Here is a 288358-nt window from a genome sequence, read left to right as displayed (position 1 = left end):
TAGAATTAGGTAAACATATAGTAAAACTATACATTTAAAAGCAAAATGAGAGCACTGAATTCATAATTGTTATTCAAGTTTCGATCCTTCTGCATTAATGGGCATTCAGTAGTGCAAATCTGCTAACATACAGCATCACGTGGTTTGAATGGACAAAGAAATGCAATTGCTTTGGAGAATTTCATTTGGTTTAGTTCTAAGAGAAGGTAGCTTAAATCTTACGATTTTTTTTTTAATATGCGGAAGAAGAATTTGAAGACAGTTAATAAAATAATCTCAGGAAACAATCGGAAATAAAGCTAAAAGAAGAACCAAGATTCACAATCATTTAAAAAAAGAATTCAGTTTAATCGCACTGGGAAAAAGAAATTTTGTCATTGAAGGTGTCCGGAATAATGGATTTTGATTATATGATTCAAAGCACTACATCAAAAGTCGCCTTCTAGACCAGACGTGTGTTGCTTGAAAATTTCAGTGCATTTCCGACCTTTTCATTTTACAACATTTTGAACGAATTCTGTCTGCACTATTTCATTGCTACACTGCGAAAGAGTCTTTTCAGTTCAATCCAAAAGGAATCCCCTTGCTCTTTGCACAATGAAAAACTTTAAATTATTTCTAAGCATCTTCAAGGAAGTTGCAAAAATAAAATATAAAAGCAATTTGCTGATAATTCTTTTAGAGAGAATTTATGGAAAAAAAAAGGTTAGTCATGATACAGATTTTTGGAAAAGCATATAAAACCACAAAAATGACCTGCAGTCTAGAAACTCAAATCTCGGTTTACATTAGAAGAGTTATGAAACCGGTAAAACATTTCGAGACGATTGTGTTTCATAGCTCATTCAACATGCGTGAGAAGTATGCGTCGCAGAGCATTTCAAGAAACCTCCGTTCTCGGTGATCGCCGAATTTAAGTCAACGTTGTACCTCGTTATTGTAATAAAATTGTGTTTCAGATCCAATCGACGGAATTATAACACTGCCAGATCAAATTTAAGAAAAACTGTTGTCAATATCTGCAAGATCAAATTTGAGAGAAAGATTCTATTATAAGAAAATTATGAATGAATTTTCGTCTTAGAAAAGTTACGCTTTCACGGCACCCGTTACACCAGTGATTCACAACTGGGGGTTCGCAGTGTTTGCAGAGGGTGTTCGCGAAAATAATATTGTAATAGCGGATTTTTCAAAACGCCATTAAAATCAAAAGTAAAAAAAAAAAAAAAAAAAAAAAAAACCACAAAACGCAAAAATTAAAGACCACACCCACTGTAAAACGGATTGTTTGCTGCATGTTTGTTAAGAAATCTATAAAAAATTTCAATATTTTCATTTCTTTTTCCTTACTTGTTTTTCAAAATTACTTCATCAATATCAAATTATATCAACAATTTTATATATTACAATTTATTCCTCTTATTCAAGTAATCAAATACTATTCTCTTTGTATTACAAACATTTATTTGTATTTAAAACATTTTATCAATGTGCTTAGTATCATGTTCTGCTTTATATTTAAAATCATTCCAGCAGTTTTGCCTTCTATGTAATTTTTTTTTTTACAATACAATTTGAAATAAATATCAAATTAAAGCAGTTTACTACAGATTTTAGAATTAGATACTTGTTCACAACCGGAAACTGGGAGAGTAGTGTTGTATTACATGTCTATTTTGTCTGTCAGTCTGTCGACGTTCATACATAGGCACAGCAGTTGTAAAGCTTGAGTGGTAGTGATACTGTGACTGTCAAGTTCTCGTGAAAATGATTTAATAATTATTAATTTAATTATTATTATAGTTTATTTTTATTATGGATCGATGGTTAAAAACGGGTCGTTTAGAAATGAGACATAATAATCGAGATGATAGTACTAAAAGCTGTAGTGAGGTATCATTTCACCAGACGAAAAACAAAGGAAATGATGAAAGAAAAGGTAAAAAGCGAAAATATGACAGCGACTATCTACAACTGGGTTTTCATTTTACTGGGGATGAGTCGGAACCTAAACCGCTTTGTGTGATATGTAACGAAGTGCTTGCCAACAGCAGTTTAAAACCATCACTTCTTCGTAGACATATTGAAACAAAACATCCAACACACAAAGATAAACCTCTTGAATATTTCAAAAAAAAAAAAAAAAAAAAAAAAAATAGCAGATATCAAAACATGTAGCCTTTCTTCTATCTTGACTTCAAACGAAGATAGTAAAATGGCCCTTGAAGCATCATTTCGAGTAAGTTATAGAATTGCAAGATCTGGACAAGCGCATACAATAGCAGAAAATTTAATTGAACCATGTGCGAAAGTTATCGCCAAATGTAACGACGGATGTAACAAATGCCGCAGTCTTGCTTGTCTACGTTTGATATCTTTTTACAAATATTTTTCAAAAAGATGTACTATTTGCAAAACCTTTGAAAACCTACACAACCGGAAAAGCGATTTTTGATATGATCAATGGGTATTTTGAAAAGAATGGAATAAGCTGGTCTTATTGTGTGGGTGTGTGTACAGATGGTGCAAAATCAATGACAGGAAAATTTTCTGGTTTTGTGGCACGGGTGAAGAAGATCAACGAGAAAATTCAATGGACTCATTGTTGTATTCATAGACAAGCTTTAAAGTATGTAAGCATATTCCTGCAGAGTTGTCTACTACTTATGTGACGCTGTGAAAATTGGGAACTTTATAAAATCGCGTGCTACAAATTGCCGTCTATTCCGTACGCATTGTGAGGATTTTGGAAAGTTGCCACGTTTCTTTACTTCTTCAACACAGAAGTTAGATGGCTTTCCCGTGGTAAAGTTTTGACGCGTTTGTTTGAATTGAAGTCTGAAGTTCAAGCATTTTTTATTGATCTTCCGTTTCATTTGTCTTTTTGTATATCCGATGTTCTTTGGCTTCAAAAGCTTGCGTATTTAGCTAACATTTTTTGTAAACTGAATGAATTAAATATGTCTTTACAAGGCGAGGGTGTCACCATTTTCAGTGTACATGATAGAATTGAGGCTATGTTGAAAAAGATCAATTTTTGGATTCAGTGCCTGCAGATGAATGAGTATGGATGTTTCGATTCTGTCAGCACTTTTTTATCAGAAAATTCAATTAAACTTGACGAAAACATTAAAAGGAGTATATGTGAACATCTGAATTTTCTTCGATTAACTTTCGATGACTATTTTTCCAACAGATGCAATATATTCATCTCAAACAACTGGATACGTAATCCATTTCAAGGAAATGTAAATTCAGAAACCTCTCTAAATATATTGTGAAAAGAAAAATTCATAGAGTTATCTTGTGACAGTTCTCTAGAAGCAAATTTTAAAAATCAATCTTTAATTGACTTCTGGCTCAGTGTACAAAATAAATATCCTGTTCTGTCAAAAAAAAAAAAAAAAAAACATTGAAGTTTTATTACCATTTTGCACAACATATCTATGCGAGAAAGGATTTTCAGCATATACTTATCTAAATGATAAATACAGAAACAAGTTAAATGCAGAACCTGATCTAAGAATGAAATTGTCAGATATTGAGCCTAACTTTGAAATGCTTTGTTCTATCAAACAGCCACAAATATCCCATTAATAGTTTTTCTAAATGTAAAACATAAGAACCAGTTTGTTAAATTTATTTCGTTTTCAACTTTTATAGCCATCATTTTAGTCTTTTATTTAATGTTTTATTTAAATGTTTCACGATCAATGTATTCAATTATTCTGCAATATTAAAAATATATATTCTATCAAATTTTATTGCTTTTGTTTTACCTGTCAGTAACGACTACATAGGGGTTCATCAAATTTTTTCGGAACTTTCTTTTGGTTCGCGAGGAAAAAAAAGGTTGGGAAACACTGCGTTACACTATTGTTACAATAACATTTATCATAGGAATTGATGTATTGATTTTCTTTTTTTGTAATGCAATTATAAATTTAACTCGCCTAGAAAAATCCATGCTGCAGTGATGACTGAGTCTCGTCTTTCTCTTGTTAATTTGATTTTATCGTGTCTAATAAAAAAGAGGTTTCAATAAAGCTATCTATTGAGTGTAATATTCACCAACACCAATAATGCCAGCTTCGTAACTGTATGGGCATTCAATCATACTTTTGGTAAATCGATAGCAAATAAACATCGTTTATTAAACTAACTCTGTTAAACCTAAAATGAAAGATTTCTCTACTAAATTTCTTTAAAATAGAAATTAAATTGCAAAAATTTAGGTTCAATCCTAGAAGACGCTGCACAAATCAAGACACTGTGTACTTGTTTTAGGCCTTTACACGCCATTTTATACCGTAATAATGAGTGCCTCTCTATCTAGAAACCAAATTACAGATATCTACAGTTTCGAATTTGAAGAAAATTTAAATTATATTTAAACTGAGTAGAAATGCTAGGTTTTATAATGTTACTACGCGATATGTTTTACGATACATTTACTTAAATGTCTGTTGTTTGCTGTGTTTAACATTTAACACAACGAGTTAAAGCTCAAAACTGTATTATTAAAATTCATCAAACGATTGAAAGAATTGAACGAATGATCTAAGTTTATAATTGTACCTTCTGAATGTGCAAAAGGAATTCTTCAACTCAAAACATTCTTTGATAAATTTGATTTTTTTTTAAATTGTAAAATATATGCCCAAATTAACATATGTCGCATATATTTTTTCAAGACGTTTGTTGCACGGTTTCCTTAGGAACGTATCTACCGTGTAAAAAACGAGTTGTAAAAAAGAGTTGCCAAACAAAAGTTGAAAGAACAGAAACATGTTTCCCGTCTTTTTTTCATTTTTGTTTGCAATTTCATTTTTTTTGATTGGCATAGATAATGTGTATACTGCCTTTTATGTTCAATTCAATATATTTTTAGATATAAGCAAAAAAGGCATTTTATTGTTGCATTATTATGAAAAAAATTAGGAAGAATTTCAAAATTTCAAAAATCAAATCACGTGTATGTCAGAAATCAAGATAAAATACAAGAAGTACATTTACAAATATTATTTTATTTTCTTCTGTTGTTTCCTGTATTATACCTTTCGAAATTGTTTCAATAGCGTTTAAAACGGTTAAGCTGCAAAGCAGAAAAAGTGATATATGCATTTCATAGTTTTGAAAGATAATGATTATAAATACATTTTTAAGATATTTCTCTCGACTTCTTAGCGTGTCTTCGTGGTGTAGTGGTCTGAAAGCTGGGCGCGTATTCCAGAGATCCACGGTTCGATTTATTTGCGAAGGCGTTGCTAATTTTTCACATCTTCTGTTATAAAAAAAATCCTAATGACTCTACAGTGGCGCGCGAACTAAAAGGTGTTGAATGATGCTTCTTCAGCACCAGCATTTGACAATTTCGTCCCCTAATCCCTACTCGCCCTTTAAAGAGGCTATCACTTCTAGGGACGCGCGCGCTTACACGGGACAATTCCGAGAAACGAGATTCTAGTAGGACTGCTTTAAGCGGGAGGCTTCCGAGAAATGTTTCGTCTAGCTAGTAGGAACATGCCCCGGCTAGGAGCAACAATTTAAAACTTTTCCGAAAATGTTCCGGATGGAGACGTGTTCCTCGAACGTTCAACCAATCAGACGAAAGTTCTGCTTCTGAAGGATCACGGGTAAATTTCAATATGGCGATGCCTCTCTCTGTCATGGACGGTGGAAATAGAGGCCGATTTAATTATTGCTGTTTTGTTGCAATAATATAACTGCCTGGGTCATTTTTAAAATGTTTATACATTCATTAAATATATAATCGTGGAAATTTCAGAGTTGACAATATTTTACGACGTTCTTGCAATTCGATTTGTTTACAGTTATTTCGTCGCCAAAAGTTCACCAAATTTGTCGTATTTCGTGCTGATCGTGTATTATCACTTACATAATAGAGTTTTATTTGTTAAATTTAAATTGAATAATTTTTTAAAATCCGTTTGTGTATACGCGACTTTTCTCCTAATTGCATATCTTTTAAATTGTTAATCGCATAATCAGTGATACATTTTAAACAGTATAAAAGATGCGTAAAAAGAAAAGTGGTGGTGTGGTGGTGTATTTAATTATGACAAAGCACACTAGGGCTATCTGCCTAAGGGGAGGGATGCCTTTGTGGAGGACTTTGTGGAGACACATCTGTCCAAACTAAAAGTTCTGAGAAAACTCAATTATGAGAAATTTTTGTAGTCGATCGGCATAAAGGGTAATGAAACTTATTTTTTGAACCAAACAAGAAGCACGCGCACGCTGAGCTTAAAATGAGGATTCACGAGGTCGATGAACAAGGAAGCACCAGTGGATACGTAATTCGTGTCTATATGTTGCTAGACGGTAGAAAACATATCGGCAGCAATCTTATACGTATTAGGAGTATCAGTCATCTTACGATTTGCTTGCAAGTTGAATTAATCTCACTAAAATTTCCATGGTTTTTTCGGGCAGCATTCGATGACAAGAAAAATGGCACATGACGTCGGCAGGGAAGAAGAAACAGGCGAGAGGACCGTCCGTCACCCCCATACTCCAGCCATCATGGAGGTAGGAAGTAAGAAGGAGTCGCCCTAAACAAGTTTCTCCGTACCCTGCTCTGAAGCACCGGCGATCCCTACGTGGTGACCAAAACATTGGGTCATTTACCATTGAGTTCTATGGGATTTGACGCGTTCGGGTGTAAATATTTTGTAATTACGTCGCAAATATACATATAAATGTATATATTTTCTTTTTCTACAACACTTCAGAGTCCTAAGTATGTGAAAACAACATATTTTTAAACAACATTTCATTCTGAACGGAATTAAATGCTATACTTTTCACAGGACAGTTTTCTCAGAATGGTTTAATTTGAATGAAATATTTTCACAAGTTTTCGTTAATTACATTAGAAAAAAAAATTAAGGTAATTCGATTTTATTCGGTTAAGGTACAAAAATTAAGATCAAAGTTTATTGTATTATTAATATTAAAATTATGCATTATTTCTTTCCTATTTATAGAGCTTCTTCCTAAAATACTTTTTTAAATATGACATGATTTTTTGGCTTCTTTTAAATCGAAAAATGTAAGTCAATTTATAATTAATGCTCTATTCGGTTCATTTTAAATAAGAGAATTATTAGGAATTAGCGAAATACTTTAAATAAGTATTTCGCTAATTCCTAATAATTAAATATGTATTAAATAGTATTTGACTTTCTCTGAACATTTCTGAAAGGGAATAAAATAAGTTTTTTTTTTTTAAAGTATTATTTAAAACTCGTAACTGAGTTATTATAAAATGTAAAGGGGAATAATTCTTTTAATTATACTTATCAGTTTTTTTTTTTTTTTTTTTTTTTTTTTTTTTTTACCCTTCATTTCAACAATACATATTCAAAAACTCTTTATTACGTTCTTAAGTGTGCATCTCATAGCATTTGCTTTACAGTACCTTTCAACAGATTGCTTTCCAATGCGAACAATTCTTGCTTAAATAGTTTTATAACTTATTTTTCAACAGGATTTCAATTTATGTTTACAATTCAATATTAAGGTTATTCTATATTTAGATAACATTTGTAATCATATAAATTAGATACATTTAATAATTAGATTTCTTCACAGTACTATCACAGTTGTTTATAAGTGAATAAATTCTTCATTTCAAATACATTTATAAATAATTTAATGAATATTTAAGTATTTTGTCAAAGGCAGATACATGCTTTTTGCAAGCACATGCATAAATACCCATACATATTTCCTATTTATCATTTCCGGCATGTGCAAATCTTTAATTTCTGTGCATTCACTATATTTTTCGTGTAAAGTAATTTACACTAATTTAGCATACACCTGAAAGTTTTACATAAAAAATATATATGAATATAATTTGAATGAAAATTATAAGTATTATTTTTAATACCCACTCAAAGGTCAGTTTTTCTTCAAAATTCCCCCACGATGGCATCTCTCTCTTTAGGCAGATAGCCCTTGCATGCGTTACTCTATTTAATAAAAACTTAATCTGACCTATGTGCCTAATTACAAATATTTTAACATACATAATTTTATATTTACATTTAGCCAACAAGTTTCAAACTTTTCAAATCTTCTAGAAAATAAATTTTGGCAGATCTCTTTTAGCAATTTTCTTAAAATCTATATTTTTGTAGTGCAACAGCTTAGAATTTTATAAAACAAATTCATAATCAAAATCGCTGTTGTTAGTTATCGAAAAATAACCAAGATGTGATTTTTGCGTAAATGTCAGTAAACTATATAAATTGCTATAATCCATCACACTATGAATGTTTCTTTCATGCGAGAGTGTCCCTTTCTTGATTTCTATGGAACTGTCGTGTGTCGAAATACTATCAGAATTTTGTCAAGCGAGCTTCTGAATGTAAACAAAAAACACCCCGTCTGGTGACCCAAGCTTCAAAGCAGTGCTTCACTTCTAGCTCGGAATGGCCCCTCCTCCCTTTCCTACCTCCATGACTCCAGCAGCAGAAAAAAAAAAGGGAAGGAGAAACCGGTTGTTGCATTCCTTCAGGCGTTGTCTTCATACGGTCGCGATTAACAAAAACGATGCCTAAATAATGTGGAGGCTTGCCAGCACAACTGAGTCAGGCACTTACTTAAACCATAGCAATTTTACACAAAGTCCGTAGAAGCAATTTTGAAAAGCAACTTCAGGTGAATCATTGATTCATAGTAATTATACGCAAGTCACAGAAGCGTAACATAGAGTTGGCCTTAAAATGCATGTATCCTTAACTCGTTTTTGAAAAAAAAAAAAATTCTTGCGAGCATCGAAAGTTTGCTGGCAATAATACAGGCTTTCCGTATGATGTGCGAATAATGATTTAAGTGAAATGGAAGCATAAAATATGAAAGTATGTTACACATTATGGTGGTGTGTGGTGGTGTATTTAATTATGGCAAAGCACACTAGGGCTATCTGCCTAAAGGGAGGGATGCCTTCGCGGAGGACTTTCTAAGGGAAACTGGCTCGTATACACGTTACACATGGGGAAAAGTACGAAAACACCCATGCAGACAGCCCGTTCGCGGGATTCGAACCTCGGACCGAACTACCAGTGTTCAGCGACTTTACTGCTCGGTCACTGGTGGGCCGTTTGTTACACATTATGTATTGAGCAATAATAAAAAAATAGTATTTTACATCCCTCTATAGGTAACAAGAGATATTTTAATAACTGTACCATTCCATTTAGGAATTTATTTAATCCTAAAAGGCGTTGTGTAAATCCCAGAATAAAATGAAACCCGGTATTATATCTGGCCTAACTTCATTTTTCGCTAAAGCTTCCAAACTCTCAAATTGCTTATTGTTTGTCAATTGAAGAACCGTGCTGGTTTAAGCATATTTCTTCAGGAAAATGTTAAAGTTAGAATTTTTTTTTTGTTTTTCTTACAATTTTATATTAATGAAATTGTTGGCACTCAACCTTGTAAATCAAAGTTACAAAACGCAACGTGAATACGTTTCGCAGCCAAAATCATTCTAAAACCAACCTAGCTAGAAAGCAAACTATGAGCTAACATATTTTCCAAACCACCACTTTGATTCAATGAAACAAAGCAATTCTATTCAAAATAAAAAGATCAGAATCCGTACACGTCACGTCATCAAAAGTTCATTTTAAAGTTCTTATACCGCAAGATAGTATGAAAAAACTGGTGGTCAGCAAACTTGGATTAAATATGATTATGAAATTGTTGAATTCTTTGAATTAAAACTTAGTCGCAAAAATTCAATTTTACATTACTCATTCAAAGTAAGGAAGCATAAATTAAAAATAATTTTGCCAGTTTTTCATTCACCAAACAGAGCTAGCTCGCTTCTCTTTCGTTATATATTAATAAATAAGTTATATTTTTTAAATCTTATGTATATATAGTATATACAAAAATTGAAACTTAAAGCATTTTATTGCTGAAGCCTATGTGAAAGTACTCCACTGTTCGTAGAAGCTGGTGAGTTGCACAGTATTTTTTTCGAATCGAAACTTTTTATTAATATTAATATTTTCGTTTTGGAGCAAAACATTCATGTGTTCAGGAAACATAAATTCGTATTGCATTTGATAACGACGATAAGAGTTAATTAATTTTGAGGGTTTGAAAGGTACTGGTCAGGTTTCGAATAGGCAATATTAATTCACGTTTCTGGTTTTCTTTAAATATAGCGATGTAGTTAATTAGCCAATTATTGCCATAATAATGTTCATTCCTAATGTGCACATAAAGTTAATTAGCAATTACCATTATTATAGGAAAAAACAAATTTGGACTGAACGTTTTTGATCATACGATTGGAGGTAGAGTTCACTCAAGTTGGATATTTAGGCTTGTGGTTTAGCAATATAAGTGCTAACCTCAAAAGAGTGAAATTAACTACTAGTCTCCTTGAAAGATGGGTTTAAGAAACTTTCAACATCTTATGGGGAGGCATCAGTGTTGTTGGCGAATATAGTATCTTCGCTGCGGAGTGCTAATTGGGTTTGGAGACTGTTAACAATAAGCTCAGCTTTCTTCGTGTCTGTGTGAGCTATCACTGCATCTACAAAAAGAACGGAATCAGTGTTTTCTGTTCTGCGTTATCCGGCAGATTCACGCGAGAGACTGTTGCCACTGGCCGTTAGAGACTTTATATATTTTGAATATTGTGATTAGAATAACTGGTCGCGTGATGTCTTCATCCTATTTTGGAAAATAAGACGAATTTGGAATTTTTATAACGCCCCAAACTGATTATGAAAATTTAAATCACCAGCAATAATGATATTGTTGGGAGTTTTGAGCAGTTTGTTAAAATCTTCCCCAGTGATTTTTAAACCTTTTCCCACTGCCTTATGTGGAAGAGATCCCAATTACTGAATTTGAATCTGGAAAAAAGTTCGATATACTAGCTTCAGGTTTGTTCAGACTCGGTGTATCCATCCTTCTGTGAAGGGTATGGTCTTTAATATCGATACATGTGCCACAATGATACATTTCCAGCGGAATGACAGTTTGTCTGTCATGAAGCAAAATTGTAATTTGCAAGCTTGAGAACTGTCCCTGGCTGGAGTTTGGTCTTTTGCATAAGAATAAGGTGAAAACGCTTTTCATACAGATTTTCTATGAATTCGGGAGGCTTAGGTATGATATCATTGGTATTCCATAAACAGAGTTTTATGAAGTCGTTAAAAGTATTGAATTTTCATGTTGAGCGGAATCGGAAAATTGGAGCGTAATATGGTTCTTAGAGTTATAGCAGGCTGTGTCAGCATTAGAGTGAGCCACTCTAAGATGTGGCGGAGCAGCTTTGAGAGTTACAGCAGCACTTTCTGGTCAAAACCAGACTGATTAGAAATTTGTATGATTCCCGAAAGAATATCGTTACAATTTAGAATAAAATTTCGTTCTTCGGGTACCGATAAATTTATAAGAGAGGGGAGAGCAACATGTTGTTCCCCTGTTAAAACATTGGATTTGAGACTCCGGAAGGTATATTACTAGCGTTAAGAGCTGCGGCTGGTCTGCGGTTATTATTGATCTCTTTAAGTCCAAATGGCGAATTTCCTCTGAAGGACTATTGTTTTCGTTTTCAGATTTTGCGTCGAAACCTTTAAAATGCTGTATCACGTTTCAAATCGTTACCACCAAATATTATCGCCCTGTATTATATTTGAAGAAATTAAATAATGAAGAATCTACATAAATAAATGTATGTTTCTTGCGTTGTGATAAAACAACGGTACCTAGAGCCATCAAAATTTGAATAACGTAATCTTCCATAGAGTATGGGCATGTGGAAGACCTAGTTTGAATTTGAAATTTGTTTTGTTATCGATTTCATATTTTGCAACAATTTAACGAATTTTTGATTAAAAAACTAAACAAGTTCAAAGCGAGAAATGGCAACGCTTACCGAAAAAAACATTTTTTATCTTCAGCGTGTGAGACTGCGTAGGGAATTCTAAAGATATGTTCAATTTAAAATTATTTCATCATATTATCATATCAGTATTTATGAACTGAATTTTATGGTTTAAGTGCGAAGAGACATGGAATTTAACAAATAAAGGTAACACACAAAATTTTGAAAAAAAAAAAAATCCTCATGTTTGGACGTAATTTAAAATCTGAAAAACCTTTCAATATTTTTCTTTTTTTGTGTGTGTTGCTTTTTTAGTTTTGGTTATTTTGGTGTTGGTGATGGTAGAAATGAAATTTGGCGTGGGATTTCCTTAGGCTCGTTTTGGTTCCTTAGGTTCAATTTGCGGATTCATGACATAACAATTATTGTGTCATCTACATACTGCATACTTTAAATCACATCTACATACTTTTCCTAAGTCTAAATTTAGTTCGAATCCAAACAAAAGATTTGCGGTCATTCGGGAGGGACCTTTACCATCAAAGGAAAACATTCTCGTATCTGCACACTTTTAGTGGACATAAGAAACAAACTGATACTTTTCCTTTCACTTTGTTTTTTCTCCACACTTGGAAAAGTTTCTTTTCACTCAGGTATATACTGCGAGAAGTGGAAAAATAATTATAACCTCGATTCCTATCCCCTCATTATAGTCCTCAGCAGTTCTTCAATTAAAAAATACCAAGCCAATAAGATGTTTCATAAAGGAAATAAAGTAATCTTTTAAATCGTCTGTACTATCACAATAAAGGACTAAAGGACTAATCGCTTCACAAAACGCACTGCTTGAACGTTTAAAGGTCGAGAAGAGAAATGAAGCAAGCTATTACTAGGATATCATAAGACGTCAGCAGCTGCTTTTGCACCGAGTGTATTTTTAAAAGTTTGTGAAATTAGCTGAAAGGAATCATAAATCTGAGTGCAAAAACGGTTACTTTATCGAAATATCAAGTTTATTCTTATACTTAAATATCTATTTTAGGTTGAAGGGAAGACTTTAAATTTTATTGAAAAAAATATCAGCTCATATAACAAGATCAAAGCCTGCAGTCCAAAAGGAAAAAAGAGAACTTAAAATTCTCCTTTACAGAGGAATGCGTAGATACTCAATTCATCTTAGAATAAAACAGTATTTAAGGAATCATATGCTCCGCATATGATCCAGCCAAAAAATGAAAGATTCTCATTTAAACTAAATGCAGCTAACAGTTTCTTACTTATCGTGTTGTGCAAATAAAAGTCCTATCAGTTACATCATGGAGCGAAGGAGTACTTCTATGTTTAGCCACCTCTTTCACACTTGTGATTATTCTTTAGGAGGATGAAGATTAATTAAGAAAAGTCTAAAGTCGGATTAAAACCGAAATAAAAGTACAATTTAGAGCAAAAAAATTAAATTACTTACGTTTCACACATTTATCAGGGTGAACCATTAGGCATCTGAAATTTTAAGCGATCCAATAAATACTTCAGATTCTAGATCTTTAACTTCCACCTCTAGAAATATATTTTACTCCGGAGGAAATGGGGCTGATTATTAAATGGTTGGAATTCGATGCAGTTTATTTAGAACCTAAACCAACCGGTACTAAACGTTTTATTCTACACGAGTATTTATTTAATGGCCGGGAGATTTGTTTAATAGCCATTACCCTTGCGCCACAACAAGGGACGTATCCGTTGCCCCTTTTGAAATGACGGGCAGTTAGAATCATGTCTTCTCCGAGATTCGAACTTGGGCCCATCGTTACGGCAGCCAGAATCACTAACCACTATACCGGCGGAATATGTTTGCCATCAAATTAAATTAAGATCTTCACCTGAGTTCACAGAACGTAGCACACCACCATCTTGTTATGCGATCTATTTTGTATGTTTTATGTATCGAGCAATAGAACATTATTCAGATCTGTTATATATTTGAATATTTGATTCATTATCTAAGAGCTTGCATCGGAGAAATTCCAAAAAACGTTTTCAAGGAAGTTGCTAAGCATGTTACTGCGCATGTGGAATTTGTGAAACGCTTGGAGGCATAGAAAAGAGTTATATTTTTAATGTATGCGGTGTATTTTCCGAAATGTAGTAACAAAACAACAGACTCCAGTTTTAACCTTATCGACTAAAAATAAAATGTATGTCATTTTCTTAACTTGTTGCTCACAGTGTAAAAGAAAGATTCAACTCATGTGAAGTCCTAATAATATGTTTAATTCTTTCTTTGAAATTTTAAAAATTCCATAATAAATGGCGATGGATCCCGATAGATGACCTGATTATAAAAGCATCCTTGTGAATTTATCGCCTCATAAATTAAACACGATACTGTTCTATTCGAACAAAGTTTTCGAAGCCTCTGCTACAAAAACGCTGACTTAGAGCGATCTGAAGGAATTAAAACAATTAAGTATTTTTTTTATTCTTGACTAATAGCTGAGAACTAATTTTTAAGCAAAAATCTAAAAATCTTATACGTATCGATTAAATTGCTGAAACATTCATCTGCATTTGATACTCATAGGGATATTTATTTTCATCTCCAAATACAAAATTATAATTTTCTTTGTACTTGAAGGATTCTTGATTTTGACTGGTGTATTTTCGTGCAAAAAAAAAAAAAAAAAAAAAAAAAAAAAAAAAAAAAAATCCAAAACTTTTATTCATGTGAGGGGTTTAATTAAGCAATAAAGCACTTGAAAATTCAAAAATAATTAAGTAATTAGAAAAACTTTAAATTTGCTTATAAGCAGTAATCCTAACTGGGTACTAATATATTTCCTTTTAGTGCTTTAGGCAGTACTTTACACTTAAGTAGTAATTCTCTTGTTTGGCACCTTTGTAAAATGATCACATTCTGCATCTCTTTGTGATGGTATAACGGAAATTTTAATTCCGCTGGATGTTTCTCTTCAAAAGCATGGGAAATTTGAAATATTTGATCATACGTATCAAACTCTTTTCTTTGAAAACCGTGATTATAAAATATAATTTTCTATAACCAGAAAATATTTTATCATTTTTAATAATAGCTTAACATAATTAGGAAATCTTTATTCTGAACCGAGTAAGATTATTAATTCAAGAAATTGTAGCTACATTGCATCGCTTTAGCGCTTTATTCTAAATACGAAAATATGTCGGTTCGCTGAAATCATCACTATAATGGAAATGATTTCATTTGAGATATAAAGAGAAAAAACTTTATTTTATTATTTACGACTTTCTTTTTGAATTTGAAGTGGAACCCGTTCTTGAATTTAATAAACGGATATTAGATAAAATACACGTTTGGGAATAGATATGTGAGAAAATATCCATTCAGAAATAATTTAGGAATAGCTGCTATGCGTGGGCAATGGCTCTTTGCATTGTAATAACCGTGAAGGCTTTATTGCGTAGATGGATTGATGTATTTGCAAACAGACGTGGCCGGGTTTAACGTAATTTTATTGTTCGATAAAGAAATTCTGAAGATGTAATATTTGATTCACACATTCCTACGAGTACAATATTCATCCCTAAGTTTATAAAAGCTTGACTACTCTAAAGGCAATAGGCAATACGCAGCAGCCAGCTCCTTAAAATAATAACCCCTTATTATTAAGTTTCTAAATTTATTTGTGCTAAAAACATCAACCTTCATCTTTAAAACAGGAAAATGCGACAACAGTCACCTAATTATGAAACCTTTACTACTACTATTTCGGGGTACTGTGTTGAAACTTCTTTATGACTCTGCATGGATTCAATTCCATGTTTTTACAACGACATTTGAAAATGCCCACTATAGTAGTTTTACCTTCTACAAAACGATCAAACTGAGTAAAAGTTTTAAAATTAACTGAACTTTTAAAATTCACTCGCATTACAAAGGTGCGAAACGCATCGGGAACGCAAAGGGCAAACAACAATGGCAGCTCAGCTACTAAGAAAAGAGTGATCTTAAATGTATGTTAATAACCACCGCTTTGTCTCAGAGACAAAAAGCGGTTTCATTTTGAAAAAATGAACCTATAAGAAAAGTTTTCGTAGTTATAAAATTTCCAGAATTTATACGGCGGAAGAATATGAAAAAACTGGTAATCATAAATTTTGAATTAATTCACATTAGATACGAGATTGGATTATATTTAAATTAAAATTTATTACTTCTTCGAAGCAAAGCTTGTTTCCAAAAGTTCGATTTCAAATTTTTCAACTAAACTAAAAACGCATATCTCGACTCATTTCTGTATAATTTTAAGTATAATTTTTAATTTAAGTATAATTTTTTTTCAGTTTTGCGTTCACGAAACAGTACAAGCTTCTTTCTTTTTAATTAAATATTAATAGTTCTTATGTCTTATAAGTTAAAATCAGAAAATAAAAGAGTATAGTATCCTAGAAAACGTGTTTAAAAGGAATTAAAAAATAAAATATTAGGATTATTAAATTTTAGAAAGAAGTAAAATGTAAATTGAAATTGTATTTAAAACATTTGAAATTAAAATCTATGAAAATGCCAATTAACTATTCATACTTTTATGATTCAAATCGACTCGTCAAGTGATATAATTTAATACATTAAAGTTCAAACGAATAATAAGTACTTCCTAATATTTTGTTGCACTTGACATTTTGAGCACCAACAAATTAAAACAAAAATAAAATTTAAATTAAAAATAATCTGAAAGATTTCATATTTCATATTACGCTAAATGTGAGTTTTCTTCATTTACACACACATACAAGTTTCGGGAGCATTTCGGCTAATGTCGCTAATGGGAAAAAAATATTTGCAAACAGCATATTTTTAGAAATTCCGATAGACACTCTCGGAAGCTGCAGATAAAAATATTCTTTTTCTTACGACGTTACCAATACTCACTCTGAAATTGTTGAATTAAAATTCGTTAACGTTTTACAAAATGTAAAATAGACAATAAAACAATTTCTAAATTCGGGCTTCCACGTGCCCATATTCAGAGGAAAGTCTACGCTTTTCAAAATTTGATGGTTCTAGATACCGTTGTTTTTTCAGTGTGAGAACATACATAAATTCATGCAGGCCCTTCATTATTTAATTTCTTCAAATATAATTCATGGCAATAATATTTGGTGGCAACAATTTGAAAAGTGAAATGGACATTTATAGTCCATACATTTATACTCTATACATTTATAGTCCTACGTATAAGTTTATGTTATCAAAATAAAAATTTCAGATTTCTGGAACATTCCGCAAAAATAGTCGCACTACTTTTCCCAGCATCACAGAGTAGAGTCAGTCGTCACTTGAAACTACAGTGGCAGCCTTTTGATCAGGAATTCGATACGCTTCAGGCCACTTGGAGAGGTAATCAATGACAAAGATGATGCATTTGTTGTCATCAGCTATTCGTGGCAAAGTTCCCAGGATGTCAGAGACAATGTGTTCAAAAGGCGCTACTACACTGTAACGTTGCCGTTTCCCTCGGCTCCGTTTCATTGGTCCTTTCCGGTCTGTGCACACATTCCATGATCGGCACCCGTTTGGCTCGTCAGCTCTTGCATTACTCCAGTAGAACCGTTTTCGAACTAAAATGTGCAAAGTTTTCATTATTCCGAAGTGACCTTCTGTTAGACTGCTATGCAAATTTTTAAGTAAATCAGCAATCCGGGATCATGGAAGCATCAGCCGCATCGGTATGCCTTCCCATCATCTAACTCAAATTTCCAGTACAAAACACAATTTCGAATATGGAGTGAGTCCCAGAGAGTGCAATATCATTTTATTATATATATAGTATTAAAAATCATTAAAAAAACCTCTATTTTGCAAATTTTTTTTGGTGTGTGTTCAAAGGGGAAAACAAAATTCAAATTGAGAAATAAAGCAATAGGTATTCTGAATCATAGATTTTTTAAATGGTTTTAGATAGAAATGTGCTGCCGGGTAGGTATTATATTTTAAGATTCCATTAAATCGATTAGTAATGCCGCCTGCTTCCTGCTGGTCTTTCTTGACTTCTTCGTCCCTCCAATGGTCAAGGCATAGACAAAACATCAACCTTTCCATGTGATGATCCCTTCGGATAACGGATAGTTATGTCACACTCTTGGATTCTCCACATCCACATGGCTACTTGGCCACCTGGCTGTTAGATTCGGGATTCTTGAAATTTAAGAGCCAGGATAACAATGCATGATCTGTTCGGAAGCAAGAATTTCTTCCGCAATAAAATGCAAATTTGAAACTTTCTTTTTTTTTCTTATGTGCATTTTACCTTGAGATCTGCTCCTTTAATCTTCTGATTTCAGAGATACGCAGTATCTAATCGTTACTTGCCACCAGTTCGTATTCATACGTATAGCTATATCTGATGTTACCGTTTACGCATAAGAAACTAAAAAACATATTTAGCGTTATATTTACATTTTCACCAGAAAAGTGTAGCAATAAAACTGTTGATTTCTCTGTATTTATACTGAGGACGCTATTTTAAAGGAAACACTCCAACATTTCATTACAGCATTTATAATATCAGTATTATATTACAGTCAATCAGTAAAACAATTCGATTTCTTCAAGCTTACTTTACGCGAATATTGACCATTCTGAAAACAAAGACATTATCCAAATCACTACTTCTCCTACAGTTCAGACTATTCAGATTCGGGTCTGCAAAGGGAAAAAAAAGTGTTGTTACGCAAAAAATTGTTAGCTTTATAAGTTACGAAGCAAAAAAGGTTTTAACATATTACATAATAATGATGGTGTTAATAACTGTCATACATGCTTCGCCTATTTGGTACTACGCGGAGCGGTCCCAGATGAGAAGTCCCCTTATTAGGCAAGTGGTACGTAACCAGTCGAGCAATCTCCGAGTGATGAATTTACGCAATGCATTCTACCGGCCCGGCCCCTCCCCCTTCATCCGAGACAGCAGATTTAAAAGTTTTCTCTATAACCACTACTACCACCGAGCGCGTGTGTTCAACACTACCAGTTTTCAGGGAGAAATAGTGGCGGGAACCATGCACGCCACAAGGATTTGACTAACCATAAATAACGCTACTTCTGAATACGACTACCGTCTGCGGTTTCCTCAGAATACAGCAGAAGCCAATCCGCCCAGACTTGGCCACATGTGACATCTGGGAAAGTGAAACACTCAGGCTCGCTAAGGACTAGATCCGAGCCAATACAATAAATGCTGCCAGCTAAATAAAATATTTGGAAACTGCTCTGCCATAAATATTAATGGGAAGAAAGAAATCTGGAAGACTTTTGCAAAAGCTTTTCTTTAATTCACCCACTGCAAGAGCGGGCGTTAGATCTCTGACTAATAGATTGGTCCTCTTTGGAAATTCAAAAACGAGAGAACAAAACGTGTTTTTTCATATTTGACTTTTGAAAAATCTAAATCCAACCCCTTTTCGCATAATATTTGCACAAATAGATCTTCCGTATATACAACAAATTTTAGCATGCTCTAATTAGTTAAACGTTCAAAAAAATTTCTTTTACGCTGTCCTCTAATGTATTTCTTAAATCTAAATTTATTAAAAGGAATGTGTTAATTAATTAGTGTATTTATTTAAAAGAAATCTTTGTAAACATATTTACAACTTTGGCACATCACAGTAAATTTATTTTTGGGAGATGTATCAAGATTTCCGGCAAAAAAATAAAATATAAACCTATTAACCTTCTGTTTATAACTTTCAGAAGATACTTTACATGCAAATTAATATATGTTCGAAATACAACATTTTAAGGATCAAGTCTTCCTTTTTTATATCTATATATATATCTTTGATATATAATATAAATTTAAATACGTACATAATATAAATATGTACATGCTTAATGCAAATTATGTATTTATGCATAATACATAATATAGATTTTTTACTTTTTAACGTAATCAGACTTTCTTCCAGGAATCAAAAAACTGGTTTCAAATATCAAAGCAAATTTTTGTCACATCTTTAAAAATAATTTTTAAATGATTATTGTTAGGAAAAAAATTAAATGATGACTTCTGCGTGTTCTATGCAGTTTTTCCAATAATGTAAATTTGTAATAAAACTGTGCTTTAAATATCTGAGTAATGAATTCTTAACTGAGTGCTGGTATTTGCTGAAAAATGCAGATTTTATCTATAACGCACTAACAGTAGCTTATGATAGTTGAATTATTAAATGAAGTTTTACGGTTATGTAAGGCAGATTTGTTCCAAATTGTGTTGAAATATGACTCACTATGCTTTTTGTTAATTAGAGGCTGTTCTCCAAAAATTTGAGCAATATTTCCAGCGCATAATTTGTTCTTTTATAAAGGTTAGTTCAAGAGAAAGTTTGCTCAGTTTAGCTGTTCAGCAGTTTGCATTTTATTAATGGGTTAAGGAAAGTTTTAGGCGTGTCTTCTGTCGTTGTTTGAGCCGTGTTTGGCACGCAGTATTCGGTGTCACGTTATTTAAATACCGCTAAGCTAACGACCGCTATTTGCATAAGAGGGAGTGGTGCCTTCCTGGCGGACCTTCTGACGAAAAATAGCTAGTCTTCTCCTAGCTCATAAGAGAAAATCAACAAAGCAGACATCCTATTGCCTGGGTTCGTGCCATGATCGGACAATCAGTATTCACCTGTTTTAGTAATTCACCCACTTTAATTTTTAATGTCTTATATACGACACCTCCAGAAAGATATCGAACCGTAACCTTTCAGGACCTCTGTCAGATAACATCTAGCCAACAGCTCTTTTTCATATTCGCAGAAATCACCGGTGTCATTATTTACGCAACAAACGTGCCGCGTTTGCTTCATTTTATGTATTAGGTATTAGACATTAACAATAAAACTATTAAAATGTTCATTACCGTTGAAGGCTTTCGCTTTATGGCATGCGTCGCATACGCCGCATTTCTATAAATGTTAAACTTAGAAAAATAATTATTATTCACTCTGTCATGTAATAAAATCCTTATTAAGTATTTTTAAGCTGTAGTTTCCACTAATCACTGTACAAGAGTGAGATAATTGTACAAGAGTGTTCAATCATTCTTAAAGGCCGGTTATTCAAAACAATACGAGCTGAGAGGAATAAATTTTTATATCTTTCTACCAATTTCTCATGGTAAAAGGATTGTGCATGTTGAAGATCATTAGTACTTCGGAGACGAAATATTTACAATGAGGAGAGCGAACTCCACTCTTCGACTCCTTTTCACTCGCAGTGCGAGGGACTGGAAGAATTTCACTCTCTAGCATGCTGTGGCATCAAAGCTATAAGAAGAGAATATTCCGTAGTTTAACACTGAATTTAAAGCAATTTATTACTGTTTTAGTACGTTAGAGTCAGGTTTCGTTTTGAGAATCGCAATGTCCTACGCGTTTAATTTAAAGCTGCTTTATTACTCCTTTCAAAGTTCCATATTATAATGGGGCCTAAGACTGCAGGATTAAGGGAAATAATTTTTTCAGAAACCTGAAGAAATATAAACATTTTAAGAAAATTAGCCGGCTAGTAGTTTTATTTTAGAAACGTAGTCTTTTTAATTGCTTTGTAGTGACGGAACAAATGCTTAGAATAAATATCAAATAAGCAAATTCACCGCATTAATGACATAACAATTTAATACATGCTGAGTCCGACCTTGATCATATATTAATATATTTACTTACTTTTAATTTCTATATTTTAGAATAGTGGTAGATTACAATGATCATTTCATCCACTTTTCATAAGCAATAACTTTTCTTTTGACATTGTACAGAAATAATTTAAATAATATAGTATACAATAGTAAGCTACGTACGTTAAAGTTCTTCGTTAAATAGCACACGCTGAAACTTTTTTTTTATTATGAATTTCTTTGTTATCGCATGCACATAAAATGTAAGCGAAGAAAATAGAATACTCTTAATAAAGAATAAAACCTATTTTCCAACATTCATTTATTGAGATAATCTAAAAGACATACATAACAGCAATATTTTAAAAAACGCGAATTACACAGTGTTTGGAAGAAAACTACCAAACGACAAATAATAAAACTGCAATTTGAAATCAATAAAAATATTTAGTGTTTTTTAATACTACACGCTTAAATATCGCATAATTATAGATTACAATATTTCACAGTATTCCTAATGATTCCTTAACACTATTTTTTCGATCATATGCGGAAAGTCTAAGAAACAACCTGTTCGTTTAATATGAGTGATATACGATATAGTACTTACGACGTTATAACCGAATCCATGTATCCGAATATTGCACCTCTGGATCACAGAAGAATGGAGAATATCACCATGTAAGTTTAATCACCAGAAACCTAAAACACCAAAACAGAACACGATTTCAGTGTAGGACGAGTTTAGCAGATTGCATTGTAGAACAGATATTCACAAACAAAATAAGCAGAAATTTGGCATTAGCACCACGATTTCTCCTTGATTCAAAATAAACTGCCATCATTATATTATTTTCCATCGTTCTTTTGCTGTATTGAAGCTCTCCAGTATTTAATTCCAACGGTGAATTACAAAACCCCGAAGAAAATATTTCTGAAAATAAAATGGAGTCTGAAATTATTGCTCCGTTAACTGACTTGTTCGAATTTGGCAGCTAGCGAAAGCGCGCAAGCTTCGAACTCAGATGTTCGTTTATATAATCATTCAGTAAATATGTCCATTTCTTGAACAGCAGTTCAGTCTAAACTTTTCAGCGGTTTATACGATGGCATTAAACCTTTCGACGGTTCTCCTGATAATTTAATAGAATCTTTTTTAAATGGCATAGAAGAATTATTTCAACTGACTAGAATTACGAACAATGTTCACAAGATTACATTTAAATAAAAATATTTATCGGGCTCGCTAAAACATTTGTAATGTCAATATCGCCAAATCCCGAGTGTACCGTATACTAGGATTAAACCAAGTATTTTTAAATGCATGGAGATGGACAAAAATATAACAAACAGTTCATCAGAACTTTTATAGGTAATGAGTTTCGTATTTTTGTTCACAGTGTCTCTAATTTTGATGTCAACATTTATTAATAATTTATCAAAGCCATTAATTTTGTCGTTTTCGATTAAAAGTGCGAATATTTCTTTCTCCTTTTCCATTAATTTTCCGTTTTGGGGCAGCCGTTAAATATGCATGGATATACAACGTCTCTTAACGTTGGACGTTTTCTCGGAATTCTTAAAATCGCCCCATTATAACCGTGAATACATCTTCACGCACAATCATATATATCTTCGCGAAAATTTTACTTTTTGCTCTATATGCGGTAAAAATGTTTCATATTATGTCAGCATATTAATTCAAATAAATTCGCCCTTACTTCAAAAATAATAAATAAAGTCATATTTCAGCAGTAAAAAAATTGCTAACATGTGATTTGCATTGATTTCGGAAATTTGGTTTTTTTAAAAAATATAAAATGCATAACTTAATAACTTACTTTAAATATTAGTTTCATTTTTAAATATTTTGCTGTAATATTTATAAAAATATTTTAAGAATTAATTATTTTAACAATAATTTAGCACGTATTTTTAGTACTAATTAAATTTAATAACTCAAGTATTAATATTAAATTTATATTTCATTAGATGAATCTGCCATAGTTTAATATATTTAGATGAAATAAAGTAATGAAACTTTGCAAAATAAATCTTATGCGGACTTCAGATTCTTGAAAGGGCAGATTTAGTCTCTTTTTATTCTAAAGCCAATGCTGATGAACTATGAAAAAGATGCTGAAATGACCACGTATAAAAGCGGTCATATCATGACGTTTCAGCGACATCGACAAATTGCTAAGATGCAACGTCAAATATTTTGCGTCTTCACAACCTTGTAAAGACGTCGTAAAAGTTACCACGACTACTTTGCAACCTCTCGGACGTGTTTGCAACGTCGTTACGACGTTGCCGTGATACTTGGGTATCGACAATCTCCTAGGCGGAGACGACTAAGGTAGAGTTTGGATAATGTCGCTTATGTTATTCCACTGACTTCAATTGCTATCTGAATTGTTACTACCGGTTCCTAATTACTGACTGCTGCTTATGCTAACTCTCTTCAAAATACTAAAAACTTCCCCCTCTGCAATTTCCTTTCATGTCATCATCTGATCATGCCATCATCTTTCATGTCATGAAAAGAATAAATTTCTTTTCATGTCATCGTCTGATCGACAATCGTACAACTAACTCTATTAGATTAGGCCTACTGCCCCGGTACCCGCACCTCAACATGTATCTAGTCGAAACATATTGTTGAATAGCTGAAAATTTAGATGTTTTAAACTTTTTTAAACTTTGACTCAACACATGATGCCGGATAAAACTAACTAAAAAAGTAATATCTATAATCCTATTCATCATTCATATATCATAAGAACATTCTTATAAACAATCGTATAGTGGTAGTAAAGTTAATACTCGTACAATACGGTGATTTGTGAAACCCACTAGGGAAAAATCAATAATCCCAAATTCAATAGAAGCTCCATGTTTTTTAAAAAGCCTCCCGGCTCAAACAAATGGAGGGACATGACAGACCACCGTAAATTACACACAAGATAAATACACAAATGCAATTGAATTTTAAACACGCATTTATTAAATTCTTGAATATAATAATATTATTAGTAAATACTTGGGTTAACTGATCAATATTCGCTACCACATATATTTACTATGAAAATATCGCTTCGTCACACAAAATTTCAGCTTACAATAATTAAAATATTTAATTAATAAATAAAATTTTTTCACAAATTAAGAAGGTGTAACATATTTTAATTCTCCAAATAAATGGTTCTCATTAATTAAAGGTGAACATTTTTCTAACTCGCATATAAAGCAGACGTAACAAATTTTAAACCTCCAAAATAACTGTTCATTCCCTTAAAATTTCTAATTACTTCTCAATATTACCAGCTAGCAATATTTAGTTTATACAAGTAATAACAATTTATATATGGGGATAAATGGTTATTAACTAGTCCACCAAGGCATTTGAGAAGATAGGGAAAACAGAGAAAATAATCTTAAAATTTCACTCACAGATGGAAGACAGTTTTTCCGGATTGAAGGATCTTTAGTATCCAATCCGTTTGGAAATGAGCTAAGACAATTTTTTTTTGGGTCAAAACACTTTCAGAAGCGTCCATTGATTTCAGGAATCACAGGTGTAGTATGTTCTCCTAAATACACGATGAAGCGTCGAAACAAAATTTTGCGTAGAGCACTTTCGGCACAAACTTCTTAACTGTAACCAAGCTCTTCTGTCTATGACGAACAATTCTAACTGTAAGGCCTCTAACATGACTATTCAAAGATGTCAAAATACACGATGAAGCGGTGAAATTAAATTTTCGCAAATTTACCGTTTGAAGAAATTCTCATCAGCGGAAAGCCGCGAGAAACTTCGCCTCAGACCGAGGCGCAAGCCTCCCGCAGGAGGTCAAGCTAAACCGAACTTTGTCTTTTGTCTTTTACTGCCTTACAGCTTCGCAACTCAAAATGTCTCCAAATCGGAAGCAATGGCCGGCACTCGTGAGAACAAGACCCGAAAGGGGCCAAGTCCACACTCTTTTCTCTCTTTTTTTTTTCTCTTAGCTTGAAAATCAGAATCAGAATGAATTCTAGCAAAGTGTAAACCTCCCAGGAAATCTCGGTTTCTCCTCCTCTGTAAGTTCATAGGCTTACAAAAAATCATCAAATTAAAATCACACCAATGCCTGAATTTTACTTTATCTAAACTGAGAAAAAATTTCATCCCCACGACGAATCAAACACCAGAAAATCTGACAGTGCAGTCCAAAATTATCTGTACACACAACGTGGGAAATAAATGGACCCCTTCAACTAACAAGCGGAAACTAAGCTTAACGAAAATCCAATTACCTAAGCTTAGTACACCCCACTGTCTTGAAGTAAGCAAAATTGCAACTAACAAAGCAAAAGCAAGACGATTTTCGTTTCAAACGCCATTAGTAATAGGCGACAATACAACACCCTACTGCCTCCACGGTTAGTAAAAAGGCCATAAACCAATAAGCCGGATGCGTTTCCTCGCAAACGTCTCTCGCCTTTGTTACACTTTCCACTCAAGCATAACGAGTTAAACAACGCCTTAACAACTTAAGAATACTTTTTTCCAGATTAAAATATAAATGAATACAAATAAAAATACCAGATTAATAATAACTTAAAACACATATTAATAATTAAAATTCGCGACATAACAATATCGTACTGAATACCAAATTCTGTTACTGAATATTAAAATAACGCATTTCAGAATTAAAGAACAGTTATGTATAGGAAACTATTATGCAGTTAACTTAAAGGAGTAGGAAAGTACTATTATATAAAACAATTTAGCCTTTCAAAAATGGCAGAATTATGCTGAGGGTTTAGCTATGTTTATTTTAAAGTATGCATTATTTGCTTGCCTTTCAGGTTTTGCACGTTTGCTTTACCTGCATGTTAAATCTTAACATTCCCAAACGTATAATCAGGTATATAGTATACACTGTACCTGTATTTCTTGCTATGATAAACTAATGTTTAGTGTGCAGCTCCTCCTCAGTAGTGTAATGGAAAATTACAGTACGTTTTAAGCAAATTATCGCTATATCTAGATAAAGACCAGAAACGTTGGAACAATTTACAATCCTCTTTTGTATTATAAACTGAATATATCTGAACAAAAGGCACTTTTCTTACAAGACAATGGTGTTACACCAAATAAAAAAATTCAAATTAAAACTAAGCTCAATTTTTAGCTAGCCTGAAGGCTACATAGCAATGATTAGCGAACCATTTGGCTGAAAACTATATGGACACAGGCAGATCTAATGGCAGGAATAATGCAACTCTGAAGAAGAGAGCTATTGTAGAATTGAAAGCTAGTAATGTGGCTTTCAGCTGGCAGAACACGCTGTCCCTAAACAGTCTAAAACTTTCCCATAAATAATCTTTTTTCTACATTATTAAATACGCGTCAGCTAAAATTTATATTCTGTCAGAAAAAAGGAAAGGGAAGACACACAGGGAAGATACGTAACATAGAATACTGGTTTATTAAAATAAATAAAAAGTTTACAATTTTCACTTGGCCTATGGAATCCAATTTCGATAAAACTCTTGGATGTAAACAGATTTACATCCATCATATTTAAACGCGTATCTACATTTGCATAGTAAATTGATTCCTTTCCTTTCACAGAAAACTTTGACTCTTGATTTATGATTGTTTTCAGTTCAGTTTTTCTCTCGAGAGTCAAATAATTTCGATATAGAAACAGCCATTTCGATTCAGAATTATATTGCATTACCCATGCCACTTCACCTGTAATAACACATTCCTGGAAAATAAATTTTCTTTCAGCTGCGATTATATCTTTCCATCCAATTGATATATATCCAGCTTGATTTATTTCACGCTGTTACATAACACTATAACATATGATTGTAGCTGCGAATGCTCATAAACAAATAGAGTTAATGGAGTATGTTCATCTTTCTTTATTTCATGCTCTAAAACAACTACCCAAAATTATGAAATCGATAGAAAATGTTCATCAACCAGTGCAGTAAACCAGTGCATCAACCAGGGCAGTAACCAGTGCAGTTGTTATACTTTCATTAATTTTTTAAAAAACATTTTCTTTCATTCTATTACACAGTTGCATTGCTGCTTTGCTCTTCCCCTTAGCCATATGAACTTAGTTCTGTGAGATAAACAACTAAACGGAACCAAACTGAAGGATAAACGTTCAAGTGCCTCTGTGGCGCATTAGAAGCTATGGACGTAACGAGGATCCATGCCTTCTTCAGGATTCGATCACAAATCCAAGGCGTTGGCTTCCTTATTACCATACCAGAAATGGGATCAACAGAAATATTTTAAATGTCTTTTGAGGTCAGTAGATGAAATAATTTTAAAGATTATCCCTTAATATTACAATTTACAGATTATGAATATAATGTTGTAAATTAACAGATTATTTACAATCCTTTATTGTTCTGGGTGTCCCTGTTGAGTCACATTATAGTCATAATGGGAGAATGATATATTTTCATTATAACCAACATTTTAAATTATTCGTAACAGTTTTGGTAACTGATTTCGGTCTATATGATTCATGGTTTGAATCATACTTTACTTGATACTAAACATAGTAACCATACTTAGAACATTCTTCTAAATATATCGGAAGACTGCTCAACTAAGGTCAGATATTAGAAGTACTGGTACTGACACTTCTAAAGTGAGTTACTTGACCAGTGTAATAATTTGCAAAATATTGTTGATTTCTTTTATTCACAAGTCGTCAATACTCTAAACATGATTTTCTAATACTACAACAAAAATTTATCGAAACGTCGCAATATAAAAATTCACTGCAAAGAGTTTGCAAGTGCAAATATTTATTAAAAGATAACTGATATGTTAATATTTTAATAAAATTGCATATTTACATATATATAAAAAGGAAAATGTAATAAAAAACAAGAAAATAAATCCGGCTTAAAAATAAACCTTTCACTGTTCTATAATAATTCTTACACGAAAACAGAGCTTTGGCAACTAAATTGCAACATGTTGTAACTAAGAAAGTCTTGAGTTCTAAAAATATATAAATGTTTCAAAATAGAATAAACTATACCAATTCAGAAGTCAAACAACAAAAATCAGCGTTATACCTACAAAATTTTCACAGGACTAGTTTCGATGGTTTTACCGAACCATCATCTTCAGATGCAAAACCGCAAATGAACAAGATAGGAAGTAATGATTAGATAAGATAAGAAAGCCTGGACAAGAATAAGCAAGTGGCGCCATCTGTTGGCGAAACCAGAACTAAAACATAATTTCTCTAAAAGCCGAAGGCAAATTTGGATTGGAATTAGGATCGTTAACTAGAACAGAAAGATTTTTATGAATGTGAAATGCCTCTAGAAAATCCAGTTCTCCAATGGAAGATGTTTTTTGAATAATTTTGGCAGCAGAAAAATTGAAAGTGTGATTTTCGGACCAACAATGTTGAGCAACAGAAGACTTCTGTGTTTCCTTTTTTCTAACATATGCCTCATGTTCTTTGACGCGAAATTTTAAGGCTCTCTTAGTTTGGCCAATGTAAATTAAACCACACTGACAAGGAATCCTATAAATACCCCAGGAATTCATATCCGGAATGGGGTCCTTGAGTATAGAAGTTGGAATTTTATTGATGGGAGAATAAACAACCCGAAAGTTAAATTTCTGCAAAATATGTGCAATTTTATAGCTAATTGATGGAAAGAAGGGAATGACAACAGAATTTTTATAATCTCCTAAAATAAGAGTGTGGCTTTTAGTGTGTTGAGATGAGAATTTTTTAACTGCTTGATTAATAATGTTGGGTGAAAAGCCCCTGTCAATAGCTATTGCTTTTAAATAATTTAGTTCTTCATCAAGGGCTAGTTTGGAGGAGCAAACTTGAAGAGCACGGAAAACATAGGAATAAAATGAAGCTAACTTTTGTTTAGTCGGATGACATGATTTAAAGTGTGGTGGAAGGCAAACAGATGAAGGTTTACGGTAAACTGTAGTACTGAAGTTAGATGTGTTACGTGTGACCAGAATGTCGAGAAACGGAAGAGAATTGCAAGTCTCAAGTTCAAAAGTGAACTGAATAGCAGGATCAATAGAATTCATTGTTGAAAGAACTTTATTTAAATCATCTTTATTACCTTCAAACAGGGTAAAAGTATCGTCTACGTAGCGGAACCATGCCGGGAAGTTTAAAGTTTCAAACAATTTTGATTCATAATAATGCATGTAGATATCAGCCAGGATGGGACTGAGGGGGCTTCCCATGGCTAATCCCTCAGTTTGCTTGTAATATTTATTTTGGAAAACAAAATGTGTTTGTTTCAAACAGAGTTGAGTGAGAGAAATTAGCTCATCAATTTCGATGCAAGAGAAATGAAATTCGCGAAGTCTGGTTTCTAGACATCTTAATGCACCCTCCACTGGGACATTGGTGAATAATGATTTTACATCAAAAGAAACCATGAGTAAATTACTAGGAGAAATGTTTTTAACCTTTTTTACAAACTCTATTGAATTTTTTATGGTGTAAATGTTATTGTCTAATAGAGTGGAAAATCTAGAAACTAAATATTTAGCTAATGGATACGAGGAAGTACCTAAATTTGATACAATAGGGCGGAAAGGAATACCACTTTTATGAATTTTGGGAAGAGCATATAATCTGGCACAATTCGCAACAGATGGGATAAGCGAATGTTTCAAGTTGCTTGAAATGATTGTTTTGTTTTTTTTTTTTTTTGTTTTTTATATATATTGTTTTGTTTTTTTTTGTTTTGTTTTTTTGTTCAATTTTGTTGTTTGACTTCTGAATTGGTATTTGTTCGGCGTGTTATTGTGTCTTAAGAATAAACTATATTTAGAAATATTAGAAAAGCGACTGAGAGCTCTCAAAAAACCTTTTAACACGTCCTAAGTGCGTAATTTGTGCATAGGCAAACTGTAAATCATATTTAACAATTACCACAATAGTCTGTTGATTAACTTTACGCTATATAATATTTTCCTGGCACATTCCAAGGGCTGTACATGCAACAATAAGAACTTGGCATACAGAAGTTATTCCCAGCACTCTTTCCGCTGCATTCAAAGGCAGACAATGTAATAAGAGAATAAAACTGGGTGCAGGCAATTTTTGCAGATTTCAATTAGGCTGCCAAGAAACAAAACTTAAATGGGTACGAAACAGGATTCATGGTTTTGATAATTCCATGAAAATCGAAGAAATCTTCACTAACACCCTCCAACGGCCCAATCTTTAACATTTATTTTTTACTCTTTTATTACAGCCTGTATAATGATGATTGAAATCTCAATATTTAAGAAAAAATATATTGTAACAAAATGCAGATCAATATTTTAGCAGTAGATTCAATTTTCTGTACCTATTTGAGTCAAGTAAATGATGTCAGTCATATGAGGTTAATATAAAAACATTAAAACTCAGACATTTTCGTTCATTGGTGATACGAAGATACTGCTGTGTTATTCTCTGTGTCTATTGCCTGAGAGTTACTTCTCAGACTTTCAAAGTAGAGAGACCTATGCGATGAAAAAAATCCTGTTTATTTCTCTGAATTGAAAACATGATGATATTGCGTTCATTAGTATCGATGAATATTAGCATTTTTCTTTGATAAATGTTGAAGGTATGTGATTACCATTTGCGTACTTTTAAACAAATGAATGCAGCTTATACAGGTGGACTCTCAAATACTTCAGAAGTTTAGTTCTTCAAGGTTAAAAACATTTGAAATTTCTTCATTACATGTATCTGACATGTAAACAAGTTTCAATACGATAAAGCCATAAATTTTTTAAATTATATTTAGTTTGAGATTATACATATTAAGAAAACAATTGATAGCCAGTTTGTTGCTTACCAGTTTTTTCGTATAATCGTGTACTACATAAATTTTAAAATTACAAACCGGTAAGGATATTTCCAGGCCACTCTTAGTCGTTTAAATCAAATTGCCTTGCCTGTTTGACGAGAGGGGTGGCTTTGATTCTAATTGTAGTTTTTTTTATTTTTCGTGTTTGCTTTTTATTTTCCTGGTTGTGCGTGAATGGTTTTGTTCAGTTTGCTATTCACGATAAGAGCTTTGAATAAAGTAGAAAGGTTTCAGGAATTATAAAAAATTGATTTATAGCGTGTGTGACAATGATTCTAATCTTCTTAAAACACTTCTGAAAATATTGTCTAGAGATGCTTTCTTAAGCCATATGCGTAAATGCACATTCTTCAAGTGAAATAACATTAACAGTTACAGGAACGTAACATTTTTCAAAAGTTAATTCATTTAGGCTTTAAAAAACTTGAATTATGTTTCATTCAGAAGCGTTTTCAAAACCCCAACAGGAACGGTTTGTCATTTAAAGCTTTAAATAACAATAAAAGCTTTCTGCTAAATTTTCCAAATGTTGAAACGTACTGTAAATCTAACGTGTTTAGTACTGATAGGGATTTCATAGCAAATTTTTTACATTTTTTAACTTCATGAAGATCTGCCCCATCTCTTTTTGTGTTTCGACAGGGATCAAACTACATGTTTTCTCATCCCCCTTTCGGCTGCTGGTGGAGCCCCCACTATAAGCAAAAAGATTTAACATTTAATTTTCCATGAGTTACAATAGTATACGAAGCTGCATATTTATTCTAGCAAATAATCAAAGAAACAGAAACTACTCATACTCAGGCATTCAACAGCTATATTATAAGAGATCTTTACTTTTTGACTCATTAACGCAAAGTAGTCAACATTTTAGCTACCCTGGGCCACACAGGAAGAAGATGAGATTATTTTCAGATACGCAAATCATCTATTATCAGTGGCAACTCGTGATACTGAAATAAGCAAATCACATAATTGCATAGATTTCATTGAAAAGTCTGGGATTTCTCAGGTTTGACTCTTGCAAGAATTTTTTTTAAATTTCACCTGCAACAGAGAATTTTACGGGTTTGACTGCGTTATTTAAATTTGCTCAGTGTGTACCACATATAAGGAAGTGCATACATAACACGTATATATGGAACATTTAAGTGAATCAGTGATTTACTATTTTATTTGGGGAGCCGTCACTGCCTAACCAATGTGGATGACAAAAAAATTAAGTACATTAAAAAAATTAGAAACTTAATTAATTTATGATTAATTGAATGTAATGAAAGCAAATTAGAAATATTTTTCATTTGCTTTTAAATTTTATACATAAAATTTCGTTGTAAATTCTAATTGTAATTACAATGAATCATAAAATTAACATAATATTGAACCTTAAATTTGAGAAACTAATGTATATTAAAACTAATGACATTAAACTAATGTATAAAATATTATTAAACTTCTCAACATTTCTTATTTTTGCATAGCAACCATACGAGGAGAACCTGAGACTATATGTGGAGAATAAGTAGGTTTTATGTTATAACAGCACCTTCAGGGATTTTGAGTTGAATGTAAGGAAATTTACCAGATATATTCTGGGATGTGTCATTAAGCAGTCGACAGTATATTTTAGGAGGTTAAAAGGATATTTCAGGATATAGTAAGTAGTATTTCAAATCCTGATAATATCCCATATGCACTTACACTAACACCAGAGAACAAGGGCTTCATTACCTGGTTGAACGTATATTTCACCATACATGGAAAATGCCCTTGCCTCTGGATTTATTCAGTCAAAAGAAAAGTTTACATGGGCAACAATGCCAGCAAAGTACAAGGGTTTTAACTTGGTACAATATTTACTTTGTTCAATTTTTATAATATATAGCATATTTATAACATATACAGTTATGAAGCTGTACAATTAATCGTAAGTACATAAATGATATATGAAAATTATGTTGCTATATCAATGTCTTTAGTTACAGAGGACTTTTAAGACTACATGAACAAATAAAGCTTATTTTCCAGTTCTATAGTTATACTATTTTGCCTGATACAAAATAGCACAGTAATAATATAATCAGGATTACCTATACAAGTACAAATCAATACATACAACTATTCAATACATACTACACAACTATTACAATTCAATACATACTACACAACTATTACAATTCAATACATACTATAAATTTATAACTTAATAAATTATTTAACTATATATACACTTATGCAAATATAAATAGAGATACATTGCTGTGAATATTAGAAGATCCAGACTCTACCAACACTACTAATAATATTCTATTTTACAATAATATTCTATTATTAAAATCAATTATAATCTATGTAATACAATAAAGAATGTACAATACACAATACAATTAAAATGAATAAGGTACCACCGACTCGTTCCTATCATTCGATTCTTATTAACCAAAATATTCACTGTCAGATAGGACTATAAAATTCTGCTCGAGAGCGGAGTTACCCTATCAGATCATTAAAAAATTAACTAAATAAATTGTTCCACAGAGGAAAATCCTTTCATTTATAAAGATCTCATAAAACATTTTCTTCTGACACTGAATATTCAAATATGGACTGTATGTTTATACAAGATCTTAATTAAGAACAATTTAAAGGTTTTCCAAAAATTCTACAAGACTTGGTACATAAAGAGCATTATTTCCTAACACAAATACTTTCATAAGATTGTAATAAAATAATCCATAAAAATATGAAAAAGAAGGTGGTACCCGGAAAGTATAACTACGCATCAATACTATACCATAACAAAGTATAATCATTAATTTGTGCTAGTTGTTTTTGCAGTTTAAAAATAGGACACAGAGCCGAACCACTATGATGACCTGGAACAGTTTGTTTTTTAGAATTCAAATTTTAACGTATGCAATTAATACATGATGGAGTGCCACGACACCTATCCTGTGTTTTTTCATGACCTCGTGCACAATGTCCACAGGTAAATATGTTTTTACAGTCTCGAGCAAAATGTCCAATACCCTGACTGTGACAGCACCTCAATACTGTGACAAATTTTCTAAAAAACAAGCCATGAAACCTATATAAATTCTTCCTTTAATTCCAATTTTCCTCAGAATATGCTTTTCAATTCTCAAGATCAAATTAATAGTATTGTATTTTCTCTGAAATTTAGAAACTATTGACAAACTAAAGTCTTCTGGTGTTGGTAGCAAAGTTTGAAATGCAAGTTTTAAATCATTCTCCGTTGCATCTAAAGGCACACCAAAATCTATAATTCTCTCCATTTCTCTATTTGGGAGACGTATTTTAATATTTCCTGAAGAGCGTGCAAGTAAAGTATTTTGCAGTAAATTTCTCTGCTCTGAAGTCGAGCATGAAACCACCATTTTTCTTGTTTTAGTGTTGCGAAGGGAAGTTATTCGAAATTTATTTTTTTATTGGTTTCACTAGTTGATTCAATTTTTGACAACGTAATTTTGGATCTGTATTGACAGTAGAAATTAATAAGGAACAATATGTCGTGGTACTGCCAATACCACACGGAATTTTCTTCCTATCTCAAGGTAGCTAAATCTGATGAATGAACACGAAATGGGAGAATCAAATTTGATTGAAAAAAATTTTTTTCTTGCTGATTGAATCTGTTTGCGACCCTTTTTCTTCCAGATCTGTAACCATTTTAAAACTACCTGTTTTTCTTTAGAAACATAAACATGCTGAATATAACTCGCAACAGGATGAACCCTAATTTATTCAGTAGGACTATGGAAACAGAGTAAGATCTTTGTTCTGTTTCATCAATACATAATTGTGCTTCGAAAGATCTTGATAAGAGATCACCAAGGTGCGTAGATCCACTAAAAGAGAGCGATATCTATTTATATCAGTTTTATTTAATTTCAATTACTGTTGAGTATGTACGTTTTCTCGAAAAAAAAACTATGTAGTCTAATAAATCAAAATTTTCTCCTAGACTCATATTAATCTCTGTATTGTCTTGTAAAATCGGAGAACAGGAAATACTCATTTCCATCATCTTGCAAGCGTTAGGGATCTCTTCAAGAACACATTCTAAAGTGTGTGTTTCGTTGGAACTTTTATCGAGAACAAATTAAGAAGTCTGTATGTATTCATCTTTGTCTAAAATACCCTTCCAATTGGTATTAATAGATTCATCCATTGTCCCAGCAACTGTGGCCAATGTTTCGTTAAATTTTTCTATCAATTCGCGTAAAGCAGCAGTAGCTTCACTCTGCACTTGCAATACCGCTGAAATATTGTCATGAGTTGACCGGTTGTGGAGATTTCATCAATGGCAAAACTGACTGTCATAATTGAATACAAATTTTATGAGACTTCAGTAGATCTCGTAAACGGTTTCTATCCTGTTTGGCGAATTTTATTATATTTTTATGTTTGCCCACTTTACTTATAAAATAGTCAATTTCCTTTGCATCATCCTGTCAAGAGTGTTTCCCCAATTGTGTCAAAGTATTTAAATCCATCATAAATTTGTCTATTAATTGTAATCAGCAATTGGTATGGTAAATTGCCCAGTTACTTCAATAATAGTTCATTAGTACTAATACGTAAAATAATTAAGATACTTTTTTCACAAAAATAAACACCAGATACTAAATTGACACAATAGTGACACTAACATGACCATTTTCTAACATTTAAACGACACATATAATGAATAACGCTGTTGTAGGGGCTTAATATTTGATTAAGTTACTGGTAAACTTAAAATGAAAATCACAATGTTATTTCTATGGGAATTAAATTTTGGTGATATTGCTATGAAAATTGGTCAACAGGTCACGAACATAATCACGTCGTTGAACATAATCACACCACTCTTATTTTTTCTAAAATCGAACTGTTGGGAGGGATGTCAAAAGACAAAGCTTTCCTATTTAGTTACGTAAAAATGTATCAAGAATACACTAATGTAGTATTGTTATTGATACTATTATGAAAGATCAAAATAAAATGAACACAAAAGCATATGAAAAAAAAACGAATTACACGGTGTGTTTAAATAAAAATAATGAAAGATAAATCTAAAAATAATGGGGCAACTCAAATAATATGTATAAAAAACTAAGATGTAATTAAAAATTTATAAAATGGTAAAGAAAGTCTATCTGAAGTGGCAACTAACATTTAACATTCAAAGAATTCAGGGAAAGCAAAAATAAACAAATTAAGGGGAATAATGGTACAGATCAATATAACTGTATAACAAAAACTATTTAGCAACGACAAAATATCATATATGTGATAAATACAAATGTGATATTACCAGACCATCATTATAAATAAATATTATTCAAACATTAATTAAAAATCTAATTAAACGTACAAAATAACAAGACTATTTGTTTTGTATTAGCTGAGAAACACTTGGCGACAGATAGTAGCGCATGCGCCACCAGAATTGGCGCTGAAATATATTCTGTGAGAAACTTGATTTTTGTTGTACATTCGAAGTTGCGATTCATATGTTACGTTGTAAGAAAAAAACCTAGCGCCAGAGTGCCGCTATGGAAAATAAATGTATTGAAAGTTTTGAGCATGTTATTTTCTGTAATCTGTGTGGTGTTATTTTATTGTGATATATAGCTATCGACGAGAAATAGAATAATTCAATTCAAGGTTTTTTAGCCGGTCAGAGCCGGAACAGCTAATGAAGTTTATGAGAATGTGATATTACTTTCGGTTTTGTGAAACGAAGTATTACTTTGGATACTTCCAGATTGGATACTAACGATTCTAACTTAGTTTTAATTGCATATAAGGAACGAAGCCTCTTTAATGATATTCTTAATTTGTATTCTAATTATACTAAACTTAGTCGTATTGTAAGTTTCATATAGAGGTTTATCCATAATCTTAAGAACCCCCAGGTAAGGAGGTATGGAGTACTTACTTTAGAAGGGATAAAGGATGCTGAGGTGTATATTTTCTTAGAGGCCCAAAAAAGTGAGTTTTGAGAAGAAATAAATCAGTCAAAAAGAGGTAAGTGTGTAAACCTCAAAAGTTAATTAGCATTACTGAATATGTTTCTTGATATGTGTGTATGTGTGTATTGAGAATACGGCAAAGCACACTAGGGCTATCTGCCTAAGGGGAGGGATGCCTTTCGTGGAGGACTTTCTTAGGGAAACTGGCTCGTATACACGTTACACATGGGGAAAACCACGAAAACGCCCATGCAGCCAGCCCGTTCGCGGAATTCGAACCTCGGACCGAACTACCAGTGTTCAGCGATTTTACCGCTCGGCCGCTGGTGGGCTATGTTTCTTGATAACCTGAGGCTAATTAGGGTGGGCGGACGATTGTCCTATTCCGACCTACCCGCTAATAGTAAACACCCTATAGTTTTACCAGTAAACATCGTTTAACTACTATTACTTTAGAGCATTTTTCATTTGAGTTACCTTCATTTAGGATCACAATCACTGTTACATCAGGTAAGACAAAGGTTCTGGCCACTCAATAGCAGAAATAATTATAGAAAGATCATCTACAGATGTGTGACATGTTTTAAGAACAAACCCATCACAGTTCAACAAGTAATGGCTGAGTTGCCCAAAGAGCGTGTCGCACCATCATGCCCATTTAACATAACTGCTGTTGATATCTGCGACGCATATCCAATAAAGTTTAAGAAACAACGTAAACTAGTATTGAACTCAAGACCTTTTACTCCGATTTCAACTGATTACAAATATTTTAAAACTTTGATCCCAGGCCACTTTTTGGTTGGTAGACCTATCAGAAATCTTGCTGAGCTAGATTTATCCAACTTAAATGAAAACAGACTTTCTAAATGGCAAAGAATCACTAAGCATACACAAAAAATTTGGAAATTATGGAAACGTGATTATCTTAATAATTTACAAGAACGTCACAAGTGGAAATTTTTAAAAGATGACGTTCATTTGGGAACTCTTGCATTGTATTAATAAAAGATGAAAATTTGCCGTCAACCAAATGGTTAGTGGGGAGAAAACTGAGGTTTTCCAAGGTAGAGATAACAAAATAAGAGTAGTAACTGTAAGATTGTATAATCAACCTTTGCTAAAACGAAATGTTCGAGATATATTGTTGCGTTTTCCTTTTCTGACACCAGTTGTTACGTAATAACGACGACATTTGATGAAGTATGGAAACACACTTTACTTAGCCAATATTAATCAGGACAGCTCCAAAGTCACTTTTTACAGCCGCCGAAGATCTACTATAAACACACTGGAATATTCAGCGACACAGCCTTCACACTGTCAGACAATAACGGTGGAGACAGCTTCCTGCAAAGCACCCAACTCTGCTTTCCGGAGTACAGCTCCCGACTCTGCTTGGTCGTTCTCGGAACTCCACGTACACTCGAGACTCTCCACGCTACAACTCGCAATGCACTCGACGACACACGAGCACAGCTCCCGACTCTTCGGTTCAGTCGTCAAATCATTACAACAAATACCAGTTTATATTAGAAATAAACAATCATTCTACCGGAAGTATACATATATCTCGAACATTTCGTTTTAGCAAATGTTGATTAGGCAATCTTACAGTTACTACTCTTATTTTGTTACATTTTAATTAGCAAAAGTCAATAAACAAATAAACAAATAAAAAGCTTCAAAGGTACAATGAGCTTCAAAAAGAGGGGGGGGGTGTTACCCTTTCGTTTCTACAGAACTTCAATCTGGAATCGTGCTATGTAATTCTTCGTTTCACAAAACTGAAAGTAATATCACAGTCTCATAAACTTCATTAGCTGCTCCGGCTCTGACCGGCCAAAAAAACTTGAATTGACTGAAACTAGAATGCCTGTCATAATACTTTACTAAAACAAATGCTTGCAGCTTATACAGATTGGACTATTAAATGTTTAGTAAGTGTAGTTCGTCAGATTTCTTCATGGAATACATGTGACATGGAAACAGGTTTCGGTTCGATGATGCTACGGACTTTTAAAAGTATATTTACAATTTAAGATCATAATTATTATGAAAAAAAATTATAACCAATTTCTTACTTACTGGCTTTTACGTACAATCTTGCGGTACATATATTATTAAAATTGTGGAAGCATCCTCGAACGTTTAGTATCATCTGCCCTTCTAAATGAAAATGCGTTGACTGATTTAGACAGAGCGGTGGCTTTGGAATAAATTGTAGTTTTGTATATATTTGACTGCTGTGATTAAATTATTTCTTCAGTTTGCTGCTATCCGCAAAATGCTATTAAAAATTTAAATTACATGTGTTATTTGCAGCGTCCGATTTCTAAAACTCTATTGGAAAATTTTATCAGTGAAAGTATTTAGTGGGCAAATGGCACTCCACGAAGTTTTTTTTTTTTTTTTTTTTTTCTTTTGTGTGGCTCGTTAGGACAGAATATTCGCTTGGTTTTGAGATTTCTTTCACGTGCGCTTTCGAAGATTCATGTCGCATTCTCTGCATATCTTCCCAGAGTTAGTTACGTAACCACGTCGAGGAAAGTGCTCTCTGGGTATTTATGTGTGTTCCGAACCCTGCTGTTTTGCACTATTTTGAGTGATATTTTTCTGTTTTTTAAGTCCAATTTTACCTTATTTAGATTCTCTTTAAAACCGAACATTAGTAACGCCTCTTTAAACTGTGATATTAAATTAAAAACTGTGATATTTAATTAAAAAGAGATTTAAAGTTATGCCTTTGATTATTTATGACTTGCCATTAAAATCGTTGTAGAGTATTTTAATTCCATAATTACGTTTTCCTTTTCTACTGCTTGTATACTGATGGCCTAATGAATAAGCGAACTTACAGAATTAATTCAATGCACACATTAACTACGGACATGTTGATTAAAACAAATTTAATTTAAGAAAAAAATATCTAGTAAGAAAATGCAGATCAATCTTTTCAAGCCCAGTTTTCCGTACCCAGTTGAGACACATAAATTATATCAGACTTGTATAGAATAATAATAAAAAATTATTAACACTGAAACTTGATAACACAATAAATTTTAATAATTCGTTTCTGTTCCTAAACAAATGTATGGTATTTTCGTTAATTACTGTCGATAAATATTAGGATTTATCTCTGATAGCTTTTTAACGATATCTGTAATAACACTTTACCAACTTTTAAAGAAATGCATGCGCCTTATACAGATTGGACTATTAAATATTTAGGAAAATTAGTTCTTCAAATTTCAGATTTCTTCATGAAATGCGTGTGACATGGAAACTGGTTTCGATTCGATGATGCTGCGGATTTTTCAAAATGTATTTACAATTTGAGATTATAAATATTATGAAAAAAATTATAACCAATTTCTTTCTAGTTTTTTCGTACGCTCTTGCGGTATATACATTATTAGATTGCAGAGAAACATAAATATTTACACTCACAGTTACGTGTGATTTTAAATTAAACTGCCTTGCCTATTTTAGGCATAGTGGTGGCACTGGAATAAATTGTAGTTTTAGTTTTGTTTGACTGCTGTGTTCTGTCTTTAAACTATTCCTTCAGTTTGCAGCTCACCGCAAATGCTATTAAAAATGTAAATAACAAGTTTCATTTGCAGCGTCCGATTTCTAAACGCTCCATTTGAAAATTTTATCAATTACGTAAAGTATTTAGTGGGCCAATGGTGGTCCGCGATTTTTTTTTTTTTTTTTTTTTTTTTTTTTTTTTTTTTGCTACTTAAGACAGTCAGAATCCGCTTGGTTTTGAGATTTCTTTCACACGCACTTTCGAAAATTCATGTCGCATTTCGCTATATATCTTCTCAGAGTTAGTTACGTAACCATGTCGAAGAATGTGCTTTCTCTGGGTATTTATGTGTGTTGCGATCCCTGCTAATTTTGCTTTTTTGTGAGTGCTCTTTTTGCTATGTTTAAGTGCTGGGATATTTTTGAATTTCTATGATTATTATTTAGGCCATAAATGTTGAATTTCCCCGCTGGGAGATGCTTTGAATACTATGTGTTAAAATAACGCTAGGTCTACTTCGTAGGCCGGTGTCTCGTGCTTTTCGTATGAAGATACTATGCGCCTGGATGGGGAATCTTCTACTAATTTTATGTGTGTGACACTTTGGACATTTTGGAATTCCTGAATAATAAGATGTTCCACGACAATTATTTGGATAAATTATTATCTCTGGATGTTTAAAAGTGTGATACTTCGCATTGTGCACGTGTTGATTTGCTCATCGAAAATTTGAAAAACATCCGTATTAAAACATGCGGTTGCGCTCTTATGGATAATATCTGTTCTGTTTTGCATTGCTACAACTTACCTCAGTATAATGAACTTCAAGGCCTGTGACCAACAATTTCGCCCTGATAATTTCAATGAAATTAACAAACTTGAAGCCTGTGCTACTTCGATAATGGGCAAATTCTATTTTCGTTTGCCAAGCAGAGAACGCTTATCATCAATGCGCAGTATCAATAGAGTTCCTTGCATCGTGACCCTCGACACAGGAGCCAATTTCACCATCACTGCGAAAGATTTAAATCAACAATTTAGAGATAAACTCATCTGGACGCTATCCTTAGTTGCTCTTCAGACTCTATCTGGTGATAAAATCGGAACTGATGGGAAATTAAACGCAATTATCACTTTTGGAAGTACCGCCTACTGTTACAAGGCATATGTGGCATATATTACAGATCCGTGCTTACTCCTATTGGACTTTCTGAGGAAATATAGTTTTTCCTTGGAATTTGAAAATAACGAACTTCATTCAGTCTCTTAGTTCATAAGTACTAATAATCGGAAAGGATCCTCACCTGGAAACGCGACGCTTTGTCTGGAAGACCCTGTCCAGAAATCTGCCGACATCGAAGAGAAACACGAGTGCTCCCGGTTCTGCAATGTTAAACTCGGTTATCCAACCATGTACCGCTTCAACATCAGCAGATCGAGACCCATGGAGTGATGACGACGTCAGAAAAGATAAGCTGAAAGACGGTAACATTAAACCCATAATAGATTTAATGGAGTCCTTAAACAGAAAACTACCTGGTAAGATATTTCGATCTATAGTCCGACGACAGAAAAATACTTGTCTCTTTGGGAAATCTTTCCACATTCACAACGGCGCCGTGTACCGGAAATTTGAATAGGATGATGGAATGGCAGCTGATACCTCCAAGATCCCGAATATACTTAAAGAATTGTATAGCATCTCAACATGAGGCCCTTCGGAATAATGAAGCCTGTGCAGAGAGTTCGTGAGCACTTCTACTAAAGTAATGCAAAGGATGACGTACAAAGGTGGTGATGATCTTGAGATGCTGTGAAAGTAGAAAAAGACCAACAAAACGCGGCCAAGGCAAGTTGGAACGTTATAATGTAGGAGCACCTTTTTAACATATCGCCTTTGACATCTTGGAACCTCCTTCCCGAACTGGTGGTGGCAACATATACATCCCCGTTCTCATACATTATTTCACCAAAGCGCCTGAAGCGTGTCCTATTCCTAATAAAACAAACTGACACAGTAGGAGAAGTAATGATACAGCACTGGATTTCCAGGTTCGGAGTTTCCTTTCAGTAATATTCCGATCAAGGAAGAAATTTTGGATCTGCTATAATTACAGACTTGTGCAAGCTACTCGGTATTGACAAAAGCCAAACCACACGTTTATATCCTCAGTCAGACGACATGGTATGGATCTTTAATCAAACTATCCTTAATAACCTCTCATTGGTGGTATTCAGAAGCCAATAGGGACTGGGACCAGACGTTACGTCTATTTTTCACTAGCTTACCGCAATGTTGCCAAAGAGACTACCTTCTATTCTCCATATCAGGTGCTGTTTGGTCGAGACTTTCGTCTGCTTTGTGATATCATGTTTGGTCTCTCCTCGGATGATCCTTCGTTGCCTGAGGAGTACATTTAGGATCTCTAGGATCGGTTTGAAGTAATGCACAATTTTGCACGAGAGAAAGTCAACTTGGCGAATGAGAAAATGAAGACCCGATACAAAGAGCTACAGGACACCGATTCCACGATGGAGAAAAACGTGCAGTTGTGGAATCCAATTTGACTAAAAGGACTCTGTCCGAACTACGGTTACTTTGGAATGGTTCTTACACAGTCTTAAAGAGGTTGAACAACGTCGTAGTTCGGATCAGTAAATCACCGAATTCTAAGCCTAAGGTCATTCATTACGAAAGGCTAGTTTCTTACTAAGGCCAAAGTACGTAGTGTATATAAGACCACGGTAATAAGATAATAAGATAAGTAAATAAGATAAGACCACGGTCCTATTTGTTTCTAAATTTGTAAAATTTTGAACGCTTTATTGATTTAGTATTTGATTTGTTTTGAGTTACTTATCTCAACTATTGTTTCTGTTGTTTTTATTGCAATGTAATATTTATAAGAGAATAATATTCTTGTCAATGGTCATTTACCACCAATCGCTAATCTACACAACATATGGCCTGCTACCAAATGCTAGCTGCTGTTTCAAAATACCACCAAGTGCTTCTCCACCGGTCGCTATACTACACAACATAATGGCCTGCCATTAAGTGATAATGGCAGTTCCAAAAATGCCGCTAAATGTCATTTATCACCAATCGCTATTCTACACAAGATATGGCCTATCACCAAATGCCATTTGCCGTCCTAAAATGCTACTAAATGCCATTTACCATCAATCTCTGTTCTACATCAGTCGTATGACACATATGACATTTGTTTTCCAAATTAATGAGACATTTGTTAGTGGATTAGAGTTGTTAAGTATATAAACTGCATAATTTCTGCGAGATTCATTAGCTTAGGTCCAACTAGTATTTCAAACGCAAATTGCCTTATCATCTGATAAGTTAAGAGTAAAGTTAATATCTCGCTGCATTCAGATTACCAACTGGATTTAAGTGATATTGGTGTAATTCAAGAATTCTTCAGACTTTTATATTAAGCTTCGATGTACAGTTTGGATAACGCCAGTTTAGGAACTTGTTTCGCAGAAAGCCTATTTCCCGTCTTTGATTTAATTCATAATGCAGATTATTAAACTTCGGATTGCAGCTTTATTCATATCACTCGTATTTCGTTTAAATTTCAAGTAATTGTTCAATATTAAGTTGTAAAAATATATGTCTGGATAGAGTAAAATTAAGTGTGGTTTCTTACTTAACGAGTGTGAAACTGACTCCGTACAAAACTAATTTTAAGAATTAATGTGAAATAGCCTATGTAAACTGAAATTGGAATTTTCGCAGGTGTAATACCATTTTGATGGATATGATAGCAAGATAGGTCTCAAATTATAGTAACGTCTTCCATAGTAAGCATTAGACACAAGAAAATGTTTAAATTAGTTTTCTTTCTCGGCACTCCGTCTTAATATATAAATTGAAATAAATGAAAACACCGAATGAACAAAATGAATACTGATGAATTCATATACATGAACATAAGAACTCAAGTTATACAGATATATAAAATAATAACGAAAAGAAAAACAAATCGAATTCCAAATACAGAATAAAACAAAAATATTTCGTTATGTTTGTACTAATTTCCCGTTCCGTTTGCAGTTGTCGCCGCGTCTAGTTTCCAAAGCTGAAAACTGTATACCGGCTATTTTCATTTGGTTGCTTCATGTAGCGATGCAAGGACAGAAATGCCTAAATGAGTCCTGGAGACAAAATAAAATACATAAAATACAAATTCTTCTCATAAACTGGAGGACTATATACCCAATATTTACAACCACTTGCTTTTCATTAACTGAGTGATGAGGATGAAGTCAAAATCATGTTATAAACAGATATTCAGTGCAGATTTTGGACTGGGTACTAATTTTCTTTTAAGGTTGAAAACTTTCATAAAAAAATATTACGCAGTAAATGATCGTAAAAGCAATGTTCTTTAAAACCTATAGAATATAACGCATCTTTTAGAGCAGCGGCCGCTAACCCTTAGAGAACTTCACGGACCACCACATATATAATTTTATATTTGGCGGGTCACTAATATGAATTTAAAAAAACACTTAAATCAGACCTTAAAAACAACATATTAATATGCAAAAACAATAACATTATTATCGTCTCACTGATACACATATTTCATTCATACTGAAAAATTATATGAAAAGTTACCTTCTTGTACAGAAAGCTTCACATTTCCACATCACTGAAAAGGAACTTCACGAATAGCAAGAACAAAACGGCAAACGCAAAGCATTATCAATAAACTGAAATAGTTATTCCACCAATTTTTAATTATTGTAAACTTACATCGCTTACTCAGCAATGGCGCCATCGATCAACAGTTATAAAAAACAAAAGCGGAAACTTCCAGTGATGCTATTAGAATCAAGAATGCAGATGGTTCTCAGAAAAATCCATCAAGTTGCCTATTGACAAGGAGAAAAACTGTGTCATTAACGACTAAAATAGCATATGTTTGTAATTCAAAAGGAAAGAGAACTCCAGTTCGCGCTATTATTGACAACAGCAGCATATCCATGGATGCCAAATCTCACTTTGAAATGTCGTTAGATACACCTTCAAAATTAGCTAAAATCGCTAAATTCAGAAGGAGTTTCGCTAAAAGTAGCAACTAAAATCAAAAACGTATAATCCATATTTCATAATAGGTTTTGTTACTCGTCATTTTTTAAACTGAATCTTCATAAAAATATAAATTATGTCTCAATTTTTCAGCGGACCATCAAAACGTTTTCACGGACCACCAGTTGGCGACCGCTGGTTTAAAGTTCGCGACCATTTTCTTACCCTTAATTTCATGTTATTTTATTTGTGATATTTTCAGAAAGATTACCTGAGAGAAAGAATCCTTTCCCGATAGATGATACTGGACTATTGTTAATAATCAGACATAAAGCTTATACTAATATGCAAGTTTTATTTTACCTTCTTTCCTTAAGTCCAGTTTGGTTGTTATTTTGTCATGCACAAAATTCTACGAACAACAAAGAATTGAAGATAAAATGGCGACAAGTTTTTCTAAAGTTTGAAAACGTTTCGAAAAAATATTATGTAGTCAATGGTGGTAAGAACAATATTATTTAAAACCAATAGCATAATATAATGCTTGGAATGCTGTAGATAATGTCTCTCAAGAACTTGAAAATGTAAATTGTATAAAATTACTTTAGCTGTGACAAGTTGTTTTTGCATCTGGGTTAATGAATGATTGTCTTAATGATTGGTAATGAGGGAAAAAACATGAAGTTTATATATTTTTAATAATTATTTATAAGTAAAATCATCCAGGAATGTGCACAGATCGTAGAAGCTACGTCTAAGGGCATCCCATTGTTGATTAGTATCAGCATCTGTTATCTTTGGGGGTTAATTTATAGGATAACATCATTTTTACACTAAAAATTTATATTTTAAACACGTAAATAAATACATACATATATATATATAAAGAAGGTGACACATGAATGTAAAGAGTTACACAAGAATTTTTATAGTTTCAAATTTTCTGGAATGCAAATCTACGCAGATGCCTCAGAACTAATGTTTGCTGCCGAATTGCCAGTTTTTATTTAACATTAACTGTTCGACCCAGTCGTAGAAGAAAGATTAATCGTCTGACAAAGTCCTTGGTATTTTCAGCTGAAGTTACATTCGTTCATAGGAGCACTATCTCTGTAATTTCCTGAATAATCTTATTCCAAAATATTTTATTTCTAAATCTTTGCTTCTGTCAAATTTTCCCTATTCACCATTGCATCTATAGTGAAGGTAGCTTTTCTTATTTGCTTTAACTGGAATCACAATGGATACTAACTAAATTTCACTGAGAGTTTTAATGGAAAAGAGAAAGAATAAAAATAATGCTTTAAAATCGCAGGATTTGATACAATGACAGGAGAAAACTTAAAAATTTAGCAGTACTAATTTGTTCACTTTGTGAGAAATTTCCTTCCCGGAATAAAATTACAGCAATTTTCTGCACAATTACTGCTAGCTCTGCACTTGAAATTTTGTATACAAATTTAAGCTCTCACCATTGTCAAAGTCTTCAAAGAATAACTACACTGGCATCCTGAATTGGGAAACAGTAAAACATTCTTCAAGAAATTTAATAATAGTTTAGTCCGTAAACTCACTGTTAACGAGAATGTCAAATATACGGACGGGCATGTGCAACGCTTATCCCAAGGAGCCTTTCATAATTAATTCGGTTTCCTTCTCTTAGGAGAGGTTCGAATCCCGCGAACGGACTGGCTGCATGGACGTTTTCGTGTTTTTCCCCATGTGTAACGTGTATACCAGTCAGGTTCCCTTATAAAGTACTCCACGAAGGCATACCTCCCCTTAGGCAGATAGCCCTAGTGTGCTTTGCCATAATTAAATCAACCAAAACCAAACCAAACCCTCCTTAGGTAATTTTATTCATCTTTATGTTCATCCCATCGTCTCAAATCTACACAGTTAAATTTTCTTGCATCAATAAACTAGGAAGAACAAGCACGGAGTCGAAATGGCGGAGTGAGACTTCAAAATTCAGCAGCAGTTAGTATTTTTCCTGCTTTCTTTTGGCCATTGATAGAACAGCTGGTTCACTGGGTTAGGTGCTCATTAGCTTTACAGATCCTCGTGAATGGAATAAATAAAAACTGGAGCTTAGTGCAACGTCTCCCGGGAAAACACTTTTCGCAATAAAATGCCAAATTGCTAATTTTAGTTTCAGTTGAAGAAACTAGTCTGGTTTACAGGTAGCTTTGTGAAAAATTTTCGTAGATAAGAATTTTCTTACAAATTCGCGCACTTTAACTAAAGACAGAATTGCGTGGACGGAAATTTCCAATATAGGTTCGGTGTTGTAGTGTATTTAATTATGGCAAAGCACACTAGGGGTATCTGCCTCAGAGGAGGGATGCCTTCGTGGAGGACTTTCTAAGGGAAACTAGCTCGTATACATGGAAAAACCATGAGGAAAACCACGAAACCGCCAATGTAACCGTTCGCGTTATTCGAACCTCGGACGAACTACCAGTGTTTAGCGACTTTCCAATATGACTTTCCAATATTACCAAATATCACATAACCACCGCTTTGCCTTTAACAGACAATGCAGTTTCGTTAAAAATATAAGAGGATCATCAAGCAATAATCACTGAAAAAAAGGTGACCAAATTTTTATACCGTTAAAGAGCACAAGAAAACTGGTATTCAATAAACCAGAATAAGTTTTTTTATACACAGTTGAATATTACTTAGCATCAAAATCCAATACGCTTTCGTATGAATGCTTGTTTCCATAAACTCCCTGTGTTGAGTCCTTCAGCTTTGCGTGTTCGGTGTCAACCAATAAATGTTGATAAACACTTTACTTAAATTGCAGTACTGGGTTTGGTGTGAGCTCCAGCATAATAGTTATAAAAATGTGCAAACACAGAAAAAAAAAGCAATACAACTGTAAAGATGTATACTAAGGTAAAATGTTATTTATTAATTGCAAGAGAAAATTAAATATTTATAATAAATTATCTGACGTGTGCATGTTGATGTAAGTAGCGGCATAAAATCTGGTCCATTAATATCAACATGTTGATAATTTCATATAAAGGAATAGCAATGATGTAGCGTCACTTCGATCATATCAATTTATTGCGTCATAATCTAGTTTTTGATAAATTTATTGGAGTGGAAATTTAAGCCATTGTGAAATCAAAAATAACAACGACTGATTTTCCGTTTGTGATTTTCGATATGAAAAATATAACTAAATGTTAATCTTATTGGAATCAGAGACGTGTTTAGCATTTTTCTACATTCTAGACACTTCAACAGATCTTATCAAATGTAATTAAAAAAAATTTAATGAAATAATATAAGTTCCTATAAAAACTTTAAAAAAAAAGAAAGGAGAAAATTAAATACTTGCAGTGCCAACTGGTAAATAAACTCATTCATTCATGATACGGCTTAGTATAAAAATGAAAACAATTTTAAATTGATATGAAAACAATTTAACAATATCTTAATAAACGAAAAAAATTAAAATACCAACTTAGCAGCCTAAACGCTAAAATGAACTTAACAAAATATTAATTCCTCCTTGCTAACAGCCCCCCAGCGACCGCTGGTCGCTGAACACTGGTAGTTCGGTCCGAGGTTCGAATCCCGCGAACGGGCTGGCTGCATGGGTGTTTTCGTGGTTTTCCCCATGTGTAACGTGTATACGAGCCAGTTTCCCTTAGAAAGTCCTCCACGAAGGCATCCCTCCCCTTAGGCAGATAGCCCTAGTGTGCTTTGCCATAATTAAATACACCACACCACACCACACCACCTCCTTGCTAACAAACCCTGGTAAATAATCATCTCTGAAGGTTAGTAATTTTTCCAAGAGCACTCGATACATATAAGACTAATGTTGATCTCTGTCTGGCCCCTCCCTAGCTGCGCTGTAGCTCTAAACATATTTATTTCCGATTACGAGCCATATTAATTCGGGTATCAGCCTTACAGCTCAAGAAATAGTCGTGTATAACTGAATAATGTTCCTTTCTCATGAAGTATTTTCATTTCAAAGAGCTTTTCATAGATTTCCGAAATTATTTACCCTATGAGAAACACGTTTGCGAGTCATTTAACACTAGGGACAGTTTAACTGATTAAGTTTATTCTCGCACTGTTTACAAATTCTCCTTTTACATATTGGATATATTACATACAAAAATTGCTGATAACTGTTAATAAAGGAAATTCACCGTTTCAAACATGAAAGTCAGAAGATTCTCAGCCCCGCTCATAGAATACTCACCTCCTCCGTGATTACACTTATTTTGGTGTCATCTCTTCCTCTTTTTGTGATTGAATTATTTGAAAATGGGTTTTTTTTTTTTTTTTTTTTTTTTTTTTTGAGGGGGGCATTATTTCGCGTTTTGTACTTATTCGCCCAAGGGCAATGTTTCTCCCGAACGGGATATTTATCTCGAAACGATTCTTTGCGTCGAAACACTTAAATGCGCTGTATCACTTTTCAGATTGTTCCCACCAAATATTATCGCACGGTATTATATTTAAAGAAAATAAATAATGAAGAATCTGCATGGCATGTACGGTATGTTTCTTGCATTCTGAAGAAACAACGGCATCTAAGATATATCAAATTTTGAACATCGTAGTCGTGCACCCGAGCGTGGTCATCTGGAAGGCCGATTTTGGATTCCCTATTTGATATTTTGTAAACTTTTAACGAATTTTTGATTAAACTCAACGATTTCAAAGTAAGCAGTGTCAACACTGTACGTAATAAAATATTTTTATCTCCAGCGTGCGAGACTGTCTATCGGAAATTTAAAAGATATACTGTTTTTAAATATTTTGTGATTTTGTTATTGAATCGAATTTTAGGTGGCTTAATCGCCAATATGATGAAACATACAAAATGTTAATATAAAATGACTAAGTAGGTTTTGTAAGTTTATATTAGTAAAAAAAACTGAACATTTAGGCGATCAACTGAGAAAAGACAGGGAAAAAAAAAAAAAGAGAAAAATAAAAAATGTGTGCCAGCACTTGACGCTGCATCGGAAGTTGTAAGAGTGTATTGCTATGCTATACTGCTTTTCTAATTTTTGTAATATTGCTACTGAACTATACTTGGCGCAAGTGAAAGGAAAATTATGCTTTAGAACAAAGTTAAAAGAAACAGAAAATGGGTTAGAAGAAGTGATCCTTAACAGCAAACTGGTGGATCATGAGCTGCGCGTGTGCGTCAGAAACCTTAATAATCTCTTTTGGCGGCCATCAAATTCTGAAAACTTTTAGACTTCTTTTCGACAAAGGCAAACTAACTAAACTTAAAAGGATCTGTAAGGTCAAGAATTTTGCGCATTAAGCTTCAAAATTTGAAATAAAATTAAAAAGTAAGTTCTTCAAGCTATAGAGTAAGTATATAAAGAGTAGTATATAAAGTCAAACATCGGTTCCTTTGCAAAGTAGTATAAACACAAAGTAAAGATCCAATTGTAATTCAAAATGTGAAACCACAATATGTATGAAATACTAATTCAAAAAATTTGAAAACGATGAAAGCATAACTTGATTCAAACTTAAAAGTTAATATGTATGTAGAATAAAGTGTAAGGTATCTCAAAACATATAAGAAAAAACTGCAAAAACATCAAATTAAAAAACAAAAGTACCGATTTTTGTAAATGAGTAGTGTCTTTGCACCATGGACCACTCTATATATGTGGCTTGCCAAATATTTTCTCGAGAGGTTGGAGGCAGGGAAAGAGGAATGGGATTCCATCGGATAATTCGCCTCGATGTGTTCTCCTTCAAAATAAGCGGCGAAACTAAACAAAGTGGAAATGTTATCTGTATGCTAACGCCCAAAACAGCGTGTCTATGCACAAGGTAACGGTATTCAGTACCTGGTAATGTACACGTATGCTAACAACAGTTGCACCCTTTGATGCTTGTATACTGATATTTGAAAAATCAGGGATTTAAGACAATGACTACAGACATGCTGGTTAAAAAATATTAAATTTAAGGTAAACGTATCTACTAACAAAATGCAGATCAATATTTTAACACTTAAGTTTCCGTACCTAATTGTAATACGTAAATTATATCAGACTTGTAGAGGATAATAATATAAAACTATTAAAATTAAGACTTATAAATCTCACAAGTACTTCTCTTCCAATTCTAAAAAATGCATGGTATTCTCGTTTAATGCTGTCGATCAAATTTAAGATTAATATCTGATAGTTTTTTAAAAAAAGTCTGTGAAAATACACTTTACTAAAACAAATGCGTGCTGCTTATGCAGATTGGACTATTAAGCACTTAGGAAAATTAGTTCTTCATGAAGTATATGTGACATGGAAACGGGTTTCTTTTCGCTGATGCAATGAATGATTTTAAAAATACATTTGCAGTTTGAGATTATAATTATTTTGAAAAAAAATTATAACCAATTTGTTACTTACTACTTTTTTCTTATAATCTTGCGGTACATAAATATTTTAAAAATATACTGCACGAAATATAACTGTCTACCATTAAACATCTTTAATGAAACTGCGGTGCCTATTATAGGCAAAGCGGTGGCTTTGTAAGAAATAATTTTTTTTTTTTTTTTTTTTTTCCTTTTCTTTGGATTTGTGCTTAAATTCTTTTTTTGCGCTTGCTGTTCCCCTCAAAACGTTTTAAAAGCGTAGTTCCTAAGTTTCATATACAGCGTGGAGAAGATTTTAATGTTTTTGAAAAAGAACTGATTTGTGCTTTTAATAGCTGAATAATGTTTAATTGAAGAGCGATTTCCAAGAACTCCCCCGGAAAGTCTTATCAGTTAAAGTATTTTAGCGGGCAAATAGCGGCCCATGAGATTTTTTTGTGCCCCGCCTAAGACTGTAAGAAAATCTGCTCTGATTCGAGATTTCCTTCAAGTGCGCTGTCAAAGATACACATTGCATTTCGCTATATATTTCCTCAAAGTTAGTTACTCCGCATAACCGTGTAGAAGAAAGTGATCTCCGGATGTTTCGCGTGTGAATATCTGTGCACGTTTTGCATTTATGTGTGCCCTTTTTGCATTTTTGTGAGTGCTCGTTTGCTGTGTTTAAGTGCTGTGAAGTTTTTGAATATTACCATGAATATTATTTCGGCCATAGATAGTCAATTTCCGCAGTTGGAAATACTTCGAATAGCGTATATGAAAATGGCGCTAAGCATACTTTTTAGACCGATCCCTCGTGCTCTTCGCCTGAACATGATATGTTATTGATGTGGAATCTTCAACGAATTTTTATATGTGTTTTACTCCAGATATTTGGATATATCTGAATAATAAGATATACGATGACATTTATTTGGATAAATTACTCTCTTTGGATTTTTTTAAAGTTCGATACTTTTGTGCACGTATTGACTCGCTCATGAAAAATCTGAGAAAATTCTCTGCCCTAACGAAAAATACGCTTGAACTGTCAAGGATATTTTCGGTTAATAGTTGCGTTACTATAATTTATTAATGACCTTCAGATCTGTGAAGAACAATTTCGACGGGATAATGTCAAGAAATTAAAGAAGCTGGAAAACTGTGCTACTTCGATAATGGGTAAGTGCGAGTTTCTTTTGGCAAGCAGAGAACTCTCGTTTATTCTAAATGCGAGGAACAAACGAAAAATGTTCATAATGGTAATGAGAGTGTTTCTAATGCTCATAAATGAATGAGATATTAAAAAGCCGTCTAAAACAGCCAAAGGTACGAAATTAGTTAAAACTAAGTCGCAATTAACGATAAAAATAGATTTGCTAATATTGATGTACATGATTCTGCTATTACAATTGATCACATTTGTCGTGTTGTTACTGATAATAATGCTGCATTCAATAATATTAAGAAGCCTAGTCCTAGTAAAAATGTCCTTCATAATTATAAATGTAAATATTGCCAGTAGTAATAACCCAGCAAGCACAGGCGTGCGGCAGCAGCCGGATCAGCCTAAAACCCCCTATCATGGCTAAGCTCTCAGAGAGTAATAATTATTATCCCATTTGCAAAGACTTATCTAGACAGCTTCCTGACTGTAAATTTTTGGGACGCCTTAGTTGTGAGTTCCTTGCAGTTCAGTCGGTCTCGTCGGATGAGCATCTTACACTTAAATATATTTTTTTTTCTTGTATAAAAAAAAATTGAAAATTGTGTTTTCAACCCAAGACATAAAAGACCTGTAAAAATTCTTTTAATTCTCTCCTCTCAAACTCAGATGTTCATATAATACGCGAATCTCTATATGATACAATGTGCGTAAAAAAGTGCAGTTCACCAAATAAAAGACAAGGGCTCCGATGCTAGTATTTCAGGCGCAGACATATTCCTTGCGAGAGTTTTCATAGTAAATAAAATATTACTTCCCATATTAAAGCTGAAATGTATTTATCGAAAATTCAAGTGCCCCATTGTCACATTTGTCAGAAGTGCCACAACACTCCCGAGAATGACCATGTGGCACCTACATGTGTCAAATGTGCAGGTGACACATCTAGGTGCCATAACTGGCAATTGTGACCACCAGGGGCGTCTCGAGATGCCTAAGCGAGCGAATAGTTCTGGCTCCCAAGTAGCATCGCATAGAAGACGTCGGAATTTGCTTCATGAAAAAAGAAGCATGTTAGTAACACTCCAAAAAAGTCTGCAATAGAATAAAGAATTAGCAATGCTCAGGCTCTTAATCCGGACACTGCTGAAAATCCTATTACCCAAAATGTGAGTTTACTGTCCTCAATACTACAGCTTCAGTTTACAACCACATTAATATTCCAAATTTCCAAGTTTACAACCACATTAATATCCCAAATACTTCATACAGAAATGAACTTTCAGGTCTTCTGGAATTGTTTAACTTTACGAATCAATTTCAAAAAGAGTCTGGCCTAAGTTTTGCCAGCATTATTAAAGTCATTAAAAGTTAAATGCATGCTTTGAAACAGTGCGAAAATGAATTAGGTAAAATGTTTGTATTGTATCAGAGACTCGAAGAAAACTACAGGCTATCTTATCAAAACCAATTATGAATTCTGAACTTAAAATTGTGACAGGGGACGCAAATTGTTTATTCCTTAGAATTAATGAAGTACCTATTTTTGTAAATGAGTACAATCCCGATGTAATCCTCCCTGCAGGAACACAAGCTCAGGCCAGTGGCAACTATTAGGATCAGGAGTTATTACCTGTATAGTCTGGATAGAAGTCGTAACGGCCAATGTCCGTAGTACCTAATTCTTGTAATTAAGCGCTCCACCCATTAACACACTGCACTGCCACAGTTTTTAAGTCTCTGCAGAGACATTAGATTAAATTTTGGAAGCAGGCAAGATGAAAAATAGGCAACGCTTTCGTTGGGAATCGAACTACGGACCTCTCAATTACGCGCTGAGCGTGCTGACCACCACACCACGAGGGTATGGCATGAAGGCAGGAAAAACAACTTCTATACTTCCCTTTTAACCCTTTCTGACGTACTATACTTTAAAGTCAGAATTTCAACAAAAACATTTGTGTGCAGTCTATTTAGGCCTAAAGGAGTATACATGTAAAGGTTTGTAAAGATTGCATTTATTGTTTTAATTTTGTGAGTGTTCCATGAGGTAGAACACTGCGCCGCCACACCTCTTAAAAGTGCACTGTATTATGGCTGTATATATGGTTTTCTGGATATACATAATAGTTTATGGATATACATAATAGTTTACATGTATATACACAGATCTTATATAAAAAATATTTACAATTTTTTCGATTTCTTAGCTTCGTGAAACTGTTCAAAGCATGTCACATCTTTTTGATAGAAGCCTAAAGCAACTTCAAACAAAATGTGTTTCGCGATGATTCCAGCTACTTATTTCTCACCTGAAAACTACTGACAAAAATGTCAAGACGCCCATATTAGGGTTTTCATAGCACAATCCACACATCACCACTCAATATTCCTTTGTTTGAATTCCTTCCGCCCCAAAACAACGGAAACAGAAAACGTATGCAACAGATGTTTTCTCCTAAGAATGGATGTTCTGATGCATAATAGCATGAGATCGCTAAAGGCGCAGTGTTCCCGCTGATGGAACAGCCTGTTTTATTCAATGGCTCTGCGCATGCTTTTTGTATGAAAAATTAAAACAAGTATAGAACAAATAAAATAAAGTACACCCATTAAAAGTATACGGAATGTTTTTTCCAAACATTTTTTTTTTGTATCACAAAAACAAATGGAGAAAATTACTTGAAAATAAGTGGATTTTTAATAATACATCATAGTTAAATATTCTCGGTCTCCTTGTGATATGGACTCCATCTACTATTTAAAAGGAAAATTTAAAAGTATATTCTAAAGGCATTTTTGTCCATTTGGGGTTGAATTTAACGGTTTCAGAAGCGATCCAAGTTGGGTGTTCCATGAAGTGAAACACTGAGCAACAAAAGGTTTTAAAAGGCGACTGGAGTTTTCAGGGAACCCAATCGCCAAATCCTGGGTGAGGAGAAACATCATCCAACACCCTCTTAGTTCGGGTGCCACTGTAGAGACATTAGGTATTTTTGAAATATTTGAAAGCAGGCAAGATGAGATTGACAGATTAGCAAAGCTTTCGTCGGGAATAGAACCACGAACCTCTGGAATACGCGCCCAGCGTGCAGACCACTACAACACGAAAACACGCTGAGAAGGCGAGAATACCTTACACCTTAACTATCACCATGACACCAGTCACCTCACGACCACTAACAATTATCTCCGCCTATACACCATTTAATAAGAGATACAAGGGAACATTTAGCGTGATTTTTCAGGAGTTTTCCCGACCACAATATTGTCTTAGATGGAGACTTTAATGCACGCCATCACGAGTGGGACAGCAACAATAACACTTTCCTCCGTAACGTAGTTCTTCAATTTGCCAAAAGCGGCTTTTCTTACAAAAGTCGAATTACAATTGAAGTAATTACAGTTACAATACTCGTTGATGTTGCACTCGTTTACAGGCGTATCAACCCTGAATTTTCCTGAAATGTCCCATTTCTAAATCTTTGCTTCTGTCAAATTTTCTGTGTTCACCACTGCATCCAGAGTGAAGACAGTATTTGGTATATACTTTAGTCACGATCACAGTTGATATTATCTGAATTTCGCTGATAGTTTTAATTGAAATGAGAAAAAATAAAAATAATGTTTCAAAACTGCAGCATTTCGAACAACAACAAGAGAAAACTAAAGCATGTAGTATTACTGCTTTTTTCACTTTGTAAGATTTTCTTCTCGGAATAAAATGACATCAATTCTCTGAGCAAATACTGCTCGCTGTGTCACTAGGAGATTTTGTATAAAAAATTAAGCACTTCGTTCAATTCTGCAGTGAATAACTGCATCGGGATCCTGAACTGGGAAACAGTAAAACAATCTTCAGGAAATTTAATGATAGTCTCATCTGTAAACTCATTGCTAATGAGGATGTCAAATATACAAGACATCTCCCAAGTAATCTTTCATAATTATCCATTCTTCCTCTTTCTGGTAATTTCATTCAGCTCTATGTTCATCCCATCATCTGAAATCTGTACAGTTTAATCTTTCTGAGTCAATAAGTAGGGAAAAACATGCACGATCCGGAATAGCGGAGTGAGACTTCAAAATTCAGCAGCAGGTAGGGTGTTTTCTTCTTTTTCTTTTCGCCATTGACAGATCGTGTGATTCATTGCGTTAGCTGCTCATTAAAGCTGGCTAGTTTCCCGTCAATGGAGTAATGAAAAACTGGGGATTAGTGCAATGCGTTCCGAGAACGAACTTTTCGCAATAAAATATTCAAATTGATAAATTAGTTCATGAAACTGGTCTGGTTTATCTATATTTTTGTGAAAAATTTACATAGCTAAGAATTTTGAAAGTTTGTTTTAAATACGGACACTTTAAACTAAACGAAAAATTGTCCGCACTCAGATATCAAATATAAACTTTAAATTTATATTACCGCTACAGATAGAACTGATAAAAATAGAGTAAACCATTCTAGCGCCGACATCAAGCATTTTAAATCAATCAATACCATTTATGCCGACTTGTCGGTCTTTTTAACACGACGTTGCCGGCTCCATTAAATCATTTTAAATCGATCCGATCCGAGCATTTTATGCCGAGATATTGCGCTTGAGCGCAACATGTCCGGCTCAGTAACAGGAATTTTGCCTATATGGCACATGATGTGAATGCTACATGACCGAGGTATCCCAAGGGAAGACTAAGGGGGTGAAAAAGAGTGCGACCGACAGTAACAAGGCCAGTGAAGCAAATGGAGTCGCAAAATAGTTAATACTGCATGAAGAATAACATGTGAAAGTAGAGAGAATACACAAAATATAATGCCGAGTAAATGATACAAAATAAGTAAATGAAACAAAATAAAATAAAATGCTAGCAATGAAGTTGAAGCTATATATATACTATCTATACTATATACAGTGCAGTATTCAGGTGGGGAAATTAGAGTCAAGGGTGAGGTAAGCCTCGAGGGGCCAATATCGTGGTCTTGCAGAATTTCATAATTAAAACATTTAAAGACCTTAGATATATGCATTCACGTGCTTTAGCGAAGAATGTTTCGTTCGTAAACTGCAGGTAGTCATCCATATACTCAATTTTTAAATCTTTCTGCAAGGTATCGTTGCTAACAAAATAGTGGGCGTTCGTAATCCGGCGTAGGTACTTATTTTGGGTGATCTGTAATTTTGCAATGTCTGAGTTGGAGGCCGCGGCCCATGCCGGTGAGAAGTAACAGAGCATCGGTCTGATAACAGCAGTGTCGATGGGCCTCTTTTTGACCAGACTGAGTTTCGAGCTTGAACGTAGCAGTGGATTTAATTGGGGAATAATATACAAAGCCTTTCTGACATTGTCAATATGGTCCGACCAGGTGAACTTATGACTGATGACAACCCTTAAATAAGTTGCCTTCTTTACAAGTGGAATCGTCTCATTAAAAAGACTGAAATTAGCATTAATAGTTTTTCTTTGCCTTCTCTTGATAATCCTTAATTGTGACTTCTGAGCATTTATTGCGACGCGCCATTTGATGCACTAGTCTTCAATGTTACATTTGAAGTTCTGCAGTTTTTGAAAAGCGTGCGTCGGACGGACAGATTTAATCGCTAACGCAGGGTCATCTCCGTAGCATCCAAGAAAGCTGTTGTAGTCATTCTGTAATTTAGGGATGTCCATCACGTACCGTCGCACATTCTTCTGATGCTAGAGGTGTCATGACCCATTGAGACATAAAATATTCTATTAACAATAAAAGAATTGATTAGCAGAATTAGTTCCTTGTCAAAATTTAGCTGGAACAGTTTACAAATGAGCCCCTCATGCCAGACACTGTCGAAGGCTTTCGCCACGTCCAGCATGAGAAAGACGACGCTTTGCTTGTTATGCAAGGAGCTGCCAATAAACTCGGTGAGTCTAATTGTTTGGTTGTGGATAAGGCTTTTCTGAAACCAAATTGCGCCAAGGGTAGCCTGTTAATCATTTTAATGCCAATAATTTCAAATTACGTCGTGCTTACGATTTAAAACCATTTACCTACTCATCAGAATTAAATAAATTGAACAGAAATAAGAAAATTGCATAAGTTAGTTTACTTGAATTAGACAGTTCTATATTACCGAACTATTGCAGGTGCAACGTTGCCGGTTCCTTAATTTAAGCCCAAGGGCACATGACATAATGAATTCAGGAAATGGTAAACGTCTCGGATGAGAAAACGGAGAAAGGATTTTTTTTCACGAACAGTAGATAATTTATTTATCTAATATTGAAGTCCAATGCTTTTTCGTATGGAAGCCTGGTTCCAAAATTCCCTGTTTTGCCGGTGTCCAGCTTTGCGTTATTGTATATCAACATACAGATGAGGAAGATTTCAACTGCGTCCCGAAGAGGCGTTTTTTTAACAATTTATGTGTTTCCTTTATTTATTAAATATCAGGTTCTTCGCAATTAAACCATAAAATTAAGTTCAAGAGCAATATCGCCAAATAATTTTAAATTGAGCTTATCTTTAGAATTTCCGATACACAGTCTCATGCGTTAGAGATAAAAACAGTTTTTTCTGCACAACGTTGCTATTGCTCGCTTTCAACGTTGCTATTGCTCGCTTTCAACGTTCCTATTGCTCGCTTTTCTTGAGTTTGTTAATCACAAATTCGCTAAAGTTTTACAAAATATGAAATCGATAATAAAATAAATTCCAAATTTCAATTTGGACTTCCAGATGTCCATATTCACAGTAGGATTACGTCGTTCAAAATCCGATGGCTGTAGGTACCGTTGTTTTATCACAGTGCGAGAAACATTCTTCATTATTTAACTTATTCAATATTAATAATCATATTTGGTGGCAACAATTTGAAAAGTGAAACGGACATTCCGAGTGATTCGACGCAAAACGAAAACAATAGTCCCTCAGAGTCAAAGCCTCTTTGGACTAACAACTGTTAAGGTATATACTAAGGCAAGATTTTTAATTATTAATTGCAATAGAGAATTAAACAGTTATAATAAAATCTCAAACGTGTGGATGTTGATCAAACTAGCAGCGTAAAATCTGGTTTATTAATATCTATATTGATAATTTCCATGTACAGGACTGTTGTAGTGTCGCTTCCATCAAGAACCAAGACGGAATTTCTGTTTGTGAAATTCGATATGTAAATAAATTGTTATCTTATCGGAGTCACAGAAGTGTTTAAAATTTTCTTACATTCCAGATATTTAAATTGATATTATAAAAGGTTTTCTCAAAAAAATTTAATGAAATTATATAAATATCCATAAAAATTTTAAAAAGAACTACGAAATTAAACACTTGCATCGTCGACTTGTAAATAAGTTCATTTTTTCAATTCGCTGCTTATTATGAGAAATGAAAGCAATTTAGACTGATACTTATCAATTCGGAACAGAAAACGGAAAAATGGAAGTATCGATTGCATAGCCTGAGCTGTAAAATGAATATAAAAAACTATTAATAACACCTTGGTAACACATACTCGCAAAATTCATCTCCAGAAGGTTACTAATTTTTCCAAGAGCACTCGATAGGTCAAATTTTAATGTTCGTCTTCTGCACGGCTCCTATCTAACTGCGTCGTGACTAAAAATAAACTTATTCACGATTCATACAAAAGAGATTTTCATATATTTCCAAATTTAATTTTATGCTTAACTTTTTGGGAAAACATTTCCGAGTCATTTAGCACTAAGCACAGTTTAAATGATTAACTTTATTCTTGCACTGTTTAAAAATTCTGCTTTTATATATTAGATTTCAAATATGAAAATCCGAAGATTTTCAACACCCACACATAACCTACTCACCTCCTCTGCGATTACTCTTCCGACGTCGAATTTTCCCCTTTTTATGATTAAATTCTATAGAATATGTTTCTCTTTTTTTAAATTCGTTCAGTATTTTGTACTTATTAGACAAAAATGGACGTTCTTCCCGAATGATATGTTAGTCTCGAAACTTCACATTGCATCGAAACACTTTAATGCACTGTGTCACTTTTCAAGTTGTTGCCTCCAAGTATAATTAGTCCAAGTCCATATTATATTTACAAAATTAAATAATGTAAAGAATTTGCATGATTTTTTTACACTGTTAAAAAATAACAACCGACCAGAGATATCAGAGTTTGAACAGGGTAGTCCTGCAGCCAAACATCGCCACCTGGAAGGCCGAATTTGGAATATGATTTATTGACTGTTTCATATTTTGTAAAACGCTAGCGAATTTTTGATTACCAAACTCAGCGATTTCAAAGCGAGCAGTAGCAATGTTACCGTAAAAGACCGAAATTGGAGAATGTCGACTTTCACCGGAGAATTAACATTCACCAAATACGTCGGTGAAAGACCCTCACCGGTGTATGTCGACAATCACAGATATGCTCTGATGAAAGTCGAAAAGAGAGGTCATAAAGTGCCATAATAGTTTACGTTGTTGCAATAAATAAGATTTGAATCACATAATTTAGTAAGTTTTTTATTACTGTTATTTTCCTTTCTCATTTTGAATGTAATGTGCGTTTTAGGTTCTCATGTTCTTAAGTTCTTGTTTCAAGTCTCAAGTGCGTTTATTCGCGACTGAATTACGGAGAAGAAAATATAATATTGTTGTATGTTAAACATTCACCATTAGTACATGGTGAATGTCGACATTGACCGGTGTAAGTCAGAAATAAGAGTATTTGGAAAATATTTCGGACATACACCAAGAGACTATGTGAATGTTGACATTCACCGGTAAAAGTCGACATTCTCCAGATTTCGGTGTTTAACCGTTACAGCAACACTATAAGGAACAAAACATTTTTACCTTCAGCGCGACAGAATATCTACCGGAAATTATAAAGATATACTCATTTTAAGTATTTTATCATTTCACTGTTGAATCTTTTATTTATTTTTATTCATTTATATTAAATTTATTTTAGCCACAAAGGGTGATGAATTATGAGCAACGAATACGGGCATCTTATTACGTTAAATTAAATAAAAAGGTTATTTAAATCTCCTTTTCTGGTACCTGGTCTTGAAGACATAGCGAGAATTCGCTACGCAGTCTTTCATGAAGGGTATACTTTGAATGCTCCTGAAACTCTACACTGTTGCTTTATACTCTATGTCTAAACAAATTTAAAACTTCAATTAATTAAATTTACGGGTATAATATAAGTTTTTCTACTCAAAATTTCTTCTAAGCATACTGTGATTAATTTAAATCTTTAAACTTTTTTAATATCGGAAAACTTTCCCTCATTTTCAGCTGCAATCTTCGGTTCAAAAATGAGTGCAAATGATCTCTGAGCATAAACGAATTTCCCATTTCTAAATGGGACGTTAATATTAACATTTGTGATAATTATTGATAAATTTAACTAATGTTTTGAGGGGCTCTATCTTTCTATGCTAATGTCGGAATTTTACTCTCATCAGAATATTATAAAAATTTATTGTCCGGGCGGAAGAGCTTAAAAGTAGGAATTTCATTCGGGTAGTGTAATATTCGCCATTACCCGCACTAAGAGGTTGTTCCTGCTAAATCCATTTGAGGACTAAAATTAGATAGTGGTTAAGCTACTTGTAAGCTACGTAAGAGTTTATCTGCAGCGACAACCAAACTAAGTAACAAAAGCAGCTTATTTTGATTACAACAAATCACTGTGACAGAATTTGTATTATATTTTTTTAAACCACAAGAATAGCTTAATGAACTGTTATTTACATTCTTATCAAATTTGTTTTCTGATTCCAGTTACATAGCTGTTAAGAGCAGAAATTCGTCAGCAGGTTAAGGTAATTTTGAACGTTAACCCTTAGGTTCACAGTTCATCTTTGTAACAAGGTTTATCCATCTCAAGCGAGCATAGTTTGCAGATTAGGTGCTCATGCTATTTCCGCTGTGTCAGATTAACAAACTGAATGTAGTTTCCGAACTGATAATACAGCATATGGAATCCATGATCTGTTAGACTGTAACTCTCTTGAAATTTAATATTTCATTGGTCGTAAAAAACACTAATGCTATAAAACTAGTGGTTTGAACCTAAAGGCCGTCCAATCAATCTTACACAGCCGGGGAATACATTTTCCGTTCAGTAAATTGGCATTATTTTGATAATATTTTGTATGGCAAGGATTTGTAACAATTTCAGAATTTTAATAAATTTGTGTCCACTTTTACATTATTTTGATTCTCATTAAAACCGAACATGAGTAATGCCTTCCATCTTAGTTAACCCTACCAGTCTATCACACGAGAAATTTTGGAAAAAGCTGGCAGAGATTACTGATGATAAGTTCGTGGGGAAACTAACTGTAGAATCCGTAAAGTTTTTTTTTATAATTAGAATGATCATCGTGTACATCAAGAGCATGGTGCTGAAATTATTTTTTAAAGGCTAAATATGCTAATTGTATACAGTTTGATTTATTTGTCTATAGAGATTTATCAAAGGTTAGTGAACTGGGAACAAATTTACAAATAGAATACTCAGAATCGATATCGAACATTTAGCTGAAAGAAAATTCATAATGTCTCTTTGTTGGAATGTTATAAATCATACCTACCGAGAAATAAATATGCCTCACTGCATAGCGATGCGTATTCATTGTCATCAGTATTTGTCAGTAAGTATGCTTGTGAGCAAATATTTTCAATACAGATGAAAACTAAGAGTAAAATTAGAACCAGACTATTGGATATACTCTTTCAGAACTTCCGGAGATTTTCAACCACTTCAATCGAAACAGACATCAGTACGTTAGTTTCTCAAATTATAAGATAGAATACTATACTTTCCACTTCCTAGCTTATTCTCCGGACTCACCTTGAGCTTTCAACTCACTGCATCGCTCGTAGTAGCACCTTGCGTGACAGCAGCCGGACCAAAGCGAGCAAATTTGCAAACTACTCGCGGCTTAACGTTGAAACTGTAACTGGTTGAGTACTATATTAATTTAATGATTCATCGTAATTAAAATTAGAATTTAAAGTGAAATTTTATGTAAAATATTTAAAAGCAAATATCAGAATATTTCTAATTTGCTGTCATTACATTCAATCAACCATAAGTTAATAAAGTTTTTGAGTTTCTTAAACATATTTTATTTATTAACTTTTGTCATCAGCTATCGTTAGGCAGTGAAGGCTCGCCAAATAAATCAAGTAAATCATTGATTCACTTAAATGCTTCATATATATGTGTTATATTTGCGTTTATTACATATGGACATATAAATGTGGTGCACACTGAGCAAATTTTAAATAATGCAGTCAAACCCGTAAAATTCTCTGTTACAGGTGAAATAAAAAAATTCTTTCAAGACGAACCAGAGAAATCCGAGAGTTTTCAATGAAATCTATGCAATTATGTGATTTGCTTACTTGGAGATCACGAGATATCATTGATAATAGACGATTTGAGTCTCTCAAAATATCTCATTATCTTTCTGTGTGGGCCAGGGTAGCTAAAATGTTGGACTCATTTGCGTTATTGCGTCAAAAATTGAAGCACTTCTATGCTATAGCTGTTTAATGCCTGAGAATCAGAAGATTTTGTTTCTTTGATTATTTGCTAGAACAGATATGCATCTTCTTGTTCTATTCTAACTCGTAGAGAATTAAATTTTAAGTCTCTTTTTGCTTATAGTGGAGGCCCCACCAGCAGCCGATAAGTACAATTGTGAAAACAGGTAGTTTGATATACGTCGACTCACAAAAATAGATGGGCCGGATCTTCGTGAAATAATGTAAAAAACATTCCTATCAAATCCATATTAGTACTATATAAATTAGATTTACAATACGTTTTAACATTTGAAAATTTAGCAGAAAGCCTTTACTGTTATTTAAAACTTTAAATGACAAACCTTTCCTGTCGGCGTTTTGAAAATCTCTCCTGAATGAAACATAATCCAGGTTTATAAAGCCTAGATGAATTACTTTTTGAAAAATTTTAAGTTCTTCAAACTGTTAATTTTATTTCACTTGAAGAATGTGCATTTACGCATATGCGTGAGAATGCATCTCTAAAGAAAGTTTTTAGAAGTGTAGAATCATTGTCAGACACGATCTAAATCAAATTTCTAAAATTCCTGAAAACCTTCTACTTCCCTGTAAGCTCTTGTCTTGTCGTGAACAGCAAACTGAACAAAACCATTCAAGCACAAAGCAAGCGAGAAAAAAAGAAGTACAATTAAGTCCACAGCCGCTGCTCTGTATATAGAGCACACAAAGCAGTTTGACTTAAACAAATGAACGGAGTCCCGAAATAAGCTATTTTCTGTTTCTAAGTTTAAAATTTATGTAGCACATTTCTATACGAAACACCTGGTAAGCAAACATTTGGCTATTAATTGTTTTCCTAATATTTAAAATCTCAAACTAAATATAATTTTAAAAGTCTATCACATTATAAATATGAAGCTTCGAATTGAAACTTGTCTCCATGTCAGATATATGTAATGAAGAAATTTCATTTTTTTTTTTTGAACTTGAAGAACTAAATCTTCGAAGTATTTGAGAATCCAACCTGCATAAGCTACATTCATTTGTTTAAAAGTACGTAAAGGGTAATCACAGACTTTTTAAAAATATATCAAAGATAAATGCTAATATTAAACGATACCAATCAATGCTTTATCATCGCGTTTTCCTTTCAGAGGAATAAACAGGTTTTTTCTTCGCATAAGGACACTCAACTTGGAATGTCTCGGAAGTAATTCTCAGGCAATAGAAAAAAACAGCAGTATTCACAGTAACTGCGAAAATATTGATGTACATTTTCTTTAGAAGATTTTGTCTCATAAACAGAGATTTCACTCATCATTATACAAGCTGTAATAACAGTGTAAGAAGCACATGTCAAAGATTAAGACTGTTGGAGTGTGTTAGTGAATATTACTTCAATTTTTATGGAATTATCAAAACCATTATTATTGTTACGTACCATTTTAAGTTTTGTTCCTTGCCAGCTAAAGTGAAGTCTGCAAAAAAGCCTGCACCCAGTTTTATTCTTTTATTACATTGTTTGCCGTAGAAAGCAGCGTAAAGAATTCTGAGAACAAGTTCTTGTTGCATGTACAGCCATTGAAGTATGCCAGGAAAATATTTCATAGCAGCGTACAAGTAAATAAGCCAGCCTTCGTAATAATCCGGAAATATGCTTTGCATGCTGCCCTTGCAGAAATTACGCACTTCAGACGTATAAAATACTTTTCTGAGAGCTCTCAGTCGCTTAGCTAATATTTCTAAATAAAGTTTATGCCATTTCGAAACATTTGTATATTTTTAGACCTAAAGATTTTCTTTGCTACAGCATATTGCAACTCAATTTCCAACGTTCTATTTTTGTGTAACAATTATTGTAGAACAAAGAAAGGCTTATTTTTAGGCAAAATTTGTTTTCTTGTTTCTTATTACCTTTCTCAATTCATATATATATATAAATATGCAATTTTATTAAAATATTAATATATCAGTTAACTGTTAATAAACATTTGTACTTGAAAACACTTTGTAGTGAATTTTTAAATTGCGACGTTTCGATAAATTGTTGTTGTAGAATTAAAAATCACGTCTAGAATATTTACGACTTGCTGAATACAAGAAATCAACAAATCTTTGCAAATTATTACCCTAGTCAATTAACTGAGTTTAGAAATAGCACCTGTACTGGTACGATCTGACCTTAGCTGTGCAGTCTTCCGATATATTTAGAAGAATGTTCCAAGTATGATTACTAAATTTGCTATAAAATAAAGTAAGATTCAATCTTATAGACCAAAATCAGACCCAAACTCTTACGGAAAATTTCAAATGTTGGTCAGGATTATAATGAAAATATATCATTCTCCCATTATGATTATACTGTGACTCCAGGGATAATCTATAAATTTATTTCACTTCCTGGACCTCAAAAGACCTTTAAAATATTTCTTTTGAGCTCATTTCTAGTATGAAGTTAGGGTAGTCGGTTTCCAATGGTTTGAATTCGTGATCGAATCCTGAAAAAGGCATGGTGGTGTGTGTGATTATGGCAAAGCCTCGAGGGCTATGCGCCTGAAGGGAGGGATGCCTTCGTGGAGGACTTTCTAAGGGAAACTGGCTCGTATACACGTTACACATGGGGAAAGCCACGAAAACGCCCATGCAGCCAGCCCGTTCGCGGGATTCGAACCTCGGACCGAACTACCAGTGTTCAGCGACTTTACCGCTCAGCCGCTGGTGGGCGAAAAAGGCATGGTTCCGCGTTAAGTGTATAGTTTCTATGCGCCAAAGAGACACTTGAACTACTGTACTTTAGTGTGGTTTCGTTTAGTTGTTTATCTCAAAGCACTAAATTCATATGACTATTCATATGAAGAATGCCTTCGCAGAGGACGTTTTACGAAAACTGCCTGGTATAAACGATACACATGGAGAAATCGTCCACGCAGACATCCTGTGCGCCTGGAATGGAGTATAGCTGGGGACTACCAATGTTCAGGAATTTTAACGCTCGGCTACTGGTGACGCGAACTACTATGGAGGAGATGACTTCTAGAGAGAGTAGTAATAGAAGGGCTGGGTGACCTTTAGATCCATTCTCTGAAATATTCTTTAGCAAACCTTAAGCTGAATTTCTCCTTTATCGCGAGTGTGATAAGCACCTTACGGTACTCTTTTGATATTTTTTTTGGTGATAAGACTGCTAAATGACTGTTAGGTTTGATCATACTGCTCAAATGCTTAAGTAGCAAAGTGCCTGCATGCTGTGGTAAGCACCCTTAAAAATTTTGTAGAACATGAAAAAATAAAGTCTAATGAAGAATATCTTTGTGATATGGAATTTACTGCGAACGTGCCTACTTCATTTCCAAAATATTGTTCCGGTTACACTGAACTATCTTAAGATGATTATTAAAATATGAACTTTTTTTCATCAGAAATTCAAGCGCTTAACGAAATTAGTTGGTACTGCTAAATGTATAAATAATATTCTATAGATCTGCGTTTAAATTGAGATAATTGAGTAGAAAATATTTCAATCATAATAATCGAGAAAATCGAGAAATTGAGATAATCGAGAAAATAATTTGACACAATTGTTTATTAGGTTGATTATCAATTTCGGTTTGAACGAGGAAGTAGCAGTTTTTAGCTACAGATCTAGTTCCTTCTCACTCTAAATTAATCTTTAAAATATGTCGTCCTTCAGGATAATATAACAGATAAGACGGCAATTTTACCTACGATGAATTTCGAAAACGCACTTTGAAGCAATTTTATTGAGAAATTCATTCCTCGGCGTATTTCGCAAATTTTAGGAAAATTTAAGAGAATAAAATTGTTTTTCCGGCTCAGATTTCCGATATGTGTCTCATTATTTTTTAATTTCCATTATACATGTTGTCTTAGATTTTATACTTAAATACAATTAACAATTATTTTCATAAAATTTATGAAGATAATGTATATCAAAATTTTTCTACCCGAAAGGGGGAACTTTAAATTTGATCAAAATTTCCCTAACATTTGAATCACAGAAATTAAGCTTAATTATAAGGTGAAATCCATAATATTATACGTAGTTAGACATTTGTAGAAGTCCAAAAAATTTTAAGAAGTCTAGAGTCTAAGAAGAACGTTTACTTCGATTAACTGCGAGTGAACTCTTAGAGTTCTCTTGTCGAGAAGTAAAAATTAAGAATTCTATTTGCAAATTACAGGCGTAAAACTGTCACGCTGATATCCCCACTGGTGTTCGTCGTGAGAAAGCCATTGAAGTTTCTGGCAGGATCTGTACTTCGGCAGTTTCGGTCACGGGGGTGCATAATCAGTCTTTAAAAGACAAAATTTTCCATTTATTCGGGGATAGTTCAGGCGCGGCAGGAATCATATGGCACTACATTATCTATTCTTTGTTAGTGGGGTAGGAATCAGGCTAGGTATGAGGATTTTCTTGGGGGATATGGCACGATGCGGTCCTCTGTTGACTGACAGACTGAGCAGATGGTCACGATGACCTAAGTGTTGCGACCGGTGTCGTGCCCGGTTGCAAAAGTGACATCGTAATTTTTATTGACTGAACGTTTCTTTCGTCCTGCGTTATATATAAAGCACGGAAGGGACAGCGGCGCTACGAATGCCTGGATGGTGTCCTGGCGACTGGACAGGATTTCATGACAGGAAATAACAAGGGCAGGACCACGTCTCCGGTTTTCTGTCACGCAGACACAAATTTATTCGAAGCATATCGTCATTAATATAAATCCTTGAGCTTTTTAAATAACGAAAAGGATTAATTTATTTCCAGCTGCAGCCTTCTGTTCAAAACGAATGCCAAAATAATTTTGAGTTTCGGATGAGCAGAAAGCAATTTCCCGGGTTCAGATGGTTTGTGACAACTGTTCAGATGTTTCTGTAACTCCTCTATTTAGAGATGTTTTATCATTCTTCATGTCCCAATGTTTGATAAGATCAGAACATTGTAGAAATTTAAACTCAGTTCTTTTATGTTACGCATCTTTCCTCTGTGTTTTCCATTTCGGTTTTTCTGACGGAATGTGAATTTTAGCTGACTTGTACTTAGTGAGGTATTTAGAAAGTGTATTTAAGTTATAAATTTAGTTATATTAAGAAAGTTTTAGACTGTTTAGTGACAGCGTGTTCGGCCCGCTGAAGGCCATGTTACTAATTTAAATTTGTCATTAGCTGTCTTCATCAGAGTTGCTGTATTCTTGCCATTAGCGTCTGTCGTGCGCATGTAGGTTTAAACCAACTTGTGGGCTAGTCATTGCTATATAGCCTTTAGAATAACTTCAAGTTTAGCTTAGTTTTAACTTGAAATTTTACGCCATTGTTTCGTAAGCAGAAGTGATTTTTCTTCAAATATATTGAGTTCTTAATAAAAAGGGACTTTTACATTCTTCTTACGTTTTTCTCTTTATATAAATATAGCGATAATTTGCTTAGAACGCACTGTAATCTCCCATTATATTACTGAGAAGAAGCCGCGTACTAAACATTTGTTTATCATAGCAAGAAATAAGGTCCGTGTCACTTAGCTGACAGGACACTTAACCAACTCCAGTTAGCCGAAGGCTAAGTGTCCGCGACCGAAGAAATACATGTGCAGTATATACCCGATTATACAATTGAGAATGATCAAATTTAACACGCAGGTAAAGCAAACCAGCAAAAGCTTAAAGGCAAGCAATTAATGCACATAATAATAATAATTAAACTACTTAAAATACTTAAAAATAAACATAGCTAACCCCCTAGCATAATTCTGCCATTTATGAATGGCTAAAGTGTTTTATATAATAATATTTTCCTTCTCTTTTACGTTAATTGCATATTAACTTACCTATAGCTAACTGTTCTTTAATTCTGAAATGCGTTGATTTAAGAGAGAGAATTTGCGTAAGAGAATTTGGTATTCAGTACGATATGTTTTGACTGCATATGTGTTCAGTTGCGGGTACCAAGTCAGTAGATGTAATCTAATATAGCTAGTTGTACGATTTTCGATCAGATGATGATATAAAAAGAAAGAATAAGTAGAGGAAGTTTATAGTATTTTGAACAGACTTCATATCATAAGCAGCAGTGGAGTAGCATTTTGTGAAGACATCAGTAATCAGGCGCCGGTAGTAACAATGCAAATAGCATTGAAGTCAGTGGAATAATATAAGCGACATCCTCCGAACTCTAACTGAGCCGCCTCCGCCTAGGAGCTTGTCGATAGTAATATGGTTCGTGAAGTTGTCTATGAATTGTAACTGAAGTAAAGTGCTGAGATGGTGGAAAAGCATTATACATGGCAAGCAGCTGGAAAACAAATGGATGTAATGAAGGTAAGAAGGTATGTACTGCACTGCTGAAGTAGTCTTCGCCCATCGAAGACAGCGATTGGTTTGTACGAATTTAAAGCAAAAGCATTTTTGTTTACGAAACTCGTCTTTTGATGTCGATTTATGAATTGAATAGTTAGACCCTTTAAAATATATTTAACTAGAATTATACTTGTATCGTACAGACATGATAGACACGACGGCTCCCACAACGAAACTATTACACTATGCGCAGGGAAACAAGTGAACTAGACACAAGGGGGCATGAGCTACTCAGAATGCATAAATGGAGAGTGCTGCAACCAAACGGTATAAGTCGGCTCCCGTCCCTTTCGCCGTCGTCATTGAGAGCTTGGACAGCAATGATGGAAGATGATTATCACGGTCAGCTTTGGACAGTGGGGTTCCTATGGAAGGAAGCAATATAAGATAGCGAGATCCATCGTCGCATGGGTTGGTGTGCAGGAACAAAGCACACTTAACCCGTATCGTATCCCATTGGTGGTCACATTCAGCAGTGGAGTGGAGGACGCAGCCGAAGGTTTAAGCGCGTGACGACCAGCAACATCGCATACAGCAGCAAATGTAGCAGCTGTGTCCTATTTCATCATGGCAAAACGCTCAACAATATGCAGGAAGAGTCAGGGCTTTCGCAAGGAACTTTCCAGGCAATTGTGCATGGTGATTTGAAGATGAAAAATGTGCGTGCAAAGTGGGTGGACATCGGACAACGCCTTGCTTGACAACATGAAGGACGTAGTCAATGGCCAACATGTTCAATCTTCTGTCAAATTGCATGCAATTGCCAATATGTGATGCGCGGACACTTCAAAGATTGGTTTGCCAAAGATTGGTTCAGGACCTCCCAGCCAGAAGGCAGAAGTGTATTGACATGGGCGGTGATTATTTCTAACTGATGTAATACCAGTTTTTTGTTGATAAATCGTATTCCGCTCTGCGACAGCATTTGTGTCATGCATTTTTGTACGAACTAAATGTATTTGCGTTAAGTATCCCCGATCAAATCGACATCAGAGCAGCGAGCAGAAACAGGAGAAAAGATGAAGAATTAACTCTTTACTACATATCCACCGCTCTGGCTATTTTAAACAAAGCAGTTTCGTTTAAAAAAATAAAATGTATTTCACTGGTTATATAAAGTTAGTAACGTGTTATGAGAGGTTTACTCTTACAGTTAAGAATGATAAATACAGATGGGTGCTTCGCGCATATCGCATCCATTTTCTCTACATTTTAGATACCGTTTTCCACCAGTCTGGAAATTATTATGTTATGCACACTCGCAGCAACTGTATCGTTGAACTGCATGCATCGCGAGATTACAGCGATTTCTCGGCAATACATGCTTGGATGGAAGGATAGCAATAACGAGAATTACGTGCATTTGTTTACAATTAGAAACGAAGTATTTGTAAGATTTCCTGCATACCTAAGTCTCAGTTTTATTACTTTTATATTTATCTTTACAAGACTGACATAATTTACGTGTACCTTACAGTTACCTTAACAAGGCACGGAAACTTGATACATACAGATAAAAAATTTCATCTGTATTTTGGTTAATGATTTTCTTTTTAAACTTCTTTTTTTAAAAAACAGCCAGTCTGTAAAAGATGTGCACACTGATTTAAAGACGGAAGTTCCCACAGACCTCAATCATCTTCACACAAATTCTTGCAAAAGTAAAATATAATTATGAAAATAAAATATTCTAACAACTATTGTAACATCAAGTCATGTAAATAATTAAATGTGTATCATCAAATCTTTGAATATAGATTTTGAGAAGCAATTCATTTAATGGCAATCATAAAAGTGTAAAACTAGGTTCAAAATCACTAACATCTAAAATACTAATCATCCAAATCATCTAAAATACCTACAAATTCTTGCCATACAAATTAATATTGTAATAATGCTAATTAACGGTATGAAAAATGTATTCGCTCTCCACGTAAGCTTGCTTCAATACCTCTAGATTCAAATAACTAGCTTTTAGGATTCGTGTTTATTTCTTACTATAGAATGCTAATTCTCAACAGTGTTTCAGGACCACCAGTGGCCGAGCCGTTAAATCGCTGAACAGTGCTAGTTCCCTCCTGGGCTCGAATCCAGGCGAGCGGTCCGGCTGCATGGGCGTTTTCGTAACGTCTATGCAAGCCAGCTTTTTTTTTAAGAAAATGCTCCACGAAGCCGTGCCTTCCCTTAGGCAGACAACCCTCTATTGTGCTTCTCTCCGTATTAACATAAACTAAACAAAACTTGACGCAATTTCAGTCTAATAGGCCAGGTACTGAACTAGGTTGTACCAGCAGCTTGGAAATCATGTTGTTTTTGTTAACGTGAGATAACAAAAAAATAACAACAACAAACCGCTCTGTTGTCCAGTTGCAAACTATATTCGCTTGAGTTGAGATAGATTTAAAACAAAGCTAAACTCTCTTTGATCACTCACCGGCTAACATTCAAAGTTATCTTAACCTGTTGACGAATTAGTGGCCTTAACCACTATTTAATCGGGTTGCCAGACAAACGCCCACTGGATGAAAGCGCATGCGACAAAAGCCCGCAAAAAAAAGGCCTACTATGATAACTACCCACGCGACAAATATCCACAGTGACGAAAGCGCACATTGATAAAAGCCCACACTGATAAAAGCCCACGTTAATATAAGCCCACGCTGATGAAACCCCACACTGATTAAAGCGCACATAATCAAAACGGACTTATAGTTTTTTATTACTAAACCGTGTATTTATAATTTGAATTATAATAAATGAAGAGTATTCAGATCTGAATTTTAATGTCTCAAATATACGTCTATTTGTATTTTTTATCACTAATTTATTTGTTAAATTTATTAGGTTGAAATCAAACTTTCTACTCTCTGATTAAGTGATTAGCTATAACGTTTCGATGATAAACCTGAAATTGCATTTTATTATTTATTTACTTATTTAATTTTGGTATGTTTATGTGAAAATGAAAAATATCATTATGGAGTTTCTCACATGCTATTTTTTAGTAATATGGCTGAGATTAAAAGTAATTGTTTCATTATTAAAACTATTAACTTTTTTTAATTCGAAACACTTGAACTTTGAACACTTGAACTATTTTATTTCTTTTTAGTTTTTCCTTTAGTTCCTTTTTAGTTTAGGAATATTAAAACAGTTAAGCACAATGAAAACTTAGTTAAAAGATATTTTATTCTTTACTTTAGACTGAGCTTACATCGGGATTTGAACCCCGGACCGAGTTACCAGTGTTCAGCATTTTTACCGCTTGGCCGCCGGTGAGCCTTGTGCCTACATGAAAAGCTTAAGAATTCGATGACTGACGCTTTCTTAATGTACAGCTTTTATTTTATTTTTTATTAATTTTGAGTTCAGAAACCTTCGTTTTAAAATTATTCGAATAGTTTAACTTTTATATAGTTTCATATTTTTCATTAACTTTCAACCATATGAAAGTTAAAATAAAAAATATTACTTTTACGTAAATTTTAATATATGTAATAATTAAATTTCTTTTAGAAATAGTTCAGTAGTTTTACTAGTGAACAATGGCTTTGCTTTGATATAACAGACATGTTTAATTAGTTCATCAAGAGGTTGTGAGAGACACTGTCGAATCATGAACCAGCATATTTTTCCGATCTGCAGTTTTACTGCTAAAACAGAGAATTTTCCCTTTAAAAATGGTTAAGAAATATTTAATTCCTTTCGTTTTCCAGTTATTGAAATTTTAAAAATAATTGAAATTGTAACTAAATCCTTAGATAAAAAGGTATTCAAAAACTAGCCTAAAGAAATGCAAAAAATGGGGTTAACTTCAGTTATAAGCTGAATTTCAGATATTGTTATTTTCTAGTAACTAACAAAAAACATTTAAAATCTTCTTTAATTTATTTCTGACTAACCTTTAATTGCTCTCCTGCCACTCCCTTGCCTTCTGAGGCCGTTCTCTGGCACCCCAGATTCGATAGCGGATAAAGCAATTAAGCAATGATCTCCTCTCTTTAACAAAGTCGCTGAACACTGGTAGTTCGGTTCGAGGTTAAAATTCCACGAACGCGCTGACTGCATGAGAGTTTTCGTGGTTTTCTCCATGTGTAACGCGTATACGAGCCAGTTTCCCTTAGAAAGTCATCCACGTAGGCATTCCTCCCCTTAGACACATGGCCCTCGTGTGCTTTGCCATAATTAAATACACCAACACCACCTCCCTTTAACTGCTTTTTCACACAGCTGGAGGCAAAAGAAAAGGAACGCAATAGTTTATCGTCTGTATAGCCAGCGGGCAGTTAGTAAACTGCATGACAAAAGCCCACAGGGCCCACCAGCGGCCGAGCGGTAAAGTCGCTGAACACTGGTAGTTCGGTCCGAGGTTCGAATCCCGCGAACGGGCTGGCTGCATGGGCGTTTTCGTGGTTTTCCCCATGTGTAACGTGTATACGAGCCAGTTTCCCTTAGAAAGTCCTCCACGAAGGCATCCCTCCCCTTAGGCAGATAGCCCTCGAGGCTTTGCCATAATCACACACACACACACACACACACGAAAGCCCACAAGACGAATGCCCACTTAAAAACAGCACACATTTTGAGGAAATAAAAAATAAGTATGACTTCCTAAAGAAATTTGCGAGTAATAATTATTATGATTAAAAATGAAATTTCAAGTGGGAATGAAATTAATGTAAAATCCCAGTTGTCAGAATTTAACTAGATTATTTGAAACCGTGCTTTTAACTCACCATTAAAACAGTGTTTGTGATAGAGCACACAAATATTTTCTTAATCATAACAGAATACGGTACTTTTATTTTTTTCATTGAAATGAAAGTTCGGCTTTAATTCACCATATTAAATTCATTAGATAATAATTTATGAATAATTTAACACTGCAAATTTTCTTCAGTGTTAAATTATTCATAAATTATTCTCTGTATATAATAAAAATTTACATACATTTTATACTCCTTATAATTTTGTAGAATTAAAAGAAGCAGTGTGGCCAGTATTCCATTTCACCTCTCTTTGTCGGACTTATACGAGGGCACTTCTATTTGTCGCGTAAATATAAAAACAAAGTTACACTTACAAATATATGTTTTTAATTATATTAATTTGATTGACTCTCTGTTCTATATACATACAGGATTTTAATGCAGCCTTATCCCAAAATGAAATGTATTTCTTAAATTTATTGTTCAATTATTTTTTATTAATTAATTTTTTATTTTGTATTTATATATGAATCTGTTTTGTGAAGCTGAAGAAGAAAAGGAAAAATATTAATTTTAACGTAGCATACATATCGCTCTGGGTTTTTGTCAGTGTGGGCTTTTATCAGCGTGCGCTTATATCTATGTGGGCTTTTATCAATGTGGGCTCTTATTTGTGCGGGCTTTTATCAATGTGCGCTTTCATCGGTGCGGGTATTAGTCGCGTGGGCATTTATCCCAGAGGGGTCTTTTGGTCTTTTTTGTGGGCTTTTGTCGCGTACGCTTTCGTCTAGTGGGCTTGTCTGGTCACCATTTAATTGTACACAAAAAGCATGTTTAGTGCAAATAAAAATAGAAGGTGATAAAATTATTGGAGAATTGAATCGTTATTGAAGTTCATAACCGAAAGTACAACATAAATCATAAACGATGACTTGTAATTACAACAGTATGACAAACACGACTCTGTTTTTCACATATTGGCAAACACAAAGCTTAATTGATATCAGATAGGTCTACACTACAGTACCCTCAGATGGATTTTGCAGGAACTATCGTTTACTGAGGTAGTGGCGATGACTCCACTAACTGCGCTGAATTCCTACGTTTGAGCCCTGCCCTACTGTATTTAAATTTGCATAAGTTTCTGATCTGAGCGAAACTTGTAGCAGGAGAACAGAAGGATGGTACACGTGAAAAGGTAGGAGTTAGTTAAACTTGTGAATAGTTGTCAGAATCTTCCTAAATGTGAAATTCCTTTTTTCTCGTCTGTAACTCAGGATTCATTTTAACATTTGAACTCAAGTTTTCTGCTGGAAATAAACGTATGCTGTTTGTTATTTGTAAAGGCTCAAAGATTTAATCGCGATAGTCATCAAAGGAATTTTTATCTACGTGACAAGAGTTACGCCTTTAATTTTAAAAACGAATGCTTAACTTTTATTAGTCAACAAGTGAACAGATCCCCAATGTACAAGACTTTACTCGCAGGCAAATGAAGTAATCATTCTACGAAGATGAAGATTTTTCAGAACGTTATGGCTTGCGCAATGTAGAGTTATGCAAATGTCAACATACGTAGAAGATAATGGATTTAACATAATATCTCAGCTGCATTTTGGGATTCAATATTAAAGTAAGTGTTGATCAGAATTAAGGTTCAGGCTTTGGAGTTCAAAAGCTTTGAAATACGTATATTATGTTCTTAAATTTAATTAATATAAATTTTAAATATATTTAAATATAAAATATAAGGGAGCAGGTATGATGGAAATTAAAAACTCATGATGAATATATCAGGAATCGTGAATTTATTGATGAAATTTTTTCAGTTTTTACAAATTTCCTGCATTCTCAACTACGTTATCCTATAGTTTAACATATTTTAAAAACTTTTGCAGAATTATAGTGATTTAAATAAAGCAACATGCTTGGTAAAATGCTATTGCCTCGTTCAAACTGAAATCGATATACAACCTAAAAAACTTATCTCGAATTATCGTAATTTCGCAGTCGATTATCTCAGCTTAACCAGAGATTCTTAGAAATTTGTTTATAACTATAGCATTTCCATCTAACTTCGCTTTTTAAATTTTTCTTTTTTAAATTTTTGGAGCTGATATGAAATGAAATGAAATGAATGGCACAGTGGCTAGAATAATTGCTAAATTCCTGCTGGAATATAGTGTCTATTCTAGTAAACCTCTTAAGAAAGTTCACTCTAACTAGAACAACATTTCGGGGCTGAAGTATATATATTCGCCTTAGATGCCATATCAAACAGAGATTCTGTATTCTTAGGATGCTATTTTTTTCTCATGTCTTGCAAAACTTCAAAGGATGCTTACCTCAGCAACAAGGCACTTTCTCACTATTTAAACATTCGAGGAGTATGGTCGACGCTGTCCGTCATTTAGCGTCTTATCACCGAGAATTAGTCGAATAAGCAAAGGAACGATCGGACTACACTCGCGGTAAAAGAGGAATTCCACTCATTCACGTTGTGCTGATGAACATATCACAGGACGGATCGAGAGGTATTCCACCCCTTTTTCTATCATCGCTCTCTGTAGAACACTTCGGCTTGATAGTATTTCGCCACCACCAGCGGCCGAGCGGTAAAATCGCTAAACGCTGGTTCTTCCGAACTCTGTTCGATTCTAGGCGATTTGCGTGGACGTTTTCGGTGTTTTTGTAATGTGTAAAGTTCCTGCGAGACAGCTCCCATAGAATGTCCGACACGAAAGCATGCTTTCCCTTAGGCAGATGGAATTAATGTGATTTGCCGCATTCAACTCAACCAAACCAAACCAAATGACAGAAGTTCAAGTACCTACATAACTATACACTTATCGAACATCTATGTCTTCTGCAGGTTTCAAAAACGAACCCAAAGCTGTGGCAAACCGGCCTCAATATCTCATACGTATATTTACATATATGAAATATAAAATAGATAAAATATAATAAAAACAAGTCAATAAATTTAGCCCAAAAATAAACCTTTCACTTTTCTATAATAATTGTTATACAACTTACTGTAGCAAAGCAAGTCTTCACTTCTAAAAATATGCAAATGTTTTAAAATAGATTAAATTTTGTTTTGAAATATTAGACAAAGGAGACATTACTGAGAACTATCCAAAAAGATTATTACTTTAGAAGTACATAATTTGTGCAGGTACAAACTGGAAAGCAATTTCCTTAATAACTGAAATGGCAGGGTTGCGGCACTTAGTTGTACACTACAGTGAAATGTTTCCGTGACATATTTGAAGGACTGGCCGTGCAGTAACGAGAACGTGCCTCTAAAATGTATGTTCAGCAATCATTCCGCTACTGTCAACGAAAAACTATAAAATAAGATACTAAACCTGAGTAGAGGCTTTCTTTGCACATTTCAGTTTGGATGCAAAGAGATAAAACATAGTATACAGGTAAGCAACTGGAATAATGCTTTTGATAATTGCATGAAAATTAAACTAATATTCACTAAAACTCACCAACTGTCCGAGTTTTCGGCTTTTGTTGTTTTGTGCTGTTATCGCAGCTTGTATAATGATAAAGAAAATCTCAATATTTGAGAGAAAAAGTCTTTTACGAAAAGGCAGATGCTTATTTTTGCAGTAGAATCAATTTTCCGTACATAGTTGAGTCACGTAAATAATGTCAGACTTATAGACATTAATATAAAAAAATTAGGACATTCATGTTCATTAATATCGATCAATACCAATATTTATCTTTGATAAATTTTGAAGAAGATCTGTGATTACCTTCAACTAACCTTTAAACAAATAAATGCGGCTTATACGGGATGGACTCTCAAATACGTCAGTAATTTAGTTTTCCGAATTTCTTCATGTAATGTATCTGCTACGGAAACAAGTCTAGATTCGATAATGCCATAGAATTTTAAAACTATGTTTAGAGTTTGAGAATATACATGTCATGAAAACAAATTGATTAACCAATTTATTACCCATTGGTTTCCTCGTATATATGTGCGCTATATAACTTTTGAAATTAGGATAACACACGTTAAAATTTACTGAATTGTTGTAGTATTTTAAATGAAACTGCTTTGCCTCTTTTGAGCAGAGCGGTGGCTTTGTGATAAATTGTAGTTCATTTGTTTTTACTTTTCACTTTGTATTCAAATTTTGGGTTTGGTTTGCCTTTCATCGCAAAAGCACTCAGGAATTTGAGTTACGTGTGTGTGATGAAGATTGACAGAATTCAAACAAGTTCTAAAATCCCTATCTAGGGTATGCTTTCTGAATGATATTCGTAGATGCACATTCTTTAAGTGAAACAAAATTAACAAGTTAAAATTTTTTTTCAAAAAATAATTGATTAAGCTTTAAAAAGCTGAAGTTTCCTTCAGGAGCGATTTTACAAACTAAACTATTTAAGTATCAGTGAAGGCTTTCTGCTAAACTTTCAGATGTTTAAACATATTGCAAGTGTAGCGTGTTAAGTATTAATGTAATTGTGTCAGAAAATTTCCTAATTTTTTTGTCTTCGGAAAGATCCGTCCTATTTCTTTTGTTGGTGCATCCTAGACCAAACTACCAGTGTCAGCAATTTTGCCCCTCATCTTCTGATAGATCTCCCACTATAAGTAAAAGAATATAATATAAGATAATAAGATACTATAAGAATCCTAATATATAAATTTCCACGTGCTCCAATAGAAAACGAAGTTGCATATTTATAGAGGCACGGACAAAGAAACGGAAGTTTCTCATTGTCGGATACTTGCTTGAATACAGTCATTCAGCAGCTGTAGCACAGACCAGGTGTATCAAAACTTCACTATAATAGGAGACCCATGATAGATTTCATGAAAACTTGCGATCCGCAGCTGGATTTCCAAGAGCGCAAATCCATATTCATATGAAAAAACAGTGAAATTTTGAAGTGAAGTAATGAGAATTTCGCATTGTTATTTGATTAATATATCTGCATAAAATTGCGGAGCTTTATTTAACTTACTTTGTGTTCAAAAACGTATTCACCAATGAATTATAAATTTGAAACTACTGTATTGGATCCTAAAACTTTGATTCATGCTCTTAAATTTTCATTTATTGTTACGGCTAACATACTAGAGATAAAATAAGGAACACAGTTTCTAAGAAAAGTATTAGCGAGACGTCAGATAAACGTAATAGCGAGAATATTCCAGGATACCGCTAATGCTCGAAAATACTAGGAATACTACGAATTGACTAATTTATTGTCCTAAATATATCTGCGTACATTGCATAGTTATGCCATTTTATGTATACGCATAAATGTTTATTCAGTTCTTATTATTATTCTCCACGCGCGGTGGAAATCTCAGCTGTTCTTGATCTCATTGCTTATCTGTTTTTGATTTTTTGGATGATCTTCATCTTTCAAGAAAGGGTCTAAATTCGTCCAAATCTTGCATGGTTGCATGTCAGGATCATAGAAGAAAACAGCAGTTCACACGAAATCTGCACATGGTTCGTGATGCGGAATATTTTTCAGTTCATGCAAGCTCACTTTACGGGAACTTTAGAACTTCGAATCGCATTATGCGAGCGACCACTATGTACTTAATATGCAGTATTTTATTAATAGCCTGATGGGTAAAAAATGATAGTAATAATGATAATAATAATAATAGAAAGAGAAGAATATTATCGCGCAATCCTGTCATTTAGGCTCGGCTTGTTTTATGCTTTTCCGGCAATAATTAGATGGATACCTACTCGGGTAATTATCAACACGAGGCTTTCTGTCTAATTGTGCTGGGTTGTAGGAAAGTACTGCTTCTTGCACTAGAAATCTTGGAAAAAGACTGTCTACATCAAATTTTGCAGCTTAAAAGCCCATGGATAGCAACCACCTTAGATATAATAAAGTTCCTTATTGAAAAAATTAAGGGACTTTCCCAAGCAAGTCAAGTATATAAAATATGGGCTGTTAATGCCGATAATACCGCCTTGGCAGTCAATCAGCAAACACAAACCGTGCCATTCGAAAGCTTCAAGAGTTATTGCCATAAGTTAAAGACTGGTGCACAGAAGGGAGGGCATCCATTAATACCCATAAATCTCAATTTTTAATTATTAGTGAAAATCGTACGAATATTTCACCTAAGAAAAACTTGACTCTTTTTGATTAAATTATTCCAAAGGTTAACAAAGCCAAATATCTTGGTATCACGTTCAATAGCAAACGTAACTGGAAGGATCAAATCGAAAATTATAGAATAAAGCAACAAAAGTCATCAACTGCCTTTTTCCAATTATTAACAGTTATTTCAAATTACATTTAAGGAAGAAACATCTCAAATATATCTCAAATGTGCATTCAGTCCGTACCTATGCTTCGCTGGCTTGGATTACATTTACTCAAAATGATCTGCCCAATTCTGTCAAGTGCAAAATAAGTATCTGCTTATCACTACTAACGCACGTTTCGTGCTCAATCAAAGGTTGCACGAGGATCTCAGTATTGGAACTATTGTTAAGTTTCTCAACAAAATCAACAACACTTTCTACAGAAAAGGTACTTTTTGTAAGTCTCGTCATTTTTAACTTCTTTTAATACAAAATTCTACATGAGGATAAAGAATTACATCTCTTAAGAGATTTAAATTTTCCAACGTAAACTCTATACATGCGCTCTTATATTTGTATATATTGCATATATTTATTTTTCTGTCTCTATTCAAATTCTCTCTTTGTACTTTGTGCATCTATTTTCATATGTACTATGACTTTAATCTCATATTCCAATCCCCATGGGGACGAGGTTTCAATGTTGTGAAAAACTCTTCAAGCTGGTCACCAGAGTATTGGGAAATTCCTTACAATTGTCAGATTGTAATATAGATGGCGCTCCAAACAACGAAAGCATGTCCACTAGATTGTAGTCTACTTCTTCAGCTTTTTCACATTAGAGACTTGAAAATCACAAACTTTATGAGATGATCTTGGTACACCATAATAAATTTATATTCTGTATGTGACTGCGACTGAAAGTCAATAAGATTTACCTGATAATATAAACTAAATTCGGAAGAAACCATATGTTTCAAAACAATGCCCATTTTAATACCTTTCGATTTTTTTTTTGACAAGGTTCACAAAGGTGGATGTACAATTCAATATCGCGATGCGTAATGTTTTTTGTATTTGAGAGTTCTTTTAATATTCTGCCACGTGCTCTGTGACCAATAGCCAAAGGAGTTTTCTGAAGTACGTGAAAAAACTTAGAGACCGTGACGTAATACTGTGTAGTACTGACGACTTCTCGTAAGAGGATAAGTGAATTTACTTTTGGTTTCACATCATAGTGATTCAGCAAACATATTTCCAGGGTTCCTTCTTAGTATTCATTTTGGTTTTTCGTACATCATTTATTAGCTTTTGGTAAGTAGTTTCTGTTTAAAAAAATCTGTTTTTTGTAGTATTAACTCGAATTTTGGAAAGTTCAACGAGAAATTGTTGCTCTATGTCTATTTACCATGAATCCTTCTCCAACGCTACAGCTTGCTCCTAAATTTTCATCCAGCACAATAAAAAGCTAGTTTTTCCTTGAACAAATATAGGTAAAATTGCGCATTTTGACACACCCGAATAAAACGCAAAGTGAAATTGACAAATTCTGAGCCTGAGGCAATTAAAAATCACGTGCCTTCAGAGATTTCTTTCATACTTAGGAAAATTTTAGAATTTTAAGCCTTTTCCCACTTTGGAAAAGTAAGAAAATCATAGAATTATGAACTTTCGTTAAACATTTTTCCCCGGTAACACACTATAAGGTATTTCTCCTACTTCCCTAGCGTGCCTTCGTGGTGTAATGGTAGCACGCTGGGCCGGTATTCCAGAGGTCAGTGGTTCGATTCCCGTCGGAGGCGGATGCATATTTTTCGTCTTTTTTGCTTCCAATTAACCTAATGACTCTACAACACGACGTAGTAAAAGTATCGTTGTGTACCGGACAATTTTGGAAGAATAGGCCGTCATTCTTCGAGTAAAATAATGTAGGAACATATCAGTTATTTTGAGGCTATGAGAAGTGAGTCCTTCAAATGAAGCCTAGATAGAAGGCGTTTTATGCCGTTTGTAAATAGTGGATTTTATAATATTTTCGACTGGATTCTGTAGTTATGTAATCAGCGCCCTAACTTAATTAATCTGTAGTGTAATTAGCGCTTCATTCCGTAGTAGAATTTAGCACATAGTTGGAAGAAAAGAAATCATGTTTAACAAAAACGTACTTTGTAACCAATTCTTTACAAGCAAACGTTTGCAACATTATGTTAATCTTCGAAAGTATGTGTTATATAATGTACCTTGCAACGCTCAGATTAGACAGAAATATGCTCTCTATATTCACAGACATCGCTGCGTTTAATGTTATGCAGTAGTGTATATGCAAAACTTCGTAATAAAGAAAATCTTGGAATTATAGGCTTTAAATAAAATAAAAAGTTAATTGTATGAAAACTGATATATTTCTGTAGGGAAATTAGAAAAAATACTTATAAGGAACTCTATCGATCGGTTTATACATTTATCATTAATATAACCAGTCATAAAGAATAAAATATAAACACAGATACAGATTAGTAACGTAGGGCGTTTTAACCGCGCCCTTGTTGAAAAGTTTAGACAAAGCAGCATTTTATAGGAGGAGAGAGCTGTCGATAAAGCGCAAAGGATTTCGAGGGTAGTAAGACAAGGGATACTTTTCGTTATGAACAACACTCAAGATTTGATCCAGTATGTGTTTTGCTTAATTTAAAATTTAACATTAATAAAAAATTTAAATTTAATATTTCCATCATAACTTCTATGATAGGAACGCACACGCATCGTAGCCCCGTGGTGAAATATTTCGACGGTGATGCTGCCTAAGCAACAGTATACAGTCTTTTCGAAAGAGTACAAAGTCTGCTAGGAAAAGGTCCGTGCGCAGTAATTAGCGTGTGTTCAACTATTTTGTTGTTAATGCAGTAAATTTGTTTATTTCATCTTTACTCCAAGCACTTGTTCTGTCAGTACTGAAGAGTAAAAAAGGACATCTAGAGAAAGTTCTATTCTTTGATATGATAACCACTAACCGGCTAATTTCTTTATTTGCGTCTGCTGCTTCAGATTTTTAGAAATTAAATTTCCTTAGTTTTGCAGAATAATGCATTATCATATGGAGCTTGGAAGAGGTACTAATAGAGTTTTAAATTAAATGTGTTGTGCAATGCAAACCCGGAAACAGAAAAATTGCCTCTAAGGTACTAAAAGGTAGCAAGAAATTATTTTAAATTCAATGAAAAACAACGAAATATTCTCCCCTTGTAGCTATGACGCGGTAGTATGCTGGAGAACGAAATTCTTGCAATCACTCGCATTGTGGGGGAAAAAGTGAGGAGTTCGTTTTCTCCGTTGTAAATAATTCGTCTCCTGAATGCTGACGATATTCAGCATCCACAATCCCTTTGCGATGAGGAATGGGTAGAAAGATATAAGAAGTGATACTTCGCACACTCCTTTCGCTTTGAGTACCTAACTCTTAAGAGTGACTTAAGACTTATCTCTTATTAAAATATTTAGTGCACAGTTACAAATTAAAAGTATTTAATAAACATTTTATTAATAAATTTTAATAATGCATATCAGTTTATTAATACATAAATACTTATTTATACATTTATAGAAACGCCCCACATGCAGCGTATGCCCTAAGGCGAAGGCGCTAAGAAAATTTAGGACACAAGTAAAGTTTCAGTTTTGTGAATTTTCTATGTTCGTATAATTTTATGCAATATTGACGTAAAGCGAATGTGAGGTAGAAAATAAAATAATACAGGTTTTATCTAAGTGAGTGGACGGTGCTTGAAATCTCCCATTTCGGGAATATATCATGTGATGTATGAATAATTACGCTCTGTGATATTAGCGCAGCGATTCGACAGATGGCACGACATTGCAGAGATTCTCTCCATGATGTCTTGCTTTTCTCCGCCTAGCATGGTTGTGGCCCTCCTTTCTTCTATCCTCTTTGCCTCCAAGTTTTCTTCTTGAGATTCTCACGTCTAGAATTCTACTATATCACGTGCTTCAGGGTTTTAGTTCGAGGAGCCAACAAAGTTGCCCAGTGCAATAGTACGGTCATAGTTAAACGTATCGTTTTCATATGTTGGATAAGTGCTGAATGATGATTAAGAGATGTACAAAAACATCCCTTATTCTACATTGCTACTCTACTATTCTATATTACAGTTATGGTTAATAACAATAGATACAGTTACATAAATAACAGTAAAGTTGCCGTAGCCGTAGCACAGCAAATAACTTACTGCTAACATTAATTACGCTGTGCGGTCCATAAGACAGTCAAACCACAAAACACACACCAGAATAATGATGATGATAATAATAATAATAATAATAATAATAATAATAATAATAATATAAATGTTGTAAAATGTTTAAAATGTTATCAGGGTAAAAAACAGACCGAAGGCAAAAAACATGAAATATTTTCTATATCACAGATATATTCGCACACAAATTCATTATAAATTAATCCAAAAGTGGTTATGGGCAGCCTAATATTTAGTCTTTGGATTTACCCATAAGAAGTTATTAAGCGATCTGTAAGTGATCCACTGAAACGTGGTACAGGAGACATTCGTCCAATATATGAAGAAAATGTGTTCGGAAATCTCATAACAAAATGTGTCGTATATCGAATAGACATATGGGCAACTGACGCATCTATATATATATAGATAATATGGCAACCTCTCTGGGGCGACGAATAACAAGAAATCAAGTAATATATTTAGCTATTTAATAAAATTATTCAGAATTTACGTCTGTTCATGTTCCTGTCAAATCATCTTTCTTCGGCAGGTATCACCTATCCAAATAACAGTTACTCCATTATCTTTCCTCTACATTTTCCACTAACCCAAAAGTTTCTGCTATGACAGTTGAGCTTCGAAGAATAAAATTTAAGGAATTTTAAGTTCGGACTTTGCATTTAGTGTGCACTTTCGATCAGCAGTGTAATACACCAGTAAACAAATATATATTTAATTGCATTTAGCTTTTAAGTCTTTTGTTGAGAACATTCTAATTACAGGGTTCCACTAGGTTATATTACTAGATTACATTTATATACTAGGGATACAAATAAAGTTTTTACCTATTCTTTTGTCTTTATCTTTTACATATTTATTCAATATACCCACTGGCAAAGTCATTTATGTAACATAATAGGTGTTTTATTTGATTATGGCAAAGAACGCGTGGGCTCTCTGCCCAAGAGGTATGCCTTCTTGGAGGTAGATTTAAAGGAAATTATTACATTCCTTAAACAAAGGGCATATCATGAAAACGTCCATGCAATCAGCCCCTCTGCCTAGAATCGAGCTTAGGTCGAAGTATCAGTGTTCAGGAACATTTTGCTCAAACGTTCATCGGCCCACGTAGCTTCACGACACATCAATACTGTTTACACACCATCGCAAAATGAATCTGGAAGTTTTGTTCTTTTACAACTAGTTGAATTTCAACTGCAATCCACATTTACATGAAATCTTTGAGTGATACAGTTTTATACCTTAAAGCAGATGTAATTCTACTGCACAAAGCAATACTTCCCAGTAGCCTGAAATACTTCCACATTGGGTCTTGCTTTAAGAATTTTCCTAATTAAATACTAAAGGACCAACGATTATAAATTTCGAAGCACCTGTTATCAAGATCGTTTCACTCCACATCAGATATTCAAAAAGTGAACAGAAAGAAGAAAATTAACAATAGCTAAAAATAGAAAAAAAAAATCAATGTGAATATAAAATTTTATTGTTGGTCTGTTGGGCATTACCAGCTAAGATGAAGTGAGAGATAACTGATACATTGACACATATGTGATTATACTGAGTTTCTATTTTTTAGGTAGATCGCTTGTAACCTCAGATTATTGAACTGTGGGCTTGTAGTGAGAAGCCCCCTATTAAGATTTCGAGCCGAAAGAACATGAATATGATTAAGGAGGGGGAGAATGTTTAAATGTTGTAACAATTTTGTGGAAACATTTGCGCGGAACAAAGTTTATAAGAGTAATAAACAAACATTACACCGAGAGAGTAAGTCTAAATTATTATTAGGTCACAGCCACAATTTCGGTATATGTAACATCGAAATGATAACTATGAGGATTATTTTATTCATTTGTGCAATCATTTTACTACCAAATTCTGCTTAAAAATCTCCATTGCTTTAATATTTAATTGTTGGCACTTCTTGCAGAATATTTTACTTTCCAGTCAAAAACATCTAATCAAAAAATAATCAATCATTTCTGAATCATCGTCACACACGTTCAAAAATCAGATTTCTGAATAACCTTCCTGAAGATTTTTGGGGCGAAAAGTAAACTGAAGAAACAATTTAAGCACAACACAAAGCAGTAAATATAAGAAAAGCATATTTTATTCCAAAACGCACCGCTCTGCTTGAAACAGACAAAGCAGCTTGATTTAAAGAGTAAGCCCTAATTCCAAGGAGTGACTTCACAATTAGCTGCAATTTTAAAAAACATGAAGCGCATGTGTATATGAGAAAACCAGTGAGTAAGAAATTGATTATATTACTTTTGTCATAATAATTACAATTTCAAAGCCACCGCTCTACCTGAAAGAGACAAAGCAGTTTGATTAAAAGAGACTACATAAAACAGCTTAACAATCGGCTGCATTTTTATAATACAAAAAACGCATGTGTATGTAAGAATTGGAAGCTCCCTTCAGCCCACCTGGACACAAGTGTCCCCATAGCTCAAAAGACGGTGCCCCGTATTTGCAAAAAAGAGGCCCTCTCAAACAACGAACAAAAATACTAAATCAAAACTAAATAAGCACATCTAACACAATATAACAGACTAAAAAGCAAACAAAAAAATCCATAAACACAAATTCACAACATAAAACACCACACATATCCAAAACCCATACAAACACAAAATTCAATTTTAACAGAAGTAGGTTTCCGTTCTAATTTAACCGATTTAAACTGCAGGAAAATAAATTGCGTAATAGTTGCCAGGTTGATGGTGATGCTAAGCGCATGTGTATATGAGAAAACTAGTGAGTAACAAATTGGTTACATTATTTTGATCATAATAATTACAATTTCAAACTATGAATATAATTTTAAATATCGGTGGCATGATCGGATGGAAACCTGTTTCTATGTCAGACGAACTTCATTAAGGAATTTGAATTTTTTTTTTAAATTTTAAGAACACAATTTCCGAATTATTTGACAGATCAATCTGCATAAGCTTCATTCATACAAGACAAATTCATTTTCGTGAAAATATACTGTTTTCTGACATCTTTTAGTTGCACTTTTCTATTGTGGCAGCGCGATCAAGAAAAAGAAAACTATTAAAGATGCCATGAAATTTAAAGTTGCCGATTAAAGTTGCAAACGACTTTTTATTTTTAGTCCAAGTGCCTGAAAGACTATTTCGTTTTAGCATTTTGAGTTGGTTCACTATAAATGTTGACTTACTTTTCACATTGTTGCCACCAGATATTTTCGCCCCGGGTTATAGTTAAAGAAATTAAATAATGAAGAATCTCCATAAATGAATGCATGTTTCTCGCATTGGGATAAAACAACGGTACCTAGAGTCATCAAATAAGCCCAAACGTGGAATTAGAAATTTGTTTTATTATTGATTTCATATTTTGTAACACTGACGAATTTTTCATTAAGGGGGCACAGTTACCTTTGCGTTAACCGAAATAACGTTAAACATGACTACACGATACCTTCTGATACACAAATAATATAATAATTTATATTTTTTGCTTATAGATGTGAAACATACACCTTTTTCAACATTGTGTTCAAAAATAAAAACTTTCACTTCAATAATAATTTTCAAATTGTTGATTTAAAATACTCATTAACAGATAAATAAAAATCAATAAGTACGGCGCGCATCATAAAGTTTAAAAAAAAGTATGCAGAAAACAATTTTTTGTCAAAATCCTTTTAGAATATATCTAACTTTAATTTAAAACCAGAATATATTAAAAAAAACTATTTAAATTTATAAAATGGTAAAACAATTTTAAAAAAATAAAAAATTATCAAAATATTTCGATACTTTTTCAAAAATTTAATTTTTTTTATTAAAATATGATATTTTTTGGTTTTAACATGTAGATAATATAAAGATACACATATGATTTAATTTTCATTTATTTATCATATATAGTATATAGTTTGAAAGCAATTATGCGCGCAATCTTAAAATTTAACATTTTGAGAAAACTCAATTCAAAGTTTTAATATTCATTTTTCCTTATTTATATTTTAGTAACATCAATCAAAATGCTCCAGGTGCATAAACAACTCCTTCTTTCAGCTTATTCAATTCATCTTGTTTCTTTTTCTCCCTTCGCTTAGCTATACGAGCCTCTAAACTATTAATCAGCGCTCGTTGCTTAGCAAATTTTAAGCGAAGTTCATCTGCCTTTTTAGCAAATGTTTTGCTTTCAGCACCAGATGTCAATTGTAATTCCCTCAGCAAAGATAACATTGCACATTTTCCATCATTGAAGCTTGCTACAGCTAAATTTACTGCAATTTCCGCAATATTTTTGCAGAATTGTTGTTTTGGGGCAAAATGCCCAAATCAATGAATTTAACGATTCATTCGCATTTTGCGTTCGCCCGCTAATATACCTTTCTAACAAGTCTGGGTGAGATAAATCTTTAAAAATAGGCTTTATGGTATCCAAAACAGCCACAGGTACAGATTTTTTGTGTTTAAAATTTTTCAGTGCACCAGTAAAATTTTTTTTTTTTGTATTGACACCAAGAATCTGCTCCATCTGGACAAAAATCGTGAATTACTTCGTTATCATTCGAGCGTTTATGATACCATATAGCCCATATTGCTTTCTGCATATCACGATAGTTGTTACAGTGTTTTAGTATGGCATTACCATAATATGTAGTAAGTTGGTCGATCAAGACATCGGTAAGACGACCTTTACCACAAAGAGGTTTTCCGTCACTTAGCTTTTTTCCACGAAATTCACTTTTTAATTTTCTTAAATGTGTACCCATTCTTTTTTGAACATGACCAACACATTCTATTTTAGAAATGGGATCACTATATGTGTTATTATTCGAAAGTGTTAAATAAGTTTTACAGTCACCATCACCAATATAGTTCCCATAACGAACACCATATTTTTCTTCTGATCGAGAAAACATTTCAACCATCCCGTTCACTTCCATCTTGGCAGATGATCCCGAATGATTTTTTTTGCACACACTTTCGCGTGAAGACGTTTCCATTCTGAATAGTTTTCTGTTGAACGAAAATCTTTCGCAGTTTTACAACCTTTACAGTGCACACTAGAAGTATATCTGTCTATAACTTTGCCTGTCTCACTGCCAATTATAGACGTCACACCGAAACGTGACGAATGGCCCCTAGTTTTCCAGGTGCCATTGCCACTAGCTGTCAAATCCATGGAACCAATCAACAGGACCTCTTCATCAACTGCATTTTCCATACCTTTTTCTGCAACAGTATACGTAGCTGCATGTATATGACTTACAATCTTGTCATAAGATTTTTGTGCAACAGGCGATGGTAAGTCCATAAGTACACAAAAGGTTTTACATTCTGCTAGTCCTTTGCCAATGCACCTCATGGCCAGAATAAATCGTCTATTTAAGTCAGAAGCATTCTTTTTTTTCCAACCATCTTAGAGTTTTTGAAAGAGGAAATTATTCCACAAGAACTGCATGTTTTTATCGTCAGCCCATAATTTATTTCTGAGTTTATATGTATTTTATTATGGAATATGGAACAACATAAACATTGTTCTAATGCTGAAAATAACAGTTTTTTATCGATAATAGCATAACCATCAAAATTATCATTCATGTTATCCACAAGTTCAGCTGATGCAGATGAATCGCTACCGATCTTTCTTGCTGATGCAGAGATGTTTAGGTCTATGTCAACACACTCAGGCTTTGTATGTTGATTTCCATAATACTGATGCCTCTTCCGTCTTTTTGGTCTTTGACCAGATGCCCTTTTAGCATTAACAGCATTCATTTTGCTTTTAAAAAAGCAGTTTTGTTTTGTGAAAACGGCAATTCAAACTTTCAAAATTGAAAGTAAACGATAATGCGTAATTCTAACACGAAGTAAACAAACAGCTAACGGAAACGAAGATATAAAGATGAGTAGTTACCTTCCTGCTTCTCAAAAGAGGAGGGAAAATAAAAAATTGTGAGGCAGCAATCATGAAGAAAACATTCGAAAGGAAAGAAATATCGCAGCTGAAGAAATGGAACGTAAACAGTCACGTGAGCGTGTCCGCCCCTTTAAATGGCAATGGCTGCCCTTTTATCAGATTGTCCCTTGCATAAGGGTTTGCGAAATGGTCATAACTAGAGAAATAATAGGAATTGTTCAATGTGGTTTTTTGCATAGTGCTCAGAAATGTTAAAAGAATCCGAATAAATAAAAAAAAATTAATTTTTTGAATGCTTAAAGGTTCTGTGCCCCCTTAATTTGGTTTTGCAAGGTTCTTTGATTTAGATAGTTTGAGTTGAGGTCTATTGAACGCGGTAGCAGATTGTGAGAGTTAAGTTTGTTAAGGAGGCCATGCCAACTTTTATCAAATGCTTTTCTAAATCCTAAAAGAGACCTACGTAACAGCTTTAAATATTGTTATTAAACTCTGGTGCAACTTAAATAGATGAAGAATAATATATCCACAGGGTGATATTATTCTAATGTGTTAAACGGTAATGTTTGAAGCGCAATGCTTGTGCGAGAGCCGCATGCGTTTCTCGCACGAACAATGTAATTAATTTAGTTTTAGTTAATTTAAGTTAGGATACTTTTTTCCCTTCTTGTTTGCATATCGCGATTTTTCCTGAGTGTATTTTTCACCTGGCGAAATTACAGTGTTAAATAAAGTCATTGCTGTGTTCCATCAATGGAGTTTGCTTCAACTGCGAAAAGAAGTATCATACTTCCGTCTGTTTATTTCTTACTTCTTCCTACGAACTCGACTATTCTAGAGATTTGTTGGTTTGTGGAAAATCTGCTTATGAAGCCAAATTGATGGTCGCATATGATATTATTGACTAAGATGTATTTGTCAAATCTAATTATTATTACACTTTCAAACAATTTCTTTAAAGTCGGCAGAAGGTTGATAAGGCGATAATCACTTGTGTTGTTTCCAGCCTTTTTACTTACTGTAATCGGAGCATTCATCCAGAGATTAGGATAGACGTTAACGTAAGCGAGTAGACAGGTATTAATTGTTTTGGTGATTAAGAATATTGCTTTTCTTGCAGTTCTATTAAATATTTATTTGAAATGTTATTATATGCGGATGAGATTTTAGGATTTAATTTAGTAATAATTGATTAGGTATGGGTAGAACTTCGTTCTTACAAGAAGTGTTCAACCTCTTCGAAGTTTAATTCCATATTTCACTTAATGTCAAGGCATCAAAAATAAGGTCAGTAGTATTCCATAGGACGGATAAACTTCTATAAATAAATTTCTGTGAAAGCAATTATATGAAAGCGAGGCATTTCGTCGTAAAAAGACATTTGAGCTTGAGAAAAGCAATTTTTGAAAGACTAGGATATCACAAGTCCAAAATTTTGAGTAAAATAAGGTCCAAAGAATATACGCAAGTCTCAGTTACTTGAAAATAGATTGGACTGTGGTCGAACTCACGATCTCATGAGAGGAAACAGTTATCCCGGCCTGACCTCGCTCGTATAACGAGCACTATGAAAAAAGGGTTAAACAACATAGATGGAGAGTTGTAAAGCCTGCAGCGCAAATTCTCATTTTCAATACTGTTGAGTTTCTTTTAAATATCTTTTAATTTGAAAATCAGTCTTCGAAAAATTAAACTCGGGATAAAATCTTCGAAATATCCTGAGTTGGTGATATTTTATTGCTCATCTTGGATTGAATTTTCTCGTACTGAATCTGAGGCTGCGGCAAATGTTATTAAAGTTGTTTCTCAGTTCAGCTAAACGTGGGAAATCAGTTTTGAAATTAGGCAAATAGTTCATTTGTTACTCGTATTTATTTCCAGGTCTTTTCGGAAATTCGACGTTGCTAGCCGCGTGAGCACTAGCGCAAAGGACACACTTTGCTGTACATTCTTTTTCAATTTGATAGGGCACTCGTTAAAATTATGCGATTCTAAGCGTCGACACATCTGGAAATATTGAAACCTACACACTGAGTATGCCCATGATGCTGGTACCTGAAACATTGGATACAGTCTGCCCCAAGGGCTGGGTCATTCCTTTGTGTGACTCCACGCCGACACTATCCTCGTACGGGGTATTTAACAAGAAGTAGTCTGACGTCACTATATTGCATCTGCTCTCCCTCCACCTGTTTAAAACTCAGGGATAAATAGAAGGCCTAGGTCATTCCTTTGTTCGGTTCCTCGCCGACGCGAGCCTCATGGAGGGGGTTAACTGGAAGTAATCTGACGTGTCTGTATTGCCCCTGCTCTGATTTCGCGCGTTTAAAACTGTAGTTTCATTATTGTTATTAAACTCTTGTGCAACTTAAATAGGTGAAGAATAATATGTCCATATTATCTTCACCTATTTATAATTCACCTATAATCATTCAGTTGCGAGACGATTTTCTGGAGGTGGCATATCTCAAATTCATTTTAATCATACATATTTGTTTTCTAATAATGCAAATATTTAATAATTTGTGTATATATATATATAGTTTTAGTCAGTTTTCCTTTTAAATACTGTATTTAAAGTATTATTTATGTAATATGGCTTCTTGTGCTGTAGCAACGTGCCGTAACACTTATAGAAATACGAAAGGAAGAGATATTGTATTTCACGCTTTCGCAAAGGACAAGTTGCTTTTGTGGAAAGAACGGATACATAAATGTCGAAGACAAAATTCTATTAATGTGGAAAACTCAAGAATTTGCGGCGAACATTTTCTGTGCAGTGATTATGAAGATGACATGAGAAATCGCTTGCTTTGATTGCCGCAAAAGAAACTGTTGAAATGCAATACATTGCCGAAAGTAAATTTATCGTGTGCAGTAAACGAAATAACACCAAGAAATCGGAGACATTTGAAAAGAAAACTAATGCAGAGTGCTTTTGAAAGACTACGCGAATTAAGCCCAAAGAAAATTTATTTTGAAACCGAGAACGAAATTGAAGCTGACAATAATAAATCAAATGTGAATGATTTTGAAATAAAACTCACAAGTGACAATGCCCTAAGTGACAATATTCCTGAATGCCCTAAGTGTAAAGATAAACAAGAATGTATTGATAATGAACAAAATAATATCCTTAGAAAATTGTAATAAAATATTGAAAAATACAGAAAAGAAAAATTTTATAGAATGTTTACTCAGCGACAAACAAGGTGGACGACATCTAGAAAGAAATTTGTAAAGGAAATTCAGAAATTAAAATCCCAAACAGCGAAATTTAGGAAAATACACCACAGATCGAAGAATTTGGAAAAACGTCTAAAGCATATTTTACAAAGACGCAGATTAACGCATTGCTAGAAAATAAGGAAAAAATCAGGTGGACTAGTGAAGATATTTCACGGTGCATTGTCATAAGAGCTCTGTAGAATACGTTTCTTAAATGGAAATGCATATGCTTTTTCCCAAAGAAAAGCAACCCAAAAGGCAAAAAAGTGGCTTGCTTCGAATGTGGTAGCCAATAAATAATATTTCAACAACTTGTAGTTGCATTGTGACTGTACAAGTAAGCATATATAATAAGTTTTGATTTGAAATATTTCTAGATGACATTTTAGAAGTTAATACCGTAAAGCATATTTCAAATGAGAACTAATTTTCTTAAGTTATTTTTATTGTATCCTGTGTTATTATTGATTCGATTTTGTGTTAGCTTAGCATTCTAGATAAAATATAATATTATAAAATTAAAGTAATCGGCATAAGAAAACCTGCCTCCTTAACCTCCACTTTGGAAAAATTAAATAATTTTTTATGTACTGTGAGTAAAGTTGTTTTGTCTAAATTAAGATAACAATCTTAGATGCATTTATTTAAATGTAATATTGATGTAAGCCTAAGTTACAAAATTATTTAAAAAAATATATGTTATTATATTGAATCGGGAGAAAAATATGCCAGCGTAAAATTTACAATTAGGCTTAAACTCAAACTTAGATTAGCAGAAATTTTGAAAACTATGCCAATTTAAGGTTGTTTTTTGATTAATTTTAAACAGCTAATATTATATTTATCTTAGAAGCAGTAGTACAGTTCTCTTAGTTAACATGCAGATAAAGAAATGATTAGAAATAGACAGGCATTTAAAGGAAAAAAATCCCTACAAATTAAAACAAAATCTGATGTGTAAACCACATGACTTCCTTGTACGGAATATTAAATTATACGCATTTTTTCTTGCATTTCATTTAAACTTATTGGATTGAATTAAGTCTACTTCGCCGACAGCGCATAAACCACAGTAGAATAAATGCGTTCTTTAAAATTCACTCTAGTATTTGTTTATCATAGCGAAACTCTGGCGCTATATTCACTTAATAGTATTATATTTCGTTCATATTATAACTCATAATGCACCAAATTTATATCATTTAAAGAATAGAATTATCTAATCGTTGCCACATATTCTATTCAAATACTAAAATAAAGCTAGAATGATGTATAAAAGAAATTAATCAAACAAAACAAAAAAGAAACAGTTTTTCACAGACGATTGAGTATTTCTCATTCAATTAATTCAGTTCTCACTTCGCGAGAAGGTAAAATTACATAAAAACTCAAAATATCCATATTAAAACTTACGAAGTAAATCTTAAACACTTATTTCCTCGAAAAAATTCCAGAAATGATTAAGCGTGATTTAATTGGCAATAATAAATGAAGGCGTTATCTTTGTTGTTGTGAAGCTAAGTTTCTCTAGATTAGCAACAAATTCACTAGTCTGATGTTTCAAATGTAAACAATCAATGACCGCCATAAAAAAAAATGGCTTAGCGGCACATAACCAACTTTAAAATTGTTGATAATTCTAAAAGTATTGCATAAAGATTTACTAAAGGTATAAAAACCTTAACCGGAAGATAAAAACAACATAATTCAATCATTTTTAGAGCAAAAATTGAACAATTTACAAATATATAAGAATAAAGAAACTGAGATCACTGAGTCGGGTAACACAGTGGATATATACATAAATATATTTATATACGTTTGGCACGGCCGATCGCAACCAAAATACGAGGTGCACATCTACATGTTATAGCAGTCCTATAACAAAATTTCAACGTTCTGAGGCTACTCGTTTTTGAGTTAAGCGAGATACGTACGTACGTACATACGTTCGTACAGACGCCACGAAAAATTCTCTTCATAATTAATTTTAAAGCAGTTTTATAATTTTCTTGGAGGAAACGAGTCTTTTATTCTGTCCTTACGTAGTGATATGACGCAAAAACATCTTTAAATTGCATTCAATAGCGGTCAAAATGGATATTTTCGTTGAAATAAGCTGCCTGAAACTTTTCGCGTTTACAATACTTCCTTTTTACTTCGTACAAGGAAGTATCAAAAGGAACTTTATGCTAAGAGTAGCGCATTTTATCTGTTATTTTAAAATTGAATAAGTACTATTAAATTTTTTAATGTTCAGTGTAAAATGCACACTGCAGTTACATTTTCATTTTAAACGCTGGTTCTTCAGATTTAAAACGCTAATTTCTATGTTGTCAATTGCATCTTCGCGCTCAGTGTCATCTTGGCTAAGTCATCACTCCCGACTGCCTGTTTCAGGGGGAAACGCTCTATGAGCTAGCCCTTCTCTTTTAGTCCTGTTTAAAACTAGCCATTTGGGCTTCCCAAATTTATTTTAATCACACATATAGTTTTTCAGTAACGCTGTGTCAGAGTCAACTTGGCAGCCCTCGAAGTAATTTTATGCCGCCTGCGAAAGAATTTTCTGTAAGTTAATTAGCATTAATGTGATTAGAATTTTAAGAATATGTTTGACTTTAAGGGCTTGGAATCCAGTTTTACGCTATATTCATTCCCAGAACTGATCGTAACTTTTCGGAAAATCTAGGAATAGAGCTAATTATTTTACATTGTGATATGAATCTTGTTCAAAGATTATAAGATACAAATTTAATTAGCTTTTCTTAGTACTTCACAAAACACAACAATTTCAAGACACGAATTTTGGCAATAATAACTCTAGCTGCGATTTTGATTGCAATTACATGAAAGCAAAATTTTTCCGTACTTGAAAAGTAATCAATCTATTTACCGGTGAGTATGTACAATTTGTGATGATACTTTTTAGAAATTTCGCTTCATGATTACAATCTTCATGAAACTCGAAACGCCATGAGGTGCAGCTGAAAGGTGGAAACAAAGATTTTACAATATATTACATAGAAATATTATTTTTCCTGTTTTGAATCATAGAAAATCTAATAAAGCAAAGAGACTATGTTGTCAATCTTTATTCTCAAATTTGGTCATTCTTTAGAAACTTTAGTATATTTACTTTTGGTTTATATTAAAATTAAGTTACGTAGTTAGTAGGTCAATATATTACTATTAGTTGAATAAATGCCATTCTGAAAATTTTAATTTAGCTGTGAAATTAAAATGTGTAGCTGTCTGTTTGAATTCCAAATTGGGACCAACAGAAGAAATTTTATTGCAGATAGTAACTTTTAGAATTCAGGCAAAATATAAATATAGATTTGATATTTTTCTTTTCGTTAATTTTATACGTATGTTTTTACAACATACGAATAAAAGGTTTCTCATTTCCATAAAAGTAAAAGGTTTTTAATTTAATTATCCGCTTTTTTTTTTGCTTTTTATAATAGCTGTCCATCAGCTACTTTCAAGTATTCGCCCATGCACAATGTAAGCTTGAGATTACTGCTCCAAAGTATCGTTAATGCAATATGTCTTCTCGCGTTACAGTAAAATGCCACCACATTCATGGAAATTAGAAAGATGGTAACACTGTAATTTCATATTTTTCCAAAAGACAACTTGCTTTTCGCGAAAAAAATGCATATTTGAGTCGAAGACCAGGTTCTATTAACAATTTGCAGCAAAGAGTTTCTATGCAGAGATTGCGAAGATGACATGAAAAAGGTCTTGCTTGGATTCCCTCAAAAGAAACTCTTGTAATCCAGTACTGTGTCTAGAAAAGAAAAATAGTGCAGAATGGTTTTGAAAGATTACACAAATTAAATTTGAAGAAAATTGATTTTGAGACGGAGTACGAAAACGATGAGAGGAATAATAAATCAAGATTTTAAAATAGAACTCACAAATAACGTAAATATTGCTGAATGCCATATTTTTTTTTTTTTTGTAAAAATAAACAATAATGCATAAATCATTTGTAAATATCAAAGCTAGCTCAGCTAATTTATAATATTATAAAACATCAAAGCCATTTCGCATAAATAAAGATCTTCTTCCTTTGCCCCTCTTTTGAAAGATTAATTAATTCTTTTTAGATTCTCTGAGCAAAGTTGTTTTGTCAAACTTAACTTGTATTTATTTAAATGTGATTGTATGTGCATAAATGTGAGTATAAGTCAGAAAACTATTTTTAAAATATGTGTTATTTTATCAAATTGAAGAAAAACACGCGAATGTAAAATTTATAATGAGGTCAAAAAAAACGAAATTCTAGATTAGATTAAATTTTCAATAAAACTGTCGATTTCAAAGGCAGTCAAAATTAAGTTCCTCCTCTTAATTTATAGACATGAGTGTACTATACGGAATAATACGACAATTTTACATATGATTTCACTAAAATTATCTATCTGTATTCGAAATTCGTAACATTGACATCTTCACAAGGACTGCACGCAGTACAATTCCTGGACAGGAAGGCAGATTTACAGTTAAGGCAAATCAGTGCAATATAGAAATTCCAATAAATACAATAAAAAAATCAAATACTGAATCCTTAAAAATGCATAAATTAACACATTTATATGCAAATAGGGCCATGATCTTTGCGTACGTGACTGACCTTGACCAATAACTCAAATTTAAAAAATTTTGCACCAAAGACTTTGTGATTTTAAAAATCATTTTGACAAAGCGAACAAGACTTCATCCGCACTTAATCATGTTTTAACGAAGGCATTATTGCCTAAATGGACTAAAATCAGCACCTTTGTTTAAATACTTGAACTGATAAGAAAGACTGATTTTCCTGACTTGCTTTGGGCTTTCCTGACTTGACTTAGGGCTATTAATCTCGCTTTGTCATTTTGCTTTGATTCACGATAAATGTGGGTCCACGTTTCAAACTGTTCCCACCAAATAATAGAGCCTGTATTATATTTAAAGAAGTTAGATAATGAAGAATCTGCATAAAATGTATGTGGTAAACATGTCTGCATTATGGTAAAACAATGGTTCCTAGAGCCATCAAATTTTGAATTACGTACGTTTCCACCCGAATATGGAAGCCCAAATTTGGAATTTGTTTTATTATCTGTTTCATATATTGTAAAAGTTTAACGAATTTTCGATTAACAAACTCAACGATTTCAAAGCTCACTCTATGGAAAAAGAAAAAAAAAAATATCTCCAGCGCGCGAAATTGTGTATCGGAAACTCTAAAGATATGCTAATTTTAAAATTATTTTGCTATATTGCTGTTGATTTGTGCTTTATAGTTTAAGGCAAAGAACACGATACTTAATAAATAAAGATAACACAGAAAACGTTAGAAAAGTCCCCTTGGGCGTAATGTAAAATCTGAAACTTTTTTTTTTTTTTTTTTTTTTTTTGCTGCAATCATATATCTGTTAATCTGAAAATGCTAACTTGTTTCAATTAATATTTATCTGTTTACAATTGCGGAATTTTTATAAACGTGTAATAATGAAATTTTAAAAAATGTTTAATAAATGTGAAATCTGAAGAAATGAATATAGGTAATTCTTGTAATGAAACTATTTTGACGGCGCTTTTTATGTTGAGATACACAGAGCAATCTTACAACGTTTACCTAATGGGTAAACGTTTCGAAATGTTGTTGGTTATGTGATTTTCTTGGTTTTTCAATTGGATTTTCTGAGTAAATTCAATAGATTGTGACGTTTATTCATATTCATTTTGCATTTAAATCTGGTCATTTTCTCTCTTTCTCTCAAAAAGCAAAATAATTTCTTATCAACTTTTTCTTGCTTCATTTAATCTCTTCTCGTAAATTTCACACAAAGTTGGTTAACGTGACATACCATAGAGCTCCATTCATACTGGGATTATCTGAGAAACTTAAAAAGACTTTAAACCTTAATCCAGTAAATACATCTATAACATATCGGGAAATGGCTTTTCACTTTCGTGACTACTCGATCGATAACTGGAAATATGCTTTAGCGAAAATGAGAGGTAAATTCTAATCTGGAATATTGCTCATTCGTTAAAGAGCAATCCTCTCCGTCTGCCATTTTTTTTATCAACGGTGAGGTTTTTCCGAAATAGTTTATTAAAAAATGATAGAGATACAAGTGATTGCAGATAGAACTACAGATGGCTTGTTTCGTTGATCGGGAGTCTATATGAATTTGTGCAATATTATGTATTCTAACTGATCATAAATATTGTAAGATAAAATATTGTCATGTATACTTGCTAAGAGTTTTGTCAACGAACTATAATGAAATTAAATCCTCAAATATTACTTTCGCCAGAAACAATTCACTTTTTGTGTTTTACTTAACACTGGGCTAAACGGCAACTGGGCTAAACGGCTCTGGTCCATAGTCCATATGGAAATTTAAAAATTTTCTGAAAACCTCCTAACAGTGTTTAATTTAAAATCAAATTTTGCTTTTCGCATAAAATTCTAAAATGCCCATATTACCAATTTTTTAGTCGGAAATCTTGGACGTAAAAAATTCCTCGATCATGATTTTGAAATCTTGCAAACTGCGATAAATGGTCATCACGTTTATTGCAAATCGAATTTCTGAATGGTACGGTTGAGATAATTTGATAATTTTACCATTTTGAAAAACACCTCAGCTACGAAACCCCAACAATACAAACGATTTGCAGTTAACTTTTAATTTTTATATGATATAAATATACGAAAACAAATGGTAAGCAGGTTATCAGAGATAAATGCTTACTTTAAGAGATAGTGATAATTATCATCAATCACCACTTCGCCTGTAACGGACATAGAGGTGCTTTTTAAAAAAAATAGTCAATAGAAACTTAGGGTGAACTTCAAAGATTCGCATTTAAAACTTTTTTAGAGAGATTTGTTACAAAACAAATGGTGGATAAATAACCAGTTAAAAATATATATTGATATCTAGTGCTTTTATGATTGGCAGCGCGAAGTAGTGTAACAATGACTTTGCAGTCGTTAGCATCCTTTGCAAAAATTTTAATACCTTTAGTGGTATTTTTACTAATGGTATCTATGTTTCTCCCAATGAATGTGTTTCTTAGATTTTGAAACATTTTATTACTAACTCTGATAGTAATGGGCAAAACTCTATTTTTCTTAACTAATTCCGCTTCAAGGTCATCATTTTATGTGGTAGTGTCTATTTTTGAAGTGTTAATCTGCTCATTAGCAGCGGAGGAAGTATCCATTATTTCCTAATCAGCTGTCTTTGCATTTCCTGCATTCCCTTCAATACCAGAATTTTCAGCGTTATTCATTTTATCTTCGTCATTATTGGTCACCTCAGAAGGCGATTTAGTCATATTTTTATTTTTACTCATACTTCGTATTGCTTTTAGCGGGTGCAATATTGGGTTTAGTTGAGGGAATTAAGCTGCTTATATCAAGTGCTTTGTGCTCTTGTTTTGATTTCTTCACCGTCGCCTTAACAGTACGACTGCGTAGAGTTTGATCGCCTCGCCTTTTACTATAATATTCCTCATCGGAGCTTACATCTAGATAATGTTATTTCATGATCGGAATTACCCGGAGAGTTTTCATTCAACTTTATAGGGCTATGAGAACGATCGTTGTCACTGTGTGTAGCATTCATGTCATCTTTATCTGCATCAGTGTTATGTGTAGTAACGCTATTTGTGTCTCTATCTGATTCTGCAATGTAATTATCAATCCATGCTAGTATTTGTTGATAAAATTTATAATCGCGTTCTCTATCGCTCGCAAGCGCACCAGCAACGCAACTCATCCAATTCAGCTAAAAGCTGTTGAAAAACTAGCCTTACGCTGTCCATGATCCAAACAAAAAAGAAGATCGCAGCACCCAAATACGCTCATAAAAACCTGCGCCCTGGAACAACACCTCCTTAGAGAAGGAAGCCAGGACACTGAAGCCAGAGGAAGCTCTGACGTCAAGGGTTGTCGTCCTGACGAACTTCGCTCCTTCAAACAATTGAAAGCCCCGTAGTACTGGCGAACGTTGAACGTGTGGCGATTCTTTTGAATTGTTATATTAATTGTTCTCGTGGTGTTATAATTTAATAGGATTAAATACGTGTGCTGCAGCCACATATCGTTAAAATGATCCAAAAGATATTTTTTGAACCTTCAAAGTGAGCTTTAACGCAGAAATAAATAGACAAGAAGTCTGCAAAGCAAAGATGGCAACTAAAGATAAAATGTAATTTTGTTACATTTTTCATGTTTTTTTAAGTCTTTACCAGTTTTTTTATTGATAAATTTATGGTACTTTTCTTTATTAAATTTTAGTTTATTAACAAGAAGTTTATGGTTAATAGATTTAAGTCTTATTGTAACAACTTCAAATAAATATTTTCTTTCAAAGCTAACAATTTTAATCATGAAAATTTTAATATTAACTTTCTCTTATTCCTCATTTGGGTACAGATAAATGTGAATGAAATAAAATTTCACTTAACACGATTAATTCTAGATATAGTAGTTATCTAAAAGACAATTTATGTGCCACGATAATTTATGTGCCACAGACAAGGAGCTAATAAATAATAATAGGTTTCATTGTAAAATTTTCATGTTGATATCTGGTCTGGTATAAATAAATGTATTTAAATTAACTGATTATGTTCGACACTCAGTGCTTGATACTCCTAATTATTTGCCAATGTTATAAATTTCTTTAAATCTAAATAAATCGTAATCATCATGATGAGCTTTCTAGACATTACAAATTACTTAGACTATTATGTATGTAACTGAAATTATATTGCCGGCATTTTAAATGGTATTTAGTTATCAAAGTACTCATTTAAATCATACGGCTTACTAACTTCTGTTACTAAATGTTTACGTATACGTAACTATTGTTATGACAACAAGTTAATTTTAAAATATCATTTTAATTGGTATTTAGTTTTCAAAGTACTCGTTTAAATCATAGGGCTCATTGACTTCTGTTACTAAATATTAACATATACATAACTATATTAACGACAATAAGTTAATTTTAAAATATCATGTTTTATAGGTCTGTGAATTGCATTTTCGAGGAGCTGGAGTGCTACTATTTCTCTGGAAGTCTGAAAAAAAAATCAGTTTACTGGTGGATCATTCAACATGTCATCAAATTTTGCATCAGGAGCCACATGGAAAGCTTTTATGATTACATGAGACATGAAGTGTATTCATGTTTTGATTTTAAAGGAGGAAATTTTTGCAGTATGGCCTAAAATTTACGAAAATGATTACGAGTGATTACGTTTTACGATGACCAGCTTATTATCGCCTTTCGAAGATGTGGCATATATACTGCCAGTTCAATCATTAAATGCTGAGGATCTGTACCAGTAACTTGAAAAATAATAATTGGTTTAGTTGTAAGCATGCTTTAGTTGTAAGCTTGTTTGCAGTATGGCCGTATAGATTGCAGAATTGTGGTTGTGGTCTGTGATAATAATTCAATAAGTATTCAGTACTTTATTAAGGTAACAGCTATGTGTTTCAGCATGCTTACAAAATCATACGTTTATAATAACTGCTACTGTTATATTAAGAATAGGTCATTATAATTTTGTTGATATGGACATACACTGACTGTTTTATATTCAGACGAGTTGAAAAATTCATCTTCTTACCTTTAATTTGTCGTCGTGTAAAAGGGTGTCTGAATTGTGTTTGTAAGTGGCCGCTACTTTATCATTTGGATATATTTTAACATATGATAAAATACTTTATCAAGGTAACAGTTATGTGTTTCAGCTTCAGCATGCTTACAAAATATGTTTATAATAGCTTCTGCTATTATACTGGTAATGGGTCATTATAATTTTGTTGATATAGACATATACTGACTGTTTTATATATTCAGATGACTTAAAATACTGAAGAAGGCATTTCCTTGTCTTTAATTTGACATCGTATAAAAAAGTGTCTGAGTTGTGTTTTTAAGCGGCCACTACTTTTATCATTTGTGTATACTTTTGGGGGTAACGTATGGTAAATTTTTTTTTTCAAGGTAACAGTTACAAGTTTTAGCATACTTAATATGTTTATAATAACTACTGCTGTTATACTGAGAATGGGTCATTATAATTTTCTTGATATGGACATGTACTGACTGTTTTATATTCAGATGAGTTGAAAAATTCATTTCCTTGCCTAGTGGCGTAGCTAGGATGGGGCAAGGGGTAACATCTGTCCTCGGGCGCAGCATCCAAGGGGCGCCAAATTGACGCTACGAAATTTTTAATGAAATGTTTTCCAGTCTTGGCACACAGAAAGGGACGCAAATTCTTCAGTTGTCCCCGGGCGCTGGAAACTCTAGTTACGCCCTTCTCCTTGCCTTTAATTTGTCGTTGTGGAAAAAATTGTCTGGATTGTGTTTATAAGTGTCCGCTACTTTATCATTTGGATATACTGTAACATATGGTAAAATACTTTATCAAGGTAACTCTAATGTGTTTCAATTTCAGCATGTTTACAAAATGGTATGTTTATAATAGCTTCCGCTATTATGCTGATAAAGGTGTAGTGGAACATAATTTAATGTTTCTATATAATTGTTAAGATTTCCTAAGTGGCAACGTGATGTAATGTTTTGAATAGTTATTAAGATTCGACGTATGGCAACAACGAGTCGAGCTAAAAACGTCCTTACTTCGAGCCTTCCTTGATAAGCGTTGCGTAAGCTTTATTTCTTAAAAGTTTGTTATATTTTTATGTAAAATTAAGTAACATGTTGCAAACAAGAATGGAACTGTAAAAATAAATATGCTGTTTCTTTTAAGGGAAAAATAAGCATTTATTTCACTTATGAAATGCTCTGGCTGATTAGTTTCGATTTCGCTTATTCATCAAATCCAAATTAAAAGATTGGTGACCGTAACATTGGATTATGGAAGGAACACCAAAGCTGGAAACTTGCAAGTTGAGTGTGAAAATTCCACCTTTTTGGCCAGAAAAGGCTGAAATTTAGTTTTTTCAAATAGAAGCTCAATTCGAAATTAATGCAATAACTGTTGATAGTACCAAATTTAATTATGTAGTATCTCAACTCGAGCCCAAATATGTTGACATTATTTGGGTTATCATTACGGATAAAACATCTGATAATAAATATGCTTTAGTTAAAGCAAGACTGTTAAATACATTCAAAGAGAGCGAAAATAAGCGAATTAAGCGCTTAGTCACTGGGGATATGAAACCCAGTCAGTTACTTTAAAAAATGAGATCACTCGCTATTGATGACGTTTCAGATAAAGTACTCAAAACATTGTGGTTGGAAAAAATGCCTGACTCAATAAAAAATATTTTACTGGTTTCCGATGAAGGCCTTGACAAAATAGCTTTAATGGCCGACAAAATAATGGAAATGAATTCAAAGCCTGAAATTTATTCCTCTGGCAAAAATTTAAATTCGGTTGATGAGTTACTGCTAAAATGATTTTAACCACATTTTAAAAGGCAAAAAAACATTTTTCAAAATTGATCTCTTCAAAGCTTATTTCCAAATTCCTATAGCCGAAGAGGACAAACAGAAAACCGCCATAATTACGCCATTTGGCCTCTATGAATTTATCGTAATGAACTTCGGTTCGCGAAATGCACCAGCTACTTTTCAAAGATTCATACATGAAGTATTTCAAGGTTTGGACTTTATTCTTCCATAATATCTCGATGACATATTAATTGCTTCTGCCTCAGAAGAAGAACACAGACATCACTTGCAATTTGTTTTCGATAGGTTAGATAAATACGGTTTGAGAATCAACATTTCTAAGTCGATCATGGGTGTTGATAACTTAGAACTTTTAGGATATCTTATAACACCGGAAGTATCTCGTCCTCTACCTGAAAAGGTAAAAGCAATATTGGATTATAAATTACCAGAGACTATCCATGATTTGCGAACTTTCTTAGGGATGCTTAATTTTTATCGACCGTTTCTGAAAGATGCTGCTAAGACATAAGCAATACTTCATGAATACCTAAAGGGTGCTAAGAAAAAAAATAGAAAAAAAAAATAAATGGTCAGATGAAGCTATATTTAAGTTTGAAAAATGTAAACAGGATTTGGCAAACGTAGCTCTTTTAAATTATCACAATTCAGATTTGCCCTTGTCACTATGCACGGATGCATTCCAATATAAGCATTTGGAAGAACAAATTTGGAATTTGTTTTATTATCTATTTCATATTTTGTAAAGCATTTACGAGTTTTTGATTAAGAACCTCAACAATTTCAAAGTGAGCAATGGCAACACTACACTGAAAAAAAAACATTTTTGCCTGCAGCGCATGAGACTGTGTATCGGAAATTCTAAAGATAAGCTCATTTTAAAATTATTTTGCGATATTGCTGTTGAACTGAATTTTTATGATTTAAGTTCAGAGAACACGATATTTAATAAATCAATGTAACAGAAAACTTTAAAATCCCGCCTTATTTTTTTCCTTTCTGTCATCATCCATCGTTAGTGTTAAGCAGTGACGACTGGCCATGTAAATCACGTAAACCATTGATTCAGTTTAATGTTTCTCATATGCGCTTTCTTATATATAGTAAATATTACATATTACTTATATATATATATATATATATCACAAGAAAAGGTAAAGTTAAATTTAATTTAAATAATTCTCTTGCGTCATTACTGCAAGTATATAATATATATGCATATACATACTTGCAATATATATATATTTGTATGTATGTATATATACTTGCGCCGTATATATATGTATATATATACGGTCTTCTATACTGCGAAATTCATCCCCGGATGGTGGCCGTATACGGATCAAACTATGTTTCCGTCAAGTCAGCGAGAAAGGTGGAGTGCCAATTCCGCTCCGGTCAGCATCCGACGATGAATATCCGTCGGTTGAACTCCTCCCAGACTCAGAAATCTGATGATATCTCGCTGCTCCTCAGTCGTCGACTTTTGCATTGTGAACGCCAAAATGTCATTACACGCACTGCCTACTCCAATCCGACGTCATGTGCGGCCGCGTGCGCAGACACAACCATGTCGGATAATGCGTTCACGTCCCTAGACGTCTCACTACGTTCCCAAAACGACATATTCAAATTTCAACCGATTTGGTTGTTACGACATTTCGTACTTTTCCATTGGATAACCCTTACATATTTTTCCCATTTGACACATCACAAAATGACCTGTTTTTGTCATTGCTTCAAACCCTTGTGTCAGTTATTTATCAAAATATCTCAAACTGTGCATCATCCTTTTCACCTGCATGTATCACAACTGGTTCTTTTAACTTAATCACAGCCTCTCCCTGAGTAACTTCAAAGAAGGCTTTCGAAGAAGCTAAAGTATTAGAAGTATTTCATTTTCTTCGTATTCATGTTTATAATTAGTAAACATATTTTTTATATTTGACACTTCAGAAACAGCTTTTTTCAGTTTTCATTCATTTTACAGTACTTAATGCAAAATCTGATTGTATGTTTGAAATATCTTCCTTGTACTCATGTTTATAATTAACAAACATATATTTCATGTTTGACACATCAGAAAATACAGTCATTAAGTGATTCATTTTAAGACTTAATGAAGATGTTTCTAATTCTCCTTCCCGCCAAATTGCAAACAGGCATTACTTTTAACTTTGGTTAAGCATTATTTTGAAGATAAATACATTTTATGGAGTACATACATATTTTGATAAAGGTACAGCATAGAAATAGGTGACATTAGATTTCTTCTCTCTCTGAAAATTAGGGATATCGAAATTAGCAAAACGAAACATCCTTCACAAGAATAACTTTTTCTTAACCCGCTTTCAATTCTCCCAGTTCCTATACTATAAATTACACACTGAGAAAATTTAAAATAACGCAGCCAAACCCGTAAATGTATCTCTTAGAGAAGAAGTGAAATAAATTTTTGAGCTGTCAAGTCCGAGAATTTTCAATTAAACGTATGCAATCGAAAATATCGCCTCTTCTTTCGGTGTGGCACAGGGAAGCTAAAAAGATGGGAATTTTCTGCAGTAAGGCGTCAGATAGATAGCCTCTGTGCTACACCTTCTGAATGTCTGTTATTCAAGCGAGTATCAAAGTATCAGAAATTTCTCTTCGATTATTTGTCAGGGGATAAATATGAAGATTCTTGAATTATTGGAATGCGTATAAAATTAAATTCCATGCCCTTTTCGTTTATAGTGGGGGAACTACAATCAGGTGAGGCGTAAAATTGGTGAACGCTTGTAGATTGATCCACGTCGAATAAAAAAGGAATGAAATGGACATTCGGGAAATTAAAAAAAAAAACAATCTAGAAATTTTCCAGAGAAAGCTATATAAATGCTTAGCATATACAATATTACATCTGAAAGGTTAGCAGAAAGCTTGTAGTATTATTTGAAACTTTAACTGACAGACCCTTTTTGTGGGGGTTTTGAAAATCTCTCCTAAAGGAAACATAATTCAGCTTTTCAAAGCCTAAATATAGGCCCACCAGCGCCCGAGCAGTAAAGTCGCTGAACACCGGTAGTTCGGTCCAAGGTTCGAATCCCGCGAACGTGCTGGCTGCATGGGAGTTTTCGTGGTTTTCCCATGTGTAACGTATATACGAACCAGTTTCCCTTAGAAAGTCTTCCACGAAGGCATCGCTCCCCTTACGCAGATAGCCCTCGAGGCTTTGCTGTAATCACACACTCCCCCTTCAAACCCTAAATAAGTTATTCTTGAAAAATTTTTTAATCTACAAACTGTTTTTATTTCAAGTGCTGCGAGTGAAACAAATTTTATTTCAATTGAAGAATGTGCATCCACGCACTATGTTGAGAATGCATTCCTAGAAAAATGATTTAGAATTGTCCTTAAATTGCCGTTAATTTGGCATCTACAGTTGACAGAAAATATTTTAAAACAAAACCAAACAATATAACAAAAAAGTGCAATTTATTTCATAGCCACCGGTCTGCCAAATCAGGGCGCGCGGTTTTCAAATTGCTTTTCAATTATAAAGTACATATAGAATACAAGTTTACGAAAACACTGGTAAGTAAAGAATTGGTTATAGTTTATGAATAATGGTTATAGTTTATAATAATGTTTAAAAACTAGTTTTTAAACATTATTATAACTAATGTAATCTAAACCTGTAAACATAATTTTAAGATTTTCCAAAATGAGTGTTAATACTTTTACACCTCTGGTAATATTCATTCCTGGAGAAATAGAATTTGCTCACTGCATTTGTACTGCACTGAATTATTATTGAACAGCGCCAGCACTAAGAAAAATTTACTATGCATGAGCCAAGAATTTGTTTCATTTATTTTTTTCCATGCGGCATTGAAAATAACGGTCCCAGAGTTACATACCTTTACATCAGGGATATAAGATGTTTAATTTATTTAATCGCTTCGTAGTTTTTGGTTCAAGAAAGAAATGCAGATGCAAACCCTGGAGCTTTAGAAAATAAAATCTTTCTTGAGTTTTAATGTATTCAAAAATTTAGTTTTATCACTTAGCGATATAAGATACTTCTTTTACTTTAGAACAGAAAGGGAACAGTTGTTCGATTATTTATATTCCTACTCCGTTTTCCTTTGAATGCAAAATTGCATATACAGGAACGCATTGAAATTTCAAAATGTAAACATGTTTGTCGAATGGCGAAATATTTCTTCAGTTTTTTATGATCTACATTTTCAGAATTCTAAAATCGCCTTTGAGGTATCAAACTGTTATGCGAAATTTTCAGATCTCAAGCTATTTACTGTTGCTTTCTATGGAAGTAATGAAGCTGGGAATGAATATTCGTACTGAGTTAATGAATATTAATGAAGATTCGCACTGAGGATTAAATTGAGGGAACTAAAAAGTAGTACACATCTGAATTCCTGTATACATGCTTAGTATTCCACTAGCTTGTTTGATTCCCTCCAAAACATCATTCTCACGCAAAATTAATTACTTTCTGAACACTACAAGTTACTGATAGGTTAAGGCCGTTGAATACTGGTAGGTAGACATAGGATTCGACGTCAGACGATCGAGCTGGCTCATGGTTGGTTTTCGTTGTTTCTCTCATGTGAAACGTGAATACGAGCCGATTTCTCCTAAAAATCTTCACGAAGGCAAGCTTTTCTTTTAGGTAGGCAGCCTTCGTGTGCTTTCCCATATTCAATTAACCTAAACTAACGTATCTAATTTCTCAACAAATTGATACAGACATGACATTATAGACGCAAATGATATAACAAAGGATAAATTAATAAATTTTGAAACTTTTATAAATTTTGAATTAGAAAATGTTCCATAATAACTGCTTTAATAAAAATTCGTATTTCATTCGTCGCATAATTAAAATTCATTTTGCCATTAAAAGGATTCATGAAAGGAAGGGTTCCTAAACATAGTTATCAAACGCTCATAAGTTTAGCTTTCTTATTTCGAATATAATTTTATTTTTATTTGTCGAATTAAATAAAGTGTTATCTACCTAAGCAAAAGGGGCTTTCGTGGAGGGTGTTCAAAGGAAATTCGCTGATATACCCTTTACATATGTGAGAGAAAAAGAAATGTTCATGCAGTCAATCCGTTCATCGGAATTTGAATCGAGGTCAAATTATCAGAGTTAAAGAAATATTATACGCTCGACCTCTAGTTATCATTTAGAACATAACAAACCAAAATTTCACTCAAGTAAGCGGTAGTCGTGGAACGCATGTCATTTAGAAATAACATTAAAATTAATTTTCATTACCGGAAACATTTATATTACTACACTGCCTTATACTAAAAATTGGAATAAAGTGATAAAACCACTTATGAAAAGAATGAAACGAAGACAGTTTCAAATTCGAACTAAAACCAAATTTAAAGAAATTTAATTAGAAATACCTGAAAAAATCAGGCAATTTTAAATGCATTCAAGGTTTTAAAATAATTTCCGAAGAATTTTAGCAGCCGAGTTTCCGAAAATAAAATTTCTTTGATATTTGACCTGCCAGCCGCATTTGTACAGGAAAAAAACCTGAAAAAGCAAACGCGTGAGAATCGAAGTAACAAACTATTCTTTTTATTTTCTCCTCTCAACAAAGTATTTCCTGGAAGATACCGAATTTGCAAACAAGCCATGTGGGTTTAAAACACGGACAATTTTCCTCAATCCATTAGCGGAATCCCACAAAGGAACGCACTCTCCCGGGCATGGAGGTAGGAAAGGGAGGAGGGGCCAACCCACGCTAAAAGTGAAGCACTGCTTTGAGGCTTGGGTCACCAGAAGGGGTGTTCTTTGTTTACATTCAGAAGCTCGCTTGACAAGATTCTGATAGAATTTCGACACACGACAGTTCCATAGAAATCGAAAAAGGGACACTCTCGCATGAAAGAAACATTCATAGTGGGATGGATAATAGCAATTTGTATAGTTTAGTGACATTTACGCAAAAATCACATCTTGGTTATTTTCGATAACTAACAACAGCGATTTTGATTATGAATTTGTTTTATAAAATTATAAGCTGTTACACTACAAAAATATAGATTTTAAGAAAAATGTTATGCTTAAAGAATGAAAAATACCTTACGGTACATTTAAAATTGTATATGTCTTTCGATACCCTTGATAGCGTATTCGCTACTTTTATTTTATTTTCCAAACGTCAAAATGTTTTAAATAAAACAAATGTTTTTCACATCCATATATTATTGTAACATGTACCTTTTAAAATTTTTTAGAGGAGATGCTTTACTGCTGCTCATTTTAAACCCATCGTTTTAATTTTATATATCTGAAAAATAATCACTTTAGGCTTACACGTTTTATAAATATAAAATTATGTACGTTAAAATATTTGTAATTAGGCACATAGGTCAGATTAAATAGAGTAACGCATGCAAGGGCTATCTGCCTAAAGAGAGAGATGCCATCGTGGAAGAATTTTGAAGAAAAACTGACCTTTGAGGGGGTATTAAAAATAATACTTATAATTTTCATTCAAATTATATTCATATATATTTTTATGTAAAACTTGCAGGTGTATGCTAAATTAGTGTAAATTACTTTACACGAAAAATATAGTGAATGCATAAAAATTAAAGATTTGCACATGCCGGAAATGATAAATAGGAAATATGCATGGGTATTTATGCATGTGCTTGCAAAAAGCATGTATCTGCCTTTGACAAAATACTTAAATATTCATTAAATTATTTATAAATGCATTTGAAATGAAGAATTTATTCACTTATAAACAACTGTGAAAGTACTGTGAAGAAATCTAATTATTAAATGTATCTAATTTATAATGATTATAAATATTATCTAAATATATAATAACCTTAATATTGAACTGTAAACATAAATTGAAATCCTGTTGACAAATACGTTATAAAACTATTTAAGCAAGAATTTTTCATATTGGAAAGCAATCTGTTAAAAGGTATTATAAAGCAACTGCTATGAAATGCGCACTTAAGAACTTAATAAAGAGTTTTGGAATACGTATTGTTGAAATGAAGGGTTAAAAAAAATATCTGATAAGTATAATTAAAAGAATTATTCCCCTTACATTTTATAATAACTCAATTACAAGTTTTAAATAATACTTAAAAAAAAAAAAAAAATTCAGAAATGTCCAGAGAAAGTCAAGTACTATTTAATACCTATTTAATTATTAGGAATTAGCGAAATACTTATTTAAAGTATGCTCCCGGGTGTCATAAAATAGTCATCAAGCTCAAGAGCTAAAATTCCTACCCCTGCCATCAACGGCAAACTGACCCGAGCATGGAGGTAGGAAGTAAGAAGTGCATTCACTATATTTTTCGTGTAAAGTAATTTACACTAATTTAGCATACACCCGAAAGTTTTACATAAAAAATATATATGAATATAATTTGAATGAAAATTATAAGTATTATTTTTAATACCCACTCAAAGGCCAGCTTTTCTTTAAAATTCCTCCACGATAGCATCTCTCTCTTTAGGCAGATAGCCCTTGCATGCGTTACTCTATTTAATAAAATTTAATCTCACCTATGTGCCTAATTACAAATATTTTAACATGCATAATTTTATATTTATAAAACGTGTAAGCCCAAAATGATTATTTTTCAGATATATAAAATTAAAACGATGGGTTTAAAATGAGCAGCAGCAAAGCCTCTCCTCTAAAAAATTTTAAAAGGTACATGTTGCAATAATATATGGATGTGAAAAACATTTGTTTTATTTAAAACATTTTGACGTTTGGAAAATAAAATAAAAGTAGCGAATACACTATCAAGGGTATCGAAAGACGTATACAATTTTAAATGTACCGTAAGGTATTTTTCATTCTTTAAGCATAACATTTTTCTTAAAATCTATATCACACTACGAATGTTTCTTTCATGCGAAAGTGTCCCTTTTTCGATTTCTATGGAATTGTCGTGTGTCGAATACTATCAGAATCTTGTCAAGCGAGCTTCTGAATGTAAACAAAGAACACCCCGTCTGGTGACCCAAGCTTCAAAGCAGTGCTTCACTTTTAGCGTGGGTTGGCCCCTCCTCCCTTTCCTACCTCCATGGGTCAGATAGACCCCTACTGTTGTTACATAGACCCCTAGGGGTCTATATAGACCACTTTGGGGACCCCTGAGCTACAGCATACAATTTTTTTCTGTTTGATGATTTAAGCAGAGAAGTTTAAGCATTTAGCCGCCAAGGACCGCACTGGAAAAAGATAATATATTTCGGATTACACAAAGAATTTCGAATATCAGTGGCAACTCGTGGCTGCAAAATAAGCAAATCAGATAATTACGTAGATTTCACTGAAAATACTATGGTCTGCTCAGGTTTGATAGCTGAAAGAAATTTTTGAACTTACCCTCTAACAGAGAAATGTGCGCGTTTGACTGCTTTATTTCTATCTTGCTTAACGTATGCTTTATATAAGAAAGCACATATACTACATCGCATATATAGAAAATGTAAGTGAATCTTTCATTTACTTGATTGATTTGGCGACCCGTCACTGCGTAATACTGATGGCTGATGACAAAAAATAACTTTAAAACATATTCTGCGTGATTAAATAACATTATTAACTTATAATGTTTTAATACAGTCATAGCGAAATAGAATTTTTTTCACATTTTATTAGGCATTTTATGCATAAAATTTCATCGTAAATTTTGGTTGTAATTACAACAAATTATAAAGTTAAGGTACTATTGGACTTTAAATCTGAGAAACTGATACTTGAATATCTGTTTCGAGTGAAGTGGTTGAAATTCTCAGGAACTTCTCAAGACGATTATCCGATGTTCTTGTTCTAAGTTTGCTCTTAGTTTGCTTAACTATTGAAAATATTTGCTCGCAAATATTGAAAATATTTGTCCGAATGCGTACTGCCAAATAGTGATGACAACGAATAACGCTTGACTATGCAGTGAGGCACATTTATCTCTTCCTAGGCATGGTTTATAAAATCCAGCAAAGATACGTCATGCTGCCTTGAAGTGAATATCAGATAGCAAATGTACGCAATCTGTTCGAATATTTGTCGAAAAATCCTATATCGATTGTAAGTCGAGTCAAAAGATATAAAAATTTTGATTTCTTTTCCAAAAATCTTGAAATTAATTTTTGTATTCTTGTACTAAATCAAAAAGAAAGGCTGCGTAATTCTTCCCATTTTTAGTGTTACGTTTATCAAACGTTTTGATATGTAAATAATTATATGCGTTTGTTTGGGCTTCTTTATCTGGCCGTTGAGAATGCATATTTTTTATTCCATTTCGGATCGCCAAAGAGGCCGTCTTTCAAGTTAAAGGCCAGCATAAATCCCGAGCGCAATCCCGCTTCGGAGATGGGTCTTGATATTTTCCTTCGTCTTCGCTTAGGCAATGGCTTAGGTGTCATTCATACTTGCTTTGGTCTGCAAATTGGACGCCCTTGTTTTGATTCTTCGATGTTAACGGTGTTTTTGAAGTGGGAACATATGCACCTCTTATTGGACCATGTCCATATCAGGCGGATATGGCTTTTTATAAATTCTAGCTGCATCAAACATCAAATTCTAACATAATCTTTAAAATATGTTGAACTAGAGGATAATGTAACAAATAGAACAATTTTATCGGAAAAAATTTCCAAATTCTTTCCGAAGCAATTTGAAATGCCAGGAAAACACCTAATGTTTCGCGAGTTGAATTATTTTAGCGGCTACCAAGTGAAATAACAAATTTCAGATAATTTATTTTTTAATTTTCGTTACCGATGGAGCCTAATGATTCATTTTTAATATACTTATAAGTTATATTAATTACATTTACGGGGATACTCTATTTCAAAGAGTATTTTATACTCCTTTCCGAGCCTTAAATGTGATCAAGCATTACCTTAATTTTGAATCACATAAATTCAACTCTACTTACCTTAACTCTGATCAACGATTACTTTAATTTTGGATCACAAAAATTGTGTTGAATAGTTAAACGAACTCCATAATTTTATACATCCTTAGATATTTGTCTAGGTCCATTTTATGCGACCTATAGCTTTTTCAAAGAACCGGAGTCTAAGTTGAACGTTTATTCGCATTATTATGATATTGATTGCCTCAGAGTAAGGCGGATCTGTTTATCTGTTGACGAATAAAAGCTAAGCATTCTTTTAGAAAATTAAATATTGAAAATTTTGTTACGTAAATTAGAATCTCTTCGAAGCATATCGTGACTGAGCTTTTTAAATAGCAAAAAAACATTCGTTTATTTCCAGGTGAAACCTTAAATACAAGCGTAAACAACCTCAGGCCTTGACATACTTCTTTTATTACCAATCATCGTTTTTCAAGTGTGTTAATTTTTGGTTATAAACCACAGGAATGGCTTAATTTTCCTAGTGCTTTTACTACTTAGATTGATATTGTGTCTTTGCAAATGTATGAATTCTGGGAGAACACAAGCATCGACACCGACCACTCTCTAAACCTACCCGGTATTCAATTTCTAGAAGCAAAGCTCTTCAATCTTTTCTCTTCCCGTCGGGTACTTATCGCTTTTGGAGAATATTCTTTACAATTGAATCACAAGTAAGGCCCTAGTGGTACTCTTTCAATAACTGGCAAGAGTAGGGATTACTATCACCTGCTGCAGGCCAGTATACCGACCAAGCGTCAAAGCATCGGATGGCTTAATCATTTTTTATTTGTATTTTCACCGAACTTACATTGTGATTACATTTAGCAGTTGTTAATTTGACTAATATTTCAAAAGGTTAGGATAATTTTGAATTTTAACCCGTTATGTTGTATGTTCACAGTTTCACAGAGTTTTTTTTCACTGTAAAAAGGTTTACCCAACTCAAGCGAATATGGTTTGCAATTAGACTTACATTTTCTGCTATCTAAGGTTAAAAAATAGAAAGTGATTTCCGAGCTGATCATACAACTTATTAGACTGAAACTTTCTTAAAAATTAGCATTTCATAGGACAAAAAAACACGAAGACTAAAAGCTAGTGGTTTTAATCTAGAGGAAGTTGGTGAAATTTTCACGACTAGCCAACACATTTTCTGTTGCGTTAATTCGCATTATTATGATATTAAATATTATGACAATCATTTGTAGAAATTTTATGATTTTTAATGGTTTTGAGTCCTTTTCCACATTACTTTGATTACTATTAAAAATGAACATGAGTAATGCATCTGGAAATTTATGACTTATTCAAAGGTATAAAGATATGAGACTACAGGTTTGATTATTTAGATGATTGTATTGTCGTTGTAATGTACTTTATTTTCACAATTATATTTTATTTGTCTTTAGCTTCTATAATGATGATTGAAGTTTCAGTGTTTTTTCATTGTTAAATTGGTTCGCACATTGATTACAGAAATTTTTGTTTAAAAACATAAAATTTAAGGGGGGAAAAAAAACCTTGTAAGAAAATGCAGATCAATTTTTTCACGCTGTGACTCAATTTTCCATGCCTATTTGAGTCATGTAAATCAAGTCAGACTTGTAGTGATTAGTATTAAAACTAGACTAGGACAGGCAGGAAATCTCCCAAATACTTCGCCTCTGTTTCTAAAAAGTGTATTATATTGTCGTTCATTGCTTTTGATCAATATCAGCATTTATTTCTGATAACATAAAAATCTGTAATAAACATTTACTAGCATTTAAACAAATGAATTCAGCTTATACAAGTTGGGTTCTCAAATACTTCCGAAATTTATTAATTATTGTGTTCTTAAAATTATTAAAAATATTTCACATTTCTTCATGAAACGCGTCTGACATGGAAACAGGTTTCCATTCGATGATGCCATCGATATTGAAAGATGTATTTACAGTTTGAGATTATAATTATGATTAAAAATACAACCCATTTGTTACTCACTAGTTTTCTCATATAGTCTTGCGCTTTATACACTTTAAAATTACAGCTGGTTGCATATACTACTGCATTAAATTATATTTTATTTTAATCAAATTGTTCTGCCTATTCGAGGCAGAGCGGTGGCTTTAGAATAGAATGTATACTTATATCTATTGCATTGTTTTGCGCTTAAAATTTTTGTTTTCGTTTGTAATTCCCCGCAAAACATTTCAGAAATGTAGTTTAGACATGTGAAATAGAACGCGTGCGACGTTGGTTCTGCGCGTGATATGAAGTCCAGGGAATTGAAAAGAAATCCTAAAGTTCTTTCTAAGGATGCATTCTCATTATTAAGCGTAAATGCACATAGAGCAAACCAAAATTAAGAAATTAGCAGTTTAAAGTTTTAAAATATTAAAAAATAATTGATTCAGGCCTTAAAAAGCTGAATTATGTTTCATTCAGGAAAGCTTTTCAAAATCTTCACAAGAAATATTTATTAAAGTTTTAAGTAACCGTAAATCATTTCTACTAAAATTTCAAATAATGAAGCGTATATGTTAATCATTAAAATATTTCCCTGAGGAAAATTTCTAGATTTTTTAATTACATGAAGATCCTCCTGATTCCTTTTTTTGATTCGAGCTGTATCAAACTTGTAGTATTCAGCAATTTTATTCCTTGGCTGATGATGGGGGCCCACACTAGAACCAAATAGAGGTAACCTTCAGTTTTCCACTTGCTCCAATAATAGGCAAAGCTACATATTAATCTGGCAAATAATCAAAGACGCAGAAATTCTCATAATCAGGCACTCGCGCCTTAATACAAGAATTCAGCAGCTATATTATAGAGTTCAGCTTCTCTGGGCCACACTGGAAGAAGAGATATTTTGGGACTACACAAATAATTTTTAACATCAGTAGCTACTCATGACCTCTTAAATAAGCAAATCACATATTAGCATAGATTTAGTTGAAAATTCTCGTATTTGTTCAAGTTTGACTATTGAAAGATATCTTTTAAATTCACTTATAAGAGATAAATTTATGGGGTTGATTGCATTTATTCAAATTTGGACAATGTGTACTATATACGAGTATAAGAAATCACATATATAAAATATTTAAGTGAATCAGTCAATTACTGGACTTATCTGGCGAGACATAACTGCCTTACTCTAAAGATGTATGATGACAAAAATTAGCTTAAAAATATATTAAAATAATTTAAAAACTTCATTAATTTATGATTCTTTTAATTTAATAAAAGCAACAAAGAATCATTTTGATATTTTATTTTACATTGTATAGATAAATTTTAATTGCAACTTTTGTTTTTCCTTGCGAGAAATAAAATTAGTGTAATTTTCCCTTTAAATTTCAAAATATCTAGTTTGAATGAAGTGTTTGCAATCCCTAGAGAATTCTCAAGATGTTCGTCCTACGTTCTGCTTCTGAGTTCACTCTTAGTATACTTAACTATTGAAAATATTTTTGTCAAATATACTAGCTTCCAAATAATGATGACGATAAATAACACATGACTATGAGAGATATTTATTTCTCGGTAGGCCGTGGCAACTGGCTTCCCTATTTCTATGCCAGAAAAAGGCTAAACAAAAAGGCTATCAATTGGAACAAAATATGAGGCAGTACTCTATTTTATTTCGAAATTTAATGTTTTAAATTATTCGCCCTTTACGAGTCGATTTGAAGCATTAAAAACGAATAATTAATTTGCATTTTCATATAGTGTTTATTTAGTTTTGATTAGTTTAAAATTATTCACTTTTTTATTTAGTTTAAAATATTTGTATGAAATATCAACATATTTTAACATTTCAATTTATATTTTACTTCGTTCCAAAATTTAATAGTTGAATATATTTTATATTTAAACATTTTAAAATTTTTTCTTCTAATTTTATATTCTTTTTTCCTCTAACTTTAAATTCTAGCTTTTCTATATAGATATAAGATGTAATATATATATATAATTTAATTATTAGTATTTAATGAAAGAGAAGGAAATTTACATTGTGAGGTAAATGCAAAACTGGGCAAACTTATTCTTTGTGTTTTAAGTCAATATATGCGCTTCCAGTTTGGATGATTTCAGCGGGAAATAGAATTTATCGATATAAGCTTTGATTCAAAGAAGTAATGGAGTAAGTCATAAAAATCCAGTTTAATACTTAATATGAATAATTGCTAATTACTGACCACCAGTATTTTATTCCCTTCTTGTGCTATAAAAATTTGGAAAAATCTTTGGAAGCAAGTAGTATTAGTCATTATTATATCATTGATATTTCATTGATGATGGCTGCTAACAGCGATGGACGTACGAGCTCTGAGCTCCGTAATGTCAAAGCGAATAGTATCCTAAATACGGCGCCGCCAGCGGGCAATCAACCTTCTTCTCCACCACCTTTGATGATTCAAACTGAAATGGAAATATCTGCAACTACTCCACCTGCCTCTCCTTCAGCGCTAGAGCTATCCAAGAGCGCGATCCAGATTTACTCTCTAAAGAATCGGCACACAGACCTCATTTTCGACATCCAGCGATTACAGCGAACGGACACTCCGAATAAGGACCAGATGATCAAACAGTTACAGGATGAGGGTGAGAAAGTTTTATTTTCCCTACATACCCTATGTTCTAAACTCGGCATAAATTTATTCACCCTCCCTGCCACCGAAGAGGAATTCTTCAAAGAATGTAAAAAGACCTCTAAAACCCCTGATTCGGACTCCAACACTCAAAATTCTAACCCTAAAATTCAAAATACAAATCCACCCTCATCCTCAGCCAATCAAAATCCTCCAAAAGAAAATCCTAAAACTGACTCTAAAAAACGAACCAGACCAACTGATAACGAAGGATTTGTAGTTCCTCCAAAACATTTAATTGCCAAAAAAACACTTCCCAACACTAATAGTAATGAAACCATCACAACATCCAATTCTTTCACAAACATAAACTCTGATAACACTGAACACTCGACGCAGCAGCCGGCTGTCACTCAAACACCAAAAATTCAAGCACCACCTCCAATTTTCATAAAACCGCGAGCTGATTGGTTCTTTCTCCTCAATCAGCTTCGCCGACACGCACCAACTGTTCTTTCCAAACAAAACGTTGATTTTCTAAAACTCACAACTACTAACGAAACAGACTATAGAACAGTTGTTAGATTCCTCACAGACAATAATATTGAATTCAAATCTCACACACTCAAATCAGATAGACCACTTAAAGTGGTAATTAGGGGATTACCCTCAAATACACCGCTCAACGTTGTGCAGACTGCGGTTGAAGTGCTTGGCTTCAAAATCCACAAGATCTCTCAACTTAAGAAATGGAAGACAAAAATGCCAATGCCTCTCTTTTATCTACAAATCTTCAACAGCCTCAAAGCTGAAGAAATCTATTCCATAACCGAGCTCCTTGGAACTGAGGTATCCATGGAACACTTCAAAGGTCAGAAAGGTCCCTCCCAATGCTGGCGTTGTCAGGGATTCTTTCATTCATCTGAAGTCTGCACATTACCAAGACGATGCGTCAGATGCGCTGGGCCGCATCAAGCCAAAGAATGTACTAAACCATTTGAAGAACCGAACAAATGTGCAAATTGTTCGGGAAACCATGCTGCTAACTGGCGTTCATGCCCGAAGTTCCCAGGCTCCAAAAACAGACAACCTCCAAGGCCAAGCACCAAACCCAGTCAGACCGTTGACAACACTAACAAATTTAACTTACAACATAATACATTTCCAGTTCTGCCGGCTGCACACACTCCCAGTGCAAATAATACTCGCCCTGGAGTATCATACTCTGCTGCCCTTACGGGTATGCAACAAGCTGCACCCCAAATTCTTCCAAATTTATCGGTCCCCTTAGGAGCTAATTCGACGCTAAATTGCACCGAAATCCTATTGGCAATTATTCAAATCTCAAACCAACCTGGTATTGACCAGAGCAGACTTCTTTTGGCATTCAAAAACGCCTTACCGCAGCTCAGAGTGGCTCCATCTGGTGCTGACGCGGCTTACTATATCTTTGAGAGTTATATTACTCTCCAGTTCTCTGATATCCCCAGTCAGTAAAATTCAATACTTTGAAAGGATTGAAAAACTTAAAACTATGCACCTGGAATGCAAATGGCATTCTATCCAAATTCCATGAGTTTCGAGACTATGTGGAAGAGAAAGATTTTGACGTTATTTTTGTCCAAGAGACCAAGCTCCAGCCAGGGAGAGCTCCCAAGCTTGCAAATTATGCATTATATAAAAATGACAGACAAGCTTCTAATACTCGTGATGTTTATCATGGTGGCACATGTGTCTATATTAAAAATTCAATACCACACAAAAGAATTGACACTCCGAGTATGAGTAAACTCGAGGCAACAATCATCGAAATTTTCATTCAAAATTCGCCCTCCCTTGTAATGATCTCTGCCTATCTTCCACCAGGTGGAAATTTACCTGTGGTTGATTTTAACAAATTGCTCACCTTTTCCAACAATCTAATCATAGCTGGTGATTTAATTTGTCAGCACCAGCATTGGCGTTGCCATAGATCAAACCCTGCTGGTCGTGGCCTTCTAAAATGGGCTCAGTGCGCCCAAATTAAAGTTATTGCGCCGGATTCCCCTACTAGATATGGTTCACGGGGTGCCCCTTCATTCATCGATTTGGCACTCTTTCGAAACATCCCTTTTGGATATCACGTGACTGTGGAAAACTGTTTATCCTCAGATCACAACCCCGTAATCATAGACCTTAATTGTACTATCTTTAATCAAAATTCTCCGGCACTCGTCTCTACAAACTGGGACAATTTTAGTTTCAAACTTAAAAGTAAAAGTTTTCCCTCCCTTGAAATTAAATCCAGCCATGATATAGACTCGGCAGTTGATCACTTAACGACCATTTTAACAGATACTTATAAGGAAGTATCAAAACCCACCCTCAGACCCAATTTTCGTAAATTACCTCAAGAAATTAAACTCAAAATTAAAGAAAAGAATAAAGTACGGAGACTTTGGCAAAGAAATAGAAATCCTGGTTTAAAAATTCAACTCCGTGCTCTCCAAAATGAGATCAAGGCATCATGTGACCATTTCTTCCAATCACAATACACGAATTACATTCAGTCCCTAACGACCAATGATAACAGTCTTTGGCGCGCATCAGCTCGCCTACGCAAACACAAATCTAACATTCCGTCCTTAGCTACGGACGCAGTGGTGGCTCACACAGACGCTGAGAAATCCGAATTAATTGCGGATTCTCTTCAAACTCAACTTACACCACATAATGAAGGAATTTTTGCGAACAGCGCAAGTTCTTTCCCACAGGATGTTGAACGTTTCCTCTCCTCGCCTTTTGCGAGAGAAATACAATATACATCCATGAGCGAGGTAAGTGAATACATTACCAAGCTCAAACCCAAAAAAGCCCCTGGTATGGACTCTATTTCTAATCGTATGATTAAAAATTTACCCACCCATTATCTATTTTTCTTAGTAATGCTTATAAATTTTATGATACAGCATTGCTATTTTCCTCAAAGCTGGAAACAAGCACTTATTGTGCCTATTCCAAAACCAGGCCAGAGCCTTTCTAACCCTCAAAATTATAGACCTATCAGCCTCCTATCCTCGTTATCTAAGATATACGAGTTTGTGTTACTTAAACGCCTGAATGATTTTCTCCGAAATCACAACGTTCTGATTGATGAACAATTTGGATTTCGAGCAAAACACTGCACCACGCACCAGCTGCTGAGGACAGTGGAGTTCATTCACGAAGGGTTTCGTAACAAAATGCTTACTGGCGCTTTATTTCTTGACATAGCCAAAGCATTTGATAGGACTTGGCATATAGGAATTATTATCAAGCTCATACGACTTGACGTTTCGGCCCATTTAATTCATATAATTAATTCGTACCTCACTAATAGATCTTTTTCTGTACGAGTTAATTCTTTCATTTCGACACCCCGTCCAATACTAAGCGGCGTCCCCCAAGGGTCACTTTTAGGCCCAATTTTGTTCAACATTTTCATAAATGACATACCAAAATCACCCAGTATCACTCTTGCACTTTATGCAGATGATACGGCCATCCTAGCTCAACACAAACGCCTTGAAAACTTGGTCCAAATCATTCAGAGTTATCTCTCTAGCCTTGAGCACTGGCTCATCACTTGGAAAATAAAAATTAATGTTGCTAAATGTGCTGCTATGATATTCAAACGTAGCCCCCTCCCGTACCCTTCCATTAATATTAAATTCTTTGATGACTATGTTCCCTGGTCAAACTCTTACAAGTACCTAGGAGTTGTACTTGATTCAAAATTAACCTGGCGCCTTCACATTGAAAATGTTCTCAACAAAGCAAAAGGTGCCAGAGCCCAACTTTACCCATTTTTAGCTCGAAAGAGCAATCTGTCAATTAAAAACAAAATCCTTCTCTATACTTCCATAATAAGACCTGTCTTTATGTATGCATGTACAATCTGGGGTACTGCTGCAAAAACTCATGTGAAAAAACTTCAATCTTTTCAAAGTAAAACCTTACGTATGGCCCTAAACGCAGCTTGGTACGTCCGTACAGATGTGATTCATTCGGACCTTAATATTAAACCAGTTGATTACCTTATCAAAAAACATAGTCAAAATTTATTCCTCAAAATTGAACAGATTGATAACCGAGCACTTCAGCAGATGCCAGCCTACGATCCTACTATTCGCAGCTCACAGAAGAGACCAAGAGCCGTCATTGGCCGAGAGTTCGGCATCTACCCTCCATCTAAAAGGGCAAGACACGCCCTCTCAACATCAGTTCCAGCTCCCGCGCCATGAAGGAAGGAAGTCTCTTCAGCGAGCTGCCATATAATTGCTTATTACCATCTCTACCTGCAACCAAGATCTTCAAGCAAAGTTATCAATCTGTTCGCATAGAGTCACATCTCCCGCAGATTTTTTAAAATCTGCCTATGAATATTTTCAACGCGTTCATATTTATTATTTGCACTATCCTACACAAGCCACATGCCAATGAGCCTATTAATCTTAAAATCTTTCCTCTCCGCTTTCTGCTTTAGTGTTGTATTGTGTATAAAAAAATTTATAAAAACCAAAAAAAGTATAAAATATAAAATACAAAAAAATTATAAAACCTAAAAACTTTTAAAAAATATTATGATTCTTAAGTTTTTATTATCTCATCTCTATCCCTAAACTTTCTTGAGCCAGTGGCTCTCTCTAGTGTGCATCAGGTAATTCACTTATGCAAAATTTTTTCTCATTTCTGCTCGCTTTTAGTAATTCTGATGAGGAGGTAAATGGTTTTGAACCATAGGAACTCCGTAATTTTCAAATCATTGGCATTGGAAGCAAGTATTGGACAATTTCAGGTATTCTCTTAAAAAAAATTCTCTTGCCGTTTAATAGGCAAAGAGGTGGTTTTAGGACATGCAATAGAAGTTGTTAATAGAGTTTTCAAACTGTTTTGAAAATTATCAAACTATTTCTTTCCAAGTGGTTTTAAAAGTACGTCTGTTAAGATAAAATATTTAGGTATTAGGTCCTAGGTAGTCGCTTTGTAAGTGGTGTACGACCCGAAGATCTTTACCACTCTACATTGGATTTCTAGAGTGTAAAACATAAGAAAAGTGAATTAAACTGGCGAAAAACACCAGTACATCATAGTGTCCATTCTTTAGCCGGGCCAAAAATGGAGGAGAGTGAGCCGCATTATGGATTTTAACGTCAAACTAATCAAGTCTAATGCTTAATATAATTAATTGCTAAATTATTGGCCACCAATATTTCATTCCGTTTTAAGGTATGAAAATTTGGAACGTCTTCGTACTATGGCACAATTGAAATAGATAAACATATTAACACACGTGTTAAATTAAACTACTTTGTGTATGTTAGTCAGAGCGGTGGCTTTCTCTTAAATTAAATTTTTGCTGTTTTATCTTTTTCATGGTACTGTTTGTTCACCGTAAGGTCTTATAGGAATTTAATTAGGAAACTCGATTTAAAGCGTGCGCGTGTTGAGGATCCAACATCTGACGTGAAATTGAAATAATTTTAAAGAAATTCTGTACGCTCTATCTTTTTAATGATGTATCACTCAGGTTAGCTTCTCTGAATCCCCGCAGAAAGGTTTTTGTCAATTAAAATATTTCAATAACAATTCAGATATTCTGCTAAATTTTCAAATCTTAGATTATTAATATAGTGATGTGATTCGATCTAGACCAAACTACCATTGTTCAGCAATTTTAAACCTCTGCTGCTGACGGGTTTGCTTCTATAAGCAAGAAAGACCAAACATTTGATTTTCCACCTGCTCTAATAATGCCACGAAACTGCGTTACCCTAGCAAATAATCAAATGGGCAGAAACCATACTCGGACACTTCCTTGGATAACAGGCATTCAGCAGCTACAGAATACTGACTCTTTTCTGTTTGATGCTTTAAAGCAGACAAATCCAAGCATTTAGCCACGAAGGAGCGCACTGCAAAAGATGATATATTTCGGGTTACACAAATAATTTCGAATATCAGTTAAAACTCGTCACCTCCGAAATAAGCAACTCAGATAATTACGTAAGTTTCGTTGAAAATTTTCCGGTTCTGCTCAGGTTTGGCTACTGAAAGAAATTAGTGAACATCCCCTCTAAGAGGGTAACGTGCGCGTTTGACTGCATTATTTCCAGTTTGCAGAAAGTGTGCTTTATATAAGAAACCGCATATACTATATTGCAGATATAGAAAATGTAAGTGATTCTCTCATTTACTTGATTCATTCGGCGAGCCGTTACTGCGAAATACTAATGATGGCTGATGACAAAAATAACTATTCTTACTGTACTATAAATAACTATTACTTACATATTTAAGTAATTAAATAATATTATTAACTTATGATTTTCGAATATAGTGACAGCGAAAGAGAATTATTTTCAAATTTTACATGACATTTTATGCATAAAATTTCATTGTAACTGTTGGTTGTAATTACAATAAATGATAAAGTTAAGATACTATTCAACCTTGAATTTGAAAAACTAATACTTTAATGTCTGCTTCGAGTGAAATGGTTGAAATTCTCAGGAAGTTCTCAAGATGTTCAGGCTCTAATTTTTTTTATTAGTTTCCTTCACTATTGAAAATATTCGCCCACAAACATATGAACTCTCAAATAGTGATGACCAAAAATAACACGTCACTATGAAGTATAACATATAAATCTCTTGCTAGGGCTGATTTATAATATACAGCAAACTGCTTTTTTTTGCTGAATATGAGATAGCAAATCTATGCATTATATTTGCAGATTTGTTGAAACAAACCTACATCGATTGTCAGAAGAGTCAAAAAATGTAAAAATTTTGATTTATTTTCCAAAAATCTTGAAATTTATTTTCGTATTTTTTTAACAAATCGAAAAAAGAGGCTTCGTATTTCTTCCCAATTTTAGTGTTACGTTTATCAAAAGTGTTGATATGTAAATGAGTATATGCGTTTGTCTGGGCTTGCTTTATTTGGCTATTCAGAATGCATATTTTTTATTCCATATCGGATTTCTAAAGAGCATGTTTTAAGTTAAAGACATGAGTCTTGATATTTCTATTCCGCTTCACTTAGGTCTCATTCATACTTGCTTTGGTCCGCAAATTGGACGCCCTTGTTTTGATTCTTCGTTGTTAACGCTGTTTTTGAAGTGGGAATCTATGCATCTCTTATTGTACTATGTCCATATGAGGCCGGTATGGCTTTATTTTAAAATGTAGCTGCATCAAATTCTAATATAATCTTTAAAATAGGGTGAACTAGAGAACAATGTAACAAATAAAAGAACCATTTTTTCGGAAATAAATTCCAAATTCTCTCCGAAGCAATTTGAAATGTCAGGAGAATTCCTAAGGTTTCTCGAATTGAATTTTTTAGCGGCTCATAAGTGAATTAAAAATTTTAGATATAATTTTACTTATTTTTTAATTTCCGTTACACATGGTGCCTAATGATTCATGTTTTAATACATTTATAAGTTATATTAATTAAATTTGCATTGTCCGTTAACTCCAGTTTGAGCCTTAAATGTGATAAATATTACCTTTACGTTAAATCACAGAAATTAAACTCTACGTACCTTAACTCTGATCAACCTTTACTTTATTTTGGATAACAAAAATTGTGTTGAATAGTTAAACCATTGCATAATTTTATACATAATTAGACATTTGTATAAGGCCATTTTGTGTTTAATTGCCTGCGAATGAAGTCTATCAGAAGGCGGATCTATCCATTTGTTGGCGAATAAAAGCTAAGCATTATTTAAACATCTGAGCCCAAATGCAATCTTTACATAAAACTATGCGTATGAAAAAAATATTTACACCAGTTATATATGTAAATAGAATTCATCACTTTTTATTGCAGTCTATATTAAAAAGATGTTCTATAATAATAACCAATGCAGAATTTTCTTCAAAGTGAACTTTACTAATTTGCATTCCTATAGATTTAGTGTGTTGAATTTCACATTTAATAACTGGTTCTTAAATGTACTGTCTGCACAAGAGATAATCATTAGATCATATGTATTCTGAATCTTACACTTTAAAAATCAAAAGAATGCAAGGACTGAAATAAGAAAACACTAGATTCATTGTAACCCTTTCAGTCATTCTCAGCTCAAACCTAGAAAACGAAAGCACTAAAAGATTTCTACTGTTACGCTATATATTTATAACTGCAAAAGAGATGCAAATTAAAACGTAAACAACATATGCTCGCATGCACGGAGATTTAGCGTCACAAGAGAAATAGCAGCTCATTGGTCCATTTTCAAAACCCCTCCCTCAGTGGCTACGCTCATGTGCACTTGTGAAATATGCGAACCGGAGTCTTAGTTGAACGTTTACTTTGAATTCTTGCGAGTAAGGCGGATCTGTCTATCTGTTGACGAATAAAAGCTAAGCATTATTTTAGAAAATTAAATGGTGTAAATCTTGTCATGTAGATTAAAATCTCTTCGAAGCATATCGTGACTGATTTAAGTCCCTGAGCTTTTAAAATGCCTAAAACCATTCGTTTATTTCCATCTGAAACCTTGCGTTGAAAATTAAAGCTAAAAACCTATAATATGTTAAACTTTTAGTAGAACATTTCTTTTATAAGTATTTGAAACTTAAATGCAAGCGTAAAGCAACCTCATCCTCGACATTCTTCTTTTATTACCAGTCATCGTTTTTGATTTGCGTTATGTTTTTGGTTATAAACCACAGGAATGGCTTAGTTTCCATAGTGCTCCTACTAATTAAATTGATATTGTGTCTTTGCGAATGTATGAATTCTGGGAGAACACCAGCAGTCTCCAGACCTACCCGGTGTTCAATTTTTAGAAGCATAACCCTTCAATCTGTTCTCTCCTCGTCAGTTACTTATCTTATTTTGGAGAATATTCTTTACGGTTGTATCACAAGTCAGGCCTTAATGGGACTCTTTCGATAACTGACAAGTGTAGGGATCACTATTGCCTGCTCCAGGCCAGTAATGCATCAAAGCATCGAATGACTTAATCATTTTTTATTTGGATTTTTACCAAACTTACATTGTGATTACATTTAGCAGTTGTTAATTTGACTAATATTTCAAATTTTGAATTTTAACCCGTTATGTTGTGTGTTCACAGTTTCACACGGTTTTTTTTTTATTGTAAAATGGTTTACCCAACTCAAGCGAATATGGTTTGCAATTAGACTCCCTTACATTTTCTGCAATCTGAGGTTAAAAATAGAATGTGATTTCCCAGCCGATCATACAACATATTAGGCTGAAACTTTCTTAAAAATTAGCATTTCATAGGACGAAGTAACACGAAGACTAAAAGCTAGTGGTTTAATCTAGAGGCCCTTGGTGAAATTTTCACGACCAGCCAACACATTTTTTGTTCCGTTAATTCGCATTATTATGAAATTAAATAATATGACAATCATTTGTAGAAATGTTATGAGTTTTAATCGTTTTGAGTCCTCTTCCACATTACATTAATTACCATTAAAAATGAACATGAGTAATTCGTCTGAAAATTTATACCTTATTCAAAGATATAAAGATATGAGACCACAGGTTTGATTACTTATATGACTTATCATTCTATTGTCCTTGTTAATGTACTTTATTTTCACAATTATATTTTATTTTTCTTTAGCTTGTATCTATAATGATGATTGAAGTTTCAGTGTTTTTCCAGTATTAAATTGGTTCGCACATTGATTATAGACATGTTGTTTAAAAAAATAAAATTTAAGGAAAAACAAAACGTTCTAAGAAAATGCAGATCAAGTTTTCACAGTGTGAATCAATTTTCCATGCCTATTTGAGGTCACTTAAATTATGTCAGACTTGTAGTGATTAATACTCGTATTAAAATATTAAAACTGACACTCGGTCAGGTAGGAAATCTCACAAAAACTTTGCCCCTTTTTCTAAAATTGTATTATATTGTTGTTCATTGCTTTTGATCAATATCAGCAATTATCTCTAACGTTTCATGAAAAATCTACAATAACCCTTTATTAGCTTTTAAACAAATGAATGCAGCTTATACAAGTACTTCGGAATTTATTAATTATTGTGTTCTTAAAATTATTAAAACTATTTCACGTTTCTTCATGAAATGCATCTGACATGGAAACAGGTTTCCATTCGATGATGGCATAGAAATTTTAAAATGCATTTTCAGTTTGAGATTATAACTATGACAAAAAAATATAACCAATTTGTTACTCACTAGTTTTCTCATATAGTCTTCCCGCATATGTCATTTTAATTTACTGATGTGTGGAAATCATAAATCGAGCGGGGACTTGGTGGGTGAAGGTTCACCGTTTGATATTGTGCCTGCTTCCGATCTGTCTCTGGAGTACGTCCGTTCAACGTGGTTTGCCTTTGCGAACACGTGCATTGCTTATCTGACTGCATCAGCATTTTTTAATGCTATTTATGGTTTGTATGATTTGTGAAATGCTGGTACGCTTTCACTAATTTATTATTTTCGATTATTTTGGCCTTTTGAGTTTTAAATTATGAAATTTAATACCGCGTGTCTTGCCAAATAGCCTAATTGCTGGTTACTTGTTTTTTGCCATATTACGATAAATTTCGCTTTACTGCGCGATTTAAATTAATCAGATATATTCTCTCTGTTCTGCGCGAATTTTTTGGATTTTATAACGCACGTAGTTACCCCCAAGCTTTCACTTCAGGTGATTGTCAGGGGCCTCGTGTATTTTCCGCCTACACATCCGTCTGTGGAGAAGGCTGTCGAGCCAGGGCTCCATTCCGGGGTGTAGGACTACTGCCTTATGGGCGCTGGATTTCTGGATTTCTCTGCGTTTTGCTTTGGCTTAGCGCGACCATGGAGAGGCTCGTAGAAAGTTACAAATTACAAATACATGAGTTGGAACAACTCAAATTGGATAAAGGTGAACTCACAGAAATTGAAACAAAATTCTTAAATTTTTTGTTAAGCTCACTTGAAATTGTCAATGCACTCCTTACTCAAAGTAAAACTGACTCAGTTTTAAATCAAGATAAGACACAACCTCAAATTCCAACCACAAGTAAAAATTACGAAGAAAATGAGAGGGCACGTAGCCCAATTAATATTCATGATAACGAAATTGTTTCTGAAGATGAAAAAACATTAGATAAAGATACTAGCTCTGACGAAGACTATCCACAACGTTTTGGAGACAAAACAGTCCGTACAAGAAATCCCAGACAGGGTTTTAAAAAGATTAAATTAGATAATTTCACGCAACTCATTTCACCAGTTATCACTCAGAAAGATAACAATGGTACGAATGTACCGCAGGAAAGTTCAAAGAATACTAGTCAAGAATCAGTCATTCCTGAACAACACACTATCTCTGATAACATTGAAATGGATACTTCTAATGCTGATGATCAGCAAAATTCCACTAATGATAATAACACACAGGTCAAAACACCTAAAAAGAACAAACTCCCTCCGATAATTCTCAAAGAAACCAAATTCAAATATAAAGCGTTGACTGGATTATTCCATCAACATAAATATAAATTCATTGGACAGAATATCAAGGATGGTGTTAAAATTATTACTTCTGATCCTGACAGTTATAAGGAAATTGTTAGGATCTTAAAAGAGATGAAAGTGGAGCATCATTCGTACATTTTGCCAGAGGATAAAAATCTCAAGGTAGTAATTAATGGACTACTTCTCACGACTGAAATTGAGGAAATTAAGGAAAGTTTAACTGAATTAAATTATCAAATAATTGAAATAAAGCAAATGTCACGACGTATAGGCGGTGAAGTTCAGAAACTTCCACTTTTCCTTGTTACCCTACCAAAAAATGAAAACTCTAAACAAATATATCATGAACGCTATTTATGCGACCTCAGAGTCAAAATTGTTGAATACAGAGGCCGACAGGGACCATTGCAATGTTTTCGATGCCAAGGTTTTGGCCACACTCAGGCGGGCTGTAACTATGAACCGAAATGTGTCAGGTGTAGTAAAAATCATTATGTAAAAGACTGTCCGGACAAAAATAAGAAAGATGTTCCTTTAGTTTGTGTAAATTGCGGTGGCAATCACACATCCAGTTTCAAAGGATGTGAAAAATTTCCAAAAAATAAAACTGAAAAGCCTAAAACTTTTTCTAATAGAATAGTTGAAGGTAAATCTTTCGCAGCTGCTCTTTCGACTGGTATCTACACAGATACTATTACTGAGGCCAAAAAAGTTTTCACTGATCTCGCTGAACTGGTTTCAGCAATAAAATCCGCTGGTTTTTTCCAGCTCACACAACAAGTTAAGGACTTGAACAGAAATCATCAAGAAAGCAATCAACCCAACAATACAGATAATGGGCCCGCACAGAATTAATAGAGCTCCTATCCAAATCATGATTTGGAATGCTCATAGCATCTTAAATAGAATCCAGGAATTTCATAATTTCTTACTAACCTATGATATTGATGTTGCTCTTGTCACCGAAACGTTTGCGACGCCTTGTATGAATATTAAGATCGCAAATTACAACTGTTACAGATGTGACAGACTGAGTCACCGTGGTGGGGGGGCAGCTATTTATGTTAAGCACTCCTTGCAATCATGCCTGATTAGCGAAGATAGAGATAACGGCTACGAAGCTGTTACAGCTTCTGTTTTATTACCAAATTATGGCATAATTTATTTCATTGCATTGTATAACCCTCCACATATTCCTATTGATGAACATAAACTCGCTCAATTGCTGCCTAATTCAGAACATATCATCTTAGCTGGCGATCTCAACGCGAAGAATGTAGAGTGGGGTTGCAGACGCACCAACAGAAATGGAGAACTTTTACTAGAATTTATTAATAATTATCCTATTTATTTTTATGCGCCTACTGAATATTCCTATCTTCCTGATGACCCTCGAAAAGGAGACATCCTGGATGTTCTTCTTACCACCACTTCAATCCCGATTTATCTTGATGTGAAAGTTGAATTAACTTCAGATCATGTGCCGGTTTTAGCTACGCTTGGTACAAATAAAAACACTGACGAAAGATTTAAAATCACTACGGACTGGAATAAATTTTATAATTTCCTCTTTGAAAACCCTCCGGCTATTAAGCAACTTAAAGAAAATTTGATATTGACTATGCAATTGATGTTCTCAATAATAGTATACTTAGTGCATATAACAGGGCTACTAAGAAAATTCCTGCTGATAAGTACAGTGCTAGATTGCCTAGTAACATTAGAAACCTGATTTCACAAAGAAACAAACTGCGCAAAAGATGGCATATTGCCTGGGATCCTAGGATCAAAAAAGAGTTAAATAAACTGAACAGAGAAATTAAGAAAAGTATTTATAAACACAGAGATGAGTCTTGGAATGCAAAAATTGAAACATTCAATGAGCCAAATAATGCTTTCTGGTCTTTTGCAAGGAATCTTCGAGGTAAAAAACCGAACAATAAACCAATTTACGGTGATAATATTATAGCTGTCACTAACAAAGACAAAGCCAATGTAATGGCTGACTTTTTGGAAAAACAATTTGTTCCTAACCAAGATCCAAGCGACCCTTTATTTTCATATGACACTAGATATTTTGTTCAAGACTGGATTAATAGCCCGAGACCCAAAAACAAGACTAATTATACTTCACCTAATGAAGTTAAGGAAATTATCAAAAGAATGAAAAATAGAAAAGCTCCCGGTTTTGATAACATCACTAACGTCGCCATCAAAAACTTGCCTATTAATGTTATCACGAAATATGTCAGCATTTTAAATGCCTGTCTTGAAAATAATTATTTCCCAGATAAATGGAAAACTGCTAAAGTAATTTTATTACCCAAGCCTGGTAAAAATGCTACCTCCCCGGAGGGTTACAGACCAATTAGCTTACTGCCCGGTCTGGGCAAAATCTACGAGCGAGTTATCTATAAGAGAATCGAGCCTTACATGGATAAGATACCTCCTGAACAATTTGGCTTCCGTAAGAAATTGTCTACGACCAAGCAGCTTGTCCGACTATGTGAATACATCGGTTCTGCACTTTTTAAACATCAGAGTGTCGCCTTACTCATGCTAGACGTGGCGAAAGCTTTCGACCGCGTCTGGCATGAGGGGCTTATTCTCAAGCTTATATCCTTGGATTTTGACAGAGATCTGATATTACTCATTTATTCTTTTATTAAACACAGAAAATTCTTCGTAAATATTGGTAATGACAACTCTGATCCCAGAAGACTCAATGCTGGTGTAGCTCAAGGATCAATTTTGGGACCAATTCTTTTTATATTCTATGTTTCTGATTTCCCTAAAATTTGCACTGACTCAAATTTTTATTTAGGATGTTACGCCGATGATACGGCGCTTGCATATAAATCTCACAATCAAGAACTTGCCATTTGTAAATTACAGGATAAAATTCCAGAAATTGAGCAATGGTGCACGAAATGGCGCATTGCCATCAATGCACAAAAATCCCAGCTTATTATTATTGGAAAAAGGCACTCTAGAAGTCCATTTGTTAATAAAATTAAAATCTTTAATGTTGAAGTTCCGCTTGTCAACAAAGCTACTTATCTTGGAGTTATTTTAAACAATAAATTCACATGGAAAGACCACATCCAGAAAGTAAGAGGCAAAACTATTGCGGCTATCAAAGATCTTATTCCTTTAATCGGAAATAAATCAAAACTTGACCTACGCAGAAAAAGACATATTTATACTGCCATTATTCGGCCTATCTTTTCTTACGCGTCTCCTGCCTGGGCGACTTATTCGAAAAATGATATCAAGAAGTTGCAGATCACACAAAACAAATTTTTAAGGCAAATCACCAATGCTCATTTTTATGTTTCCAATGAAACTCTGCACAGAGACTTAAAAATAGAGAATGTCGAGAACTTTCTCCATAATGCAAATCGAAAATTTTTTGACAAGGCGAGAAACTGCTCGTACATGAATCATTTCAAAGTTTTCGAATACACTGTATTCCCAGAAGATAGTAAAATCAGACCATTAGCTGCCTTCCTTACCAGGGACACTAATTTTCCTACCTAAACTATCTTTCATGAAACTTCATCTTTTGTTTATATTGTACATAAATTGTCGTATTATAACTCGTTTTATTTTGTATTTTGTATTGTATTTGCTCACTTTTTGTATTTTCCGTATGTATTACCTTATTGTTTTTTGTTAATATTTCACGATTTATCGTAACATACCTATCAGGAATAACTTTTACCCTGACACTTCACACATTGCTGCCTCTCCTGGTCTTGGGCTTTTGTTCGTTACTCTGTTTGTGGCGCATGTTGTCACCCCCTCTTTTTTTTTTTTTTTTCACTTCCTATTGCCTTCTATCACTCGGCCCAGACACTGCATATGTCATGTGCCCAATGGGCGTATTTGTCATGAGCCGGACACGTTGCATCACATGCAACATTTCGGCATAATTTGTAATGAATGAATGAATGTATGATGTGTGGAAATCATCATCCAATATGAATATTTGCTTTTGATGAAATTGCTTTGCCTGTTTCAGGCAGAGCGGTGGCTTTCGAGCAAAATATCTTTTATCTATTGCATTGTTATGTACTTACAATTATTTCTTTGGTTTTTATTTTCCGCAAAACCTTTGTGAAAGTTAGTTTAGATGTCTTTTTAGAATGTGTGCGACGATGGTTCTGCTCGTGATATAAAGTACAGGAAATTTTAAGTAAACTCTAGAAATTTTTTTCTAAGGATGCATTCTCAATATTAAGCGTAAATGCACATACTTCAACAAAACAAAATTACGAAATTAGCAGTTTCAAGATTTTAAAATATTTAAAAAAATGATTTAGGATTATAAAAGCTGAATTATGTTTCATTCAGGGGAGCTTTTCAAAATCTGCACAAGAAGGATTTATCAATTAAAGTTTTAAATAACCGTAAATGCTTTCTACAAACTTAAAATAATAAAGTGTATATGCTATTCATTAATATAGTTTCCCCAGGAAAATGTCTAGATTTTTAATTTCACGAAGATCCGCCTGATTCCTTCTTTTGATTCGAGCTGGTTCGAACTCGTAGTAATCAGCAATTTTACCCCTTGGCTGATGGTGGGTCCCCTCGTTACACAAATGTTGATTGATAAAATTAAATTGAGCCCCAAATTCTTGTTACGAAATGCGGAGCAATTTTTTAACACTCAGAATCAATTTTCCTTGGTTGTGGTAGAAATCTCTCAAATACTTCGTTTCTGTTTCTAACCAAATGAATGGTGTTCTCTTCATTGCTACTTATCAATTTTTATAATTTTTATCTGATAACGTGATAAGAAAGTCTGGGATTGTTACTTCTCAATTTTTATAATTTTTCTCTGATAACATTATAAGAAAGTCTGTTAACTATTAAACTTTATTAAATATTAAATAAATGAACGCTGCTTATGCAGGTTCAACTCTCAAATGCTTCAGAAATTTAGCACTTCAAATTTGAAAATATTTCAAATTTCTTCATGACATATGACATGGAACCAATTAGATGATGTCAAGGATTTTTAACCCCTTGCCAGTGTCGCCGGAGTACAGTTTGGGCAACTACTATGCGCAGTATTTGTGCTGCACTAACTGACTTCGGTCACTAGAAAAATTAGTGTTATTATGTCGTAAAGACAAAATTGAGTTAATAAGCACTTTAGGATATTCTATTAAGACGTAATTCACTATTTTCATAATAGAGGGCGCCATTGGTCCTACGTCTTCATCGATTTCATTCGGGGGAAGGCTTCGGCTTGTTCAGCTGCTCAGCTAAACACAGACTGAAGTATTTCAAAAGAAATTTGAAATATTTTGGAACCCGAAGAACTAATTTTCTGAAGTATTGAACGATCCAACCTAAATAAGCTACATTATATATATATATAAGTTGTATTCTGACCGATTTCAGCCGCAGGAAGGCGTGGCTTCTTCAGCTCCTCAGCTAAATACATACGTGTTGGGAACATGGATAAGGTCCATTGTTGGGAATGAGTTTCGCGTTCACACATTTAGTTTCGATTCTTATTTCGGTTGTTTTCACGTTAATTTGATACCAAAAATTTTTCTTTTTGCAATGTCTGATTCAAACGTCGCTGAGAAATATAGTTTAGCTCCTTCTGGATCGGATGACGATATTTCTACAGACGAACATACGGAAAGTGATGATGATGGTGATATTTTTTCCTGTAGAAATCGGAAGCCGTTTTTTTAGATAAACTTCCTTCTGTCTTTCCAAGGTTTTGCGGTCCGGCCAACACAAGTAAATACAGTAGTTGATACCTCGAATTTCACACAAGAAACTGAATATTATGAGCTGTTTTTTTATAACAATGTTTGCACTTTATTACCACAGAAACTAATAGATATGCACAACAATGCAGTCAAAGCCAAACTCTAAAATCAAAAAGCAGAGAAAAATGGGGGTTCCAACGAATAAAAACGAATTTTACGACACTTTGTAAAGAAGCCAGTTGTTGAGATGTTTCGATCGAAAACGAAGTGTGTTGAAATTCTATTCTTCCGCAATGTTATGACATATGTTTCCTTTCAGATAATAAAAAATACCTGCATTTTGTGAACAATGACGATGTGAACCTGCTAACATATCCTAATGCAAAAGTTTATAAAATTTTCCCACATCTTAATAAAATTATTACTTTACTATACATTCCGGATCATGATGCGTTTGTAGATGAAAGTCTGATACTCTGTAAGGGTAGCTTGGGATGGATCCAACACATGCCAATAAAATGATCTTGCTTTGGGATCAAGACATTTATGTTATGCGAGAGAGAAAGGCTGGATAATTTTTTCTATTATTATTTACAGAGTAAAGGGATTAAAGCTTGATAGTTGTTTTGAACATCTTTGTATGTCTGTTAAATTGGTTATGTCACTGATGAAACCACTGCTAGGCAAAGGATATTGTCTGTTCACCGACAATTATAATACTTCTGTATAGCTGGTTGATGTACGGATGCAATAAATTTCCACTGACATGTACGGCACAATACGTGCAATTAGGAAGGAATTGCCATCTGGTTTAAAAAAACAGGTGACCTTTATCTCTTTGAACGTGGAAAAGTGACTGCTATAAAATGATACAATGAAATGGAGATTTACATCATTTCTTAGTCGATACTGCAGAAATATTTGAGTTAAAAGATATGAAAAATAAAAGAAGAAAGAAGAAGAGTAGTTCATGACTAAAACACTATGGGAAATGTTGACAGATTTGATCAACTCGTTATAGAGAAACCACTTGAAAGAAAACGGGGTAAAAAGTTTTACCAAATTGTATTTTTTCATCTCTTGTACCAAGCATAAGGAATTCCTTCTTTGTGCATAATTCAGAAGGAGGGGCGAAATTATAATATGAAATACAGAATAGAAATTGTGGAACAAACTTGCAACAAATTTAGCCAAAGGGTCCAGTTGCTCAAGGCGGCATAACTTTAGTTTCCTCCGGCTAACAGATCGATGCTTTCAGGACATTCCACCCAACGGGAAAAAAATCTACTCCTCCCAGACAGTGTTTTTACGCTATCGTAAAACCTATGAAAGATGGAAGACGATACGACGTCAGTCTCGTATTTATTGCAAATCCCACTCAATATGCACTTCTATGTAGTACCGTGTTTTGGCATATAACACACTCTAGCAGGTTTGAGAAATTTGAATATTCAAAATAATATTGTTGTAATATTGTAGTCTAAATGATATTTAGCTTCAAAATGATGTATTATTTGCTGTAATTCAATGACATACGTGTGAAATCAATTACGTTTTTGTATGGATGTCAAAGTATTAGGTATAGTAGTTATTGAAGTTTTTTTTCTTTTTCTTTATACTAAATAACCATTTTCTGATTTTTATATTGTTATGAAGAACAAAATTTAACAGTCACAAAAATTTTCCACCTGCAGGGATTTTTTCTTAATTTCGAAATTAATATTATTCCAAGCAATTTGTTAGAAACTATTTTTTTCGTATTTTCTTAAATCTTATATAATTTAATCTTGCAAGCACTAATAGTTGCATTCATTGTCGAAGAATTCTGTTAAATAAAATTGCGTTGCCTGATTTCGGCACAGCGGTGGATATGGAGAAAATTGCCTTATTTCTATTGTTTAGTTTTGTGCATTAAACTGCTTCTTCGATTTGCACCGCACAAGCTTTCAAGAACGTAGTACAAAAATTATATTTAGAGAGTGTGTGACGACTGATGTTAAAATTGACGGAATTTCAAAGAAATTCTATAACCCTTACCTAGGGTTGCCTTCTCAAGGATATGCGTAAATACTTATTTTTCAAGTGAAACAAAATTTGGATTTTGAAGACGAAAGCTTTTCAAAAAACATTGATTTAGGCTTTATAAACCTGCATTATGTTTCATTCAGTAGCTCTTTTCTAAAGCTCCAACAAGAAGGTCTTTGTTAAAGTATTTAAATAAAGGCAAAGGCCTTTCTGTTGAACTTTCAAATATTAAAACGCAATATAATATAGTTTTACCAGCAAACGTTTGAAGAAAAAAATGACGGCGAGATTAAATACAACACCTAGTGCATTCTGATTGATTGAACATGCAGAGTAGTCAAGTGATGAATAATGACTTCTAATATTAAAAATTGTCCGAGTAATAAGGTTTTTGTATTTTTTGTAAGATAAACTTTCAAAGTTCATGGAAAAGTACCAAAAGTTTAAACACGATGAAGAAGAATTAATGAAAAATGAAAAAAAAACATAAATTTGTGGACGGGACGATCCGATCCGATCCGAACAAGTATGGCTGGAGTAGCGCCCTAAGCGCGCTGTTCGCTGTTTCCAGCTCATGAGGAGAGCCAGTAGGCACATGACGGTAGGAAGTCTGACGTGGTAGGAGTTAAGAGAATGAGGTGAGGCAGAAGGGGGGCGAGGAAGATGCCGGAAGCCTAGGAATTAGGCCAGACCAGAAGACGCGCCGCAGACGGAGCTGTGCAAGGTAAAGCAATAATGAATTTTTAAGATAAGATACTGTGAAAGTATACTACATGACAGAACGAGTTTGTAAGAATACAAACTCTCAAAGTGGGCGGGACTTAGCCTTGATCAATGCTATGGTGTCCAATAGAGTCACCTGACGAAAACACATTCTGAGTAACTTGAGCAAAGGATATTTATAGCAAGTTATTTACAACACGATACGATTTCAATAAAACTTGAACTTCTGGGATAAATATTAGCAATTTGTGCTAAAAAAATTAGCAAAGATTTTTTAAAACATGTTACGAGTTCTAATTAAACTTGATCTTCTGGGAGAGATAATAGAATAAAAAACGAAATTTCTTGAGTAAACAGAGTAAATGAGTTTAAACTGAATTCAGATGAGCATATACAAATGCATACATAGATGTTTGACTACTTCCAATTATTATAATAGAAAATTGTCTTAGGACGTTTGAAAGGCTGGTTGATTCGGTGATCGTAATTTCCTAGATATCTTATGACATTGTGCTGATGATTATCACATTTGGAGTGAAAATTTTTAGATAATTTGAGAATTGCTTCGTTGATGGTGTTAATCTTGAAACGTTTTCTTATGACGGTGTTCCTGACGAAACATTGAGAGTCTGACATAATTCATAAGTGAATATTTTGTTAGTTTTGTAATTTGGATCTGTGGGTATTGCCGGTAGCAACCCAAGCCGGAACTACATATAGAATTATTGGGCGAACAGATTGCAAATAAATGATTCTTTTAGTAGCATACTGAAGTTGCGATTTTCTCCCGAATAGAGGATAAAGCGCCATAAATGTTTTTTGAGCCTTTTTTTTCACGTAGTCTGTATGTTGACGGAAGGTTAATTTCTTATCAACGAAAACTCCTAGATATTTAACATGAAGTTATCTTCTAAAGATGTCGTTACTGATTTTGATATCCTCGAAATTTTCTGTGAGAGTTTCCTTGCTGAAAAGAACGACCGTTGATTTTTCAGTATTGATTTTTATTTCCCATGTTTTAAACCAGCTTATTAATTTGTCGGTGGATTCTTGCAATTTAATTAAAACCATGTGGGGATTCATAGATTTGCATAGAATGGCTGTGTCTTCTGCATAACATGCAATGAATGCACAGTCCATAATTGGTAGATCTTTCATAAGGTAATTAAAATGCAAAGGTGAAAGAATTGTTTTTTGCGGTGTGCCACCACTGATTTTTCTAATGTTAGAAAGATGATAATTAATTTTCGTTTGAAAGGTTCTAATGTTGAAGAAGTCAGCTATTTTAAGCATAATCTCAGGAGGAATTTTGTGATCAATAAGCATGATAAGGAGGGCATCATACCACACCTTATCGAAAGCTTTCTCAATGTCGAGAAAGAGGCCTGCCACAGTTTCTTTTTTATTGAAGCATTCTCCAATATATTCTATTAGTCTGACAATTTGATGTGCAGTGAAGAAACCGGCTCTGAATCCAAATTGATGCGGGTTGCTGATAGTGTTGCTATTAGTGAATGAAGAGAGACGATGCAGGATGATTTTTCAAGTATTTTTGCGGTAGCTGGTAATAGACTAATGGGTCTATAGCTGTTTATATCTTGTCCAGGTTTTCCAGGCTTTTTTATGACTATTATAATTCCGTGTTTCCACTTCTCAGGGAAAAGGCACAGGAAAGCATTAATGATGATTTTATCAACAGTATGCCTTTTTTTGGGGTAGATTTTTCAGTAACTTTATCATATCCGGCTGATTTTCTTAGGTTAAGATTTTGGATAATGTTTGAGATCTCTCTAGGGAAGGTAGGACTATTTGCAGCAAATTGATGTGCTTAAGAAATTCTTTATTTGCCCGGGAATGGATTCTTCTGCTTGATGTACAGAATGAAGAGAAGGATTTTATTTAAATCGGCTTTCATAATTATCAGCGAAGACTTCTGTGATGTGTTCATTTTTGAGTATGAGGCTGTTATCTTCCTTTATTGGGCCTATGTTTCTAGTATTGTATTGCAGGGCTTTTGCCAATTTCCATGCAGAATGAGCTGTGTGTGAGAGGCTCAGGACAAATTTTTGCCAGTTCTCATCACGGAAAATCCTTAATGTCAATTTTCAGGTCTCTATGGGCTGCATTATATGCAGATTTATCATTTGGGCTCTGTGTACGTTGATAAATTTTTCGTAGTCTATTTTTATGGTTAATTTTCCGACGTATGTAGGCAGGAAGAGGGAATTTTTCGTCATTAATTGCAGATTTGGAGTTATCTATGGCAGAGTGGATGTGCACGTTAAAGTTGTGGATGGTAATATTAATTTCTTCTCTACTTCTTAAGGGGGGGGGTTTGCAGAGGTGTTTTCTTCAATTAGTTTTCTAAAATTTTCCCAGTTTATTCTTGCATTGAGGGGAGGTAGTCCATGTTTAAGGCCATACATGGTGAAATGCACAGGCAAGTGATCAGAGGACAATTCATTGTTGACGTATAAATAAGGTGTTCGTTGTATATTCATGGTAATGAGTATGTCTAAGACATCAGGAGATCCGTATGTGGTGGTAGGTATTCTTGTAGGCTCATTGGGTGCATGGACAGCTATATTGTGGGGGAGAATGTAGACATTTAGTTGAATTTCATCATTATTGTTGCTGAGCGAGTGCCAGTTGCGGTGTTTACAGTTGCGGTCTCCTGCTATTATTGTAGGATGGTTTAGTTTACGGATTGTTTCTAGATCTTGGACATTAGGAGGAGTGGAGGGAGGTTTGTACACTGAAATGAGAAGAAAGTCGACATTTTTACTTGTGAAGATACAGGCGCAGGCCTCAATACTGTTGAAATTGGGTAAAGGATATTCTATGCATTTAAGGTATCTCTTCGTCAGGATAGCTGTGCCGCCTGCTCTATTTGTAGTTCTATTGAAACAAAAACAGTCAAAATTACCATTTTAAATGAGTCAGTGGTTCTCAGATGAGTCTCATTGAGCAGTACTATATTGATGCTATGATTGTTGATCTAATCCTTAATTTCTGTAGATTGTCTTTTGAGCCCATTGAAGTTGTAAAACATAAACTTGGCATAGTTGATATGTTTCAAATTGTAATTATTTCTAGTACTCGGTGTACTATACATTGTTGTATTGGGAAAATATCTTTAGGGCTTCTAGAGCCATACTTAGTCGATCCTCCATTGCTTCCGTTTGGTTATATTGTTGATCAATCTTAAATAGGTCGGTTATGAATAGCTGGAATTCTTCTATAGATCTGGGTTTAACATTATTATTGAAAGTAGGGGCTTTGGACTTGGTAAAATTCTTCCTGATAGTGGGCGAATGATTGATTGTTGGCTTAAGTGTTACTTTTTCCTTATTCCCTTCCCGTGAAGATTTCTCTGTTTGGCATCATTCTGATCACCTTCTTCGCTATTTTTTTCAAAAGCGCGCCAGCTGTTAAAGTGATTGCGCAGTGGATTGAGGAGGGCAGAGACAGAGAAAAGATTTTCTATTACATCATTTTTTTTTTTTTTTTTTTTTTTTTTTTTTTTTTTGACGGAGACTGAGCCAGAAAAACGGAGAAAAAGAAATTTCATGAGACCCTCAAAGCACAAGAAAAATAAAAAGATGTCAACTTTACCGTTCAGCTTGGAGGGCCGCTGCATCGTAGACGAAACAACGTGAAAATAACCTGCACCGAAGAAAGGCGTACTACATCTATAATTTTTGCCAATTTACGTTTTCAATGATGGCCTGTGGAGGGAGACTTATGTCCTACCGGTTGGAAGCTGCAATGGGAGGGAAGCCTGGCCTCCGAAACAATAGCCTTCGATTATTTTTATCAAGTTACCTTTTCTTCTTCTTACAGATAATTTTCCAATTTTCCCAGAGACCCAATTCTACCAAGTCTTCATTTCGCCTGCATCAAGTAATCCAAAAATTTCTATGATTGAATCCATCCGTGAATAGTATACTGTTATATATGTTAAAGAAGGTATGTTATTTTTTTCCGTTGTTTTTTCAAATATTTAGATGACCGGTCACCACCAATGTAAAATGTAACTTGTAATCTTACTCGTTATCACCTTAAATAAACATTAGTTTGATTTTACTTACCTAGTTTTGTAATTATATTTTAATTAAATTTTTACTCTGGACCTTAGTCATAGAATGGGTTACCTGCAATGTTTTTTTCACAACGGAATCTATATTGTCTGATTATAAATGATGTATGATCACCTTGAGTACTCTTGCTAGAATGTTTTTTTATGTTGTATATATCCACACATTTACCCACTACAATATAGGTATTAACATGATTATTCAATTATACAGTCATAATAGTTGGTAGTAACATTTGTAATATCCTATGTTACATTGTTCAATATTGTTCGATAGTTTAATATCATAACATTTAATTTTCAAAATTACTCTTTGTCTCCATGGTGCAATATGAAAACTGCTGCTTTAATATAAAGGTTTTAAGTGACATTTAATTGAAAATGAAGTTTTTGTACGGTATAGAAGACTTTTTATCTTGTCACTTTTCCTGATTGTTATTGCAAGGTTTATGCTAAGTTTCTAACAGTTAATTTTAGTTAAAGCTACTTTCCTGTATTTCTAATTTCAGCTTACAATTTCCTCATATTAATTATTGAGGAAATTGCTGTCCAGTTTCTTATTGCACAAGTTATGTACTTCTAACGTAATAACGTTTTTTGGAGAGCTCTCAGTTTTGTTCTTTATCTAATATTTCTAAATAGAATTTATTTTATTTTAAAACAGTTGCATATTTTTAGAAGTGAATACTTTTTTGCTACAACAAGTTGCAAAAAATCGCAAATGCTCTATTCTTGCGTAACATTTATAATAGCAAAGTGAAAATCTTATTTTTGAGACAAATTTATTTTCTTTTCTTTATTACATTTTATCTACTTTGCATTCCATATACATGTAAATATGCAATTTTGATATATGCAAATACATCAACTAGTTTTTAGTAAAATGTTGAATGTGTAAAGCTTTTTATTTTGCAGCATTCCCACAAAATGACCTTTCAATATTAGAAGATCAGATTTAGCATTTCAATGACTTACTGAATAAAAGAAAATCAACAAGTCATAAATGCGAATTCCTAACCTGGTCAAGATGCTGACTTTAGGAAAGGATGGAACTTCACTTCTACAAACTCTTCTTATTTGGCGCAGTCTTGTGACATATTTATAAGAATGTTGTAAATAAATGATTGTAAAGCATATTTCAATGCCAACAATTCTACCTTGGATCTTATTGGGTGAAAGCAGTCCAAAACTTTTACGGATAATCTCAAATATTGGTAATGATTATAATGTAATTATATCATACTCCTATCAAGATTATTCTGTAACTTCATGAATACTGTATAAATTTCTTTCGCCTGCTGACATTAAAAGAAATTGAAAATGTTTTCTGTTCAGTCGCTTTCTGACATGTAGGTCCTAAAGCCAGTTGCCACAGCCTTGAATTTAATTTCGAAACCTGAAGAAAGCATAGATGTTCGATAAGTGTATAGGCTCTTTGCGCTATGCGGGTGCATGAACTTCTGTAATTTGGTTTGATTTTGTTTAGTTGATTACTGCAAAGCACATTAAGTCCATATATGGACAAGGGTAAGGATGCCTTTGCGGCAGGCGTTCTAAAGGAAACTGCCTTGTATTAACCTTACACATTGTTGAAAGCACCGAAAACGTCAATGCCGCGAACCCGCTCGCCTGGAATCGAATAACCAGCATTCAGCGACTTTATCTTCGACTATATTCTCGGTGATAAGACTCTAAATGATCAAAAGCGTCGGTCATACTCCTCGAATGCTTAAATAGCAAAGGGCCTAGTTGCTGAGTTAAGCATCCTTCGAAGTTTGCCAGATATGAAAATTAAAATCCAAAGAATACATAAGCTCTTTTTGATATGGCATCTAAGGCGAGTATATGTTTTTCAGCACCTAAATGTTTTCTAGTCAAAGTGTACTTTTTGTAAGATGATTATTAGAATAGACACTATTTTCGAGCAGGAATTAAACAAATATTTTAATCACTCTTTCATTCATTTCATTCCATTTCATGTCAGCTGCAAAAAAATTCTAAAAGAGAGATTAAAATAACAAAGTTATATGGAAATGCTGGATTGATAAAAAAAAAAAATTTAAGAACCTACAGTTAAACTGAGATAAGAGACTGCGCAATTAAGGATAATTCGGTGTACGTTTTTCATGTTGATTATGGATCTCAACTTAAACGAGGCATTAGCACTTTACTAAGCGCGTTGCTTTAATTAAATTTTTAGCTTTTAAAGTCTTTAAAATATATTAATTTATAGCATAATGTAATTGATAATATAGCATAATGCAATTGATAATGTAGTTGATAATACAATTTTATCGAGAAAGAATCTGAAAAATTTTCTCTGAAGCAATTTTACCGAGCAAATGCTCCGGATTTTTTTTAAACTTTCAGAATAATTCTGAGATTTCGCAAATATAGTTTTTTTGCGTTTAACAAATAAATTAACGATTCCTGATATATTTATCATTACATTTTAATTTCCATTAGACATGCTCTCTCACATTTCAAGTTAAGTCTGAAACTTAACTTGAATCATCCTTTCCCTAAATTTTGAATCGAAGAAATTAAACTTAATAGTTCAATGAAGTCCCTAATCTTATACGCATTAAACATTTGCATTAGTTCATATTATGTAAGCCATTATTTTCTCGAATGAAATTCCGTCTAGTTTAGTTTATTTTAATACGGTGAGAAGCAAAATAGGGCTATCTGCCAAAGGGAAGGCACGGCTTCGTGGAGCACTTTCTGAAAAAAAAAAAAAACGTTATGAAAACATACACGTTACGAAAACGCCCATGCTGCCAGACCAATCGCCTAGATTCGCGCCCAGGAGAGAACTACCAGTGTAAAGCGATTTAACGGCTCGACCACTGGAGGTCCTGAGACACTCTTAAGAATCAGCAGTTTATAGAACAAAAAAACAAAAAAAAAAAAAAAAAAAAAAAATACGGATCCTAAAAGTTAGTTGTTTGAATCTAGAGGTATATAAGCAAACCAGCGAGTACATTTCTCATTCCGTTAATTAGCATTATTACGACGTTAATTTTTATGGCAAGAATTTGCAGCTTTTTTTAGATGTTAGTGATTTTGAAGCCAGTTTCACACTGCTATGATTGTCATTAAATTAATTGCTTCTCCAAATCTACAAACTGTGATACAAATTTTATCAAAGATGTGATGATACACATTTACACTCATGTCCATAAATTAACGATAATGCAAAATCAGGCAAAGGAAGAGTTAGAAGCAAAACAAATTTGACTAAGCTTATTTATTAAACAAAAGGTAAAGAGCAAGAAAAGATGCTATATGTTTGATATTATTAAAAAATTTAGTGATTTTTTCTCCCTGGAGCAAATTACAAAAAAAAAAAAAAAAAAAAAAAAAAAAAAAAAAAAAAACTATTTACAAAAAAACCAATATTACATGGTTGTCTAAACCAATAATGCATTGTCTGTTAACCAATAGTACACTGTAAGTCTCCCAGACGATGCAATACAGTCCGTACAACGCCTAGACATGCTGAGTATCAAATTATCGATCTGATTTTAGGGGACTCAAAAAGCAATGCTCTCCGAAGTTCCGGTAGACATGTAGGAGGAGGTTGACGGGCTGCAACTCGTCGGCCAAGCATGTCCCTCACGTGCTCTACTGGATTCAAGTCCGGTGAGAATGCTGGCTAGTCCATATGGGTGATATCCTCCGATTGAAGGCATTCGTTTACCATGTTTGCACGGTGAGGACGGGCGTTCTCATCCATAAACACAAATTGTGCGCCCATGGCACCCCGAAACAATCGTACATGTTGTTCGAGAATGATGTCCCGACAGATTTGGCTTGTCATGGTTCCAATTTGAACATGCAGGTCAGTTCTGGAACCCAGAATAATTCCACCCCAAACGAGCACTCCTGCACCACCGAAAACACAATGATGTTTTCTTGGTGGTAACGGGTACCTGGAGCTCTCCATGTGAAAATCCGGCGAGACTCAGACTGCAAGCTAAACCTAGACCCGTCGGAAAACATCACACAAGCCCACTGTTGCGGTATCCACAATGCATGCTCTCTACTCCAGCCTAACCGCAGGCGACAGTGAGTTGCAGTAAGTGCAACGCATCTGACAGGTCTACGAGCATATAGACCAATCTGCTCTAAGCGTCTGTACACGGTCTGCTTTGAAATTGTCCTACCAGTGGCTGAAGAGAGCAGACGAGACAGGTCTGAGGCTGTGCTCCACCTGTTTCTTTTGGCAGTAACTGCCAAATACCGGTCCTCATCCGGCGTTGTATCTCTGGGCGACCACTGCTGTAACGTCTTCTCACATTACCATCATCTTGGAATCGTTGCCAAAGCCTGGAGATGACACTCTGGGCAATTTTAAGTTCGTCTGATACTTCCAGTTGGGTACGCCTACATTCCAGACGGCCGATAATTCTACCACGTAAAAAATCATCCAAATGCGTCCTTTGTGTCATAACTATTCAATTATTGCACTGAAATGCTTATAAAGGCCTGCGAACAATTTTACTTCTTTGCCTGTATTCCTTATATATCACTCTCTTACACTCTCGTCATTGTGACGCACCATCGGTGTCATCTGGTTACTTCTTGAAATTTGTACATGATTCTTGAAGATGTGTGTAGTGATTTTACAGGTGATATATTTATTTTAAAGTTCGATTTCCGCTTGACACCGAATTATACTTAATTTATGGACATGAGTGTAATTATTTATATGACTTGGCATTACAATAGTTGTTAGAATATTTTATTTTCATAATTATATATTTACAAGAGTTTGTGGGAAGATGATTGACGTCTGTGGGAACTTCCGTCACTAAAATAGCGTGCACATCGATTACAGACTTGTTGCTTAAAAAAGGTTTAAAATGAATACCATAAAGCAAAATGAATATGAATTTTTTAATAGTCTGTATCAAGGTCCGTACCCTGTTAAGCTAACTGTAAAGTACCCGTAAATTATACAGTTTTGTAGAGATTAATATAAAAGTAATAAAATTGAGATTTCGTTACGCAGGAAATCCATTTTTACTGTTTTTAAACAAATACATGATATTCTCGTTCATTGCTATCCATCCATCCATACATGTATTGCCAGAAAATATCTATAATCTCGCGATGTTTCTGACGCAAGGATACATTTGCCGCAAGGGTGCATAACATGATAATGTCCAAACCTGTGGCAAACGGTATTTATCACTCTTAACTATGAGAGTAAAAATATCATAACATTTTACTAAGATTTAAGCAAATGTATGCAGCATACAACGATTGTATTATGAGATACTTCGAAAATTTAGACATTGAAATTGTAAAAAAAATTAAATTTCTATATGAAATACATCTGCCACTGAAACAGTTTTTTATTCGGTGACGCTATAGGTTTTCAAAATTATGTTTACTATTTAAGATACTACTTGTTATTGAAAACAAATTGTAATTTCTTGAACACTAGTTTTTTCGTACACTCCTCCGCTATATTTAGTTTGAAATCACGGAGTGATTATGCTGGAAATTTGGGATTACAGTTTGTTTAAAACAAACTGCTTTGCCTATTATAGACAAAGCGGTGGATTCGTAAGAGATAATTAATTTTCTTTTTTCCTGTATGTGTTCGTTGATGTGATGTGGAGGTGATCGGTGATACTTGAAGCGAAAGTATGTAAGTCGCACAGAAATGTCTTTCGCAGAGCGGAATACAATTTAACAAAGAACTGATATTAAATCAGTTAGAAATAATCCCCGTCCATGTCAATACACTTCTGCCATCTGACTGGGAGGTCCCGAAGGGCCTTTGGTAAACCAATCTGTGCAGTGTCCGCACATCACATACGGACAATTGCATGCAATTCGGCAGAAGATAAAACATGTTGGCCATTGACAGCGTCCTTCATGTTGTCAAGCAAGGCGTAGTCCAATCTTCACCCACTTTGCAAGCACATTTCTCGTTCCCAAATCACCATGCAGAATCGCCTGCAATGTTCCTTGCGCAAGCCCTGACTCTTCCTGCATATTGTGGAACATTTTGCGCCTGTTCGCCATGATCAAATAGGACACACCTGCCACATTTGCTGCTGTATGCGATGTTACTTGTCCTCCCGCGCTGTCACCTGTGGCTGCAGTCTCCACTCCACTGCTGAACTTGGTATCCGATCAACGGGATACGATACGCGTTAAGGGTGCTTTGTTCCCGCACAGTTACACCATGCGACGACGGATCTCACAACCCTATATCCCTTCCTTCCATTGGAATCAGGCTGTCCAAATTTGACCGTGATAATCATCTTCCATTTGTGTCTATTTCACTTTTTTCCCCTTCGCATAGTGCAACAGTTTCGTTGTGAGAGCCGTTGTGTCAATCATTTGTGTACGATGCATGTATAATTATAGTTAAATAGATTTTAAAGGCACTGCCTCTTCAATTCATAAATCGACATCAAAAGATGAGTTCCTCAAAAAAAAAAAAATGCCTTTTCTTTCGACGGGCGGAGACTACTTCAGCTTTGTACTACATACCATTTGCTTTCCAGCTGCTTGCCATGTATAACGCTTTTCCAAAACCTCAGCACTTTACTTCAGTTACAATTCATCGTTTGCTTTTCGAACCATATTGCTATCGGCAGCCTATAGGCGGAGGCGACTCAGGTAGAGTTCGGATGATACCGCTTATGTTATTGCACTGACTTCAATGCATTGTTACTACCGGCTCCTAATTACTGACGTCTTCACGAAATACTACTTCACTGTTACTTACGATATGAACTCTCTTCAAAATACTACGAACTTCCCCCTCTACTTATTCATTCTTTTCATATCATCATTTGATCGAAAATCGTACAACTAACTGTATTAGATTAGGTCTACTGCCCCGGTATCCGCAACTCAACACATATTCAGTCGAAAAATATCGTACTGAATACCAAATTCTGTTACTGAATATTAAATCAATGCATTTCAGAATTAAAGAACAGTTAGCTATAGGTAAATTGATATGCAGTTAACGTAAAGGAGAAGGAAAATATTATTATATAAAACAATTTAGCCATTTTTAAATGGCAGAATTGTGCGAAGGGTTTAGCTATGTTTATTTTTACGTATGCATTAACTGCTTACCTTTGAGCTTTTGAAGGTTTCTTTTACCTGCCTGTTAAATCTTATCATTCTCAATTGTATAATCAGATATATATAGCATATATATATATACTGCACCTCTATTTGTTGCTATAATAAACTAATGTTTAGTCCGCAGCTTCTTCTCAGTAATGTAATAGAAGATTACAGTACGTTCTAAGGAAATTATCGCTATATTTAGATAATGCGAGAAACGTAAGAAGAATTTAAAAGCCCTTTTTATTAAGAACTCAATATATTTGAAGAAAAATCACTTAGTTTGGTTACGAAACAATGGCGTAATGCAAAATAAAGAGATTTCAAGTTAAAACTAGGGTAAACTTTAAGTTCTTCTGAAGGCTACATATTGCTATGACTAGCGCGCAAGTTGGTTGAAACCTGTGTACGACTAATGGCAAGAATACAGCAACTCTGAAGAAGACAGCTAACATAAAATTTAAAGTAGTAACATGGCCTTCAGCGGCCAGAACAGGCTCTCACTAAACAGTCTAAAACTTTCCTATAAATACACTTTCTCTCTACCGCACTAAATACGCATTAGCTAAAATTTACATTCTGTCAGAAAAACCGAAATGGAGAACACACAGGAAAGATGCGTATTATAAAAGAAGTGATTAATTAAAATAAAAATGTTTACAGTTTTCATTTAACCTATGGAATCCTATTTCAATAAAATTATTAGATGTAATCCGTCGTATTTAAATGCATATCTACATTTGTATCGTCAATTGATTTCTTTACTTTCATAGAAAACATCGACTCTTGATTTATGATTGTTGTCAGTTCAATTTTTCCTCGAGAATCAAATAATTTCGATTTAAAAACAGCTATTTCGATTCAGAATTATATTGCATTACCCATGGCACCGCACCTGCAATAACACAATCCAGAAAATAAAGTTTCTTTCAACTGCGATTATATCTTTCCAATTGATATATATCCAGCTTGATTCATTTTATGCTATTACACTACGCTATCACATATGATTGTGGCGGTTGCGAATGCTCATAAATGTTATACCATTATTGCATAATATAATTTCATACGTAGTATTTACTACTGAACTTCATTTCTGTATAGTTACTATTATCAATGTTCATACCTGGTTATGTGGTAGGTAACTGTATGTATATGGGTAACATAACAGAACATTTCAACCAATATTGTATGAAACACATATCATAGGAGATGAGTAGCTATCATTGTGTAACATAAAAAAAATAATATGCAAACAATTCTAAATTTCAGAATATTGCGTTGTGTATGCTAAACCCTTTCTATGACTAAGGTCCAGTGTAAGGAATTAACTACAATAATTCAAAGGCTAAGAAGGTAAAATCAATCTAACGTTTATTAATGAGCAAATAGTATGATTAATTTACATTTTAACGAGGGTGGCGGCAGGTTAGCCTTAAATCTGAAGAAACAACTGAAAAGACACTTTACAAATTTAACAATTCACCTTTCCTGTTTGGGAGGCATCAAACAAAATTTTGGGTACTTGATACAGGCGACAATTCAGATGGACACTGTCTCACAGGTAATAACAATTTTTCGTAGTAGATTACTTCTGTAAAAAAAAGTGAGAATTAATAATGTGCAACACATTCGAAGGCCCGGCTTTCTACCCCACAGCCGCTTCCAACCGGGAGGACTCCGGTCTTCCCCGATACGTCGGCCATACTGCAAGTCTGGTGCCTCTTCGCCTTCCTTCTGTGTAGGTTGTTTAATCCTTCATCTTCCCAGGAACCCTCACTGCTGGTCTCCGCTCTGCATCTTAGAAGTCATCTCTCGTTCCTTTTCTTCGAGAAAGTCTCCGTGGCTCCTTCAAAAAGAAAGAAAAAAAAAAGTAATCGAAAATGTTTTCCTCGTCTCCCCATGAAAACACTGCGCATCCACTTTAATAGCTGGCGCGTTTTTTGAAAATTTGGCGTAGAATGTGATCAGCAGGAAACCAAGTCCAGCAACCCAAACAGAGAAATCTTCACGGGAAGGGGTTTCCCGACTACCAGAAGAGCCAGTTAGTGCAATTATTTTCATTCAGCTTCCAAGGCCACACCAAATGTGTCAACAAGCTCCGCAGACGAAAACAAGGGGGGGGGGATAATCTAGCTTCGCTCGAGGTCCCAGTCGACCATGTAGAGGTTCCTACCCAACGAATATTTCGACCTCCTCAAAATACGCTGTAAAACCTTTCCCTGCTCGCCTGTCCAGCAAAACAGGGTCCTCTTTTCGGGAAACTCCAGATGGTGTATCCATCCAACACGTCACCCGCACATATGGTTTTTCGTTTTGGCAAAAGAATTTTCGGGGTGCAGTAAATCCTCTGATAAGATATTCCGAGAATGAATTCCAAGCTGACGGTAAGGGGTGAACATTTTCAGAACCAAGTTAACACAAAAATGACTTTGGGAAATTAAAAATGAAACTACTAATTACACAACAATATAATTCATAAAAAAATGTCAGCACTATATAAATTGTTTCTTCAGCAGCAATGAAAGCATCACTGTTATTATCCAGATTGAATTACAAATACATTGGTTTTACCCACCGCTAGTCAGAAAATATGAATTCGATTAACTTTAATAGAGAGAGGGATAAGATTTAAGTTGCAAAAGTTAAGAAAAAAATTTAACACACCAATAGTGCAGCAACAAGGCTTTAAAATAATTAAAGTTAAAAGCTAAACAACCTTCAGGGTCAAAACAACAGGGAAAAAAAACCAAAAATCTTAAGTCCCTAAACTCAAATTAAAATTAAACAGCTTCAACTCAAGAAAACTTCTAAAGCAACCAAGCCTAAATTTAAAGTTTACAAAAGTTACAGTTTAAACTTACAACCAACTTTAAACAAGAAAACAAAAGAGAAATTAAAACTTCAATTACAGATAAAAACTGAAATAAAAGCAAAACTTAAGTTTGAAAATAATAACGATTAATACATAACAGAAACAAACAGAGCTAGGGCGTATGTTCATCTTTCTTTACTTCATGCTCTAAAACAACTACCCAAAACTGTGAAAATCATAGAAAATGTTTATCAGCCAATGCAGTAAAACCAGTTGTTACACTTTCATTAAATGTTTAAAAAGACATTATCTTTCATTCTATTCCACAATTGCGTCGTTGCTTTTCTACATATCTTCATCTCACACAATCATTAATATAAAATAACCGCAAGATAATTTAGTCGAATTCAAAAAAATTAAAATCCTCAACCTGGCTTGGTGGTATGCATAAATACAAGAACATTTCTAACAAAACGTTTAAACATTATCGTGTACGCAAATCTTAAAATGTGGCCAAACAAAGAAGAAAGTTTATTTAGTAGAAGAGAACGATGGCGAGTTAGTAAGATAGAGAAACAGAAGCTGCATTTTGGAATTATGATCATCGTCTTTTTCGATGGCATTTTTGGAAGCTTTGCGATTTTCAGAGCCAAACAACGGCTGGACGGTTTTACTAAATATTTAGTGCTTTAATTTTCATGCGGTTATCAAAATCATTGTTTTAGTTACGAACTCATTAAAGTTTTGTTTCTTTAAAGGCCAAATGTGCAAGGTATCCTCTACGCAGTTTATTCTCTTACTACATTTCTGGTCATTGACAGTAGAGGAATGATTTCTGAGGATACCTTCTGGAGTGATAAAAACCGAGTGGTCAATATTTGAACATCGGTAGTTTGATTCATGTCGAAACACAAGAAGAAAGAGAACGGATCTTCATGAAGTTAAAAAATATAAATAATTTGCTGACAAAACTCTATGTTAACGCTAAACAAGTGGGACTTACAACGTGTTCTAACATTTTAAAAATTATCAGAAAGACTTTAATGTTATGTAAATACTTATACTGATAATCATCGTCTTGTGGGGCTTTAGAAAAGCGTTTCTGAATGAAAAACAATTCAGCGTTTTAAAGTATAAATCAATTTTCTTGAAAAAGTTTCAAACTACTAATTTATTTTCACTTGAGAAATGTGGATTTACCCTTAAAATTAAGAACGAATCTCTAAATAAGGGTTTTAAAAATTCTTTAAAATTCCGTCAAGTTTACACCAAGAGTTGAACCATCATCAAACGCGCTGAGAATGAAATATCTGAATTACGCCTGTGAGAGCTTTTCCGAGTAACAGCAACTGAAAAAAGAATTTAAGTACGAATCAGAATAAAAATAAGAGAACATTTATCCAAACCCACCGCTTCGCCTAAATATGCATAACAGTTTCATTTAAGAATATAAGTTTTCCGAAATTTAGTTACGGAAGAAAAGTGAAAATCGTTCGTTCATAGTCTAGGTAACAACTACATACAAGTTTTTGCCTATAGTTCAAGTAAGGCCGGAGGCCGCTCACAATTTAAATTTAATTCTAGTAAAGGTGCCGTAGCACTCCGCCCGCAAGCGAAACTGAAGAGGTGCCAGTCATACGCTGAAGAAATTCGTAAATGATGAATTAATTCAAGTTTAACTTCAGTAAATGGTCGTATAAATTATGAGTAGCAGCTGGAGTAGTTTATCGTTGCGAGGAACTTCATCGACTGAGTATGAGCATGGATACGCGAGAGTAGTTAAACGTACATGTGACTGAGAGTCGCAATCTGAGTGGTCAAACATACTCATTATCTACTTATCAGCAATTTTAAAATACATTGAGAAAGGAATTGTACGAAAAAACTGGTAAGTAATGAATTAGTTATAATTTCTTTTCGTAATAAGTATTTCTTCGAACTTTAAACATAATTTTAAAAATGCATGTCATCATGAAATCAAAACCTGTATACATTTCAGATGAGTTTTATGAGGACGTCTGAAATTTTTTGAAATATGAAGTACAAAATTTCCGAAGTATGTGACAGTCCAACCTATCTAAGCTCGATTTGTTTAAAAGTTGGTAAAGGGTAGTCACACATATTTTTCAAATGTTTTCAGCGATAAATGCTAATATTCATCGATAGCTATGACAAGAATATCATGCATTTGTTTATAAACAGAAAGAAAGTATTTGTGAGATTTCCTGTGTGGACAAGTTTCAGTTTTAAAAATCTTATATGAATTTCTACATGTGTGACATAATTTACGTGAATGAACTAGGTGCGGAAAAATTATTCTGATTGTAAAAAAAAATTGATCATCTACGATGGGGCAAAGTAGATAGCGCCACATCTGAAGCGAAGCATATCTCTTCAAATTTCACGATTACTGTGTTTTCTCCGGCCAGTTTTGTAGTCTTGTCGGCCTCTTTTGTAACTTCCAGTCTTTCTTCGGAGTGCCTCCGATATGAAAGACTCTACTTCCATCGGCTTTTACGCATCTTTATATCATGAAAACCTTGAAAGCAGCATGTATATGCGCACATTCCGTCTGTTCCGTCTCTAGGCACTGACTTGGCTTGTTAAACTGTTTAGTTGAGCAATCATTTGATCGACTGGCTCCTGGCATTGAGCAACTTTGACTAGGTGGCGGTCTTGGCGAGTTGCGTTTTTTGATGGTTCGATTTTCACGGCAAATATTAAAACACATTTTAAATCCTTGCCATCGGCAATTCTCAGATTTCTCTGTATCGCATGATCTGCGATACTAACGATGAAGTGCTGCAAGACAGTATTTCCTTTATTTCTGTTGGGCAGTGCGAAAAAGCTTCCTGGTTTTCTGTTAGCGGGGGGTTAACTGAAGCCTGCTATAATCTTCTAAACACTCTTCTCCAAAACAAAACTCCAACGCTCTGGATACAGCTTTGATGGCTAGTCTGTGGTTTTCTGGGAGAGCTTGAAGCATATCTGCTAAATCTGCTCTCAGAGATACGGCAAGATGACAGACGTTTGCTTCGGAATCCCATCCATTTGCGTATTCCATTGTAGAAACCTGCGTTTTGTACACTTGCTGGGACTTTTTTCCATCATATATGTAAACATCTAATTAAAAGCAGTGAAATCTGCCAACAACTAAGTTATTCCTTTATCTCTCTTCTCACCTGTATCGAACTACTACTTCTAACAGCAAAGCTTGTTGCGCGTTTACTGATTGGTAGTGGACTAAATGACACAGAATCGGTGATAGCCTGATAGAATTGACATTTGAAGTTAAAATTGATATTTTAAGAGAAACATTTTATAGTTCCGAGGCGTTCCACAAATATACCCGTAGAGCTCTTTTAAGTACAAGAGTCCGCAATCAGTAATTACCAGAAGAACCTACTCGGAACAATAAATACAACACAATGCAAAGCGAATCTAAAGAGCCAAGTTCACACGGAGATATCTCAATAATTCGAAGTCAGTTCGTAATTGAAGAACTGAGAAATGTTATTACCAGTATTGAATTAATCCTGTGTTATGAGGCAAAACGCGATTTTAAGAGACATGCCAATATACTGCCGTTGATCAGCTCATGACTTCGGAAATTTAATAACGTATAAAATCGAGATTTGACGCCATCCAGGTTCATATAGATTTAATCCGGTCGCAGAAAAATATCTACTACCTTCCATTTATGGAAGGCTTGAATTGGTTTGGTTCACTTGCTACCGCAAAGCACACGAGGGCTATCTACAATCACGCTCTAAATCACATTTTTTAATTGCTTTCCTGACAGCTTTAGCCGTGAACAGCAAAACGAAGAAAGAATTTAACACAGAATCCAACACTAGAAATAAGACAACAACAACTTATTCCACAATAACAGCTCTGCCTGAAATAGGCAAAGCAAGTACGTTTAATTTAATAAAATATATAACACTCACATCTTTGTACATATCTTTAATGTTAAAATATATAGGACGCAAAAGTGTACTTGAAAAGTAGTAAGTAATGAACTAGTTAATTTTGCTTTTCCTCGTGCGTATTTGAATTGAAACTTACTTTCATGTCAGAGGCATTTAATGAAGAGATTAAATTTTTTTTTAATTTGAAGAACCATATTTCTGAAGCTTTTAACAGTCCTTAAAAAGGTTTCTATGAAATATGCTAATATTGATCCATAGCAATGAACGAGAAAAATCATGTATGTGTTTTGAAAGAGAAACGAATAATTTCTGAGATTTTCTGCAAGATCGAATATCAAATTCCTTATACTTATATTAATCTTTACAAATCTGACATAATTTACGTGACTGAACTAGGTACGGAAAACTGATTCAAACTGTAAAAATCTTGGCTGCATTTTGTTACAAGATTTTATTCTAAAATATTTTTTTTATCAACATGTCCGCAATCAAGTTGTCCACAAGACTTCAGTCATCATTCTGCAAGCTGCTGTAAACGTAAAACATAGTAATGAAAATAAAATATTCCAAGTACGTTCACAATCAACAATCAAATATATTAATATTTATATATAAGTTGGTAGATTTTCAAAGGCGTTACTCACCTTCGTTTTTAATAGTAATTCAATTTAATGTAAAACTGGACACAAAAGTATTATAATCATAAAATATCTCCAAATTATTGCTATAAAAATTTGTGTCGTGATTCACTGAAGGGAAAATGTTTATGCTGCTCGCGTAAAATTGCTTTAATGGCTTCAGACTGTTAGCTTTTGGTATTAGTGTATTTTTCGTACTATGAAATGCTAATTCTTTACAGAGTATCAGTCTACCAGATCATGAACTCTACTGTGTTATATCAGCAACCCGAAAATTACATTCTTTTTATTAACCTGAGAATGCTTAAAACGATCGGGGGACTAATTGGCAATCTATGTTCTCTTGAGCTGCGTAAATTTTATTACAAAGCTAAACTATCTGCGAACATACGATTTAATGTCCAACATGCATTTTGATCTTAATTTGTTGAAACACTTGTGCGCTTGAAAACTATTTAACTGTTATCGAAAAGCACGTTTGATGACAATGCAAATAAATATTCATTAAGCCATTCTTGTGGTTTATAACGGAAAATATAACACAAATCTAAATCGATCACTTGTTGTAATAAAAATAGTTGTTACTAATCTCGGTTTTCTGTATCAGATCAAACCCACGAAATTCATCTTTGCAAGGAATCAAGATTGCGCTTTTCCTTGGTAAACACCTTACCCATCATACAGTAAGAGTACGACTTTCCTCGGTTCTACCCCCAATTTTGAAGGATAGTACCTTGCGGTGACGCGTTCCAGAATTTGCGAACCCTTTTTCCTTACATTCAACCGCTTGAGAGAACTTCCGGCTTGTCGAATATTTAGAGTGGCCCATGCCGGACAGACACTATATATTTACAAACATCCATACCTTGTCTGGGATTTGAATCAGGACGTTTCGGTGCGGCACTCAACGTCGCTAACCACTATGCCGGGAGGCATAAAAATAAAACGACAATAATGAGGCTATTCTCTCTTGCACTTGAATTTCAAGTATTTATAAATAAAACGTTTATAGAAAACATATGATAGGTCTACATTAGACTTGAGCCCTTACGTAGCTTACCAGTAGCACAGCCACTATCTAATTCTGGCCGTCAGTTGCAATTACCAGGAGCTACCATGGAGGTACCATTTGAGGCAGTGGCAAACACTCGGCTAGCCGAGCTAAACTCCTTTTAAGCTCCGCGGCACTGAGTTTAAATTTGTAAAACTTTCTAATCTTAGCAAGCATTGTGACACGAAGAATGAGAGAACACCTCTAAAAGGAAGAATTACAGAATCATTTGAATAGTTGTCACAAACCATCCGAACGTGAAATTCCTTTCTGCTTGTCACAAACTCAAAATTTGCTTGTTTTGAACAGAAAGTTGCAGATGGAAATAAATTAATCCTATTCGTTATTTAAAAAGCCCGAGGACTTAATTTAATGACGATATACTTCGAAGAAATTGATGTCTGCGTGACAGAACACCGTAGACGTGGTCCAGCCCTGGTTATATCCTTTCAGGAAACATCGTCGAATTTCTAGGACACCATCCAAGCGGGCGAAGCGCCGCTGTCCCATCCGCGCTTTATACATAACACGGGGCGAAAGAAACGCTCTGTCAATAAAAAGCACGATGTCACCTTTGCAACCGGGCACGACACTGGTCACAACGGTTAAAGTCGCTGTGGTGTTTCATCTGCTTAGTTTGTCAGTCAGCAGATGACCATATGGAGCATATACCTCAAGGAAAGCATCATACCTAACCATGCTTCGATTCCGCTATCAAGGAACAGATAACATAGTACCATGTGGTTTCTGCCGCGCCTGAACTATCCTCCTAATGAACGGAAGTTTTTTTATTCGATGAAGACTAATTATACACCCCATGACCGACACTGCCTAAGTACAGATCCTGCCAGAAACTTAAACAGTTTTCTCACAGCGAACCCCGGTGAGGTGTCAGCTTGACAGTTTTACGCCTGTATTTTGCGGATACAATGCTTAATTTTTACTTCTCGCCAAGAGAAATCTGAGACTTTACTCGCAGGTAATCGAAGTAATCGTTCTTCTTATACTCTACACTTCTTAGACTTTACTTGTTTCTACAAATGTCTAAATATGTAAAATGTGTAAGTTTATGGATTTCACTTAATAATTGAGCTTGATTTATGTAATTCAAAAGTAAGGGAAATTTTGTTCAAATTTAAAGTTCACACTTTCGAGTAGAAAAATGTTGATATACATTATCTTCATAAATTTTATTAAAATAATTTTTAATTGTATTGTTATACAAAATCTAAGATAACAAGTATAATGGAAATTAAAAAATAACGAGAAATATATTGGAAATCCGTGAATTTATTTCGTAGCCGTGAAAACAAATTCATTCGCGAAATCTCTTAAATTTTCCTAAAATTTGCGAAATACGCCGAGGAAGCAATTTCTCAATAAAATTGCTTCAAAGTATGCTTTCGAGATTCCTCGTCTGTAAAATTTCTGTCTTATCTATTACAATATCCTCTAGGTCGACATATTTTAAAGATTATTTTAGAGTGAGAAGGAGCTAGAACTCTAGCTTAAGCTTCGGGATTTTAAAAATGGTACTTCCTCGTTCAAAAAGAAATTGATAATCAACCTAGTAAACAATTATGTCAAATTATCCTTAATTTCGCACCCGATTGTCTCAGTTTAAACGAAGATTCTTAAGATACTGCTCATACCCATAGCAGTTGCGTCTGAGCTCGTATTCTTAACCTCTCTTTTAGAAACTTTTTGCAGCTGAGATGAAGTGAAAGGAAATGGATGAAGCACTGACTAAAATAAGTACTTGAATCCCTGCTGCAAAAAGTTCCTATTTTAGTAATCATCTTAAGATAGTTCACTGTAACCGGAACAATATTTTGGTAATGAAATATATATGTTAGGAGTAAATTCCATATCACACAGATATTCTTCGCTAGACCTTTTTTTTATGTTCTGCAAAATTTTAAAGTATACTTACCTCAGCATACAAGCACATTGCTACTTAAGCATTCGTGCAGTATGATCAAACCTATCAATCATTTAGCGGACTTATCACCGAAAACAATTATCTAAAGAGCACCGGAAAGGGCGAATCACACTCGAGATAGAGGAGAAATTCAGCTCCAGGTTTGCTAAAGAATATCTCAGAGAATGGATCCAAAAGTCACTCAGTCTTTCTTCTATTAATATCCTCTCTAGAGATCTTCTCCTCTATAGCAGTTTGCGCTCACCAGTGGCCGAGCGTTAAAATGGCTGAACGCTGGTAGTTCCCAGCTGTATTCGATTTCAGGCGAAAGGGACGATTTTTTCCATGTGTAACTTTTCCTTTACAAAGCAGTTTCCTTTACAAAGTCCTCTACGATGGCATTCTTCTCCTTAGTCATATGAACTTAGTGCTTTGAGATAGACAACTAAATGAAACAATACTAAAGGATAGAAGTTCAAGTGCCTCTCTGCCGCATAGAAACTATACACGTAACGAGGAGCCGTGCCTTCTTCGGGATTCGATCACGAATACAAAGCTTTGGCAACCGCATTTACTGTCTTCATACCAGAAATGGGACCAACAGAAATATTTTAAAGGTCTTTTGAGGTCAGTAGGTAAAATAAATTTATAGATTATCCCTGTAGTCACATTATAATCATAATGGGAGAACGATATATTTTCATTATAATCTTGATCAACATTTGAAAGTAATAAAAGAATAAAACTGGGTGCTAGCTTTTTTGCAGATTTCACTTTGGCTGCCAAGAAACAAAATTTACATGGGTACGAAACAGAATTAATGGCTTTGATAATTCTATAAAAATTAAAGCAATATTCACTAACACACTCCAACGGTCCTAAATTTTCACATTTGTTTTTTACACTTTTATTACAAACTGTATAATGATGAATGAAATCTCAATATTTAAGAGAAAAAAAATCTTGTAACAAAATGGAGATCAATATTATCGCAGTAAATTCAATTTTCCGTACCTAGTTGAGTCACGTAAATTATGTCAGACATATAGAGATTAATATTAAAACATCAAATTTGAGATATTCTCGTTCATTGGTGATACTGCTGTGCTGTTCTGAGTGTCTACTGCCTGAGAATTACTTCCCAGCATGGACCTTATAAGAGATAGACTAACCCAGAGGATGGGGCGCGTGTTACCAACATATCGGCAAGAAAGAGTAGGGATGATCTGGTTTACTTTAACACTGAAACCTATGGCATTTGTATCACATAACTCTTTTTAATTATTAAATGTGATACGTTGTATACTGATGAGATTATGAAAGCCACATTTTTTTCCAAACAGTATTTAATATATCTCATTGAATCACTTTTTACTGCATTTCGCGCATTTTTTTCACGCGTAATCCTTTTACAAACATCTTTACTTTAGTAAAATGGGAAACGCTCTGAGCACAAAATTTATGAACATAATTTTGCGTAAAAATAAAGTAAAATTAAATAAGATCGATAGTACGTGATGCTTTGAAATAAATAAGGTAAAATTAAATAAGATCTGATAGTTTTTTTTCCTTTAATTTCTTGAACATTTTCAGGAAGTGATTTTTAAAACTATAATAATATTACAAAGCAATTATTTATTTGATTATATCATTAAATTATTAAAACTAAAGTGGATTATTTATTTTAGTAATTTATAAAATTCGGAGCATAAAATTTTCTGAGTGTAATGAAGGGGAAAAAAGATAAAATAAAATCTAGAAGAACTCAGATTTTATATTACGCCCAAAAGGAACTTTTATTCAAAGTTTTGTGTGTTACCTATATTTATTGAATATCATGTTCTTCGCCCGTAAACCACATACATATGCAAACCGCATATCTTTAGAATTTCCGCACTGGAGATAAAACTGTTATTTTCCGTACAGTGCTCGTTCTGAACTCGTTGACTTTCTTAATCAAAAATTTGTTAAAGTTTTACAAAATATGAAATAGATTAAAACAAAATCGAAATTCGGCAGTCCAAATGCCCATGCTCGGGCAGAGGATTACATTATTCAAAATTTTATGGCTCTAGATACTGCCGTTTTTGTAACAGTGCGAGAAGCATACATATATTCATGCAGATTCTTCATTATTTAATTTCTTTAGATATAATACAGGGCGATAATATTTGGTAACAACAATTTGCAAGGAGACACGGACATTTATAGTAAAACAGCGCAAAATGCCGCTTCGAAACTAACAGCCATTCTAGGCTAACGCCGCTTTGGGCTAATAAATTAAATTAACAGTAAATAAAAAAAATTTTATGCAGAACAAAAAATAAATTTTAAAAAATAATCACTATAAAATACAAGCAAAATTAATTATTACGGTTAAATACAATTTTAATATTAGAATTAAATGTATAAACATTTTTAAGGAGTCAAAAGTGTTTATCACTGCGATGTATGAGAAATATGATTGAAATAAAATTCCTTTATAGAAATTGCAGTATAATACTCATCTATAATTTAAAAAAAGCAGCACTGTTTAGAATTTTAAACAGAACTTTCAAAAATCCATTTTTAAATATTTTAGTACTTTTTATTTTCTATTTACACCAACAAAAAGCATAAAAATTGCAAGAGAAAATTGCTTGTTTGAAATTTTTTATTAGTTCAGATTTAAAATACTATTTTCTAAAAGAAGTAGTTAGAAATTTCCTTACAGCTTAGGAAAAGCTATAAAAATATCCAGCCCTGAAAGCATGCAATAGCTTTATAATTATTTGGAACGTTAATTATGCTTGATAAATATGCTAAATTTTTAAAAATCAATCTCAATTTCAAAAATGAAAATATGTAGAAATTCTAATTTGTGAAATGGGGCGCTACAACCAGCCTTTTTCTTGACAATTATACACGCTGCAATAGGCAACCACTGTTAAATTTCTGCAAGTCGTCCCTACTCCTCCAGATGTGATCAAGGTAACAGCCGGGAACGCCTCAGAAGAGGGAGAAAATCCATTTGGGTTAGTCTATTTCTTATAAGGTCCATGCGCTGTGGCTTCTGACGTCATTTTATTTAAAACATAATGCGGTTTAGTATCTACAAATTTTGTGTTTTAAATATTATTTACGGCTGTTAAATATTAAAATCAATTTAATTTTGCACTTTTATTTAAAATATTGATTTGATTATTTATGATACTTTGAATAATTTTATGCCGGGGATAATGTAATAAATGACGTCATTTTATTTTGAAAGTAACGCGTTTTAATGTCTATAAATTTTACTTTTAATATTTATAAATCTTGCGTTTTGAATATTTTTTACGGCTGATAAATATTAAAATACGATTTACTTTTGCACTTTTCTTTGAAAAATAGTGTTCATTATTTACGATTATTTAAATAATTTTATTTCTGCTGAATCAATATTAGCAATGGAGCGCCGTGTCATATGACGTGATTGATGAGGCTAAAATTGGGAAAAGAAAAGTATATAGGAAAGTATTATAGTATCTTCGGAATCTTGAAAAAAAAAAAAAAAAAAAAAAGAGAGAAAGAAAGAAACTTATTTCTGGAAAGTTTTTTTTTTTTTTTTCCAAATTTTTTTTTAACTTTATGATCCGTTCATTTGGCTATAAATTGTTTTATCTACGTATGAAGTTTTTTAAAAATTTTTTATACAGATCCGTGCATTTTATTTTTCAAATTGTTTCATTGATATCTAAATTAGGATTCTGATTTCTTTTTTGGTGGCACATACCAATATTGCTCAGAAGTTATTAGACACTCGGCAAAAGCGCAAGTACGTATTCTTTTATTGCTTTATATATGCATATTCCATTTTCATTTTTTGTAAAAAAAAATAATGCATAATTTTCAGCAATAGCTGTGTTTTATTATTGCCCAGATGTTTTATACTTAAATGATTGTATTACATAATATTACTTTTTTCTCAAGTGCTTCAATTCAAGCAATATTTTAATCATATTAAACGATGGCGCGATGTTTTTAAAGCGGTGTTTTTATTCCGTTTCTTGGCTATAGAAGTAGTAATTTAACCACACTTCACTATTTTATATTTGCAGTCATCCACTGTCTTGAAAAATGATCTTTTCAACAAAAAATTAATATAGTATCTTCAACGATATCCCACATTTTTTTAAAAATTAATATTTTGCTACGCATAACGGCGTTTTTCAAGATGGCAGGCAATTGTAAAATCCACGCCAACTATTGCTAAAAAAATCGCCAAAATTCGTACGGCCATCTACCAAAGTAACACTCGAAATAAAAATTAAAAAAAGAATTAAATTCAAAATTTTAAAACCGTTAAAAACATTGCAATTTAGCACATGTATAAAATGTTTTAAACAGTGGTATATGGCAATCCAACCCCATACAAATGCAACTGACCCCAAAATAAATTTCAGGACCACAATCAGACTCGACCCTTAGTTATATACCATCAATTAGGACGCTTTAGGTCTTTATTCACTTTGCGATCCCACTGCAAATTTTCGAAATTCCAAATGGAAATGGCACCCATAATTTCAATACCATTGTTTTCAATAATTTGAAATTGCGACAGCCAAACATGCAAACCTACGGGTTAACAAAGTAGTTTGTTAATTCAGTTTTTTATTCCCAATTTGATGTGACATATAAATAAAAATTTCAATCTCACCTTTAATAAAAGAAAGAAAATCTAGGCAATAAACGAACGTTAGTCACAGGTAAAAAAAACTGGGAAATTAAATTAGGATACAAAGACCACTTTTGTATTTTCTAAGGAATGCAATACTGATATTTGGCAGTTTACATTCATTTCTGCCAGGAATAAATATTTCATTATTGCTATTATGAAAATTTTATTAAAACGGAACTACATTTATATACGTTTATAATTGTATCATTCGGTTTAGTTTTAACGCAGACTACGAAAAAAGATTATATGGCAGAAAATTTTACCTCGGATGTATTCACATTTTGAATGAACTTGAAAAATCCAAAACTGAAAACATCTAATTGCTGTCATTCTGAACGTATAGTAATAAAATGAAAACAAAATTATGTTTTACAATTACAAACAATGTATGTTTCTACACATTTATAAACATAAGAACGAGTATTAGTTTCTGAATAAGACCATTTTACAAAATTAAAGATATAACAAAAACTCATTTAGAAAGAACACGTTATAAAAAACCTCTCTGATAAGAGCTGTTATTCAATATTTGAAAAGCATAAATGCTGAAAGAAACTAATGTCTGATGCTAAAGGTCATACTAATATTCTTAAAACCCTTCATCCTGAATGTTTTGCATAGATGAGGTAATCAGATTCAATTTCCGTAAGAATTGGCAGGAACATTTGCATATTATATGTCTAACTTAAACAACCGACTGCAGGGAAGACTTTACGGATTCAGAAAACATTCTGTGAGAACTTAAGTTACCATTTGGAAGCAGAAAATAAGAGAGATATTGTGTATTGAAAAAAAGAAAGTTAAAAATAACTATAAATATTAATAATTTTTTGCTTTCTTAGACAACTGCCTATCTTCTTCAGAATAAGATAGTATTTAAAGTTTCAAATCTGAAATTTTGTGATATGACACAATTTCATGCACTCATAAAAACCTGTTAATTTTACATGACAATAACTATACTCAAATATAACATCGAGGGTAAAATATAAAAATTGCTCCCTAAGAATTTGCTGAATTTTGTGAAAGCTGGGACGTAATCAGATCGACAAAGTAGCTTCGCCAGAGATGACGAATCGTTTCGGATTAGTGTGCCAGTTAAATTAAAATTCATTATCACATGTATAGTGTGCCGCTTGTTACATTTCTTTTTAAAAAATCATGATTAAACCCTGGTGTGGATTCAATAACCAGTAATGATTTCAATAATAATTTCATTTCAATAATCTTTTAAAAGACCGGAAATTTCAAACTCCGAATTCTTTCTCATATTGACAAGGAGAATTGAATATACGTAAAAATGTTTAATTATCAAAATTATTCTTTGTCTCCTTGGGACAGTGTGAAAATTACAGCTCTAATATAAAGGTTTTAGGAGACATTTAATTAAAAATTCATGTTTTATATCGTCTAGAACTCTTTTATCTTGTCATTTTTTCTGATTGTTATATTTAAGGAGATGATAGCGTTCATAGGTATTTCGAAAACGATCCATACGCGAAACATTGATCCGTTCTATCTCGAAAGGTCAGGTTTGTTGCATACTACCTTCATTGCCAAATTTAAGTAACCCAATGTATGTGGTATTTTCATGGACCTTATAAGAGATAGAATAACCCAGTGGGCGGGGCGCGCGTCACTGACATGTCGGCAAGAAAAAGTAGGGACGATCTGGTTTATTTTAACACTGAAACCTATGGCGTTTGGATCACATAACTCTTTTTAATTATTAAATGTGATACGTTGTATAGTGATGAGATTATGAAAGCCACAGTTTTTCCGAAAAGGATTAAATATATTTCATTAAAGCACTTTTTACTGCATTTCGCGCATTTTTTTCACGCGTAATTCTTGTACAAACATCTTTACTTTAGTAAAACGGTAAAACTCTAAGCAAAAAATTTATGAACTTAATTTTGCATAAAAATAACATTAAATAAGATCTGATAACTTTTTTTAAAATTTAATGAACATTTTCAGGCAGTGATTTTCCAAACTATAATAACATTGCAAAACGATCATATTTATTTGATTATATGATCATTAAATTATTAACATTAGTGGATTAGTTACTTTAATAATTCATAAAATTTTCTAAGCGTAATGAAAGGAAAAAAAAAAAAAGATAAAATCAAATCTAGAAGCACTCTTTTTTTTTCAAAGTTTTGTGTGTTACCTATATTTATTGAATATCATGTTCTTCGCCCGTAAACCACATACATATAAAAACAGCATATCTTTAGAATTTCCGCACTGGAGATAAAACTGTTATTTTCCGTACAGTGCTCGTTCTGAACTCGTTGACTTTCTTAATCAAAAATTTGTTAAAGTTTTACAAAATATGAAATAGATTAAAACAAAATCGAAATTCGGCAGTCCAAATGCCCATGTTCGGGTGGTGGATTACATTATTCAAAATTTTATGGCTCTAAATACTGTCGTTTTTGCCACAGTGCGAAAAACATACATGTATTCATGTAAATTCTTCATTATTTAATTTCTTTACATATAATACAGGGCGATAGTATTTGGTAACAAGAATTTGCAAGGAGACACGAACATTTATGGTAAAACAGCGCAAAATGCCGCTTCGAATCTAACAGCCTTTCTAGGCTACCGTCCCTTTGCGCTAATAAATTAAATTAACAGTAAATAAAAAAAAAAATCTTATGCAGAACTAAAAATAAATTAAAAAAATAATCGCTATAAAATACAAGCAAAATTAATTATTACTGTTAAATACAATTTTAATATTAGAATTAAATGTATAAAAATCTTTAAGGAGTCAAAAGTGTTTATCAGTATGATGTATTATAAAATATAATTGAAATAAAATTCCTTTACAGAAATTGTGCTATAATACTCATCTATAATTTTAAAAAGAAGCACAATTTAGAATTTTAAACAAAAGTTTCAAAAATTCGTTTCTAAATATTTTAGTATTTTTTACTTATTGACACCAATAAAAAGCATAAAAATTGCAAGAGAAAATTGCTTGTTTGAAATTTTCTATTAGTTCATATTTACAATATTATTTTCTAAAAGAAGTAGCTACAAATCTCCTTTCAGAATAGGAAAAGTTAAAAAAATGCCCAGCCCTGAAAGCATGCACTAGCTTTATAATTATATGGAACGTTAATTATGCTTGATAAATATGCTAAATTTTCAAAAATCAATCTCAATTTCAAAAATAAAAATATGTAGAAATTCTAATTTGTGAAATGAGGCGCTACAACCAGCTTTTTCTTGACAATTATACACGCTGCAATAGGCAACCACTGTTAAATTTCTGCAAGTCGTCCCTACTCCTCCGGATGTGATCAAGTCAAGCCACCAACGCCTCAGACGAAGGAGAAAACCCGTTTGGGTTAGTCTATTTCTTATAAGGTCCATGGGTATTTTACAGTATAATTTGGTTCTTTCTTTACAAGTCATCCCACTCACTTACTTTCTCAAGACAAAGTCAGCCTCACCTACAGCGCTTCCATGGTGGAAGGGTCACCTTTCCGTTCTGGAAAATGTCATAAAGGCGTCCATGATCACGCTCGTCTCTGAATCCGCCTTTGATGGCCGCTACACTTGAAAATGGTGTTTTTTTTTTAAAATATTGGTTTTTTTTTTTTTTTTTTTTTTTTTTAGTGAATGTAAGTTAACAAAAGTAATTTAATACTTAGAAATTTGATAATAAAAAGTAAATACATTAATATATGAATAATAATATAAACACGGTAAATAGTTATGTTATGTTATGTAGAAGTGAGGGGGATACCTAATATTTACCCTAAGTAAGCAGGTACTATAAATAGTATTAATAGTATAAATATTAAAAGCATGAATAATAGTAAATAATAATAAAAAGCAATTCAACAATTTAATAAATTAAGCACTTGTGGCGTGCCACGGAAATACCTAGTGTCACGCGCGTCATTGGCTTGTCATCCCTGTTCTAGGCAGACTGATCACATTGTTTGTCTGACAAGCCCCTTTGGATGATGCGATCAATGGGACCGAAATCAACAGTTCTCACTAATACTGAACTGCCGTGACAAACAGTTAATTTTTTAGCTGTGGTCATCTGAAATGCTCTTTACTTTCTACGTATCTTAGCCAACTGGAAAATAGACCATCTGCGTGCTGTTATAACTATCGATTCTGAAAGAGAAAGAATGCATTAGTTTAAGGAAATGATAATGTATACATTTCACATTTTCAGAAATAGTTTTTGTGCTATTGAAAACAGGCGAAAGAATGTTACTTTGTCAATGAACGTGAACATTACAAGGGAATAAAATTCGTTTGACTTGAATGTAAGGATTCAGTTTCCTTAGGGCAGCTCGTTGTGGCGTAATATTACTTGCAGGAAAATTCAAAATTCTCGCGTATTCAACGTTGGATATCAAGAAATGAACGTTATTTAAAAGAAACCAAAAACATAAATAAAAGTGTATATGAATAAATTAATTAAAATATTAAATTAAAAAATAATGTAAAAAGATAAAAATTTGCGGTGGAAACATTTTAATATCTTCTAGACAGATTACTATCAAACATATGAAATTTTTATTTTAATAGTAAAGTTAATTAACCATTAAAATTTAAAAATTAAAATATTTTAATTTTAAATGTTAAAAAGTGTGCATGAACTGCATATTTTATGTGTACGGTTTGAGCTTGTATTTATTATGAAAAAAAAAAAAAAAAAAAAAAAAAAAAACTTATAACCAGTTTGTTACTCATTAGTTTTTCCCTACATTCTCTCGCTATATAAATTTTAGAAACTTCAGAGCCTCGTTATTTTCTTTACAATAATTAGAGGTCTTAAATCAAACTGCTCAGCGTATTTTAGCTAGAGCGGTGGATTTCGCTTAAATTGAAATTCTGCTATTTCCTTTTTATCCGTGGGCTTGTTCATCGAAAAATCTTTTAGGATTTTCGTTAAGAAATTCGATTTAAAGTGTGTGTCAAAAATTTAACATCTAACATGAAATCAAAATAAGTTTGTAGGAATTCTATAATCTTTATCTAGGGATACATTCATTGATGTTTCATTCAGGGTCGCTTTTCTAAAGCCCCGAAGTAAAGTTTAAACAATTAAAATATTTAAATAACAGTTTAGGCTTCCTACTAAACTTTTAAACCTTAACACATATATTGTAAGCCTAACTTGGTAAGTATTAATATAGATATGTTAGCAAAGTTTCGTACATTTTATCAACACGAAAATCTGTCCTATTTCTTTCTGTGATTCGACCTGAATCAAACTATCAGTTTTCAGCAAATTTAAACCTCTGCTACTGGTGCGTTCGCGTCTATAAGCAGAAAAAGACCAAATATTTAATTTTGCACTTGGTCTAATAATAATACACGAAACTGCATATTTACCCAAGCAAATAAACAAACGGACAGAAACCAGACTCGGACACTCCGTTGAATACAGGCATTCAGCAGACAGAGCATATAGAGTTTTTTCTGTTTGATGATTTGGAGCAGAGACGTTTGAGCATTTAGCCGCCAAGGACCGCACTGGGAAAAGATAATATAATTTCGAATATAAGTGCCAACTCGTGAGCTTCGAAATAAGCAAATCAGATTACTTGCATATGTTTCATTTAAAATTCTCCAGTTTGCTCAGGTTTGACTGCTGAAAGAATTTTTTTAACTTTCCCTCTAAGAGAGAAATGTAGGAGTTTGACTGTGTTATTTATAGTTTGCTTAATGAATGCTTTATATAAGAAAGGCGTATATAACATATCACAGATATAGGAAATGTAAGTGAATCTCTCATTTACGTGACCGATTCGGCGAGTCGACGCCGCGCAATACTAATGATGGCTGATGACATAAAATAACTTAAAAACATATATAATAAATTAAATAATATTCTCAATTTATGATTTTTTAATATAGTGATAGCGAAAGGGAATTATTTTCTTATTTTACTTGACATTTTACGTATAAAATTTCATTGTAAATGTTTGTTGTAATTACAACAAATCATAAAGTTAAGGTACTATTCGACCTTAAATTTGAGAAATTAATACTTTAATTTCTGGTTCGAGTGAAGTGGCTAAATTCTTAGAGATTTCTCAAGACGGTTATCCGATGTTCTGGTTCTAAATTTACTCTTAGTTTGCTTCCCAATTCAAAATATTTGCAAACAAACATGCGTACTGCCAAATAGTGGTGACAAAGAATATATCGTGACTATGCCTTGAGGCATATTTATCTCTTCCTAGTCATAATTTATAAAATCCAACAAAGAGATGGCATCCATTTTTCCTTAAATTGAATATCAGATAGCAAATCTGTCCATTATATTCGAAGATCTGTTGAAAACACCAATATCGATTTTAAGTAGAGTCGAAAGATAAAAAATTTTTATTTGTTTGTTAAGACATTAGGTATTTTTGTAGCAGGATATGTCAAAAATGAGCTGTGCCCTCGCCGGGAGTCGAACCACGAACGTCTCGAATACCCGCCGAGAGTGCTGACCACTGCACCGAAGGCACGCTAAGAAGGCGGGGGAGAAATACCTTATACAGTCTCCCCTTTTAAAGGTCGAGTGGCGATGAGGGGACCCAATCGTCAAATCCTGGTAGTGGAGAATTATCATCCACCAAAGCTTTTAGTTCAGGCGCCACTGTAGGGTCATTAGGTATTTCTTATAAAGCAGGAGAGATAAAAAATTAGCAATACCCTCACCGGGACTCGAACCACGGACCTCTCGAACACGCACCGAGCGTACTGACCACTACACTACGAAGGCATGATAAGAATGCGGGAGAAATACCTTATGTCTTTTCCTAAAATTTTTATTTTTATTTTTATTATATTCGTGTACAAAATCAAAAAGAAAGGCTGCATATTTCTTCCCATTTTTACGGTTAGGTTTATCAAACGTGTTGATAGGTAAATAATTATACGTGTTTATTTAAGCTTGCTTTACCTGGCCATTCAGAATTCATATTTTTTAATCCATTTCGGCGCGCCGAACAGCCATTCTATCAAGTTAGGGTTTTGATATTTCCCTCCGCTTCGGTCTCATTCATACTTTTGATCCGCCAATTACGCGCTCTTCTTTTGTTAGTCAAAAGAAGCGCTGTTAACGCTGTTATCGTTGTTAACGCAGTTTTTGAGTGGGAATCTATGCACCTCTTATTGATCAATGTCTATATCAGGATGATATGGCTTTATTTTAAATTCTAGCTGCCCCTAATTTTAATATAATCTTTAAAATATGTTGAACCAGAGGAAAATCTAACAAATAAAAGAACAATTTTATTGAAAAAAAAATTTCCAAATTCTCTCCGAAGCAATTTAAAATGTCAGGAGAATTCCTATTAAACTGAATTTTGTTAGCGGCTACCCAGTGAATTAACAAATTTCAGATATATTTTTACTTATTTTTTAATTTCCGCTACACATGATGCCTAATGATTCATGTTTTAATATATTTATAAGTTATGTTAACTAAATTTACAGGGATAATATATTTCAGTGTCTTTTTATTCCAGTCTGAGCCTTAAATCTGATAAAACATTACCTTAACTTTGAATCATAGAAATTAAACTCTACTTACCTCAACTCTCATCAACCTTTAATTTTGGATAACAATTGTGCTGAATTGTTAAACGATCTCCATAATTTTATACGTACTTAGACATTTGTTCAAGTTCATATTATGCGACCCATTGATTCTTCAAAGAAGTGAAGTCTAAGTAGAACGTTTACTTCGGTTGCCTGCGAGTGAAGTCTATCAGAAGGCGAATCTGCCCATTTGTTGACGAATAAATGCTAAGCATTCATTTAGTAAATTAATTGTGTAAATCTTGTCATGTAGATTAAAATCTCTTCGAAGCATATCGTTACTGATTTAAGTGACTGAGCTTTTTAAAAAACAAAAACATTCGTTTCTTTCCGGCTGAAACCTTGCGTTAAAAAATTAAAACTAATACCTATAATATGTTAAACTTTTAGTGGAGCTTTTCATTTAAGTATTTCAAGTATTTGAAACTTAAATACAAGCGTAAACAACCTCCTCCTTGACATACTTCTTTTATTACCTGTCATCGTTTTGAATTTGTGTTATGTTTTTGGTTATAAACCACAGGAATGGCTTAATATCCATAGTTCTTTTACTACTTAGATTGATATTGTGTCTTTGCAAATGTATGAGTTCTGGGAGAACACAACCATCGACATCGAGCAGTCTCCAGACCTACCCGGTCTTCAATTTTTAGAAGCAAAACCCTTCAACCGTTCCCTCCCCGTCAGGTACTTATCTATTTTGGAGAATACTCTTTACGGTTGTATCACAAGTCAGGCCTTAATGGGACTCTTTTAATAACTGACAAGAGTAGGGATCACTATCACCTGCTCCAAGCCAGTAAACTGACCATGCATCAAAGAATCGAATGACATAATCATTTTTTGTTTGGATTTTCACCAAACTTGCATTGTGATTACATGTAGCAGTTGTTAATTTGCCTAATATTGCAAAAGGTTAGGATAATTTTTAATTTTAACCCGTTATGTTGTGTGTTTACAGTTTCACAGAATTTATTTTCATTGTAAAAACTAATGTAAACTTTCATTGTAAACGCTTGAGTTGTTTTACCCGACTCAAGCGAATATGGTTTGCAATTAGACTCCCTTGCATTTTCTGCTATCTGAGGTTAAAAATAGAATGTGATTTCCGAGCTGATCATGCAACTTATTAGACTGAAACTTTCCTAAAAATTAGCATTTCGTAGGACGAAAAAGCACGAAGACTAAAAGCTAATGTTCTTAATCTAGAGGCCCTTGGTGACATTTTCACGACCAGTCAACACATTTTCCGTTCAGTTAATTCGCATCATTATGATATTAAAAATTATGACGATCATTTGTTGAAATTTTATGATTTTTAATGGTTTTGAATCCTTTTCCACATTACTTTGGTTACCATTAAAATGAGGAATGCATCTGAAAATTTATGTCTTATATTTAATTTAATATATTTATAAATTTATATCATTGTATTGTCGTTGTTAGTATACTTTATTTTCACAATTATATTATATTTTTCTTTAGCTTCTATAATGATGACTGAAGTTTCAGTGTTTTTCCAGTATTAAATTGGTTCGCACATTGATTACAGACATGTTGTTTAAAAACATAAAATTTAAGGGGGGGGGAAACCTTGTAAGAAAATGCAGATCAACTTTTTCCCACTTTTTCCAAATTTTCATGCCTATTTGAGTCATGTAAATTATGTCAGACCTTGTATTGATTGATATTTAATCTGACACTGGGTCAGGCAGAGGATCTCACAAATTCTAAAAAGTGTATTAATTATATACACTTTTTAGCAATGATGTATATGTGCATTGCTTTTGACCAATATCAGCATTTATATCTGATAACTTTTCATGAAAATTCTGCAATAAGCCTTTACTAGCTTTTAAACAAATGAATGCAGCTTATACATGTTGTGCTCTCAAGTACTTCGGAATTTATTAATTATTGTGTTCTTAAAATTATTTAAAATATTTCACATTTCTTCATGAAATACGTCTGACATGGAAACAGGCTTCCATTCGATGATGGCATCGATATTTAAAAATGCATTTAGCCCTCGTGTATGATGGCATCGATATTTAAAAATGCATTTAGCCTTTACCATTAATTATTATGGTAAAAAATATAAGCAATTTGTTACTCACTAGTTTTCTCATATTGTGTTGCCATTTATGTTATTTAAAATTGTAGATGGGTACGAAGAGTATGATCTTCCCAAACGTTTCTAATGAAACTGCTTTGCATATTTGAGGCGGAGAGGTGGCTCTGGAATAAAATAGCCTACATTTCTTTGTTTTGTGCTTAAAATTGTTTCTTTTGTTGTTATTCCCCGCAAAAACATTCTGGATATTAGTTTAGATATGTGCTTTAGAAGCTGTGCGACGATGATTCTGCTCTTGATGTAAAGTAGAGGGAATTTTAAAGAAATTCTAAAAGTTCTTTTCTGAGGATGCATTCTTATTATTAAGCGTAAATGCACATACTTCAAGCAAAACCAAATTAAGAAATTATCAGTTTCAAGATTTTAAAATATTTAAAAAAGTGATTTTCGCTTAAAAAAGCTGAATTATTCAGGGGAGCTTTTCAAAATCTACACAAGAAGGATTTATTAGTTAAAGTTTTAAATAACCGTAAATCCTTTCTACAAACTTAAAATGCTAAAGCGTATATGTTAATCATTTATATAGTTTTCTCAGGGAAATGTCTAGATTTTTAAATTTCCACGAAGATTCACCTGATTCCTTTTCTTGATTCGGCCCACCAGCGGCCGAGCGGTAAAGTCGCTGAACACTGGTAGTTCGGTCCGAGGTTCGAATCCCGCGAACGGGCTGGCTGCATGGGCGTTTTCGTGGTTTTCCCTATGTGTAACGTGTATACGAGCCAGTTTTCCTTAGGAAGTCCTCCACGATAGAGATAGCCTGAGATAGCCCTCGAGGCTTTGCCATAATCACACACACACACACCTTCTCTTGATTCGAGCTGATTCAAACTTGTAATATTCAGCAGTTTTACCCCTTGGTTGATGGTGGATCCTCTCATTATACAAATGGTGATTGAAAAAAAATAAATTTAGGCACATATTCTTGTTACGAAATGCGGATCGATTTTTTTAACACTCGGAATCAATTTTCCTTAGTCGTGGAGGAAATCTCTCAAATACTTCAATTTTGTTTCTGCCCAAATGAATGGTGTTCTACTTATCAATTTTTATAATTTTTCTCTGAGAACGTTATAAGAAAGTCTGTGATAACACTTTATTAACTATTAAACAAATGAACGCTGCTTATGCAGGTTCAACTCTCAAATGCTTCAGAAATTTAGCTTTTCAAATTTGAAAGTATTTCAAATTTCTTCATGACATATATGACATGGAACCAATTCGATCATGTCAAGGATCTTTAACCCCTTGCCAGTGTTGCCGGAGTACAGTTGGGCGACTACTGTGGGCAGTATTTGTGCTGCCCCTAACTGACTTTGGTCACTAGATAAATTAGTGTTTCTATTTCGTAAAGACAGAATTGAGTTAATAAGCACTTTTAGGATATTCAATTAAGACGTAATGCACTATTTTCATAATAGTTAGCGCTTATTGGTCCTACGTCTTCACCGATTTCATTTGGGGAAAGGCCTCGGCTTGTTCAACAGCTCAGCTAAACACAGACACGTGTTGGGAATAAAAGTTTCGCGTTCAGACATTTAGTTTCGACTCTTATTTCGGTTGTTTTTGCGTTAATTTGATACCAAAATTTGTCTTATTTTGCAATATCTGATTCAAACGTCGCTGAGGAATATAGTTTAGCTCCTTCTGGATCGGATGACGATATATCTACAGACGATCATTCGGAAAGTGATGGTCATAGTGATATTTTTTACTGTAGAAATTGGAAGCCGTTTTTTTAGATAAACTTCCTTCTGTCTCTGGTATGTTTCCGTTCAGGCCAACACATGTAGGTGCAGTAGTTGATACCTCAAATTTCACACAAGAAAGGGGAATATAATGAGTTGTTTTTTTGTAACAATTTTTGCACTTTTTTACCACAGAAATTAATAGATATGCCCAACAATGCATTCAAAGCCGAACTCTAAAATGAAAAAGCAGAGCAAAAATGTGGGTTCCAACGAATGAAAACGAAATAAAAATTTATCTTTCCTTGCATATTTTTTTGAGAAATCTCAAGAAAGCCTCTTTGGTAATATTTATAAATAGAATTTCTTCTATATTAAAATATTTATAGGTTTTAGAACTGAAATTTGCAGTTTAGTGAACAAACAACACTCTATTTTTGTACAAGAATTATTGTACTAAAAACAAATGTTGATATTTGGAGCCACATTTATTTGTTTGTTTTTATCGTACGTTAGCTGTTTCTCATTTCCTATACACGTAAATATACAAATCCATTATAATGTAAACTTATCAGCCAGGTTTTAATAAAAATATATGCTTGAAAATTCGGTGTAGCGGATTTTTATATTGCGACATATCGACGACTTTTTGTTCGAGCATTAGTTGGTTTTTAGAATATTCACGATTTACTGAATAAAAGAAATCAAGAAACTTTAAATGCAAGTTTTTAACGTGATCAAGCTACTGACTTCACAAAAGTCGACATCATGGAACTTGACGTCTAAGATCTTTTCCTTGTTGCGCAGTCTTCCTATATATCTATACGAATTTTCTAATTATGATATTGTGAAAGATGCGTTAATGGTAACAATGCTAACTCCGACTCGTATAGACCAAAAGCTGTCCCAAACTGTGGAGGACAGTTATAAATGTTGATCATAATTATAACGGAATTATATCATCCTTCCATTATGCTTAACATGTAACTCACGCGATAATCTGTAAATTTATTTAGCTGACTGATGTGAGAAAGAAATTTTTTTAATATTTTCCGTTGATTCGCCTTTTGTCATAGATATAGGGAAGTCAGTCGAGACAGCCTTGGTTTCGTGCTCGAATCCTGAAGAAGGCATGGATGCTCGTTAAGTATATAGACTACTTGCATCACAGAGGCAACAGAACACTATTGTTTAAATTGGTTTTGTTTAGTTAATTAAATCAAAGTACAGTAGGGCTACCTAAGTGAAAGTACGCCTTCGTGGAAGACATTCTAAGGGAATCTGACTCATATACATGTTATTCCTAGGGAAAACCTAGTAAACGCCCATGCAGCCAGCCTGTTCGCCTGGAACTAACCCAGGTCGAAACTGCTAGTTTTCAGTGATTATACCGCTCGACCGCTGATGGGCGCTAAATACTATCGAAGCGAATGTCTTCGAAAGAAGATCCAATGTCCCATCATCGGACATGGGATGAGAGAGCTTTCCACCCTTTCCCTGAAATATTCTTCAGCAAAACAGGAGTAGAATTTGACCTTTATCGCGATTGAAATTCGCGCAGTCTGGTGTTCCTTTGACAATGTTCTCGGTAATAAGAAAAAGCTGTAGGTTTGCGTATATCAAAACTTTAAAATATATTGAACTTTTCTATTACGATATATTAAAATATATCCTAATAGAAAGATTGCAAACTTATCGAAAAACGAGCTCAAAAATTCTCTTAATATTTTTTGTTTCGCAAATTTTAGAGAATACCTGAGATTTCGTGAATGTAATTTCCTTTCACGGTCAAAAAATTCACAAATTTCAGATATATTTTTCATTATATTTTACTTTGCATCTTATATTCTCAGTCATACATTATCTTTAAAAACATTTAAAACTTATATTCATTAAACTTACCGGATAATATATTTTAAAGTTTATCTACTCTAATTCTGAACATTAATTCTGTTCAAGCTTTGCCTTTGTTTTAAATCACAGAATTTACTCTTAATTGTTAACTCTCACGCAGGCACCAATTTCTTCGAAACCTATCGTGACTAATTTCATTCCCTGAGCTTTCCAAGTAACGAAAAACATTCATTTCCATGTGGAATCTGTGGTTCAAAAAGGAAGGCAAAGGAATTCTGTGCTTCGGACAAGCATAAAAGAATTTCATATTTAGAGTGTTTCTGAATACTATTTATAACTTTCACTACAGTCAACAAAAGCAGTTTTCTAAACTACAACAAACTAAGTAACTATTACGAACTGAGAGGTTTTCCTCCTTTTATACAATTTTAAAATCGCGCGCGAGAATTTTCTAGTACTTTCTCGAAATAAAAAAAAAGATATGTATTAGTACATGCACGCGCTCTTGTATTTTCAATTTTTCGGCTTAGCTTTCTTTTAATAATCGTCACGCGCTGCACTGCGCGGGAAATAAAACCATTTAATTTAAAATTCAACTAACATAAGCTATTTAAATACCAAATCCGTAACACTGCCCTCTTCCCATGCACGTCCCGGGCAGTACAATCCCTGGACAGGAAGCTAAACTTACAACTGTGCCATAAATGCAATAATAAGCATTACATTAGAATAATAAACAACATGAACAATAAATGCAATAAATAAAACAAATCAAATGCTATCAAATACAAATCAAATACTAAATACACATTTAGAAACAAAAAGACCATGGTCTTACAATATTTACATTACGTACTATGGCCATAGTAATGAGCTAACCTGTTGTAATAAACGACTTTAGGTTTAGAGTTCGAAGATTCGCGGATCCCAACCACGACGTCATTCAGCCTGTTTATGACTGTGTGCGGACCATCCCAAAGTGACTGTCATTTAGGCCTGACTCCTTTTCGTCGAATTGGGTTCCACAACCACACCTTGTCTCCTTTCTTGGATCTATGTCCAGTAGCTCTCGTGTTGTATCTGGACTTCACCTTCTCCGTCGCCAAGTTCACTCGCTTTCGTGTGGAACGGTGCATCACTTCAAAACGGGCCTTGACCTTGGATGTGTTCCTCAGGCGATGAAGGCGCATCCGTATGGCGACCAAACAGGCAGACGAAGGTCTCGACCGAAGAGCTTCTGGGATGGATAATAGCTGGTAGTCTTGCGTTTCTTTTCGACCCTAGTATGATTTCGGCAGCTTCCCGAACTGGGTCTTTCTTACAAGGCGTCGTCATTTCCAGGCGAGCATCCCTGTTGAGGATGGATAGTCATGTCATCAGATGCTGAAAGCAGTTTGTTGTTTTTCAAGTCTACGGAAAAATTCTATATCCTTAAAAAGTTCAGTCCGAGTGTGCATGGATCTGTAATATCCGCCACATATGCCGTGTGATGGTAGGCGGCACTTCCAAACGTGATGCTCACGTTTAACGTTCCAGCTATGTCGATCTTATCACCAGACTCAGTCTGAAGGGTAACACAGGATGGCGTCCAAATAAGTTTATCCTTAAATTGTTGAGCCTAATCTTTCCGAATGATCGTAACATTAGCTTCTGTGTCAATGATCATATTGCAAGGAACTCCGTCGATATGCCCATTGATGGATAATCCATTGCTGTGGCCACTTACTGCTGAAATGATGAGCCCTTTAAAAGGGTGTTTTTCATTCTCTGGCAACCTCAGTTCCTCGATATGGTCGCTAATTTGTTTCCTGTGGATTATCACACAGAATGTTATGAAAGATAAATGTTAATGCTGATGAACAGCAAACTCCGAGAATACCACACATGAATTTAGAAACAGAAACTAAGGTTTCGTGAGATTTTCTGCACGACTAAGACTCAATTTTTATATTCTAATACTAATCTTACATACATTACAGACAATGACTATAAATTATGACAAAATTAAGTCTGACATAGTTTACGTATCTCAGCTAGGTTAGGAAACTTGATTCAGGCTGTGTAAACATTGATCTGCATTTCCGTAGAAGATTATTTTTTTAAATTTAAATTTCATAATCAACATATCTGTAGTCAATGTGCGAAATTGTTTAAAGCCAGAAGTTCCTCAAACTTCAATCATCGTTATACAAGCTCCGACAAAAGTAAAACAAAATTACGAAAACAAAATATTCTAATAACGATTGTAATGGAAAGTCATATGAATAGTAAAATCTGTATCTTCCTATCATTGAATAAGAGTTGTATCCCAGTTTGTAAATTTTCAGAAATTTTTATTATGAATATGGAATCATGAGTCTTCTATAATAGTGAACTCTGGATATCCCTGCTCTGTGCTAGAGATGCTGAATGACTGTATTCAAGCAAGTAACCGAGAATAAGAAACATCCGTTTCTTTAATTATTTGCGTCCGTAAATATGCAGCTTCCTGTATTATTGAAGCACGTGGAAAATTAAATATTAAGTCTTTTTTGCTTAAAGTGGGCCACCAGAAGCCGGCTACCAGAAGACGAGAGGAAAAATTGCTGAACACTGGTAGTTTGATCCAGGACGCTTCACCAAAAGAAATAGGTCTAATATTCGTGAGGATTAAAAAAATAGACTTTCCTGAGGAAACTACATTAATACTTAACACGATGCATTTACAATACGTTTCAACATCTAAAAGTGTAGCAGAAAGTCTTCACAGTTATTTCAATAGTTTAAAATGTAAAACTTTCCTGTGGGGCCTTTAAAAGCGCTCCTGAATGAAATTTCAGCTTTTTAAAGCCTAAATCAATTATTATTTGAAAAAAAATACGAGCTCTTCAAATTGTTAATTTTGTTTCACTTAAAGAATGCGCATTTACGCATATTATTGAGAACGCATCCCTAGACAGAGATTTTAGAATTTCTTTAGAAATCCGTCCATTTTACATCGTATTGAATCATCGTCACACACATGTAACTCAAATTCCTGACTACTTTTGCGATGAAAGGAAAACTGAACCTAACAATGTGAATACAAAATGAACAGTAAAAATAAATAACCACGTTTTATTCCAAAGCCACCGCTCTGCCGAAAAGAGGCAAAGCAGTTTGATTTTAAAAAATTGCTCCAAGAAGATAATTTGTACTGTAAGTTTCCTTCTCCGGATCCGCACAAATATTGTCGGAATATCGTGCAGGGCTCGACGTCTTCCGCTCGATAATAAGCAAGGTAAAGAAGGCACGTGACGTTAGAAAATGCCGGATACAGTAAAGTGGGGGTCTAAGTTGGGTAAAAGGGGAGTCGAAGCAGCGAGGGCCAACTAGGAGACAAAGATTAGATCATGATAATTTAAGCATACGTAAGTAGATACACTGCGAGACAAATTACGCAAAAAATACGAGTTAAAAGATAAATAGGAAAAAGTTACAATAAAATACTACTGAAATTACAAGATACATAAAGGATAAAATAAGCTAAAATAATATATGCATGAATATGCACAAAAATTAGGTAGGAAAGTTTGAGTCACGGGGGAGGTGGGCCGCGAGGGGTCTAATATCCGAGTCTATTTCAAGAACTTCATAATTGAAAACATTAATCTGCTCCAGGTCCGGGTATTCTTGAAGAAGTTGCCGTTAATTCTATGAAGAAATTTATAGACAGTCTCGATCTGGACTTTATGGAATGTATTGTAAGTATTCATAATTTTAAATTTATGTAGCACGCATGTATAAGAAAAAACTAGCAGGTAATAAATTGGGTTATCAATTTGTGTCATATCCTGTAAAATCTCAAACTCTAAATATAATTTTAAAAATATTTTTTAAAAAAAAGTATTTTATATTCTTTTTCCCATCTAATTTTAAATTTTAGCTTTTATGTAGACCTAAAACATGTAAGATATATTTTCAATTATTAATATTTAACCAAAGAGAAGCAAACTTATTCTTTGTGTTTTAAGTCAATATATGCGCTTCCAGTTTGGATGATTTCAGCGGGAAATTGAATTTATTGATACCAGCTTTGATTCAAAGAGGTAATAGATTTGAAAGTCAAAATAATCCCGTCTAATACGTAATATAAATAATTGTTAATTACTGACAACCAGTATTTTATCCTCCTCTTGTGATATAAAATTTGGTAATTCTTGCAACTTTAACGAAATACCAATTTCATATAAATCTGTATTGCCTCTTACAGGTAAAGCAGTGGTTTTAAAAGTTGTTGATATAGTCTTCAAAGTATATTGGAACTTCTCAAAGACTTTATTTTTTTTTTCAAATGATTTTAGAAGTATGTTAAGTTATGCTTTAATATAATAACTTTTTCGCCTCCTGAAAAAAAAAAATTGCGCGTTAATTCATATAGTATATATAGCAGTCTCTAATGTTTTGGTTTGATGAAATAGAAATGAAATATATGTGAGATTTCCTGTACGGCCAAGTCCGAATTTTAATATTTTGGTATTTCGCAAATTTGACATAATTTATGTGACTAAAATCTATAAGGAAAATTTATTCTGTGTGTGGAAAAAGCTTATCTCAATTTTACAGCAAGATTTTGTCATTAAATTAATTTTTTAATCAACATATCTGTATTCATTGTGGCAATATAAAAATATATTTCAGTAATATTAAAACATATTTCTTAAAATAAAAAATTCTAACAACGATTGTATTATGATACCATTACACGCCGAACAAATACTAATTTAGAAATCAAACAACAATATAACACTGATTTTTGTTGTTTGACTTCTAAATTAGTAAAACGATTGTATTGCCAAGTCGTATGAATAATGAAATCCATAACTTCAAATGTGTGAATAAGATTTATGTTACAGTTTGTAGAGTTTCAAAGGCTTTACTCATGTCCGTTCTTAACATTTTGAAGACGAGATGGCCATTATAGTTGTCATAGAGTCCTCTCTTTGAAAAGGCGGGGTTGTCCACTTTAGTGGGGATGTCTTTTTCCCCCATTTTCTAGGCTGAAAAGTGGGGTGAAATGTCAAATTTGACGTCCCTAGAGTTTTAACCACTTATCTCTTTCAAAGGTCTTCCTTTTGCGACATAGATGCACCCCTCCGAGAATCCATTAAACTACACACAAAAATTTGTGTTGCAAATAGGAGGTGATTTCTTAAAGGGGGGAAAGTCTTCGGTTCAAGATTCCCCGTCCTTTGGTAGCTTTTACTGCTATCAAAGCCCCGGCCTCAAAAGGTTAATGGTAATCAAAATAGAGTGAAACAGAGCTCAAAATCATTAAATTCTTGCCATGATAAATAATGCCATAAAGATACTAAATAACTGAATGGAAAATGTGCTTGCTGGCCGCGTAAGATTGCTTCAATAGCCTCCAGTTTAAGAATATTGCCTTATAGATTAGTGTATTTTTCGTAAGTAATAAAATTGGAAGTGTTCTGTAATCGGGATCGACAACAGAAATGGATGTATGCATGTACATATGGATAGATGTGTTCATGTATGGATGTAGATATGGATGGATATGTTAGGTTTATTAAAGGTCAGTTTGGAATTGGAATTTGAATTTATATGTTACATCAGATTGCGAACAAAAAACCTGCACTACGAATCTACTTTGTTAACCCGTACGTTCCATTGTTTTGTAGTCAAAGCACTAGTATTGACACTAAGGATTATTTAAAACATTGGTATTGAAACTAAAGGACGTGACTCCATATGGAAGCTCTAAAAATGACACTTGGGTGGCGAAGCGAAGGAAACCTCTAACCGTTTTTCGTTATATAGCTAAGGGTCGAGTCTGTGATTGGAGTCGTAAAATTATTTTTTGGATTCCTTTGCATTTTAATGGAGTCTCATTGCCCTAAAGTTTGAATACCACTGATTTAAAACGTTTTATATGTCCTAAATTGCAATGAGATTTTATATGTCCTAAATTGCAATGTGTTACTATTTGGAATTTGTTTCTAATTTTAAATTTATTTTGTGAAATAATTAATTTTTTTATCAAAATTTAGTTGATAAGTAGCAAACGTTACATTCCGCAAATTTCTCATTTAATTTTCATTTTCTTAAATATTGAGTTTTATAGACTAATGCTATCTTTGCTTGTCCTTTGCATCAGAACGGATATGTCATGCAAAGATCCCTCCGAATTCATGAGGAAGTTTTTGAAGTATAAGAGATATCCTTTTTGAAACCGGCTCAGTTACAGACACTCTAGCCTGAAAATATAATTTGCCTCCGTTTTCAGATATGCGTACATAAAGTTATCAAACAATTTAGACATTTGTCGAAGTTTTGTTATTAAGCTGTTAATATAAATTATTGATTTCAAGGTGCACGAATAGATTCCCACTTTAAATCAAAATTAACAATGAATCATTTTAAGTCAAAGCACCAAGCGCGTACCGTTACATCGGCTGACCATCAACATAGACAGAAGGGCTATTTGACGATCCGAAATGGATTGAAATGAAATGCTTTCTGAATGGTCGGAAATGTAGGCAATTATTTCTATTTAAACGCGCTAGACAAACATAACCCTAAAAATTGGAAAAAAACCGCTTTACTTTTGATATGATACAAAATTATGATAATAAATTTCAAGATTTTCGAAAAGAAAACGGTTTTCTAAAATTTTTTGCGACTCTATTTGCAGTCGTTAAAGTTTTACCAACAAATTTTCAAATAAATTCACAGAGTTTATTTGAAATTTTCAAATAAAATTCACAGAATTTCTCTCTGACATTTAGCTCAAGGAAAAATTGATTTCAACTCTTTTTCCGAGTTTAATAAATCATGCCTACCGAGATATAAAAATGGCTCACTGTCAAGTAATGCGTTATTCAATGTCATCACCATTTGTCAGTACGTTTATTTGCCAACAAATACTTTCAATATTGAGGCATACTTATGAGTAAAATTAGAATCAGAACATTAGAGCAAGGTTTTCAGAACTTGGTAAGAATTGTAACCACTTCAATCGAACCAGACATTGAAGCGTTAACGTCTTAAATTTAAGTTCGAATATTATATTAATTGTATGATTTCGTATAATTAGAACGAAAATTTAAAATGAAATGTTATGTATAAAATGTCAAATAAAATTTTGAAATAACTCCATGTTGATGTGATCACATTAAAAGAATCGTAAATTAATAAAGATTCTAGATTACTTAAAAAATGTTTAATTTAAATTTTTGCAGGGGCGGCTTGCCATGTGAATCGAGCAAATCACTGATTCACTTAAATTTGCTGTATACGCGCTTTCTTATATATATAGTGCGCATAGAACAAATTAGAAATAAGGCAGTCTAAGCCATACATTTGTCTCCTAGAGATGAAATTAAAAATTTTTTTTCAGCAGTCAAACTTGATCAAATCCCAGAGTTTTTAATTAAACAGACATAATTATGTGATTTTCTTATCTGGTGTCTCACGAGTTGCCTCTGATATAGAAATTATTTCTGTAACCCAAAACATCTCATCTTCCAGTCTGGCTTAGGGAAGCTAAAAGTTTGTACTCATCTGCATTACAGTGTCAAAACGTAAAAACTTCTATGCTATAGTCGTTGAATGCCTGTACTGAAACGAGTGACCGAATAGAAGTTTATGTTTCTTTGATTTTTTCCATTATTACATTTTGTCTTGTTATATTGTATTATTGGAGCAAGTGAACAATTAAGTATTATGGCTTTTTTGCTATAGAAGCGGTGGTGAATGTCGGGGTTAAAATTGCTGATCACTGGTATTTTGATTCTGATAGAATCACATGTAGAATTACAACGGAAAAGTTAAAAAATGTGCTGAAGAAACTATATTAATACATATCACGTTAGACGTATATTGCGTTTTAACAAATATTGTCAAAAAGCTTTTACAGATAGCAAAAAAGTTTTAGCTGAAAGCTTCCTCTTGGAGTTATTTTGCGATATTGTTGTTGAACTAAATTATATGGTTTAAGTGCGAACAACATGATATTCAATAAATAAAGTTAATACACAAAACATATAAGAAACGCGCCTTTGAGCTTAATGTAAAATCTGAAAGCTTTTAGATATTTTTTCCTTTTGTTTAAACATTATTATGAAAATAAATATTCTAACAATGATTGTAATACCAAGTCATATAGATAATCTAATCTGTTTCCCAAAATCCTTTAATAAGATTTATATAAGTGAGTTTGTATATTTTCAGGGGAAATACTCATGTTTATTTTCAAAGGTAATCAAAATAATTTGAAACTGCGCTTAAAATCATTAAAATCATAACAGTTCTCCAAATTCTGGCTGTAAAACTGTCAGATTGCTTCAACCGTCTCTAGTTTCAGACTACGTTCTTATAAAATCAGTGTTTCTTTTACGCTAAAGGTATAAAATGGTAACAAATAGATGTTTAAATTCAACCAAAATTTAAAAACCTGCGATGTAATATTTTCTGCCATATAATTTCAAATTCACAATGGCTTTATAGTATATTTTTTAATCTGCATTGAAAGTAAACCTGATGATAACATTAACATATTCTAAGAAGAGATAATTATGAACGTATAAAAATGACTCCTTTTTAAAAAAAAATTTCATTACAGCAAAAATGAATTTTCGTTCGCAGGTTTGCAAATTTTCCGTCATATCAAAAATGAATAATAGCTGCTAAATATTAGACTCCCTGTATGTTTAAAATTACTCTTTGTATCCTAATTTAATTTCCTGGTTCTTTACCTGTGACGAAGTTTCTTTGTTGCCTAGATTTTTCTTTTATTAAAGGCAAGTTTAGAATTGTAATTTGTGTCACATCGGAGTGCGAATAAAATACCTGCATTATGGAACTACTTTGTTAATCTTTGGATCATGGATCGCGAATCATCACTTAACACTAATATCAAATAAGTGAGTTTTCACCAGGAAATCAAACTGTGTCCCAAGGATTTCACGTTAATTTAAATGAATAGGTGCTAACGCAGCATTATTCGGAAGTGAAAGTAACATAGGTAACAAAGTCGTACCGTTACAGCTTTCTTAGCTTTTAAAATAGTGTTTTTTATTCCTTTATTTACAAATTCAATTAATGTTGAATTTGCATTTATTTAAGCTTTTAAACGGAATTTCACTGTTATTACTAAAACTAACAACATATATTATAGTTTCAGGAGTGGAGTTCCGTTTCCCTGTCTGTCAGTTCGATGGCCATCAGTAAGAAAAATAAAAATAGTTTAGGCAAATCAATAAGAAGAAACTGTATAAAGTGGCAGCCACCCGTCGAGGAAAAAGTGAAATTAAGTATAATATCAAAATCAATGTGTAAAAGGAATCTTATACGAGTAAAAAATGTTAAGAATGTGAAATATCATCGGAGCATTCTTGCTTTACTCTACGAAATGTTGAGCAGCAAAGTGTGTTGATGCAGTTGTTTGGATGTGCGAAAAATGAATAGAAAAAATTTCTGCCTTGAATATGATTTGAGCGCATATGGTACCGATAAGGCATTATGCACCGGCATTCTCTAGAATACCTAGGCATTTTATAAAATGCCTGGCGTTTTTAGGCCAAAGTATGAAATTTGGGAATTATTTTATACTTTACCTAGGCATTTTTATACTACACCTACACATTCTATATAAAGGCAAATGATCTTTAGGCAAAGTAAGGAAAAAACATCATTATAAGGCTATTATTTCACGGATATTCATTCCGTACAAAATACAAAAGTTATTTTTAAAAAAGTAATAAAACACTTTAATTAGAAAACATTTTCAAAATACGTGAAAAAATAGTCAAAGGATCGTGGCACACAATAATAAATATGTGTTCGTTCTCTATCTTACTGACACAGGAAATCAATGAGATCATCCTGAAAACCGGAATTAAGTTCAGAAAAAATCAGAGGTTTCACAGCGGTACCTTTTTAAATACGTTTTTAGTTTCTCTGACAGGGCTCACACAGGCATATGTCAGTATCATAGGGTGTAACTTTTTTTGTATTTGGTCGAAAGTTCTTTCAACAGTCTGTCACGTCCTCCGTCTCCAATGTGTGAAATGTCCTCCGTGCCAAGTGAATTTCATGAATTATGAGAAATAACTCATTGTCCGAGAAGTAATACTGTGTAGTACTGACGCCTTCTTTAACAGGATAAATGCGTTAATTTTTGTTTTCCAGAAACATACGTTATAGCGATCCAGCTACCAGAAGTGTCGTGGTCCTCCCTTATTGGTCATTTTGGAGTTTTCCTGCATCACTTATACTGCATCACTTCTCGTAAGAAATGTCTGTTGGATTTTTCTATAAATATAAGTTTCGGTTCTTCGAAACGAATCAGAGGTGTATTTCATACTTTGCCGGTTTGTCATTTGGTATTATATAGAATGCCTAAGCAATGTGTGAAATGTATAATCGTTTCATACATTGCCGGTCAATTTTCGGCATACAATGGAATGCCTAGATATTCTGTTAAAATGCCGGATGTCATGCATTTCCAATAACATATATTTTAAGGTCTGTGCGAATATATGAATTGGGGATGAACGAGGGAGCGTTGATCATTTCTCTAAGAGTTCTGCAGAACTGATTTGGATATGGATTTTGGCAACATGTGCCCACAGTTGGTTAGCATAAAGTAAAAGCGGTCAAAGAATAGATCTATAAAAGATCAGTTTATTATGACCTTGTGATTCATTCTTCAAAGTAGTTTTCTCGTTATTGAAAGTTTGATGTTGATTTTTTGGACAGTTTGTCTTAGAGATTGATGAAAATTTAACTTTTATCTAGGATAACGTCTAGATATTTAACTTCACCAACCCACGTTATCTCTCCCCCAAACAGAATTGCTCTTGCTGAAGATAAGTTGGAGTTTCTTTTCGAAAAATAATTGCTTTGTATTTATCGGTATTGACCGCGACCCTCCAAAGAGAGAGCCCTTTTCCCAGAAGATTGAGATAATGCTGTAGTAAAAGCCGGACTGTTGTAATTGCAAGAGGTTTGGCTAATAATTGCCGAGTCATCAGCAAAATGGTCAATGGTGTCTGTTGATCTTTCGCAATATCACAGGTATATGTGTTAATATCTTACCAGCAGAAAGTCCGGAGCCGTGGGGCAAACCAGAGAAGGTATTTCTGGCAGTTGAAACAGTATTCCCATTTGATAGCAAATTTTCCACTGTTGAGGTAGCAAGCAATTAATTTAATGAGTAATCCAATGAATTGATGCAATAATGCAATTAATTTAATGAAAGAACGTTTAGCTTGATGATATTATAGATGAGTCCCCGTGCAATATCCTATCAAACGTTTTCTCAAACAGAAGAAACCATCAGTGATGTAATACATGACGCATGGTAACTGGTGATTTGTACTGTGAAGATGTTCGAATCCAAAATCATCTTCAGGGGTGCAAGGACTGTGAGGAATAATCTGATTGATATGATAAAAAAATAATTTTTTCTGCAATTTTTTAAAGCTGACTGAGAAGATAGTTTTTTTAAATATAGAATTTTTGATAAGATTTTAATACACGGAAGTCGCTCGGAACTAACAGTTCACAACAACAAAAGACAGCTGATTCTCATTGACTCTAAATAAGATCGGACAGATCTTATTTAGGTTTAGGCATTTAGATTTTTGGAATATGGAAATTCCAGAATTACTGGAAGAAATCTCGAAATTACTGGAAGCCATATGAGAGCCGAATTAGGGTTGCAGGTAATATAGTGATCAATTACATTTATTCAGTTACTATGTTACTGTGATACATGGACCTGACCAAAATGTCGTCACGTTTGCCGACTTTTGTCGATTTCTTGCTACATTTGCGACAAAACTAACTCGCGAAAACCGCTACTAGCTTGGCGATAACTTGTCAATTTAGCGAGACAGCAGTCTACTCAATGCTAAATAGACTTGCACCTGCATTCTTTGTACCGTCAGAGCATCCTCCCTCTATATTTTCATGTTATATTACACAGAAAACTAGAAAAAATACAACAGTTCCACATGCAGTTGCATCAAATCATCTATATATGTACAGAACTCGTAACAATATTTATTTCATGATTGTTCGAAATAACTACCAAAATTTACAAAAAATTTTATGTGTAAAATATCACATAACATGTCATATAATTTCAAGTTGCTGTCATTACATTTAAAAATATCAGAACTTAGTAAAGTTTTGAAATGACTTAACTTTTTCTCCACAGCTACCCCTAGTGATAGGAGTCCAAGAATGCAGTCGCACCCGTGCCTTTACCCCTTAGGGGTGAAATTCTGAAATTTATTCTAATAGCCAAACTGCAGTATATCCGAGAGTTTTCAATGAAATCTATGCAGTTATGTGATTCGCTTGATTTGGGAGATTACGAGTAGCTTCTAATATTAGAAATTAATTGTGTCCGCCAAAATATTTTGTTTTTTTCCAGTGTTGCCGCGGGAAGCTAAAAGGCTGGACATTAATGCATCATACAGAAAACAGCACCTATGTAATAGCTGCTGAATGCTTATAATAAAGCGAGTATCCGAGATTAAGTTTTGTCTCTTTGATTAAACCAGGATAAATATGCACTTTCGTGTATTAGTGGAGCACGTACAAAATTAAATGTTTTGCTTTAAGTGAGGGGACACATCATCAGCGGATGGGTAACACTGCTTAACAGTGGATGTTTGATCCAGATCGAGAACGACATGGGACGGATGTTCGTGAAGTTAAAAAATATAGGAAATGCCCGACAGAACTATATTGTTGAGGGCGTACGGTTTCGTATTGGATTGAATGCACAAGTCGATAAAAAGTTAATAAAATTCATTCTTATCAAAAAAAAAAACAAAATGCTGAATTATTTCCTCAGCGATATTCGTACATTATCACACAATATCTCACGGTAGTTATACTTTGAACTGCTAAAACGTTAAATAGAACACCATTAAAAAAACGCAGAAAAAAAACTAATCTCATCTCCCCTCGAAAGAAAAAATTCGCTACAATCAACAACAAGAACTAAGTAAACAACAGCTCACTAAAACAATTGAGCTGGCTTCTTTAGTTTTTTAAATCGGCCGCGCGATACGATTGTAGCAATTTCTCGAAAGCAAAAAGAGTAGAATTATGGTTACAGTTAAACACACTAGTCAATTACATTTATTCCAATTAAATATAAATTAAAATAGATATTTATTTATTAAATATTAAATGCATGTGCTCTTGTATTTTTAATTATCCGACATAGCTTTCTCTTAACATTCGTCACGCTCTGCCATGCACTGGGAATAAAACAATTTAATTTATAATTCTACTAATATTAGCTATTTAAATGCCAAATCTGTAACAATATTAATAGATTTAGAATTCTGAATGTAATGTATGGTTATAATATGAAGTTTGAGATTTTTGAATGTAATGTAGGCTTTGGTTGAGTTAGATTGGGATTTTTAGCCAAGTTTTGAATTGTTTTGTTTGACAAGGACTATAAATTTATAAAAACACTATTGTGTATTAATTCATTAGAGGTTCAGCGTCAAAACTCTGATTTCACCTGACTGTTTTGCTCATCGTTTCATCATGGAACGTATGATTGATTTCATTAGCGCTGAAATTACGAATCTGCAGTGCATAGAGGAAGCAGATGGTCCTCTTAGTGAACAAGATGCCAGGGATCTCCTATTTTTTCAAAGACTAAAACTTTTCATAGAAAATGAGATCACCCAGAAAAGAACCGCCGCTGCACCGAAGCCTAATATCCCTGCTGCTAAAATATTTGATGATGAATTTCCGACTCTTGGTCAGATCAAACCTAACGCTCGAAGAGCCAACAGCCCAGCCCGTTCTGATGAGGAAGGCTCCAAAAAATATAAAGCCCTAGACGAGGATAGCAGCGATTCTGATACAGGACCCAGAGGAGACACCACCATACGTCTAAGAAAGCCCGTCCGGAAAACCAACTCCTCGGATAATTCTGATTCGTCGAGAATACCGCTTCCGGAGACGACTGCAAATGAAACTTCCGAAAATATGGAAACGGTCCCTAACGAAACTCCAGCTCAAGACGCAGCCAATCTGGATGTAGCACCTTTTAAAAGAACACCGCCGATAATAATTAAAGACCAAAGGAAAAATTTCATGCAACTCAAAGCCTTATTAATCGGATATAACCTCTCCACTAACAGAGATTACTACGGACAACTTATTAGCGGAGGAATTAAAATACATGCTCACAATCCTACCATCTACCGCCAAATCATTAAAGTACTCAAAGATGCAGGTGTGTTTTATCATTGTTACGAACTGCCAGAGACCAGATATGTAAAAGCAGTCATCAGAAGCCTCCCATCTTATATGAAATCGGAAGATTTAGAGGAAGAACTCAGAGAAAAAGGATATAGTGTTATCAGAGTCAACCAAATGAAGCGTCGCCGTGACGGAGAAATAATAAATTTATCACTGTTCCTTGTGACTTTAAAAAGAGAGGAAAAGAGCAATGCCATCTTCCATGAACATTTTGTGCTTGGAATGAAAATCAAAGTCGAAAGTTATAAAGGAAGAGCTGGGCCCTTACAGTGTTTTCGCTGTCAAGGATTCCACCACTCTCAAAGTAATTGTCATCACGCCCCGCGCTGTGTTCGCTGCGGTGAGGAGCATGAATCTTTCACATGCAAAAAAGATAAAACTACTCCTCCAAAGTGTGCGAATTGCCTTATGGAAGGACACACAGCAAACTACAGAGGATGTGAAAGATTTCCTAAGACGAAAACTTTTTCTCAACCGAAACCCTTCACAGATCGAGTCATCACAAACAAATCATACGCTGAAGCCTTAAGCTCTGGATTAGCCCCTGAATCTCTCATGGAAGCTAAAAAAGTGCTTTGTGACTTACGGGCCATCGTTTCCATCATTCAGGAATCTGGAATAACTCAAATCTTTAAGCAATTAACTACTGATAAAGCTTCACTTCCTGACAAAACCCAGCAACATGTATAAAACTACCAGAACTGTGAATCCCATCCGTTTTGTCATCTGGAATGCCAATGGCCTCCAGAACCGTTTATATGAACTTCATAATTTTCTACAGTATCATGATATTGATATCGCTGTGATTACCGAAACGCATGCGCAACAGTGTCACCGTCTCAGGATTGCAAATTATTTACTTTACAGGTGTGATAGAATTAGTCACCGTGGTGGAGGTGTTTGTATATACGTTAAACGCACGTTACAATCATGTTTAATTAAGAAAAGCAGAGACTTTAACTGTGAACTAGTTACAGTTTGTGTGACGCTACCAGTTTTTAAAAATATTTATTTCACTGCTCTATACAACCCGCCTAATAACAGGCTTAGTGATAACTTATTAAATGCTTTTTTGCCAAGTGATATCCCGACCGTCCTTGCAGGGGACTTAAATGCAAAGAATACTGCCTGGAACTGTCGACGATCCAATGCAAATGGCAAAATATTATATAATTACATACTTAATAATCCTATTATAATTCATGCACCGAATGATTATACTTATCGTCCAGGTAGACTCGAGTACTCTGATATATTAGACATCGCTTTGTCTACCACTACTATTCCTATTACTACTGAAGTACTTCAAGAACTCTCATCTGACCACCTGCCCGTTATCGCTTATCTGGGAATTAATAGAACTGAAGCTCGTACTCTTAACACAACTACTGACTGGTCTCTTTTTGAAAATCTTATGAGTGATCGTATTATTCCTCTCTATAACCTTAATACAGTGCAAGGAATTGAAAATGCGGTTTCTGCACTTACTGAAAATATTAAAAGTGCTATTGCTGAAGCAAGTGACACTAAACCACTTAAAGATAATAGCCTTCGACTTCCTAATTACATTCGCATCAAGATTAGACAACGCAACAGAATGAGAAAATCCTATCACGTGACCTGGGACCCAAGAATAAAACGCGAAATCAATAAACTTAATAAAGAAATTCAGAAAGACATAAAAAATTATAGAGAAGAATTATGGTGCGAGAAATTAATTAGTATTAACACTAGAGATGGGTCATTATGGACATTAATTAAGAATCTTAAATCTCACTATACTACAAATCGCCCTCTTACCCATAATGGAGCTCTCGCAGTCACTCATCAGGATAAAGCAAATGTGTTTGCGACCTACCTAGAGGAACAATTTACACCCAATGAATGGCCAAATAATAAGGACTTTGAACATAGCACATTGACACATGTCAAAGACTGGTTATATTCCCCCACTGCTAGAAACTTAATTAAATTCACCAATCCAGCTGAGATTAAAGAAATTATCAAGAAACTTCATCCCAGGAAAGCACCGGGAATAGATGGCATCACAAATAAAGCTATGAAATGCCTTCCCAGAAAAACTATCGGAATAATAGCAAGTATTTTTAATGCTTGCCTTACATCCTCATACTTCCCCAAATCATGGAAAACTGCTAAGGTCATCTTAATACCAAAACCTGGAAAAAACCACTCACAAGCTGACGGATACAGGCCCATTAGTTTACTGCCTGTATTAAGTAAAATATTTGAAAGAATTATTCTCAGCCGAATGAAAAATTATCTTCAACTTCTTCCGCCGGAGCAGTTTGGCTTTAGAGAGAAGCTCTCGAGCGCAAAACAACTTCTTCGTATTACGGAGTATTCTGGAGCTGCTTTACATAACAAATTGAATGTTGTTATCCTCATGCTGGACGTAGCGAAAGCTTTCGACCGCGTCTGGCATGAGGGACTCATTGCAAAACTAATCAACCTTAATTTTGAAAGAGAAATTCTTCTGATCATCCTCTCATTCATCTCGGACAGGACTTTTAAAGTGTACGTGAAAGGAGCTTACTCCTCAGAACGTAATATGCAAAGTGAACTACCTCAAGGGTCTTGTTTAGGCCCTGTACTCTATTTATTTTATGCTGCAGACTTCCCTAAACCCAACAGTAACGACTCTATCTTTGCATGTTACGCAGATGATACTGCCCTGGCAGTTAAGTCTGCGAACATTAACTTCGCTATTAAGAAACTACAAGCCTTCATTCCAAGTATAGAGTCATGGTGCGCGAATTGGAAAGTGAAGATTAATGCTCAAAAATCTCAATTATTGATCATTCGCAGAAGGAAAAGAAATAAGCAACTGAAGAATCACCTTCTCCTCTTTAATGAAAGAGTTCCTATAGTGAAAAGTGCCAAATATCTCGGAGTCACTCTTAATGATCGTCTTACTTGGACTGACCATATCAACAATGTTCGAACCACTGCACTACAAATTATCAAGTGTTTGCTTCCTATACTCGGTAAATACTCTAGAATGGATTTGGGCAAGAAAAGACTTGTTTATCTCTCCACAATTAGACCTATTTTGACTTATGCATCTCCTGCCTGGGCGGCAGCCAAAGACTCAGATGTGAACAAACTCCAAATCGTTCAAAATAAACTCCTGCGTATTATCACGAACGCACACTATTATGTCCGCAACAAGACCCTCCATGAGGACCTCAAAATTGATACCATCGCGGTACATCTGCGGAAACTTAACGATAAATTCTTCAAAAATGCGCAGGAATGTAACTTTATGAATCATTTCAACATGTTTCATTATGAAGTTCTCACCGATGATCGATTTCTTCGACCTTTCGCAGCTTACATACTCAGTGGAAACGAAAATTTCCCCACCTAATACCAAGTTAGTGGAAATTTTGATCTGTACATAGTGATTTTACTCTTATTTTCCTTTACTTTACTCCAGAATACTGCTTTTCTTCAATATTCAAGAAGCACTTTTAAAAGTCAGCGCCTGGGAGAGTGACCTCCCACGTGACCTAAGAACTTGAGTTCTATGTTCAGCCTTGTTGTAGGATTTTCTGCATTTTTTAGGACTGAAATTTCTGGTATTCCTTATATTTATCATATTGAAGAACATGAGAAAAATAGTGATTTTTCGCTATTGCAACCCATTATTTAATTATTTTACTCTTTTCATCAGTTTTGGACAAGTTTACGCTAAGCGAATCAGAATGCCTGATTCCGCTCACGTGATATGTGACTTATTCTAAGTATACTCTGGGATAGACATTTTGAATTTGTAATATATGTATTTTGTGTTAACATTTGTTCTGCATTTATTTTGTTATTTTGTAACTTTTACTAATATTATTGCTTTCCTGAAACATCTTCGACTGTTATAATGAAACCATGATTCTGTTTACACCACCCCCATCACGTTATCATGGACTCAGAATTTCAACTTACAGGACTGCTAGACTGTATTATGTGATGAAATTTGGTTTATTCCATATGTTGTTACTCTGATGATTACTAGAAAAATTTCCCTTTTATGTAATTATTTCTGCAAATTTGTACATTTAAGGTTTTCTTCAGCATTTCTAACCTGAAATCTCGCAACGTATTAACGACTTCTTCACACCTCACGTGACAAGGTAGTCACGCCCTCTCAACATCTGCAATCCTGACTTAGGTCTCACTCATGTATTCTCCTACTTTCAGCGCTCTATAGCAACTAACTCAGACAGCCGGAACAAAACTTGCAAATCCTGCAAGTTAATCAGCGGCGCATCCAGCGGTACTTGGAATGGAACAATATTAATACTTAATATGTTTTCACATTAGAGTAGGTTAACTTATAATATGTTTTTACATTTGAAAGTTTAGCCGGAGGGTTTTACTATTCCTGAAATATTTTGATTGATATAAACTTCCAGTCGGACTTCAGAAACGCCCTCTTGAATGAAATTGAATCCAGCTCCTGAATTCAGCTTAATAATTTTTGTTTTAAAGTATAAAAAAATTTGGTGTTGCTAATTTTATTTTACTTGAGGAATCAGATTTACGCATATGCTTCAGACTGCATGCTTAGATAAGGATTTTCTTTAAAGTTGAATTGTCGTCACTCACGCTGTAAATCAAACTTCTGATGTAAGTTTTTAAAACGTTTTTCATTGAACAGCAGAAGGAAAAAGAAATATAAAATTAATTGCATAGCCACCGCTCTGCCTTACTTAGGCAGCGCAGTTTTATTTAAATAAACTCATCTAGAATATTTGCAACCAACGCAGACTTTTTCGCACTCTAAAGTACATATACCACAAGAGTATACTAGGAAAATAGTGATTAACAAATTTATTTAATATTTTTCAAAATACAAGTATAATTTATAAACTGTGAATATAATTCTAAAAATTCATGGCATCATCGAATCGGAACCTGTTTTGATGTGAGATATATCTCTTGAAGAAATTTGAAAAGTTTTGAAATTTAAGAACTAATTTTCCAAAGTATCTGTTACGTCTGACAGTCCAATCTGCATGAGTTTCATTTATTTGTTTAAATTTTAGTAAAGCGTTATCACAGTGTTTCATAAAAAAGTTGGGAGAGATAAATACTAAAATTCATGGATAGAAATGAGGGGAATATTATGCATTTGTTCAGAAGTATTTGTGAGATTTCCTACATAGTCAGGTCTCTGTTTTAGTAATATTAAATTAATCTCTACAAGTGTGTCAAAATTTACGTGACTCAAATAGGTACGAAAAATTGATTTTGAATGTAAAAAAAAACTTATTTGTATTCTGTTACATGATATTTTTCTTAAATTATTTTTTTTAATTAAAAAGTCTGTAATCAATGTTCGCACTGATTTAGTACCCGGAGTTCCCAGCAATTTCACTCATCATTATATAAGCAGCAATAAATGCAAAAACATAATTTTGAAAATAAAATATCCTAACAGCGATTGTAATGCCAAAGTCATATAATTAGTCCCATCTGTTTTCTCAAATCTTTCAATATGATGTCTATCACAGTTTAGAGATTTTCAAATGTTCATTTTTCACTCATGTTCATTTTTAATGGCAATCAAAATAACGTAAAACTACACTTAAAAAGATTAAAAGTTCTACAAATTAACTGGACGAAAAATATATTCGCTGTTCGCGTATGATTGCTTCGACAGCCTCTAGGTCCAGCTTGCCAGACGGGTATTCCACAGACAGATAATCGAGAATATAGCATAGCATTCTACATGAAAAGAACGCAAATTTCGTGCTATTTTCATGTAATTCATTGATATTGTATTCAAACTTGGGCAAAGGAAAAATAATATCATTTTGAAAAAATCTGGTTTACAGATTTTTAAATACGTTTGTTTCCCACTGTTAACTAATATTATGATGTATAATATATTAATAATTAGTGAAATGAAGTTTAGGGCGTTCATATCCCTTACATGGTATTTTTAACTCTGCGTTTGAGCAAAAACAGAATATTGTTTATTTAAGCGATAATAAATATCATGCAGTAACATTTCTTTATTGTACATTATTTTTCATCATCACTTACGAGTCGCAAATTCGACTTTTAAACAATCCGTATTGGTGTTTTTCTTGCTTTTAAATTGTTTTCGTATATAAATAAAGTAAATTACTGCTCGGATGATTCATAAGTTCTGTGAAACTACCAGTATTCAGCAATCCTATCCACATGACCAATGGTGCGACTCAGTGTTACAAGAAAGAAACAGGTATTTAGAAGTAGGAATGATTTTCGAAACGTTTGCTTGAACAAAATTCAAGACACGATAAAAAATAAATGCCCGTATAAAAATGTTAATGTTTCATGAAAATGTGCAAGATGATTTTAGATGTAAGGGCAATTTTAATTTCCCTGGCAGATTCATTAGGAAGTTTTATAAATGAAAGCTTTTTCTTTTAGGCTGCGACCTATACATCGAGCATTCACTGCTACACAGTAGCAAGTTTTAACAAGAATCATACAGTTGTCCAGCCGACCGACAGTAAAATCATTGAAAATTAATGGTTAGATCTGGAAACAAACCTCAGGGAAATTTCTCGCTTTTTTTCTGGATTTTCTCCCCGTGTTAACATTAATACGAGCCGTGTTCCTTAGAAAGTCCTCTACGAATGTGTACCTCTTTTTATTATAATGAAACTCGCATATTAATTATATAATCAAATAGTTCGTGAACTGATAAAATACTTCTTCAGTTTACTGCTAATACAAAAACTCATTAGGGGGGATCTGGGAAATAAGTTCATTGAGAATCTTCGAAGTATGTCAATAATCCGGAAAGTCGTAACGTTGCGTGCGAAAACATAATCATAAAGAAACATTTTCATCCAGCGATCCTAAAAGCCGGAAATAACACAGATATTTAAATGGAAATCGAAGACGTCTTTTACAGGGAATTCTAATTTTGAAATAAGATAAAATGCAAAACTGTTTGCTATAAAGCCTTATAAAGCTCGTATTTCGAGAATACAGTTACATTTATAGAACATCTAGTGTAAAATTATATTTAATGATAACATTTGATCTAACCTATATTTCTTCTATATCGGTAACCGCTTATTTAATTTGCGTTTCTTACAAGACTTTTCTATAGTTCGGTTTCATACAATGTTCTTTACACAACCGTGTAGAAAGAATCACTAAAAATGTTAATTTTGCTTTGTGTAATACTGAACTTTGAAATTAGTATTTCTCAATTATGGTGTAATCTTTGAGAATAGCACAACTTTATGTTCCATAGAGTTTTTAGAAATTGAAATTTAAAATCATACGCGTCGATCTAAATCACCGGTTCTCAAATTTGTGGTACATGTAGCACTGGTGGGGGGTGCATTATAATATTTTTACTGGTGAAATTTTTACAAGAAAAAATTGAATGCAGTTCTTTATTGAGCGTGTAACGAGCCATAGGCTAACCTATCTATAATAATCATGGAGGTAGGAAGTCCTTTCTTACCTCCATGATAATACTATGTCATCGAGGGGGGCATCATAACATTTCTCTGCCCTTTGAGGTCGCATTGCTACTCACTTCGACCGAATATTGGACGCTCTGGTTCTAATGCTTCGTTGTTAAATCTAGTGTTTATTAGGAATCTCTCAGCGTCTTTCTGCGCAATGATATGAATACTCTGTATTAATAATTTTAAAATAAAAATGTTCGATAATTTTCTAAAACTCTCTGATAGCTTTATATTTGCATGGCTGAGGTAATTAGTATTTTCAGACTGTTTTTCACCAATCCGATTTCATAGAGGAATATCTTCTACATTGTATGCACTGTAAATGGGTTCGCATGGATTTACTACATAATACATAAGCATTCTGATACATGGGCACATTAGACCAAGACCACATTAGTTTATGAAACTAATATTACGTAAAATGAAAGGAAGCATTTAGAGAATCCAACGTTTACTATTGATTAATCAAATATTTGTAAAAGAATTAATTAATTCAAGAAGTAAAAATTCAACTTAGAAACAAATTGAAAATTTTCATCTGCGCGCCATCCTCTGATTATGATAATAACTTAACTGCAATGATAATGTATAAATTTATTTCCCTTTGGCATATCAAAATTTTTAAATGTTTTCTTTTGAGGCGCTTTCTGTCATGGAAATATGGACGCCGGTTACCATAGCTTTGGTTTCGTGTTGAAGTCCTGAAGAAAGCCTGGATGTTCGTTAAGTGCTCTTTGAAATCGTCTTTGTGCCATGGAGGCACTAGAAATTCTGTCGGGGTGTTTTAAATGACTATGGCAAAGTACTGTAGGGCTATTTGCCTAAGGGGAATGCTTTCGTTTTGGACTTTCCAAGGATACTGTTCTCGTATACCCTTCACACATACGATAAAAACACTCATGTAGTTAGCCTATTCGCCTGTAAACAAAGCCATTCCGGAACTACAAATGTTCAGCCATTTTATCGCTCGGCCGCTGATGGGAGTAAGCTACCATCCAGTCGAAAATATTCTACAAAGCGTCGTAATAGGAGAAGGGTTGGAAAGCCTTTGGATTCGTCCGCTGAGATGCTGTTCAGCAAAACTGGAGAGGATCTTCCCCTTTGCAGAGAGTATAATTCGCCCCTTCTGGGGCTTCTTCGGCGATGTTCTCGGTGATGAGACATCTAAATGACGTTTATGCTCGACTCTACTCCTCGGAAGTTTAAGAACCAAACTGCCTGGTGGATAATGTAAGCAACTTTTGAAATTTAGCAAAATATGAAATAAAGATTCTTAAAATTGATTAGGTCATTATTTCATCCAGTTCATTTCACTTCATGTGAGCTACAAAAACGTTTTAAAGAAAAATCATTTTAAAGGTTACTGTGTAAAAGTTCACACAGGAATGAATTTTTTCCATGTCTCTAAGGCATTTGATAGAGTACGGCCCAATGGCCTTATATTCAAACTAATAAAATTAAATTTCTCTGTTTATCAAATTCGATTAATTGCGTCCTGTCTCAATAACCGGTATTTCACAATAAAAATTCATAACACTCACTCTTCTGCCCGCCGCATTACCGCAGGTGTACTCCAAGCTCCTGTTCTTTACACCCACTTTACAATATTTACACTGATTATATTCCTAAAGACCCACGATGTCTCTATATGATTGAATTGCCCCAATTATAACCAGCTTAATTGGGCCAATTCACACAAATCTTATTCCTCTCCAACTAAAAACCTACGTCACGCCACTTGAACACTGGCCAACCCTTTGGAGAATAGGAATTAACATATACAAATCAAATCAAATACATACAAATTAATTATATTTCTAAAAGGAGATTCAAATTACGCCACCCACAGCACCCCGACTATTTGACGATGACATCGAGTGGGTCACCATTGTAAAATATCTTGGTGTCTCACTGGATTGCAAATTAACTTTCAAAAACACGTTTTTGCAACATCAGGCAAATTTAAACCACAACAGCCTCAATGCAGTCGCTTTTACGTCGACACAGTGTACTCTGCATCCCAAACAAAATTACCCTACAAAGCGATTCTACTCCCAACCCCATTATGTGATATTCCTATTCGGGGAAACATGGCAAAAAAGCATCTAAAAAATTCAAATTTTGCAAAATAAACTTCTGCGTGTAGTTGTAAATGCGCAATGGTACATTCCAAATAACACTATAATCACAAATCTCAACATTGACACAACGATTATAGCCATACACTTGCTACAAATTCCTTCCGTATGGTACAATTTCTCCATAACGCCGAAATCTCGAATCTTCGCTGTTTTCCTTCCCCCTTGATAAAAAAAAAATACCCAGCTCACACTTTCATGCCATAACACAGGTCACTACACGGATGACACCATAACAAGTAACTTTAGTGCTAAGTTAAAATTTTACTTATGTATATCAAATAGGTATTAGAAAAAGAGACAAAATAAATCGCACTTATAACGTGCGTGGTCTCCGCAACCCAAGCCTCGCCGATTGATGCACGGTTATTATTGATTATCTCTCTGTCTAGATATAACATCAATCGAAACGCAGTAAAAGAAGCCTTGCGCACTGACACTATAATCCAGCATACGATCTCATCACTAAACCTTTCTCGTCAAGTAAATCAATAACATGCTTTGCCAGGCAATAAATTCGTAAGGTACACAATTTAGTTTCGTAATAATTTCTGAAAGTTCAAAAATCAAAGTCCTGCCCTGCTTTTAAAGAGGGTAAGCAAAGTCTGTAATCCTGCTTTGTCAGAAAATACTAAACCACATATAAGTTAATTTTGAATAAAACGAAAAAAAGAATGTATACATACCCACCATTATAACGAATTATACACATTAATTTTAGTCATTTCACGACACGAGAACTCTTATGACCGCCCTGCCTAAAAGCTTGAAACAATCAGATTGGGGCTCTACGTCAAGTGACTATATCGAAATACTTGTTACTCCTCCTCGACGAACGCTCATGTAATTTGCTCAGTGAATGTTAGATATCTCACACCGCACCTACTCAATTACTTTCAGCAACAATTTATTGATTAAATGATCTTAACTCAGCTTACTGTTTAAGAATTTGAACTATTGCATAAGATTGATTTCCCTGACTTGCCACCGGTGTTTTCTAATTTTTTCATCCCCAGGACGCGGCACGCAAGATAGTGTGCCTTTGAATGAATATAAAAAGATAAAGTGAAAGCTCAAGCGCCAAGATATTTACTAGTATATACTCTTTTGTAGCAGAGGCCAAAAGTGAAACTGACGATCCAGATCCAGAACTTCGGACGTACCACGGTGCATTTACAGCTGCTCGCAGACACGTCATTTGAATGAAGTAAATCACTGATTCACTTAAATTTTCTGGATATGCACTTTCTTATTTATTTGAGGAGCTTTGGAAAAAAGTAGTCAAGCCGTTACATTTCTTTTTAAAAAAAATTCTTTCAGAAATCAAACCTCAGCCAATCCGAGTATTTTTAATGAAACGTACACAATTTTGTGATTCGCTTATTTAGTAGCTCACGATTTCCACTACTGATTGAAAAAAGTTGTGTAGCCAAAAATATTTCATCTTCATGAGTATATGGCGCAGGGAAGGTGAACGGTTGCACTCTTTTGGATTTAAGCTTCAAAGAAAAACCAGCTTGTTTGATATAACTGCTGAAAGACTACATTCAAGCGAGTATCTCAGTGATTATTGTTTCTCTGATTATTTGTTACAGTATATATGCAGCTTCGTGTATTATTGAAACAGGAGGAAAACTAAATGTTATTTCTTTTTTCCTTATAGTGCAGGAACCTATCAGCAGCGGGGAGGTAAATTGCAGAACTCCAGTAGTTTGATCCAGGTCGAATCCCAAAATGAAAAAGAACAGATCTTCGGAAAGGTTAAAAAATGTAGAAAATTTGCTAGAACAACTATATTGATAATTAACACGTAGGCTTAGAACGCGTTTTCATATTTGAAAGTTTAGCAGCTAGCCTAAACGTGTTTATTACACGTTCTGTGGGGCTTCAGAAAAGTCTTCTGAATGAAACATGAATGAATGTGTGCTTAGCTAAGGATTTTAGAACTTTAAATTCTGTGAATTTTACGTCAAGTGCACAGCCATCGTAACACACGCTTTCATTCAAATTTCCGAAATATTTCCTAAATCGCTTTGCGGTGAAAAATAGCGTTAAAAAATAAAACAATTAAAATATATGAACTTGAGTTTATTCGAAAGCCACCGCTCTGCCTAAAATAAGCAGAACAGTTTAATTTAACAACTTCAAAGTTAACAATCTCAGCGATGCTTGCATTTTTAAAATACATAAAGCACAACAGTGTACGAAACAACTAGTGAGTGCCAAATTTTTTGCATTTCCTATCATAAATATTGTAATCTGAAGCGCTAAATATGATTTAAAAAATCCATCGCACCATCGACTCGACGTCACATCAGATGCATTTCAAAAGAAATTTGAAATGTTTTGGAATCTGCAGAACTAAATTTCTGAAATATTTGACAATCCAAACTATATAAGCTGCATTCACTTTTTAAAGGTAAGTAAACTGTTATCACAGGGTTTTTGAAACTTTATCACAGATAAATACAGGTACTGATCAACAGCAGTGAAGGAGAATATCATGCATTTGTTAAGGAACAGAAATGAAGTACTTTCCTGAGACCAAATCAGAATTATAATCTTTAACTGTTAATCTCTACAAGTTTGGCTTACATTACGTGTCTCAACTCGGAATGGAATATTGATTCTAAGAGTTTAAAGTGCATCTGCGTTTTGTTATAAAACATTTTTCTTGAATTTAATTTTTAATCAACTTGTCTGCAATCAATGTTCGTACTGAATTAATGCCAAAAAACCCTGAAGCTTCAATCATCGTTATACAAGTTGCAATAAAAGTAAAACATAATTATGAAAATAAAAGCTTCTAATAAAAATTGGATTCTAAGTCATATAAATAAGCAAATCTCTATCTTCAAATCTTTCAGTAAGGTTTATATAACAGCTTGCAGATTTTTGAGAGACGTTATTCATGTTCGTTTAATGTTCGTTAATCAAAATAATGTAAAATTGAACACAAAGCCATTAAAGCATTACCATTTCTAGAAACCGTTGCCATAATAATTAATGCCAGATTAATTCTAATTAACTAAAATGAAAATGTATTCGCTTTTCACGTAAGATTGCTACGTTGGCCTCTAACTTCAAGACAACTTGATTATGGGGTTAGTGGTTTTTCTTACTATGAAATGCTAATTATGAAACTAGATTCAATGTAATATAACATGGACTCTACTATGTTGTATCATCAGCATTTACTTTGTAGACTCAAATATAGCAAACAGTATTGGAACTTAATTTATCTTCTAGTTTTATATAAATATTTATACACATAAAGTTGAATTCAAATTTAAACAATTGATTGGAAAACTGATTGGGAAACAACTTATTGGGAAACCCTACACATAAGCTCGTGCGTGTTTTTAGCTTGCCAGTAAGTCGTGCGTGGTCACTATGTAATTTTTTCTCTGAGTTGAATATAGCAGTAACTATCTTTTCTTGAGGCAGTGGCGGACACTTCACTAACTGAGCTAAATTAGTACTTTTGATTTATGCCACATTGAGTTTAATTTTATATGATTTGCCTACATCAAAATGTAAGTGTTAGTGAAACATATAAATAGTTGTCGCAAACTAACTTCCTAAATGTGAAACTCTTTTATCTGCTTCCGAAACTCAAAATAATTTTAACGTTTCCAACGCAAGGTTTCAGCTGGAAGCAAAGTGTTTTTTGCTGTTAAAAAAGCTCAAGGACTTAAATCGGTCACGTTATGCTTCGAAGAAGTCTTTATGTTCACGACAAAATTTACATCTTTAATTTGCTAAAAGAATGCTTAGCTTTTATTCGTTAGCAAATGAACAGATCTGCCTTCTAACGGATTTTACTCGCAAGCAATCAAAGTAAACGTTCTACTTAGAATCCAGTTCTTTGAAACAGAAATGGGTCGCACAAAATGGACATAGACAAATGTCTAAGTATGTATAAAAGTATGGAATTCGTTTAACTATTCAATGAAGTTTTTGTTATCCAAAATTAAAGTATAGGGTGATCAAAGTTAAGGTAAGTAATATTTAATAGCTGTGATTCCTTGTTAAGGTAATGTTTGGTTACATTTAAGGCTCAGAATGGAGTAGAAAGACTTTGAAATATATTATCCCTGCAAATTTAATTAATATAACATATAAATTTATTAAAAAATGAATCACTTCCCACGATGTGTAACGGAAATTAAAAAAACCAGTTTATCTGAAATTTTTTAATTCACTCGCTAACCGCTAAAAAATTAAATTCGCGAAACCTCAGGAATTCTACTGATATCTCCAATTGCTTTGGAAAGAATTTGGAAATGTTTTTTCTAATAAAAACTGTTCTTTTGTTTCTTACATTATCCTCTAGTTCAACATATTTTAAAGATTTATATTAGAAGAAGATGTAGCTAGAATTTAAAATAAATCCACATCAACCCGATGTGGACATGGTCCAATCAGAGGTGCATAAATTCCCGATGCAAAAGCAGCGTTAACATCGAAGAATCAAAACAAGGGCGTGAAATTGGCGGAGGAAAAGAAGTATGAAGGAGACCTAAGCGAAGCTAAAGGGAAATATTAATTAATTGTTATTAATTAATTAATTTCAAAATTACTCTTTGTCTCAATAGCGCAATGTGAGAATCACTGCCCTAATATAAAGGTTTTATGCGACATTTCATTGAAAATCCAGTTTTTGTATGCTATAGAAGCCTTTTATCTTGTCACTCTTTCCTAATGGTTACCGTAAGTTTTTTTTTCTAAGTTTATAACAGTTAATTTTAGTTAAAGATACTTTCCTGTCCTTCCTAATTTTGACTTAAAATTTCCTACCAGAATGTGTTTTTAGAATCGCGTTTAATGCAAATGAGTAAGAGAGTTATTTAAGCCGAAATTCCACTGACTTCGTTTTCCTCAGAGCTTCGCCTCAGAGTTTCTGACTTGCAAGCGTTCGATATTTGACTACGTCTCTCTCTAAGCTGTTAATAAGCTCGGCCGTATTACAGGCCTTTAGTACTTCGCCAGCTTATGAGGTATTTCGGGGCCAACTACTTAGAATTTTGATAGTTTCGGCTACATCTTTTTAGTTAAGTTTTATTTCTGATTACTTTGAGTTCGAGCTCAAGCAGAGGCTTTGTTGTACGCTTTGAGAAAGGATCCGACTGTACACTCATATTTTGAAGAATAATGGGTAATTAACCCTTCTTGAGTTTACGTCTCTTTTCATGAACTAAAGCGATTATTCGCTTAGCTGTTCACGAGGTTCCTACACATTTAGTTGTCAGGTAAAAGAGAGGAACATCACATTATACTTAGAAAATCAAGTTATCTGAATCGAAAATCAGGCTCTAGCGTTTATAAGTGCTCTAATTCGCGAAAAATCATTCCGCTTTTTCTCCGAATATCAAGTTTGTTCCGTATTCAAATCATCATACATTCGTATTCAAATTAAAGTAACCGAAACCGAAAATATATCATTGTCTGCAACTTAATTTGGGTTCTTTCTTTATATGTCATTCCACTCACGTACTTTCTCCAGAAAAAGTCAGTCTGGCCTACAGGAACTTTCATACTGGAAAGAGCATTAGTCACCTTTCTGTTCGGGAAAATGCGATAAAGGCGCCCATGATCGTGCTCGTTTCTGAATCCGCCTTTCATGGCCGCTAGACTTGGAGAAGTTCTTTTTCAGAATATTTTTAGTAAATGTAAATTAATAAAAGTAATTTAATACTTGGAAATTAAGTAATAAATAGTACACATAGTAATATACAAATAACATAAATAGAATTAGTTATTTATATGACTTGGCACTGCAACATTTGTTAGAATATTTTATTTTCCTAATAATATTTTACTTTTACAAGAGTTTCTGTGAAGATAATTGTGGTCTGTGGGAACTTCCGTTATTGTAAATGTACACATAGATTACAGATTTGTTGTTTAAAAAATTAACTTTAAAAACAAAACCATAAAACAAAATGCAGATTAAATTTTTAACACACCGAGTCAATTATTATTTCAGTATTGTAGAGAATAATACTTTAGTAATACACTGAGACTTAGTCATGCAGGTAATCTCGCAAATACTTTGTTTCTGAACAAAAATGCATGATATTCTCGTCCATTGCTGTTCATCCTTCCACGCATGTATTACCTGGAAATCGCAGTGATCTTGCGACGTATCCTGCCCAATGATATATTTGGCGCAAGGGGCGCATAACATAAAAATAGCCAGACCGGTGGCAAACGGGATCCAAAATGAAAAATAAAATGGATGACTATGCGTCAAGCAGCCATCAGCATTTATCACTGATGATGACTAACTATAACAGCAAACCTGTCATAACACTTTACTAAGTTTTAAAGAAATCCATACAGCGTATAACGATTGCACTGCCAATTACTTCGGGAATTTAGACCTTCAAATTAATAAAAAAATATCAAAATTCTACATGAAATACATCTGTCACAGAAACAGTTTTCGATTCGATGACACTATGGATTTTCAAAATTGTGTTTACTGTTTATTATCAAAAATTGTAATTAATTACTTGCCCAATAACTTTTTCGTATACATCTGCGCTATATGTAGTTTAAAATCACAGAAAGCTTGTATAACGTAAATTAACATTCTTTATCTTTTAAAAAAAATTGCTTTGTTTATGATAGACAGAGTGGTGGCTATGTAGCAAATAATTAATTCCTATTTCTAATTCACTGCTTTGATGTGGAGGTGATCGGTGATACAAAAATACACAATGTCGTACAGAAATGAATTGCGCAAATGCTGCCGCAAAGCAGAATACAATTTACAAAAAAAATAAAAAAATAAAACAGTGCATCAGTTAGAAATAATCCCCATCCATATCGATACAATTCTGCCATCTGGCTGGGAGGTACCGAAGGTGCTTTCGTAAACCAATCTGTGAGGTGTTGGCGCACCACATATGGAGAAGTGCATGCAATTCGGTAGAAGATTCAACATGTTGGCCATTGACTGCGTCCTTCATTTTGTCAAGCAAGGCGTACCCACTTTGCTGAGGTCTACCCACTTTGCACGCACATTTGTCATCTTTAAATCACCATGCACAATCGCCTGTAATGTTCCTTGCGCAAGCCCTGTCTCTTCCTGCATCTTGCTGAAAGTTTTGCGCCTGTTCGCCATGATCATATCCGACACAGCTGCCAGACTTGCTGCTGTATGCGATGCTGCAGGTCATCCTGCGCTGTCCGAAGCTGGATGTGTTAATCATCTTCCATCATTGTTGCCCAAGTTCTCAATGACGACGGAGAAAGGGACGGGCTCTGATTTATACCTGTCGCTTGCAGCCAGCTCCATCTATACATTCTGAGTAGCTCACGCCCCCTTGTGTTTATTTCACTTGTTTTCTCTTCTCATACGGCCTACCAGCGACCGAGCGGTAAAGACACTGAGGACTGGTAGTTCAATCCGAGGTTCGAATCCCGCGAGCGGTCTGGCTCCATGGGTCTTTTCGTGGTTTTCCCCAGGTGAAACGTGTATACGAGCCAGTTTCCCTTAGAAAGTCCTCCACAAAGGCATCCCTTAGGCAGATAGCCCTCGAGGCTTTGCCGTAATTAAATAGCCAACCTAACCTAACAATTCGCTTACTGCAACTGTTTCGTTGTGAGAGTCGTTGTGTCAATCATTTCTGCACGATACATGTATATTTCTACTTAACTAGATTTTAAAGGCACTAATACTTCAATTCATAAATCGACATCAAAAGACAAGTTTCGCAAACAAAAATGCCTTTGCTTTAAATCCGCACAAACCAATCAATAACTTCGACGGACGGAGGCTATTTCAACATTGCATTACGTTCCTCAATTACAACCTTTCCTTCCGCCTACCATGTAGGACGTTTCCTCACCAGGTCAGCAGTTTCAATTACACCTCATCGACTACTTCTCGAACAATATTGATTTCGGCCAGCTCCTAGGCGGAGGCGACTCACATAAATTTCGAATGATGTCGCTTATGTTATTCCCCTGACTTCAAGGCTATCTGCACTGTTACTACCGTCTCCTAATTACTGACGCCTTCACGAAATGCTACTCCACTGCTGCTTATGATATGAACTCTCTTCAAAATACTCAGAACTTCCCCCCTCTACTTATCCATTCTTTTCATATCATCATCTGATCGAAAATCGTACAACTAACTGCATAGATTAAGTCTACTGCCCCGGTACCCGCACCTCAACACATATCCAGTCAAAAAATATCGTACTGAATACCAAATTTTGTTACTGAAAATTACTGTAACGCATTTCAGAATTAAAAAAGAGTTAGGTATAGGAAATGAATCTGCAGTTAACGTAAAGAAGAAGGAAAATATTATTATATAAAACAATTTATCCTTTTTAAAATGGCAGAATTATGCTGAGGGTTTAGATAAGATTAATTTTAAGTATGCATTCATTGCTTGCCTTAGAGATTTTGTACGTTTCCATTCTTTTATTTTCCTATTTAAATAAATTTAAAACTTATATTAATAAAATTTACGGGGTGATATATTTCTGCGTTTATCTACTCCAAACCCTGAACCTTAAATCTGATTCATAATTACCTTAATTATGAACACCAATTAGAATTAAGCACAATTATTAATTGAACTCCATAATCTTTTACCCATTAGGACATTTCTAGTACACATTGTGCGAGCCATTACTTTATCGAAGAACCTGCGTCTAAGTAGAACGATTATTTCGATTGCTTGCGAAAGAAGTCTTACGGAAGAGCGATCTGTTCACATTTTGGGAATAAAAATTAAGCATTTTATTCAGTTCTATTTTCTATGCCTATCGGTTATGGTCTTAATCAGGCCAAATGGAACGTTTTAAGTTTTCGATTCGATGACACTATGGATTTTCAAAATTGTGTTTACTGTTTATTATCAAAAATTGTAATTAATTACTTGCCCAATAGCTTTTTCGTATACATCTGCGCTATATGTAGTTTAAAATCACAGAAAGCTTGTATAACGTAAATTAACATTCTTTATCTTTTAAAAAAACTGCTTTGTTTATGATAGACAGAGTGGTGGGTATGTAGCAAATAATTAATTCCTATTTCTAATTCACTGCTTTGATGTGGAGGTGATCGGTGATACTTAAATCAAAAATACACAATGTCGTACAGAAATGAATTGCGCAAATGCTGCCGCAAAGCAGAATACAATTTACAAAAAAAAAAAAAAAAAAAAAAAAAAAACAGTGCATCAGTTAGAAATAATCCCCACCCATGTCGATACAATTCTGCCATCTGGCTGGGAGGTACCGACCGAAGGTGCTTTCGTAAACCAATCTGTGAGATGTTGGCGCGCCACATATGGAGAAGTGCATGGAATTCGGTAGAAGATTCAACATGTTGGCCATTGACTGCGTCTTTCATTTTGTCAAGCAAGGCGTACCCACTTTCCGAGGTCTACCCACTTTGCACGCACATTTGTCATCTTTAATTCGCATACTGCAACAGTTCCGTTGTGAGAGTCATTGTGTCAATCATTTCTGTACGATACATGTATAATTCTACTTAAATAGATTTTTAAGGGCACTAACTCTTCAATTCATAAATCGACATCAAAAGACAATTTCCGAAAACAGAAATGCCTTTGCTTTAAATCCGCACAAACCAATCGATAACTTCGACGGGCGGAGGTTATTTCAACATTGCATTACGTTCCTCAATTACAACCTTTCCTTCCGCCTACCATGTAGGACGTTTCCTCACCAGGTCAGCAGTTTCAATTACAGCTCATCGACTACTTCTCGAACAATATTGCTTTCGGCAAGTTCCTAGGCGGAGGCGACTCAGACAAATTTCGAATGATGTCGCTTATGTTATTCCCCTGACTTCAAGGCTATCTGCACTGTTACTACCGTCTCCTAATTACTGACGCCTTCACGAAATGCTACTCCACTGCTGCTTATGATATGAACTCTCTTCAAAATACTCAGAACTTCCCCCCTCTACTTATCCATTCTTTTCATATCATCATCTGATCGAAAATCGTACAACTAACTGCATTAGATTAGGTCTACTGTCCCGGTACCCGCACCTCAACACATATCCAGTCAAAAAATATCGTACTGAATACCAAAATTTGTTACTGAAAATTACTGTAACGCATTTCAGAATTAAAGAAGAGTTAGGTATAGGAAATGGATCTGCAGTTAACGTAAAGAAGAAGGAAAATATTATTATATAAAACAATTTATCCTTTTTAACATGGCAGAATTATGCTGAGGGTTTAGATAAGATTAATTTTAAGTATGCATTAATTGCTTGCCTTAGAGATTTTATACGTTTCCATTTTTTTATTTTCCTATTTAAATAAATTTAAAACTTATATTAATAAAATTTACGGGGTGATATATTTCTGCGTTTATCTACTCCAAACCCTGATCCTTAAATCTGATTCATAATTACCTTAATTATGAACACCAATTAGAATTAAGCACAATTATTAATTGAACTCCATAATCTTTTACCCATTAGGACATTTCTAGTACACATTGTGCGAGCCATTACTTTATCGAAGAACCTGCGTCTAAGTAGAACGATTATTTCGATTGCTTGCGAAAGAAGTCTTACGGAAGAGCAATCTGTTCACATTTTAGGAATAAAAATTGAGCATTTTATTCAGTTCTATTTTCTATGTCTATCGGTTATGGTCTTAATCAGGCCAAATGGAACGTTTTAAGTTTTTAAACATCGAAAAATATTTATTCTTTCCCAATTGAAACCTTGTGTTCAAAAATGAAGGCAAAGAAATCTCGAGTTTCGGACGAGCATAAACAAAATTTCACCTTTAGGAAGTTTGCGAAAGCTATTCATAAGATTCATTTATTCCTATCCTTCTTTGTTCATGCCAGAAGTTTGGTTCAGATTAGAAGGTTATACAAATTTAAACTCAATGAGGCAGAGCTTAGAAGTAGGAGTTCAGCTCGGCTAGTGGAGTGTTCGCCATTGCCTCATTAAAATATAGTTCCTGCCAAATGCACCTGAAGGCCAACATTAGATAGTGGCAGTGCAACTGGTAAGCTACGTAAACGTTTAACTTTAGTGCAAAAGTCCCATATAATTATTTTTGAACTAAACTTTATAAATATTTCCAATTGAACTACAAGAGAAACTGCCTCAGCTTTGTCATACTATTTTTATACATTCTGTTTTATGAATATTTTACCTGCTGCATGAGATCTTTGCAAATATCCGGGCGATTTTAGACCTCAGCTGCTGGTGGGTTCATTTCTATAAGCAAAAAAGACTAAAAGACTAAATATTTAATTTTGAACATGCTCAAATGATACACGAAACTGCATATTTACCCAAGCAAATAATCAAACGGACAGAAATCAGACTCGGACATTCCCTTGAATACAGGAATTCAGTAGTTACAGTATACAGACTCTTTTCTGTTTGCATCTCTTATCGAATATCTTAGGAAACTGAAGCATTTTGTTTTATTTATTTGTGATAATAATAAATCTTATTCAATTTTCATCACATTTGTACATTCACTTCAAACGAACCCGATGTATATACCCAATATCAGATATCCTTCCTCCAAACACAACGCTTGTTAATGTGTAAATAAGTACTTATGTATTAATAAACTGATATGTATACTAAAATGTATTAATAAAATACTTATTAAGCAGTTTTAATCTGTAACTGTGCACTGAATAACTGAGCAAGAGTGAAATAAGTCTTAAGTTACTCTTAAGAGTTAGGTACTCGAAGCGAAACGAGTTGCGAGATATCACTTCTTATATATCTTTCTATTCATCCCTCATCGTATAGAGAATGTGGATGCTGATGATCGTGAGCATTCAGGTGACGATATATATACAACGGACAAAGCGAACTTCTCATTCCCCCCTCGCAATGCGAGTTGATTGCAAAAATTTCGTTCTCTATCATACTATCGTGTCATAGCTACAAGAGGAGAATATTTTGTAGATTTTCATTGAATTAAAAATAATTTTTTTGCTACATTTTAGTACCTTAGAGGGATTTTTTTTGTTTGTTTTGAGGTTTGTATTGCACATCGCATTTAATTTAAAACTCTATCAGTACCCGTTCGGAGCTCCATATGGTATTGTATTGTTCGCAAAACTAAGGAAATTTAGTTTCTAAAAATCTGAAGCATCCTACGCAAATAAAGAAAATTAGCCGGTTAGTAAATATTATGTCCAAAGGAACGACTTTTTCTCGGTGTCGTTTTTATTTTTCAGTAGTGGTAGAACAACTGCTTGGAGTAAAGATAAAATAAACAAATTCACAGAGTTAGCAACAAAATAATCAGTGAAGGATTTCCGTATAAGCTACACAAGCTATAGCTTAGAGCCCCCACATTTTTGGGGGCACCCCTCAAAAAAAAAATTCAATAGTAGTATAAATATCGTATAACAGACTTATAAAGGGTCCCATATCTCAAACAGCTTAGGACCTTATGAAGTCTGAATACGGCTCTGAAAATAGTTGAACACACGCTAATTTACTGCGCACGAAAGTTTTCCTAGAAGACTTTGTCCACTTTCGAGAGGACTGTATAATGTTGCCTGGGTAGCACCCGGCGTCGGAATATTCCACCACGGGTGCGCTCCCATCATAGAAGTTATGGTGGAAATATAAATTTTAAATTTGCTATTAATATTAAATTTTATATTAAGCAAAACACATACTTTGACTCAAATCTTGAGTGCTGTTCCTGAAGAAAAGTTTCCCTTGCCTTACTAACCTCGAAATTGACTGCGCTTTGTTCACAGCTTTCTCCTCCTTTAAAATGTTGCTTAGTTTAAACTTTTTAACAAAGGCGCAGCAAGAACGCTTTGGATTACTAATTTGTATCTGATTTTGTTTACATTTTAATTCATTACAGATGGCTGATATTGAGATAAATACATAAACTGAACGATAGAGTTCCTTAGTAGGTTATTTTTTCCTAGTTACCCTACAGCAAGATATAAATTTTCTTACAATTAACTTTTTGTGTAATTTAAAGCCTTTATTTCGAAGATTTTGTTTTATTTCGAAAAGGTACATATACACTATTACAAAACATTAAACTGCTAAAAAAGCGATCTCTACAAATATATAGGGAATATTTCTGTCTAATCTGAAAGTTACAAGGTGAGTTATGTAATACATAGTTTCGAAGGTTAACCTTATATTGCAAACATTTTGCCTGTAAAAAATTGGTTACTAAGAATGTTTCTGTTAAGAATGGTTTGTTTTCTTCCAAACATGTACTAATTACTATTACGGAATCAAAACCCGGTAATATCTGTTTAAAGTTTTTTGATGTGACCATAAGAAATGATGCCTGTATGCTCAATATTGCTCAATGTTTACGCAATGCTCAATATTTACGTTCCCTATAAAACGCGCTTCTTCTAGGACATTTTTTTCATCTGAAGGACTCGCTTCTTTAGATCCCAAAATTCATTGGTATGTTCACACATTTTTTCCCTGGGCGGATGCCGCCCGAATCTGGGAATGAGCGAGCATAGATCGGGTATCTGAAAAGTGACACTTTTTTGAAAGTTTAAAAGAACCATTTCTTGTTTAATTTAGGAACGAAGTTATCATTACCGAAAATAGACTTCATAAACGTTACCACCACGTCGAATTCCTTTTCGACGTCTTTACCACGCCTTGCATTACCTGGGAAAGATGCTTAACGAAGTCTCTTCTTTGCTTACTTATCCAAAAAGAGAAGAGGTTTAAAATTCTAAAATTTCTTGTTGAGCCTTTTAGTTCAATGCCTGATATTCGGACTTTAATTCCTAAAATTTATAGTGATTCCATGTGCATAATATTTTCACTTGTAACTATTCTTGCATGCATTCCAGGTTAACGCCTGCATTGTCGTCTGTATATCTATCTGTCTATCTAGCTTGTATGCATATATTTTGATTTTTATAATTTATTATTAATATTATTATTTTTATTTTTATATTTATTTTAAAATTTGTTGTTGTTCAAAAACTCAAGTGGAGCCAAACTTAAGGCAGTACTCTATTTTAGTTCGAATATTAATGTTTTAAATTATTCGCCCTTTACGAGTCAAATTGAGGCATTAAAAACGAATAACTAATTTGCATTTTCATATAGTGTTTATTTAGTTTTGATTAGAAGAGGAAGCTAGTTATTAACAAATTTATTTAATATTTTTCATATAATAAGTATAATTTATAAACTGTTAACATAATTGTAAAAGTCCATGGCATCATGGAACCTGAACCTGTTTCGATATCATATATATCTCATCAAAAAATCTGAAAATTTTTGAAATTTAAGAACTAATTTTCTAAAGTAATTTGACAGTCCAATACGTATATGCTTTATTTATTTGCTTAATACTTAGTAAAGCGTTATCGCAGTTCTTCATAAAAACAGTTGTGATTTTATGAAAAAATGCGATAATTGATGGATAGAAGTGAGGGGAATATTATGCATTTGTTCAGAAGCATTTGTCAGATTTCCTGCACAGCCAAGTCTCAGATTTAATCCTTTTAAATTAATCTCGACAAGTCTGTCAAAATTTACGTGACTCAATAAGGTACAGGAACTTGATACTGAATTTTAAAAAAACTATCTGTATTTTGTTACATGATGTTTTTTTAAATTAAATTTTTTTAAAAAAGGTCTGTAATCAATATTTGCACTGATTTAATACCTGAACATCCCAGCGATTTCATTCATCATTCTAGAAGCTGCAGTAAATGCAAAAATATAAATTTGAGAATAAAATTTCCTAACAACGATTCTAATGCCAAGGTCATATAAATGACACACACGCACTCAACGTCAGCGTTTTACGAATTTCTAAATCCCAAAAGTGCCACTGTAACTTGAGTAATAGAAAACGACAAATTTGCTAGAACATAAACTTATTCATCTATGTACAAGTCCCTACCAACGTTACTTTGTAGAAACAGTAAAAAAAAAAAAAAAATCAAACCACAATGCAAAAATCAAAACACTTAATATTTCCATTAATTTAAACATTATAAAATTGACGTAAATTATTAAAATTAGAATTTTAAGCAAAAAACAAAATAACAAATTAAATAATGCACTTACTTTTGCCCTGCATTTCTAAGCAAAAGGGCGTTTGCCCACGAGGGCTTTGAATTTCGTCGAAAACTTTAAAAGTCCGTTTCGCTTTTCCAATTGTTGCCACCAAGTATTTGGAACTTGGAACTTTGCGGTTATACTGGCTTTCAGCAGGAAATTAAAGTCCTGCTCTTGCCAGTTCCTGATGTGATCCCATGTGGGGCCTGACAGAGTAGAAACCTGAAAGAAATTTTCTCTCGTGGAGGTGCCCACCAACGGCCGAGCGGTAAAGACGCTGAACACTGGTAGTTCGGTCTGAGGTTCGAATCCCGCGAACGGGCTGGCTGCATGGGCGTTTTCGTGGTTTTCCCCATGTGTAACGTGTATACGAGCCAGTTTCCCTTAGAAAGTCCTCCACGAAAGGCATCCCTCTCTTTAGGCAGATAGCCCTCGTGTGCTTTGCCATAATTAAATACACCACCAACATCACCACCTCTCGTGGAGGTAGAAGTGTGCTGGAGAGAGAGAAAGGTGGTGTGGTGTGGTGTATTTAATTATGGCAAAGCACACGAGGGCTATCTGCCTAAAGGGAGGGATGCCTTTCGTGGAGGACTTTCTAAAGGAAACTGGCTCGTATACACGTTACACATGGGGAAAACCACGAAAACGCCCATGCAGCCAGCCCGTTCGCGGGATTCGAACCTCAGACCGAACTACCAGTGTTCAGCGTCTTTACCGCTCGGCCGCTGGTGGGCTGGAGAGAGAGAAAGAGAACAAGAAGCACTTTGCTCCTGTACTGCTACATCTTGGATGGAATCCGCCAAGCACGGGCCGGAGAAAGAAACTTAGGATGACCTGTGCAGGATAGCTCGAATACTAACTGTTCATTCGTCGGAGGCAGTCACGTGGGAGGTCACCCTTCCAGAAACTGACCCCGATCGATGCTGCTTGAAAACCAGAAAACTGGAACTTAGAATTCTGGACTCAAGAGGTGGGCGGAGGTTTTCGTCTTCAGCCAGGATTTCGTAGATAAGAATGTACGTGAAATTAGCGGGATTCACATTGATAATATTATTAAAAAAGTTGTTGTTTATTCTGCTGAGATAGTTCTGAATAGTATCTATTTTCAAGTCGAGTGGAGGGTCCTATTCCAAACATAGTAAGGAGCTTTTGTGATGATTCTTAGCACCTTATTTTGAAGCACTTGGAGTTTGCTAATGTCGTTTGCTTTGTAGTTTGCTCAGGCTGGGGAAGCATACGTGAGAATGGGTCGGATTACAGTTTCATAAATCCTCTTTTTCAGTCTGAGGGTGAGGTTTTCATTCTTTAGGAGAGGGAAAAGCCTGAAAATAATCCCGTGTGCTTTTCCGCTTACTCTAAGCATATGATCCTTCCAATTGTAGTTTTTGTTAAGGGTAACTCCCAGGTAATTAGCTTTATCAACTGTAGGGATGATTTTGCCAAAACGTTTAACCTCAGTTCTGACCCGTTTCCTCTGTCTGCGATTTCGAATGAGTAGAACCTTGGCCTTTTCTAGCTGAATGCACGTTTTCCAGCGACTGCACCACCCCTCAATAGCAGGGATTTTGGCCTGAATTCTTGACAAGGCATACTCTGGGTTTAGAGATTTGGTGGCTATCGCTGTATCATCAGCGTAGCTGGCTGCGAGAACATTTGTATCCTCGGAAAAGCATGGGAAATCGTTGGTATAGATGATGTTAAAAAGCGGGCCTAAAATTGACCCTTGAGGAATACCTGCGTAAGTAATTTTGACACATGAAGTTGCATTTCCAACTCCAACGGTGCAAGTTCTATTTTCAAGGAAGGACTTGATAATGAGTATCAGATTTCTGGGGAAACCGAGATGAATTAGCTTATAGATTAGCCCTGGATGCCAAAAGCCTTTGCCACGTCTAGCATCAGGATAGCAACACTCATTCTGTTGTGCATAGCCGCGCCGATGAGCTCCGTGAGCCTGACTAACTGCGTTGTGGTCGAAAGTCCTTTCCGGAAACCGTGCTGGTGATCAACGAGAAAGACCAAGTTTTCTTGCATTCTGAGATAAATAATACTTTCCAGGATCTTGCTTATGGAAGACAGCAGGCTGATGGGTCTAACGTTTGCCGGGTAATCCTGTGCTTTCCCTGGCTTAGGAATCATCAGGATGCTTGCTTGCTTCCAGAAAAGCGGGAAATAATTTTGATACAAACATGCATTGAGAATGCCTGTTAATTTGCATACGGTCTTAAAAGACATGTTTTTCAGCATCTGGTTCGTGATCTTGACCTTTCCTGGAGCTTTCTTTAATTTAAGTCCCTTAATAATGTTCTGCACTTCGTGCGGCGTGGTTAGTTTGATAGAAGGTTCCGTAGAAGGGGAGTGCAGCCATTGATCGTTAAGGTAATGAACTTGAATGTCCGAACTATGATCTGAGGGGAAGGAATTTGGAATGAACTGTTTAGAAAGGTGTTCCGCAAAAAGTTCCGCTTTGTCTTGATAGGAGTAAGCAAATCCGTTATCCCCCATTTAAGCGGTTTTCTGGCAGAGCAGGGGCGTTTTAGTGTCCTTGTATGACGCCAGATGGCGCCAGGTTCGTCGTTGATCTTTTTCCATCTTATCCTGCCATAAGCTAGAACGATGGTCCTGAATCTTTTGCTTGATTTTCCTATTAAGCCTGTTAATTTGAGTTTTGATAGCAGGATCCCAGGTGACATTAAATTCCTTTCGGAGATGATTTCGAAAGCAGATTATTTCACAAATATTGGCAGGAAGCGTGTGCTCATGTCTGACACTGTCAACCTCATTCGTAGCTAGGGACTTACCAGAATGCAGGTACGAAGTAAAGTCTGTTATAGCACGTTCAATATCCGAAGTGCTTTGTAACAAGTCACATTTAAAATCAGTGGTCATGAAAGTATTATGATAAAGATTCCAATCAGTATGCTTAATTCGCGGTAGGTTCTTAGCATTTTCCACTCCAAGGTAAGCAAGCACAGGTACATGATCAGAAGACATGTCACATGTTACCGTAATAGCCATAGGAATATTGAACCTCGTAATAAAAATATCCAGAATGTCAGGCCGATGGTTGAGCATATTTGGCCTATAGGTAGGCTCATCCGGCACATGCAGAAAGACAGGGTAATTACACACAAAATCATGCACTATGCGTCCATTATAATTCGAGTTGCGGCATCCCCAGCCGAGATGCTTGGCGTTTAAATCGCCACCTAGAAAGGTGGGGGAGTCTGAGTTAATAAGTCTATCCAGAATTTCAGCACTGAGCTTGTTCCCAGGGCAGGTATGCACCGCACAGAAAGTGACTTTCCCAATGTCGGGTAGATTCGCCATCACTTTAACACTTTCCATTCCATCACAAGTTTCTGAACTTTTCGATATGAATCAAATGTCCTTTAAACATAAATGAGCACTCCGCCACCACGGTGGTGGAGTCTGTCACTATGGTAGCTGAAATAATTGGCTATCCTTAAGGAGTGCGAAGGGTTAGCATGGGTTTCTGTAATTAAGCAGATGTCTACGTCATTTTGCTGGATAAATTCATGAAGTTCCGGTATCTTAGAGGTAACGTTCTGCGCGTTTCAGAGCAGGATCTTAACAGGAGAACTTTGCCGGGAGGTGGGATTATCCATGGTTCGGGGAAGCTGACCTGACTGTGTCCTCTATCATAGAGGCGGTAGGAAGTGCCTTCGCTACATCAGCAAACATAGAGATGGCTGTTGTGAGCTTTTGAATTACCGCATTAGCTTCGTCGAGCTTTGCTTGAAGCTCACTGAGTTGTGGGAAGGTTGCTTGTGGCGCCATCTGTGGGGGAGTAGCATTACTATTATTGACTACTCTATCTGCATATGATACGCCTTTTTGCACAAAGGATGAGCGAGGCTTGGGGTAGAACGAAGAACCTTTAAAACTGGCAGTATGAGGAAGTCTGCAATGACAGCACTTTGGTGGTACATCCTTGGGCTTGGTGCAGTCACGAGACTCACACCCCTGATCACATTTGACACACCGTGGTGCGTGACGGCATTGAATTTGAGCGTGGTCTTGGCATCGGAAACACTGCGTGATACCGCGTCTACCTCTGTATCTTTCAACTGTTATCCTTAGCCTCATAAGATACTTTAGATTATTAAAAATGTCCTTGGTTTTCTCATTCCTTTTTAGCAAATCAGGAATAGAGGCATGGGGGCAATTTCAGGACCTTTTTGGCGAGACATTTGTACAACCTTTTTAACAGCGTATCCTTCTGCAATGAGAGCATCTTGGATATCCGTAACTGGGGTGTCAATCGGAAGGCTACGAATGACGACTTTGATGTTTTTGTCTTCAGCAAGCTGATATGAATGAAATTTAATCTTTTTGTCGTCAAGGAGGTCCGTGATGTTACGATAAGTCTTACTGGAATTGACTTTGATTTCGAATTCATCTACGGCTTTCATCTTTGCATTAAATTCACTGTAGCCGGAGTTATCCAATAGATCAGTAATATCCTTCCGTTTCCAGTTTGAATCCTTAATGACAATCGGCGGAAGCTTCGAACTTCTTTTCGGAAACTTAAATTCTTCAGATACATGAGCATCACTTATTTGCCCAGCCGGGCACGTGACCTCATCTGTATTTCCGATAGGCCGCACCATGCTTTCCGTCAGGGACGTACTTGCAGCTGGCTTCTCGGAGGATTCACTAGATGGCGCCACTTTAGCGTGGCTACTGGTCGCCACTTTAGATGGGTTTGTGGAGGAGATTTCATTCGGCATTTTGAATGAATCATCAGCTTTTTCAGCCCTCCATTTCATCCTGCGTTTTACTGCAACATCGCTTTGGGTAGTTGAGTGAGTACTCCGTTCAGTGCCATGGGTATGAGCTTTTTCGGGAGGAAGCTAAGTTAGCACATGGTATTTGTTTTTCAAATCCAATTCGGCTGACTTTTCAGGGCTGAGCGGCCGTTTAACACTGTGGCTGGGGGTAATCCATTCCATGCTTGAATCCACATCGTTAGAATGGTTAGACTCAGATTAAGAGGCCAAATCTCTTTCCGTGTTATGTATTATATCCATAAATCTGTTCAGGAATGCCAATTCAACTTGCTCATAGGGAATCAGGCTATCATTCCTGGAAGCCAGTGCATGAAAGCGATCCACAATTTTCTGAATAATTGACATTTTCCAGATCAAGTCCAAGTCAAGAAAATTAGAGCTAGGCAAGAAATAGGGCACGCAAGGACCTTTTAGAGTCCCCAGAATACAATGTTCAACGGGAACAAACCTTCTGCATGTGCCAACAAGTGCAGAAATATGCGAGCAGTTAGCAGAGTAACGGCAATCAAAAGCGAGGGGAAAGAAAAACCCAAACAAACTTTCGTTTAACCGTTCTCGTCTCACCAAGTATTATAGCTCTGTATTATATTTAAAGAAATTAGGTAATTGTGGAATCTGCATATGTGTATTTTTCTCGCATTGTGATAAAACAACGGTAGCTAGAGACATCAAATTTTGAATAACGTAATCCTCCACCGAATAAGGGCTTCTGGAAGTTCTAATTTGGAATTTGTTTCATAATCGATTTTATATTTTGTAACGAAATGTAACGAAATGAGGTCGTCTTTCTTCTGAAGGTAGGACCGATGTTCATGACGAACAAAGAACAGGTCGGCCATCTGTGATCTCTGATGCCCTTCTTCAGAGAACAGAGGAAGCAATTCTTGCGAATAGACGTCTCAAATTGAAAGAATTGCATCAGACAATACCGGAAGTGTCAATGGCAATTCTTTATGAAGTTTTGACTGTCAAGTTAGGGTACAGGAAATTGTGTGCGCGCTGGGTTCCAATAAGCGGCAACCTTCTATGACTGTGGGATACAAAAGCTTGTGCACCGACTTAACAACTGTTTGGATAACGGGAGTGATTATGTCGAAAAATAATAAATAATCCAGTTAATAAGATGTAACTGTCGTTTTCTAAATAAATGCTTTTTTTAAGGAATGCGAGCCATTGTATCTTTACTTTTCGATATGCCCTCGTATATAACACTTCTTAAAACCAAAGGTATTTTTCCTCATTTAGAGTGGATGGTTATAAACGCACCAGAAAGGTTTTATATTCCAGTCATTTAAGGCAAATTAACTAATTAAAGATATAAATACATTCCAGAGTCTGCAGATCAAACTTAAAGGTTTGTCATAGCACTTCTGTATTAGTCAGAATTGTTGACTTCTCTCCCATCGTCCCTTGTCACTTGTCAACTGGGAAACCATCCAATGTCCAACTTCTCCAAAACCACATGTCAGGCAAACAATATTATTGGTCTGCCTAGAATATAATTAGTCGAGCAATTAGCGCCCCAACTTTCACAACATGCAGCAAATACATAAGATGTAATTTTTATAATTTTACTTTCGATGTTCTGTTTGAGGATTGTTGATGTCATGTACAAGCAAACAAGTTTTGAAAGGGTGACTAAAGTTTTTTGCCGAATATATCTGAATTAGAAATGGGGCGATAAATTAGCCAAATATCTGAATCCTATTTTTTTATCCTAATTTCTATTTTTAAATAATTTTTATAAATTTTTAGAAAGGGTTTTGATTTGTAACCTATACAATTTTTACCATCATCTTAAAGTAGGTGTAGTTCTAAGCATACCTGCAAGAAATTCGAGTTTTTTATTCAAAATGTTCTAAGATATACTCGAATTTACATATTTTCGGGTTCTGAAATTTCGCATCTTTTTTTTTTTTTTTTTTTTTTTGAGCGATAATAACGCCAAATGTGGTTTAGGGATTTTTGTTACAGTGAATTCCCACAGCTATTTTTGACCTTAAATTTCAAATAACTTTTTACGGAAAATTGATTATATGAAATTTTTCCCCTCAATGAGGCGTAAGAAATATTTATTAATACTATATGAAACGTTTTTTTTAATTAATAATATAATTCAAATTTTTAATTTTTCTTAAATTTCTTTCTTCTTTTTTCACTTCCTTGTACGAAGTAAAAAGGAAGTATTGTAATCGCGAAAAGTTTCTAGCAGCATATTTCAACGAAAATATCCATTTTGACCGCTATCCAATGCAATTTAACAATGTTTTTGCGTGATATCTGTACGTAAGGGCAGAATAAAAGACTCTTTTCCTCCAAAAAAATTATAAAACTGGTTAGAAATGAATTCTGAAGAGAATTTTTCATGGCGTCTGTACGAACGTATATGTATGTACGTAAGTACATATCTCGCATAACTGAAAAACGAGTAGCTTCAGAATGTTGAAATTTTGTATATAGGACTGCTATAACATGTAGATGTGCACCTCGTATTCTGGTTGCAATCGGCCGCATCAAACGTATATAAATATATTTATATATATATCCACTCTGTTACCCGGCTCAGTGATCTCAGTTTCTTTACGCTTATATGTTTGTAAATTGTACGTTTTTTGCTTTAAAATGATTGAATTATGTTGTTCTTATCTTCCGGTTAAGGTTTTTATGCCTTTAGTAAATCTGTATGCAATATTTTGAGAGCGGCACTTAAACAGCTTTAACATTTTTAATTATCAAAAATGTTAAAGCTGTTTAAGTGCCGCTAAGCCTAATAATTTTTTTGATGGTGGCCATTGCTTGTTTACATTTGAAACAGCAGGATATTGGATTTGTTTCCAATCTAGAGAAACTTAGCTTCGCAACAACAAAGATAACGCCTTCATTTATTATTGCGAATTAAATCATGCTTAATCCTTTCTTGAATTTTTTTGAGGAAATCAGTGTTTAAGATTTACTTCGTAATTTTTAATACATATATTTTGAGCTTTTATATATTTTCGTCTTGTCGCGAAGCGAGAAGTGAATTAATTGAATGAGAAATACTCAGTCGTCTGTGAAAAACTGTTGCTTTCCTGTTTTGTTTGCTTAATTTCTTTCATACATCGTTTTAACTTTATTATAGTATTTGAATAGAACATGTGGCAACGATAATTCTTCAAATGATAAAAATTTTGTGCATTCAAAGTGTCGTTATGGTGAACAAATATAGTGAATTTTAAAGAGTGCATTTATTCTATTGTGGTTTATGCGCTGTCGACGAAGTAGATTTAATTCAATCCAGTCAAGTTAAATGAAATTCAAGAAAAAAATGCGTGTAATTTAATATTCCGTACAATTAAGTCATGTGGTGTACACATCAGATTTTTTTAAAAAATATTTGTGAGAGTAAATTTTTACCTTTCGTATTATCGTTTGCTACTTTACTTTGACTTCATGTAAACTGAATTCTCTAAAACTGAGAAGGTTCGTTTGATGTTTATTTTCACAATGTTTTTAAGCAAACGGGTTTGTTTTTGGTTTGGTTTATTTAATTATGGCAAAGCACACTAGGACTATCTGCCTAAGGGGAGGGATGCCTTCGCGGAGGACTTTCTAAGGGAAACTGGCTCGTATACGCGTTGCACATGGGGAAAACCACGAAAAACGTCCATGCAGCCAGCCCGTTCGCGGGATTCGAGCCTCGGAACGAACTACCAGTGTTCAGCGACTTTACCGCTCGGTGGCTGGTGGGCCCTTAAGCAAACAGGACGTTGATAGTTTGAGTCATATCCCAGCTTTAAAAATTATATACATAAGTATAAATTTTTCCATTAATCTTCTTCGAAAGAATCATTTAAGTAGCTGATTTTCTCTCGTGTTATAGATTGTATGAAAAACATGATCTTTAATATGATTTAGATTGTTTTCAGCCCATATAATAATCGGGTCACTCGGTGGTACAGAATAAACACTTCTGGACTGTTTTATTTCTTTGTCATTTAGCAAAAAACTTTTAATTAAAATATTTATCATTTGGACTTTGCTTTAAGTTTATTTATAGTTAAAATGCCTAGAAAATGAAAAGTTGGCTTCAGCTGAAATTCACTTGATCTACTTGATATTTTAAAAAAATTGACAAGAATGCAAAATTTATAGAAGTGTAACAATCAAAAAATCTTAATTTTCTTGTCTGAGCACTGAAAATAAATGCAGAAGGAAAGAAGAAAATTAGGGAGAAAAGTAAGCAAAAATTTGAAGGGAAATATGGCTGTCAGAAATACCAATGTGCTTTGAAAAGTTGAATGCTTCTGAATATACTTTCAGAATACTTCAAGGAATTTGGCTGTTCCAAGAGAAAACACTTGGACGTGTACGCCAGCAAATCAATTGAACTTGCTATCATTGCAAATTAAAGGGAAGAACGACTAGTTTTCGACTATATGTATAAATTTAAATTACGTTATAGAACATCATATCATCGTAAACGAAGAATCCCATGATTCCTTAGTCAAATTATTTGAATATTCAGAAATTTATCCAGCGATGTATTTTGTGGATGTTATTTAAAGACGTTTCTCCTCTTAATGAAACCAGTCTTTCCTTTCATCTCATGCTTTAAAACGCTTAGTCTCTAAAGACTGATAAAGGCTCGGACTAAGTACTGATGAAATGGATTTAATTTGATTATTCAGTTCAGGCGAAGCAGGGCTATCTGCCTAAAAAGAGGGATGCCGTCTTGAAGAACTTTCTAAGGGAAACCAGCTGGCATACACATTACAGGGAGAAAAACCACGAAAACGCCAATGCAACCAGCCCGTTCGCTGGGATTCGAATGCTGGAAAGAACTACCACTGTTCAGCGACTTTACGCTTGGCCGTTTGTGGGCCTTTATGAAATGGAAGGCGGTAACTTTATTTTAAATGAATGTCAGAAACACCAAAATATTTCGAAAAGTTGGATGCTTTTTATATACTTGCAGTATGTCTGAAGAAAAAGAGCAAGCCATTAAGAAAAAAAAATTTTTTTGCATAGCATTTATTATTTTTTATTAATTTAAAACTTTTCAATCTTATGATATTTGATTCTTGCGATTTCAAAAATAAAAAAAAATAACTAAAATATGAATAACATTTTAAGAAATTAAATGTAGAATGATAAAATTGTGTAAAGCAATGAGTACAATGTTAAAGCTAAATAAAGTATTTATTCCTCCTTCTTTAGCGACCCTTCGTGATGTAGTGATCAGCACATTCAGCGCGTAATTGAGAGGTCCGCGGTTCGATGCCTGGCGAAGTCGTTTGTTAATTTTTCATCTCCTTTGCTTCCAAAAAATACCGAATGTCTCTACAGCTATGTAAAGTAATACATGAAAGTCATCCTAAGTTAAAATGTTGGTTATACATCTTTCTCCTTTATATATCTTTTCTGAACGGAACATTGAAAATCGTGTTAACTGTGCTTTACTGTATTTTATCTTTTAATATATTCAGTTTTCAGATGCATCGTAGTCTGGGACACAAAGTGTAGTTCCGAAAGAAACGCAATTCAAATAAATAAAATGAAATCCTGAAAATTTAAATTAATAAATATATTTAAAACTTACAGTAATTTCCCATTACATTCCTGAGAAGGAGCTGCACACTAAACATTAGTTTATCATAGCAAGAAATACTGGTGCAGTATATATACTCGTATATATATATATACCTGATTATACAATTGAGAATGATAAGATTTAACATGCAGGTAAAGTAAACCTGCAAAAGCTTAAAGGCAAGCAATTAATGCATACTTAAAAATAATTAAAATTAATGCATACTTAATTAAAAATAAACATAGCTAAACAGTCAGCATAATTCTGCCATTTTAAAAAGGCTAAATTATTTTATATAATAATATTTCCCTTCTCCTTTACGTTAGCTACATATCAATTTCTTATATCTGTTTGCTCTTCAATTCTTAAATGCGTTCATTTAATATTCAGTAACAATAGTTGGTATTCAGTACGATATGTTTCGACTGGATACGTGTTGACGTGCGGATACCGGAGCAGTAGACCTAATCTAACACAGTTCGTTGTACGATTTTCGATCAGATGATGACATAAAAAGAATGAATAAGTAGAGCGGGAAGTTCTTAGTATTTTGAAGAGAGTTCATATCATAAGCACCAGTGGAGTAGCATTTCAAATATTTTGAATACATTTGAATACGTCAGTAATTAGAAGCGGTTAGTAACAATGCACATAGCATTGAAGTCAGTGGAATAACATAATCGACATCAACCAAGCTCTACATGAGTCGCCTCCGCTTGGACACTTGCCGATAGAAATATGGTTCGAGAAGTAGGCGATGAATTGTAACTGAAGTAAAGTGCTGAGGTGGTGGAAAAGCATTCTACATGGCAGGCGGCTGGAAAGAAAAACGGTGTAATGAGATATGTAGTGCAATGCCGAGGTAGTCTCCGCCCATCGAAGTTAGCGATTGGTTTATGCGAATTTAAAGCAAAGGTATTTTTGTTTGTGGAATTCGTCTTTTCTTGACGATTTAGTGCCTTTAAAATCTATTTAACTAGAATTATACTTGGATCGTACAGAAATGATTGACACAACGGCCTTCACAACGACACTATTACACTTTGCGAAGAAAAACAAAAGAAATAGACACAAGGGGGCGTGAGCTACTCAGAATGCATACATGGAGCTGGCTGCAAGCGAACGGTATAAGTCCGCTCCCGTCCCATTCGCCGTCGTCATTGAGAGCTTGGACAGCATTGATGGAAGATGATTATCACGGTCAGCTTTGGACAGCGTGGTTCCTACCGAAGGAAGGAAGGGATATAGGGTAGTGAGATCCTTCCTCTCATGGTGTCTGTGTGCGATAACAAATCACCCTCAAGGCGTACAGTATCCCGTTGGTCGGCCAAGTTCAGGAGTGGCGTGGAGACCACAGCCATAGGTGTCAGCGCGGGAAGACCAGCAAGATCGCATTCAGCAGCAAATGTGTCAGATGGGTCGGATTTGATCATGGCGAACAGGCGCAAAACGTTCAACAATATACAAGAAGAGTCAAGGGTTGCGCAAGGAACATTGCAGGCAATTTGTGCATTGATTTGGGTATGACAAATGTGAGTGCAAAGTGGGTGGACATCGGACTACGCCTTGCTTAACAACATGAAGGAAGCAGTAAATGTCCAACATGTTCAATCTTCTGCCGAATTGCATGCAAATTGTCCATATGTGGTGCACCAACAACTCACAGATTGGTTTACGAAAGCCCCTTCGGTACCTCCCGGCCAGATGGCAGAAGTGTATTGACATGGGCGGGGATTATCTCTAACTGATGTACGAGTACTAACAGCTTTTTGTTAATAGATTGTATTCCGCTCTGCGGGAGCATTTGCGTCATTCAGTTGTGTACGACCTAAATGTATTCGCTACTACTCTCACCAATCACCTCCACATCACAGTAGCGAGCAGACACACAGAGGATAAGAAAGAAAGAACTATTTTCTACATACCCACCGCTTTGCCTGTAATGAGCAAAGCAGTTTGTTTTAAATAGCATATGCGGTAGTTACCGTGATTTTAAGCTACATATAGCGTTAGAGTATATGAAAAAACTAGTACGTAATAAATTACAAATTTTAATGATAAGTATAATCTTAAATAACAAAAGTGATTTCGAAAATCCATGGCGTCATTTAATAGTGTGTGTGTGATTATGGCAAAGCCTCGAGGGCTATATGCCTAACGGGAGGGATGCCTACGTGGAGGACTTTCTAAGGGAAACTGGCTCGTATACACGTTACACATGGGAAAAACCACGAAAACGCCATTGCAGCCAGCCCGTTCGCGGGTTTCGAACCTCGGACCGAACTACCAGTGTTCAGCGACTTTACCGCTCGGCCGCTGGTGGGCACGTCATTTAATAGAAATCTGTGTCCATGACACATGTATTTTGTGGCATATCATAATCGGACTTAAAGCCGGCTCAGAGGCAAGCATCGAAGCGCGCGCAGTAAAACGAAAAAGCCTATAATGCGAGTAGAGGTAGTTATGGAGAGTTGTAGATATAAGCGTGTATGCGAGTGATGATATATTTTGTATATATAATAAAAGTAACATGTAGTTTAAAAAAAGAGTGTGTCTTGTGAAATAATTACCCACTAAAGGACACACGGTAACTGCCGACGAGGATGTGTGATTTAAAAAAAAAATGTGCCTAATGCAATCTCAATAAGGATAGGGGGGATTCCTCAAAGACGGCTGAAGTTAAAGCTTCTATAATCATTTTTTCTTTCGGAAGATCATGGAGCAGCTTGTAACTGAGTTGCTAGCGCAGAATAGAGCTCCAATGCAGAGACGTATTTCAGTTATTACTCCGCAGATGGACAATTCGAAACGTTCGGTTCAGTTAGAAAAATATAATGAACACGAAGAACGGTTTGATTTCTTTTTGAAAAGATTCGAAAGTTATTTATATATACAAAATGTTTCACAGGATAAGCGCGGGAAAGTATTGATTTCTAGTTTGTCCGGAAAAATGTATAGTCTCTTAAAAAACTTGCTGGCTCCTGATAATCCTTCCGCTAAAGATTACCATGTGTTAGAAACATTAAGAAATCATTTAAATCCTAAGCCACTTATAATTCCTAGCAGACATGTATTTTTAAATTGAAAGCAGCACGAGAGGGAAACAATCAGTGTGTGCATGGCAGAGTTAAGGTCACTTGCCATACCGTGTGCTTATGATCAGAATATGTTACATACGATGTTGCGGGATGTATTTATTAGTGGGCTTAAAGATGGAGTTATTCTGGATAGAATTTTTGAGCAGGATTATATCAGTTTATATGAAATTTTATAAATAACTTGGCCCACCAGCGGCCAAGCGGTAAAGTAGCTGAACACTGGTAGTTCGGTCCAAAGTTCGAATCCCGCGAACGGGCTGGCTGCATGGGCGTTTTCGTGGTTTTCCCCATGTGTAACGTGTATACGAGCCAGTTTCCCTTAGAAAGTCCTCCACGAAGGCATCCCTCCTATTAGGCAGATAGCCCTCGAGGCTTTGCCATAATTGCACACACACACACACATTATAAATAACTTTTGCAATGGAAAAAGCGTTAAAATGTGCAAATGAAATAATTGGGAAACCATTGGAAATTAAAGAATTTAGTGCCAGGAATAAAGGTAGTCAGTCGGCTAAGTCAGTCGCTCCAAAAGAAAAAGTTTGAAAAACAAACCTTCGCAGCTAGAGTGCTAAAGGCAAATTGTGTTCGCGATGTACGGGGACTGGCCATGATAGAAATTCTTGTAAATTTAAGACACGCATCTGCAGATTATGTAAGAAAATCGGGCACATTGAGAGTGCATGCTACAACACTAAAAAAGCTAAAAAAATGAAACCGAAACAAAAACAATTAGATGTAGGAAAGGAAAATACAGTTCCTATAAATAGCATAAATTCCAGTGAGGTGAAAAATAGGAAACCGCCCACAATGGTCCAAATGAACATAAAAGGAAAACCGGTAGCTATGGATCTGGATACAGGGAGTGCAGTATCGGTAATGAGTTTAAAAAAATTACGGCAAATTTCGAAAAAGAAAATTAAAAATACAAGTCTGTTATTTAAAACATATAATGGAGAAAAACTGATACCTTTAGGTTTCACTGCAGTTAAGGTAGAATATAAAGGTCAAAATAAAAACTTAAATCTTTTTGCATTGTTAAAGAAAACCTTGATACAATATTTGGTCGAGAATGGCCTTCAGAGATAAGTTTAGATTGGTCTTCAATAAAGGCTCACAAAACAGTAGTTTAAATAAATTATTTGAACAATATAAAGATATTTTGGACAGAAAATTAGGAGAGATAAAATGTTATGAGGTTCGATTTGAATTGAAGCCAAATGTTTCACCAAAATTTTGTAGAGTTAGGCAAGTACCATTTGCATTAAAGGGTCGGATAGATGAAGAAATTCGTCGCTTGGAAAAAGAAGATATAATCGAAAAGTTTGAAACTTCGGAATGGGCAACTCCAGTAGTACCAGTAATTAAGCCGGACGGCTCTTTACGTCTTTGTGCCGACTACTCGGTGACAGGAAACCCAAATACTGTTACGCATAAGCACCCTTTGCCGACCATTGAGGAAGTATTTTCATGTTTGAGGGGGGAAAAACATTTTTCAAAATTTTATTTTAAACATGCTTGTTTACAAATGAAAGTACACCCCGAGACTCCAAAATTGCTAACAACAAAGACACAGAAAGGATTATATAAGTGTAAGAGATTAATATTCTGGCTAAATGCAGCGCCGGCAATCTGACAACGGTACGTAGAGACGGACTATTCCACGAAATGGAAGAGTGTAAGATCTTCATAATGATGCGCGGATAACAGGCGCGGATGATGAAGCACATATAAATACTTTAAAAAAGTTCCTCCAGAAATGTAAAACTCACGAACTAAAATTAAATTTATAGAAAAGTAATTTTTTTAGGATGAGATAAAATTTTTAGGTCATAAAATTGATGCTAATGGTTTACATAAAACTTATGTAAAAATATCAGCGATTTGCAAAAGACACAAGACCCAGAAATGTCCAGGGAATTCAAAGCTTTTTGGGATTGGTTAATTTTTATGCAAAATATTGCTCTAAATTAGCGGCAATCGCAAATCCCTTATATCAATTAACAAAGAAAAACTCAAAATGGGTTTAGACGAAGGATTGTCAGGAGGCTTTTCTAAACATTAAAAAATAATTGTGTTCACAAAACATTTTGATACATTATATTTCATAATGTATCAAAATTGCCCTTAACATTGGCAACTGATGCATCAACAGTAGGGTTAGGTGTGGTACTTTCTCATAAACTTACTGGGGGAACAGAAAGGGCAATTGCATATGCTTCAAGAACATTGACTGAAACAGAGAAAAATATTCTCAAACCGATAAAGAAGCTTTATCAATCATTTGGGGAATAAAAATATTTTTTCTGTACTTAAAAGCAGGAAATTTACGTTAATTACAGATGATAAAACTCTTGTTGCAATTTTCGACTCAAAGAAAGGCATGCCAGTTTTAGCAGCAACAAGACTCCTACATTACGCTTTGGGCTTTACAGTCATTCAAATTCGATATTATTTGCCGTAAAAAAAGAGCATGGTAATGCTGACTTTCTATCACGATAGCTGACGAACGCAGAACAACTGTCTTTTCAGGATGATGAAACTATTTTTCAATTACAGCAGATTGAAACTCTTCCAATCACGGCCAGAGATTTGGCTAAAGAAACTGAAATTGATGCAGAACTCAGTCCTCTGCTACGAATACTTCAAATTGCTGGTAAACCGAAAGGAAGGGAGGTGGAGTACAGCGTCTAAGATGTCTGTATAATTGTTGTGTAGAGAATTTGTCTGATAGCGGTATAAAAACTAGGTGAATGATTTTCTGATTTATGGAAATTTTAATTTTATTTGATTCTGAATTATTTATTTTAAGGCTTTAATTTTGGGGAAAAACAGATGCTTCTGGGATTATTATTTAATTTAAAAGAATATTATTTATTTTCTTTTATTTGCAAATTTTGTACAAGCTTTGATTCATTGTGAAAGAAGCAGGGAAAGGGAAGCAATTTTTTGCCAAGTCATGATTTCGCGCGCTTTGTCCTTTAGAATGTTCTAGAAGGAATTTCATTGATAGTTGACCTTAAGAGAGGAAGTACGTGACAAAAAGATCAAAGGTTGCTACTTGTCTTTCAATGTAAGTCATTCAGGTTTTTGGTGATTGAGGGTCCGGTTGTTTGGCTAAGTGAAGAAGGGCGCGCATGCGCGATCACCCTTATTTCCGCATTCAGGGCTTGAAAACGCAAATTTTGCCAAAATTAAGGGGGCGATAAGTGAAGCCATAGTGGGAGCCTGCGTTGGTGAAGGAGACGAAGGAAATTCGAGTTGGAATGACTGACTCACACTCTCTTACTGACTTACGGGCTTGCTGGACTTTTGGGACGTGACTCTTGAAAACCGGCTTGAAAGAGATAGGCAAGATGTAATTCACGACGAGAGATGTTTCCCGGCGGGGAGCGGCAAATATGCTCCCCGGCCGCGTTTTGGTTAAGAGGACTCTCTTACTGACTGGCGTGTGGAACTTACTTGAGACGTTACTCGTGAAGCTTGCTCTTGGGATGAGTAAGAACAGGCGAGCCGTAATTGCCTAGAATAAACGTTTCTGGCCGGAAGCTGCAAACACGCTCCCTTGCCGCGTTCTGGTAAAGAGGCGAAATTTGAACGAGTTACCTGCGTGTTGACTTAGGACTTTCAGGATCAAGCGGATAGCCGTCCTGGGCAGCAGTGCTCCTGTTTCTGTTTTACAGAGGTAAAATTAGTTTCGTCACTATGAAAACCAGTTACCTGCGTGTTGACTTTAGACTTTCAAGACCAAGCGGATAGTCGTCCTGGGCAGCAGTGCTCCTGTTTCTGTTCTACAGTGGTAAAACAACGTCGACATTATGAGAACCAGTGTAAAGATGAGCCCGGCCGACGTCAACGCTTATTAAGATACGAGTCCTCCACTTCAAGACGTCTTTACCAGATAAGTAATTTTTTTTTTTGGATTGAATTCTCACGGTAATCTATATAACATTGGTGCCGTGACCTCTGCTTAGTGGGGGATCAGATCGAGAATTGAATTTGGATTTTGAATTTACCTATTTTGTGTAATTTACTGTTTTAATGAAGGAGTTAAGTCTATGTGCTAGGATTAATTAGTTTTGATTTGTGTTTGCTTATTTGTTAATACGAGAGTGATAAATTTGGAAAATGTGTGTGAATTTCAGGAATTTTGGACTTTAACGTTAGGCAAACAGAATTGAACTTTAAAATTAGGAAAAATATATATTTTAATGTAGCAGAATAGGTACTGTACATTTTTACTGTTGAAAATCGTGTTTTCTGGATGTATATTTTGATTTCTGATACAAGATGGAAAATGAATTATTTCACGATAACCCTATGCTATTTGTGTATCCTTGTATAAAGTTTCGAGTGCTTGTCTTTAAAAACTGGACTCATTTTATGAGCACTTCTAAGAGAAAGAGATTAAAGACTCTAATTATTTTACTGAATGAGATAAGCCATAGCTATGCGTAGCTAGAAATTTTTTTTTGTGTGTGTTTTTGCTAATTATTTTACGCAGAATCTTGTGAAATGTGTAATTGTGAGGGGTAACGTTAGAGAAATTTTTGATTTTTTGAACTAATTAAATATTAATTTGTGAAATGTATGTAATGTTTTCATGATTATCTAGCGTAGTATATTATTACTTTTTGATTTACAATGTTTTGATATGATTCCAGTATATTGTGTAATGTGATAGAAAATTTAAATTAGTATTGAGCAATGAATTTTATAAGTTCTTAAGGCATAATGATACAAATGAATGAGTTAAAAAAAAATTGAAGGTTATTTTTCATTGCAAAATTCTGTTTTAAAGTGAACATGGGTTAGATTGGAATTTTTGCCTGAGATCAGCAATAGTGATGTTTGCATATTTAATTTTTTTTTTTGGATTGAATTCTTCAGCTTGAGTGAAGTTCTAATTAGTTTAATGAGTCAGAGTAATTGAGATTAGTTATCTTCTGAGTTTTAAGTTTGTGAAAAGTTGTCATGTGAGAATTGTTTAAACAGTAGAAATTTAGTCTTGTGAATTGTAGAAAGTGAAGTTTAATGAGAATTTTGTGACAACGGGAATTTGTTTTGTGAAAATGTTTGAAATAAGTTTGAGAAGATTAGTTACTTTTGCTCTGTACTCATGTGTGGGAATTTTCTGTTGATTACAAGTAGTTTGTCTTGAATTTGCTAGTGAATCGTAATAGATTAGATTTGAGTTATTGAATTTTCTTTCTTGGTTGGACTTGTTGTTGAATTTGGGGTTAATTCTTGTTTTGGCTTAAGTTTTGTATTTGAATTGGTAGTATCAAGATAGTTGTATCAGGTTTTTGTTTTGTTTTGGTGGTTTCTGCCAAGGTCCGTAAAATGTAAGTTCTCTGATGTTTGGTTTCTGTGGAAGAATTGAGATTTCTGTGGTCATAGGAAAATAGTAGAATTTGAGTTATGGATTTCATCTGTGGGATTTTTAGGGATTTTTGAGTTACGAGTTATGAGTATTTTTTTTTAGTTTAGCACTTTTGAGAACTTTGCATTTGTTGCTTGCAGTTAGGTCTTGCGTGAAGTTGTAATGTCCTGAAAGCTCGTTTTCTTGTAAATACTTGCACTTCATGGTGGCACTTGACCTCTTACACCGGGGCAAACAGGAACTTGTTATCTGAGAAAACTATTGTATCTTTTTCATTGTGTTGGTTCAGGATTGTAACGTTTCAGTCAGCGCACTTTTCTTTCCGAGATAAGAGATCGTATGTTCTCTTTCAACGTGTCTGGAGGTTTGCTTGATACGTAAAAGTTTGGGTCTGTCATTTATAATACAGCGTTTTTCTCAGCTTACATGGACGCGGTAAAGAGTTACTTTGTTTCTTTTGTTTGGGTGGAGGTGTTGCTGAAGGCTCCTTGCTACTTAGGTTACTATACAACGTTTTGGAAGAGTCTGATGCAGAATAGATCTCAGTTTTTGCCTAAATTAGGGGGTTTGTTTTGAATACTTTGTTGATTTGTGATATTTTATTTAGTGTTCTAGTAACGTGCTTCAGTCCAGCTTTGATTGATTTCTTTGACTAGTTGAATTTTTTTTTTTTTTTTTTTTTTTTTTTTTTTGTGGACCTAATGGATTTTTAGAATTACTGAATTTTTTTGGTGTTGTCTTACTAAGGGGACTTAAGTTTGGTGTTGTTACTCACTAGTGTTTACTTTAAGGTTTGAAAATTTTTGTAGCGACACTTCACTCTTGCTGGTTGATTTTTTTGGCTTGATTTGAATTACAGTGAAATATTTTTGACTTGATATGGTTTAACATAATGACTATTCGTGTATTTGTTTAGGTATTGCAGTTTAAATTTTTTTTTAAGTATCACTGATCCCATTGCTCATTTAAATTATGTACGAAATTTTTACAGTTTAATTGTATTTTCATTTTATGTGTATATGTGTATCTTGGTAGTATTTGTAAATTTTTGGCCAAACGTTATTTTGTACATGCATTAGTATTATTATTATTATTTTGTGTGTGTCTTGGATAAAATTCTAATTGGTATTTGTACAGCGTATTCATTATGTTAATTCTCGGAATTGATTTTGTTGGATTGAATTTTTGGACAATCACGTTTTCTTTCTTTCTGATTTTTTTGTGCGGGGTATTTTCGGCTGGTTTCGAGGTTCCTTGTGTTGTAACGTTCTTTTCTTTTCTAATGCTTGGCCCTGATCAGGCCGCTTCTGTTCTTAGACGTGATTGTTTGGGATTCATTCCTGGAAGTTATTCAATTTCGTAGTACTTAGGGGGGTCTTTAGTCTTTGTTTGAATACGTTCATGTGACATATTTTATTTGGAATTGTTTGAATTATTAGTGTGTTTATTTTCTCAGGAATGTATTTTATGTATCTGCGGCGCGTTAATTATCTTATTTTTATTTATTTCATTTTTTTGGTGTGAACAATTGGATTAGATTATTTCTTTCTTCGGGTGTGAGTATCCGAACACATTCAGTGGCTTATCTATCGTAAGGGAAAAATTGACAGATAAAGTCTTCTTCAACTTTGAAAGAGTGATTGTTCTTCCTTGGTCGAAGGTGAGACGTAGGGGGGTGAAATCTGGTTTCTTTTTAGGTCAAGTTTCTTGGCTTGTATTCTAGTAAACGGTCAGTCAGCTGTTTGTTTTTTCGAGCTTTGTGATCCCCTACTAAAGCTATTGTGGTGCTGAGTTCTTACATTCCGGGATTGTTGCTTTCAGTTTCTCGCGTTGAAGGCTGCAGGGGGGAGTTGCTAACACAATGATTTCTAACTACAGGGTTTTCCCTCGCTTGCATTAACAACTCCGTACTCATTTAATGTACTCCATGATTGTGCTCAGCAGAAATTGTCACAATAGCAGAATGTGCTCGACCTCAGGTGAAATTGTTTACATTAATGGACTGAAAAAGAATGAATAGATAAATAAACGTTCAGAAATGTGGCCACACAGAGACTGCAACACTAGTGTAATGTAAGGAACTGAAAAAAAAAAAAAAAAAAAAAAAAAAAAAAAAAAAAAAAAGGGAGAAATTATTTTTGTCATAAAATTATTGATTGATCTTAGACATATTTTGTTTGTGATTAACGCCTTATTTTTTATTTTTATTTTTGTATGTGTTCTGAGCATTTCTAGGTTTAATTAATTAAGTGATTTAATTGATGTTTTTGATTAATTGTTTTTGATGATCTTCCTTGAGTATTTTAATTAGTAATTGCTTTGATTAATCTTGTTGTTTTACTTGCACATTTTGGACTTGAAATTTAATGTGTCAGTAACGTCACTGTTACCAAGGAGTCGTGTGAAATATTGTAAAATTATGTTATCCTTTAGCCTTATTGCACGGTATGAGTCATGGTATTTCAAGAAGTGTCTGTCTTCTAAATTTTGGTAATCCAGAATTTGATTCCTTAGGGGAAAGGAAATGTTGTGTAGAGAATTTGTCTGATAGCGGTATAAAAACTAGGTGAATGATTTTCTGATTTATGGAAATTTTAATTTTATTTGATTCTGAATTATTTATTTTAAGGCTTTAATTTTGGGGAAAAACAGATGCTTCTGGGAATATTATTTAATTTAAAAGAATATTATTTATTTTCTTTTATTTGCAAATTTTGTACAAGCTTTGATTCATTGTGAAAGAAGCAGGGAAAGGGAAGCAATTTTTTGCCAAGTCATGATTTCGCGCGCTTTGTCCTTTAGAATGTTCTAGAAGGAATTTCATTGTTAGTTGACCTTAAGAGAGGAAGTACGTGACAAAAAGGTCAAAGGTTGCTACTTGTCTTTCAATGTAAGTCATTCAGGTTTTTGGCGATTGAGGGTCCGGTTGTTTGGCTAAGTGAAGAAGGGCGCGCATGCGCGATCACCCTTATTTCCGCATTCAGGGCTTGAAAACGCAAATTTTGCCAAAATTAAGGGGGCGATAAGTGAAGCCATAGTGGGAGCCCACGTTGGTGAAGGAGACGAAGGAAATTCGAGTTGGAATGGCTGACTCACACTCTCTTACTGACTTACGGGCTTGCTGGACTTTTGGGACGTGACTCTTGAAAACCGGCTTGAAAGAGATAGGCAAGATGTAATTCACGACGAGAGATGTTTCCCGGCGGGGAGCGGCAAATATGCTCCCCGGCCGCGTTTTGGTTAAGAGGACTCTCTTACTGACTGGCGTGTGGAACTTGCTTTGGTCGTTACTCGTGAAGTTTGCTCTTGGGATGAGCAAGAACAGGCGAGCCGTAATTGCCTAGAAAAAGAGGTTTCTGGCCGGAAGCTGCAACCATGCTCCCTTGCCGCGTTCTGGTAAAAAGGCGAAATTTGAACCAGTTACCTGCGTGTTGACTTAAGACTTTCAAGACCAAGCGGATAGCCGTCCTGGGCAGCAGTGCTCCTGTTTCTGTTTTACAGAGGAAGAATTAGCCTCGTCATTATGAAAAACCAGTTACCTGCGTGGGTGTTTTCGCAAATAGTGCCCAGACAGGATGAGGTCTTCTGAAACTTCCATTTTGTGACAGTAAAAATGAGCCCCGTCGACGTCAACGCTTATTAGGATACGAGTCCTCCACTTCAAGATGTCTACACAAGATAAGTTTTATTTTTTTTTGTGTTTGAACTTTAAGTTTTTTCAAAAAAAAGTCCTTAGAATGTAAAAACAACGTCGAATCTTAAAATTAATTATCAGTCTATCAATTGTTTCCCTTTCCCCTTTTAAATTACCAGACACACCTTAAGTTTTTTTATATGAATTTAAATGAAAAAAAGGGTAAATGGCAAATTGATGACTTCTCCTTAGACTCTCAGATGAGGTTAAGATTTTTTTTATTGCGATGTAATTGAATAAACTGATATTTAATCTGGAAACCTATTACAGTATGTTTTCTTTATATGTTTAATATGTTTTTCCTATATATCTTGTATATGTTTTTCTTATGTTTTCGATCCTCTCACGGCGCGGTCTCGGGATGCATTTTTTTCACAACGCAAAAAATGCTTTACCTTTTCACTATACGATCACTAAAAGTTTGGTAGTTGGGAAATTCTTAAGAGTTTAGTTTCCTCCCTAAGAGGAAGTAGATACCTCTCACGGCAAGTAGTTTCATATTTAACATTTAACATATAGGAATTTCAGATATAACATAATGTATGGTGAACGCGTTTGTATTCCGAAACGATATCGTGATAATCTTTTGAAAGAGTTGCACCACGGACACTTAGGGACTGTTAAGATGAAAGCAATTCCTAGATCTTACGTATTTTGGAATGGTATACATAAAGATATCGAAAATACTTCCAAAAACTGTTCTGAATGTGCAAAACAAAAAATAGATCCTCATAAGGTAAACGTTCATCATTGGGAGTACCCAAGCGCTCCAATGGAATGTATTCACATGGATTATGTAGGACCTATTGAGCATATGTTTTTGATGATCCTCAGTGCTGACTCAAAATGGCTAGAAGTCTATCGAATGAAATCAAGCTCGACTTTCAAAGTGTTTATGGGACTTTTTGCACGATTCTGATGACCAACATTGTTAGTGAGTGAAAACGGGCCACAATTCACTTCACATGAGTTTAAGATATTTCTACAAAGTAACGGAATCAAACACAAAACTACAAAACCATTTAAACCGTCTAGTAATGTGCAGGCTGAAAAGTATGTGTTTACAGTAAAACAATCTTTAAGAAAAATGCAAAATTATCCAGGAGCTTTGAAACAAAAACTCAGTACATTTTTGACGCAATATAAGAAAGCTCCGAATTTAACTACTCTGCAGAGCCCTGCAATGGTAATGCTGAATAGAGAAATTCGAATAAGAAATAGATTTATGGAGACAGAATTCGAAAAGGAATCTACGAGTTTGCAGACCGAGGATATAGAGTAGGAGATAGAGTGGCAGTAATAACTTATCGCCAAGGTGATAGACGATGGAGATTTGGAACCGTCCAATTCAAGGATGGGCAGCTGCATTACACCATAAATGTAGATGGGAAGCTATGGCGACGACATATTGATCAGACGCGTGATGGAAGAACTGTAACAGATGAGGGGTTCATACGTCCACCTCCAGATCTCGTGATTTCCAAAGAGCCTGATAAGAGTGGAGTTCTAGAACCATTCAAAGATAATAGCCACCAGGCAGATGAGTCTGTGTCGTCCTCCGAGGCCAAGGTTGTACGAGATGTTCCATCCACCAGACCTGTTGCTGATACAACCAGGTTACCAAAGAAACCAGCAGTGCCATAAACTTTGCGACGGTCCAGTAGAATTCGACGTCCCCCAGATAGACTGCAGTTATAATAAAGGGGAATGAATGTGCTAGATGGAGAACTATCGATGTGGTATATTGTAATCGGACTTAAAGCTCGCACAGCGCCAAGCATCGAAGCGCGCGCAGTAATAAGAAAAAGACTGGAATGCGAGAAGTAGTTATGAGAGCTATAGGTATAAGTGTGTATGCGAGTGATGATATATTTTGTATATATATTAAAAGTAGCATGTAGCTTAAAAGAGTGTGTTTTGTGAAATAATTACCCACTAAAGGATACACGGTATTTTTCATGAAAAAATGGAAAATTTTTTTAAAAATTTGAATGTCTAAATTTCGAAAGTATTTGACAGTACAATCGTTATACGCTGCATTCATTTGTTTAAAAGTTAGGAACGTCTTATGAGAGGTTTACTTTTACAGTTAAGAGTGATAAATACAGATGGCTGCATGACGCATAGTCACCCATGTTTCTCCATTTTAGATACCGTTTGCCACCGGTCTGGACATTATTACATTATGGGCCATTGAGCTAGATACATGGCGAGATTACAGCAATTTCCCGACAATACATACATGGATGGATGGATAGCAATGAACGAGAATATCATGCATTTTAGAAAGAGAAGCGAGGTATTTGCGAGATTTCCAGCATGACGAAGTCTCAATTTTATTGCTTTTATATTAATCTCTACAAGACTGACATAATTTACTTGTACCTTACAGTTACCTTAACAGGGTACGGTAACTTGATTCAGACTGTTAAAAAATTTCATCTGCATTTTGTTTTATGGTTTTCTTTTAAACTTATTTTTTAACAACAAATTAGTAATGAATGTGCACACTGCACTGTTTTTAATGACGGAAGTTCCCACAGACTTCAATCATCTTCAAACAAACTCCTGTAAAAGTAAAATATAATTATGAAAATAAAATATTCTAACAACTATTGTAATGGCACGTCATATAAATAATAAAATCTGTATCATCAAATCTTCGAATAAGATTTCTATCACACTTTTTATATTTTGAGAAGCAATTAATTTAATGGCAGTCATAACAGTGTGAAACTGGGTTCAAAATCACTAACATCTAAAATAGCTGTAAATTCTTGCCATCAAAAGTAATGTCGTAATAATGCTAATTAACGGAATGAAAAAGGTATTCGCTGGCCACGTAAGATTATTCAATACCTCTAGATTCAAACAACTAGCTTTTAGGATGCGCGTTTTTTCCGTACTATAAAATGCGTACTATAATATTCTTACCAGCGTTTCGGGACCACCAGTGGCTGAGCTGTTAAATCGTTGAACACTGTCCGTTCCCTCCTGGCCTCGAATCCAGGCGAACGGTCTGGCTGCATGGATGTTTTCGTAGCGCGTATGCGAGCCAATTTTTTTTTCAGAAAGTGCTCCACGAAGCCGTGGCTTCCCTTAGGCAGACAGCCCTATTGTGCTTCTCACCGTACTAAAATAAACTGAGGAAACTTGACGGAATTTCGTTCGAGAAAATAATGGCTTATATAATATGAACTGATGCAAATGTTTAATGCGTATAAGATTAGGGAGTTTACTCAACAAATTAGTGTATAACTTCTTTGATTGAAAACTTGGGGAAAGGATGACTGAAGTTAACCCTCCGGAGGTTTTGAAAGAGATAAGGTATTGTTTTGTAAAGCGTCAGCAGCTTTGTCAAGAAATTGCTTTAAAAAGCGTGGAAGGTTCCTGTCAATGTATCCACCGAAAGCGTTAAGCAGTTTTTTTTTTACCTCCCTACACCTGCGGAGAATCATCCAGATGAACTCATTAGTGTCGGCTCTAAAAGTATCAATCACTGTCAGAACTTTGCTCTTCGGGAGTTTTCAAGAAGTAGAATGCTTCGAAAGCGATCTGCCCTTGTAACAGTAATTGTTCGCTTTATGCTATGGATTTTGTTATGAAATGAAAATTTTGAGGGAAACTGAAAAATCAAGACTTTAAAAGAAAAAAATATATATATGTTTAATTTTTTTCCGTTCATAAACCTCCATTTTTATGCATGTATACATGTGTGTGTGCATGTTTATATATATATATATATATATATATATATATATATATATATATATATATATATATTTTTTTTAAATTTTATGGAAATCAATGTGCATATGGAAGTAATATCAAAATATTTTTGTGTTTCTAATACCCTTCTCTTTAGTTATTGAATTATATATCCTCTTATATACGATTGCTTGCTAGGATAAAAGGAGTATTTTCTCACTAAAACAATATGATTTGCGATAGTTCCCAAGATAGTTTACTTTTTTAAATAAAGTAAAATGTCTTGTTAACTTAGAAAATTTCTTATTTTATTTGCAAGTTCGAGTATTTTTGATGCAGAGTTTATTTGAAGCTACGGATATAAATAATATTTCACAATTTACTTGATATAATAACAGAACTAGTTAACTAAACATGAAATAAAAGACTTGTTTATTTGCTAATCCATAATTAGAGACGTCTAAGTTTTTGTCATGCAATTTTACGCTTTTGTGTATAGCCATGAATAAGGAAAGCCGCTAATTTATTAATTGTGCCATAATGATATTGTTTTCTTTAAACTCTAAGAAAATATCAGTACATTTTACTATTCCGCTGCTTATTTTCTTTTTTGGGGGGCTAGGAGCAAATAAACAGGTGCTCTTAGAAATTCCTGCGTTGAAAACTTACACGAGCATTATTGAAAAAAAGCATCGGATTTTGACAGATTGATTCTTATCGTTTTATTAATCTCTATAACTTTAATTCTTTATCTTTCTATGTATATAGAAAAAATTAAACAGAGACATTAGCCTAATGCTAATAATGCTTACTTATTTTTTTTAATTTTATTTAATTTGACTATGGCAAAGCACTCGAAGGTTACCTGCCTAAGGGTAGGGATGCCTTCGTGGAGGAATTTCTGAGAGATACTGTATCATATACATGTTGCAAGTGGGAAAAAAAAAAGAAAACACCTACGCAGTGAGCTCGTTCCCCGAAACTCGAATTATCAGCCGAATTATCAGCGTCAGAGACTTTATTGTTCGTTCGCTGATAAGCCAACGCTCTTGATGCGCTTTATTGAACTTATCGGTATTACTTTCAGTGTAGTTACCTAATTCAGAAACATAAACTTTTATATACATTTATATTTATAATTTGGTTTTCGATATAATGAACTAAGATTTCCCAGAATTCTATACATTCTTAAATTTCATTTTTCAGTATTATAATACGCAGTTATTTTTAAAGGGTATAAATGGTGAAAGTTTTGAAATATGAAAAGAAAAAAATTATGTTTGCGCTCAAAAAAATGCAAATGATAACGAATTTTAAAATAACATTGTGTAGATCTGATCATGATTAGATTCATCTTCTTTCAGTTAGGTTATTTTCAAGAATATTGATGTGTTCAAGAATACACATGATCAAAGTGCGAATATTAGAAATTATATAAAACATGCACTGAAGTAGAAGTAAGCAACAGAAATTCAGTTAATTTCAACGAATAACCTGGGATAACATGATCACAATCTATTTGAATATTTAAGAAAGTCTTGGCAACATGTTTGCTTCCTATAAGCTCATATTTATTTATTATTACGTACATGTGTGACTGTTATTTTTTATACAGAGAATGTTTTTCCCATCTAGGTTTTGGAACAAAAAAATAAAAGATTTTAATTTCCGTAAAACAAAATACAAAACAGGCATTCTAAGGCAAAACTGAAGTGTAAAACTCTTTTTATTCACCAAAATTCTCAATATATTTCTACTTCAACTAAAAGAAGCAAAATTAAGTTTTGTTCACATAGCTGGCTGCATCAGTTAGAAATAAATATATAATGTTTTATTCCTTCTTTCCTCTAAGAAGCTAAAATTCAACAAGATACAAACAAAAATTTTACAAAACAAAACGCGTAATTTATTTATTTTGGTTATAGTTTGTACTATTTGGATATTGCGGAACATAGGAGAGCTATTTATTGCAAACATACCACGGCTGCCATCGTGAAGAGCTTTCTAAGGGAAACTGACTTTGCACGAAATACCTATGATGCAGTCATCCCATTCACCTATGTTCGAACATAAATCAAACTTTCAGCAAGTGTTTTATCATTCGGCTATTAGCCAGGTTCAGCTAGACGAAACCAATTCAAAACTTTTATTCGCATACAGTAGAGACACTCTCAATAACAGAATTCTAGTCGTACTATACTTCTTGTGCTCTGTAGTTAGCTAATTTTAATGCAATTAGCAGGTAATATCGATATTAGAAAACTTTTAAAATAAATTACACTTTCGAATTTTGTTTCGCATCATTCTAAATTTTACAGTGGGAGCCCAGTTATACGAACAGAAACACCTAATAGTTATATAGGTCCAGGGGGTACTGACTCATGGATAGCGGGAAAGAAGTTTTTTTCATCAGTGGTGCCATATATAATACGGGGATGACCACGCACATTGCCTTTCATTCTTATCGTCCCTCCTCTAATTTTCAGCGCATATCCTGTTCTTTCTTCTAGCCCTTTTACGTTACCGCTTCTTTTCAACCTTAAACCTATTTGAAAATACTTGATCTGTTTTTAGAAATAGAGGCTAAACTTTTCTCAGTATCGTAAGAGAAAGACGTTCAATCAAATCAAAGAACGAATTTCTGTGAGTACAATTTTGTAGGAAAATCTTCTGCAAAATGCGTCAATTTTATAATAAATATGTGCATAATATATGCTAAATTTAAGAACGGATTTTATAGTCATATATATATTTACAAATTCGTTTTTCAGAATCGTAGTTTTTTTTTTTTAACCCCAAAGGGGCGCTAGGACAGATGGGCTACTAGTCTCAAAACGGCATTTTATAGCGTTTCACTATAAACGACGATTCAACTTTTAAATTGTTGCCACCAAATATTATCGTCCTGTGTATTTAAAGAAATTAAATCATTAAGAATCTTCATGAATATATGTCTTGCATTATTAAAAATACAGTATCTAGAGCCATCAAATTAAGAATAACGTAATCCTTCACTCGAATATGCACACTGGAAGCTGGAATTTTTAAGTTCGAATTTGTTTTATTATGTCTTTCATACTTTGTAAAACTTTGACGAATTTTTGATTAGGAAACTCAACAGTTTCAAAGCGAGCAGTGGTAACACTAATGAATAAAATATTTTTATCTCCAGCGTGCGAGACTGTTTATCGGAAATTCTAAAGATATGCTGTTTTTAAATATTTTATGATATTGCTGTTGAATTGGAATTTATGTGCTTTAATTGCAAACAACTTGGTATTTAATAAATAAAGGTAACACACAAAGCGTGAAAAATAGTCCCTTAGGGCGTAATATAAAATCTAAAAGCTTCTGGATTTTATTTAATGTTTTTAATTTTATAATTTCTTTTTAAAATCCAAATGAGTGTTAGTACAGAAGGGCTCTTAGTTTTGAAACGGCATTTTGCGTCGAATCACTTTAAATGCCCGAATCACTTTTCAAACTGTTGCCACCAAATATTATCGCCCTGTATTTATTTAAAAAAACTAAATAATAAGAATCTACATGAACGTATGTATGTTTTTCGCATTGCAGAAAAACAACGTTACCTAGACTCATCACATTTTGGATTACATAGTCCTCCACCCGAACAAGAACTCTTAGAAGGCCGAATTTAGAATCTGGAATATGTTTTTATTGTCTATTTCATATTCTGTAAAACTTTACCGGATTTTTTATTAACAAACTCAACAGTTTCAAAGCGAGCAATGGCAACACTGTAAGAAATAAAACATTTTTGTCTACAGCCTGCGAGCCTATGTATCGGAAATTCTAATGATATGCTGTTTCTAAATATTTTTAGCCCAAATTAGCGTTAACCCAAATGCTCTCGAAACATGTATGTATCTGTAAATGAAAAAAATGCCCGTTTGGACTAATATAAAATCTGTTTTCATTTTTTTATTTACTGTTTTGGGTACTGAACCCAGTTTTAGAAAACTTTTCAACCAAATATTTTGCGCTAGCAGTATTTTCTTATTTTTTATAAAACGTTTTAGAAAAGTTTAAAATAAATGGATCTTATATCAACAAGTTAAAGAAAGTGCGTAACTGTCATAAGAAAAACTGAAGCAAGGAGGATAAAAAGTTTCACAGGTCGTATTTAAATTAATCTACTAATTAGCTTATTATAAGAAAAAGACTTTTTTTTTTTTTTTTTTTGCGATGATAATAATAGAAAAATAATGGGAATAAAGATGCCTGCAGGTTTCTTTACGGCGAAATAAATAGTTTATATTAAAATAAATTTAATAATCATTAATTTTAATAAAACAGAATTATATTTGCATGAGATTTGCATATTTCATAAAAAGCATGTGCATATTTGTATCCTGTATATGTATGTGCATATTTGTATGTAAAATAGTATCCTATTTTATTTCATAAAATAACAAGCATATATTTATATTATATGCAACAATGCCTTTAATACATCAATTCACCAAATGCACATGATATATATATTCTCTTTTTCGAGCTTTTATAAAAGGAGAGTTATATAAACCATTTAGTAGGAATGAAATTTTTAACAGCTTCAGCTGATATTATGATGATGCATTATAATGTTGTGCTGCCGTTATTTACTTTCTTATACAACTGAATGAATTTTAAAATATTTATTCATCTTCTTTAATTTATTTCATAGCTCTAAAATTATTTTCGATTATATTTTGGCGAAATAAATAGTTTGTTTTGAGAAGGAAAAATTATATTTCAAATGATTTTATCATTTCTATTTTAGAATAAAGCCTATTTAACTGGGAACATCTTAAAAAGAGTACAAGCGGTTATGATTTTAATGTAAGAAATTAACTGAATAAAATTAGGTTTTCAGTTATGGACTATTTCCTCTACGAATGCAGGGAAGACGTGTGAAATTTAAGTGTCTGCAAAGCTATTGTGCGAAAAACCTGCCATTGAATGTGCTGTTCTTTACCTTGCTAAAGAAAATTTAGAGAAATAAGACGGTTCCTAGCACTTATAAAAGATGCTGAAACGATCGAAAACCGTGTTAAAAACTTAAAAATTTAGTTAGTGCTTGAAAGTAATATTTGAAATCTCTCCTGCAAATATTTTTGATTAAAAATATATATCAGTTAATTTGCGTCAGACGAGTATGGATTTCTTATTCTAATAGCACACTGAAAAACATATTATTCATTGACATATTTATTTCTTTTGCAGAACGAAAAAAAATTTGCTCCATACATTTGTAATAAAATGAGTCAAAAAACTGTCGTTTGGCTGAAGCTATTTTATTTTTATTTATTTATTTATTTACTTGAAATTGGAACCATGGTTCTGCCCAGAACGGTGAAAAAATTGTTTACTCATGCAATCTTTTTGAAGCATGTGTACTTCACAACTATCAGGACTCTACTAACAAAATTAACTTTAATTAACGATAATTGCACATTGATTTAGTGAATGCTATATCTTTTTGTTACTCTATAATATCAAGAATACATTTTTAGAACTGGGAAAGAAAATTATATGTAGAATTGAAAGAAAATAGGAATTTCACAAATTTTTCGCATTTTACAAAATATTTAAATTTATTTTACGGGAATACTGACCACTCTCAAGACAAGAACCTTTTACAAGTCACTAAGTCTCCAACAATTCAGATTATTCAGATTCATGTTTGCAAAGAAAAAACAAATTTTGTTATACAAAAAAGTGTTACCTTTATAAGTTTCGTGGTAATAAGGGTTTTAATATATTACATAATAATGACGACAATAATTGTCACATATAGTCGGCCTATTCGGAACTATGCGGATAGGTCCCAGATGAGAAGTCCCTATATTAGGCAGGTGGTAGGTGACCAGTCGAGCATCTCCGAGATGTAAATTTACGAAAGTGTTCGCATGCCCAATAAGTTGTTCCCCACGAAAGTGTTCGCTGAATACATAACATGTTAGTCATACGTAAGACAATTATTGGCCAGTACTCTGCAAAACTTTGGAATTCCTTTACATGTAAAGCATTTTGTATAACCACTAGAAATATTACACGCTATTAGAGTACTGCTAACGAACACAAACACAAAATTGTAAATTGCTATTAAGTTTAATTGTAATTAAAAGAAATAAAAATTAATTTTGACTTGATATTAAAAACTACCTAAAGCTCCTACATAATGAGAAATTTGGGAGACCTGCCGCCAAAATCTTCCTACGTCTTCCGATTGTTCAAAAAATACGAAAAGAAAATTTATTGGAAGCGAAAATGTCATTAAGATCATATTTTTTTCAAAGTTTGTACATAAAATTGTTTGTTAATTTTTTACTCAGACACTAATTGATTAATTCCAAAACCGGTCTTTAAATTTATTAAGAACAATCTAATAAATGCAATAAAATTTCTGGGAAGGGAAACACTGAAAAGTCTAAGACAAGAAAGACATTTTAATTGTGAAGTGTTTCTGCAAAATATTTAAAGTAAAAACAAATACAGGCAAATCATTTTTCAGCTTAAAACCATTTTATCTAAAAAAACATTTAAGAATATTTCTAAAAATAGATGAAAGTGTTAAATAAAAGGAGAAAAATGACTCAAAATTTACACGGTTCCCTTAAAACTATGATTCATGCATATAATTTATTATAAGTTGTGTAGCCAAGTTAATTGCCATATATTAAACAAGTTCCATTTTATTACTGCAATCCAACTAAAAAGACTTTTAAAGAAAATTAAAATAGTTCGTAAGAATCTTCTCATTCTTTTTTTCCACAAATAAACACATAGATAATATCGTTGCAGCACATAGGTTCAAACCTCTGCCACACAACTTTGTCCGTTTCCACTGTTTTCTCGTTTTTGACATAAACCCCAGTAAGCTTCATTAAAATTCCTTGCAGGAAAAATATTGTTTTAGTGATATTTTTAGACATTATTATTACAAAATTAAACAAACTGGTACAATTTCTTTATTTACTGTTTCATGCGAAAAATCAGGATCAATATATAAAATATATATGATTGAAATTTATAAAACATACAATCAATTTAATGAAACAAAATGCATGAAAATGTTCTTTCTTTAGAAAGATTTAATAAAATTTTATAGTACATTTCAATCACATTAATGTTACCTTGAATATATCAGAACTCTGGGAAGCGATGAAAGCCATTCGAGCAGGGATGACTCCTTCTGCCAGTTTTAGAAATCGAAGAAATGAAATCTTTCATCAGAATATTCGTATTTTTAATCATACAAGCATTCGAGAAGCTGTGTGCGCAATGAAGGAAAACAAATAAGCGCAATATATTTATCAGAGCTTCCATAGCTTTTATACAAATATAGTCCTCACCTATGGCAACCGTGAACTTCTGTTATAGTAGATAAAAGACATGATAACCTGTATGAATTCCTTGTCGAGTTGAAACTTGTTAAGTTTGTAAATAACCCCTCATGACAGACGCGGTAGAACGCTCTCGCCACGTCCAGCATGAGGATGGCAACTGTGTGTGTGTGTGTAATATATGGCAAAGCCTCGAGGGCTATCTGCGTAAGAGGAGGGATGCCTTCGTGGAGGACTTTCTAAGGGAAACTGGCTCGTATACACGTTACACATGGGGAAAACCACGAAAACGCCCATGCAGCCAGCCCGTTCGCGGGATTCGAACCTCGGACCGAACTACCAGTGTTCAGCGACTTTACCGCTCGGCCGCTGGTGAGCCGCTGAGGATGGCAACACTTTGCTTATTGCGGAATGCACCTCCGCAGAATTCTACCAGCCGCACTGATTAGTTGCGGATAATGTTTGCCTGAAACCGAATTGCTCCGGCGGTAACAATTCCATGAACGCTTCCAGCAGGTCGGAAAGAAACTTTGAAACAGGCACGCATTTCTGATGCTAGTGAACTTGACGATAGTGCTGAAGTACATATTCCTTGAGAGCAGCGTTACTAATAGTGTCAAAGCCTTGCGAATTCTAAGTCTTTTGATGTTATTCTGAACTTCCGCAGGTGTAGCCAGTTTTGGGCAATTACGAGTCGAAGGGTCGGCCAGTCTCTTACAGTAAAACAGACTTCGTAAACAAATTTATCCCGGGGAGAAGCGTCAACTGTGTTTCCAAATGACCGGCTAGATCTGGCGTCTTGTCTTTGTTATCGAGTGCAGCCCTCGTATCCGTGACGATGGGCCTATTACAGCCATACTGATTTTTGAGCTCCTCAATGAAGGACCAAAGAGAACCCTCATTGGGAATAAGATTGCGTAATTTCTCTTTCCACAGATCTTCTCTATGCTCTGCGATACTCTTTTTAATGTGTCTATTTAACTTATTGAGCTCCTTCTTAACGTGCAGACTCCAGGTGAGGTGCCAACGCGAATCGTACGTGGTGGGTTGGCAGTATTAACAGTAGTGGGCGGAGCATATGTAGAAACTGTGTTGCACCAGATGGCGCTGTGTGCGCCTGAATTCCTTTTAGTAGTTCAGAACTTTGATGACTGTGAGTGATGTAACAAGAAATTACATTAAGTGCGAACTGCGAACTAAGTTTATATGTGCTACTTTATTGTAAATGTGTTTATTCTGTCGTCAATAAAAATTGGATAAAATGACAAAGGCGAGAATTCTTGCTGCGTCTTCTTTATTATTTGATTATTATTTGATTTAATTAAGCGAAATTTCTTTATTATTTGATTTCAATATTGAGTTTTAGAATTATTTAGCGAATGCGACAAAGAATGTATATGCGTATTTACAAAACCTTTTGGTGCCGAAAATCCGGGAAGACTTTTAGATAAAATAAATTGGGAATTGAATACTGAAAAAATTATTTAGCGAATTGAATAATTTAAATCTTTAGAAAAGATTAGAGCACCTGTCAGACGCGCGGCAACTGACACTATGAAATTGTTAGAAACTGAAATAAACAAACAGGAAAGATCAGTTGATTTAATTGATGAACCTTTAGAGAAACGTTTAAATAAAAAAGCTAATTTAAAGTATCTTAATGAGGAAATTCTAAAACTGTGTAAAACGGAAGAAATAGAAAAGGAAATCGAAACACAGGAAGAATATAATGATAATATCATTACTTGAAAAATTCGAGCGAATAGAATCCTGAAAACCAAAGAAAGCGAAGTTGTTCGAGAAACTGAAAGAACGAATATTGTAGAAAATAGAAGTGAGCAGCAGAATACAGTAAAACTTCCTCGCTTGCAGATACCTCAGTATGATGGCAATATATTAGGGTTTAACGAATTTTATTCTCAGTTTGAAGTAGCTATTCATAAAAATGTGAATCTTAGTAATGTAGAGAAGCTGAATTATTTAAAATCGTACTTAATAGACGAAGCTATCAAATTTTGAATAACTTAGTTCTTCACCAACCTCTGGGCATCTGGAACCTTGAATCTTGAATTTCCACTTTGTTTTTTTATTATCTATTTAATATTGTTTAAAATTTAACGTATTTTGTATTAAAAACCTCAACGATTTCAAAGCTAACAGTGGGAGCACGGTAGGTAATTAAACATTTTTATTTCCAGCGCGCTAGACTGTCTGTCGAAAAGTCTTAAGATATGCTGTTTTTAAATATTTTAGCTAAAAGTGTTACTAGCCCAAATGTTCTTGCAACGTGTATCTATATGTAAATGAAAAAAAGGAACCTTTGGGCATAATAAAAAGTATGAAGACTTTCAGATATTTTTATTATTATTAAGATAAATTTTAAATGAATCAAAAAACTTACTTTGGCGCACATCTTCCTTATCTTCCGGCAGAAAAGAGACCATTGTCTTACTATCCTCGAACTCTATTCTATTATTCAGAGCCTTCGTTATTTATTCACTTAGCGTTTTTTACGTTAAGTTACTGAATTGTATCAAGGCTTCTGTGCATCTGTTTTGAGAATAATTTAATTTCATATTATGTTTTTTGTGAATATTTTAATAACACATTTTTGCATAATTTAATATTGTTATGATAATTTAATTTTGTAAAAGCTATTTAGATTTGTCTTATTATTAATTTGTCTTATTATTTGTCTTATTATATATATTAGATGTCTCAACGCCGGGCGGAATGTTTCGGCCACCAGAGCTGTCTGCCTGTCTGCGAGATTTTATTTCGCAATGCGCAGATCATACGCGCAGCTCGTATTTTTGCTCTTGCATTCTTGCAAACGGCCCAACAGCGGCCGAGCGGTAAAGTCGCTGAACACTGGTACGTTGGTCCGAGGTTCGAATCCCGCGAACGGGCTGGCTGCATGGGTGTTTTCGTGGTTTTCCCCATGTGTAACGTGTATACGAGCCAGTTTCCCTTAGAAAGTCCTCCACGAAGGCATCCCTCCCCTTAGGCAGATAGCCCTAGTGTGCTTTGCAATAATTAAATACACACACATTCTTGCAAACGCTAATTGTAACCCTCTCGCTTTGCTTTGTGCTGTGTTGTGTTCTAAAGTTGAAACTGCCGAATAAAGGTTAATCTACAGTCCACTCACATTAATGTATTCTTATGATTATTAACTTAAATTTAAGATTCCGCTACGCTACATTGGTTTAGATCAATTTATACACACATCCACTGTTAGCGAATTAATGTAAATATTATGAGTAATTATTTCATTTATGTAAAAAATAGAACTGTATCTTTCTTCATCAAATGAAATGGTTTTCGAAAGGGAAGTTATAATTTTTGGCGATATGAGACATTACCTCTATTCGATAAAATTTTGTTGAATACGTGATATTGAAAATGATGTTGAGAGATAAATTTTATGTAATTATTTATGAAAGCTTCTAGCTTTATTTGCTGGCTAGACTAAAGAACTTGAATCATGTTGAAGGTAGCATAATCAATCATCATTCAATAACGATGGAAGTTGTTAATTAAACTGCCGAAATTTGCTGCAAATCTCAGTTTACATTTCTGAAAAATAAATAATATTCTCTACTCTTATTAAAGAGGTTTGTTTCATAAATCATTCCGTTTAGCATTTAGCTTTAAATAAGTACCTGAATGAAATATATCTGAGTCTTATATATAGCCTAAATTTTATTTTTTCTAGAACGCTCCCCAAACTAATTACTAACTGCACGTCAACTGAAAACCCGTGTTGGTTTAAGCATACATTTTGAGAAAAAAAAAATGTGTAGATTAGGATTTTAGAATTTCGCTACAATTTCCGTCAATTCTAAATAAAATGATTTGTCATCACTCACAATCAAGCTTCGAAATATACCGCGAACACACATTATAGGCTGCGAACAACATTCTAAACACAACTTACACAAAAAACAAATATAATATATACTTTAAAACCACTGCTTCGCCTCAAAGAAGCAATGCAGTTTCTTTTAAATAATTTCAGAGGTCGATGCACATATTGCCTTCTGGAGAAATTTTTTCAAATATTATACAAGAAAAGACGAAGAAAAAAACTGGTGGACAGCAATTTGATAGTAATTCATATTTAATTATTAGATTCTATTATATTTGATATTAAAATCCGTTACTTCTTCGAATCAAATCTTTTTTTTTTTAAAAAAAAAAGTTTTTCATCCACGCTTAAAATGATTATCTTGAATTTAAAACTCAAAGAATAAATTTGCTCACTTTTACACTTACCAAATCTAAAATTTAAAATTATAAATATATAATAAAAATAATACAGTATGCTAAAAATATTTTAAATGGCATTTAAGAATAAAACATTAGGAAATATTAAATTTTAGAATAAAATAAAATAAAAATTGAAGTATTAAAATATACTGATTTTTTTAAATGTTAACAAAATGCAACGAATCTTAATATCATGCAAATTATTTATTAAAATTTTAATGCTTCAAAATCGGCACGCCAAGGGGTAGTAGTTTAAAATATTAAAATTTGAATAAATAAAGAGTACAAACATAACGTTTTTTCCACTTTTTAAGCACCAACAAATCTAAAAATAAACAACATATCCCCCCAATAGTGGGCCGAAACCGTCAACAAACTTCGGCCTCTTACTCAGGCTAGAAACGCGGGCCCTTTGGTATCACAGTCGGCTCCTCTAACCACTACACCGTCTGGGCGGTATAAAAATAAAATATAGTAATACTAATAATAATAATAGAGATTGATAGATACACAGATATGCATTAAAAAAAGCAAGCCTTAATCCCGAATATAATGCAAGAGGAATTAGAAGAACAACATATGAGAAGCAGAATATTTTAAGAATAAATGTCAAATTTCTGCCATTCAACTTACCTTCAACACCAGGAAAAGCAACAGGAACAAAAAAATTTGAGCAACAGGAAAATTCAACAAAAGGAAGATTTTAGCATTTTAAAATCCATTCCACCTTTGGAAAAACAAAGCAATGCTTCACACACACACACATATTATCAATGAACACATGCTATCAAGTCAATTGTGATAGCAAACACTACGTAATAAAGTAATCAGGTAAAAGCTACTTATAGGGTCTGAGTTGACACTTTTGCTACTGTTGAGTGAATCGTCAGACTTATCGTAAGTCGGAAAGCGTTAGCAACGGCTGGCCGGCGCCCAGAGTTTTGAAGGACAACAACTTGGAGGTACGGCACTCATGGTCTCCCACCCCTCTTCATAACCAATAACTTCTTGAGAAGACTTTCGGATCGCCGTATATTTTGAATGCCCTCTTACCACAAAGACACAATATATTTACAATCATCCATGCCTTCTGCGATATTCGAACTCGGAGACTTCGGTACGGCATTCAGCGTCTTAAACCAGCGGTTCTTAACCTATGGGTCGCGACCCAAAATTGGGTCGCGAAGCATATTTTTTTGGGTCGCGCTAAGTCAAATTAAAAAAAACTTTTAATATACAAAAATAAGTAATACCAACACCTACTAGAAGAGTTTTTTTCTAATACAAATTATTCTCTAAAACAATGCATTGGTTTTACCGCTCTTCGCGAATGGCCTTCTAGAAGTGACATCCAATTTTTGTCTTATAGCTTTCATCTATGAGGTGTTGGTAATAATCACGCCATTGCTTTACGTGCGCGCAGACACAATAAGGTTGTAAGTAACATAGTCATTCTCCGGTAGTGACACCTTTTGGTAAAAATTAAAAGCGCTTTCAATCAGCTACTTTTATTTCGACTTTTAAGAAAACGGGGAATTTCCGTTGGTTGTAAACATGTAAGCAGATATTATCGATTTAACTCGTGTGAATAAAGAAGTAATAACGGAAAATTGTATTCTGTTAATTTCTTTTTGCATATTAATGATATTTACGTAAAAATGTTGCACTCCGCTGCAAGTTCTTTGTCAAAAACTCGTTTCTGTGTATTATGTTGTGAATAACAGTGAAATGTGTAATAATCATGAAACGTGAATACAAGCATTTTAGAAACAATTTTTGTCTGTTTATTAAAAGTGGAGTGATCAAGCTGCAGTGCGTACTGTAAAATTGTAATCACCCTAAAATGGCAAAACGTGAATACAAGGAAGCATTTTTAGAATTGGGTTTACTTGCATTTATGATGGAGGAATGAACAAGCCGCAATGCGTCTTGTGCAGTGAAATACTAAGAATGAATCGATGAAACCGAACAAACTTAAAAGACATTTTGATGCAAAACATAAAAATTTTTCCTTTGAAGGAAAAGATCGTACTTTTTTCGAAAGAAAAGAAGCCGATTTAAAAAGACAGCGTTTAGATGCACCAAGTAGTAATAGTTTTCTAATTTCTATCAAACAAGCTACACTTGCTTCTTTTTATGTGGCTTGGCATATTGCAAGACAAAAGAAACCCCATAATATTGCTGAAAAACTTATAAAACCAGCTGCTATTGACATGGCACGTATCATGTGCGGAGATGAAATTTCAAAGATATTACAAAAGGTACCATTATCAAATGATACAAATCGTTTACGAATTAATGATATGTCGTTTGATATTAAGAATCAACTTATTTCTGCTATAAAAATTGCTGGTTTATTTAGTATTCAACTGGATGAAACGACAGATGTAAGTAACGATGCTCAACTAATGGTTTACGTGCGGTATCCAGGGTTAACAGATATACAGGAGGATTTTTTATTTTGCAAATCAATGTCAACAAAAACTAGAGGTGAAGATATATTTCTCATTGTCGATTCGTTTTTTAAAGAAGAAGGATTAAATTGGAATCAGTGTTTCAGTATTTGCACCAACGGTGCAGCTGCCATGACAGCATCTCAAAAGGGTTTTTCGACAAGAGCAAAACAAATGAATTCACAAATTTTATCGGTTCATTGTTTTTTACATAGACAAAATCTTGCTTCAAAAAATTTATCGCCCGAATTAAGTATCGTTTTGGATGAAATTGTTACGGTAGTCAATTTTATAAAATCAAGAGCTCTTAACTGTAGAATTTTCCGCGAACCGTGTTCAGAATTTGGTGCAGAATACGAACATTTATTATATTACTTTGAAGTTAGATGGCTGTCCCGGGGCAAAGTTGTTCAAAGAGTATTATCATTGCGGACAGAAGTCGGATTTTTTTTGAGAGAAAAGAAACACGCATTAGCATCTAAATTCTCCGAGTTGAAGTGGATTACTCAAGTTGCTTATTTGGCAGATATTTTGTTTGAAATAAATAATCTAAATACGTCTATGCAAGGACGTAATCATACTATTATTGAATTAACTGAAAAAATTACATGTTTTAAAAATAAACTCAAATTATGGAGAAATAAGGTTGAAGTAAAGAAACTTGCTTCATTTCCGACTCTTAATTTACTTGTTGAAGACAAGAATATTAATATCACAGATTTTGAAATACAGAAAATTATTATCAATCATTTAGAAAAACTAATAGCAGACTTTGATCGGTATTTTCCTGCAGACCATGTTTTTTATTATAATTGGGTTCGAATGCCATTTGATTTTGACGTAAGTGATTTGCATGAGGAATTTGTTAATATTAATCAATTTCAAGAACAATTAATAGAAATTCAAAGTGACCAAGCACTTCGATACAATTTTTACAAAAACACTCAATCTTTATGTGCTTTTTGGTTAAATCTAAAAACCGAAAAGCTAATAATTGTTAAAGAAGCCCTAAAAGTATTATTGCCCTTTTCAACAACATATATGTGTGAGGCTGGTTTTTCGGCTCTCTGTGTAATCAAAAACAACCACCGGAACAAGTTAAATCCAGAAATAGATTTAAGGTGCTCCTTGACAAGCATTCAACCCAGGTTTGCAGATCTTTCAAAATGTATTCAAGCACAAGGTTCTCATTAAAAGCGTATAAAATGTTATTATAAGATTAAATTTCAATTATTTTTAAAAAGGTTTAAATTTATTTAGTTTTGTCAATAAAAATATTAAAAACACTTGATTATTTATTAAATTTTTTGGGATCAAAAGTACTTTTGTTTAACTTTATTATTATAAAAAAATAAAAAATTGTAAGTTAAATAAGTCATCATTGTAAGATTAAAGGTTTTTACAAATATGCTCTAAAATAAAGCAATGAAAAAATATTGACTTTTTTTGGGTCGCGACCTAAACATTTTTCTCAAATTTGGGTCGCGGCTCAAAAAGGTTAAGAACCACTGTCTTAAACCACAATCCCGGCTGCGCTGCGCCCCCCCCCCCAATATTTAAGGAGAGGAACCTCTGGGTGTACGGGACCGAGGATCTCCCAACCCTCTATCCCTACTAATAATCTCTTAGGAGGACATTCCGCTCGCCGCATATTTAGAGTACCCCATGACGGATAGACACTATACATTTACAAACGTTCATGTATTTTCGGGATTGAAACCCGAGGCATTCGGTACGGCAGTAAGCGTCGTTAACAACTGTCACTCTTGAGAGGCATAAAATAGTATGCAAAGATAAGGCTGTTTTCACTTCTAGTTAAATTTAAGGACATGCATAAACAGTTTAGTTCAAGTTAAATATCTGATAAGTCTACACTACAATTAATCTGTTACTTAGCTTACCAGTAGCACATCCACTTTCTAATTTCGCCCTTCAAACGGAATTCCCAGGTACTACCTTTTATTGAGGCAGTGCCCAACCCTCCACTAGCCGAACTAAATTCCTAATTTTAAGCTCTCCCGCAGAGTTTAAATTTGTATCAATTTCTGATCTGAGCAAAAATTCTGACATGAAAATTGAAGAAACGTACACCTCAAAATGTAGCAATTAGTAAAACTTATGAATAGGTATAAAAAACTTTCTAAATATGAATGCCGCACCGAAGCTCAGAGTTTATGATATCATTTTTGAATCCAGTGTTTCAGTTGGAAATGAATGAATGATTTTCGTTATTTTAAAAAAGCTCAAGGACTTAAGGTTCTGACTCGGAAGAAATTTGTTTCTGCATAACAAGAGTTACGCCTTTGATTTGCAAAGTTTTGATTTTGCTTAGTTTTCCTTTGTCATGAAGCGGACAGATCTCCCTTCTACAGGACTTCCCTCGCAGGCATTCGAAGTAATCGTTCTAATCAGAATCTAGTTCTGCACAATACTGACTTATACAAATGTCTACACTGGGGATCTTCAAACTTTAGCACATACAGGTTGGCCAGTCACGATATGCTTCGAAGGAATGTCTATATGTATCGCATGATTTACGCCTTCAGTTTGCAAAAAGAATGCTTAATTTTTAATCTTCAGTTTGCAAAAAGAATGCTTAATTTTTATTATAATTAAGTATATCTCTTCCGTAAGACTTCATTTGCATGCAATGTAAGTAATCTTTCTGGTTAGGCACAAGTTCTTCTATAAAGTAATGTAAGATGTCTAAATGGGTGTACGATTTATGTAATTCATTTAACAATTAAGATTAATTTATGTTGTTCAAAGTTAAGGTTGATCAGATTTAAGGTTCACTTTTTGGATTAGAAAAATAGTGAAATATATTACCTCCATAGCTTAAATTTAAATACGTTTAAAGTATATTTAAGCATGAATCATAATTCAGCATGTATGATGGAACTTATAAGATATGAATTGGAAATTTGCTAATTTATTTGGTAACCGTGAAAATGAATCTTATATTCGCGAAATCTCATGAATTCTCTTGAAATCTGTGAAATACATCGAAGCAAGCTCTTCATACAAATGCTTCGGAGAGATATAATTCAGCATTTTTTTTTAAATTAAATAAATTTTTTGAAGCATTATTATCTGCAAGCTGTTATTTTGTTTCACTTGAAGAATGTGCACATATGCATATTCTGGAAATTGTATCCCTAGACAAGGATTTTAGAATTTCCTTAAAATTCGCCAATTTTACATCAAGTTTTTAATCATCGTTACAAATGCTCCAAGTCCATTTTCCGAAACCTTTAGCAGTTGAACGGGAGAATGAAGAAATAATATAAGTGCAAACCGTAGAAATAACAGAACTGCAACTTATGCCAAAGCACCCGTCTTCCTAAAGCAAAAAATGCAGTTGGATTTAAGAAAATTTTCCTCAGTTGTTTGGCCATTCGTTGTAGTTTTAAACTATATACAGCGCAAGCTTATACGAAAATAAATGTAGCTAACAAATTGACTAAAATTTTCTATAATAACTATAATCTCAATACCTCCATGTAATTTTAAAAATTGATGGCATCATCAAATTGAAACCTGTTTCCATGTCAGATGTGTTTCATGAAGAAGTTTGAAATTTGAAGAGCGAAATGTTCGAAGCATTTGACAGTCTGACTTGTATAAACTGCATTACTTTGTGTAAAAGTTAATAAAAGTTTATTACAGATTTTCTGAAAGTATTATCGCAGATAAATACTGTTATTGATCGATAGTAATGAACGATTATAGCATGAATTTATTTAGAAGGAGAAACAAAGTATTTGTGAGATTTCCTGTCCTGCCTTGCTTTGAAGCATTTTGAAAACACGATAGCTAGAAATAAAGAAGTCAGGTACATTGTTTGCATGCCTTGGATATAGGCTTGGAGATAGTTTTGAACTGGCTAAACAAGATTGAAGAATTCAAGAACACTGTAAGATCTTTGATAACTGTAGAAAGATTAAATGATTATGAACATGTATTTGATGATAGGGAAATAGAAGGGCATTATCGAAAAAGGTCGAATTGAATGAGTCTAAAAAAAACTGGGACATTTTACTACTTACCCCACTGACCCGTCTTTTAAAGAAAATTCCACCACTAAGTTTCGACCAATTTTTGATGGTTCTGCTCGACAGAAAAGTTTTAATTCATTCAATGATTGTGTAGAAAAGGGCCCCAATCTCACTGAAATGATACTTTCAATTTTGAATTGTTTCAGATTCCCTTACATTTCTCTCATAGAGGTGAAATTAAAAAAATTTCTTTCAGCAATGAAACCTTAGCAAATCCGAGAATTTTGAATGAAATGTGCACAATTTTGTGATTCGCTTATTTGAGATCTCACGAGTTGCCCCTAAAATATCACATCTTGATATTATGCCTTAGGGAAGCTAAAAGTTGGACACCTCTGCATTAAAGCTTCAAAGAAAAACCAGCCGCTATGATGTAACTGCTGAAAGCCTACATTCAAGCGAGCATCTGATTATGACAAATTTCTTTGTCTTTGATTTTGTGTGCCAGGATAAATGTCAATCTTCGTGAATTATTGGATCGCATGGAAAATTAATGTTAGTTCTTTTTTACTTACAGTGGGAGACCCATTAACAGCGGAGGTGTAAATTGCTGAACACCGGTAGTTTGATCCAGGTCGAATCACAAAAAGGAAAAGGACGGATTTCGTCAAGGTAAAATTAAATGTAGAAAATTTGCCAGCACAAACTAACATAGATCTTTTTACTTATAGCTGGGAAACCATCAAGAGCGGAGGAGAGCTCACGTGCCTTTAGTCACACCCCTTCCTACATTTGAGCTTCCTGCACTGCCCAGCTCATGCATTTTTCTACCTTCTGCGCTCTTAGTAGCATCTAAATCAAGACAGCCGGAACATAGCACGTAATTATTGCGTGTTAATCGCGGCTTAGAGAGGAATTTGAAACAGTGGAGGAGTAAACTGCTGAACACCGATAGTTTGATTCAGGTCGAATCAGATCTCAGCTTACCAATAGCACATCCACTAGGAAAAGGACGGATCTTCGTGAAGGTAGAAAATGTAGAAAATTTGCCATCACAACTAACACGTTAGGATTAGATCACGTTTTTATATTTTAAAGATTAGCAGCAAGTGTAAACTGCAATTTAAATACTTTAATTCATAAAAACCTTCCTGTGGGGCTTTAGAAAAGCGCTCCTGAATGAAACATCAGTGAATGCGTCCCTAGATATGGCTTTAAGAATTTCTTTAAAATTCTATCAATTTCATATCAAGTGCTCTGCTATCGACTTTAATTCAAATTTTCAAATTAAATGTAAATATGTTTCCAACAGCAGCACGAAAATGTTATACAATACAAATGATAAAATTGCAATTTGTTTGAAATCCACCGCTCTGCCTAAAATAAGCAGAACAGCTTGATCTAATAATTTGGAAATGTAACGAGCATGATCCGTCTTTACTCGCAATTTTAAAATACATGAAGCGCAAGAGCGTACGAGAAAACTAGTGAGTAACAAATTGGTCGCAATTCGTACTATAAATATTGTAATCTGAAACTCTAAACACAATTTTTATAATCCATGACACCATTCAATCGAAACCTGTTGTCGACATATTTCAAAAGAAATCTTAAATTTCCTGGGATCTGAAGAAATAAATTTCCGAAATATTTGATAATCCTTATTTAAATAAACTACATTAATTTTTTTAAAGTAAGTAAACAGTTATCGTACAATTTCTTGAATGTTTATCACAGATAAATGTTGATATTGATCAATAGCAATGAACGAGAATATAATACCTGTGCTATGGCGCAATGTCATCCATAAAATTTCCATCATTGTTTGTTCCATAGTTCCATCCATCTTCCACGTGCTCCAGTAATACACGATGTATATTTAGCCTGGAAAATGATCAAAGAAACTCAAAGATCTCATACTGGGATACTCGCTTAGCTAGCCTGGGTCAAACTGCGGCAAGATGAGATATTTTGTGCTACCAGTATAATTTCTACTAAAAGGGACAACTCATGATCTCCTAAATAAACAAATCACATAATTGCGAAGGTTTCATTCAAAATCCCCGATTTCACTGCTGAAACAAATACTTGAATTTCACCTTGCTCATTGTGTACTCTATGTAAGAAAAGAAAACGCATATACAGAAAATTTAAATGATTTAGTTATTTATTTCCTAACACGAGCAGTTAGTGCCAAAACTAACGAAAGCTGACGACCAAAAATAATTTTAACTAATCTAAACGTTATTAATTTATGATTTTTAAACTAATAACACTAAAATCCAGTTATTTTAACATGTTATTTTCATTATGTGCACAAAATTGTAAATGTAAATTTTGGTTGTGGAGAAACTAATCTGGTTTGATTGAAGTCGTCGTTACTCTCACAAAGTTCTCAAGATATTCATGCGATATTCTGGTTCTAATTTTACTCTAAGTGTGAAAATACTTGTTAAGAAATATACTAGACTGCCAAATAATGATCACATGCTTCGCTATACAGTGATGCGTTACTGATTGTCATCATGATTTGGCAATACATATATTTGGGAACAACTATTTTAATAATGAAGCATTCTAAGAGTAAAAGTAGAGCCAGAACACTAAAGAACCTTCTCGGGAACTCACTGAGAATGGCAACAACTTCAATCGAACTATATTATTAAGGAATTAGTGTCGCAATACTTAGGAATACCTGGGTCAGGTTATTAATTCTATATTAGTTTTGCAATATTTAGTTAGTTAGGAATAGTTAGGCTATTAGGAATAGATTCGCAATTTTTTGGTCGAATATGATATTAATTTTATGATTTTTTGTAAGTACTACCAAAATTTACAATGAAATTTTATATATGAAATGTCAAATGAAATGCCAAAATACTTCTCGGTTGCTGTCACTATATTGAAATAATTATAAATTAATAAAACATTTAAATTACTTTTATGTATATATTAGTTAATTTTTGACCTCATCTATTGCTAGTGTTAGTTAGTGACGGCTTGACGTACGAATCAAGAAAACCACTTAAATTTTATACGTATGAGATTTCTTATATATAGTTCACTCCGAGTAAATTTGAAGTAACGCAGTCAAACCAGTACGTTTCTCTCCAAGAGGTTAAATTCAAAAATTTGTTTCAGCATTGAAACCTGAGCAAATCCGAGAATTTTCAATGAAACTTATGCAGTTATATGATTTGCTTATTTGGGAGATGAAGAGTTGCCACAGATATCAGAAATTATTAGTGTAGCAGAAAAAATCTCATCTTCAGTTAAAAAGGTTGGACTCCTCTGTACTGAAGCATCAAAGAAAATAGATGCTCTATGCTATAGATGCTGAATGCATGTATTCGAGCGAGTATCTAAATACGAGAAATTTCTGATTCTTTAATTATTTGCCAGATTAAATATGCAGCCTTTTTTGTATTATTGGGGCAAAAAATTAAATGCTAAACCTTTTTTGCTTATAGTGGGCATTGACCAGCAGCCAAGTGGTAAAATTGCTGAACAGTGGTAGTTTGGTCCACGCTGAACTACAAGACGACATAGGATGGATCTTTTTGAAGTTACCAAAGTCAGACAGAATATATCAAACTCAAGGTCAGGAACCTAAAAATGTGTTCATTTCAAAAGTAATGGACATAGAATGCCATCTAGTGGCCTTCAAAAAAACGTTCCAGCTTAAAATTCGTATACGCATCACCCGTCCTCTGAATGCAGTCTATAGCGGTGCGTGGATGGGACGCCCGGCTGTAAGAGACGTTCTTAGGGAATGCATATATAGAACGCCCGTTCTGGAAAGGTTAACTACAGAATCACGCAGATGAAATAAATGGAGAGGAATTTATATTACAGCCGCCGCTATGCCAAAATGAGGCATCGCAGTTTTATTTACATATCTGAACAAATCATGCAATGCATCTACCGCTGTCTATTTTAAAATAGATATAGCGCAAAATTGTACGGAAAAACTGGTAAGTAATGGATAGTTCAAATTTTGTTCATAATAAGTGTCTGCCAAAATTGTAAACACTGTTTTAAAAATCCATGTCATCATAGAATCGAAACTTGTGTCAGATGCGTTTCCTTAAGAAATATGAAATTTGTAGAACCTGAAGAATTAAATTTTCGAAGCATTTCACAGTCCATACTAATAAGATACATTCCTTTGTTTAAGAGTTACTAAAGAGTTATTAGATATTATTTAAAAACGTTCTCAGAGATAAATGCTAGTATTGACTCATAGGAATAAAGGAGAAATTCATGCATTTGTTTGGAAACAGAAATGAAGTATTTGTGGGATTTTCTGAGTGACAAAGTTTCAGTTTTAAAACTTTTTTACATACATGTGTGACATAATTTACGTGAATGAATTAGGCGCGGAAAATTTATTCTAAATGAGGAAACTTTTTTGTTCTTAAATTTAATTTTTTTTTCAATCTACATGTCTGCCATCAATTTGTGCACACAATTTCAATTATCATTACAGAAGCTGCAATAAAACTAAAATTTAATTATGAAAATAAAATATACTACTGCGATTTTGGATGCCAAGTCTTATCAATAATCTGTATCCTCAGATTTTGAATGAGATTCATACCAGTGTTTTAAATTTTCAGAGGTGTTACTCATGTTCGTCTTTAATGCGAATCAAAGTAATATAAAACTGGATTCAAAACCATTAAAACCTTAAAATATCTCTAAACGTGTGGCATAAAAATTAGTACCATAATACTTCAAATTAACTAAACGCAAAATGTATTCACCGGCCAGGTAAGATTTCTTCGACAACCTCTTGTTTCAGACCGCTGACTTACAGGATTAGTGTTTTTTGTCTTATGAAACGCTAATTCGTAACAAAATTTCAGTTTAATAGATCGTTGGTTTTATTATGTTGTATCATCTAATCAGAAATCCCATTTCTTTTTAGCCTAAGATAACGCAAACCGCACGGGAAACTGGTTTGCAAACAATAAAACTCTTGAGTTGGGTAAAACTTATTACAAATTTAAATTATCTGTAAACACTTCATCGAACGACTAGCATACGGAATTATCTAAACCATTTGAAGACATACTGCGTTCAGCAACTATTTAACTGCAATCAAAAATCAAGTTTGATGAAAATTTAAATAAATCTAAAACGGTCACTTGTATATTAACTAAAATAGTTGCTGTTTTAAACTAATCTGGCTTGTCTGAATCAGATCAAACCCACGAAATTCATCATGGCAATGCGTCAAAATTGTTCTTGTCGTTCTCAAGAGGCTTGGTCAACGTACAAGTAATAATGCGACTTTTCTCATTTACGCCCTCAGTTTGAAGAATAGGGCCCCGGTGTGAAGTATTCGAGGATCTCCCCCACCCTTCTTTTCCTACTGCAGTCACTGGAGAGTATTTTTTGGTTTAACGGATATATAGAGTGCTGTATGCCGGTCTGAGCGTATATATTTACAAACATCTATGTCTTTTCCGGGATTTGAACCCCCCTTCTGTACGGCAGTCAGCGTCTCTAAGCATTATTCCTGCTGGGCGGTGCTTCCAGTTTTGAAGAAAGCAGCCTGAGGTACTGAACCGATTAATTGTCTTTCACACTTCGTTTCCTACCAAAAACCTCTTGAGAGTTACGTACTCTCAAGAGGTTTTTGGTAAGCCTGGTCTTTCGCTAAGGCAGTCAGCATCCCTAACCACTATTCCAGTTGGGAGACATAAAAATAGTGTGACAAAAATGAGTTTGTTTTGTCTTGCAATTAAGTATGAAACATTCTTAAACACACCGTTCAATTCAACATTAAACATCTGATAGGACTGCTAATTTAAATTTTAATTTGTATTTACTTATTTTTTTATTTGCATATTTATACGTAATTTTGAAAAGGTGTATGTAATGCTAAGCCAAATTTCAGTGCCTTTAGGAGAATAAAGATGAAACTCTGTGTTAACCCCAAAGATTAGAGATGCTCAAACTAATGAAAAATCGGTAACCTAATCGGCATTTTACTTTTAAAGACTTTAAAAATGCTGGCAGTGTTTAGGCCAGACTCTTTGTGAAATTGATTCATAACTTTAAAAAAATTCCAGAAGACCCGAAAGTTAATTTCTGTTTGAGGTATTTGGTATATTAATCTACTTGTTAATTTGGGAAGGTACAACAACGGCAGGAATTGTGGCATTGGGAACAGTATCCACATTTTGGGCAATAGGACTTTCAGCAGTGGCCGGTTTAAGGGCCTCAGCATAGTTAACGCCTGGTTTTATTGTAGAATTTCTTGGACTTATTGAGACACTCGTAGTGGTTACAATTGCCAGTTTTGTAACGAAAACCACATTCTACACATCTAGGTGCCACGTGGCAATTCTCGGAAGACTGGTCGCACTTCTGAAAATTGTGGCACTAGGGTACTTGATTTTGCGATACGTACTTTTGAAATTTAATACAAAAAAGCATAAAATGAATAACATTTTATATACTATCAAAACCGTCGTCAGGAATGTGTCTGCGCCTGAAATAATGGCATCGGAGCCCTGGTCTTATATTTGGTGAGCTGTATTTTCTTATGCTTATATTATATCAAATTTACCGTACTAAATATACATCTGAGATTGAGGGTAGACCCATTAAAAGAACCTTCATAGGCTTTTTATGCCAAGGCATGATAACATAATGTTCAATATTTTTATTTAAGAAAAAACTATTAATTGTACGATAATCATCAGAAGAAACCGGCTTAACTTTGAGGAATTCACCACTGAGGCATCTATAAGTCTAGATAAGTCTTTGCGAAAGGCGTGATAATGAACACCTTGTGAGTAGCCATTTTAGAGGATCTTAGACTGATTCGGCTGCTGCTGCACGCCTCGACCTATAGGGTTATTACTAATAGCAATATTTACATTTACATTATTAACACCATTTTTACTAGGATTAGGGTTGTCGTTAACATTGTTATTTTTAGCGTTATTTTCAGAACTAATATTGCAATTTTTTTCAGTATTAATAGGAGTGTAGTGCACATCAAGATTAGCAAATCTATTTTGTAACATTAAGTGCGACTTAGGTTTAACTAATTTCATGCCTTTGGTTGTTTTAGTCGGGTTTTTAAAATCGAAGTTATCATCATTAGAAATAGACTCATTACCATTAACAATTATTTTCGTTCGTTACTGGCATTTAGAATAAATATAAGCGTTCTCTGCTTGAGAAAAGACAATCGCACTTACCCATTATCTACATTGTACAGTAGATTAATATTCCTTAATTTTCATGAAATTATCCTGGTGAAAATGTTGCTCACAAGCCTGAAGTTTATAAGATTCAGTAAATTCTAGTAGTGCAATACAGAACCGATACTATCCTTAGACGGGCAAGCGTTTTTTTCAATAGGGAGAGAAATAATTTTCAGATTTTCGATGAGATTTCGATGATTTTCAGATAACACATTTCAAATGTAAAGTACTTAGAGAGCCCTTTCCCTGAGATGGTTAAGCGGAGTAACTGTGGGAGATTCACAGCGAAATACGAGATGAATCTTCGATAACGCACGTGAAAAAGATCTCGAAACATTGTGGATATTCTGACCATCTTATAGGGCCACAAAAAACATCATCGCGGTCCGCCATTTGCCCACTAAAATATTTTAATTGATAAAACCTTTTGCTGCAGCACTCCTCTATTAAACATAATTCAGTTCTTGAAAGCATAAATAAATTAATTTTTCAAAAATGCTAAAATCTTTTCCACACTGTAAATCAACCTTGTCAATTACATTTCAAAAAGTTCTTGGGGTCAACAGCTAGCTGAAGAAACAGATTTAGCACAGAACCAAGCAGACAATTAAAAAAAAAAAAAAAAAAAAAAAAAAAAACTACAATTTAATCCAAAGCCACCGCTCTGCCGAAAATAGGCAAGGCAGTTTCATTTAAAATTACGCGGTAGAAGTGGGAAGAACATGGATGTTTCTGCATGCTAAAAATTCGTATACCACAGGAGTGTACGAAGAAACTAGTAAGTAACATATTCGTTATATAAATTTTCCATAATAATAATAACCTCAAATATTATATATAATTTAAAGGATCTATGGTAAAATCGAATCGAAACCTGTTTCTATGTCACATATATTTCATGAAGAAATATGAAATTTGAAGAACGATTTTTTCCTAAGTATTTAGTGGTCCAATCTGTATAAGCTGTATTTTCCTGGAATTTTTCATTACACGTGAGGTGGCGTGGGCAATCCAATATAATTCTGAACCCAAATGACTGTTTTCAAATGGGATCTATCAGATCTTCGAAAAGAAGAAAAACTGAAGTCAATCATTAGATCAAAAGTCAATTCGTTCCCTATGAAATCAAAGGAAACGCTTGACTATGCAAATGTAGATAAGCCCTGAAACATGAAGGATATCAATCTGTTTACGTAGTCAATTTGTCGACATGGCATTCTATAAAATAGATGAAAATTGTAAAGAATTTGTTCATTAATTTACAAGTTGTATGTTAAGCATCTTTACTGTGATTTCTTACTTAGCTTTTCCCTTCCAGAATGTAAACTTTAGCTCGTGAGTTTTTAAAAGAGGTAATATTTAAAAGGAGGTTTTTGACTGGAGCGGGTCCGGCTTGCTGAAAGACACATTACTGTTTGAAATTCTACGTTAGTCGTTTTGTCTTCAGCTTTGTTTTTTCTTGACAATAGTGCTTCTCCTCTCCATATAGGTTTCAGCGGACTTAGCGCTAATTATTCCTGTGTAGCTATTGGACTAGCTTAAGATTTTGTTTAGTTTTAAAGAGTGTAGTATTATTTTACCTTGAGCTTTGTGTGGCAACAGATGTCAAATTTGTATTTTTGTAGAATAAACTTCTTTTCTTGTGTTTAAATATTTACAGAGATTATTTAGGTAGGAATGAGTTTATGAATGGACAAAATGGTGAACATTTACTGTCGTGTCTAATAGGGCCGCCAGTATAGCAAAAAAGACCTAATATTTAATTTTCCACTTGCTCCAGTAATACATAAAGTTGGATATTTATCATGGAAAATAATCGAAGAAACACAAACTTCTAATACTACGACACTCGTTTGAATACAAGCATTCCGCAGCATAGTGGATCTGTTGGCGTTTTGACGCTGTAAAGAAGATGAGTCCAACCTTTTAGCTTCCCTAAGCCAGACAGGGAGAAGATGCGATATTTTGGCCTACAGAAATAAGTATCTAATATCAATGTCGACTCATGACACCCCAAATAAACAAATCACATAATTACGTAGGGTTCATGAAAAATTCATGGATTGGCTCAGGTTTGACTGCTGAAAGGAATTTTTGAATTTCTTCTCTAGGAGAGAAATGTACGGGTTTCACTGCGTTATTACAAATTTGTTCACTGTGTGTTACGTATAAGGAAGCACATATATAAGAACATTAAAGTGAATCAGTGATTTACTTAATTCATATACAAGCTGCAACTGCCGAAAAATAACTTAAAAATATATTTCAGTAATTTTAGACTCTTTTTGTTATTTTATGATTCTGTTTACGTGATCACAGCAACATGGAGTCACTTCAAAATTCCATTTGATATTTTATACGTACCATTTTGATTGTAAATTTTGGTTGTAATTATAAATCATACAATTATAATATTCTAATGAAATCTGAGAAACTAATGCTTTAATGTATGGTTCCATTGAAGTGGTTGTAATTCTCAGGGAGTTCTGAAAATGTTCCTCCGATATTCGGGTTCTAATTTTACCTTTAGTTTACTACTGAAAATATTTGTTCACAAATACACCTACTGCCAAATACCGATCACGATATGGAACGCATGACTATGCAGTGACATACAGTTATGTCTGTAAACATGATTTATAAAATTCCAACAAAGAAGCGTCATTAATGTTTCATTGAGCGGAATGTCCGATAATAATTCTGCGTATTCAGTTTGATAATTTGATGGCAGTATCGACTGTGAATAGAGTCTCAAAAATAAAAAAAAGTAATTTCTTTTCAGAAAATTTTAAAATTGATTTTCATATTCTTTTATCAAATCAGAAAGCTGCCCATTTTTAAGTTTATTTTTTCCAACTTGTTGAAATTAGATGTATTTTTTCACTCTAGTTTTATCTGGCTATTCAGCACGCATTTTATGTCAGTCCAGTTCGAAGCGCATGGAAGCCGGTCCGTCCATCTTGAATCCCGACGGCAAAGACTAAATATATTCTTGGGGTGATGTCTTAACATTTCTGTGGCTTTTCGCTTTTCTCTTGTGTCGCATTGATCCGCTGTTTGGACGCCCCTGCTGTATTCCTTTGTTGTTAATTTTGCTGTTCATTCGGAATCTACCCGCCTTAAAATCATAAAGTCAAAAGTTTTGATTTTTTATAGGTTTTTTAGGGATTTTTATATACATATATATATTTTTGCATTTTATATTTTTATAACGTAAATAAAACACAAAAGCAAAAACAGAGTGGAAAGATAATAGAGATTAAGAGGCTCATGGGCATACGGCGCTAAATCAGAATGTAGTAAAGTTGTGAAAACGCGAGGAAGTAATTCAAGGCAGAAATTAAGAGGGCATGATGCGATTTTTAAAAGAACGCATTGATAACAGTGCAAGGAAGCCCACTTTTCATTTGAACTTCAGCTAAAGATGGCAGTTTGGCATAGTCGGGGAGTAGTAGCGATTTTAGAATATTGAGACGTCCAATCCTTCACGGCGCCGGGCATGCAACTGAAAAGGCGAGGCTTGTCTACGCCTCTAAGCAGCAGGAGAGATACCGTAGTCTCGACCCTTGGCTCTTAGTCGTATTTGTGAATATCAAGATAGTAAGTAGGCAGAAGGCTGATAAGACAAAGCGTAGATGTTGTAAATTTTAAAACATATTTAGTGCAAGAGTATACAAAAAAATTAGTAAGTATCAAATTGATTATACTTATAGGTATAATCTCAAACATTGTATTAGTTCAATGTTTTCAAAAAAATATTTAAATTCTCAAATTGGTAATTTTGTTTCACTTGAAAAATGTGCATTTACGCAATACCCTGAAAATGTTCCTTAGATACGGGCTTTCAGAATTTCTTTAATATTCCATCAATTATACAGCAAATGTTGAATCATAGTCACATACACTCTAAACCAAATTTTAGTATAACGCACCTGAAGCTTTTCTGGTGGACATAAACGTAAAGAAAGAATTCTAGATGCATAACTAAACGGTAGCTATGACAGATGTGTAATTTATTTTAAACCCACCGCTTTTCCTGTAATAGATAATACGGTTTGAAATAAAAACGTTTGAGACAGGTAATACAGCGTACTTAGGGGTGTGTAATCTTAAACTATATGTAATATAATTTTAAACTGTGAATATAATTTTAAAACTGTAAATATAATTTTAAAAATCCACACCATTATAGAATCGAAATATGTTTCCACGTCAAGTGCCTTTAATGAAGAAATCCGAAATTCTTTGAAATGAAGAGCTAATTTTCCGAAGTTTTTGAGAGTTTAACACGCATAAACTGCATCCATTTGTTTAAACGTTAGTATCACGGATTTTATCAAAAGGTTACTAGGGATAAATGTTAATATTGATCGATAACAATGAACGAGAATATCAAGCATTTGTTTAGAAACACAAAAGAAAAATTTTCGAGATTTACTGCACAGCATATTCTCAATTTTGATATTTTTCTATGAATCCCTACAAGTCTGACATAATTTACGTGACTCAACTAAATGCGAAAAATTTTTTCTGTCTCCATTTTGTTACAAGGTACATTTCTGAAATTTAATTTTTTAATCAACATGTCTGAAATCAATGCGCGCTAGGATTTAACGCTAGAAGTTCTTTGAGACTTCAGTCATTACTATAAAAATTGAAATAAAACATACTTAGGACAATAAAACTTTCTAATAACCATTATAATGCCAAGTCATATAAATAATGAAATAGATATGTTCAAATCTTTGAATAAGGTTTATATCGCAGTTTCTTGATTTTAAGAGGCGTTACTCATGTTCGTTTTTTAATGGTAATCGGAATAATGTAAAACCGAACTCAAAACCCTTAAAAACTTAAGATATCTCGAAATTCTTGAAATCAAAATTAATATCATAGTAATGCTACTTAACGGAGTGGAAAATAGATTTGCTGACTGCGTAAGATTGCTTCGACGCCCTCTGGTTCAGACTACAGACTTATAGGATAAGTGTTTTTATCGTATTAAGAAACACTAATCCTTAACACACTAGCAGTCTAACAAATCCTGGACTCTACAGTGTTGTATCATGAGTTCGAAAATCATATTCACTTTATTAACCTGAGATAGCTCAAACCTCGAGACTAATTTTCAAACTATATTCGGTTGAGATGGGTAAACTTTGTTACAAAGCTGAATATCTCTTTGAAAGCTCAAACTAACGCCTAAAATTAAAAATTATCCTTATCTTCTGAAGAAAGTCTGATCTTGCCAACTATCAACTGTAATTACAAAGCAAATTTGATAAAAATCCAAATAAAGTTCAGGAAGCCATTCCTGCGGTATATAACTAAAAATATGACACAAATCTAAAACGATGACTTGTTGTAATAAAAATAGTTGTTGCTGTTACTAACCTCGCTTTTCTTAATCAAATGAAACCCCCGAAATTCATCGTTACAGGAAGACAAGATTGCGCCAGTCGTTGGCAAGTATATTATATATACATGAGACTTTACGAATTTCCTCAGTTACGGCCTCAAATTTGAAGGCGATTACCGCGAAGGAACGTGTCCGGGGGTTTATGATCCCCCCTTCCCCTAACAACCAAGAAGTAAAGCTACGATCTACGAGAGTTCTCGGCAATACGTTCGGAAACGTATTCCCCAACAAATTATGAATTTGAAACTACTGTACGATGTATTTGATTCTACAAACTTTTATTCAGGCTCTCAAATTTTCACTAGCTGCTACGGCTACCAAACCAGAGATCAAATAAGTAACAAAGGTTGAAGAAAATTAATACCGACACATCTGAAGAGACATAATAGCGAGAATATTTCATAATACCGCTAATGCTGGAAAATATTAGGAATACTAAGAACTGACTAATTTATTGTCCTAAATATATTCACGCACACTGCGTAGGTATGCCATTTTATGTATGTGTAAAATTTATTATTAGGTTTAATCTGAGTCTTCCACGCGCAGTGGAAATTTCGGCAATTCTTGATCCCCATGCTTATCTGTTTTTGGTTTTTTAAATGATCTCCATCTTCATGGAAAGGTCATAGAAGAAAACACAAATTCACACGAAATCGGCCTATGGTTCGTAATGCGGCATTTTTTTCAGTTCTTGCAAGCTCACTTTATGGGAACCTTTAGCATTTCGAATCTATCGTTATTCAAGCCTCCACTGTGTATTTAATTAGCAATGTCTCCAACAAAGCTTTGAAACGCATCAGAAGCTTCAAAATTTTTAAATGTTATATAGCCATTTTCTTATATTTACCTTATATTTTGTTGCATTCAATTTTCTAATTTTTATTAATGTTTTGACTACTCGTGTGCAAGTCTTAAAAAATTTTTAATCATGTACATACACTGTCGAAAACTTAATTGTAAGGATCACATCGAAAGAAAATTCATCAACTGCCTTTTCCAATTATTGACAGTTATTTCAAATTACATTAAAGAAAGAAACATCTGAATTATATCTCAGTTGTGCTTTCAGTCCTTACCTATTTCAGTCGTTACCCTTGCTATTCATTTACCAAAAATGACCTGCTCAAAATCCCAACGAGTGCAAAATAAATATCTGCACATCATTGCTAACTCACATTTCGAAGTCAGCAATCAAAGATTACACGAGGACCTCAGTATTGAAATTAATAATAAGTTTGTAATAAAAATCAATAAAAATTTCTACAGAAAAGTTCCTATTTGTAAGTCTCTCATAAATTTTAATTTGTTTCAATACAGAATTCTATGAGAGAATAAAGAATTACGTCCTTATGCTGAACATCTCTTGAGAGATTTAAATTTTCCAACGCAACTCTACGCATACTCTCCTGTATTTGTATAAATTGCATGTATTTATTTTTCTGTCTCTATTTGAATTCTTTGCATTTTATGCATCTATTTTCATTTCTCCTATGACTTTAAACACATCATCCAATCCATTAGGACTCTACTTTGATCGCTCAAACTTAAGAGAAAATATTCTTCTCTACTTCACATTTCTTAAATTTTCTTCTTTGGGAGTCTCACTTGATATATTTTTATATGAAGCATCTTTAGGACAACATAATTATTGAGCCGGAAGCTTTGTGTATTCGCAATATCGCGGTATAACGTTACCTTTACCGATCTTTATTCATCCCAGTTTCTTCTGTTTGGTATTTTACATATCTCCAGGCCCCTATATTATTTCTAGAACAACCGCTGAAACTCATTAGTACATCGGGATAAAGGTCTTCAAGCTTTTTCCATCACCTATTCTTCGGAGCATTCACCTGACCAAACTTCAAGGTCATGGCTTTGTATACATTTCTATTTCAGCGTATCGGGCCATAGGCTAATCTATCTATAACGATATGTCATCGGGGTAGCATTTTGACATTTTTCTGGTGTTTCACGCTTACTTTTGAGGTAGCAATTGTTACTTGCTTAGGCCGCGCATTGAACACTCCGGTTTCAATTCTTCGTTGTTAAATCTAGTGTTTATTGAGAATCTCTCTGCGTGTTTTTGCCCCAGACTTTAATACTCTGTATTAATCATTTAAAAATGAAACTGTTCGATAATTTTTTAAAACTCTTTGGTAGCTTATCAGGTTCAATGTTTCTTCTAACCTTCTTCGGAAACATACAATGACCTGACTAGAACAGAGAGCTTACTAAAGCTATGTTCACTGATTGTAGTAAGTAGACAGGATACAGACGAAGGGTATACAAAACCCTTTATTTTTTTCTTTATATACAATGACTTCCGTACTTCGGAATACAATGACCCTCCACTCGGGGTCTAACTTAAAAGATATCAAAATAAAACTAAACTCTAATTTAACTTTAGAATAAGATTGGCCTTATAATAACAGAAAGCGTATGTAGCACAGAGACTGTGAACACTACAATACGTTTAATTTATCAAGAGGATTAAAACCTCTGGCCTGGAAGGCAAAGTAGCAACTGCGTAACTTCTAAGGTAAGCGGCCTGCTTCGAACTCACGGCTTCCTCTCTTCTGCTTGGCAAAAAGGCCACACTTAAATACTTGGCGTTCGCCAGACAACTTTGCATAAACTCCTTCACACTTATAATTCTGGCCGGAAGTAGAAAATAAGAAGTGATAGTAAAGATTTAAAATAAAATAAACGTTAGTAAAACTTAAGATCCTTACAAGCTTTATATTTGCATGGCTGAGGTAATAGTATTTTCAGACTGCCCTTTACCAATCCAGTTTCACAGAGGAATACCTTCTACACTTTAAGCACTCTTAATGGATTCGCATGGATCTGCTATATAATACATACGCATTCGGATACAATTTATAAACAAAGACTACATTTGTCTGTAAAACTGATGTTAAGTAAAATGAAAAGAAACATTTACAGAATTCAACGTTTACTATTGATCAATTAAACATTTGTAAAAAAAAATAATTAATTCACTAAGTAAAAAATCAAGTTAGAAACAAATTGAACATCTTAATCTGCGTATCATCCTATCATTATGATAATAACTTAACTCTAAAGATAATTTATAAATTTATTTGCCTTCGGGATGTCAAAAGAATTTAAAAATGTATTATTTTAAAGCGCTTTCTGGCATGGAAATATGGAAGCCGGTTGCCATAGCTTTGGTTTCGTGTTCGAATCCTGAAGAAGGTGTGGGTGTTCGTTAAGTGCTCTTTGAAATCGTCTTTGTGCCATGGAGGCACGTGAACTTCTGTCGGTTTGTTTGGTATTTTTAGATGACTATGACAAAGTAATCTGGGGCTATTTTTGCCTAAGGGAGGGATGCTTTCTTCTAGGACCTTCCAAGGAAACCTTGCTCATATACGCTTCACACATACGATGAAAAACGCTCATGCAGCGAGCCCATTCGCCTGTAAACGAAGCCATGGCAGAAATACCAGTGTTCACCGATTTTATTGTTCGGTCTTTAGTGGACGTGTGCTGCTATCGAGTGGAAAGTCTTCTAGAGAGCGTCATAATAGGAGAAGGGCTGAAAGACCTTTGGATACGTCCCTCTGAGGTGTTGGTAATCAAAACTGGAAAGGAACTTCTCCTTTACAGCCAGTATAATTCGCCCCTTCTGCTGCTCCTTCGGCGATGTACTCGGTGATGAGACACCTAAATGACGTTTATGCTCGACTCTACTCCTCGAAAGCTTAAGTATCATATTGCCTGGTAGATAAGGTAAGCAAGCATCGTTTGAAATTTCCCAAACATGAAGAAAAGATTCTTAAGTATAGCAACTTTAATTCAGCATAAATGTAAGCAATTATTTGGGTCACTATTTCAGCCAGTTCCTTTCACTTCATTTGAGTTGCAAAAACGTTTTAAAGAAACAAGTTTAGATGGAAATTCTATGGCTATTAACCCTTTTCTAAGTATATGCGGCTAAACTGAATTAAGCGACTGTGAAATTATGGATAGCTTGATAGAAGGTTTTATTACGTTCATTATCAGTCTCATTTTGAACGAAGGAGTAGCATTTTACGAATTACGTTGCTTTAGCTAAAACTGTAGAATTTGTCTGATTCTAAAGAAATCTCTAAAATATATTGAAGTGTAGGATAATTGTGCACCATAGAAAAGGAATTTTATCGGGAAAGAATCTCAAAAATTTTCTCGGAGTATTTCGCAAATTTCAGGACAATTTCTGAGATTTCGCGTATATATAACTGTTTTCGCGATTACCAAAAAATTGACAAATTTCAGATATATTTGTCATTATTTTTTAATTCCCATCATACATGCTGCCTTACATTTTATCGTTAAATATAATTAAATCATATAATTGAATTTATTGAAATAATATAGTATTTCAAAGATTTATCTAATCCACAGTCTGAACCCTTACGAAACATTTTTACCTTAACTTTGGATCACAAATTTATGTTGAATTTTTAAATGAACTCAGTATTTAGACATTTGCATATGTCTATATTATGCGAGTCTTTATGTTCTCGAAGAACTTGAGTCTAAAAAGAAGGATAAATTCAAATGCCTACGAGTGAAGTCTTACGGAAAGGGAATCTGTCCATTGTTGACGAAGAAAAAAAGATTTCCTTTTCAAAAAGAATGCTTAAATTTTATTCGTCAACTAATGAAGAGATTCCCTTCACTCGCAATTAATCAAAGTAATCGTTTAGTTAGATTAATATTCTTCATGAAATTAATGATTCGCACAACGTAGACCTATACAAATGTGCAAATAATAGACTTTCATTCATTTCCACTTGTAAACTTCGGTTTGAAATGAAGGCAAATTTATTCCACTTCTTCTACCTAGTTTGTTTCTTTATCAAATAGTATTTCTCTTCGTAGAAATTAAGCCCAAATGTATTTTTCGAAAATTAATAGCTTTGGATTTTTTAGCTCTGACCGCGATTCCCCAGAGCGTGAGTCAGTTTCCCAGAATACTGAGGTAATGCTATAGTAGAAGGAGGGATATTGTAATTGTAGGGGACTGGTTTTAGTTGGCGTGTGGTAAGTTGAATAGATCAATCGTCATTTGTGGATCATTTGGAATATTATAGGTATATATGTTATATAAATATGGAGAAAGACAGGAGTCCTGGGCAAACCATTGAAGTTATAGTAACTTAAAGTTATCGTTAATATGGTAGTAGTAACCATATTAACGATTCTACTGTTTCAAATCAATAGTACGAAAAAAAATAATAATCCTATAAGCCTCTGGTCTGAAAGAAAATGCTGTCGAAGCAGTGTTACTCTGCCAGCGAATGCATTTCACTTTCAGTTAATTAGCATAATATGACATTAATTTCTATGGCAAGAATTTGGAGAAATTTTAGGATTTAAATGGTTTTGAACTCAGTTTTTTATTAAATTTATTACCATTTAACGAACATGAGTAACACCTCTGACGATTTACAAACTGTAACACAAATGTTATTTAAAAGTTTGAAGGTATAGATTTATTATTTATATGAGTTATTATCATAATCTTTGTAAGAATATTTTATTTTCATAATTAAGATTTACTTTTACTTTATTTACGTTAACTTGTATAATGATGATTGAAGTTTCTGTGTTTTTCTTCATTAAATCTGTGCGCGGATTGATTACAGACATGTTGATTAAAAAAGTAAAATTGAAGAAAAAAATACCTTCTAAGAAAACGCACACCCCTTTTTTCACAATGTGAGTCAATTTTCCATACCTGTTTGAGTCACGGAAGTTACGCTAGACTTGTATTAATACTAAAATATTAAAACTGAGACTTGGTCGTGCAGAAAATTTCACATATACTTCTTCTCTCTTTCCAAAACAGATGTATGATATTCTCGTTCATCATTGATTAATATCAGCATTCGTCTCTGATAACTTTTTAAGAAAATCTTCCGCCCACTTCTGTTCTATGCTTCAACTACTACGCCCACGATATTCTGTTAGCGTCAAGACACGGAGGAAGGAGGACGCTACAGCCGTAGCACCTACGAGGAGAAATTTATGCCAAAGGTTTTATGCTACAGATGTGCTTAATTCCTTTTACGATAAGAAAGTTATACTTCAGATATGTTAAATCACTGTTTTTCCCAAGTTATGCCACTGTTACATACTGCTACACTGGATGTCATTAAGCCCTTCAAGTGCACAGGTTTCATTCCAATATTTGGATTTATTTTTCAATTTAGGATACCTACTAAGGAAAGATATAGATGGGTAAAGACTTCAGGGTCGTATACATATTAAATAAGCGAAGATCTATGATCTATGACCTATGAAGGAAATGAATGAAGCTTATGAGGGTTGGGGTGGTGTCAAATGTTTCGAGAAGTGCGTCTTAAAATTTAAAAAAATCAAATTTCTTGATGAAAGTCGTCTGACATAGAAACACGTTTCCATCCGATGATGCCATCGATATTTAAAATTATATTCACAATTTTGAGATTGTAATTATTATGATAAAATTATATAACCAATTTGTTACTCACTAGTGTTCTCATATACTCTTGTTCTTTATGTACTTTAAAATTACAAATAACTACATTTTGTGTTACAACTTTCAGGGCTACAAGGTGCAGGTATTATTAATATAAATATTTTAATATGGATACATCGCACAAGCTGAAAACCTTACATTACTCTAATAACTGCATAGATATAAGCGATAAGCGACGGAGGACGTGGGTACTGTCCCTTTACCCTTTGGGTTAATCAGTACAGCACCACGTCCACCTTTATCTTACATTTCATATTACATTATATATTACGATACATGATTTACATATTGCATTATATACTACATATCAAATTAATATCTTACCCTAACATTACATTAACTTATTACATTAAAATTCTTTTCTAATAAACCCTATGTTGGTACATTATAAAAGGGTTATTTTGCACAGGATTCGCATTACATTATATACGGGGAAATTAATGATACATAGGAACATTATACGCAATAGGGGGTTATAAGCATGATACGGGTTAAATTATTCACAGGAAATTAGTTATACACAGGTATTGCATTATACAGGATAAATTATACACATGATAGGCTTATGCACTAGATGCATATTGAATTGTCATCTGGACCATGCCAACTGTACCCGTTACACGATACACTGCCTACATCGTTATGCATAATACTATTATAAAGTTTGCATTCACATTGTTTCAGTTGGGCTTTGCATAGTGTATCATGTTGCTTATTAATCAGTACATACTACATTACATATTACATTATATATTATGATACATATAACTCTATTACGACTACATTACATATTACATTATATAATACGATACATGTGACACTATTACGATTACATTATTTATTATGATACATATGACACTATTACGATTACATTACATATTACGATACTTGGCTTACGTATTAGATAATGTACTACATATCAAATTAACAAGATAGTTTATCAGTACATACTACACTAAATATTATATATTGCGATACATGCTTTACACATTAAATTATATTCTACACATCAGATTGACAAGACGAAATAACGCCTTACCTTAAAATTACATTAACTTCCCAATACTTATTGCATTAATTTTCTTTCCTAATATACCGTATACTGGTAACAGATACATTATCATCAGATTGTAATAATGTTGTTTTGCACTGGCTGCGCATTAAACCCAGGATGCGCATTAAATTATACACAGGGAAATTAGTGATACATAGGAAAAACATTATGCACAGAAGGGGGTATATACATGATGCGTGTTACGTTATACGCAGGGGAATTTGTTACGCACAGGTGAAACATTATGCAGGATAAATTATACTAACTTATACGAATGTGCATATTACATTACTCCTTATAATTAAACCGGTAAGCTTTACAATGTTATTCTGTACCGAAGTTCTTTACACTTATAATACATTGCTTAATCATTACATTAACATATTTACCATGTACAAAAACATATAATGGATTACATTGTCATTCCTAATATACATAGATTACTTTTGCATTTACAGTTAACATATTACTGCAGGATTTTGCATCTGTGCATTTCTCCATTATTTACATTTCGCACCTTTGAATAGGTCGCGCTATATGCATGTGATTGTATTAGTACGCGTAGTACATGAACTGTCCTGCATTGCGTAATTTGCCAGTATTGACACATTGCTGTTCTATTGAAGGCAGTTATACGCGCTGCAAAGTGCTTAGTTATATGCACGATAACTGACCTCAGTGCGTAATGTTCATTACTGACTCAGTTCATTTGCAATATTTACAGTTTTAGTTTGTGAGCTGCTCGTAGCACATCATGCCGATAGTTATATATACATGGAGTTTGTATGACATGGTTTTTAATTTACACGATACATGGCACATGGTAAATGACGTTGCACACTCCACCTTGCATTTGCATATCATATCTTAGCACGTTTGTTTTAGATTAGACATAAGCCTGTGCCCACGTTCAAACCATAAATCTGCAGAAAGCCTGCGTATTTGTAGTTGGAATTGGAAGGTGCAGATCTGCTGTAAGCGGGCATTGGGTAACATAATGATCTGGGGTGCCCATCTCACCACATATACAATGTGCATTTTGTGCGATCCCGTGTTTTTCATAGTACACGGGGAAAGGACCGTGTCCGGTAATGTATCGGACCATTTGTGCATGCACTATGAGACGATCTGAGTCTACCGTAGGGACGTGATAGTGAGCACGGCGTTTTGTCTCACCAGTATACCATTCCTCCTACCAAACGGATTTTGCCTTGTGTTTCAGACTTTTCTTTAAATATGAAACTGGCAATGGGATGGTGATATATCCCGCATTGATGTTTCTTGCAGCCTCCTTTGCAAGTTGATCTGCTTGCTCGTTCCCTCTGTTGCCGACGTGGGCCTTAGTCCATCCTATCCTGGTGTTCAGATGGCTGTGGTCGCGCAGATGTGTCTGAATCTCTGCAATCAGTGGGGAGCTGTGCGCAGGGTTTACAACTGCATACAGCGAGGAGAGGCTGTCTGTTATAATGAAGCTGTCTCTTTGCCGATGTTGGATTATCGTAAGTAGAGCTTGTTTGATGGCCATTACTTCACTCTGGAACACGCTGTTGTGTCCAGGTGACCTTTCCATTGCGCTATTGTGCTTTGCTGTCTGAGGGCAACATAGGCGCAACCTGTATTTTCATCTAGTTTTGACCCGTTCGTATAATAGACTAGATCATCTTCCTTTACATTGGTGTTTTGCTTTATGCTAATCTTTACTCCCTGACCCTGCGTTGAGGGGTGATCGGCAAGGCGTATCATCTTTAGTTCAAATTCGGCTGGTGAGTATAGCTCGTCTCTGAAGGTGGTTAGATTGCCGAGTTGAGTGATCTCCTAATAGGCTGCTTCCTTTTCTACGCTCAGGTGGAGCGGTAGCTATCCCGCTAGTACGCATAACGCATTTGTAGGGGATGTTCGGAAGGCCTTGGTGACATTCAGGAGAAAAGGCCTTTGTATGCTAAGTAGATGATTCACTTTGCGGCCCTGCATAGGCGCTGACCAAATAGCCGTTCCATAAGTTATAACTTTCTCGGCTACTGTTGTGTAAAGCGTTTTCTGGATATAGGGATTGAGACCCCATTTATAGCCCTGCATATATCTTAGTTGTTGGGCTAATCTTGCAGTTTTCTTTTTCAGCTCCAGCACATGGGGGAGCCAGTTTAATTTGGTGTCGAAGAGGATTCCTAGATATTTCAGCACTGGAGTGATGCGGAGGCGATGTCCGTTTAAAGTTATCCTTGGCTGTCTTGCCAGCGATCCGCCTTTTTTTGAGACGAGCAAAATTTGGGATTTGGCCTCTGATATTTGAAGTTTTAGGGCTGTGCATCTCTCCTGAAAAGGGGAGCAGGATTCGATTGCATTGGCCTGGAGCTGTTCTTTGGTCCTTCCTTTGACGATTAGGGCTGCATCGTTTGCGTAAGCAATGATCCTTGTATGGTCAGGCCATGGGTTGTTGAAGACTCCGTTGAAGGTTATGTTCCATAGGAACGGTCCGGCGCATCAGCCTTGCGGGCATCCCTGTGTCTGATCTTGTAAAATCTCCAGCAAATAAGCAAATAGTATGTTAGCTATTCGGTGCGATCTCATCAATCGTTGTATGCGTTCTAATGTGGGATTTGCTTCTTGTGTTGGTGGAGAGTAGATTGAAACCAGCACCACTATTAGATTTAGTACATCTAATAGTATTGCTACAAAGTCCCTTTCGGCTGCTATCATTAATGGTGACCATTTGGGGTAGCAGTTTGCTATAAATGCTCTTGGTGGTTGATCGATATCTTTTTTTTTTTTGATAAATGCTCCATTGTAAGGGGAAGCACACTGCTTTACCATTCCTGCAGTATGGTTCTTGACCTAAGATTTCTATTCGTTCTTCTGCAGCGTAGAGAGCTGTCTGCGATGTTGCTGCACGTGCATGCTGTAGATTGATCTGCAGGCACCTGGTTTCTGATTGCCGTTCCGACTGCATTATGTTAACCTTTTCTAGAAGGATGGCCAATATATTGGCAGTTGTATTCCCTGTTTGAATGAACGGGGTTGTCCACTTTAATGGCCATGTCTTTTTCCCCCATTTTACAGGCTGAAAAGTGGAGTGAAATGTCAAATTTGACGTCCCTGGGGTTTCAACCACTTATCTCTTTCAAAGATCCCCCTTTTGCGACATAGATGCACCCCTCTGAGGATCCATTAAACTACACACAAGAATCTTTGTTGCAAATAGGAGGTGATTTCTTAAATGGGGGAAAGCATTCGGTTCAAGATTTCCCGTCTTTTATAGCTTTTACTGCTACCAAAGCCCCGGCCTTAAAAGGTTAAGTGCATCCTTTGTCGTTGATGGATCTTTCATCTGCTTACTGTTTTCACCTAACGAGGTCGTGCAAGCTGGTCTGTCATTAATAATCCATATTGCTGCGGATTGTATCGACTGTCCGTTGGTAGACTGGGCATTCGGTAGCATAAGTCGGGTGAAAGAAGTTGTACCTTGTGCCCCATCTACAGTTTGAGTCCCCACAGTTAATACATGAGGGCAGCTCAGCTGTACAACCTCTGGTTGGATACGGACCGGAGCAGAAGCCGCAGAAGACCTTCTTTGACCTGCATGCGTCTTGACTGTGCTGGCAGCGATAGAATCGTCTGATGCCAATGAATTCAGA

Source organism: Stegodyphus dumicola, chromosome 4 (assembly GCF_044657685.1).
Source record: "Stegodyphus dumicola isolate Sdum_Otavi_A_Nest chromosome 4, ASM4465768v1".
Taxonomy (NCBI): Eukaryota; Metazoa; Arthropoda; class Arachnida; order Araneae; family Eresidae; genus Stegodyphus; species Stegodyphus dumicola.
This window is presented reverse-complemented; position numbering follows the sequence as displayed.